The sequence below is a fragment of the Pleurodeles waltl genome, chromosome 1_2 (genome assembly GCF_031143425.1).
Source record: "Pleurodeles waltl isolate 20211129_DDA chromosome 1_2, aPleWal1.hap1.20221129, whole genome shotgun sequence".
NCBI classification, from domain to species: Eukaryota; Metazoa; Chordata; class Amphibia; order Caudata; family Salamandridae; genus Pleurodeles; species Pleurodeles waltl.
The window spans coordinates 525492507-525780864 of NC_090437.1; positions in this window are offsets into that span (position 1 = coordinate 525492507).

Here is a 288358-nt window from a genome sequence, read left to right on the forward strand (position 1 = left end):
CCCTGGGACATGGCCTACAAGGCTATGGACGACATCTACACACATAGATGACACAGGAGCGTGACTAGGTGTACTTGGCACTGTACACAGGTGGGGTGGGGTGCCACAGGGTCTGCCAGAACAAGGGGACCTAACTAGCACACTCGCCCTGGCCTAGGGAAACCCACAGCCCACCTCCCCAACCCAGACACCTCCACTGCGTGCAAAATCAGCAGAATGAGAGTGTACTCACCCCTTGTGGCTGCTGTGATGCCCTCAAGCTTCCATCCAACTCCGGGTACGCCACCGCCAGGATCCTGAACATCAGGGGGGTCATGGTGCGATGGGCACCCCTCCCACGTTGGGAGGCCATCCCCAGCTGGGCCTCCGCCGTCTTCTTGCTCCAGCGGCGAATGTCCTCCCATCTCTTACGGCAGTGGGTGCTCCGTCTGTGATAGACCCCCAGGGTCCGGACGTCCTTGGCGATGGCATGCCAAATATCTTTTTTCTGGTGGGCACTGACCTACATGAATTGTACAGGGGGAAAAGAAAAGTTATTACCAAATGCACCGTCACAGTCATTGGCCCCATCCCTACCCTTGCCATGTGGCACATGCACTCACTGTCGTTTCATGCACGCCTCAATCTCCCCCCCACCTATCATCCACCCCACTCCACACAGGCATAGCCCATACAGCATGCTCCCAGTGTACTTACCTGTTTGTCTGGAGGACTGTAGAGTAGCGTGTACTGGGGGAGGACCCCATCCACGAGTTTCTCCAACTCCTCTGATGTGAAGGCAGGGGCCCAGACGCACGAGCCATTGTCTCTTCCATACTGAGGTCACAGCAGCACTTGCAGTGTAGGTCCTCTCCTGTCGAAGATCAGGTATCGAGTGATTGAACAGATAGAAAATGGCGGTCAAGTCCGCGGCGGTGCGTACCGTCACCGCCGGCGTACATCGTCATTGGCTCCTGGGACCCATAGGGTCCAATGTTAACCAATGAAACGGTGTACAACGCCAGCGCAGTTACCTCACATCCCATTTTCCCACTTTACAGGTCAGGCAGCCGCAATTTCAGGGGCCCACTTGGCTTAATTTTTCACTGCGTCACACATACCTAGGCCTTGCCTCAATTGGGTCATTTCAAACAACAGTGGCCATAGCATCAGGGATGTCCCAGCCTATGTTTTTCCAACGTGTTGTCCAGAGTGTTGTCTGCCATGCTGAGCTCCATCGTTTTCCCTCAGGTGGAGGATTTGCCTACAGTGAAAGGAGACTTCTATGCCCTGGGACATATCCCCAACATCATAGGTGCCATTGATGGGACACATGTGGCTTTGGTACCCCCCGCAGGAGTGAACAGGTGTACAGAAACCGGAAGACTTATCATTCCATGAATGTCCAGATGGTGTGTTTGGCAGAGCAGTACATCTCCCATGTTAATGCCAAATTCCCTGGCTCAGTGCATGACGCTTACATCCTGTGGAATAGCAGCATCCCTTATGTGATGGGGCAACTCCAGAGGCACCGTGTGTGGCTATTAGGTGAGCACCTGGAAGCAAGTCAGTGGGAATGGTTGTCTGGGGATATCCCTACAGGTTAGTGTGTGTCTAACAGTTGTCCCTGGCCATTTGTAGGTGACTCTGGTTACCCCAACCTGTCATGGCTATTGACCCCAGTGAGGAATCCCAGGACAAGGGCAGAGGAACTCTACAATGAGGCCCATGGGCGAACGCGGTGGACAATAGAGCGGACCTTCGGCCTCCTGAAGGCCAGTTTCAGGTGCCTCCATATGACAGGTGGATCCCTATTCTACTCACCAAAGAAGGTGTGCCAGATCATTGTGGCCTGCTGAATGCTTCACAACTTAGCTTTGCGATGAAAGGTGCCTTTTCTGCAGGAGGATGGTCCATATGGCGGTGTTGTTGCAGCTGTGGAGCCCGTGGACAGTGAAGGCGAGGAAGCAGAAGAAGAAGACAACAGGAACTCAGTGATCCTGCAATATTTCCAGTGAGACACAGGTAAGAATACAAACCTGCCTACTACATGTACTTTAACACTACTACCTCTCCACTGTCTGTCGTTTTCACACAGTGTATGGTCACTGAGTTGTCTCTTTCCCTTACGATTTCACAGATGTGTGTCCCTCAGTGTGACATCTGCTTTGTTTCCTCATGGACTAGAGCTGTGTGACATAGGTATGTTGACATTACATTTGATATTGCATTTTGCCACTGTAATTGCTAATACACTTTTTCGAAATCACAGTCTGACTCCAGATTGTTTTGTGCTTCAAGGGTGTTTATTTAAGTGCTCAATATTGGAGGGGGTTTTAAAATGGTGAGGGGTGATGGTGGAGGAATGTCCATGGCAGAGTCCAGTCTATTAGTCTCACAGGTGCATTGCCCAAATGGTCATAGGAAGTGGAGCTGGGGCAGTTTGAGGATGGACAGGGTTACAAAGTGGGACAGAAGGATGACAATCAGGGTGGTCTCATTTCTTGGCGGGGTCTTGGCATCATTCTCTGTCTTTGTCCTGGATCACAGGGACCGCTTGCGGGGTGGTTGCCCCTCTGCAGGGGGTGGGGTGCTGGTGTGGTGGTCCTGTGGTGGTGCCTCCTGTCCACTAGCGCCGGTGGAGGTGGTGGGCAGTTCATTGTCCAGGCTAGTGTCAGGGACCCCTTGTTGTGCCACAGTGTGCCTCCTGTTATTGAGTACTTCCTTCAGCACCCCTACGATGGTGCCCAGGGTGGAATTGATGAATCTGAGTTCCTCCCTGAAGCCAAAATACTGTTCCTCCTTCAGGCGCTGGGTCTCCTGAAACTTGGCTAGTACCGTTGCCATCGTCTCCTGGGAGTGGTGGTAGGCTCCCATGATGTTGGAGAGGGCCTCGTGGAGAGTGGGTTCCCTTGGCCTGTCCTCCCCCTGTCGCACAGCAGCCCTCCCAGTTCCCCTGTGTTTGTGGGCCTCCGTCCCCTGGACCGTGAGCCCACTACCACTGCCCCCAAGTCCCTGGTGTTGTTGGGGTGGTGGGTTAGCCTGGGTTCCCTGTAGTGGTGGACACACTGCTGATTGACGTGTCCTGGGGACAGAGGTATAGGCCCGCTGGGTGAGTGCTGTGCTGGTGTTTCCAGAGGGGGGAAGCTCTGTAGTGGCCTGTGACTGTGTCAGGGGAACCAACTGTCCCGAGGTCCCCGATGGGCCGGGCTGGTCATCTAGATCCAGTTGGACAGAGCTGCTGTCATCACTGTGGGCCTCTTCTGTTGGTGGTGTGGACATGTGTGGACCCTCCTGTCTGGTGATGTTGGGTAGGGGTCCTGCAGGGGTATAAAAGGATGTTTATTACATCTGTGTGTGGCATGGTGTGCAATAGGTGGGTGACCGTGTACCCCAGTGCTTGCATTCCTGTGTGGGACCTTGTGTGATGGTGTTTTAGGGGGGTGTATGGGTATGTGCAGTGGCCATGCTTTGGTGATGGGTGTCCATGCTTTGTTGATGCATGCAGGGCTTGGTGTTAGGATGTGTGGTTTGTGATGCTGGGACATTTGTGAGGAGTTTGAGTGATGGGGGTGAGGGTGGGGGTATGTGATGGCATGCAGGTAGGGTGGGGGATGTAATAGTTAAGATTTGACTTACTAGAGTCCATTCCTCCATCTACTCCTGCGAGGCCGTCAGGATGCAGAATCGCCAAGACCTGCTCCTCCCATGTTGTTAGTTGTGGGGGAGGAGGTGGGGGTCTGCCGCCAGTCCGCTGAACCGCAAGGTGGTGTCTTGAGACCACGAAACGCACCTTCCCCCATAGGTCATTCCACCTCTTCCTGATGTCATCCCGAGTTCTTGGGTGCTGTCCCACTGCGTTAACCCTGTCCACTATTCTGCGCCATAGCTCCAACTTCCTAGCTATGGAGGTGTTCTGCACCTGTGATCTGAATAGCTGTGGCTCTACCCGGACGATTTCATCCACCATGACCCTGAGCTCCTCCTCAGAGAACCTGGGGTGTCTTTGCCATGCCATGTGGTGGTGTGGGTGATGTGTGGGGTGGTGTGTGTAGTGATAAGTGGGGTGCTATTTAGTGGTGTGTTGTGTGAGGTGCGTGGAAGTTATGTGGGTGATGGTATTGTGTGCCTGTGGATGCTTGGTAGTTGTTTGTGGTGTCTCTCTCTGGCCTTCTCTCAGTAATTGTTGTCGTAGGGGTTTGTGGGTGATGTGGGTGTGTGTTTTATATTGTAATGGGTTTGTGGGAGTGGTGTGTGTATGTGTATCAGGTGTGTGTATTTTGAATTGTCCTATGTGGCTGTGTTTTGTAAATGCGTGTGTATTTTGAGCACGGCGGTGTGTACCACCAATGGAATACCGCGGTTGAAAGACCGCCGAGTGGATTCGTGTGTCATGATAGTGTGGGCGTATTTCTGTTGGCGTGACGGTTGAGGTTTTGTTTTCGCCAGTTTATCACTGACCTTAGGTGTGGCGGACTTGTGTGGGTGTCTGAATTTTGGCGGATTCCGAGCTGTGGGTCATAATAGCTGTGGCGGATTTCCGCGGCCGCGGCGGTGTGTTGGCGGTCTTCTGCATGGCGGTAAGCGGCTTTTACCGCCAATGTTGTAATGAGGGCCAAAGTTTCCATGGGCAAACTTCAGTACTGTCAAAGAGATGGCCAATATTTGGGCCATCTCATTGAAAAGGGAAAGAGGAAAGTGTCAAGAGAAAGAGTAGAGGCCATTCTAAGAATGGGTCCTAAGAAAACACAAAGAGAAGACAGAATGTATCAATGGTTGGATACTGTAGATAGTGGACACCTAACTTTCACTAGTGGCTAAGCCTTTACTGAGGCTGACATACAAAGATGTGCCCGATCCGCTTCCATGGGACAACAAATGCATGAAAGCTTTCTTATGCTACTTCATGACATATTTTAGTTAGCTTAGTTTATAGTCAAAGACATTTTGAATATTATTACTCTAACTTTTCCATGATTCTTTCAAAGGTGCCTTTACTAAACAGCATGAATTTACATCCACAGACAAAAGAAATGGAAACAGCTTAGCATTATTTTCAACCTTTTCTTACTATAGACACTGTTAAGGTGTATAAGAATAATCTAACCTGCTTCATAAACCCATTAGAGAACACTTTTATGATAGTAGAAGAGAGCAGAACACACTTTGCACAAAGTACTAATACAATTAAGATGTTTTGAAGAATGTTTAGAAAAAGGAGGGAGATGGGCATAGAAGAAAAGACAAATTCAAAACAGGAAAATTTGCGTAGTGAATAGAAATTGCAAATGTACATTTAAATTCTAAGATTCATGGGAGATTTTACAGGGATATGATCCAAACATACCTGAAGCTTATTTTATTTGGGGAGATAATGATTCAGTTTACCTTTTGATTTGGAAGGTATTTGCTATTTAGGTTTGCTTTCTCCAAAGATTTATCATGTACAGAGCTTAGATGTTTTAACCATGACACCTGCACACAGATACTCACATAATGTACCTGGGGAACACAATTAGTGAGAGGCATATTTGGAGTTATAATACTAGCAGGAGGAGTGGTAATAAATAACAAAAATATTAGAACGTTTTGAACAGAAGTGGACACGCTGGCAGCTAGCACATCTGGAGCTTTACTAGCTGAAAACTCTGACCTAATGGCAATTAGATCAATGGTTTTGAAAACATATGCTTTGACATTTTGCTCGCAGAAAAGGGCTGAGCCTGCAAGACATTGAAAATAGAAAATTGTTGTAAGTACATACCTGACGAGAGTAAGAAAACTGTACAGTATGTAAAGAATATTTCTGGCCTAAAGCTTGACTTAGAACCTTTGGAAAACATTGGTATAATAAAAAGCTTCACAAGGGGAATTTCTGCAATAGGCAATTGGATTAAAGCAGGAGGAGGAGGAATCCTCAAAGCTATATTAGCACCTGTATTAATTGTAGCTATTTGTTTCCTGTCCACATTAGTAGTACACAAGGCTATCAAAACATTGTTGCAAAAGAAAAAAAATGGAGAAATGAATAAACAAATGAAGTGAGAACTAGAATTAAATGAGTATATTAATGAAGAATACAATTAACTGAAAGAAAGGGGAAATGTAAAAATAGAAAGAAAGGACTCAAATGAAGACAAAAATGAACTTTTATATTTCTGTGAATGAATTTTTGTGATGGTTAGAAACCATCAGACGGGGAGGTTGTGATAGCATGATATAATAATGAAAATGAATGTAATTAACATGTAGAAATAAAATGTGTAGGCCTCAGATAAAAGCTGTATTTAAAACACAATTGCGAGCTGTAGGCTTTTATAGGTACACATATTTAGCTAACCAAGCTGTACAATGCATTTGACTTTCTTTGTTTTACCTTGACCTAAGTCAAGAATTTGAATGTTACATTTTCAGTGACACAAATGTGCTGAGAAAGACATGAATTAACAAGAAATCAATACACTTCAACCTTTCCTTAGCCGTAGTTTTCATATCATATAATAATGTTTAATTTACTTTCCATAGAATGTTTCACATGAACAATAAGTTGGTTAATTCAAATGACAGAGAAACTCATTACCTAATGCTGTAATGTAGAGGCCAAACCATGAACCGTTTCATCTTAGAGTAAGTGAATGGTGGGAATCATACTCCAACTGGCTAAACTTAACCATAATATATTTTGTTAGAAGTTCAATATTTGAGAGTCATTTTCTTAAGACTGCTTCGATGACGAAAGCTTTTCTGTTCCCATGATGACACTGCTGCCTGATTGGATGAGGTGCTGAGAGATAGCAACAAGTTGTAGAGTTACTGATGTGACCGGATATGATTGTGTGCATTTCTACAGCAGAGAAGAGCCTTTACTTCAGATCCTGCACATTCTGACCCAGACTTTTTGCTGATTCCAGACTCTCTGCAGAGCCCTTTGAAGATGTTTCTCAGATTCTGAGAGACCCTTTTATTTCCCTTGCCTGAATTGATGCTGCTGTGAAACTCTAATGAGTTTCTTGAAACTCTCTTAATGGAAAGTTTGGTTCTGTGATTTGATACCTAAAGATATAAGCTTACTGCTTAATTGATTGATTTCTTCTGATGATGGATTAATAAAAATTGAGTTACTAAAAGGTTTAAACAACACTTTGAAACTCACACCAACTCTTATCTTTGACTCCCAAAGTTTGAAATTTAAACTGTGGTGATAGTTGATTTTGATTTGCAGCTCCTGGTTGCTCTCATTTGCAGCAAAGGTCCATAACCTGGGGCCAGATGAGAAAGCAGGGGCTGTTGATTTGATGAGTGGTAAGATTTGGTAAAACTGATCCTACTGCTTTTCTTGCATACTGTGGTGTTGCTGGATGTTCCCCCACATACTCTCTAACAACACACAACTCGATATATATGACAATAAACAATTGCCCTGGTAAATTATTGGTAGCCAGGGAGAAAAACACAAAAGATCCGAGGAGCAACATTAGCACCAAATGACTGCATCTCTAGTTGAAAGAGGCTTGGCTTGTAGGTTTAATATCACAACAACAGTAGTTGGTGAAACAATGCTAGGCATGGGCAACCTGTGTCTCTTAGGCGAGAGTATCAAAGTTTTGATTTGCAGATTACCAAATGAGAAAGGACATTTGGAAATAAGCAGCATTCCTCAGGACACAGCTTGGAAAAGTAACATACAAAACCGTCATGTAAGATGTCAGTTACCAGCTTTCAGAAGACCTGTCTGAATTGTCGTGCCTTGGATTTAGTATTGTTCTTTGAGGTAGAGGCATGCCACAGTATTTCAAAAGCACTGTAACAATGCTTTACACCTCTTTCTTATCATTCACAATTCTAAAACAACCTGGTTCCTCTTACAGTCACCCTTACACTTTCTGCCTCCTAAGCACAATCAATTTCCTTCATCATATATTTCCTCCAACCCTCCCTGCTCCTTCATCCCCAAAACCTCTCCTCCGTTTCCCTCACTACAGACTGGTCTGGCTCCTGATATTGGCTGCCTATGGCTCACTATTGAACTCTGGTGTGACAACAGTCTCTTCGTGAATACAACTAGAATTACAAATCTTCTTAAACACTTAGGCCCTCATTACAAACTTGGTGGGCGGCAGATGCCGCCCGCCAGGGTTTAACCGCAGAGCGGCCGCCAATGCAGCCGCAATCCCGCCGGCCACATTATGAGATCCCCGCCGGCCCAGCGGGGATGTCGGCTGTAACATGGGAGCCAGCTCCTAATGGAGCCAGCGGTGTTGCGGCCGTGCGGCGGGTGCAGCTGCACCGTCGCGCTTTTCACTGTCTGCTGTGCAGACAGTGAAAAGCAGGGCGGGGCTGTGCCTGGGGCTGTGCATGGGCAGTGCAGGGGCCCCCAGGGGCCCTGCGACTCCCCTTCCTGCCAGCCTTCCCATGGCGGTCTCTACCGCCATGGACAGGCTGGCGGGAAGGCGGATTAAAACCGCCGGGACAACCATGGCGGGAAACCGCCGGTCCCAGCAGTGCGACAGCGGCGCTACCGCCACGGTCGTAATTCGCCAGATTGTACCGCCAGCCTGTTGGTGGTATAATCGCTGAAACAGCCCTGGCGGTCTTTGACCGCCAGGGTTGTAATGAGGCCCTTAAACATCTCTTTCTCTAGCTCCTTCCTTTCCTTGTGGTCGGCCCTCTTTTTTTGCCCTCCCCCCAGTGTTGTGAGACCCCTCTATTGTGGAAGAAAACGCTATACAAATAAGCAAGCTGTCATATATTTTGGGACCACTTTTTCCTCATTACTCTTTAAGAAGGGCGATGCACCAGTCTTTCACAACCAGCAAACAAAGAAATATGAATTCATGTATTGAGGTAAACAGTGTTAGTGTAATTACTTGTTATGGGAGCAGGTGACACAATTAATATCCCAAAAGAAGGGCATTAGTATTAATACTGTTTCTCAGATTAAGGCTGGTACAAAAGGTATCGTACTTTTCACTGAAGTCACAGTTAGTTTTACCAAATGTTGTACTAAAGCTGTCATAAACCAGTAGCTGAGCACTGTAATCACAGGAAGTGCCCCAACGTCTTGTTGAGTAGTAAAATTTAGCCATAGATGGGGTACAACCAGACTCCCCCAAGCCTGGATCCCAGTGCCGCTGCACCTGCTGCACAAATGATCGCTCTGTCCCTTGTTCGAGCAGAGTCCATTCATGTAAATACGGCACATTCTGACACAGCGGCACCGGAAGCTGCAGCCGAGCGGTTCTCCACTGTAATTTCAGTCACACCGAACGCCTTTCTATCAAAGACGGACTGCACTGTAATCTTCTTCCTTTGAGATCGACTGCAATCAGCTACAGAGCTCAGCGGCAATGCGAGTGGGCACGGTGAGCCGAAGCTATTTTCTATTATAAATGTTTTATGCATGTCTTCTGTTTCACTTCCCAATATTTTCAGGAGCTTGTGTCTACCATGAATTCACGTACCCATGTAATTTTCCATAAACTGTGTTTGCCAATCGAACTTCTCATCTGTCTTGCTACCTTTCGGCGCACAATTATTTTCAGTCACAGATACAATACTCTTAATCGTCGACGGGGCTTCCTTCACAATCTACTGTCCGAGGTGCACACAAAGCGTACAATGCAAAAGCTATAATAAATGTGCTGTTCTCTGAATTGAATGAACATTTCTCCGGAAGAGGCCATCGCATTCAACTGAATTGCTATCAAAAAAGGGCATCCATTGAGGTATGCCGGAGTAGGACGTATAGGGTGAGGAGCTCGCTTCATGTGAATATGCACTCGGCTCCACTCCGTGCCTTTTCACCTGCAAATAGTTATCATGCGTTTTAGTGTAATTCGTTCAGTGGAAGAAGATACAAACTACCATGCTCAGAATGCATGTGATGGAGACATAAAAGCTCATTGCATTCTTACTAGCTTGGTTTAACTTCTGTTTCACTATACGCTTATTCAGCACGCTAAAGAGACCTACATTCTCAGTGCAGCTCTTCACAGACCCATCTCATTTCACACCACCAGCTGTTCTCCGGGACAAGCTTCACAATGCACCAGAGTCAGGTGCTCCAACAAAAGATAAGCCTGCAGATCTCCTTTCAGTCCACAGGGTGTTAGGCTATCAGCTGACTGCTCCCAAAAAGAAAAGATTATTTGGTGTGATGCCATATGGTAGTTTCTTTTTTATTTTTTTAAATACTGTTTAGGAGTCGGCAAGGATGGTCGAATTTACAATTGTCGTTTAAGGGTCGCCAAGGGTCACACTTTCAATTTTCGCCCCTGTAACTCCACATGAATGACGTTTTCAGTGTTTTTTTTTTTAACCATCCCATGTGGGCCTCTCATGAACCCATTGCCCGTTATTGTGTGGCAAAGGAAATGGTGGTAGATGATTCATTGCAGGACACAAGGGAGTGAAACTGAGTCCGGTTTTCCCTAAGGTTATGTGCTTCTGTGAATCGTAATACAGTATTTATCTTTGCAATTTTCATCGACTTCCTGTGAAGTCACCTGGTATTTGTTTTATAAGTCTCCGACTGGGTAATGTAACGCATTCTGGGGGTTATTACAACTTTGGAGGAGGTGTTAATCCGTCCCAAACGTGACGGATATACCACCAGCCGTATTACGAGTTCCATAGGATATAATGGACTCGTAATACATCTGGTGGTATTTCCGTCACTTTACCGTCACTTTTGGGACGGATTAACACCTCCTCCAAAGTTGTAATAACCCCCTCTGTCTCTAATTTTGTGGAATAATGGCGGTGGAAGCACCTATCTCTGAAAGATAGCAATGTCAGGATGCTGCTACGGATTCTATTAGCTTTAGCAGAGCTCCATAACCCACTGTTTCAAGCAGTGGTTTTGGGGGAAGTCTTCAGTTATAATCCACTCTTAGATTTAGATCTGCTAAAATCCATACTGTTGCCTGTGAACTAAATTTAGCACCGTCTTTTTGGTGAATAAAAAAAGTCAGCAACTGGAAATGTTTAGCATTTTGCTAAAAAACATGGGCATGAGTCACTCCATTCCTGGAGTAATTCATGAGTACTCCAAGAGTAAGTTACACTTACTGACAAGAAAATCTTTGTGCAAGGGGGCACAAGGAATTAATGTTAAAATCTGCTTCAGTGGAAATTGGAAGGATCCTATATACAGAATCAATTTGGACTTTGCAAGAATTCTACTTTGAACCTGTAGGCATTATAGTCAAAATGGTATGCTTGTTGACGCATCTGACCTTAATAAGTAAACTTACAAGGGGACGCAAATGAGTCGATGAACCTTTTGACTCGCATTTAAGATGTTCCCACCATATCTCCAGTACATGCAGTTCAATAATCAATAACCAATAAATAACATTAATAATCAATGATAGTCATTAGCATTAGTAATCAATTGGAGTCAGTAATTGTCATGCGCCATGACCTTTCAGTAGTGAATAACCACACCTTTCGGTAAAAGTTAGAATATTTATTTCCCTATATTAACAATGCTAATGTCACATAAATAATCTCAAAATCAAATGATAAACATACAAAAACAACACTGGCTGACCAAATCTATAAAAGAAGTGTCATCTAATCAAAGCTTGAGCCACTACACATTATAAAGTTACAGTACAAATAACAAGAACAATTGCGCAAACTATATCACATACATTTAGATTTAGCAAAAAAAGAAATCGACTGTTACTCCATATAGCAAACTTTCATTAACTAACACTAGATTAGCATTAGCATGTTTGGCTTCTTGCAATACAATTTAGAGAACACAAATCTGGAAAAACATCTAACTATGGCTCTATCATAATAGCACAGTTGATACCTAGAAACAAAAGCAAATAGACATAGCAAACAATCTCATAGTCATTGTACTTATCCTCAGTTTGGATCAGCAAGCTGTGACAGTCTTCATCATCAGGACATCAGTCTGGTCAGCAAGGCATCAGGATTCATCATCAAAGTTCAGAAAACGCAAAGCCTTTAAGCAGTTCAAAAGAATCGAGGTAAACCCTCATGAAGAATGGGGAGAATTGCGCATCTTCTTTTGGTGCAGTCCGGCTGAATTAGATTTCCTAAAACTACTTCCCAAGTCCTTATTGGTCAAGGGATCGCATGTTCACACTTTGTCCAATAAAACTAAAACTTGAAATCTACATTTCTACTAGTACACTGTTCACATGTTGATGATTGGCTTCTCTTGTCGCGTCCTCATCATCCGACTCGTCAGGTAACAATATTGTTACAGCTTATACTCCAGTCAGAATGGTCATTGTTCTCTCCTGAGAAAGTCAATCTGAGACACATTACATTTACAATGTTACATTTAGCTGGAACAGCATCTTCTAGCAAACAGTTCTCATGAGAAAGATGTTTAGCTACGAGCACATTTGATCAGCACAGTGGAAAATTGCAATTTAATTCTCTAAGCAGACATTGTTTTTAAACGCCTAAGAAATACAGCTTGACATGAGGCCGTGCAGCTAGGCCAAGACCTCCGCTAAGTTAAGGCCTACACTTGATAAAGCTAAAACATAATGCATAACCTTCAATTTGACATATTACTACATTAATCAAACATAAGCTCATCATTTCATAATAATAAGCCATTAATAAGTACACTTCGTGAACACTGGCAGCCACTCACGTGGTCATATTTTCAAATGCGTGCATTATTTTTTCTAGATTAATACATTTTCTATGAAAATCCATTACTCAGAATACATGAATATTCATTAATAATTTCATTAGAACTCCTACTCTAACATGCTCAATAATTTGTGTTGGGGTTTGGGAGGTGACCTAGAGGTGGGTGATAGTTAGTCTTCTGATACCTATTGACTGCAATGCAGGGAATGACTTGCCACCAATGTCAGGAGAGCTGAGAGGGACAGATGCCCAGTGCACCCTGAAAGCTCAGATCTCTGGGAGTAGCACTCCCAACCTGCGGGTACAGAGGCCCAAAGGCAGGGACAGTGGTAGGAAGGTCTCACCCTAGACCCCTGTTCAGCACTACGGTACAGACCATGGGCTGAAAGCCTAGCCTCACAATACCACCAATAGACTTGTGGGGAGAACAGTCGACGGAGGGTGCCTAATATCCAGGGCAGTTGCTCCCCACTCTGAGAAATCTCAGAGGTCAGAGAACCCTGGTTGGCCTGGGGCCTGTTTTTAATGCTCACAGCTGTCAGTGGCTTCTGTTGGTTGCTGTCCTTATGGGCAGAATTTTCCTTGAACTCGGCACAGAAGACTGATCCAAAGGGTGGGATGGGCCTTATCACGTTGTTGGCCATGGTGGCACTGTCTGTCTACTGGGATGAATCTGTGAGCAAGTTAAAGTTAGGTGCTGCATGATGGGATCCACAAGTAAAGAGAAAGGCTCCCACTGGATCAGTTCAGTAGCTCCTGAGAGTGTTGACCGTGGCATCTGACTGAGTTCAGAGAGACATAGAGCTGACAAGTGCCCCTCCAGAACAGGGCCTTCGTCCATGTTCTATCATGAAAACAGGAAAGCCCATCCAGGTATTGATTAATCTACCTTGGCTTTTGACTGGAGAGGAGTCAAGTTGAACTTGGGCTTCACCCTTCCATTTTCTGAACCTGTTTTTGTTGGCCTTTGAGACTCTGTGCACTTTACCACACTTTACCACTGCTAAAGTGCTTGTGCTGTCTCCTTTAAACATGGTAACTTTGGCTTACACTCAATTGACACATTTAATTTACTTGTAGGTCCCTAGTAAAGTGGTGCCACTAGTGGGCCAGCAGCACCGGTTGTGCCATCCACTTACGTAGCCTTTTAAACATATCTCAGGCCTGCCATTACAGCCTGTCTGTGCAGTTTGAAACTGCCATTTCTACCTGGCAAAATAAACCCTTTGCCAGGCCTATCCTTCATTTTTAAATACATATGCCACCCCTAAAGTAGACCCTGAACAGCCCAGAGGGCAGGGTGCCATGTATTTAAAACATTGGTCATGTACACTCACATGTTCTGGTAGTGAAAAACTCTTAACATTGTTTATCACTACTGCAAGGCCTACCTCTCCTATAAGATAAAAATGTGTTACATTATTGTATTTAATAAGTACTTTCAATTGGGAATGGGGATAGGTTGAGTTTGGTGTTTAAAGAATTGTTATTAAAAACCCTCTTTTATGATAAAGTCAGATTTGTAATTACAATTCTGAAATTGTCACTTTTAGAAAGTTGACATTTCTGTGTCGTAACCATTTAGGGCCACATGTACGCAGATCAAGTTTTGCGACTTGCAAATTGTGAGTCTTAGCAGCTCGCAATTTGTGTGTCGCAAAACCTGATGTACAAGAGTGTCAATAACATTGTTTGCGATTTGCAATGGTGTCACAAATGACCTACCTCATGAATATTTATGAGATTGTCACGTAGGATCTCATTATTCTAATGAGACTACTGGATTATGAGCTGCAAGATCGTCCACCATGTGGGAGACTGAGTTGGACCCACTGTGAGTGACACCTGTCACTCTAAATCTGGGTTTTGCCCTGGCTAACTAGCAGTGCCTCATCTCTACCAAAAGATAGGGATGATTGGGCAGCCAAGCGCATGACATATTAGGCTTCGCAAGGAAGTCGTGGTCCCTCAGGTCGCATCCGGTTCTCTCATTCACAATTCAGTCTCATACATAAATGACAAACGGAAGCAGTATATGTTCTAATGATTGGTTTAATACAACAACTGCATCTTAGATAGCAAAGCGTGAGCTGCAATAACCAGAACAACACAACATGACAATATGAAAATGGTGACTAGGAGAGTGAAGCACAAGAATAACTATCATATTGTCACTAGAAGTTATGGACTATTTCCTATCTAAGTCGTAATCTGAGCACAGCATGTTAAATTCTAATCCTGCCTTTCAGATTCCCCCTGGAGGATATCGACCCTCATACCTGAGCAAAGGACTGTAGTCTGCATTAGCATCTGCAGCGAAGCATTCAGCAATCAGCATACAGTCGTGGTTCCCTGGCTGGAATATCCCTCTTAACTTTTAATGGGACTAGGAAGTGTTTTCATAATAACACCGCTGATGTTCTAAGAAAATGTCCCTACGGAAGGATGTGTATTTTCTACGAATGTTGGAGACTAAACTTCTACCACGTTCACCGGCAATGGACCAAACTGTAGCCTTGACTGAAGCACAAAGTGATCAAGAATGTCTTGTTTGAGAACACAGTGCTGGGCTTAGCAAAAACAGTTAGATAGATGAAAATAAAACAAGACTGTAAAACTGGTTATTGTAAAAATAACAATGCGAAGCTGAATAAAAGATATCTAGGTCAAAGTGCACAGTGGCCTAGTGTGTTAAACTAACGTGCATGGAGCTATAACTAAAATGGCTTCACAACAAGGTTGGTCGCAATTTACCACCCCATTGGGAATGGCAGCACTCCTAGGGATGGTGGTCTGCTGGGGTCAGCAGACCACCATGTCTGTGACTGATTTTAAATAAAGCAGTATGTTGTTTTTTAATGCATCCTCTTTTCCATAAAGGAAAATGGAATGTATTTCAAAAACAAAAATGAAAAGTTTTCTTTTCATTTTTTCAAAGCAGGCAGGGGTCCATTGGGCTACTGCCTGCTCTGAATTGTTTTTCCCCCATGTATTCACAAAGAGGAAGGGGTCCAATAGGGTCCCCTTCCCTATTGCGAATGAGTTAGCACCAGTTTGAAACTGGTGTTATCTGCGATTGTTTTATAACCGCATTTGCAGTCACAAAACAATCATGCATCGGACTGCGACTCGCAATTAGAAAGGGAACGCCCCTTCCTAAATGCGACTCACCAACCCTTTTTGAGATTCGGTAATGTGATTACCGAATCGCAAATTTGGGTTTGTGCATTAGAAAAAGCTTTTTTCCTGTCACAAACGGGGCCGAATTCTATGAATCGGGCCATTTGTGATGAGAATAAAAGATTCGTACATGTGACCCTTGGTGCCTCCAGCCTGTTCCTGGGTCACATCACTAAGTGTAGCTGGACTTTGTGTATTGCTCCCACATAGTGAGTCAAAGGGAAGCTAAGTGTTGGCAGGATAGGCCTCTCGGAGTTAATGAGGGGAAGGAGCTGTCACATACTACATTTGCACATTACAAAGGCTCTGACTGAGCACTTTCACAAAGGGTTGTGTGACGTCAGACAAGTTGGCATGGCCATAGCAAGGTGAAGGGGGACGCCAAATACCTAAGAGGGGTGGACAACTCTAGAGACTTCTCTTGCTTCAAAGTGGCACCAGGTATAAATATTCGACCTCAGACCCCAACACTTAAGTACACATATGAACCTGTGGAAGACTCAGAAGAAGGACTGCTGTGCTACCTTGCTGCAACAAGGACTATCACTCTGATGTCCTGCTGCCCTCATGCCTGAGTGAGAAGTACTGGACCTGCATCTTGAACTCAGAACTACCAGAGTTACTCTGAGGGCTACCTGGCTGACCTGATCAGAAGCCCCAGGAACAGAACAGGCTTCCTCCATCGTGGGTCCTGCACCTGGACTCTGCCAGCTGTAAGTGGTGGCCTCCCAAGTAGTGCCATCCCAGTCCTGGACCCTTAGATGTGGGCCTAAAGGTGCTGGGCCATTCCAACTGTGATCATCTCAATACATTGTCCAAAAAAACCTCACATTAGAGCATTGGAGCTGCTGAGCAATACATTGCTTCACCAAACTAAACATCAGGACCTCTGTGTGAAGCATCCCCAGCACAGGACTTCACAGCATTCCAGGAACCACCGCTGCACAAAGCATCCTCAACAGGCCTTCGCCTCGCAAGCTCCTCATCGAATGTAGCCTCAATGATGACACAGTGCTCCGCATCTTCTTCAGAACCAGCCGGTGAAAACGCATCTTTGACACAGGACTTGACATTACAAGCCCCTCATCATTTACATCCTTGATGACGAACCAGGACCGCACATTGCAGCCTCGCAGCTCCTAGGAACTGCCACTGTGCAATGCATTCTCAAAGCGGGACTCTGCATCTCTCTGCAACCAGAATCAAAGGTACTCTTGTTCAGCAGGCCCAACTAGGCCCCTGAAGCCGGTCCCTGCTTCATCACAGTCGGCCTAAACTTGTGACTTTGCCTCACTCCGGCACCACCAGATAACCAAAGTTGATGCTTTGTGCTTTTAGGCACTATTTACACTTGTAACTTTATAATTGCATATCTTCAGTTCTACTGATCGGATTTGTGTTGTTTGGTGTTAAATTATTTATTAAATCGTACTCTATTGTTCTAAATTGCTGTAATATTTTTCCTATTCTGTGTTTCACTTTACTAATGATTGAAGTGGTGCATAAATGCTTTATGTAGTGCCTCTAAGTTAAGCCTGACTGCTTTATGGCATGCTACCAGAGTTTTATGCACAGGTTAATTTAAGCTTTGCTTATGACTTCACCCAGACAAGGATGTTGGTTGTGGCTTGATTAACGTTTTACCCCCTCAACCAGTAACCTAATTTCTTATACTTTCCATGCTTCTGATATGTAAAGAAGACAACAGAGCCACAGTAATGCAAAGACTCGCCTAATTACATTTACAAACTTGAGCCTTTCATCTTTTTCCATTTCCAGAACTATTTTCAAGACTTTTGTCTAAAGGAAAGCATACCAGCATCTTGGTTTGAAAACATGACTAGTTTTTCTAATCAACATTGCAGATTTTGCAGTGTTGTAAGTGACAGGTGTTATGATTATAATTCAGCTCACTAAATTGTAATTCTAAATATTATATTTCAGCTCACATCCAGGATTCACACTTGACAGCAAGGTGCAAACACATTTCAAGAGCTGATACATAAGCTTCCAAGTCACATTTTCAAATTATTTTTATCAGATATGAGTAGAAACATAGATTGACCACACCACATGAAAGGCAATAGCTGGTCATGCTGACCTCTGGTGTGATCCTTATTTACATATCAGCTCTCATCTTTATTTCAGCCAAAGTTCTTACATGCTTTTGAATACAAACTTCCTCCTTTCACAACTAGCGTTGTACTGAGCAGCTTCACACAGCTCACATTTAAACCATTTCCCCATTGCAATTCCCATTGTTCACAACTGAGAGGTTTCGTGTATTGTTAATCTGAATTTTTACTATTACCTTTCTGAGTTAATCTCACTGTCTCTGCTCAAAAATTGATATTTTCTCACTTTTCCTTCTTTCTGAATAACCTACATTTCACCTCTCTTCATGTATGTTTAAAAAAAAAATAATCATGTATTTCTTTGTAATATCTTTATGGTATAGTTCCAGCCTCAGAGGTTGTTAGACCTGACAGCCTTAGAGTGGTCTTCCCCAAACCTGTTGCCTGCCTTCGCTCACTTTTGCACATCCGCTTTTGGTGGCCGTAGTACTCTGGGCACTTTACCACTTCTAATCAGTGCTAAAGTGCATGTGCTCACTCGCATAGAACATGGTACCATTGGTGTATCCATAATTGGTATATTTATTTTACTAATAAGTCCCTAGTAAATTGTAAAATAAGTTCCCAGTGCTTGTAAATTTTCAAACACTCACCCCTAGTCACAGATCTGAGTTTAATCCATCTTAATTTTATTCACCACATCACCCCAGTTTGGATCCAGCCATATGCAAATCAGTCTTGACCCTGCTCCCCATGGGAACACTCAAGCCTGAACTGCCAAGCCAGGTCCACCCTCGACTGGAAACAAGCATCCTGGGATGATTTTGGGGTATCACCAATCATAAGTCAGGCTAGCTTTAAACCAGTAGTGCAGCGAGCAAGTGACCCACATCTGGGCATACCCTTGCCCATTAGGGCGACAAATGCAAAAAAAAACAGATGATGGACAGAATGTGAAACAAATCAAACATTCAAACCCAGTCACAGAACTGGGTTTAATCCATCAGTTTGTTTGTTTGCCATGCCATTCCAGTTTGGATCCTGCCACATGCAAATCAGTCTTGCTTGACTTCAATGTTAAAAAGTACTTAGGTGTTTTCATTGTAACAGTTCATCACTTAAAACCAATTGCAAGGATTGTCCAGGGTGTAAAGTGGGCATAAAGGGCATTTCACATCTAATTGTAGATCAGTTGTGGACAAGAGTAAAGTGAGAGAAGTTGACTATGAGTCAGAAGATGACTGTAATGTGATTATATTACAGGTAGATGATAAAATGAAAGAAGGTCCTTTTGAAATAGTATGTGTGGGTGTGCCAAAGTGAGAATGTTGTTCAATTTAGGGGCTAAAATTACTCTAATTCCAAAGACGTTTTACAGTCAAAAATTAAAAAGGAAGATTGATTTATTCAAGCTGGATATAAGACCAGGAGGATATGGCAGAGAACCTATTAAATATTGGGATATATCGTGGGTGATATCGAATTTGGCAGTAGAATAACGGTGAGAAAAATTATGTATCCATGAGAGGGGATTCTCTTATAAGCTGGATTCACCATAGACAACTATGATTTATTTAGACCCTAATGAAAATCCTCCGGTGAGATTGAAAGAAAGAGTAAACGAAGTGTCATGTGATCAGAAATGTGAATGTTTATATGCCAATGTATTCAGAAATGGCTTGGGTTGTTTGGAGAAGTACCAACACTTTATAAAAATTAAGCCAGGATCAGTTCCTAAAGTGAGTAACGTACGAAGTGTTCCTTTGAAAGTAAAAGAAGATATGAGGTTGGAATTAGAAAAGATTGAAGAAGGATGGTATAAATCAGAAAAATTAAGAGTCGGAGTGAAGATTACATCCCCTGTCACAGGACTTGACATTTTGTTTATTCCTTTTGGGACATTCAATTATGTGATAATGCTTTTTGGGTTGGTTTCTGCTTCTGCAGTGTTTCAATGAACAATGTAGGACATCTTAAAGGGACTAACTGGTGTAAACATTTATCAGGATGATTTGTTGATTTGTGGTAACTCAGAAAGGGAGTATTATGAACGATTACATACTGTTTTAGCTAGACTGGATGAGTATTGACTCATACTCAAACTGAAAAAAAGTAAATTTAATGTTGATAGAAAAGAATATCTAGGTCACAAAATGTCATCCAATAGGATCAGTCATAATAGAAATAGGTGGATACTATCAGTAAGATATCTGTGCCAGAGAACGAAGAAGAAGTAATGAAATTTCTTGGAATGGCAGAGTATTGTAGCAAGTTTATAGTAATATTTGTGGATAAAACTGTTTGAATGTGTGGATTACTAAAAAAGGGGGTCGAGTTTAAATAGGATGAGAATCGGCAAGAAGAGTTTGTGGTGGTAAAAAATTAGCTATAGGATGCTCCTAATTTGTCAAGGTTTGAACCAAGGGAGGAGACTCTTTTAATGACTGATGCAAGTTTGAAAGGTTTGGGTGCGGTTTTACTGCAAGTGATTAATGGTGAAGAAAGAACAGTATTGTTTATATCAAGGCATTTGAAATGAGCAGAAAGAAATTACCTGGTTATTTAGAAGGAACCACTGGCAGTATTTGGTGTTGTAAGGAAGCTTAGGAGGTTTTTGTGGGGAAGAACATTTGTGATAAAAATTTATCATAAACCTTTAAAATAATTTTTTATGTCCAAAGGTATTGATGCAGTATCTAACAGAATATGCAAATAGGTGATCGCATTGCAGGAGTTTAACTTTGAAAATATGTATGTGCAAGGTTTCAAGAATATATTGGCAGACTTTGTATCTTGTATGTGTGCTGAAAAACATCCTACTGAGAAAGATAATGAGGTACTGAAATGGAGGCTATATGAGGAAGAATTTAAAGTTTGTGAAGTTTCAGGAGGTGTTATACTTGAAGAAGAGTGGATTCAAGAGATGGAAAAAAATCAGGAATGACAGAAAGTAAAACAATGGATATCATCAGGAGTTATAGAAATGGAGGATTTTAAGAGGAAGTGAATGAAAGGTTAATGGGAAGTGAGAGAAGAATTGTCAGTGCAAGGAGAATTGCTGTTTAAGGGAAGTAAGTTGACTCCTCCTTCTACATTAAGGAATAAAAGAATTGAGTTGGGACATGAAAGTCATCTTGAGAATTTGATGACGAAGAGAATTAGAACCGGGTACTGGTGGCCTGGCATTGACTTAATGATAGAAAGGAATGTGAGAGATTATGTGGAGTGCCTGGTCAGTGATACAATTTTAGAATATAGAATACAACCCATGGTGGTGAGAAAGTTGCCTTCTGTGCCTTGGGAGTACATTTCTTTTGATATAGTTGGTCCCATTAGATCAGGCAGTGTGGACCAGCATGTTTTAGGTTGTATTGATTGATATTCAAGATGACTTGAAGTGGCAGTTGTGAATTCAGTTGAACCTAGAAATGTAATAAAATTCTTCAGAAAACTATTTGGTCAAGAAGGTTATCCTTCTATATTGCTGACTGATAATGGGGTGCAATTGGCATCAAAACAGATGGAAAACTTTCTAAAAGAAAGGGCATAATCCATAAGAAATCTGCCATTTGTCATCCGGAAAGCAATGGTATTATTAAAAGGTTCAACAAGGCATTGAAAGAAACAATACAATGTTCAAAGGTAACTAAGGTGTCCTGGGTAAAGGAAATTCCAGGGAAAGTCAGAATATATAGACTTACGCCTCATTCAACTACTGGAGTAACTCCATTTGAGCTGTTCAGAGGAAGGAGACCTGATTGTGGGTTGTGTCCTGGGTGGATGAATAAGAGTTGATGATGATAAGGAGTCATGGAAAAGAAAGGTTGAACAAAAGATGAAAAAGATCAAAGGGAAACTGACGGTCGGAAAAAAGTGAAAGTAACTTATGATAAGGTTGGAGACTGGGAGAGTATAAAAATTCTTGGTCTTGGCGGAGAAAATTCAAAGTTTGGTAAGCCTACAAAAGTTATCAAATTGTTTACTAATGCTGTAAAAACGGAAAATCACAAACTTTGGAATTTAAATAAAGTCACTAAATTCAACATGGTGTAACCTAAAGAAGATAAGAAGATCTGCACCCAAGAGTAACAAGAATGTAAAGAATCAAGAGGATACCAGAAGGAGTGCAAGATCCATAGTGAAGACATCATACTTGAAAGACTTTATAAAAAAATGTGTAAATATGGAATTTGGTTATCTCTGTAGAGAGAACTTTCCTGATGTTTTGTTAGGAGGGGAAGATGTGTGGTATCTTCAATAAAGAATGGCAATGATGTAGTATAGAATTATGGGCATGCTTTCATTTAGATTGTTGTTAGGCTGTGGAAATTCTAAGAATGTGGAGGTTCAAGGGGCTGACATTTGAGCAGCTGAAGGGTGGAAGAGGAGTGCATCTTGGCTGGTGAGGCATTTAAGATTTACTTGAAATGAACCTTCTTCAAAGAACTTCATACAATTGTGAAGCCTATACTTTCACACGGTCCCAGAAGACTTGTTTCTGGCCAAGAGAGGACCTGGCCTGGCAGTTTGAGCTTAGCTGTTCCTATAGGGAGCAGGGTCAAGAATGATTTGCATATGGCTGGGTCCAAACTGAATGGCGTGAAAAAAACTGATGTATTAAACCCAGATCTGTGACTGGGCATGAATATTTGATTTGTTCCACATTCTGTCTGTAGGAGGCTGGCCTGGCTTGTAGTGGGTACCTTGTGGTATCTACACCTTGTGCCAGGTCCAGTTATCCCTTATTAGTAGATTAGTAGTGTTCTAGCAGGTTAGGCGGATAGAGGTAGCTATAGCAGAGAAGCTTAGGCTGAACTAGGAGACATGTAAAGCTCCTACTGTACCACTTATATCATATAGCAGTATGTCATAAGAAAACAAAATACTCAGATTTACTCAAAATAAAGGTACTTTATTTTAGTGACTGTTAGAAATGGGGTCTCTAGTTGGCAGTCGGTTTGCATTCTGTCCAAGTAGGGACCCTCACTCTAGTCAGGATAAGGGAGATATCCCCTCAGATAACCCCTGCTCACCCCCTTGGTAGCTTGGCACGAGCAGTCAGGCTTATCTCAGAAGCAATGTGTAAAGCATTTGCACATAACACAGAGTAATAATTGAAAACACTACAAAAGGACACCACACCAGTTTTAGAAAAATAGCCAATATTTTTCTATATAAAACAGGACCAAATACGATAAGAATCCAACATACATTAAGAAAAATATGAATTATGCAAGACTTACTCAAAACTACAGTTCCTTGAAGTTGATAGCTCCACCTGGGGCTATCACGGCGTCGTAATCAACGAAACCAACAGTTCAGGCTGGCCGCGGCATTGCGGGCCAGCTACGGTGTCGGGAAGACCCGCAAACAGTACCTTGTATTTGCAGGGTGTCGTGATCCTCACGGTGAGCTCCAGAGAGTGGCGTCACTGACATTGCGGTGTCGGTGCAGGAGTCTTCGGGCCCTTGAGGTCACACGCTTTGCAGATTGAACTCCAGGCTGATGAAGTCAGGTGCGCCGGCGTGGATGGCGTCGGGGCTGTGGTGCGAAGTGGGACGATGCGACGTGTGGTGCCCACAGGTCACAGTGCAGGCAGCGGTTCGTGACAGCGTCCAGCGGCGTCGGTGAGACCAGGGCTGCGGTGTGAAGCGGGTGGTGCGACATGCGGTGTCCACAGGTCACGTGCAGGCAGCGTCGTCGTCGTTGCTGAAGCGCTGTCGTCGGTAGGCCCAAGCCAGCGGTGCAGGACGGGACGGTGCTTCGTGACCCTCATGAACGGTGCCCGCAGGCCACAGTAAAGGCAGGATGCCTGAGGACGGCACCGAAGTCGATGGTGCTGGCGTTGGTGGACTGGGGCTGCGGCGCGGGACGGTGCTAAATGTACCTCACGAGCGGTGTCCACAGGCCACGGTGCAGGCAGCGGCACCGGTGTCAGCAGGAGTGGCTTCGTCGGGGATGCCCAGGCTGCGGTGTGAGCAGGCGATGCCAGAGTGCAGGGCCCACAGGTCGCGGCGCGAGCAGTGGCTCAGTGAAGTCGTCCGATGACGGCGTCGGGGAGACCAGGGTCGCGGTGCGAAGCGGGGCAATGCGACTCCGTGTGGCGCCGGCAGATCACGGTGCAGGCCAGTGGCGTCGTTGGCGGCGTTGCAGTGGTTTCTCCTCTTGAACAGCACAAAACACACAGATCCCAGTGCTGCAGGTCGAGGAAACTGAAGTCTTTGGTGTCGCTGAGAATTCCAACAGGAGGCAATCTCTACTCCAAGCCCTTGGAGAATTTTCTCAAGCAGGACACACAGCAAAGTTCACCCTTTGCACTCTTTTCAGGCAGAAGCAGCAACTGCAGGCCAGTCCAGCAAACCAACACAGCAAAGGGACAGTACTCCTCCGTCAGGTCTTCAGCTCTTCTCCTTGCAGAGGTTCCTCTTGATTCCAGAAAGATTCTAAAGGGCTGGGGTTTTGGGTCTGCTTCTTATACCCAGTTCTGCCTTTGAAGTTTGCAAACTTCAAAGCAAAGTCTCAAGTGTTTGCAAGATCCTTCATTGTCCAGGCCAGGCCCCAGACACTCACCAGTGGGTCGGAGACGGCATTGTGTGAGGGCAGGCACAGTCCTTTCAGGTGTGAGTGACCACTCCTCCTCTCCCCTCCAGCACAGATGGCTAATCAAGAGATGTAGGCTACACCCCAGCCCCCTTTGTGTCACTGTCTAGAGGAGAGGTGTGAACAGCCCAACTGTCAAACTGACCCAGACAGGGAATCCACAAACAGGCAGAGTCACAGAATGGATTAAGCAAGAAAATGCCTACTTTCTAAAAGTGGCATTTTCAAACGCACAATCTTAAAATCAACTTTACTAAAAGATGTATTTTTAAATTGTGAGCTCAGAGACCCCAAACTCCACATGTCCATCCGTTTTCCAAAGGGAATCTACACTTTAATCAGAGGTAAAGGTAGCCCCCATGTTAACCTATGAGAGGGACAGGCCTTGCAACAGTAAAAAAACGAACTTAGCAATATTTCACTGTCAGGACATATAAAACACATTACTATGGGGGTGATTCTGATTCTGGCGGGCGGCGGAGGCCGCCCGCCAGAATTCCGCCCCCATTTTACCGCTCCGCGGTCAGAAGACCGCGGAGGGTATTATGAGTTTTTCCCTGGGCTGGTGGGCGGTCTCCAAAAGACCGCCCGCCAGCCCAGGGAAAAACTCCCTTCCCACGAGGATGCCGGCTCGTAATCGAGCCGGCGGAGTGGGAAGGTGCGACGGGTGCAGTGGCACCCGTCGCGTATTTCAGTGTCTGCAAGGCAGACACTGAAATACTTTGCGGGGCCCTCTTACGGGGGCCCCTGCCGTGCCCATGCCATTGGCATGGGCACGGCAGGGGCCCCCAGGGGCCCCGCGACCCCCCCTACCGCCATCCTGTTCATGGCGGCTTTCCCGCCATGAACAGGATGGCGGTAGGGGGGGTCAGAATCCTCATGGCTGCGGAGCGCGCTCCGCAGCCATGGAGGATTCAAACGAGCAGCGGAAAGTCAGCGGGAGACCGCTGACTTTCCGCTTCTGACCGCGGCTGAACCGCCGCGGTCAGAATGCTCGGAGCACCGCCAGCCTGTTGGCGGTGCTCCCGTGGTCGGTGGCCCTGGCGGGACCCCCTATATGTCCTACCTTAACCATACACTGCACCCTGCCGTTGGGGCTACCTAGGGCCTTCCGTAGGGGTGCCTTACATGTAAGAAAAGGGAAGGTTTAGGCCTGGCAAGTGGGTAGTCAAAACTGCACACACAGACACTGCAGTGGCAGGTCTGAGACATGATTACAGAGCTACTTATGTGCGTGGCACAACCAGTGCTGCAGGCCCACTAGTAGCATTTGATTTACAGGCCCTGGGCACCTCCAGTGCACTTTAGTAGGGACTTAACAGTAAATCAAACATGCCAATCATGGATAAATCAATCAACAGTACAATTTCTATAGGGAGCAGTTGCACTTGTGCACTGATTAGCAGTGGCAAAGTGCGCAGAGACAATAAACCAGCAAAAACAGAGCTGAAAAAATAGGAGGAAGAAGACAAAAAGTTTGGGGATAACCCTGCTAAAAGGGCCATTTCCAACAGTGACAATATGACAAAAGTATCTCAGAGGATAGACTCCCTTAGGAAGTAAGTAATATACACAAAATATAAACACAAACCAAAATCAGATAAATAAAACACTCAGAAAAGTGCAAACACTGTAGAACACAATAGAATGCAATAGGAGACAATAGGCCTAGGGGCAACACAAACCATATACTCCAAAGGTGGAATGCTAACCACAAATGGACCCCAGGCTTAGTGTAGTGTGTAGAGGGTCACTGGGAGTGTAAGAAAACACTAAGGGTGTCCAAGATACCCCACCCCAAGACTCTGAAAAGTAGGAGTAAAGTTACCCTACTACCCTAGAAAGACAGTAAAGTTGAGATAGGGGATTCTCCAAAAACAACAACTGACTGCAAAGAACTGAAGATGGATTCCTGGACCTGAGGACCTTCAAAGGAAGGGTACCAAGTCCAGGAGTCACGCAAGTGTCCAGGGGGGGCAGGAGCCCACTAAACCCCGGATGAAGGTGTAAAAAGATTGCCTCTGGGTGGAATAAGCCAAAGATTCTGCAACAACGGAAGGTGCCAGGAACTTCTCCTTTGGTCAGAAGATGTCCTACGGTGTGCTGGAGGATGCAGAGTTGTTTCCACGCAGAAAGACTGCAAACAAGCCTTGCTAGCTGCAAGAGTCGTGGTTGAGGATTTTGGGTGCTGCCAGGGCCCAGGAAGGACCAGGAGGTCAACCCTTGGAGGAAGAGACAGAGGGGGCGCTCAGCAACAGAGAGAGCCCACGCAGAAGCAGGCAGCACCCACAGAAGCACCTGAAGAGGTGTTCAGAAGATCTGAGCATGGCAGTCGTCTCAGCACAACAAAAGAGGGTCCCACGAATTCGGAGGTCAACTCAGCGAGTTGGGCAATTCAGGACGGAGTGCTGGGGACCTGGGCTGTGCTATGCACAAAGGAAGTCTGGCAAAAGTGCACAGAAGCCCTAGCAGCTGCAATTCCTGCAGGACACAGGATTACTGTCTGTTACCTCCACCAAATTTGGACAGAAGGACCACTGGACTGTCGGGGTCACTTGGATCCAGCTCCTGTGTTCCAGGGACCACGCTCGTCAAGTTGAGAGGGGACCCAGAGGACCGGTGATGCAGAAATTTGGTGCCTGCGTTGGCAGAGGGAAGATTCCGTCGACCCACAGGAGATTTCTTCTTGGCTTCCAGTGCAGGGTGAAGGCAGACAGCCCTCAGAGCATGCACCACCAGGAAACAGTTGAGAAAGCCGTCAGGATGAGGCACTACAATGTTGCTGGTAGTCTTCTTGCTCTTTTGTTGTGGTTTTGCAGGCGTCCTGGAGCAGTCAGCAGTTGATCCTTGGCAGAAGTCGAAGAGAGAAGTGCAGAGGAACTCTGGTGAGCTCTTGCATTCGTTATCTGAGGAGAAACCCACAGGGGAGACCCTAAATAGCCCTCAGAGGAGAATTGGCTACCTAACCAGGTAAGAGCCTATCAGGAGGGGACTCTGACGTCACTTGCTGGCACTGGCCACTCAGAGGTCTCCATTGTGCCCTCACACCTCTGCATTCAAGATGGCAGAGGTCTGGGACACACTGGAGGAGCTTTGGGCACCACCCCTGGGGTGGTGATGGAGAGGGGAGTGGTCACTCCCCTTTCCTTTGTCCAGTTTCACGCCAGAGCAGGGGCTGGGGGCACCCTGAATCGGTGTAGACTGGCTTATGCAAGGAGGGCACCATCTGTGCCCTTCAAAGTATTTCCAGAGGCTGGGGGAGGCTACTCCTCCCCAGCCCTAAACTCCTATTTCCAAAGGGAGAGGGTGTAACACCCTCTCTCAGAGGTAATCCTTTGTTCTGTCTTCCTGGGACTGGGCTGCCTAGACCCCAGGAGGGCAGAAGCCTGTCTGAGGGTTGGCAGCAGTGGTAGCTGCAGAGAAAACCCCAGATAGCTAGTTTGGCAGTACCCGGGGTCCATGCTGGAGCCCCAGGGATGCATGGAATTGTCTCCCCAATACCAGTATGGTATTGGGGAGACAATTCCATGATCCTAGACATGTTACATGGCCATGTTCGGAGTTATCATTGTGAAGCTACACATTGGTATTGCCCTTCCTGGCAGCAGCTGGGGATTGCTCCTTCCCCTTCCTGTCAGCAGCTCGGGATGGCACCTTGCTCTTCCTGGCAGCTCTTGGGGCAGGCTCCTTGCCCCTCCTGGCAGCAGCTGGGGATGGCACTGGATGGCACCTTGCTCTTCCTGGCAGCAGCTGGGGCAGGCTCCTTGCCCTTCCTGGCAGCAGCTGAGGATGGCACATTGCCCTTCTTTGCAGCACTTGGGTCAGGCTCCTTTCCCTGCTGGGCAGCACTTGGGGATAGCACCCCTTCCATGAGGCTGCCAGGTGCCCTGGATCCTTTACCAACCCGAGTGGGTGTGGACACTCCTGTGCCTGGGGACTGCGTGGCTGTGGTGCTTGCCTGGGTTTTTGCCACTCTGGCCCGACATGACGGACGGGGGGAGGTGTAGGGATGAGGTCCATGGTGGAGAGGAACACTGGAAAGTGGGGGAAGAGGGAGTGGTTTTAGGAGATGTCTGTCTGCTGTGTTTGGGTGCAGGTGCATGGGCTGAATACTGTTGTGGGGTGGATGGCTGTTGGGTGTCTAAGCGCTTGCGTTTGTGTACTTTAGGAGGGGGGAGAGACATGGTGGAGAGGACACAGAGGACGGGTGCATGGCTGTTGTAGTGTTGTCTGCAAGTGAGGTGTGTGTTCTCCTAGGTGTGGTGATGATGCTGGTAGTGGATGATGGTGTAGTGCATGCAGGTGTGAGTGTAGATGCGACTGGGAAGGAGCAGGAGGAGAAGGGGGACACAGTGGAGGCAGTGGATGTTGGTATGTCTGCTTCTGGATGTGTTTGTGTGAGTGCCTGTAGGATGATGTGTGGTGCTTGTGTTTGCCATGTCCACTCGTGTGTTGTCCTGTGTGCATGCTCGTCTGCCTGTGTGCTTGGGATAGGTTAGGGTTGAGGGAAATGGGACTGAAAAGAGGAAGTTGGAGGGGGGAGGGTGGAAACAGGGACAATAGCTGCCATCAGGGAGGAGGCCAGAGCGTGGATTGATCTCTGTTGGGCCACCAAGCCAGTGTTAATTCCCTCCAGAAATGCATTTGTCTGTTGCATTTCGGCTGCCAGCCCCTGGATGACATTCACAATGGTTGACTGCCCTACAGAGATGGATTGCAGGAGGTCAATAGCCTCCTCACTCAGGGCAGCAGGGCTAACTGGGGCAGGGTCTAAGGTGCCTGGGGCGAAGAAGATGCCCATCCTCCTGGGTGAGCGGGCACAGGCAACTCGATGAGGAGCTGCTGTGAGGGCGCTGTTGGTACGAGGGTGGCAGATGTACCTGTTGCTGGGGTGGACACAGAAGTGTCCGCCACCACCAGGGAACTTCCATTGGAGGAGGTATCTGTGTCCGAACTGTCCCCTCCAGTCTCCGCCGTGGGGCTCCCCTTGCCCTATGTCCTACTGGTACCCTCACTGTCAGAGGACTCTGCCTCCTGGGTCATGTGGGATGCAGCTCCCTCCGTCGACGGTACCTCTGCTCCTCCGCCAGATGATGCTAATGCACATAAGGACAGGATGATAAAACAAAAAGGGGGGGGAGAGACAAAGGATGCACATGGTCAATGGCTGCACCAACACCACCTTTGGCTTACATATCACACTCACACACAGGGAACAGGCCTACACACTATGCAATCCACTAACAGTACCTATGCTAGCCTCCAGGGCATGGGGAGGGACACATCCTGCCAATTGCAGCATACCTGGGACCCACATAGCTCTGCCCAGTAGAGTATACCTACAACCTAGGTAGGAGGAATATCACTTTGGAACTCTGCCCAACATGGGACCTACTCTGTAATGTCAGGCCTGGCCTAGGGGCACCCACTGACACACATCCACCACCCGGAAACCACCCTACCAGGTGTAAGTTGTAATGACGGGCACTGTACTCATCCCCTTGTGGCTGCTGTGATGCCCTCAAGTGCCCATCCAGCTCTGGATAGGCCACCGAAAGTATACAGACCATCAGGGGGGTCAGGGTTCAACGGGCACCCCTTCCTTGTTTGGAGGATATTACCTGCTGGGTCTTCGCCATCTTCTGTGCCCAGCGTCGCAGGTCCCCCCACCGTTTGCGGCAGTGGGTGCTCCGCCTGACGTAAACCCCCAGGGTCCGCACATCCTTGGTAATGGCACGCCATATACCCTTCTTTTGATGGGCGCTGACCTGTAGAGAAATACACACTCGGAAAGCCATTAGTCAGACCATCCTGGCTGTTACACTTTTGGCCCACCATACCCCTTCATACCCCTATTTGCACATAAAGAGCCCAGCCCACAAGTTGTACGCCGCCCAGGAGACATCACCAACACCCCCACATGAGCCCTTCACACACACCTCTCCAGTGCATTCATGCCACATGCATCGTACTCAGCAGTGTACTCACCTGTTGGTCTGTAGGCCCATACAGCAGTTTGTATTGGGATAGGGCCCCATCCACCAGTCGGTCCAACTCCTCTGAGGTGGCGGTAGGGGCCCTTTCCCTAGTCATAAGAGCCATTGTAGGACACAGACACAGGTCACAGCAGCACACGCAGTGTAGGTTCTCTCTTGTTGAAGATCAGGTAGCAAGTGAGAGAACAGATAGAAATTGGCAGTGACGTGCTGGCGTACATCACCATTGGCCACTGTACCCCATATGGCCCAATGTGATCCAATGAGGAGTTGCATAGCAGTTCTCGACCGCCTCCTGCAACGGCGCACAACGTCAGCGGAATTACCTCACTTCCACCTGTCCCTCCACACAGGACAGGCGGACACCATTTCAGAGGGGTGGGGGGCAGGCCCTGGATTAGAACTGCTTCACAGTTCACAATTGGACATACAAGACAAATGCCACTTATACATTTAAATTGACATCATGCATTGTACTCTTGTGGCTCCAGTGTTCAGTTTGTGACCTGCTCCTCACTCCTTTGTCCCTTAGAGTGCACCACTGCAGATGAATAGGAGATGGAAACATACCCCAGTGTACAGACCCCTGGTGGACTTGGCAACAATGGAGGACTGGCACATTATCCTCACCTACAGACTGGACATGGCCACTATAATTCATCTGTTTGCCCAACTGGAGCCTGACTTGATATCTGCTATCTGTCACACCCCTGGGATTCCCCCTCTTGTGCAAGTTCTTTCTGTGCTCCATTTCTTGGCAACTGTTTTTTTCCAAGTGACAGTGGGCTTGGCAGCAGGTATGTCACAGCCAATGTTCTCAATAGTGCTGACCAGAGTGCTGTTCGCCCTGATTAAACACATGTGCAGCTACTTTGCTTTCCCAGAAGTGGAGGATTTGGCCACAGTGAAGGCTGACTTCTGTGTAATGGGACACATCCCCAACATAATTGGAGCAATTGATGGAACACATCTTGCATTTGTCCCCCCCCCGGCAAAATTAACAGGTATTCCGAAATCGAAAAAGCTATCATTCCATGAATGTCCAGGTGGTGTGCCTGGTGGACCAGTACATCTCCCATGTCAATGCTAAGTATCCTGAGTCAGTGCATGATGCCTTTATCCCGAGGAATAGCAGCATCCCTAATGTGATGGCAGAACTATAGAGGAACAGGGTGTGGCTAATAGGTGAGCCCTGGTTCCAACCCAGTGAATGTTGGTGAATGGGTATGGCGTAGGCCATATGGGATGGTGTGTGGCTAAATGTTGTCCCTCCATATTTGCAGGTGACTCAGGTTACCCCAACCTATCATGGCTACAGACCCCTCTGAGGAATCCCTTCACAAGGGCAGAAGAACGTTACAATGAGGCACATGGGCATACAAGAAGGATTATCGAACATACCTTTGGCCTCCTGAAGGCCAGGTTTCGGTACCTCCATCTAACAGGTGGATCCCTGTGCTACTCACCCTGCCTCATCCCTGGTGCCTAGTGGTAGGCACATCTAGTGTTCTTTACACATTGTATTTCGCTTAGTATTTCGTTTTTTGTAAATCATTTTTCATTTCCTGCACTGTTTTTGACTGTATCTGTGCCCTTTTTAAATTCTACTTCATTTTACATTCTGTGTTTACCGCCCGTGTTCTTATCCGGCTCCTGCCGGTTCTCCTGACCCTGCCGCTGCGTCCCCTGCATCTCTGCCCCTCTCGCGCCCCCATTGGTCTTTCCCCTTCCGCCTCCCAGCTGCTCCTCCCTCCCACCTCCCCTTCAGAATGCCAGCTGCTGTACGGCCGTGCGCAGTGGGCATGCCGCTGGCACCGGAGGCATGCCAGGGGCAAGCCCGTCTGTGCCCATGCGAGCCTGAACCGCGCCCAGTGCCCGTCCCCCTGGTCCACGCTTCTCCGACCCCCCGAAGCAGCACTACTCCTCCACAGAACTCCATGCCCTCAACCCAGGCCAGCACCCGCCTGCGCCCAGGCCAACCCCAATCACACACATGAACCTTTCACATGCCACTCATGCCATTTTTCCTGCACTCACATTAACACCAGCAACACCAACAAGCACTGCAATACCACCAAACCCCGCAGCCACCTTAACTGCATCCTCCTTAACACCCGCTCTGTCCACAAGCACCCCGAGCTTTGGGACCTGCTCACAACATACTCTCCTGACATCGCCTTCCTCACTGAAACATGGATGAACCCCTCATCAGAACCCAACATCACCATAGCCATCCCCGAAGGTTACAAAATCACCCGTAGAGACCGCATAAACAAACCAGGAGGAGTTATCACCATAATAAACAAAAACACCATCAAAATCTCCACCAACACCAACGATACCCTGGACAACGCAGAACACCTACACTTTCAAATACACATCAACGCCAACACCACCCTTAGAGGAACCCTCATTTACAGACCACCCGGACCCCACCCCCCATTCTGCGATGCCATTGCAGATACCATCAGCTCCCACGCCCTCACCTCCACAGACTACATACTCCTTTGTGACTTCAACTTTCACCTGGAAAGCACCCACAACTGCAACTCCACAGCCCTGCTAGACAACCTCACAAACCTCGGCTTCAAGCAACTGGTCACCTCACCCACTCACTCAGTGGGAAACACGCTTGATGCCATTTTCACCTCCAGCAGCCACATCACCTTCACTCACACCACCGAACTCCACTGGACTGACCACCACTGCGCCCACTTTTCCTTCATGAAACCCCCCACCCACCATCAACAACACACTACACCCTTCTGCAAGTGGAACAAGATCTCCAAAGAACACCTGATCGCCAACCTCACACACGCTCCACCTCCCATCACAAACGACCCCAACCCAGCCACCCACAACCTCACAAAATGGCTAACAACCTGCGCAGACACCCTCGCCCCATTGAAAACAAACAACAACACCCGCACCGTCAAGACCGCCCCCTGGTTAACCACAGAACTCCAGGCTTCCATCGAGAATGCTGTAAAACTGAGAAAGCCTGGCGCCAGGAACCCTCAATGAGCAACTTTTCCACCCTCAAAACAGCCATGCGCAAACACCACCAACTCATCCAGACCACCAAACGGTCCTTCTACAAAGAACCCATAGACAACAACACACACAACAGCAAGGAACTCTTTGCCATCGTCAAAGAACTCACCAAACCCAAATCCAGCACCATCGTCCCTCCACAATCCCAAAACCTCTGCAACTCCCTCTCCAACCACTTTCACCACAAAATCACAGACATACACATCAGCTTCACAGCATCAGCACCCACCATCACCATCACCACCACCGACACAACCAACAACACAACACCCTCCCGCACCAACAACTACACACCTGGACCGCCATCAAAGATGAAGAAATCGGCAAAACCATGAACTCCATCGACTCAGGCTCCCCAACAGACCCAGGCCCCCACCACATTTTCAACAAGGGCAGCCAAATCATCGCTCCCCAGCTCCATGCCGTCATCAATAGTTCCTTCACCACCGCAACCTTCCCAGACGTTTGGAAGCATGCCGAAGTCAATGCTCTTCTCAAAAAACCCAAAGCAGACCCAGAAGACCTCACAAACTACCATCCCATTTCTCTTCTCCCCTTCCCCGCAAAGGTCGCTGAGAAGATAGTGAACGCTCAACTGTCTCACTTCTTAGAAGAAAACAACATACTCAACGCCTCCCAGTCTGGGTTCTGCAAGAACCACAGCACTGAGAGCGCCCTCATCGCCTGCACAGACGACATCAGGACCAGAGTGGACAAGGGCGAGACCGTCGCCGTCATCCTCTCAGACCTCTCTGCAGCATTCAACACTGTATGCCACCAAAACCTCTGCGCATGCCTTTTTGATGCGGAATTCAACAGAAGGCCCTGGACCTGGAACCCAAAGAGTTCGCCTCCCTCCTTAACGGTCTCCAGCCAACAAGATCACCTGCGGGGTCCCCCAATGATCCTCCCTCAGCCCCACCCTCTTCAACATCTACATGGTCCCTCTCGCCAACATCCTCCGCCCCCACGGAATCACCATCATCTCTTACGCAGAGGACACCTACCTCATCATCTCCCTCACCAGGAACCCAGCCACCGTCAAGATAAACGTGCACGCCGAACTCCTCGACATCGCCAAATGGATGACAGCAACCCACCCTCAAACTAAACTCAAACAAAACAGAAATCATCATCTTCGGCCCCAACAAGATGGCACGGAATGGCTCCTGGTGGCCCACCACCCTCGAACCAACCCCAACACCCACCACCCCCGCACGCAACCTTGGCATCGTTCTAGACTCATCTCTCTCCATGACCCAGCAAATCAACGCCATATCGTCCTCTTGCTTCAACGCCCTTTGCATGCTACGCAAGACATTCAAATGGATTCCTTTAGAAACAAGAACAGTCACCCACTCCCTCATCAGCAGCAGACTGGACTACGGCAACGCCCTCTACGCAGGGACCACAGCCAAGCTTCAAAGAAAATTCAAATTCAGAACACAGCCGCATGTCTCATCCTCAACCTCCCTTGCCATGAACACATATCCACCCACCTCAGATCCCTACACTGGCTGCCCATCAACAAAATAATTTTCAAAGTCCTCGTCCACGTTCACAAAGCCCTCCATGACACTGGACCGGCCTACCTCAACGAACGAGTAAACTTCCACATACCAACTCGACAGCTCCGCTCAGCCGATCTCGCCCTCGCTACAGTACCCCGCATCCAATGCACCACCTCCGGCGGCAGATCCTTCTCCCACCTCGCCGCCAAGACCTGGAACTCCCTCCCCACAAACCTACGCAAGACCCAGGACCTCCTAACTTTCAGAAAACACCTTAAAACATGGCATTTTGAGCAGTAACCGGTAACCTCCCCCCCCCCACAGCGCCTTGAGACCCTAATTGGTAAGTAGTGCGCTTAAGAAATTATTTGATTGATTGACTCACCCAAGAAGGTCTGCCATATAATCGTGGCATGCTGCATGTTGCACAACCTTGGCTTGAGACGCCAAGTCCCTTTTCTGCAGGAGGAGGAGTCCGGAGATGGGCTTGTGGCAGCAGTAGACACTGTGGACAGTGAGGATGAGGAGGCAGAGAATGAAGATGAGGACAACAGAACTGCAGTGATCAGACAATACTTCCAATGACACACAGGTAGGACAGTGTTACTTCATCTTTCAATGACATTTTCTTGTTTATCTTTGTCACTCGCATGCTGTTTCTCCCACATCTGTGCCCACTTACTGTACCCTTTGGTAACTCATTTTGCAGATGTTGGTGCCCCACTATCGCTCTTGGTGTGAGCACTGCAGCCAACTACAGGTCTTTCCAATGTGAACATTACTGTACATTTGAAATGCAAGGTTTGAACCTGGTTAAACAAATACATACTTAAATCATTTGACAGACTCCATACTTGTATTTTTTCAAAGGGTGTTTATGTAAGTGCTAAGGAGTAGAGGGGCAAGTCCATTGGGCTGGGGTGATGATTGAGGAAAGTCCAGGGTATAGTTCCAGTCTATTTGTAGCACAGGTGCATTGTCCAAGGGGACGTAGGAAGGGATGCAATGGCAGTTCAAGGTGGACAGGATGAGAGAGTGGGATACTAGAGTGAAAATCAGGAAAGTCTCATTTCCTGGCAGGGGTCTTGGCAAAAGTCTCTGGCTTATACCTGGATCGCAGGGAACGTTTGCGGGTTGGTTCTCCCTCTGCAGGGGGAGGGGTGCTGGTGGCCTGTTGGTCCTCTGGTGGGGCCTCCTGTACACTAGCGGCAGCGGAGGTGGAAGGCAGTTCAGATGTCTGGATAGTGGCAGGGGCCCACTGTTGTGAGGCTGCCTCTCTCAAAACGTTGGCCATATCTGCCAGCAGACCAGGGTGGTGTTAATGGACTGCAAGTCCTCCCTGATCCCGTGGTTCTGTCCCTCCTGCAGCCGCCTGTTCTGCTGCACGTTGACCAGGATCTGGCCCAGCGTATCCTGGGAATGTTGATATGCTCCCATGATCTGAATTTGATTTACCCTGACTAGGATTGTGGCCCTTTCTTGAACAGGGTTCATACCTATGCCAACTAGAGACCCTTTTTATACTACAGGCAAAAATGAAAGACTCCCAAGGATAATAGTAATTAAACTGCCAATTTTTTGTTTGTACTGATTTTGATAAATAAATACTGACAGAAACTGATGCATTTCTTGCCTGTATTTATTTTTAAGAGCAGAACAATAAAAAAATGGTGCTTCTTGCAAGTGACTCTCCATGCTGTCCTTCATGAATTCCAGGCCAACCGCTGAACACACAGACAACATGAGTAGTTAAGAACACAAATGAGAGTTCCTTAAATACACACATGTGTTACATATACTTGTATATAAGGCCAGTAATTTCCTGTGGGTATATTGTTTTATTATATTTGGCTGCTTAATAAACATAACAGACATCAAAGTGCATGTCCATTAGTTAAATAAATGTGGAAATATACTATTTTATAACTCAATTATTTTCTCAAACCACAAAATAAATATGGATAAATAACAATAAGATGGCCAAAAAATGAAAATGTATAAATAAACTGGAAATGTTAAAACAATAAATACTATAAACAAGAAGAATGAATCATAACTTGTTGTTATATAGAGCTTAATATTGCAGATGCTGCAGTTCTGCTTTGTCTAAGTACTCTACATAACAAATGTTTCTTGCATCTGATTTAATGCTATTCCATTTACCAATCTCAAAAGAATGGAAGTCTAAATCAGACTTGTCACAACTTAAATTGAGACCTCCAAATCAATGCATCTGTCAGCTGAAAAAAGTACATCTCAATGAACCATTCTGTCAGTCTGAAATGGAACAGGATCTGTAAACTCTTCACAGAAGATCAATGGACTGGAACCAAAAGATTAAACACACATTGACACATAGGTGTAAGATTAACAGCTCACTGTGGGGATGTGTGGACCTCAATGCTGCTCTGTCTTGTCCACCTTGTACAGTAAGAAGGCTAAAAGCTACTCCTTAGAATGGGAGGAAATGGGAATTGAGAAAGACACGTCATTGCATAGCACTCTCCTTTCGACCTGGTATGAATCTGCCTCATGCATTCCAGTCCTGAAGAGAATAAACAAATACTATATTGACTTCTGGACTGAACTATCCCACAGGTTCAAATACTGTGTATGAGTTGAGTAGTGTTCTGCAGCTATGCATGCTTGTGAATGTAAAAGGTTTATCGGTAGAATATAATATGAAAACTAACCTATGTCTAACCCTTCTTCTATGTAATGACGTATGAATTCAGAACCAAATCTCTTAACTATCTTGAGTAATATTTAATGCACCTTATGATACATTCAGGAACCACACCAAGTATGTAATTCATAATTTTTCGAAGAAATAGTAAATTATAACTCCCCAGACAAAAATGTTAGTTTAATTCAATTAGAATACATTAAGAAACAATGCCCCTATTAAAGTAACGTTCAAGTCCATGCAACACAGATGGTGGCTTTTCAACAAGAATCAATTCCACTGAAATAATTCAGCCGATTTCATGATGAGGATACTCTAGAAAAGAGTACAACACTATTCAGTCTTCAAACTGAGCCTGATAGGAGGAGATGAAAAACATTAATTGGCAAATCATTGACAAGCAAGGTTCTCTACAGTATGTGCCTTATGGTACTAGAGTTCAAAGATGACCACCATATTCAAATTTCCCTTTGTTCTAGTTTGGAATGGGACTTTCATTATTTGGGTGACATGTTGGTTTGGGAACCATGCATTAAACACGTCCCATGTCAGCTTCCATCTTGGATTTATAGAACAGTTACTAAAGTCTGCGTTCAATGTTTATTATGTGAAAACAATATCCAATACATAAATATTCTGAATTACCAAATGTAAGCAGCCGGTAAAGTATTCTGGCCAGCTACCTTGATTAGACCCTGTGACAAAACCTCTCCTACTCTGACCTAAAGTAATGTATACTATGAAGATATTCCTGACAATCAGTTTGGCCTTGGCAAACCTTTGATGGTTTTATATATTTACATATGCCATTAACATTAAATTTTGAATGTTAAAAAGTGTAAATGCCAGTGGCAAAGACAAAAAAGTGATGAAAAAAAGAAACAACTGAGAAATTGGCCCAACAGGCCTTGCATTGAAGTGCACTACATTTTAAGCACCTGTGAAAAATTTTGTTACTCACAGGGCAAGAGAGCTAATGGCAGAAGTAGGCTGACCCATTTCCCCATTCTGCAAGCTGTGGAGGGTGGAAGCAAAATGCAAATGAGAACTCAATGCATGAATGGATGAGGAGTGCATACTCAAAACTCTTCTCTGTATGTATTGATGCATTCATTTTTATTTTATACATGACGATGGTGAGGCAGCTAAAGTTGTCCCCAAGCCAGTCCTAGGAAGACAATGAATAATTTTTACACATTGATTCACAAACCAGCAAAAGGCTGCAATAGAACACCTGAGTGTAGTAGGCAGGGTTAAAATACAGATGCTAGTCTGGGCAACTGATTCAGGGTAGAAACAGGAACAATCCATTGAGAAAGAAGATTCTGGTCCATAAAATAAAATAAAATAAAATGGAAGGCAGAGTAGCAGAGAAAAAAATAACAAATGAAAGACAAAATACAGGAATGTTAATACAGTGAAAAGAATGTAAGAACATCACGTCCAAGTGAATGTTTAAGGAGTAACCAAAACAAAAGCAAACATTAGAGAAAAATAAATGCATTGGTAAAAAATAGATTTGTACTCTACTAAGATGCAACTGAACATTGAGCATACAGTGATTTATTTGACTTAATCATTGCTTACACATGCTTTGAAAATTAAATATCCCTCTTCCAAGGCTTTAATGACTCTTGTATCTTAATCTAAACTGAGTTATTAAATAGAACGTTTAACCCTCTGGAGTTTGATGGGTAGCAATTGAAAATGTCTTCCTCAATCAATATCCTGTTTAATTGTTTAGCACCTGTGTCAATTAAACATGTCTCTTGTAAACATATCAAAGTGTGAACCTGATTGCACCTGTATCCTAAAAATGAAGTTTGGACATGTTGTGGATATACCAGAAAAACTGCAAAATAAACAATACATAAAACAAATTTGCTTCAATAATTCAACTGACCTCTTGGGCTAAAAGACTTATGAAATCTGGTCAGATGATCTGATAGAAATTACACCTTTTATCCAGCCAGTCATAAATGTCACTTCAAATTTGAATATATTTCTGACAATAAAATAATGGTGGAGGAAACTCCAAGGTCCTGATTCACAAAGGTAGAAAGGCAAAAAAGGTAGGACAGACTTCTCTTTTTTGTGTGTAGTTCTCTGCTCCATCTGCAGAATATCCGCAGTTGTAATCTTACTATTAACTCATACTTTTTTAATACTAATAAAAGGGAACGCTTACACAAAAGTGTAAGTTTACCTTTGTGAATGAGGCCCATAGTGCATGTATGGGGAGTATAGGCATTTTCCATCATGTCCCAGTCTGGAATGTGGTTCAACAAAGGCACCTACTCAACACTACAATTAAATGAATCACCACTGAAATATCAGTCTTTGCAGGGATAGCTTTACCTGGAAATTAAATAAATAATTACCAGGAATGAAATATCGGTACCGAAGCTGAATATAGTGTGCCAGTTTTTCAAATTCATATCTCTGAGTTTGCTAATCTCGTATGGCTCAAACAAAAGAACTTCAATGTTAAAACGTGAGCTGATGATATTGGAAGCAATAGATATGGCAACAAAATTATATTGGTGTAAAGACGTCTTTGATAATATTGTAACTCAAAGTAAAAAAATACTATACAAATCCAGTGGACTTGGATAGCTTTAACATTTATAGGAAGTATTGAGATAATAGGGAAAAATGTGGAAGGTTAGCTGGTCTAGAAAAAAAGGACTGGAAAATTATGCTAATTGCAAAGAAAGAACAAATCCCCTAGAAAAGTATGTTATGTGTTTTTTTGAGTTCATGTTTATTTGTATTGTGAGCTCTATGTAAACTTAGCAAGCAAGTAGTTAGTAGACACCTGTACTACTGTATCACAAATAAAGGAGGAACTTTATAACAAGTGAAATGGTGCATGTGGCAAATGGAGTTTTAAGCTGTGTACTTAAAAGGAATATAGCTAGAGAAAAAACATATATACATAAGACTCATTAACCATTGCAGAGCACAAAGAGAGTATGGATCCACAATTATGTGGTAATTATTTTGTTACTAAATATAGATTTTTACTAAATGGTGGGTGAATGGGAATGTGACAGTAATTAAAAGCATAGTTCCAAAGGAACAGGTGAGCTTTCTACAGACAAACTGTGGGCACAACAATATCAGGTGACTACCTAACATAGTGAGTGAAAAGAAGAAAGAAGATGCAGACAAGCTTCCAATCTATAAATGTGGAGAAGTAATTTAATAGTTCACATTTGAACTATTAGAATACAGTACTCAAGAAGATGGAATTTGGACAAAATGATGTAAAATAACTGTTAGCAATTTATGAAAGATGTTTTGTGCAAGTGGTTGTGAATACACATTTTTGTGCAAAGCTACAAAGCAGGGACTTCCTCTGCCTTGTTTGTGATAGTGTTGAGACAGTCTAATTAAGAAAACATTTATGGCAAGGAGGCTCATCTATAAATTATTTTTGTATGTTCACGATTGTTGCTGCTCATCTCTCAGCTTGACACATTTGGATCAGTCATCGTGAATTTAGTAAAAGAGTACAATAGGTTTTAGGATATACTGTAAACTGTGATAAAATGTTGTGATGATTAAGACCTGGAGGTCTCCATAGACAGTATATCAGAAAAAAAATCTAGGTTTGGCAATAGTATGAGAGTAAATTTAAATGATCTTCTGAAAAGAAATCAGATATGATGTGTATTTGTGGAAACTATCAAATGAGAACTATGGGCCATATTACATTTCATAGCTATATATGAAGCAACATTTGTATCCACATAAGAAGAGTACAGATTTATTGCAAGAAGGCATTTTTTGTCAATGTCAAAATTGCAAATACTTGTAAGGCAAGAGGATTTGCATGCTTAATCACCATAGCTTTCTAGTGTAGCAAGCCTCTAGGATTTTAATAGTCATATGGAAGGCTTTACTGTTTTAACTTGAAATGTTGAATCTGTGTGAGAAACCAGGTTTTTTCCCCTGTTAGGAAAAGCCATTAGATTCAACTCCACAGTACGTTATTGAGTACGGAGTCGTGCATCTATTGAATGGATATCACAGAAAATAACATCAGGACTTAAGTATATCATTTGCTATAAAGCTGCATTAAAGGGGGAGACACTGCATTATAAAGAATGTGGGGAAATGCATTTCAGTACATAGTGGGTAATTCATTGTGATGACAAAGTAGGGGGAACATTTGGAAGAAATAGGACTAACATCTATGGACAGGTTCTCAAAATGTAATTTGGAATAGGCTAGTGATATGGGAGCTGTAATCCCTTATTATGAATGCAAGCAGGATCTCTGTGAAATAGCAAAGATTAAAAAATTATTTTAATGTAGGCTAACATGTTATGTTACAGATTGTACTGTCAACCTTTGAAAATGAGAAAATGAAAACTAATATTATAGAAATAAACTCAGATAAGTGTTGGAAGTGTAACAGGTATGTTTAGATCTGCAAGCACATTTTGTTGGAATACCAGAAGACTTTAGTTTTCTGAGAGTGACTAATGGAAAGAGTTAGGGCCTCATTTACTAGAAACTTGTGCATTGGAACCGGTGCACCAGTTTTCTTGTACCAACCCTGGAGCCCTTAATGACTCCATCGTAGAGCTGTATTTATGGTACAGTGCTCCATGGCGCATGTTTCCACAGATGCGCCCAAACATTTGATGCATCTGTGGCGCTAAACTAATGCATTGCTGGAATAGCATAAAAAAATGAAGCTAATGCAGCAATGCGTAGAAGGCTTCCATGGTAAAAATCCATGCGCCACTTTAATGCCTGCTCTGAGCAGGCATTACATTTTTGATGTAGTGAAGTCACAGAACAACACCGTGAATTTTTTACATTTCACTGCACCAGTGTGGGAATACCAACCCTGCTTACATAATACCTGGTGCTGGAATAATGCAGACCAGAACTTTACAAACTAGAGCAATGGTCCCACTGCGCCAGTTTGTAGATGTGAGGCAGTGTAGGGCATGAAAAAAGTGACTCTACGGTGGCACAATGCGCTTGTAAATAAGCTCATTTTTTTATTGTAAGAATATAGCTGTGAGCGTCATGGTGAATTTTTGAATGATGCATCTGACATATTCAAAATTAGCACCCTCTCAAAGCTTGGGGTACACACGAATTGATGGTGGCCAGAAAGCTGAGTTTTAGAAAATGAAATATGAAGGAGACAATATAGAGAACTTGTCTGCAGAAGTATGGATGATGGTGGCAACATTGGAAAGGGTGGGTGAATATTCTCAGAGGAATTCGAAGGGCCATTTTTAAAGACATCTGTGAACATTTTTGGTGGGGTTAGAAACTTGCATTACTTTGATACGAAAGCTTTTTCCCATAGACACAGAATGGGTAAAATCCTTTGGTACATCTGGCCCTAAATTCTTTAAAGGTAACACCAATTTTAGTTACACTCCCCACCACTGGTGATACTTCATGAGTTTGTACTTTTGCATCAGATAGATGAGGTTGACACTTTGTACAGGTTAGATACAATTTATATTTAAAAAAAATCCTATATATTGCTGTGTTTACTTACTGGATAAGTCAGATGTGATAATATGTTCTGAACTAATATTGAAAAGGCAAAGAAAATTAAAAGACCTCAGTGCATTTTCAGAAATTCAGTGCCATGTAAGGACAGAGATATAAACTGTAAACTTCGCACTTGTATGGTGCACTACTCACCCGTTAGGGTCTCACGGCGCTCTATGCATGCCGCTGTGGAACCCCTCCTGGTTTTTCCCTGAGAGATGCCCACTCTTGGATAGCCCCAGAGTGAAGCCAGGCATCCAAGCACTGTGAGGGCCGTTGTGGAGATTAAGCAAGCTATTGCCCAGAGTTACAGAGTGGGACCCATTAATTAGATTAGGCACCGAGGTGAGAATTATCTGGTTCAAGGGAATTGAGCCCAAGACCCCCCGAGGTGGGAATTGAGCCCTGGTCCCGGGTCAGATCTCTGCATCAGGGTCTGCCGCTCTAACCATTGTGCCACACTTCTCCACTTCTCCTGACTACAAGTGAGGTTTAGCAGGCATTGGTCAGGAAGCACAGTAAATGCAGAGTGCGATAGAATGCATTTAGACTCAGCCAGTAAGGGAAGGATTGGAAACACAGGGACATAGACATGAAAATTCTACTTTGTGTTGTGCCAAACTTGTTACTTTTTAGTCATGCTGAACATCATGAGACAAAAAATGGTGTACATATATAACAGACTAGCTGGTTCAGTAAACCATCCTACACATAGAAAATCTCAATGAATATGGTTAATAGGTATTGATTAAGTGAAGTGGTGGCTTCAGAAACTAAATGGCTCCAGAAACCTGGTATACAATGAATGTTAGTTTTATGGTTGTCTTTAGAAGGTAGATTTGAATTGTTCCCTGAACAGCAGGTGTTTGCTTTCTCCTTAAAAAAGGGCCATAAATGTCCTAGGGCACCTGCACTGGAGCCCGAGGCCCCTGTCTACTTATGGGGTTTGATATTTTCTGCATAGATTGACAGGTAAGAGTTGTATGAGGTTTCACATGTGAGTAAAATGGGGACATGGTTTTCGAAGAATGCCTAAGACTCTACCTCAAATGCCCCTGTTCATAGTGCAGGACATGTTCAATGTATTACATCGTCTTCAAAGTATAATGTTGTGACTTCTAGATGGCATTAATAATTTCCTGTTATTTTGTAATGAGGCATATTCTGACTCGCCAGTAAACAGACAACACATCAGGATGCAGAACAGACACAGAACAGAGAAACTGGGAGGCCGCAGAGCTTGTATCGCTATCAAACAGTTGTGGCTATGTTGGGGGACCAAGTGGACTAAACTCTTTGGCCACTTTGGAGCGAGCTGCTTACATAGTGTGCTGTGCTCTGTCCAGATGCTGCACTCTGCATGAAGCACGGTAGTGCTGGACTAGTTGGCTAGTTGCTGCGCCCACTCTCATCAGGGAGACGAGGAGAGATAGCAGCAAAGTAAGGTGCTGAGCCCTGACTGCGCAGCTTGTGGATGATAAACAGGTGCACCTGGATTATGAGACACCAGTTGTACATCTGATTAGTATAATTTTAGCCCGTGCCTTGAAATAGTAAGCTGGCGGAGGCAGCAGCAGTGGAGCAGAGCGGCTTAGAAAGGAAAGGAAGGGAGGAGGTAAGTGGAGCTCCAGCATAGGTGACTTTTAGCCCCTACTTGCTCAGTTTATTATTGTGATATGGTAAGCGGGACTAGACTCAGGAAGGTTTGACATTAAGGGGCCCCTTAGAACAATTCAGAAAACCATCTAAAAACCCAATCAATTATCCACACAACATCCACACTTAAGGACTCTCCTCCCCCTCATGCTAGTGGGCATGTCTGCACTTTTGCAGTTTGTGCTCCTGCCCGCCTGCCCCACCTGCTTCAACAGTACAGATTGCATATTCCAGAGTTTTCCAGCTCCCGAACTTCAGCTGCTGGTTTTTGCATTTGCTTCATTGTGTTTGGCATCTGGTGCCTCCTTCTGTGCTTCAGAACTTTGCATTCCGCTTTTTCACACCACATAGTTCTTCAGCTAGAAGAGGGACACTTGTCTTACAATATAGTAGGTTTTTGTCTGAGAGGACAGAGAACTGGGGCTTGTGCTGGAGGCAATGACTGTAAGTGGTTTGTCGGATTGAGGTGGGAGGAGATAAATCTACGTGTGACACTATGAATTTGTCAGCTAAGTTTTTCCCCACCCCCACTTCTCCGGTTGAAACAAACCCTTCAAGTTCTTGATAAGAATAAGGGGGTGGAGAAGTCAACTAAACGGAGGAAACATTCAGTTAACAAAGTTAAATCTACTGATCAGGTCAGGCCTTTGAGGAAGAAGAATGTGACTCTGTCTCCCCTAACTACCTAAATAAGGACTTTTGTCACAAAGAATTTTAACCTTGTCTCTATTCCCCCACCCAATCAAAATCTGAGAATACAATATATTACTGAAGCTACGGTAGATGATTCAGTACAAGGGGAACACTGGGATGATTCATTGACTCCTAACCTGGAGAAGGGCTCCAGACACTCATCTCCCTGTGCCTTAGCTTTCCTTCAGCTCTTGCAGTTAGTTAAGACCTGGAGGCTTTAGGAGGTACAAGTCCCAGCTCGAATTCTTTGGAAGTGGGTAACTCCACTTTGACACAATAGCTATTGAGCCTTGTGCCAATCTCTTACTATGCTGTACAGTCCTCATCAATTAATTTACAACCTCCTGTATTCTCATCTCTACTTGACTTGGAAACTCTTGTGGTGATTTGTTCCAATCAAGTCCAGCAATCCAATTTTCTGTATTAAATCCATTCGGACGTTTGTAAGGTTAACAGTTGTTTACCTTCTGTAATGGGCCCTGTTAACCCCAATCTAGAAGCCATGAGTGACCAGGTCTCCGGTCTACCCCCGCTGAGCTCTTCTTGCCAGATGGATAGAGAGACTTCTAACACTGTCTACATTTATAAATGTCCTATGTTTGTTAGGAAACAATTTTATGCTTATAGTTGTTTGCAATTCTCATCTAACTACTATTTGTCACAGGAGGAGGGAATATGTAAAAGAGCTAGAAAGAGGTTTAGGAGGACTGGCCATAGAGATAAACAGAAGGCCGAAAAGTGAGCTCTGGGAGACCTAATAGGGTTCATTCTCAGCTCCCTAGTTGTAGGGCTATGATGGCGTCAAGTTCCAATGTGTCTTAAATATAGAGTAAAAATGGTTTCCTAGTTGTAGGGGAATATCAATGTTAAGGTCCAATGTGCCTTAGAAATGGAGTAAAAAAACAAGTATGTAGTAAGAGGCTCTTTAAATAATCCTGTACATACAGAACAAGGACAATCAGGCCTGGGAGTTGGAGTGAGTTCTAAGGGCACCAACTTAAGAGCTGGAGCAGGTACTAATGGTACCAAAGCACTAGACTTAATGGAAAATAGGGACACAGTAAGGTTGCTGTTACATCAACATCGCACTGTGGAGCTGGGAACGCAAACATTACTATTAGAGTAGTTTATGTGTAAGAAACCTAGAAAATTTAGACCATTGAATTGGTCCAAGGTTTTAGTTGTGTTCCAGCAAATCCTCTCACTGTTGGGGATTTCTTGGCGTGATCTAGCCTACTTGGGATTTCGGCCGAGAGAACTACCTAAGATTGATTTTATTTCTCCCCTGATTGCAAACCTGTTGGTGGACACAGAAAAAGATTTATCTGGTGGTAGGCTGTGAATAAGGATTCCTCCAAAATGTAAGTGTACTGTAAGTGATGTTGGCCCAAAGTCTATCCCTAGTTTCTGTAGAGGGTCACCCCAAGGCAGAGGGAGTTTACATTCCCTTTTAAGAAGTATGGGGGGCCCCAGGACCTGGCTTCCAAAGATTTGGGGTGACTCCCGAGTACATGGATGAGTTGAGAATTGTATTTAAGAATGACAGGGCCGTGGAGCAATTAGGGCCTTCTGGTTTGCTCCTCTGTTGCACTTTAAGGATTTGCAGGATGGGGAGAGCTGGGTAAATGATTTATAGAATGAAGAATCCTTTTGTAATGTGAGAATCCTATATTAGAATATTTATGGGTTTGACCAGTTTTAAAATTAGGCTGTTTGATTAGAAAAGTAAGCCTGCACTGTATAGAGTTCCTACAGGAGTTCTGGTAATGAGTGGACAAACCCATTGAGGGCTTTGTTGTGGTTAATTATATGGGTAACGAACGTTGGAAAGGTAGAGTCTCTGGTGATGTGCTGACTATGATCTCAACTAAAATAGTTATGAAAATTCTGGTCTTGATCCCCACCACCCAGTCAGTGAAGTACAAATCATTGTAGCTGATCTATAGGTGAAGATGAATGCATTTTGGCAGTTTGTTTTGATAAATGTGAATATGTATAAAGAAGAGCAACACAGAAAGAGTGATAGGGTTGATATCGTTGATTGCTCTTTTAGGAGAGTGATGGGGAAATTTCCATTAGCTGTGCTACTTCTGGGTGGGGATTTTAATTCTCCTCTATATCCAAGCTATTCAGAAGATGTATCACAGGAGGTTTTGGAGCACTACAATATACCCACTGACTCTTTTTCTAGAGGTGCACTTAAGAAAGAGGCACACGTAATGTGTAATTGGTTCGTATGTAATGGACTGCTGTGTTTGAATGGACATTTTAAGAATGATGGGCCAGCTGCCCAGACATTTTGTGTTGGTTTCCACGGCTTCCCGATCTATTATATGTTTGTTCCAGCTTGCCAGTTTTGGTATTATTTGGATTTTAAAGTAATAGACTTTCAGAGAAGTTATCATTGGGCTTCTCTGCTACTTTATGCTTGGAGGAATTGAGAGGAGCTGGCAGGATTTTACCCCTGGGCATTATCTATCCTAGGAGGAACATGGCAAGCTGGGATCTGCTCTATTTAAGCCTTCTGGCTGTGTACCAAGTGTCAAACACTGTTCTCACATTGGATGAATTGATTCAAGATATATCGTTTTGGTAGAATATAGTTTTAGAAAATGTGCTAACATGTATCCAATTGAACTATAATTAAGGCTTTGAGTATTCTGTTTTTACTGATTTATGCAGATAAATATGGACAGAAAACAACATATTTCGTGTCTGTATTTATTGTTAAAAGTGGAAAACTACAGAAAATTTTACTTCTGTTGTGCTTCATGAATTATAGACTAACTGCTAAGCAGATAGGCACAATGGAGATTTTAAAAACAGGATGAGAGTCCCTTAAATATAGACATCAGTTAACATATATCTGTATATAAGGCTAATATTTAACTTTCAATGTAGTGTTTTGTTATATTTGGCTCCTTAATTTGCTAAAAAGTAAAAGGCATCAAAATAAAGGTGCATGTTTATCAGGTAAATAACTGTGGAAATACACCATTTTACAATACATTAATTCTTAAAATACAAAATAACTATGGATAAATACTAATAAAATGGCTAAAAAATAAATATGGATAAATATAGATGGGCATGCTAAAAAAAATGAAATATGAAAAATCCGGGAGCCCTAATTATAATATTCATATGGCATGGGGGAAAGTCCATAATAAAGCTGTAGGTAATTTTGACTTGTCATGTCAAAATATAAAACCTCACTTAAGAAAGGTTACTCAACAACACAAATTAGGGCTTACAACTCTTTCTATGGAAGATTTGAGGCAATTAAGAACCAGTATAGACAACTGTGCAGAGAGAAAAAACTGCCATTGTTCATGAGAATTGGTCAGATATGCTAGACATAATTCAGCAAGGGGACCAGAGAACCTTCTTGCTCTGTAATGCACACCATGGAGCAATTCATTGTTTGAACTCCGAAGATGCATGGATATCCTACGTTAAAGACCTCTACAGCTCACTACCAATGCCGAATAATTCAGATCTGTGCCCACATTTCAGTTTGGTCTGCGATTGGTTTTCATTTCAAGAAATCAAGCTGACAATTGATTGCCCTAAGTTAACTGTGAGGCCAGACAACATTCCTGCAGTGCTGATTAAGTTAAACAGCACTGGTGAACAAGGTTCTATGCACACTTGTTGGGATGGATAGTTACAACATGGTACTATCCTCCTAAATGGAAAGGCTTGGTAGTGCAGCCCATTTTGAAAAAAGGAAATGGTAACCTCCCTTCGAATTATGGGCTAATAACTCTTCTCGCTATCGCTGAGAATTTGTTTTCTAAAATCCTTTTATCTCATTTGGATGAATGAATCAGATAACTAGGATTATTCCTAAAGAATAGCAGGGCTTTCAGGAGGGCCACTCCACAGTGGATCACTGCTTTGCATGACGGACTGTTATTAAGAAATCAGTGGTAGTAAATGAAAAGCTGTGTCACACAGCCTTTGACACAATTGATAGTGGAGTTATGTGGGAAAATACCAAGGGGCATATTTATATTCCGTTTGTGCCGAATTTGCGTCGTTTTTTTCGACGCAAATTCGACGCAAAACTATCTCCATATTTATACTTTGGCGTTAGACGCGTCTAGCACCAAAGTTCATGGAGTTAGCGTCATTTTTTTGCGTGAACACCTTCCTTGCGTTAATTATATGCAAGGTAGGCGTTCCTGTCTTAAAAAATGACTCCGATGCATATGCGTCGTATATATACTCCTGGGCAAAAATGACGCCTGGGAGTGGGCGGGTATAAAAAACCTGCATTTGCGCCGGATTTTAGCGCCTGGGTCAGGGCAGGCGTTAAGGGACCTGTGGGCTCAGAATGAGCCCAGAGGTGCCCTCCCCTGCCCCCAGGGACACCCCCTGCCACCCTTGCCCACCCCAGGAGGACACCCAAGGATGGAGGGACCCACCCCAGGGACATTAAGGTAAGTTCAGGTAAGTATTTTTTTTAAAAAAAAATTGTGGCATAGGGGGGCCTGATTTGTGCCCCCCTACATGCCACTATGCCCAATGACCATTCCCAGGGGACAGAAGAAGTCCCCTGGGCATGGCCATTGGGCAAGGGGGCATGACTCCTGTCTTTGCTAAGACAGGAGTCATTTCAATGGGGGATGGGTGTCGTAAAAAAATGGCGCAAATCGGGTTAAGGCGATATTTTTGCCTCAGCCTGACTTGCACCATTTGTGGACGCCCATACGCCATTTTCCCCCTACGCCGGCGCTGCCTGGGGTACGTCGTTTTTTTTAACGCACACCAGACAGCGCCGGCGGCTAACGCCGGCTAACGTCATTCAATAAATACGGCGCCCGCATGGCGCTTCAGAATGGCGTTAGCCGGCGCTAATTTTTTTGGCGCAAAACTGCGTGAGCGCAGTTTTGCGTCAAAAAGTATAAATATGGGCCCAAGTGAGCTTCTTTGTATGATTCAGGTATTGCATAATAATAACCAGGCACTGCATAATAAGTAGGCTGAGTGGTAAACTCTGCTCTGCTCGCAGAGTTTTCAGAATTCAGGCACTCCATACTTTGTGGAGTAGCAAAGAGTCCCCGAATTCTGCCATTTGGCGTAAAGTGGAGTTCTTTGTTTCTGTTTGCGTGTACAAGATTTGTCTATGGTGTTTTCTCGTCAGCACCATGATGTTCTCAGGCTGCTAGAGAGTGCGAGCAAGGTTCTGTGCTCACTCGTAAGGTTTCTTGTGAATGCACCTGAGGTAGATTTTCTACTCGAGAAGCAGCTAAATCTATTCAAAACAACATTTGCGAGTAGATTTTCTTCTTTTCTTCTCCAACAGACCATTCAAGTTGTTTTTACTTTTTTCCCAACAAGAAGGAAGTGTCCAGGAGTCTCCAACATCCTGGTCTTATCCAGCAGGCTCCTCCCAGTGCTTTGTCCATCTTCTGGTCACTTTTCACTTCTGATGGATATATTTTCCTTTGGATTTAAGGACTTTGAGTTTGTGTTATCACAGAAAAAAGTTAAAAACTATTGTATAAGGTTTTTTTTTGTTTTTTTTTATAGGTCTTGTACCCATATTTCATTGTACTTTTTATTAGATGTTTAAATTTAATTGTGGTGGGTGGCCTGCAGTTTCAAAAGGGGCCTAGTTATTTTTTTGCATTTCATTTTTCACCTTTTGTGCAGGAAAAAATTGCACTGTTTTAATATGCGCCCTAGTCTTCCAATGGGCCAACCAGCCAGTAGGCCCAGTACCAGTCATCAGTGCCTGAAATAAATGTTTCTGTGGAATATGGTTTTAAAACAACATTTTTGTTGATTATTGTTTCTATTTCATGTTTTTCCTAAAAAAGTTTATATGTGAGGTAATATTTCATGCCATAGGAGGATGTATGTTGTTGTGAGCTTTTCATAGCTCAATTAATTTTTGTGTTTTGCATTGCTGGATTAATGGCAGTGTTTTCTCCAGTGTTACGTTGCCTCCTTTTTCTGGTCTGTGTGAGTGTGTTTGTTATCGGCCACCAATTGTCTTTGTTCTCCATGTGATGTGGCCAGGGCCATTTTGCATAGTCTGTGTCTACAGGCCAGAATGTGTTCTTTATTTTCCATGAGTCCTTGCTCTTTGTTGTTGTTTGACCATGTGGCTGGAGGACCTTTTGTACAGCCAGCTAGTGTGCTTTTTGCCGCAAGCTTGCACGTGTTCTTTGTTTCCCATGCCTCCTAGCTCATGGTTGTTGTTTGACTATGTGGCTGGTAGCCATTTTGTGCATCCAGCCAGTATGCTTTTGCCATAGGCTTGCATGTGTTCTTTATTCCCCATGCCTCCTTACTCGCTGTTGCTATTTGACCATGTGGCAGGTGGCCATTTTGTGCATCCAGCCAGTGTGCTTTTACCAAACGCTTGCATTTGTTCTTTGTTCCCCTAGCCTCCTTGCTCACTGTTGTTGTTTGCCCATGTAACTTGTGGCCATTTTGTGCTGCCACCCAGTGTGCTTTTTGTTCCCCATACCTCCTTGTTCGCTGTTGTTGTTTGACCTTGTCTCTGTCGGCCATTTTGTGCATCCAGCCAGTGTGCTTTTGCCATAGCCTTGCATGTGTTTTTTGTTCCCCATGCCTCCCTGCTCGATGCTGTTGTTTGACCATGTGGCTGGTGGCCATTTTGTGCAGTCACCCAATGTGCTTTTGTCATAGGTGTACATTTGTTCTTTGTTCCCCATGCCTCCTTGCTTGCTGTTGTGGTTTGACTGTTTGGCTGGCGGCCATTTTGTGCATCCAGTCAGTGTGCTTTTGCCATAGGGTTGCATGCATTCTTTGTTCCCTATACTTTCTTGCTTGCTGCTGTTGTTTGTAGGACCATGTGGCCAGCAGCCATTTTGTACAGCCAAACAGTGTGCTTTTGCCATACGCTTGCATGTGTTCTTCTTTCCCCATGCCTTCTTGCTTTCCATTGGTATTTGACCATGTGTCTGGAGGCCATTTAGTGCAGCCAGCCAGTGTGCTTTTGCATAGGCGTTTCTTGGATGGATGTGATATCAGTTTAATAATATGCTTGAGGATCATTGCAGTATATGTGTATTATTATGAATATGATTATGATGAACAATGTTTTATATTACATGCATTTATTTGCATTTTTCATTGCACTTCCTTGCCTCACAGTAGGTTTCTCACACTCCCATGGAAACATCACCTATTATTTATGATATTATTTTAATTTTATTTATTTTGATTTTTTACATTTTTATTTTAGATTTTTGAATTTTTTGCAATTTTAATTTTTAATTGATTTTTTAAAATTTTATTTTGATTTCTTTTTGTCCTGATCCATCAGTCCACAATAGGTGCACAGCATTCATTTTTAGGTATAATTCAATTTTCTCCTGGGCACTCTGCCTGCCATTGAGTAGGTGTACTGCAGACACATTACCATCATTAATCTTTTTGACTGCTGTAGGCGCACACTAACCTTCATATTTTTAAGGATTATTCCATTTACCCATGCAGCTCCTTGACTGCCACAGGTATCTCCTTTAGAATAAATGCACATAAAGCCAAGAGCTATATCTGTATGTTGTGTTATCCTGATTGAAAATGAGGTTTTCTGGTATGGTGGTGTGGTTTGACTTTAAAATGGTTGGATAAATTGTTATTTTTATCTAATTGACCAACCACACTAATGTTGCCCTTTACTGTACTAATTAAAACTGCAACAATGCCACGTTTCACTAAATGTTTTTCTTGCTTGTTTGCTTTTCGGTGCACAAGAGAAGAAGAGACATCACCCACAATGCTGCCAAACAGAAGGCCTATACAGTGACTTCAGTCCTCCATTCTCCTCCGCTTGAGCAATTTAGTGCCACTGTCAACTGAGAGCTTTAAGATGGCCTCAAAGAAATTTGTTCCCAAGAAAGTGGTCAGTGAGCAGAAGCAGTTTTCCTCCATTGGCGTGCCAAACACGACCTTTTTCAGGAGTTGTGTGCCTACCGCATCAGCCTCCAAGGAGGAACCTAGGAGTAGCAATATCGCATCAGCAGCACCACTCCATCCTGAGCCCACGACCATGTCTGTCAGTGAGGCAGCCACTGGTATCATGGTAGCATTGATCAGCAGTGACGTTGAATTGGATTTGTCCCTTTCACAAAGTAGTACCCAATAGTTACAGGAAATAGAACAAAGTGGACAGCAGCCTCTGCCAGAAATTGTAGATCCTCCTGAAGTTGGAGCAGAATAGGAGGTTGAATTTCCTGCCTATAAAGAACCTTCTTTTTTAGAATAATTGGCTTTCAGATCTCCAGCAAGGAAAAGGAATGGTACTACAACATCTTCCCCAAGCAACATTTCTGCTGATGATGATGGGAAAATGGAGCGCGAAATGTGTGCAGCAGAGCTTGGGAGATGCCAGGAGAGGCTAGACAAAAGAAAGGCTCCTGAAAGTCTTATAATTCTAGAAGGAGGGGATGAGGAGGATAATGACCACAAGCCAGTCATTGTGGAAGCTGGCATAGAGCAGTTTGACATTACTCCTATTCAACCTGCTCCAAGGGATGTGGCACAGGTAGCACTACCAGCTCCCAAATTTGTAAAGCCCCAGATGAAGCCTGCATTAACCCCTAACTCAGTAGAAGAATGCGTTCCAGAGAGGAAGTCCACAACATACTCACCTACTTCCAGACCTTCTTCAGGCATTGGCAGTGACACACCAAGAAAGTACTTTTCCCCAGTTTGGAACTTTTATATGCTTAGCAAAAAGGAGCAGAAAAGTGCAACATGCTCCATTTGTAAAACAAGTATTCGTCGGGGTAAGCCTGGTTTATATTATGGTACTGGAGGCCAAATGACCCATATGAAAAAACATCAAGCAATCTGGTGGAAGGAGCACCATAGAAAAATTGCTGAATGTGGTTGTAGTGGTGAAAGTGAGGCGAGCTTGGAAACATCAGCGTCAAGACAAATAGAAGGGGGAGGTCATGAGGAAGAAGAGGGTGACATCCTCATGAAAACCAGCTCTGTTCCCAGAAGTACACTAGATTCACCTACCTCAGCGGCCTCACAATGGCGCAAGAAGACTTAGAGCAAGATTGAAACACAAGGTCATAAAGTGACTGACCCATGACTCACATTGAATCTACCACCACCTACTTCTAGAAAGTCACCTGCCTGAGTGGCCCCAGAAAAGAAGAAAATTCAGGCTATTATTATGGGCATGTTTAGCAAGGATGGGCCCTAAAACCTCAAATACCCAACAGCACGTTTATACAATGGAAAGCTGGCAAAAATGTTAGCACTGGACCTCCTCCCTTTTTCTTTTTTGGAAGACGTAGGATTGTTTGAATTTGTGGCGGCCATCTTCCTCAAATGAAAAGTTCCAAGTTGGTCCACTTTTACCAGAGTTGCTGTTCCAACACTGGATCACAATGTGCTGCAATTGGTTGGACAAGCTTTGCAGCAAAGTGCTGTTCACACTATCCACCTGATGACAGTGTGTGTGGACCAGTTGTCAGGTAACTGATTATATGTGCATCTCTGCACATTAGCTTTCTTTTGCGAGGGTAAGGCAACAGCTATATACAGGTCTTGGCCCCGAAGAAAGTTTTAAGAGCGTTAAGCAGCATGCAATGTTAGCCATGTTTGCCATGGAGAAATAATATGTAGCTGCAAACATCTTGGGCATATTTAACAGGAAGATGTCTGAATGGCTATGACCCAGGGGTCTCTAAATTGAATTTTGTGCCACAGGCAATGGCAGTAACATAGTCAAGGCCATGGCAGACAGTGGTTATTTCGGGGTCCTGTGTTTGGCATATTGCATCAACCTGGTTGTGCAAGAGGTTCTAAACAAAGAAGACATAGGCCCTCATTATGACCCTGGCAGTTGGTGAAAAAGTGGCAGTAATACCACCAACAGGCTGGTGGTAAGTACTGCCAAATTATGACCTGAAAGACAGCCAATGTACCACCAAGGCAGAAAATCAGCCACCATGGCTGTAGCCGCCTACAGCCAGGTGGAAGACAAAGTTCCGCCCACCATATTATGACATAGCAAACCGCCACCTTTTCGGGGCGGTACCAACGCCATCAAAAGCCTGGCGGAAACAGAGCACAAAACTCAAAAGACTCACCATGGGAGACACAGGGAAGAACCACGCCGCCATAGAACCAGAACTGCAAGTCTTTCCAATGATCTTATGCGTCATGCTCGAACAACAACGCCGGTGAAGACGACGATGGTGAGTACAGCCGCATAGCACACAAGGGAGGGGGGAGGAAAACGACAGTGACACACACACGCACAACACACACCCCACACACACACACGCCATACACACAACCAGCTGCACAAGAAAACAATTGGCTGAATAATGCAAGTACAACAGGAATTTATGAAAGTGATTGTAATAATAACAACATCAAAAATAATAATTCAATGTGGCAATGCAACAGATATGTACAAATGTACAAAAAAGGGACACTGCCCAGTCCACAGTTCACAGGGGCCACATAGCCACAGGGCAAAGTTCAAGGCCCCACTTGATCCCTGCACAAATACAGAGAGAACACTGCAGGGGCATCAGTTGGCAAATAGGCAGACACCTCGGGGACACCTCAGCCGGATGTGGAAACCAGACCATTGGTTCTGACGGGGGCAACATGCCCATTGCTTTGTCATGGGGAGTGCAAAGCCACAGTCTCTCGAGTGGGTGTCTTTCCCACTGGTTCTGGAGGGGGCAACATGGCTTGTTAATGGTCGTGGGGAGTGCAAGGCCACAGTCTCTCAGGTGAGTGAATACCCACTGGTTCTGGTGGGGGCAGGCTGCACAACAGTACATGGAGGCTGGATCATATGGCGTCCACAGGCGGTGATGGCTGCGCTGTGGTGGTGGTCATGGGAGGCTCCTGCTCAGCCCCTGCACTCTCCAATGGCTGCACTGTGGTGGTGGTGGTTGGGGGAGGCTCCTGTTCAGCTCCTGCACCCTCCGATGGCTGCACTGTGGTGGTGGTCGTGGGAGGCTCCTGCTCAGCCCCTATACCCTGTAATGGCTGCACTGTGGAGATGGTGGTTGTGGGAGGCTCCTGCTCAGCCCCTGCACCCTCTGATGGCTGCACTGTGGTGGTGGTCGTGGGAAACTCCTGCTCAGCCCCTGCAACCTCTGATGGTGCACTGTGGTGGTGGTCATGGGAGGCTCCTGCTCAGCCCCTGCACCCTCCAATAGCTGTACTGTGGTGGTGGTAGTTGTGGGAGACTCCTGCTCAGCCACTGCACCCTACGATAGCTGCACTGTGGTGGTGTTCGTGGGAGGCTCCTGCTCAGCCCCTACATTCTCTGATGTTACACAACCTCGGCTGGCGGTGTGGTCTCTGTGACAGCTGCTGGTGCGGGCTCCTTCCCCTTCTTGCTGGCTGGTGCAGGCTCCTTCCCCTTCTTGCTGGCAGGTGCAGGGTCCTTCCCCTTCTTGCTGGCTGGTGCAGGCTCCTTTCCCTTCTTGCTGGATGGTGCAGGCTCTTTCTCCTTCTTCCTGGCTGGTGCAGGATCCTTCTGCTTCTTGCTGGCTGGTGCAGGCTCCTTCCCCTTCTGGCTGGCTGGTGCAGGCTCCTTCCTCGTCAGTATTGGAGCTTGGAATCCTTTCCACCATGAGTAGGTGCTGCTGAAACTGGGCACGCAGACTGTTTGGCTGAGGTGCTTGGCTGTGACCTTGATACACTGGCCCTACATGCAGGACGGGGGAGGGGTAGGGAAGAGGTCAACATGGGAAAGGAAAAGCTTTTTAGGGACATTGGGGCTAGAAGAGGGAGACGTAATGGGAGTGGAGGAGGTGTTTGTCTGCTGGGTTTGGGTGCAGGTGCATGGGTTGTGTGCTTTTGTGAGCTTGATGGCTGTTGGGTGTCTGAGTGCTTGTGTTTGTGTACTTTAGAAGGGGAGAGACACAGTGGGAGAGGACACAAAGGACATGTGCATGGATGTTATGGAGGTGTCTGCCAGTGAGGTGTGTGTTCTGCTTGGTGTGGTGATAATGCAGGTAGTGGATGATGACGTAGTGCATGCAGGTGTGAGTGTGGATGTAACTGGGTGGGAGGTGAAGGAGGAGGAGGGGGAGACAGTGGAAATAGTGGATGTTGTTGTGTCTGCAACTGAATGGTGTTTGTGTGAGTGCCTGTGGGATGAAGTGTGGTGTTTGTGTTTGCCTGTGACACTGTTGGGTGTTGTCTTGTGTGCATGCTTGTCTGGCTGTGTCCTTGGGATGGGTTGGGGTTGAGGGGAATGGGACTGGGAAGTGGAAGTTGGAGGGGGGACGGTAGAAACAGCTGCCATCAGAGAGGAGGTCAGAGCCTGGATTGATCTCTGTTGGGCTGCCAATCCACTATGAATGCCCTCCAGGAATGCATGAGATTTCTGCATCTGGGCTGCCAGCCCCTGAATGGCATTTGCAATGGTTGACTGCCCTACAGAGATGGATCTCTGGAGGTCAATAGTCTCCTCACTCAGGGCAGCAGGGCTCACTGGGGCAGGGCCTGAGGTGCCTGGGGCGAAGGAGATGCTCACCCTCCTGGGTGAGCGGGCACGGGCAACTCACTGAGGGGCTGCTGGGAGGGAGGTGCTGGTATGGGGGGTGGTGGCTGTACCTGTGGCTGGGATGGTAACAAAAGTGTCAGCCGCCACCACCAGGGAGCTCCCATCGGAGGTGCCCTCAGCGTTGGTGGACTCTGCCTCTTGGGTCCTGTGGAATGCAGCTCCCTCCATCACCAGTGCCTCTGCTCCTCCGCCAGATGATGCTAATGCACTTAAGGACAGGATGACAAAATAAGAAAGGGGAGAGAGAGAGAGAGAGACAAAGGATACACAGGGTCAATGACTGCACCAGCACCACCGTTAGCGTACACAGCACCCTCACACACAGGGAACAAGCCTAAGCACTATGCACTGAACTGCCAGTGATATTGCTAGCCACCAAGGCACGAGGAGGAGCACACACCACCAACTGCAGCACATCTGGGACCCACACAGCCCTGACCAGTAATGGATGCTAACAAGCTAGGTATGCAGTATTTCCCCTTCAGACCCTTATCCACCAGAGGACTGACGCTGCTATGTCTGGTCTGGCCTAGGGGCACCCTCTGACACACAGCCACCACCCGGATACCACCCCTCCAGCTGTTTCTTTCAATGATAGGCATTGTACTCACCCCCTTGTGACTGCTGTGATGCCCTCAAGTGCCCATCCAGCTCTGGATAGGCCACCGCTAGTATGTGGGCCATCAGGGGGGTCAGGGTGCGACGGGCACCCCTTCCTCATCGGGAGGTCATCCCCAGCAGGGCCTCCATGGTCTTCCATGCCCAGCATTTCAAGTCCTCCCACCATTTGCTCACTGGGTGCTACACCTGCCATAAACCCCCAGGGTCCGCAACTCCTTGTTGATGATACGCCATATACCCTTCTTTTGATGCGCTCTGACCTGCAGAGGCAATACAGACAGGAGAACACCATTAGACAAACAGTCCAGTCAGTAACACGAATGGCCCACCATACCTTTTTCCAACACAATTGGCACACACAAAGCCCAGCACTCAACGTGTACCCAGCCAATAGGACATCCCTCCCCCCTTACATGATGCCTTCACACACACCTCCATGCATTCATGCCACATGCATCGTGCCCACAGTATATTCACCTGTCGGTCTGAAGGCCCATCCAGCAGTCCGTACAGGGGTAGGACCTCATCCACCATTCTCTCCAATTCCTCTGTAGTGAAGGCTGGGGCCTTTCCCCGGTCACACTGGCCATGGTAGGTTCCAGACACAGGTCACAGCAGCATATGCAGTGTAGATCCTCTCCTATGGTAGGTCAAGAAACAAGTGCGGAATCAGATAGAAAATAGCAGTCACGTCCTCAGCGGTGCATACCATGCCCGCCGGCGTAGATCACCATTGGCCACTGTACCCCATAGGGCCCAATTATAACCAAAGAGGAATTGCACGGCGATTCCCAACCACCTACCACCACAGCGCACAACGTCAGGCAGGCCTATGGAATAATGCTGGGTCACAGGAGAAATAGGCACATACTTGACAAATTACACTGTCCCATGACATATTTGCACATTGCGGACTACTGTTGTGGCACCATTGTTCAGTTTGACAGCCTACTCAATCTTGTGTCCCTTAGGTACCTACTGCTGCGGATGAATGGGAGATGGAGACATACCCCCGTGCACAGACCCCTGGTGGACTTGGCTACACTGGAGGACAGGCACATTATCCTCACCTATAGACTGGACAGGGCCACAATCACAGAGCTGCGTGCGCAATTGGCCTGACCTGATATCTGCTATCCGTCACCCCACTGAGATCCACCCTCTTGTGCAAGTGCTACCAGTGCACCATTTCCTGGCAACTGATTCTTTCCAAGTGACAGTTGGCTTGGTAGCAGTAATGTCACAGCCAATGTTCTCAATTGTGCTGACAAGAGTGTTGTCTGCCCTGATAAAACACATGTGCAGCTACATAGCATTCCCCCAGGTTGAGGATTTGGCCACTGTGAAGGCTGGGTTTTATGCAATGGGACATATCCTGGATATAATTGGGGCGATTGGTGGAACACATACTGCATTTGTCCCCCCACCCCACCAGAATGAACAGGTGTTCAGGAATCATAAGAGTTTCCACTCTATGAATGTGCAGATGGTGTGCTTGGTGGACTAGTATATCTCTCACGTCAATGCTAAGTATCTTGGGTCGGTGCATGATGCCTTTGTCCTGAGGAATAGCAGCATCCCAAATGTGATGGGCCAACCACAGAGGCACAGGGTGTGGCTTATAGGTGAGCCCTGGTTCCCAACCAGTATATGTTGGTGTATGCCTATGCTGTTGACCATATGGGATAGTGTGTGGCTAAATGTTATCCATCAGTATTTGCAGGTGACTCTGGTTACCCAAACCTATCATGGCTGTTGACCCCTGAGAGGAATGCCAGGACAAGAGCAGCAGAGCGTTATAATGATGCACATGGGCAAACCAGAAGGATCTTTGAAAGGCCCTTTGGCCTTCTGAAGGCCAGGTTCCGGTACCTCCATCTGACTGGTGGATCCCTGTGATACTCACCCAGGAAGGTCTGCCAGATAGTGGTGGCATGCTGCATGTTGCACAACCTGGCGCTCAGACTCCATGTCCCTTTTCTGCTGGAGAAGGAGACTGGAGATGCCCCTGTGGCAGCAGTGGACCCTGTGGACAGTGAGGATGAGGAGGCAGAGGATGAGAATGTGGACAACAGAACATCTGCAATCCGTCAGTACTTCCAATGACACACAGGTGAGACAGTGCAACTTTACATTTCAATGGCTTTGGCTGTATTCTGTGTGGCATTGGCATACTAGTATTTCCCACTTCTATGCCCACTTACTGTTACCTCTAGCTATTCATTTTGGACATGTTGGTGATTTGACAAATGCTCCTGGTGTGATCACAACAGCCAGCTACAGGTCATTGACTCTTTGCTCATTCTATTTACAGTTCATTTGCACTGCTTGTACCTGTTTCAATCAATACATATTTGAAATACATGACATACTCGAAATCGATTTATATGAAAGGGTGTTTATTGTAGTGCTAATATATAGAGGGGAAGTGCAATGGGATGGGGTGATGATGGAGGAAAGTCCAGGGTACTGTTCCAGGCTGTTCGTAGCACAGGTGCATTGTTCAAGGGGACAAGAGGACAATCAGGAGAGTCTCATTTCCTGGCGGAGGTCTTGTCAAGTGTCTCTTTCTTCTGTCTGGATCGCAGGGAACGTTTGCAGGGTGGTTCACCTTCTGAAGTGGGACGGGTGCTGGTGGCCTGTGAGTCCTTTGGTGTGGCCTCCTGGCCACTAGCGGTAGCAGAAGTGGAAGGCTGTTCAGATGACTGGCTAGTGGCAGAGGTCCGCTGGTGTGACTCTGCCTCCCGCATAATGTTGGCCATGTCTGCCAGCACCCCTGCTATAGAGATCAGGGTGTTGTTGATGGCCTGCAAGTCCTCCCTGATCCCCTGATAATGTCCCTTCTGCAGCCACCTGTTCTCCTGCACGTTGTCTAGGATCTGGCCCATCGTGTCCGGGGAATGTTGATAGGCTCCCTGGATCTAAGAGAGCTCCTCCTGGAGAGTCAGTTTCCTGGTCCTGTTCTACCCCTGGTGCACAGCAGTCCTCCCAGTGTCCCTGTTGGCCTGTGCCTCTGTCCCCTGAACCGTGTGCCCACTGCCACTGACCCCAGGTCCCTGATTGTCTTGTGTGCGTGGTGTGGCCTGGGGTCCCTGTACAGGTGGGCACACTGCTGATTGATGTGTCCTGGGGACAGAGGTTTAGGTACCCTGGGTGGGTGCTGTGGTGTTGGTTCCTTATGGGGGAGGCTCTGTGGTGGTCTGTTACTGGGCTTGGGTAACCGGCTGTCCAGTGGTCCCTGATGGGCCAGGTAGATTGTCAAGATCCTGAAGACCAGAGTTACTGATATCACTGTGGGCCTCTTCAGTTGGGGGACTGGATAGTGCTGGCACCTCCTCTCCAGTGACATTGGCTGGGGTACCTGTGGGAATGTAAATGATGTATTTTGCTTCATGTGTATGGCATATTGTACATCCCTGGCCTCCCCTCTATGGTTGGTGTTGCCCTGCCAGCCTTTACCTGTGTATGTTGGTGTATTGTGGGATTGTTAGTTTCCCTATGCTGTGCATGCTTTAGTAATGAGTGTCCATGCAGGGCTGTGAGGGTTGTCCAGGCGTTGGTTTAGCATGCAGGGCTTGGCATTGGGATTAGTGAGATGTGATTGTGGAGTGTGTGGGATGAGTGGAGTGATGGGGTGAGGGTATGTGATGGTATGCAGGTAGGGGGGGGTGATAATTGTTGAAAGTTGACTTACCAGAGTCCAGTCCTCCTGCTACTCCAGCCAGGCCCTCAGGATGAAGTATTGCCAAGACTTTCTCCTCCCATGCTATGAGTTGTGGGGGAGGAGGTGGGGGTCCACTGCCAGTCCCCTGGATAAGGAGCTGGTGTCTTGCTGCTATGGAACGTACCTTCCACCATAGGTCATTCCACCTCTTCCTGATTTCGTCCCTTGTTCTGGGGTGCTGTCCCACGGCATTGACCCTGTCCACGATTCTCCGCCATAGCTCCATCTTCATGGCTATTGATATCTGCCACACCTGTGCTCCGAATAGCTGTGACTCTACCCTGACAATTTCCTCCACCATGACCCTTAACTCCTTGTCAGTGAAACAGGGGTGTCTTTGTGGTGCCATTGGTGTTATGTGATGTGGGTTGGTGAGGGTGTGTTTGGTAATGTGTTGGGGTGTGTGAAGTGGGGTGCATGAGGGATGTATGGATATATGTGGTATGTATATATAGTTGTGGCAGTGGTCCTGGTGTCAGTCTTGTGCCAATGATTTGTATTCGTAAAGGGTTGTGGGTAATGTGGATGTGTGTTTTATAGTGGTATGGGTGTGGTGTGTGTATGAGTGTCAGATGTTTGTATTTGGTATCGGCCAATGTTGTGTTGTTTTGTATATGGGTGTCCATTCTGAGCGGTGGTATGTTACTGCCAATGGTTTATTGCTGTTGAATGTCTGCCATGGTGATTCGTGGGTCATAATGTGGTATGTATTGTTCTGTTGGCATAACGGTGTGAGTTTTGATACTGCCACTTTATCACTGACCTTTGGGAAGGCGGATTTGTGTCTGTGGCTATGTTCTGTCAGATTGGTGTGTGTGTGTGTGTGTGTCATAATATGGTGAATAGATATCCGCCACTGTCATAATGAGGGCCATAGTCACCAACATACTGAACACCTGCAGAAGAATCTGCACTCATTTCAACCATTCTTTTAAAGCCCAGAAGCAGGTGGAGATTATTTAGCATGCTAATGGAGAACCAGTTAAAGCCCTGATACAGAAGGTGCCAAATCATTGGAACTCAACCTATTACATGTTGCAATGTCTGTTTGAGCAATACAGACAGTTCAATGACTATGTCATTCAAAGAGGAGGGGATGCATTTGGCAAAGCTATGACTATGGATGAGGGCATATGGGGCTTAGTCAAATGCCTGACACAGATGCTTCTCCCTTTTGAGGTTTTCACACAGGAGATTAGCAAGAAGGACAGTACGATGGCCAAGCTATTCTGTTGTTGCAGCTGCTACAGGACCAGATAAGTTATCTGAAAGGTTTGCAGGTTTGAACAAAAATCCAGAAGCGCATGCCTTGGTTGAGAGCTTAATCTTTTGCTTAGCTTGTAGTAGCAAGACTGCCAAATGACGTCATCTCATCTAAAGAGTCCATCTGTGCCACACAACTTGAGCCACAGTACAATAAAAATCTGCCCATTTTCATTCCTCCATTCCTTTTTCTGAAAGGGATGTTTCAAAATACAGGACGTGTGTTGTTGAGTAAGCCAGAGACCTGTAGGAAAAGCATCTGGAGCTTAGAGTCTGACTCTGCAGTTCTGGGGTGCTGCCTTTAACTCTAAAGAGGGAAGTCTTGTTTCACAGCCAACACCAGCAACAAGAACACAGTCAACAACAGCAACATAGGAATCAGATCCAATCTCTGCATTGGCTTGGTTTCAAGTGTCAGGTCCTAAGTCTAGTGCAGAGGCGAAGCCAAAAGAGGTTGAGCAGATGGCAGCACCAGTGACCAGTCAGAGGATGTTCCAGAAGTATCTGGATGACCCAAAACAGGTCTATCTGAATTACAACTCATTGATGTATTGGTATGAGAAGAGCCACCAATGGCCAGAGCTCAGCAGACTGGCAATAAAGTATCTGGCTTGTCCTGTAGCCAGTGTGTCTGCTGAGTATGTGTTCAGTGCAGCTAGTGCAGTTATTACAGTGAGAAGGACCTGTCTCTCACCTCAAAACATGGAGATATTGACCATGATCAAAATGAACCAACATTTCATACCACACAATTACACCATTCCTGAAACAGCACAGGAAGAGGAGGAGGAGGATTCGTCAGACTCAAGTGTGCTAGCTGACCAATTTCTGCGTAAACCACCTGTGTTTGAGGATGAACTGTACTCCCCTGAGTATCCCAGTGCCACCATAGAACATTTTAATAATGTCTGTTTGAACCTCTTTCTTTGCACAAAAAGGAGCTAGTGAAACACCATGTTTGTGTCTGATTTATTCTGCCCCACCATTTTTTAGTTACATGCATGGCCCGGATTGGAGTTGGACCATTTTACAGTGAAGAAGCTGCCACAATCCCTTCATGACATTGGAGACAATGCTTGCCTCGCTTGCATGCCTGTCCTTTTTTTGCATCACTTAGCAGGGCTGCCCAAGAAGATCATTGATTTACAAGACTGCTAATACCAAATTCCAATGTGTTGCCTACATCAAAGTTACAATTGTGTACCTACCACCATGCTTGGATTGGAAGTTGTAACTACATCTATTACACTAAGGAGTTAGTGATTGTAAGTGATCATTGATGATTTATGTGGAAGAGATTTCTCAACTAATAGTAAACTTGATTTTGATGAATTGTAATGTTTGGTGCCTAATGGATGAACATTTTTCCTGAAGGTGATTGACCTTTACAAACTTACTTAGTGAAAATGTTCTTACATGGTCCACTTCTTTTTCTGGTTCTTCAGTTCTTCAGGGACCAGACCTGTCACTTTAGTTAACAAACACAAATCAATATGAAATACTGCAATTCTGTTCCTCTACTTATTTTTCAACAGTAGTGAACTACAGGTCTTTCTCTCTCAGGTCTGGACTGGGCTGAAGTTATGAGGAGGATAAAGGACTTAAGGCAGGACTACCTCAACAACTAAATTAAGGATTTATTTTTTCTTCAAAGGGAAAGCATGATGAAGAGGACTCTGGGGTGTAGTACTCAGTTATTTGGAATGGAGAGAGGTGTATTGAAGTGGGAAATGCTGCTGAGTGTATATACTACACTGCTGGCAAACATGAAACTCCTCTTATTTTTGTTCTGCCTCTAAGTCTTCTTGGTACACAACTCATGAAGCTTACCTTTCTTCTGTCCTTCTCCTTAATTCTACAATAGAGTTTTTGTTTTACAATCCACATGCCTACTCCTCTTCTGTATGAACTAAAGGCAAAAGCAAAGCTCAAGGCTCACCTACCATACCAGTTCAGACAGGCATCCAAGAGTGACGGACGTTCTCAAGGAGAATGCAGATGCACCACCCAATTTGACAAAACAGTATCATTTTTATTTTCTTTTTTCAGAACTGGGTGGTTTCAAATCACTTCTCCTTAATTAGATTTTTTCAAACCTAGATGACAGAAAATGTTGATAGCTCTAATAACTTGGGTCTCTGGGGCAGAAGGACGGTTTGCAATTCATTTAACTGAAGTGTGTCATAATCATTCCTTTGTTTCCTTCCACAACAGATTGATGATGATGTGCTGCTCATCGCCCTGATAAATAATGACCTTGATTTGTGTTTGTCTTTGTCACACTTTTCCCTGAATCCCCTTTGCCATCCATGCATCAAACCCCTAACTTTCTTTCTCCAGGCTGTGTGATTGTTTGAGGGATTTCTTAGTTTCTACCAAACAGATCACTCACTTGGTGGGGCAGATGTGGTTAAGTGTAACACCAACTCATTACGGAATCGTCTATTGCTTGAGCAATAGCATACACCAGCCCCACTCACCCAACTACGCATAAGTAAGAACGTCATTCCTCAACGTCAACATCAGCTTTCAGGTCTTTGCTATGTGTAAAAAAATGCTTTATCTTGTTGACTACAGAGAACAGACTTTGTGTGAACTTTTCCTGACCCAAGCGTTTCTTAATTTTGGTTTCATTCAATTCCATGTACACTGTTGCTCAGAACAACTTACTATTGCTAGCTTTTGGCATAATATGTGGCATTCTTTGATGACTCATGCTGGTAGTAGTCCCTCTAAAGCTATTATATAAATGTATATGTATAACCTTCTAACTCTCGATTTTTCTTTCAAAGTAGTTGACTGTTATGGATAACCCTTTGGATTAATCCTACAGTTGTAGATCTCCTTGGTGGGAGTTGGACCTCACTTGTTGTGATGCCTTCCCAGTTAGCGCACTACCCATACCATAAAGAAGACACCTTGGGAAACCCTCCAGTAAGGTGTTGGAAGATTGACAAAGGGAGCAGCTGCCAGCCGTCACTTCATTTATTCAGGTAAGAGAACTATGGGGTGAACTGAACTGCTTTAGTTAGTAGGTAACTAATGCAACGGGATAAGTAGTTATCTAGGTGTCTGTAGGCAATATAGGGAATGGCAGTATACCTTCCTAACTGGCATACACTTTGAGAAGTAGATTAAAAAGGCAGGCTGCACACAAAGGCATCAGTGCAAATTTAAAGGAAAGCACAAAACAAATCTTAAGACATAAAGTAGATTAGAAAGGTTTTCCCTTTCCTAACATATAAACCTAAACCCAGCCACTCCACCCACAGTATGCCCACCCACCTCCCACATCCTTCCCTGTCCCGAACCAATGTCCAAAATCAATAGAAATGTCCAAATCTCTGAAAATAAATCCCCTGCCCAAATTCCTTCCTTCTTCACCCACAACAACCCCCCCTAACCAACACAAGCATTTAAAAAAAGGGCAAGAAGAGGGCATTCTCAATGAGGATCTAGGGATGTCAGATCTGGGCCTCGAGTTGTTCCATCCTATGGGCCATGTGTGCCAGCTTGTGCAGCACTCAGCGATGATGTAGTTAGTCTGAAATGGGGAGGTGACAATGGTGGTACGGGACAGGGACGGAAAGCTCCAAGCTGCTGGTAGCTCTGGCATGGCCTAGAGGCTGGAGGCGGAGATGGTTGGCTGGTGGAACTGGGCTCTGGAGCAAGGGCGTGGGCCTGACCCTCCTCGTCCATCAGCCACTGGTACTGGGCCATGGTAGCCTCCAGCCTCTACTGCTGAAACCAGGCTGCTATCTCCTGCCAGGTTGGTAGTTGAGTAGCAGGATTAGATATATCAAGAAAGAAAAAAAAGAAAAAAGACAAATTGTAAAGAAAACTCTTTCCAAACGCGTATGTTTTTTAATTATATAGTGGCACAGTATAAGTGCTTTGCTGGTCCCCTAGGGCCATTGGAAGTTTAGATGTGATTAGGAAAGAGACAGGTACATAATTTTACCAACACATGCCTCACATAAAAGGATTGACTGGCTGAAAAGAGGCAGCATAAGATTATAAAACAGTGTGATTTTTTTTATTGTAAAGGATTTCTTTAAAAAAGTAAAGCACACAGACACTTTGTGTGGAAAAAAGAAAAAAAACTCCAGTTAGAGAGTAAGGCATCATCTGCTATGAAGTACATGTATTATTTTTGTGTTGTGTTAAATCAATCGAGGAGTGCTACCTAGCACATCAGGTACAAATTTGCTACTGTTTGCAGTCTGCAGCTGGGGCAGCTTCAATGGCCAAAAGATTATCTTTGATTCCAACAGCCTTACTTTTCTCCAAATGCCTTTCAATTCTACCTTGACTCCAGGGAGGCAAATGATTAATGTCACACACGTCATGTGTAACATGCGGATAATAGATATCCTGTCTGCCATAAGTAGGCAGTATAAAAAATGATGCACTTCAGCACAGGGAAAGGAATGGGATATATAGATTTCATTGGACACATTTGTCACAAAGTATCCCATCCGAACAATACGAAATCACAAACACTTAACCCCACATTACTTCCTGGCCTTGCCCTCAAACACATGTTATTTCAATCAAACAGGTTCACTTGGCAATAAGGGAAGGAGAATTAATTTGGGGCCTGATTTAGAGTTTGGCCGAGGGGTTACTCCATCACAAACATGACGGATATCGTGTCTGCCATATTACGATCTGCGTAGGCCGTAATGGTATCACATACAGCAGATGGGATATCTGTCACATTTGTGACAGAGTAAATCCCTCCGCCAGACTCTAAATCAGGCCCTTAGTCTGCAGCAGCATGTACAGGGAAAAGGCTGGGTAGGTATGGTAGAGGTTTTGCTGTAGAGTAGTGGGGAGAGTAAGCTTTGGCTTAATCAGTCACTGTAGGTGAAACTGAAAGTTGATGCATGTCGAAAGGGAAACATTTGAACAGGTGTAAATCCATTATAGAAGCCATATGAAGGATTTGTCCTGAAAGTTGTGGCCCATGCAAAAACATTTTTTTTTCAATGTTTTTGGTAGGCTGGGACAGAACTTACGAATGAATAAAGTAGTGTGGTACTAGGAGGTGACTGATTGGGCACCGGAAGGGAAAGAAAAGACACCTTGTTTTCATTGAAGTTCGAAATCCATTTAAGGGTTTGTAAATAACACATTAACAAAAACAGATGTACCTTGTACAGCCAACACTGCAGAGCCAAATTGAACCATGCTGCTGTTATATGGGGCCATGGCCTAGGGGACGCGAAATGCCATCGGCATGGAGATCATGGATGATGATGGGCGGGATCTGCCTCACTTATCAAATACAGTGGATATAAGATTGATTGTCAATAACCAAGAAATGTGGCTTACCACCTCTCATCCCTGCTGCCACAGAGACTCCCCCTTCAGTTGCTGCTGCGTCTGCACTGGTGGCCTCTGCATCTAGAAAAACATTACACATTTTAGATGGCAGATACACCTCCCCCTTTTATATTTTTTAACTAAGTACAACCACAACAGTTCAGTTCACAGTATCTTCTCTCCCACCTAAAATATTACTTTGGACATTTTGTTGGTTGACAATGTTAGAAACAACAGTAGTCATGCCAGCGGTAATGGAGTGGCAGAGATATGATGATGACTGTGAATCATTTGAAGGTCAATGAAGGGAGAGAATAAATTGGTCAATGAAGGACATATGGTTTCAGTTGACATATGCAATGGGACTGTCCTCATGCTGCTTTCCAACCATGCTGCACTGTCATCAAAACTCTTGGGATGCTGAATAATGCATGCAATGCAGCACAACATTATGGGGTCACCGTAACCATGACCACTTTCTCATCATTTGAGCATGAACAAGAAAAAGAGAGCCTTCTCATCAAACAAGCATAGAATAGCTCGCCCAGGACTGTATATAAGTTAGGGGGGGACTTAATAACCAAGCAGAAGAAAGCTTAAGCTATAGATTAGTACACACAGAAGGAAGTCAGCTACAGAAACAAGAATATAGAAAAAAGCCTAATGCAGGGAGGGATAACAAGAATAAACATTAAATATAAATAGAACAAAGAAGATTTGAAAAAAGTCACAAGTCAAGTCATAAGAGAAAGGAGCAAAAATTATTCTAATGTGGAGAGGTAAAAGTTAGGGAAATATTAATATTAACCAGAATTTACTGGGGCCAGCAGAGCTGCCAGCAGCGGCACCTTGTGGTGGCAGTGGCACTTCATCCCAACATGGCACTGGTGGTGACACCTTCCTCAGACCTACCCTCTGATGCCCTCTTCTTGCCCTTGGGTACAGATGTAAGAAATAAAGAAGATAACAAAAAATAGATTAGTGGTATAGTTAATCTCCTAGAGAATATTTTGACAGGCAAAGGCAAACCCTGTAACATATTGACATTGTACTTTTCTAAATCCGATCGCCTATATTATCAAGTTGACCTATTCCTAATTTCTGAAAGTTTACTTAATCCCATTTCCAAATTCCCTAAACAAGATTTGGAAATTGCAATGAATGATTTTGCTTCTCAAATCACAACCCCTTTTGATGGACCAACTCAGTCAGTTTCCATTTTCAACGCATAGATGCATGCTACACATCACTGGGAAATTGCTTGAGACTGTATGAACTACATAAAAAGAAAGACACAGAGAACTCTAACTCACTGCTATAACATTACTATTACTACTACAATGTCATTATCTTAGTGACAGGAGGACAGAGGAGCCAGCATGACTTCTTAAATAATCAGCCCAGGTGAGCATCTACAGCAATGAGCAAAACTTTGTAGCACTGAGCACCTGGCTCACTCAAATTTGATCACATAATATTTGTAACATTATGTGAAGTTAACTTGCCTCTGAGTGTGAACAACATGCTATTTGAAAACAAAATTTGCATTGTAGGCCAAAACAAAATTAATAATAATTATTAGCATTCACCAAACCCAGCAACCTGGAGTCCCAGCAGGTAGAGGATATCCTGCTCCAGGCCAAGGATGTCGGCCCAGACGTGCGTCAGTTGCTGCTAGGTGTGCCAAACCCAAGTACACATGCAAACACAATGGCCCGACCTGCCACTTAGCAGCCGACACTCCTCCAGGCTGTACCCACCACTAGGCCTGCTGCCTGCTACCAGCATGGAGGGGAGATGGCGTTGCAAATAAAACCCCAGTGCAGCCACCTCCTCGCTGAAAATGGTATAAGGTGCCGCTGCAGGGTGTGCGGTTAGCTGCACCCCATGCAGTAGCACCGCCTCTCCCACGCTCTGCCATGGCGCTGGGTAGGGATTAAAAAAAGACAGGAAAGGGAGGGAATAGAGAGTAAGAAATTAGGAAGTTAGGGGAAACAAAAAAGGGACAAACATTCCCAGAAAAAAAAAAAAGAATAGGAAACATCAAATGGCTGCACACATAGGCGACCATGTGGTGTCGTTTGAGCTCATTTGACAGTGCAGAGGGCGCTACAAGCACCAATGAGCATGAACAGGCGGCCAAGCACAACTCTACCTGCTCAAGGAGCTAGGTGAAGTTTGCAGAGTTTTTCGGCCACTCCACGGAATTCCACGTAGAAGAACTCCGCAAACTCCACCCAGGCATAATAGAAATAATAACAGGGCACAGGCTGAGTTGAATAGCTCTGGGCATATGTCCAGGAATATGCCTATCTATAATGGTCTCCAGCAGGGATGTGTTCTGGCCCTTATCTAGGCTATTCTTGGTGGATTTACCCTCATTCTTAAAATCGTTCAATTCATTTTCCCCTGAAGTAGGAACCATACATATCCCATACTTGCTGTATGCAGATAATTTAATTTTGTTAGACTATATATCACTGGTTCTGCAAAGGATATTATAGATTTTTGATGCCTACTGTAAAGCTAATTCTCTGAGAATAAATATGGAGAAAATTAAGATAATGGTGTTTGGGTAAAAGACCCCCAAGTTCACATGGGTCTTAACTTCAACCCCAGTTGAAGTTGTGGATACATATACATATCTGTGTCTTACATTTTCTAGAAATTTAAAGTGGGATACCTTATAAGAGGAGTATAAGATATAGAGCTATTTTACAAACTAAGGCCCAGATTTAAGAAAAGTGGCACTTCACATCGTGAAGCACCACTTTTCTTGCACCCTCCTGGGCCACTCTAATGCCACCATGTGTGCGCCGTATTTATGATTTAGACTATGGGGCTATGTCTTTAGGTCCCCTCATGAAAATGTGTGAAGGGAAAATACCACCTTTTGCCCTGTATGGGGATAAAATTCAGGCACATGACCCTTCCCTTTATTGGGATGTGGTGGAAAGTACAGTCCTTAAGGGCCTACCAAGTTTACCTCAGGCTGTAATGTTCCCGAATGTAAGGAGAGAACTCAATCTGGGTTCCCTTGTATGTACCGGAAAATTTCCATTTGTTGAAGTTTTTAAAGAAATTAGGACAGGTTGGCGATGTACTGCAACTATCTAAATTATGCTGAGAAGACAACCTTGTCAGCGAAGGGTAATAGGCTTGGGACGCTCGACAAAGGGTCCTAAATCCCGTCATGAAATATGGGGTTGATTAGAAAGTTGGTCACCCTTTCCTGGCAAACAGCCACAGAGGGAAATTGGCTCAGAAAGTGTAATACATAAGGGATATTGCCTACTTACTGGGGAAACACTTAATACAGTTTACATTGCACAAGTTAGGTTAGGGTAACGTATTCCTGTATTTTTTTCAGCTGTTGGAGCCCAAGTTTGAAAGGACATTCTGAAAATTAAAATGGAATGCAACCCCATCTTCTCTGGCCCTGCTTGGTATAATGCGGTAGAAAGGCCAGATGGTTTTTGTGCATGTCCTCTTCATGTAAGATGCTACATATGTCACACCTTGATGAATTGCAAGTTTTATCAGATTATCAAACAGCTTGTGTCAATTTCCTAAAACCCTTATTTTTCAAATAACAGATATGCTCCAGGGACGAGAGAAGCTTCTAGTGTGAAGCTTCCAGTGTCTGAGATGCGTTTTTATGATGTTGCAGTGGGAATTGGCCTGTTTTTATAATTTATTAAACAAGGACCCAGATTTAAGAAAAGTGGCGCTTCATTACATGAAGCACCACTTTTCTTGCGCCCCATTGCACCCACCTAACACCACCATGTGTTTGCCGTATTAATGATACGGCGCACCATGGCGTACATTAGGATCAATAGCATCATAATCTCTGACACTATTGTGGTATTTTGCAGGATTAATGGCAAAAATGTTGGCGCTAATCCTACAAAGAACGTAGAGGTCCATTATAAACAATTGTATGCCTCAATCTATCGCCTGCACTGAGCATGAGTTAAAAATGATAAGAAAAATGGTGCAGTGAAATCTCATAGATTCCACTGTGTCATTTTTCCGGGCTTCCTCCTGGAGCAGGCATAATGTGGCGTAAGGTTTTAGAAAGTGGCCCAGTGCGTGCATAGCACCACTTTGTAAATTTGGTGCAGCGTTTTTTCCAACCTAACACCACACTGGCATAAAAAATATTGCAAATGTGGCACTAGGTCCTTCCTAAGTTTGGGCCAGGGTTTTTAGGCACGTATTGGGCCAATTGGTTTTATTGTATGTCTTCTTGTATGTATATGTGTTTTTTATGCTCTTTCATTATGATTATTGTTAGAAATGGGGTCTTTGGTTGACAGTCAGGTTACCCCCTGTTCAAGCAAGGACCCTCACTCTAGTCAGGGTAAAAAAGAATCACCCTCAGCTAACCCCTGCTTACCCCTTGGTAGCTTGGCAGAGCAGTAGGCTTAACCTCAGAGTGCTAGGTGTAAAGTATTTGTACCAACACACACAGTAACTTAATGAAAACACTACAAAATGACACAACACCAGTTTAGAAAAATAGGAAATATTTCTCTAAACAAAACAAGACCAAAACAACAAAAATCCAACATACACAAGTCAAGTTATGAATTTTTAAAGATTAAACTCAAAAATAGCGTATAGAAACAAAAATGCTTCTTTGAGATGTTAACACGGCGTCGTGACGGAGTCGTTCCCAACAAGCTGACACCAGCGGCACCGGACACGGAGTCGTGTAGACCCCCAAGTACAGTACCTTTGGTGAAGAGTGATAACAAGCCGATGCGCGAAGTCGGGGATCGCGGCATCTGTGCGAAACGTTGAATCCGTGCACTTCGAGCGGCGTCGGTCACGACGTGGTGCGGCGACTTCCACGGAGTCGCGGACTTCAGCGGGGCTGCAGCGGCGCCGGGCCTGTGAAGAGCGTCGCATTCCAGCGAGGGTCACGGCGTCGGGTGCAGGCGGTGTTACCGGATTCCGCAGCGGCGTCGGTCCGGAGTCGTCCGAAGTCGATTTCCTTGGATTTCCACCAGCTTTCCTTTCAAGGACCCAGGGACTGGATAGGGCACCACTTGTCGGGGCAGGAGTCTCTCCAGAGACTCCAGGTGCTGGCAGAGAGAAGTCTTTGCTGTCCCTGAGACTTCAAACAACAGGAGGCAAGCTCTAACTCAAGCCCTTGGAGATTTCTTCACAAGATGGAAGGCACACAAAGTCCAGTCTTTGCCCTCTTACTCTGGCAGAAGCAGCACTGCAGGAAAGCTCCACAAAGCACAGTCACAGGCAGGGCAGCACTTCTTCCTCAGCTATCAACTCTTCTCCAGGCAGAGGTTCCTCTTGGTTCCAGAAGTGTTTCTGAAGTCTGTAGATTTGGGTGCCCTTCTTATACCCATTTTAGTCTTTGAAGTCAACTTTCTTCAAAGGGAACTCACACCTACTTGTGAAATCCTGCCTTGCCCAGGCAAGGCATCAGACACACAGCAGGGGGTTGGAGCCGACATTGTCAGAGGCAGGCACAGTCCTTTCAGATGAGAGTTACCACTCCACCCCTCCCTCCTAGCAGAGATGGCTAATCAGGAAATGCAGGTTACACCCCAGCCCCCTTTGTGTCCCTGTCTAGTGTGAGGTGAAAAACAACCCAACTGTCAAACTGACCCAGACAGGGAATCCACAAACAAGGCAGAGTCACAAAATGGTTTAAGCAAGAAAATGCTCACTTTCTAAAAGTGGCATTTTCAAACGCATAATCTCAAAATCAACTTTACTAAAAGATGTATTTTTAAATTGTGAGTTCAGGGACCCCAAACTCCACTACTCTCTAGGGGAATCTACACTTTAATCATATTTAAAGGTAGCCCCCATGTTATCCTATGAGAGAGACAGGCCTTGCAACAGTGAAAAACGAAATTGGCAGTATTTCACTGTCAGGACATGTAAACCACATTACTATGGGGGTCATTCCGACCCTGGCGGTCCATGACCGCCATGGCGGAGGGCAGCGGAAGCACCGCCAACCGGCTGGCGGTGCTTCCTGGGCTATTCTGACCGCGGCGGTAAAGCCGCGGTCAGAAAAGGGGAACCGGCGGTTTCCCGCCGGTTTTCCCCTGGCCCAGGGAATCCTCCATGGCGGCGCTGCTTGCAGCGCCGCCACGGGGATTCCGACCCCCTTCCCGCCAGCCTGTTTCTGGCGGTCTTCACCACCAGAACCAGGATGGCGGGAACGGGTGTCGTGGGGCCCCTGGGTGCCCCTGCACTGCCCATGCCACTGGCATGGGCAGTGCAGGGGCCCCCTCACAGGGCCCCATACAGATTTTCACTGTCTGCATAGCAGACAGTGAAAATCGCGACGGGTGCCACTGCACCCGTCGCACCCCTGCAACTCCGCCAGCTCCATTCAGAGCCGGCTTCCTCATTGCAGGGGCTTTCCCGCTGGGCCGGCGTGCGGCCTTTTGGCGGTCGCCCGCCGGCCCAGCGGGAAAGTTGGAATCGCCGCTGCAGTCTTTTGACCGCGGGGCGGTCATTCGGCGGTAACCGCATAGCGGGCGGCGACCGCCGCCCGCCGCGGTCAGAATGACCGCCTATATGTCCTACCTTATCCATACACTGCACCCTGCCCTTGGGGCTACCTAGGGCCTACCCTAGGGGTGCCTTACATGTAAGAATAGGGAAGGTTTAGGCCTGGCAAGTGGGTACACTTGCCAAGTCGAATTTACAGTGTAAAAATACATTTACAGACACTGCAGTGGCAGGTCTGAGACATGATTACAGGGTTACTTGTGTGGGTGGCACAACCAGTGCTGCAGGCCCACTAGTAACATTTGATTTACAGGCCCTGGGCACCTCTAGTGCACTTTACTAGGGACTTAACAGAAAAACAAATATGCCAATCATGGAGAACCAATTACGTACACATTTTAAACAGGAGCACTTGCACTTTAGCACTGGTTAGCAGTTGTAAAGTGCCCAGAGTAACAAAAACAGTAAAATCAGAGTCCAGCACACATCAACAACCTGGGGAACAGAGGCAAAAAGTTAAGGGAGACCACGCCAAGGATGAAAAGTCTAACAATTATGTTATTTGATGGACATTTGTCCCAATAAATGTATTGTTGTTAAAAAATAAAAATGCAGAAAAAACCTTTAGAATGAGCTTATAGGGAGAGAGTCATAGGTTTCTAACATTATTCTAACCACACAGAATTAGAAGCCTAGTAATTTTACATCATGTTCAGTTGAAACCAATAATATTCAAAATTCTGGAAGCAAAACTTGTGAAGTGCACTTGAGTTTCATCAAGAAGGCTCCAGGCTGGAATTGAAAAGTGCTATTGTTGGCCACCCTTTTTGGCACTTTGAATGAATAAAGCAGGGGCTTTATCACCCTGAGACCAGTTCTTGCAATCAATTCCTGCTGTGAACAGACAAAGGCTGTGTGCAGTAGGGGGTTGGCATTCAGGAGCAGGTTGGCTGCAGTGTAGGAGTTGGCTGAATTTGATAACAAAATACACTGAAAATAGCAAAGGTTAAAGTGATGCAATAGTGAGGTGTGGTAATAAGATCTCCCTTTAAGTTAAAAAAAAGAAATACACTGAAAAAGGTTAAAGTGATGTTATATTTAGGCACTGTTATAAGATCATACCTCTTATTAAAATAAAGTAGAAAGTCACTGAAAAACATAAATGTGAAAGTGATTGTATGCTTAGGCTATAGATAGTTGTTGAAATAAGATAAAAATGAACATTAAAAAAACTAAAATAACAGGAATTCACCTGTTATAGTTTAGTGAACATAACTAATGTTCAATTCCATACTAATGATCCGACCTAAAGTTGGATGGTAATGGAATATCCTCTGTTTTTGTCATGAAGTGTTAAATTAGAGAACACAATGGTAAAATTTCCTTTGTTAATGGCGGTCCTAGCGTGGAGCAAATTCCAGTAGTTTGACCTCTTGAATTATCACTTCCTCGAAATATCATCAGATTTTTACTTTACCAAGCCACTCTAAATCAGACCTTATTAGTCCTTAACACCAACATTTTTCTTGATAGTTTCTATAGTGCTCTACTCCATCTTTGTTACTTCGAGATCCAAATGCATGTCTAGACTCTATACTGAGGTACTGGGTTTTTCAGAACCAGTACTGATCCGGTAACCCAGCGGTGCCAGGGTACACCCAAAGACCTCGGGTACTTTCCTGATTCAGACTACAGAAACTCAGAGTCTTCTAGGTGAAGTCAAAGATCGAATTTATTGGCTGCAACCAATTGACAAGTGTCCTAGAAGTACAACAGCACGATTTGTATGTTCTCAGGAGACTGTGTGTCAATGCAAAATCAGGTTTCCTTATATACAGTTTTTTAAGCTTCAGGCAAACATTCTTGACATTTTGGTTGGTCATTCACATGTTTTCACTACAAAGGAAAAACCAGTGTCATGATGAAACCTCATATTTCATGTCATCCAGCCCATAATAAATTACCCGGCAAGGCCTAGAATTTCACATCAGATAAGTGTGGACCCCCAATAAAAACGGGCACCTCCCCCTCGTAAAGTAAGAAGAAGAAAAGAGCAGGTGCAGGTGTGAGCAAGTTAGGCAGGGTGTGTGAGCGATAATAAGGGTTTTATGGCCTGGTGTGCCTTGATGCTATCTGATTCGGCCACTGGGAGAGGGACTGACCAAACAGGTTTGGCCTGAGGCAATGGTTCCAGCTTGCCCAGGTCAGAGAAAAGTCAATCAAGGTGTACGTGTCCTTGGAATCAAATCTGACTGTATTATAAGCCAATGTGAGGGCAACTTTTAAAAATGGCTGCCGTGTATAAAATGGGAGCCACTAGTGCAGGACGAAAATGGCGATTTCGAGGTGAAAACGCTGCTGGAATTGAGCGAAAATGCTCATGCTTAGTGTACTAGTCATTATCGGTCTTTTGATACTAAAATCGTACTGCTGTGGCAAAGTAAATTACATGGGTCCAGAATTTTTAGAACCACAAACCCTCCTTTTGCCCTTACATAGGCAATAAACCTATTCTCATGCTAATCTTGAGTCCAGGTCTATGTTTATAAGGCCATGGAGATGTTGCTGGAGCAAAATTCTAGTACTTGGTAACTCTCTCTGGACAGGTCTCCTTGAACATGAAGTAGCACAAAAGGCCACATATGGCAGGACAAAATAAGGAATACCTCTATCTGCAGTAGGTGGCATAAGATCACACACCCAACAATTAGTGATGTTCACTACTAACTAGTGTTGATGCAGAAGCTGTACAAAAGAATTGTTTACGAATTCTGATCTTCTAACCTGCTCATGTTCAGGAAAAGGGTGAAAAGAGTGCAAAGAAACAATAGTAGGAAAAGACATAGATTGGGAAGTGGGTGCAGAAGTCAATTGAGTAGAGAAAAACAATCCTACCCATAAATGACAACGTCATGTTTAAAAGACACTAGAAAACACGTTATTAAGAACATATAGACAACGGGAGAAAGTAGTGACCACTATGAAATAATAATTTTTCACAACCCTAACCAAAAAGCAAATCCTAAAATTATCTAGTAACATTTTTAGGGCTCCTCTGCATTTCAGTAATTTTTGTATGTTCAGGTGGAACAGTGGTGACTCTCATCAATGTTCTAAGGTGAAAAGGGGGTACTCTTTCCACAGAAAATGGACTTTATTCTGCTTTTACTAAACAGAATAGTACTTTAAAACAATGCCAGCAAAACAATCAGTCTCCTAACACCTAGTCTATACAATCACACGGAAACCTCTTGTGAAACCAACTATGCCCAGAGTCCGTTCAAAAAGCCTCTCTGGCAGGCTTCTATTGTCCATCAAATTCTCTTTTGTTGTTTTCTTTCGCATAGGCCTCTCAATTCAGGCCTCTTCGTGAGAAAAGTACTGCTTAGTTGGAGTGCCCTCCTGGCAAACACCCACAGCTCACTCGAAAGTCTCAATGTCTTAAAGCAATGCACCAGTGTCTCTCCTCTGTGGCAGATACTACAAACAATGTGCTCTTCATTGATCAAGGGCACAAATCATCTCGTGCAGACCCAAGCACCATTAATTGGGAAATAGCTCAAGCTCAGCAGCACTTTCAGACTCCAACACTCATTTAGTGTCAGAGGACGCTCAAGCTGCTCTTTCATGGGCACCAAAATATAGTGCCTTTTTCCAAACTTGAAATCTCCGGTGCACTGCCCTTCTTCCGTTGGAGCAAAGAAAAGGGGGTGTGTTGCCAAAACTCAGGCCAAGGGGCTCAAGGGATTGCACACTGTCAGAGGTTACCAGCACATGACAGGTAGAGAAATGAAACCTCAAAACAGCTCTGCCATCAACAACAGGAATCCTTCTCTTTAGCTCTTTTACACTGAAACTTTGGTTTTGTGATGTCCAACGCCGTCTGATGGAGCAAGTACGATACCATGCGCTGGCGATCGCTGTCCAGCTTTGCTACTTTCTGGGTGCTGAGACTGTAGGGCCAAGACGTCCGTCTTTCATCTGTAGCTGTCACTGATGGGAATTAGGCTTAAATCAATGTCCTGCAGGTTATTATGACTTGATACCTGCAGAATCTAGTGACGTAGGAAGTGTGCCACAGCTGTTAGTTTCCTTCAATTTAGTACAAAAACAGTTCATGGTTTTTAACAAGGGGACTGCAAGCAGGTGGTCTGCAATCTTCAAAGGAGTAGCCATACACCATGGGCATAAAATACAAAGACAAAGGCAGAAGGGCAAAACAGGGTCTCTAGCATCTTTAATTGGGTTCTCTCCATTATTCTCTGCCATCTATAGCTACATGAGAATTCTATCTGAATGGATTTCCTCACACAGTGGCATTGTCTAATGGGGTAAACACATATTTGCCTCAATGATTAAGTCTAGGTGTTCCTCCTTACCTTAGAACATCTCAATAGAGAAATCACATGATACCGATTATCAGGGACATGTAGAAACCTTCCTTTAAAAACTGTGCATCAGGTGCACTATGCAATACACAGGCTAATAGTCAAATGTGCAAACAAAAAGACAAGAACTAGAGGGTCCTGATATTTGCATGATTAGGACACATCTGATCCCACCAAAAATTAAAGTAGCAGGAACAGAAGGGAACCGAAAACCAAATTAAAATAGACATTGAAAATTCGTCATGTTCAAAAAGGTAAACATAAGATATCTCCTATTGAGATGGAAAACTTGTCTTACTATAATATTGAGTCAGTTAACCAGTCTATCGCTACCCTGACAGTCAGGCTGGAAAACATTGAAGCAGGCCTAAGGCAAATTCTTGAAAACCAGTCTGGTCATACCAAAGGGAATTATACATAACATGGGGGTCCCTGGTATATCACTGCAGTCTGGAAATGTGAACCTGAACAATACATCAATAATAATAAAAGGGCTGACTGGTGAAAGGAATTCGAAAAAGAGAAATGGGACTAGGACATAGCTAAAATCTCAATAACTAAGCATGATGCGACATTGGTCAGGGGAAGTAACAAAAGAAAAAATCTATAGGAAGAACAAAAAAAAATTATTTGGGTGATAGTCAGGCATGTGACACAACACCGAGAGTACGGGTGATACACAAAGGCCAAAGTTACACAAATTTTAACTCTACCGTTGGCGACTACAACATATACGGTACTCCTAGCTAATGTTTCAGTTCCTTCTTCAGGAAAAAATGAAAATCTGGTTTTCTTTTAAGGAACGAAAGCCATATGCTACTTAGGAAACACAACATCGTTAACTAATGTAATATAGAAATTAGGCCACCTGGAGTCACAGATCTATAATTTCATCCTTAGGTCCAATCAAGGATACATAAATGTAGGGCTGCCTGTTCCTTTAAGGGAAGGGGCAGTAACGTGACTAACTGCAGGTGACACACTTTGATCCTGTATATCTCTTTTTATTTTCCTTCAATACCATTATAGCCAAATAGACATTCACTGGTGAAGTGTTGTCTTTTATGTTCACAGCATGAAATATCATTATCTGTGGAATTTAGTAACCAGAACAAGTTCAACCAACTGTTGCGTAGCGATGGGCATCGTCATGACCATCCCCTCACAACACAGGGGAGCTTGTAATAGTATCAAAAGCAGCAACAAACATGCAAAAAACAAATAAAAAATAATAAAAACGCACAAAACGTCAAGCCATCAGATATACTTGCTGTGTATCAAGCACAAAAAGCATAGACAAAACAATAGCATGTGTGAATAAGCGGTGGCACACAATACCATGTCATGTACTTTATGCACTGTAAACCTGCAGCCCAAAACCCAATATTTGGGCCTGTTTAATTTGTCAGGTTTAAAATCCTTACCCTCCTTTTGACAGTAGATCACCAGGCAATGGAAATCTGCTGTCAAATATAACTTTACTGTTTCTCGTCTAACATACAGGACCAGCAAGAACAATTCATGATAGGACCAAATACATGAAAATAAATTTCCATTACTTAACTGTTACCCTCTTGTCAGTTACTTCGCAACATCAAGCCACCTTAGTTTTACCTTTCTAAAAGTAAAAATTGTTACACTGACACTCCATATTAATTTGGCACCTACAATTTCCACTGTAAAAAAAAATCATCTCTATTTCCAGATTATTAAACTACATTTACTGTGAATAATTCACACACCTTAATAACACACATACCAGTTGTTAGAATAAATGCTTGTTGCAATCCCATGCAATGGTACATATTTCATCAACCTCGAATGAATGAACGTCTCAGTAGGCCCAGCTGAAGTTAGAACCTTCAACCTTGATATTAAAACAAGCCTTTGTACTGGCACATTGACTCATTGAATCATAAGAAGGCACAACCTGCAAATATATATCAAACCTAAATGTATGCATTTACTGAAGCCTGAGACACTTTAAAAAGTACTCTGAATGAAAGAAAATGCAGTTTAAACAGTGCTTTTGCCCAAAATCGACTTTGATATTTTAGGCATTAAAAAATCAATATCCTACAATTTTCTTGCATAATATGCATTACCAGAATGTCTATTACACAATCCATGAGTCAGCCATTGAAAATATTAACTTATACTTTATAGAAATGAGCTTGTTTGCTCCTGCGCCAAGGGAAAATTGCACATACAAATGTCGTTTTAGTGGTGCAACATAACTTGAATTAAATTTTAATGTTAGGAGGTCATAGTATAGGTATTAAGCTTTATAAATATTAAAAAACGATTTTGAAAGGCACTTATTTTTTTAAATAATTTTTCCATAATTAATAATTTTCTTTAAAAAAAAATAAAAACCCAATTTTTTTTTTTTTGTGATAATTCCACATATAAAAGCAAGCTGCATCCCTTGCCTATTATTTGGGATATATTAACTCTCAAGCCTAAGCGCATAAGCCTAACTTGAAATGCCTCACATTTTTGCGCCACTTTCATTTAAAAGGAAGGTTATGCAAAATTCCACCCATGTTTAACTGGGAAAGTGCTGGCTGAATTGAAAATAGATAATTTCGTTTTTTTTTTGGGGGGGGGGCCTATTTATATCTATTGAATGTTTTTTCTAATTTATTAAGCATTTAACGGCAGTTTTGTATATGTGCACAATTGCTCATTCTATAAATTAAAGAGCAACATATAGCTATGTTAGCACATCACATGGTTCATTTCTGGATTTTTTCTAAGTTTCTACTTAATATTAATTAACCAACATTTTACTTAACAAACTGTAAACATCAAGAAGACCCACAAACACACATTGAGCTCATTTCAGATATAAACAGAAAACATTCAGTACACATAATACCGCGCGCTTTAGCCATTTTTCATAAATAGCGCCGTCGCAATTTACTTACAGAACCATTTGCAGATCCTAGTTGTAAGTCATATTTACAAGAAAAAAAAAAGAAAACTTTTCTCAATTATTTCCAAGAATAGCGGACCCATACTTTATTAAACGTGATGGGGCCCACTCCGTGCTTCACATACAGTTCATAGGTTGGAGTTCCAATCGGAGGAACCGGACATGAGTCCTCCAACCGGGAGTCCCTTTTACAACCAAGACAAAACAAATTTCCAAGTCTGCTAAGACCAGGCATCTTCGCTCACTAGTCTAGCTTCAAACTTCAAAGGATTATCGTTTACGATAGTCTTTTGAATACACGAGTCCTTCGGCTTTGGTACTTGCAAGTTCCAAATCAAAGTGATCCCAAAGGGATACCAAACCAAATGTCCAACTAAGGACCAAACCAAGTGTCCAACTAAGGACAAAACCAAGTGTCCAACTAAGGACCAAACCAAGTGTCCAACTAAGGACTGGGAGACGCTCCACTTATACTTAACTGAAAATATCAATGACGTCACCAGAAGACTCGTCTTATCGTTTCGCTCTACCAAAAATCAAGGGTCCAAATCAGGGCGATAGCCAGGGCAGCAGTCCTTCATAGCCGTCGGGAAGCGGGGAACCTCGCAACAAAGACTTTCGGACCACGTCGACATGCAGGGGTCGATGAAGTGGCGGCCTTCCTCCAGAATTTTCACACGAAGCTCCCCACGGACCTCAGGCTTGGACCGGTACCGCTGGTATCGCCCCACGTTGGGCGCCAACTGAGGTACTGGGTTTTTCAGAACCAGTACTGATCCGGTAACCCAGCGGTGCCAGGGTACACCCAAAGACCTCGGGTACTTTCCTGATTCAGACTACAGAAACTCAGAGTCTTCTAGGTGAAGTCAAAGATCGAATTTATTGGCTGCAACCAATTGACAAGTGTCCTAGAAGTACAACAGCACGATTTGTATGTTCTCAGGAGACTGTGGGCCTGATTCTAACTTTGGAGGACGGTGTTAAACCGTCCCAAAAGTGGCGGATATACCACCTACCGTATTACGAGTTCCATAGGATATAATGGACTCGTAATACGGTAGGTGGTATATCCGCCACTTTTGGGACGGTTTAACACCGTCCTCCAAAGTTAGAATCAGGCCCTGTGTGTCAATGCAAAATCAGGTTTCCTTATATACAGTTTTTTAAGCTTCAGGCAAACATTCTTGACATTTTGGTTGGTCATTCACATGTTTTCACTACAAAGGAAAAACCAGTGTCATGATGAAACCTCATATTTCATGTCATCCAGCCCATAATAAATTACCCGGCAAGGCCTAGAATTTCACATCAGATAAGTGTGGACCCCCAATAAAAACGGGCACCTCCCCCTCGTAAAGTAAGAAGAAGAAAAGAGCAGGTGCAGGTGTGAGCAAGTTAGGCAGGGTGTGTGAGCGATAATAAGGGTTTTATGGCCTGGTGTGCCTTGATGCTATCTGATTCGGCCACTGGGAGAGGGACTGACCAAACAGGTTTGGCCTGAGGCAATGGTTCCAGCTTGCCCAGGTCAGAGAAAAGTCAATCAAGGTGTACGTGTCCTTGGAATCAAATCTGACTGTATTATAAGCCAATGTGAGGGCAACTTTTAAAAATGGCTGCCGTTTATAAAATGGGAGCCACTAGTGCAGGACGAAAATGGCGATTTCGAGGTGAAAACGCTGCTGGAATTGAGCGAAAATGCTCATGCTTAGTTTACTAGTCATTATCGGTCTTTTGATACTAAAATCGTACTGCTGTGGCAAAGTAAATTACATGGGTCCAGAATTTTTAGAACCACAATACTCCTCTTGCTAGACTAATTTTCAGTAATTTATAATTAATCAACACATTCAAAGCTGATGGAATCCAAACACACAAACACATAGAAACCCGACTTTGGTTCAGTACACCTCAGCCTTTGGCTTGTTTGGGTTGGCCATATTATGCCATTACTTGTTTTTAAGGCTCTTTCAAATTATACACCAGTCCACAGGCAGACAATGAAGTGATGTAGGGAGCCTCTAAATGACAAGATTCAACCTGCTGAGCATTTATGGGCAGCAGTCTTTGGTATCAACATGCTCCTTTTTCAAAATTATGCCATTGTGGTGAACACGTGTTATTAAAGAGTTGCTTGTCACACAACTGACTTACTAAGCAGTACTACACATTGAAGAAAGGAAAGGTTGAAATAAGCAGCAATAATATCACTGCTGAGCTAAAGAGCACCTATTTCTGTTACAGTTACAAGTAAAAAATTGATGAACTGCACTATAATTGAAAACAATTGCAGTCAGTGTAATATGATAATATGCATCGTCAGCCATTGTGAAACATCCCATGATATTCTGCACCACTTCACTGAGATGATTTACATTTAGAGTAACATTTGGAATAGGTGCTGAAATCATGTTTCTCATCTTGATAGTTTGGTAATTGTTATTCTTTCCAAAGTGCTTTTAAATCCATTAATTTAGTCACACAATATATAAATGTGTGAATTACTTCAGTCTAGCACATGTTGCCAAATCTATGCTGTTATCAATTGACACACATCAAAGATCATCCTGCATGAACATTATAAGATTGTTCCTTTTTTCTCAAAACTCTCTGGGAATTGGAAAGGACTCTGAATCTGGAGGATGAATTAAATCCCCCTTTGAGGCTGACATTTAGCTTGCTCTATTTCTCCTGGCGGTCAAGAGAAATTCTTTCTCTTGACCTCCGTTTTATGCTGCTGACATGAGAGGTGCTAGAAAGACTTCTAATTGGTTTGTGTTAATTTAGTTGGTTATGTACAAAAGAATAGTTTGGCTCAAGGGTTCACACGTGACCTGTATGTCTATAATGCCTTCAACTGATACAAATCCTTAGAGGTCCTTTGTGCTTTATTAGCAGGAGCTTTTGAATGCCAATTTTAGTGCCTGAAGAACACTAACCTTGTCAGTATTAAGGGGGTGCAGATTTTATGGGCAGTTTCACACAGATAGTTCCTTCTACATATATAACAGTTTGGGTATCCAGTGGATTGTTTGCCAAAGAGCACAATACTTAAATGGAGGAGGTGTTTGAACATTTGCTGTTGAGTTTACAGTTAATTAAATAAAACTCTTCTAAACTCAACTCTGTTACACACCAAGGTTTGCATTAATAGGTCTTTCCAAAACTACTTCCAAGGCAACTTCTTGTCTCACCAGACCTTAAAATAACATATTCGGGTCTAGATTTCCTGAGGAGGATCCCCCAGAAGTAATCATACCTGTGCTGAAATGCATAGTAAACTACAATTAAAGATAAATGGGTGTAAAGCTCATAATTAAGGGGATTATTACAACTTTGGAGGAGGTGTTAATCGGTCCCAAAAGTGACGGTAAAGTGACGGATATACCACCAGATGTATTACGAGTTCCATAGGATATAATGGACTCGTAATACGGCTGCTGGTATATCCGTCACTTTACCGTCACTTTTGGGACGGATTAACACCTCCTCCAAAGTTGTAATACCCCCTAAGTCTTCTTAAAATCAGGTAAGTGCTGAAGCAAATGGTAGACAAGTGTATCTTTATTCAGGGTGGTAAGCATGCAAGGGATGTCATCCATCCAGACACAAAGCCGTTTAGTGTCCTTTAGAGTTACTATGATCATGATTAGGATTATGATATATTTACTGTGATAATATATTGTGGGTATTGATCAATATTAAGGGGGTCATTCCTACATTGGCGGGCGGCGGTCGCCGCCCGCCAAGCGGGAACCGCCGAATGACCTCGACCGCGGCGGCCATTCTGGCTTTCCCGCGGGGCCGGCGGGCGACCGCCAGAAGGCCGCCCGCCGGCCCAGCGGGAAACCCCCTTCTACGAGGATGCCGGCTCCGAATGGAGTCGCAGGGGCACCCGTCGCGATTTTCAGTGTCTGCTTTGCAGACACTGAAAATCTTAGTGGGGCCCTGTTAGGGGGCCCCTGCAGTGCCCATGCCAGTGGCATGAGTACTGCAGGGGCCCCCAGGGGCCCCACGACACCCGTTACCGCCATCCTGGTCCTGGCGGTGAAAACCGCCAGGAACAGTGATGGCGGTAAGGGGGTCGGAATCCCCATGGCGGCGCTGCAAGCAGCGCCGCCATGGAGCATTCCCTGGGCCAGGGGTAAACCGGCGGTAAACCGGCGGTTGCCCTTTTCTGACCGCGGCTTTACCGCCGCGGTCAGAATGGCCAAGGAAGCACCGCCAGCCTGTCGGCAGTGCTTCCGTCATTTTAGCCCTGGCGGTCGCTGGCCGCCAGGGTTAGAATGACCCCCTAAGTTTCTTAATATTGAAGCCTACACAGACATTATTGATTACAATTCTGAGTACTCCTGCCCATTTGGGTCTATGGCTTGCACATGTAGTGTTTGTAAGTTATCTCTGAGCAGAGCACCAAGTGGCCACATGTAAAGGTGTGTGACAATAGGAGAAGAATAAAGCCATTGGGGACTCCACATGTGATATCCTTCTTTTGTAACCTGGAGGTACCAATGTGAACAAGTATCCTTGTTGTGCATGCTGTAAGATGTGCTTATGCAGGCTTTGCATGAAAACCATGTATTCCACTGGCACTTGCTTCTGGGAAGAATCTCTCTGCTGGAGTTTAGGCCTCTTTTGATTTCCGTTCCTTGTGTCCTTCTATTGAATTAAAGATACCCCCCTATTCATGCCCTCTAAAGGAGTTTGTAGCCTGAGAGACAACATCCGCAAACAGCCCATGGTAGTAATAAGCATTGGTAAATGCATTAGGTTTTGCCTATGAGATTAATAATATATTTTGTTAAATTTTAGTTTAGTGAGCAGTTGTGAAGTATAATTTAAAGGAACGCCATATAAATGTTATTATTTGTTTATTGAGAAAGATAATCTATTGTGTAGTAACAGGTGGTATGAGAAAAACTGGAGGTGGGCCTCATGGCTGAAAGTAAGGCTTAGAGAACAATGTGTTCCAAGCATCGTGGAAGAAATAAAAGATATAGTGCGGAGTGGAACGGAAACAAGAAAAACTAATGGAATACACTGGATCAGATGTGAAAAATTTGGCTAAACAATTAAACTTTCTTACAGAAATGCCAGCACTTGAAAAACAAGCACAGCACAAGTGCTGTGCAGGCAAAACCTAAAGAAAATTGTTCCACACAAGTGCATTCACCCCTCAGCTGCTGGGCTTCCCCCGTGCTGAGCCCTTATTTGGCTATTTGGGGTAGTTTGCGCTTAGGCCCCATAATTTTTTGTCCACATAAGCTATCCATACCAAATTAGCGTCCTTTTTTCCAACATCCTGGGGATTCTAAAGGTACCCAGAGTTTGTGGGCTTGCCTGGAGAAGACTGGGAAATTAGCCAAAATACAGATAACATTTATTTTTGGGGGGAAAATGGAAAAAAGTGCTGCAGAAAAAATCCTCTGATTTTTTTCCCTGCAAATGGGATCTACGAAGGTTTGAAGTGATAAAATCACCATCTTCCCAGCTTTCAGGAACAGACAGACTTGAATCAGATAACCAAATTTTTCAGTGCAGTTTTGGCATTTTACAGGGACAAACCCCATTTTTACTACTTTTGTACTTTCAGCCTCCTTCCAGTTAGTGACATAAATGGGTGTAAAACCAATGGTAGATCTAAGACAGCTAAACATTTCTGAAAAGTAGACAAATTCTGAATTCAGCAAGGGGGCATTTGTGTGGATCCTTCAAGATTTTTCTACAGAAAGTAACAGTTGAAATAAAAAAATATTGACATTGAGTAGAAAAAAAACACAGTCCTTTCTGACTACGTTTTGTTCCGTACCTTTTTCCAACTATGATAGATTTTTCAAAGCAATATACCGTTATGTTTGCTGGACCCTTCTGGCTGCAGGAATATATAGGTCTTGTAGGGTCATCAAGATCCCGAGCTACTCAGAGACAATAAATAAGCTGCACCTTGCAATGGGTTTTTATTGTATACAGGATAAACAGCAATTCATTTGGTAAAATATAATGAGTGAAAAATAGGTATCAGGGAAACCTATGTATTTACGAAATGGGCACAAGATAAGGAGTTTAGAAACAGTGGCTATTTGCACATCTTTGAATTTGGTGGTCCCCATACTAGCATGTGAATTACAGTGCATTTCTCAAAATTACTTCTTTCCTACACAGTGCCTTACATTTGGAAGGCAAATATGGAGAGAAAGACAGTTGGTAATAACACTTGTTCTTCTATTCTGTGTCCCCCAAGTCTCCCGATAAAAATGGTATCTCACTTGTGTGGGTAGGCCTAGTGCCCGCGACAGGTAATGCCCCAAAACGCAACATCGACATATCACATTTTTCCTTTGAAAAATGACGTTTTTTTTTACAAAGTTCCTAGCTGTGAATTTTGGGCAGTAGTTCAGCCGGCACCTAGGAAGACCTACCAAACCTATACATTTATAGAAAGTAGACACCTAGGGGAATCCAGGATGGGGCACCTTATGGGGCTCTCACTGGGTGCTGACATGCAGAATCCTTTGCAAACCACAAAATTGGGATAAAAAACACTCTTTTCTCACATTTTGGTGCTGTAATGTTCTAGAATCTAAGATAAACCACACAGTTTCTTCCCCCGACATTCCTCCAAGTCTCCCAATAAAAATGGTTCTTACTTCTGTGGGTAGGCCTAGTGACTGCGACAGGAAATGCCCCATAACACAACATGGACACACCACATTTTTCTAATGAAAACAGATGTGTTTTTTGCAAAGTGCTTAGCTGCGGATTTCGGCCTCTAGCTCAGGCTAGGGAAACCTACCAAACCTATACATTTATAGAAAGTAGACACCTAGGGGAATCCAGAATGGGGTGACTTGTGGGGCTCTCACCAGGTTCTGTCATCCAGAATCCTTTTCAAACCTCAAAATTTGGCTAAAATAACACGTTGATGCACATTTCGGTGGAAAGTTCTGGAATCTGAGGGGAGCCACAAACTTCCTTCCATTCAACAATCCCCCAAGTCTTGTGATAAAAATGGTACCTCACTTGTGCGGGTAGGACTAGTGCCCGTGACAGGAATGGATCACATAACGGTCAATGTTAGTCCTTTCATGAGGGCAAATGTTGAGCCTGGGGTGATCCATTCCTGATGCAGGCACTAGGTACAGGCCCTCAGGTGGGGTAGCGTTTATATCAGGACAGGTGGGGAAACTCATAGAGTTTTCATTCAACATTTCACCTTTGCAGGGTTTTCTGGGTAAAAAAAAAGACTTTAGGGAATCCACACAAGCCACATCTCCGTAGACTCCCCCGGGTGTCTAGTTTCCAGAAATGTCTGGGTTTGGTAGGTTTTGCTATTTGGCCGCTGAGCCCAGGACCAAAAACGCAGGTGCCTGCCTTACAAAACCAGGTTGTTTTGTGATAGATACATTTGATGTCCCCCAATAAGATTTGGGTGGAGGAATTTGGGGCTGAACTAAATTGGGTGCTCCCAAGAGAGCACTCTCTCTGCTTGCTGCCGCATGCACCTGTTCTCTTGGTTGGTGTTAGACTTTTCATCCTTGGCGTGGTCTCCCTTAACGTTTTGCCTCTGTTTCCAGGTTGTTGATGTGCGCTGGACTCTGATTTTGCTGTTTTTGTTACTCTGGGCACTTTACCACTGCTAACCAGTGCTAAAGTGCAAGTGCTCCTTTACAAAATGTGTATGTAATTGGCGTATCTATGATTTGCATGTTTGATTTATTGTCCAGGGCCTGTAAATCAAATGCTACTGGTGGGCCTGCAGCACTGGTTGTGCCACCCATATAAGTAGCTCTGTAATCATGTCTCAGACCTGCCACTGCAGTGTCTGTGTATGTAGTTTTAACTGTAAATTGGACTTGGCAAGGGTACCCACTTGCCAGGCCTAAATCTTCCCTTTTCTTACATGTATGGCACCCCTAAGGTAGGCCCTAGGTAGCCCCAAGGGCAGGATGCAGTGTATGGTTAAGGTAGGACATATAGGGCCTCATTATGACCCTGGCGGTAGAGAACCGCCAGGGCCAACGGGGGCGGGAGCACCGCCGACAGGCCGGCGGTGCTCCCTTGGGCATTCTGACCGCGGCGCTTTGACCGCGGTCAGAAAGGGAAAACCGGCGGTCTCCCGCCGGTTTTCCACTGCCCCTAAGAATCCTCCAAGGCGGCGCAGCTTGCTGCGCCGCCGAGGGGATTCTGACAATCCTTACCGCCATCCTGTTCCTGGCGGCTCGCCCGCCAGGAACAGGATGGCGGTAAGGATTGTCGTGGGGCCCCTGGGGGCCCCTGCAGTGCCCATGCCAATGGCATGGGCACTGCAGGGGCCCCCGTAAGAGGGCCCCGCTAGTATTTCACTGTCTGCATAGCAGACAGTGAAATACGTGACGGGTGCAGTAGCACCAGTCGCACCTTCCCACTCCGCCGGCTCGATTACGAGCCGGCATCCTCGTGGGAAGGGAGTTTTTCCCTGGGCTGGCGGGCGGTCTTTTGGAGACCGCCCGCCAGCCCAGGGAAAAACTCATAATACCCTCCGCGGTCTTCTGACCGCGGAGCGGTATTATGGAGGGCGGCATCCTGGCGGGCGGCCTCCGCCGCCCGCCAGGGTCATAATGAGGCCCATAGTAATGTGTTTTATATGTCCTGACAGTGAAATATTGCTAAATTCTAATTTTCACTGTTGCAAGGACTGCCCCTCTCATAGGTTAACATGGGGACTGCCTTTAAATCTGATTAAAGTGTAGATTCCCTTTGGGAGCGGATGGACATGTGGAGTTTGGAGTCTCTGAGCTCACAATTTAAAAATACATCTTTTAGTAAAGTTGATTTTAAGATTGTGTGTTTGAAAATGTCACTTTTAGAAAGTGAGCATTTTCTTGCTTACACCATTTCTGTGACTCTGCCTGTTTGTGGATTCCCTGTCTGGGTCAGTTTGACAGTTGGGCTGGTTGCACCTCACGCTAGACAGTGACACAAAGGGAGCTGGGTGTGGTCTGCATTTCCTGGTGAGCCATCTGTGCTAGGCGGGAGGGCAGGAGTGGTCACTCACACCTGAAAGGGCTGTGCCTGCCCTCATACAACCTGGTTACCGACTCGCAAAATGGGAATGAGACTCGCAAATAGGAAGGGGTGTTCCCCTTACTATTTGCGAGTCACATTGTGATGCAGAATTGCTTTGTGACAGCGAACGCGGTCGCAAAGCAATTCGCAGTTACCACCGCTGGTAACACTGGTGGTAACCCATTCGCAAAAGGGAAGGGGTCCCCATGGGACATCTTCCCCTTTGTGAATGGCCCTGAAAACATTTTTTCAGAGCAGGCAGTGGTCCTATGGACCACTGCCTGCTCTGAAAAAATGAAACTGACACGTTTCATTTTTTCGTGTGTAATGCAACTCGTAAAACGGTCTGCATTACAAAAAAAAAAACTGCTTTATTAAAAAGCAGTCACAGACATGGTGGTCTGCTGTCTCAAGCAGGCCACCATCCCTGTGAGTGCTGCGACTCGCAAGGGGGTCACAAATTGCGACCCACCTCATTAATATTAATGAGGTGGGCCTTTGCGACCCCCTTGCGACTCGCAGATGGTGTCAGGGACACCATCCTGCATCCGGCATTGCGACTTGCAAATTGTGAGTCGCTCAGACTCGCAATTTGCGAGTCGCAATGCCGGAATTTGCTACATCTGGCCCTAAATATGTAAATAACACTTGTGAATGTAATAAGAAAAAACATTAAATCATTTTTGATTGTTTTCAAACAACATGGAAACCCATAAACCCAACCAGTTACAGAACACAAATTTGAAGCTAAATCTAAATCAATCATTGTGTAAAGGGATTTGTTTAATCTATGTGACAGTGTGATCTATCTATCTATCTATCTATCTATCTATCTATCTATCTATCTATCTATCTATCTATCTATCTATCTATCTATCTATCTTTTGTTATTGCAGTAGTTGTACTATTTACCTGACAGAATATTGTGAATGTGTTTGTTCTCTGGTTCTACAGTCAGCTGGTTACGTGTGTGTTATGTACATTATAATCAAGCGGAGTACACTATTTTGCAAGGCATAACATCGTACTGAACTTCTGGCATAACACGAACCTTCATCCATTCAAACTGAAACAGTAACTCTTAGTGTGCCTAAAAGCCACATAATAACTACGCTCCAAATGTTAAGAAATAATCTTTTACATTATGCCTCTAAGTCTCTGTACTTTCTGTTTTATTTTTATTTTGATGAATTACATATTAGGCTTCATGGTAGAAATGTGCAAATATTCCAGTTAGGCCTCAGATTGACCTTCGGGAAGGTGACAGTGTTTCTCTCCATTAAGCGCCAGGGTGACATTTAGATCTGATGGCAGTGAGTTTGGTATTTGTTTGATATATTATGGAAACAGAAGTCACAATAACCTTGTAATTCCACAAGTTCGATTTTCGCAGTGATGCACGCATTGTGTCAAGTGTGTCCCTCCTCATTAGACACAATTTAAAAAGAAATGAAGTTCAGCGGTGAAGGAATGTATCCACACAATGTGCCCTTTCTGTGCTGATGAGTTCTGACACATGAAAGAAAGTTTTATGGAGGTTAGATATAACAAATGCAAATGCACTCAGTTCGTGGCAGATGATGACCTTCAATCACCTTGGTCTATCACCTGAAACCAAGCAGTAATGTTCTGAGCAGCCAGTGCAGAAAATGGAAAGTGTTTGAAGAATGATATCAGAAAATATACAAAAATATGGTACATAACTGTTACTGTTTCAGATTTTGAAGCGGCAAAGGTCATTATTGTGAAATAGTATTTTAGGGTGAGTAAAATGTAAAAAATGTAGTCATAAATCTATCCAATCTACTAGTATTCTAGGCACAACTGGCCATTTACTTTTTCCACCGGTCGCCTAACTACTGAAGCTATAGGACTCCAACAACCACCTTAAGCGTATGGGACGTGCAGATAAACTTTGCACTGGTGCAAAACAAAATGTTAACTCTTTTTTATAACTTATGTAATGCAAACAATAGCAATGGAGCAGTGCCTCCTGTAACACATTTCCTGCCATAATTATCGATACCCAATGATCCAGAAACCAATGAGCTGTTCCAGGGTGAGTTCCATTGACCTCTTTCATGCTTTGAGAAACATCCACTACCTCTGCATAGTCTCTTTGTTTTGGGGTATGTACGGCTCTTCAGATGTCTGAAGAAGTAGGACACACAAATAATGGACTCAGGGTTTCCCATAGAAGAAACACTTAGCAAACATGTTGGGGTCATTCTGAATAGGACAGGCAGCCTGCCATCCCACTCATGGCAGCCCAGTACAAGACCACCCACACAGTCTTATGACCCTGCTCCCTGGTGGGATCATTTTGGCAAAATGCTTTCACTGAGAGGAGCATTTTTGTAAAAACGGTAATGCTAGTTGGCTACAATGTCATGGTGGCTCGCCTACAAATTTTTTTGTATTTTAGGAACAAACTCCCAAATCAGGGTTGGCATTGGGGTGGATGGATTATAGGTTTCTGACAGCAGAGCCGGCATAGCCTCCACTGTAAGAAACCTATCAGGCCCCAACTCTAAATGAGGCAGTGTGTCATACTTGGAACCTTCATAATAAGGAGTGCTCGCATTCCAAGCTAATAAAAATATTGTGAATTGAATCTCTGGTGCCAGTTGGAGTTAGACTGGCAGGGGAAAAGGTCACTATTGGCAGGTCAATTAAAGAATACTTAATTAGCACCGGAGAACAAGTCTTCGCTTATACCACACTTTCAGGTGATGTGTGTGCCAGTCTAATTGTCAGCCTGCTAAGTGACGAGGCGTTTATACAGAGAACAACTCTGAAAGAAAACCCAGCATTTCAAGGCTTCAACGTGTGAAAGCAAAGATCGACGAACACTTAAAGGGAGTACTTAAAGTGTACTGAAGGTACTGTTGTATGGGGCGTTCTCCCGCATGGTATGTGAGACATAGCGCCTTCTCAGATGTCAAATTTGAGCGCTATGTAACCAAGAGGACCTACCCCGCGGAGAATTTGGGGGAAGAGTGGCAACAGAGAAACAATGAGTAACCTACCTGTTGCTTGAGTGTAGAGGGGGCTTTCCCATTAGGATTTGGTGTGCGTTGAGGGGCTCTCCCGTAAAGATTAGCTGTGCGTGTGCCACTTGCTCGTGCACCCTGCACGCGGCTGTACACGAGCTTCCAATTAATGGCATCACAGTGAATTCAGAGGAGTGTCATAACGCAGAAACGAGTCATTTCTTAAAAGGATGACGCATGCTGTTTACTGGATAAACGATTTCTGTCTTTTAAAGCCCATCATTAATCTCTGTTCAGAGGGCGGTGATGCGTACACCAACATGACATATTGAGGTTTTTCTTTAAAATCACGGTGGTGTGCACATCAACGAGGAAAACGTAAACTTAAAACTTGGTCGTAGTTTCAGTTATTTGTGCGGTGATGCGCACACTTTTAAATGTATGAACATTGTGTGTAACAGTAAGCAATGAGGTGTGAGTTTGAATTCCATGGGTATGCACACTACACAAGAAGTACATGATACATTGTAGGCAATTACAAAAAAGATGGAACAGCTATCATTCGCAGCACCTTTTTTGCCTCATCAAGGGGTGCCGGTAATTCAGTGGGAGGACTGGATAGATATATTTGATAAATATCTGTTGGCTTTAGATAATGAGGATTTCAGCTCTACACAGAAAACAAAAATTTTATTGAATTGCTTAGGGTCATAGGCACAGAGATTGTTTAAATTCATGCCTGTAGCTACAGATAATGGAGCTCAAATCACTGATGAATACAGGGAAGCCAGAATGAGATTAAGCAATAGGTTTGCAAAGGAGACTAATGTGGTGATGGCGAGATACAAGTTTTATACTCAACCACAGAGAGTGGGGAAGTCTATGGATGAATTTTTGACAAGGTTGAGAGAAATTTCGGTGAAGTGCCATTTTGGTGGGATGTGTGAGGAAATGATTAGGGACCAATTGATGGTTCAATGCAAAAGTATAAAGATTCAAGAAAGATTGTGGGCTGGTAAGAATCCCAGTTTAAAGGATGCAATTGATATGGATAAAATAGTGGAGGAATCTGAATTGTGCATGATAGAAATGGAGAAACATACTGGGTATTGGAGTAGAACATGTGACTGAAGTAGTAGGATGAACTGAGAGTAGTGGTGGTAGTGTGGGAGACGTAGGAAAGAATATACAGAATTTACAGAAAACACAGAAAAATTCTAACATTAAGTTCAATGGTAAGAAGTGTAACAGATGTGGGAGCAATTTACATGACAGTGAGTCCAAGGCGTGTTTTGCTCTAAATAGAGAATGCAGGAGGTGTGGCACTCTGCAAGTATGTGCAGTGAATGGTCTAAGTCGAGGGACGCTGTGGCGTGTGAAGATGGAGGTGAACCTCATGATCACATTTTGAGCTTAGTTGGTGAAAGAGACAGTGATAAAAGAAAGACTAGGCCAAAAACTTGGTTTAGCATTTGGAACAAAGATGTTGAACTAATGGTGGATACTGGTTCAAGATACACCATCATTCCTAAAGATGTGTTTTACGAGAAGTGGCCACAAGTAGTTTTGAGGGCAAAGGATATTAGTCCTGGTGGGTGTCAAGGAGAGGAGATTGATGTGATATTTTAGGGTTTTTCACAACGTCTATACAATTTAAAATAAGGGAGACTCATGGCAAAGTCTTTGTAGCTGACAGTGGGCCACCAATCCTGGGATGGATTCATCAATATGATCTCAATTTAATTGTGACTCCAGGGGTCCAGAACAAATATTGATTGTAGGAGACAGTGATGTGAATGAAAATCTCAAGTGAAAGAGGTGTTTTGAGAGGAGATTGTTGAGTTAAAAGGGTATGTGCACAAGATTCGCATGAAGCCAGGCAAAGTTGCTTGTGAAACACAAATTCATGAAAGTTCCTATAGTAGTTAGAGAGGAAGTTAGTGGCATGATGAAAGATATGATAGGAGAAGGGGTACTTGAACCCGTGGAGGCTTCTAATTGGGTATCACACGTGGTTATAACTATGAAATGTAATGGTCAACTTATATTTTGTGTGGATCTTCGCAGTGTCAATCAGATCATAATAAGGATGACTTTCCCCTACCAAACATCAATTAACTTATCCTGTTGCTCAACGGTGGTAAGTACCTTTCGAAGTTGGAGCTGAAGAGTGCTCACCACCAGATCTGTTTGCATCACAGTTCTCGGGATGTCACACCATTTATCACCATGGATGGCACATTCTGCTTTATTAGAATGCTGTTTCGGCTCTCTTCTGCGGCAAGCATTTTCCAGCACATGATGTCGCAAGTTTTCGAGAGTTTTACCATCGTGATATTCTTTCAAGATGACATTTTGGTTTTTGCACCTACTGTTGTAGAACACAATGAGATTCTGAGGAAGGTGCTTAGGAAACTATTAGAGGTTGGTCTTACATTGCGTAAAGAGAAGAGTGTATTCTTAAGTAAAGAGATTAAGGCCCTCATTATGACATTGGCTGTGATTGATAAAGGGGCGGTAATATTGCCAACAGGCTGGTGGTAAGTACTGTCAAATTATGACCATGGCGGTGAGAACTCCCATAGACAGCAAATGTACCACACCAACCGCCAAGGCAGAAACAACACTCACCACAGCAGTAGTCAACAACAGCCAGGCAGAAGACAAAGTACCACCCACCATATTAAGACACATCCCACCACCACCTTTTCCAGGGCGGAACCAACGCCATCAAAAGCGTGGCAGAAATGCATCACTGAAAGGAAAGGACTCATCATCGTAGACACAGGGAAAAACAACACTGCCATGGAATCCAAACTGCAAGTCTTTCCGATGATCTTCCACGTAATGCTCCACCTGAAACACTAATGCTGACAAAGACGACGATTGTGAGTACAGCCACCTAGCACACGGGGGAGGAAGGAGAGTGACACAGACACGCACAACACACATCCGACACACACACCATACACCAAACCAGCTGCATGCGAAAAACTATTTGTCCCCGAAAAACAGCAGAATAATGCAAGGACAACAACAATGGACTAAAGTGATTGTAATCAGATCAAAATCAAAACTAATAATTTGATTTGTCAATGAAACAGATATGTACACATATAGACAAAGGGACACTGCCCAGTCCAATGCTCAAAGGGCCCACATGGCCACAGGGCACCGTCTGAGGCCCAGCTCAAATCCTGACCACATCCAGATAGTACACTGCAGGGGCATCAGTTTGCAAATAGGCAGTCACCTCAGGGGGAGGGGGACACCTCAGCTGGAAGTGAGAACAAGCCCACTGGTTCTGGAGGGTGTTCCATGCCCACATGCCATTTCTCTGTCCTGGGGAGTGCAAGGCCACAGTCTCTTAGGTGGGTGACTGCCCCACTGATTCTGAAGGGGGCAACTCGCACAGCAGCCCCTGGAGTGTGGCCTACATGGCATCCACTGGCGGTGACAGCTGCAGTGTGGTGATGGAGGGAGGAGCCTCCTGGGCCACCTCCACACTCACTTTTTGATGGCTGCATTGTGGTGGTGGATGGAGGAACCTCCTGGGCAGCCTCTGCATTTTCAGTTCATCAGCTGGCGGTGGGGTCCCAATGACAGCCGGTGGTGGTGGAGGTGGCACCTTGGAGTAGAGGGCTTCGTCTCCTCCAGCACATGGGTCATGGATCCCTTACCCTTCCTGGCAGGGGTGGATGGGCTCTTACCCTTCCTGCCTGATGGCACAGGCTCCTTCCCATCTTTCCTGGTGGTGCAGGCTCCTTCCCCCTCTTTCATGGTGGTGCAGACTCCTTCCCCTTCTTACCTGGTGGTGCTGGCTCCTTCTCCTTCTTCGATTAAGGTGTGGTATAATTACCACCATGAGTAGGTGGTGCTACCACTGTCCCCGTGGACTGTTTGGCTGAGGTCAATTTGGGAAAGGAAAAGCTTTTTAGGGACATTGGGGCAGGAGGAGGGAGGAGGGAGGAGTAATGGGAGTGGAGGTTGAGGGAGTGGTTTTTGGAGGTGTATGTCTGCTGACTTGGGTGAAGGTGCATGGGTTTTATGCTGATGTGAGGTGGATGGCTGTTGGGTATATGACTGCTTGTGTATGTGTCCTTTAGGAGAGGGGACAGACACAGTGGGAGAGGACGTAGGGGAAGCGTGCATGGCTATTGTGGAGGTGTCTGCTCTGCTTGGTGTGGTAATGCTGATAGTGAATGTTGATGTAGTGCATGCAGGTGTGAGTGTAGAAGTGCCTGGGAGGGAGGTGGTGGAGGAGGAGTGGGAGACAGTGGTGGGAGTGGATGTTGTTGTGTCTGCAACTGTATGGTGTTTGTACAAGTGTTTGTGGGATGAAGTGAGGTGCCTGTGTTTGCCTGTGACACTCTTGGGTGTTGTCTTGTGTACATGCTCGTCTGTATGTGTGCCTGGGATGTTATGTTATGTTATGTTATGCGTATTTATATAGCGCCTAACTGCCCTAAGGCCTCGTAGCGCTTCAAATGCCATCGCAAAGATGAAACTATTTCTATTCGAAGAAGAATTTAGGTTTTAAATAACCATGTTTTCAGGTCCTTCCTAAAGGAAGTTTCTTGAGAATTGGATCTTAAACTGAAAGGCAGGTTGTTCCACAGCACAGCACCTTGATATGCCAGTGATCTTCCTCCCCATCTTGCCTTCCTAACCAACGGTACCATGATCAGGTTAGCTGATGAGGATCTGAGTGGCCTAGCTGGAACATAAATCTGTGCCAGTGTTTTAAGCATTTCAGGACCCTTATTAAAGATGGCCCTGTGAATATGACAGAGGGCCTTAAACTGAATCCTCTCTGCAACCGGAAGCCAGTGTAGGGAGACGATTCCTGCTCTTATAGAGTGTTGTTTGGGGATATTTAAAAGTAGGCGTGCCGCGGAATTCTGTACTCTTTGTAATCTTTGGATAACGAATTTAGGAGATCCTATAAACAAGGCATTGCCATAGTCAATTCGCGAGCCTATCACCGCCTGGATGACCAATCTTCTAGCCAAAAAAGGTAATACTGTTAGAACCTTTCTGAGCATCCTAAGCAGAGCAAATGAAGTTCCTGCTATTCTATTGGCATGTTGTGCCATTGATAGAAGGGGATCCAACCAGACACCCAAGCTTTTAATAAGGCTTTTGGGAGGAGGCAGAGTGGAGGCTCCGTCTAGCTTACTGGACATAACTAAGGGCTTATTATTGCCAAAGTACATCACCTCTGTTTTTTCATTGTTAAGCTTAATTTTACTACCCGCCATCCATGTAGCCACTGCTTCCAGGCATGGTCCTAATGGGTTGGGGTTAGGGAGAATGGGACTGGGAAGTAGAAGTAGGAGGGGGACGGTAGAAACAGGAACAATGGCTGCCACCAGTGAGGAGGCCAGAGCCTGAATTGATCTCTGTTGGGCAGCCAATCCACTGTGAATGCCCTCCAAGAATGCATTGCATTGCTGCATCTGGGATGCCAGCCCCTGGACGGCATTTACAATGGTTGACTGCCCTACAGAGATGGATCTCAGGAGGTCAATAGCCTCCTCACTCATGGCAGCAGTGCTCACTGGGGCAGACTCTGAGGTGCCTGGGGCGAAGGAGATGCCCACCTTCCTGGGTGAACGGGCACGGGAAACTCACTGAGGGGCTGCTGGGAGGGTGGTGCTGGTACAGGGGTGGCAGCTGTACCTGCAGCTAGGGTGGTCTCAGAGGTGTATGCCACCACCAGGGAGCTCCCACCAGAGGAGGTATCCAAGTCAGTGTTGTCTCCTCCAGTCTTTGGCGTGGTGCTCCCCTCGCCTTCCATCCCACTGGTTCCTTCAGCATCATTGGATTCTGCCTCCTGGGTCATGTGGGATGCAGCTCCCTCTGTCGCCAGTGCCCTTGCTCCTCCGTGAGATGATGCGAATGCACAAAAGGGCAGGATGACAAAACAAGAAAGGGGGGAGAGACAAAGGAAACACTGGGTCAATTGCTGCAGCAACACCACAGTTGGCATACACAGCACCGTTCCACACAGGGAACAAGCTTAAGCACTATGAATTGTACTACCAGGGATATGGCTAGTCACTGAGGCAAGATGAGGTCCACACCCTGCCAACTGCAGCAATCCTGGGACCCACGATGCCCTGCCTGAAATGGACTGCTAACAAGCTAGGTCACCTGTATTTGCCATACACCCATTACCCTTCAGATGACCCCGCTGCAATGTCTGGCCTGGCCTTAGGGGCATCCACTAACACACATCTACCACCCAGATACCACACCACCAGCCAAAATATGTATTGGTACCCACTGTACTCACTCCCTTGTGGCTGCTGTGATGCCGCAAACACCCATCCAGCGCAGGGTAGACCACTGCCAGTATGCAGGCCATCAGGGGGGTCAAGGTCTGATGGGCACCCCTTCCTCGTTGGGAGGCCATCCCCAGCTGGGGCTCCGCAGTTGTCCATGCCCAGCATCTCAGATCCTCCCACAGTTTCCAACAGTGGGTGCTCCGGCGGCCAAAAAACCCCAGGGTCCGCACGTACTTGGCGATGGCACACCATAATCCCTTCTTTTGATGGGCGCTGACTTGCAGAGGCAATACAGACAGGAGAACACCATTAAACAAACAGTCCAGCCTGTCACACAAATGGCCCACCATACCTGCATCCATCACCACTGGCACACATAGGCCAGCGCACAACATGTACACCGTCAACAGTCAATACCTCTATCCCCCACCCACCCTTACACAATACTTTCACACACATCTCCATGCATCCTTGTCACATGCATCGTGTCCAAAGTGTACTCACCTGTTGGTCCGAAGGCCCATACAGCTGTCCTTACTGGGGTAGGACCCCATCCACCAGTCACTCCAACTTCTCCGCAGTGAAGGCAGGGGCGCTTTCCCAGTCACATGGGCCATGGTAGGTTCCAGACACAGGTCACAGCAACACACACAATGTTTGTATTCTCCTGTTGAAGGTCAGGAAACAAGTGAGGGTTGACATAGAAAATGGTGGTCATGTCGTTGGCAGTGTACACAGTCACCACTGGTGTAGATCCCCATTGACCACTGTACTCCATAAAGCCCCATATTATACAATGAGGAATTGCACTGCAGTGCAAGACCGCCTTCCGCCACAACTCCCAACGTCGGCGGAGTTAGCTCACTTCCACCTGTCCCTACATAAAGGACAGACGATCGCCATTTTTTGGGGGGGAGAACAGGCGTATCGACAATTGCTACGTCATAGATTAGATTGGCACATACTTTGCCATTAACTCTGTCCCAATAAAAAAAAGGGCACCATATGGACTGCTGTGGTGGTTTTGTTGTTCAAATTGTGACAGCCTACTCACTCTTGTGTCCCTTACCCACCGCTGCGGATGAATAGGAGGTGGAGATATAACTCTGTGTACAGACCCATGGTGGACTTAGCTACACTGGAAGACAGGGACATTATACTCACCTGTAGACCGGACAGGGCCACAATCACAGAGCTGTGTGCCCACTTGGAGCCAGACCTGATCTCATTTATCCGTCATCCACCTGGGATCCCCTTGTGCAAGTGATATTAGTGCTCCATTTCCTGGTGACACGTTCTTTCCAAGTGACAGTGGGATTGGTAGCAGGAATGTCACAGCCAATGTTCTCAATCGTGCTGGCAAGAGTGTTGTCTGCCCTGGTAAAACACATGTGCTGCTACATAGCTTTCCCCCAGGTGGAAGATTTGGTTACTGTGAAGGCAGGATTCTATGCAATGGGACATATCCACAATATTATTGGACAACTGACGGGACTCGTAAGAGTTTCCACTCCATGAATGTGCAGATGGTGTGCCTGGCGGACCAGTACATCTCCCATGTCAATGCTAAGTACCCTGGGCTGGTGCATGATGCCTTTGTCCTAAGGAATAGCAGCATCCCAAATTTGATGGCCCAACTACAGAGGCACAGGTTGTGGCTAATAGGTGAGCCTTGGTCCCCACCCACTGTATGTTAGTGTGTGCCTCTGGTGTTAACCTCATAGGATAGTGTGTGGCTAAATGTTGTCCCTCAATACCTGCAGATGACTCTGGTTACCCAAACCTATTGTGGCTCTTGACCCCTGTGAGGAATGCCAGGACCAGGGCTGAAGAACGTTATAATGAGGCACATGGGTGAACAAGACGGATCATCGAAAGGGCCTTCGACCTCCTGAAGGCCAGGTTCAGGTGCCTCCATCTGAGAGGTGGATCCCTGTGCTACTCACCCAAGAAGGTCTGCCAGACAATAGTGGCAAGCTTCATGTTGCACAAACTGGCCCTCAGGCGCCATGTACCTTTTCTGCAGGAGGAGGAGACAGGAGATGCCCCTGTGGCAGCAGTAGACCCTGATGACAGTGAGGATGAAGAGGCTGAGGATGAGAATAAGGACAACAGAACCACAGATATCTATCAGTACCTCCAATGACATACAGGAGAGACAGTGCAACTTCACATTTCTATGACTATTGGTGTATTCTGTGTGGCTGTGGCATGATAGCATTAACTGTATTTCACTTCTACTTACTGTCACCTATGGTTCATCATTTTACAGATGTTAGTGCCATGACTACTGTGTACTGATGGTCTGACTACAGCCAGGTACAGGACATTATTACTATGCTCTCACAATGTACAGTTCATTTGCAATGGATGTAGCTGTTTCCATAAATACACTTTTTCAACACATGACATACAAGTATTTGAGTTGTGTTAAAGGGTGTTTATTTTAGTGCTAACAAATTGAGGGAAAGGTGCAATGGTATAGGATGATGATGGAGGAAAGTCCAGGGTATTTTTGGCGTTTGTTTGTAGCACAAGTGCATTGTCCAAGGGGCCATAGGAAGGGGAGCAATGGCAGTTTAAGTTGGACAGGGAGACTAAGTGGGACACAAGGGGGACAATAAGGTGAGTCTCATTTCCTGGTGGTGGTCTTGGCAAGTGTCTCTGGCTTCTGTCTGGGTCACAGGGAACGTTTGTGTGGTGGTTCACCTTCTGCAGGGGGATGGGTGCTGGTGGCCTGGGGGTCCTGTGGTGTGGCCTCCTGCCCACTGGCGGCAGTGGAAGTTGAGGGCTGGTCAATGGACTGGCTAGTGGTGGGGGCCCACTGGTGTGCTGTTGCTTCCCTCATGAATGTTTCCATGTTTGCCAGCACCCCTGCTATGGAGATCAGGGTGTTGTTTATGGCCTGTTATTCCTCCCTGATCCCCTGATACTGTCCCTCCTGCAGCCGCCTCTTCTCCTGCACGTTGTCAAGGATCTGGCCCATCGCGTCCTGGGACTGTTGGTAGGCTCCCAGGATCTTGGAGAGTGCCTCCTGGAGGGTCGGTTCCCTGGTCCTGTCCTCCCTCTGGCGCACAGCAGTCCTCCCATTGTCCCTTATGGCCTGTGCCTCTGTCCCCTGAACGGTGTGCCCACTGCCACTGACCCCCAGTTCCCTGATTGTCTTGTGTGAGAGGTGTGGCCTAGGGTCCCTGTACAGGTGGGCACACTGCTGATTGACATGTCCTGGGGACGGAGGTGTGGGTACACTGGGTGGGTGCTGTGGTGCTGGATCCTGATGGGGGAGGTCTGTGGTGGTCTGTGAGTGGGCTTGAGTAACCGGCTGTCCAGTGGTCCCTGATAGGCCCGGTAGGTCATCCAGAAGTCCAGATTTACTGTCATCACTTGGGGCATCTTCTGTTTGGGGACTGGATAGTCGTGGCACCTCCTCTCCACTGACATTGGCTGGGGTCCCCTATGGGGATGTAAGTGATGTATTATGCTTCATGTGTATGACATTTGTACATCCCTGGCTTCCCCTCTGTCATTGGTGTTGCACTGCCACCTTTTGCTTGTGTATGGTGATGTACTGTGGGGATGTTAGTTTCCCTATGCTGCGCATGCTTTAGTGATGGGTGTCCATGCAAGGCTGGGAGGGGTGTCCATGCATTGGTATGGCTTGCAGGGCTTGGCATTGTGGTTAGTCATATGTGTAGGCGCAGTGTGGATCACAAGCCATTGATCAAGGTTTTATCTGCTTGAGGAGCTGGTAAGGGATCCGCAAGATTGGTTAGGTTGGCGGCTCGCTTAGCAGGATTTCTTGTATCATGTTGCACGCATTCCAGGGTGGTGAAATGTCCAAGCTGATGCTCTTTCACAACCTGCGGTGGATTGGAAGGTTGTTGGTCAGGAGGTTGATAGGGAGAAAAAGAAGGGTCAGTGGCATGGCTGGAGGACGTAGTGCAACATGGCTTAGGAGTATTTTCTAAAACTGAGCTGGTTTGAGAAATAGCAAAGGACACTGTTCTACAGGGGGTGAGTAGGATGATTGTTGAGGGTGGAAGGAGAGAGAGTGTAGTTGCTTTGTCTGTAAGACCATATGTAAACATTTTGGACACATTTTTGGTCAATGACGGAGGTGTGGTGATGAGAGGGGACAGATTTGTGCTGCGAGAGAAATTAAGAAGAAAAATCTTACAGTTGGTGCATGAAGGACACTTGGGCCAAACATTGACTTAAAGGAGAGTGAAAGAAAACTTTTGGTGGCCTGGGATTGATGTGCAAACTGCTCAGCGGGCGGAAGAGTGTATTGAGAGCAAGGAGAGTGAAAAAAGATTAAAACTTGGGACGAAGTCCGAGATGGGACACATTGAGGATCCAATGGTGTATGTACTTTATCGGACTTTAAAAGATAGCTGCCAGAAGTTGGGTACAATTTAAGATTTGCTTTGGTCTTGGTGGATGTGTATTCTAAATGGATGGAGGTTGTATTTATGAGAGAGGTGTCAACAAAGAACACAATTACCGTTTTGCAAGAAGTTTTCAGAAGGGGATGTTGGCCTCATTACATTATTACAGACAATGGTACGCAACTAACTTCTGTTGAAATGAGGGAATTTTTGCTTGCACATGGGATCGAACACAACCGTACAGCACTATATAACCCTGCAGACAATGGTGTTGTAGAGCCAATGAAACGCATGACTAAAGAAACTATCCAATTGGCTATAAGGTGGAGTAAGGATATAAATATAAGTTCCAAGCAGTTTGACGGATGATTTGATAAAGGACGGTAGTTCTGGGAAGACTTTGCAGGTGCACAAACGTTCTAATATACAAAGTGGCGATTGGGTAAAAGTAAAGGATGGACGTAGAGGACGTGGATGGTTTAAGTTCCGTGGTCCATTTGAGGTCAAACAAGTAAGTGATTTATATATGGTGTTGACCATTGGAACCAAATGGAATAAACGCAGAGTAGCATTGTATCAGAGTGGAGGTACATATGGTGAGTCTAGAAAGGATGCAAATGATGTTGAAGAAGGGTGTAGTTGTTTCATGTTGACTGGGAATGATGCAGGTGAACTTATAGATAGCTCACAAAAATTTCATCCTCTTGGGAGTGATGTGAGATTGATGACGAGATATCGGGGAGTGGTAGAAGGGAAGGCAGGTTAATGAGAGAAAAAAGACCGCCTACATATTCGAAGGATTACATAAGAAGAACCAGCTCCAATATTTCATAGGAGAACTAGTTTGATTATTTCATAGTGAGCTAGTTTTAACCAGTTTATTCTTACTTACGAGCTCTATAAGAAGTGTTTAATTTAAAGTATCTAAATTGACTTTTTCCTCCATTGAATCCAATTGAGTTTTTTGCATTTTATTGTTGTTTTATTTTTCATGTTCTCAGTTTATTCACATCCCAGTGTAGGTTGTTATTCACTGTATTCAGATATTTAAATGTGCTTGTTTTTATATGCAAGGGAGGAAGATGTGTCATACTTTAAACCTTCACATTAAGGAGTGCTCGCGTTTCAAGCAAAGAAAATAATGTTGTGAATTGAATTCCTGGTGCCAGTTGGAGTTGTCAAGGGAAAAGGTCAATATTAGCAGGTTGATTAAAGGATACTAAATCAGCATCGAAAACTAGTCTTCATTTATAACACACAGGGAAAACACTAGTTTTGCAAAATTACCAAGTTCACCTACTCTGACAAATTCTAAATGAGGTGCTTTCCCCATGCACACACAGACATGTACTTCTTGAACCCTTCTATATCCACTGCAAGACCTGCAAGCTGCACAACAAGAGGTTGGCTTTGCTGCAGATCCCAAACCCTATCAAATGGTATCACACTGTGTACACACACACACACACACACACCCACATACACACCCACACACACTCAGACACACACAGACACACTTATTCATGGAACGTGCTAACCTGTGTGTGACTTTCACACCCTGCAGAAATGTTACATAAATGAAGCAAGAAATAAACAAACTACACTCAAGACCAGCTACACAGGAAGTTGCCATGCGCAGGGCAGGTTGGTTGTCCACAGCAGATAGGGCAGGCTGTAGGCCAGACCTTGTGGCAAACCACGGCAGCACACAGCCGAAAACCATGCTCAATGGGGGTTAACTGTCAGCATTGTATTGAGTGCAGGTCTGGCCAAAGGTCTTCTGTCATGCACAGCAGGGGCCCAGAAAACGGTTGCATAAGGTATATGATCACAACAATAACAAACATTCAATGGAAATTCAAATGTTAAAGTGAAGTCAAGAATAGCTTGGTTTTATGACTTTAATGTTTCTTTATAAAAACCTTGGATGTACACTTGAAATGCATTTAAAGTGCATATATCGTTACAAATTCAAACTGAAAAACTACTGAAATTTCTAAGTTATGATTGGCACTAGAAATCAGAACTTTATCTTGTCTCCATATGCTAAGGGAACATCTCCATCCATATCAGGTTGTATGCCAAAGTCCTGTACTACCAGCCTCCTAGCCAACTGCCACTACATTCACAACTACTGCAATGCTTGAGCTACCATGTTGACTGATACCTGACACTATCTGGATGATACAGCCTAGTAAGTTAACATCTCTGTCAATCATAATAGTCTATGCATGTCTCCATCCGAATGTGTGTGTGAGGGCAAGGAAACTGTGAATCAATGTCACATTAAAGTCCTTCTGTTGAGCAAATATAACAAGCAGGTATAATGGTCAAGTAAACGTTCTGATGTCTATATTCCTTGTTCAGTACATACACCACTGAATTTGATATTTCATTGGTAAATATAAGTGAAACCTCATATCACTGATTCTATCCATCCATGTGCCATTTTCAGGCAATCACAGACTGACATTTTCTCTGTCACAATTCCTACAAAAGTTCACATTATGTGTATGTCTGCCTTTAACTGACACCATTCTCTTAGTAGGTGGTATCTAGGACAGGACTCCGTTTATTTCCTTTTTAAAGCTTATTTTAGTTTTAGTAGCAGGTACTATTGCAGGCATATACCAGTCTCAGTATTAGCAATACAGAATACACAACACAGTTTCTTCAAAAACAAGAGCATATACAGTAACATTCTGCAACATTAGAAGCTCACACTCCAATTCTGAAATGTGTATATATCACGACTTCAGATGTAGTCACCCCAAGTCAATTTGCAAAAAACATTGATTCACCAGCTACTGTGTTGAATGTTGTTAATATGGAATTTTCTTTGCAAAATTGTGACAAAGTGGTTCTGGAATATTTATGGGGCAAAACTCGAGTGGATACAGAGCACCATATGCACTGAGTGGGTACTAAACATCACCAAGTCTTTCAACCATTGATCTCTTTTAGGAGCTTCACCTCTCCGTTAGACCATAGGCAGAGTATGTTTCCCCAGCAGCAGAGCCAGCCCAACATATTTCGTGTTTGTTTTAGGAATATCCTTTATGTATCATAGTAGTGCAGTCAGGGGCAATATCTTCATCTGCAGCTCCATCCTTTTACCTATACTGCTAAATATCCAACAGAAGAATTCTGAAGGGGGGGCATTTTTGTTTAGGGTGCAGGAAGTCTACATTGGGGACTGCGCACCTCCTGCACACAGTGCCTCCCACCATGCCAAGTCAGATCATACTGACCAATGTATAATATGTTATATACACACATTTATAGTGAGTCAATCTGTGTTTACCATTCACCAAGACCCCTCTAGTGTGTCAACGGTAATACTCCCTTTGAGCATCTATTGTGACTACCCATGGGTCCTGTGACCACTTAAGCCAGCTGCTGGTAGAGGTTAGTTCCCACATCACCATATTATACATAACAATTTCTTGAGGAATGGGTTTGATAATATCATAGTGAATGCCTTCTATTCATCTGGGTCCTCTAAGAAAGAGGGAAATGTATTTTATGTTATCTAGAATATAGTAGGATAACCAAAGGTGTGCATGGTGTCCTGGGCTCTGTCCATGTTCAACCACTGCATAACAGTGGGATTTTACCATACCCACATCCTGTTTATGTTATGACATGTCAATACACTTTATGCACCTGTTTCCATAGCCACAATGCAAAGTGTTCCAAGGTCACAACAGTATGCCCACCTATCAGCCCTCATTAAGGGATAACCTAAGAGCAGGAGTTCAGCACTCTATTATCCATCAGACAGGTAAGACTGTGACTCTTATCCATCCACTACTGTATATCCATTTGAATCTCATTGGCCCGATTTGTCATTGCCAACAATTGTCTGCCCATTTATCAATCTAGCCATGTGAAAGGAATGTGCCATATCCTCCATGATATTTATCACCACACACAGAGGAAAGCACACCTATCCCAATTGTCCTCAGCCACATTGGCCTAACTCTAGTCTCTCATTATACTTTTATGTAGCTGCTGCATCAGAGGTGTGTCCACAACCATCTTCATGCAGTGTTGTTCAGTAGAAGACAAGATAGGGTCCCTCTTGACAGCACGCTACCATGGCACTGCTAGGTACTACAGCAATCTGTCTTATGTACATGAATCGATATACCAACCACATAATTGTTTATGTAAATGTTTTTATAAGTAACAATGGCCACTATGATTAACATTCAAAAGTGTTCTTTTAGTATCAATTAGGACCAGACACTATGGGGGTCATTCCGACCCTGGCGGTAAATACCGCCAGGGCCGGGGACCGCGGGAGCACCGCCAACAGGCTGGCGGTGCTCCCTTGGGCATTCTGACCGCGGCGGTTCGGCCGCGGTCAGAACAGGAAAACCGGCGGTCTCCTGCCGGTTTTCCGCTGCCCTGGGAATCCCCCATGGCGGCGCAGCTTGCTGCGCCGCCATGGGGGATTCCGACCCCCTCACCGCCATCCTGTTCCTGGTGGTTCTGCCCGCCAGGAACAGGATGGCGGTGAGGGGTGTCGTGGGGCCCTCGTAAGAGGGCCCCACTTTGTATTTCAGTGTCTGCATTGCAGACACTGAAATACGCGACGGGTGCCACTGCACCCGTCGCACATCCTCCACTCCGCCGGCTCCATTCGGAGCCGGCATCCTCATGGAGGGCTGTTTCCCACTGGGCTGGCGGGCGGCCTTTTGGCGGTCGCCCGCCAGCCCAGTGGGAAACCCAGAATGACCGCCGCGGTCTTTTGACCGCGGTACGGTCTTCTGGTGGTTCCCTCCAGGCGGGCGGCTCCTGCCGCCCGCCGGGGTCAGAATGACCCCCTAAATCTAAGAAACAAAATAAAATCACATTTATTTAACAAATAAATCAGAGAATGGTGGGTAGCACAAAGAGACAGCAGAGAAAAATAAATCACATCAACGCAAGTCAGGCAATAATGCGTGACATAAATCAAAAACAATCTCTTACTTACCGATACATTTAAAGCAGTATTTCTACCCTTATGTCAATTAATATAGACACATTCTAGGGTCAGTGCTCATAGGTTGATGACATTTCAATCCTACAGAAATAACAGGATCATCATCAGGACATTGAAAGTGATGCCTGAGATGGTTTTACTCAAAAGTAAGTTGAAAGAGAGAGAGAGTAAAAGCAAAAGAGAAAAAGAAAAAACGAAAGAAAAGAAAAGTTAGTAGCAAAGTAAGTTAATTCTGTATTGGCAATAACCAGTTGGTTCTGCATTCCATACAGAAGTGAGTTAAAAATAAGGGTTAAGTGCCTAGGGCCTTACAAATGGGTGAAGCGCAACTCAAGTGTGACCACCGGCATAACCACAAATAGAAGTGAGCATGTACTATAAGTGGTCATTGTGTGGGAAACCAATAGTGCCAAGTTTAACAATGGGATGTACAAAAATGTAGGCAGAGTACACCACCTAAGGATGTACTGAAGTGAAGAGATCATAATCAGAGGGGAGGACAGGAAAAATCTATCCAGTGGAGTAAATTTGACAAGTATTTAACTTAAGGTCATACCTGTATACTATGAGCCTGCACCTCAACCGAGCTGAAGACTATTAGTGAGTTTCTAAAGAAAATGCTCAGTGATAAACCAGTATAACCCTGGCATGTGAGGGTTCCACCCAATATGTAAAACAGAGACTGCACAGACCACCTCACTGTTGGTCAGCAGTCTACCTCATTGGCCAGTCTTCTGGATTTCAAGTTCCTGTTTGGAAGAAAAAAGACCAAAATGCTAACACCAACACAAATGCCTCTAGGTCCTCATTAATTAGGAGTTATCTTTGGGTGTTGAGTGAGGAGGCTAGAAGGTACCTTACAGAGGTTAAGCACCTGCTACAAAAAATTATACAAAAGTCCAACAGAGAAAAGCAGCCATTCCCCTAACTTAGGCACAAATGCATATTTATGAGCCACATAAGCTTCTAGAGCATCAATCACTTTTTGTGATGCTCCGGCAGTCCATACTGCAAAATCATTTCTATGAGACCATGCAAAGCCATTTTGTGAGGCTTTTAATGGCTGCATAGATATGGAGTAAGGCAAGGCAGCGCCATTAGCTGTGTTGCCTTACTCTGCACACAGGAGGCATTCTATGGGCATTGCAGTGGGAGTTCCCATGCAACACTCATGGATTGTGACACTTCCCCAGATATACAAAACCATGCAAACCAGGGAATGCACCAAAACTTTATGCCTCCCAAGGTGAGGCATAATGAGGAGAAATATATTTATTTCTCCTTATTTTTATCACTTTCCATGTGTGCTGCATTCTGCAGCACACACAGAAAGGGGAAAACTTCTCTCAAGATTGTTTTGTGCAGGAAGGTCAACCTCTTCCTACACAAAACAATCCTGACGACAACACAGGCACCCTTGCACCATGGTGCTAGGCTGTTGAATGGTGCCAGCTCAGGAGGGAAGGAAAGAAATGCACCATATTGCATGAATACAGTGCTTTCCTCCCCTATGCCAAATGCCCAAAAATGAGGGCCAAAGTGTCCTCTTGTCTGTCCTGGATTGGAGCAAAAGATTACTGACCATCCTCTATGTCAGCCTTTAGGTCCACTTATACAATTTCCCTGGATGCGTGCATGGTGGTCAGCAAGCAGAACCAGACAACACCAGTGAAATGGTTCACCCTGGACATGACAAGGATATGTATACAGTTAATGAACTGCTGATCAGGATGACAGTGAGTGAGGAGGTGGCGTATTGACAAGAAGAGGTCAAGGCAGTAGTCCAACAGGACAAAATTAAAATTGTTTCTCAACGGATGTCAACTAGGACTGTATTTAGGCCATTGAAGCCTTGATAAAAACAACTGGTAAAATTCTGATGAGGACATGCTTAATTATCTATTTTGCCATCCTCCACTTGGTTGAATGCCTTATGGATTCCTATTAAACAAATACTTGTGGGGAATTCAGAAGGGACCATGCATGAGAACTCAGAGGTAACTGCGATAAAGCTCTCCCACAAATACTAGTTTTCTTGTGGGCAGGCACTGTCTGTTGGGGGATGAGGAATGGGTGAGCCTCAGAGACCATTTTTTAGGAACATCCAGATTGGCATTGGATGTGGCCATAAGCCCCAATGTCAGCGGGGCCTGGCTTTGGTACACAACAGTCAGGATATATATATTTTAAGGTAAAATAGTGTTGAAGGTGGGCTGCACAGATATCAGGGTTGCAATTGTTTTGGGCCAGGTTGTGCTGGCATCCAAGTGGGCATAAAAAACCCAGACATTTCTGAAAACTAGATAACCAGTTTAGTCTAACATTGTGTTGCTTGGGTGTATAGCACTATCATTTTTACCAACAATACTCTGTAAACCTCAAACGTTAGCTAAAACCATGCATTGTATTCACACTTCTGTCAAGGAAGCTTCCGGAATTCTTAGGGGTCAAAAAGATTCCTATCACCAGGTATTCCCACTGATAAAAACAGTACCCAACTTTTGTGGCTGTGCCTAATGCTTGTGAAAAGGAAGTCCCATCATAGTGGATGCCAGCTGCAGTATTTGGTCCCTGGCTCAGTGGCCACCCAGGAAAACCTAGCAACCCTTGACATATTCAAGTTTGTCCCGGATGGTGTGACTTGTGTGACTTCAACTAAGGTTTCTTACCAAGAATGCCCTGCAAACCTCAGACTTTGCCTAAAATCACACATTTCCTCACATTTCTGTGAGGGAAGCATTCCGAATCTGTCAGGATCCACAAAACTTCTACAGCCCAGCGTTCTCACATTCCTCCCCATAAAACCATTATTCAACTTATGTGGTTCTGCCTAGCGCCTGTGACCTTAAAGGTCCCAAATGCAATGTGGAGACATCAACACTTCCGCTCAAAAACTGATCAAGTTTGGCGATGGGGGTAGTTGCTGTATTTGGCTCTAAGGCTTCGTCTCCAACCAGGAAAATCTACCAATAGAAAAAAATGGATTTCTACATAAAGAAACGCAAAAGTGGTGGTGTTGTTTTATAACTCTACTTATTCCTGAAAGCTGGGATGTAAGTGGTCTTAGCACTGAAAACTTTTCATTGGTGCCATTTTTCAAAACAAATATATAGCTTCCTGCACAGCACTTCCCCCCATTTTTTAAAATGAAATCTCAAAATGTTCTGTATTTTGGTCCATTTTTTATTCATTAGAGAGAAATCCACAAACCTGGACACTTTTAGAATCCTTAGGATGTAGAAAAAGGATGCACATTTGGTGTGAAAATCCTTTGTGGACAGAATTATGAAGCATTAAGCATAAAGGACCCCAAAAAACAAAATGGGCTTTACACTGGAGGTAGAGAAATCTCTAAAGCGAAGGGGTTAACTAGACCAATAACCTCACATGTAACTGCAAAAGACATATCAGAAAAAGGATTGCCAAGTGCATTGATGTTAAATTAAAGATACAAATTCTGTATTCACCACTGTGCTGTAGATGGACTTGCAGCTGAGCATGGAAATCAGGCAGACCTTCACCATGATCCTTTTCTGCAGTGAGGTGAGCTGGTGGTGTCTGTTGTAGGATTGAGGGTCCTTCATTAAGGTCCTGGCCTTGATGTAGTGCTGGAAGTACTCCCAAATCATAGAAAACTCTTTATCTCTTCTGGTGGAAACTCAAAGTGCACTTCTCAGCAGTCCCAGACTAGAAAGCTAGGCATGCAGTGTTGCTCAGATGAGTGACTGGGCTCCCAAAAAACTGAGGGTAGTTTTTGAGGACACCAACTAAATTTGTGACCTATTTACTGCACTCCTCAATTATTTGTGGGAGCAAACAGTTAAAACACTGCACTTCTTTAAGTGCCAGCAATGTCTGTAGTGGAGCCACCAATGTCTGTAGTGGAAACGCTGTTCTCTGTGGTGGGGGAGCTGAAGTGGCACATCGGTACAATCAGTGGCACTGAACTACCCTGGAAAATGGGTAATGGTATAGAGTTGCTGAGCTCCCATTGCTTTGCCAGCAGTGACTGCGGAATGGCAATAAACTGGTATATTGGGATGATAATGCTTCAAAGTGCACATACTCTGATTGGATAGCTTGTGATATGTCCACTGTACACCAAGAAATCCCCTGTCAAAATCCAGTGTCCAGCAACTGGATTCCAGTATTTTGTCATGAGTAGGGATGGCCTGGGAGTGGGCTCTCAGTCTGCAATCAGGCCTATGATCACATCGGGAAGCAAAAGGTATCTTGCCAGTATGGCTTCCTAATAATGCTTTCTAATAAAGATAATGATACCTTGTCTGTAGGTCATCTCTCTCCTCCTAAAGTAATTGTTCCTCAAAAATAGGAGTAGCAAATACATTCACCAACAAGATGAAAATAATTGTTTGCTTGTGGCTTGCCTTCGTTTATGGAAGAGGTGGTGTGTGTGTGGGTGTTTTTGTGTGTGTGTATGATTAGTTGGTGGTGTTTTGGATTTCAGATGACAAGTGTGGAGTAGTTAAGATTGTATGTTTAATGGAAGTGTTAACTTGTAGCTACATATTTAGTCCACTCAGGTCCTCATTATGAGTGCCCCAATAATTAGTGGTATTTTGCAGAGCAGGGATTATGAAGTTTAGGAGAATAGCATGCAGGCATTGGTGGTTCATATTGATTCATTTGTGTTTTCTGCCAGAGTTATACACAGGAATTTCAGCTGCTTTTGCTTTCTGTTTGATTTTGTTACTGGACCCGTAAGAAATTACTGCCAATTCATAATGGCTGACATGATTTTCTTTTTTGAAATTTCCTGATAATGAGTCATAAATCTTAAGTGAAGTTATCGGTCACTAGCAGATGAATTGGGTGATGACACTCCTAAGATTTTAGTGGGAAATTGTCTTCTGTGCTATTGCAGCACTGTGGTTTTTCTTCAAGCTTCACCAAATCTGAAACCAGTATACTTCCTCTTCCATCAGGAGTATGAGTGGATTACTCTAATTGAACCAGTACATGTTGTACCTTTTGGGCACATGTGTTATCTAACAGAGCAGGAGAATAAAGTCTTAAAGGGTTTTTACAGGAGAATTTGCACAACGGTTTGATTGTTCCATGTATATCATTTACTGGAGTACCTTTTCTTGTACCAAAGAAATGTCAATATTCAAGACCTTGCATTGATTATGGCAGACTAAATAAGACCAAAGTCAAGCACAGATATCCTTTGCCATTAATCAAAGACATTTTGAAATGAATTCAAGATGCTCAAATCTTTACTAAAATAGATTTGTAAGAACCATATCATCTGTTGCATAATAAGGAAAGTAATGAGTGAAGACTGTTTTCCACACCCTTTTCCCACTGAACCCTGACAGTTTTGTATTTTACTACACCAACAGCATTTAAAGGGGTCATTTTCCTTGCTTGAAACACGGATTCCTAAAGTACCACTGCACTATCTAAATGGTAGTAATCACTAGGCAAATGCATGTAACTTAACATACCTTAATATATTATAACATAATTTTGCAACATAACGTAACACAATGTTACGCAAATTAATTGATTGTCCACCTATTATGTTATCTGGCTCCAAACCTTAATAAATGTGTAAATCATGAACAATACTACCACAAGGATCTACAGTGCTTTGATGTCCTGACACCAGGCCAGCACCTTAGAAATGGCTAAATACATATACATGTAAAACTTCAAAATTGCCACAAACACATATACCGAAGACAATATGAGTTCCAAAATGAATATTGGTAGATATTAGCTACCCCGCAGTTATGTTACACCTTTGAACAGGTTTAGTGTTACAATAAGGGTACTATGATCCTTCAGTTTACATCATGTCATTAAAGTAGTGTGTGGTAGCAAACATTGCTTCATGCTATTTTATTTAATGTTCCTATCAACCTAAAACAAATAACGTCTGAATATAATGTATATTTCTAAATAATAAAATCTGAAGATTTTTTTCGTCAGTTTGGACAGAATAAAATTGCTGCATATTTTAAATTTACGAAACCACATATTTGAGTGTCAGGTGTGTGTTCACAAATAATGAAGCACGTGCAAACAAAGTCCAAATTAGTTGCTTTTAGACACAGCAGATTAGCAATTGAAATGCTGTAGGATACCTTATTTCATATCTTCCACTGGAGCTGTTTCATGTTGGATGGATGTAATTAGGCCTAGTTTCATTCATAATTATAACCAATAAAACAAGATGTAATTACTCTGACACTATTATAAATATCTGTTTTGAATTAATATCACATTTAAGTCTTTTTCTAGGATCTTGTGCTTACTGTTTTTAGTCCAATGCCTTCATCAACTTTAGACTAGCAACTGATTTGAAGCTACCTTACCTTCACATTCTAAAACCACAGTAACCTCTCCTCCTTCACTGTAAAGCCATTAAACTCCTTCACCAGCCCAAGAGTAAATGATTAATACATATGATTAATAAATATGGAAAGATCAATTCCATTAAATTTAGTATAAATAATGCAATATCAAATCCCATACAGTTAAAAACAAGGGTAAAATGGCAAGAGAAAAAATTAAACCTGAAAAATCAATGACGTTTAAGACTATGAGTCACTGCTGAAAAAACAACTCTGGGTTTTACTTAGTTCAAAGACTCTCTTGTTAGGGTAGATCAAGTGATCAAAATCAATGATTCCAAAATGCAGGGCTTTCTTTATTGGAATCTTCTTTTGAAAAGTGTGAGATCACTCAATTATAACTGACAAGCCTGTAACTGAAACCAACTTCAGATAGTTTGGCCACGTATACCAAGTTGGGGTCAGAGGTTGTTTGCCAACAAGCTCTACTATTGATGTGGGAAAGTAGGTGATGTTTTTTGGGCCATTACTTTACTTTCAGAGCCAAATAGAGTGCTTCCCGGTCTGTGCTCGGAAGTCATCTGCTTGAAACAAAGGTGTTCCTGATCTGCTTCTCCAGGCAAGGAAATAGGTAGGATTTGAGTTGCTTAGGTTATTCAAAAAGTGTGTGTTGCCAGCCCACAAAGAAATACAGTTGGCTTGTCAAAGTCTTACCTGGAAGACCAAGGCCTTATTTTGACCCAACAAAAATGTGATGAAGCTGAGAAGGAAAATAAACTCTACAAAATGTTGGTCTTTATGTGGGAGATGCACTTTGAATCCCTTTGGCAGAACGAATATGAGTCCCTTGTCTAAACATAAATATAGCTATCAGGAATACAACATTAAGACCAGCAGTATAGTGTGCCTATCTGAACGGATCTTCTAGTAAAGTTGTACAAGATGTGAGCTGGAATGTTTTAAAGCAAAAGTTTGAAGTTCACCTTGTGACTACTGGAAGTCTCTTTTTATACAAGGTTTGGGGTACTGCAAACACTAACCACTCAAGGTATAGAAAAAATGGCAGTCTCTGCTGTTACATTACCAGATAGCATAAAGCAATCTCTGGAGAAAATGGTTTACACCAGAGTTTCCCTAAATGTGGGTCATGGCCCACTGGTGGGTCGCCAGCTGATATTTGGTGGGTTGCGAAAGTCCAAGAAATAAATAAAGATGCCTTTCAGTTCTCCATTAATTATGTCACATTTACTGCACTTCAAAGATAGAGATTGTCAGCACACTTGCAGAGGTCTTCTTACCGCCTTACCGGTTCAGAAACCCTAAGCGCGCTGGTGAGACACCATACCTTATCCCACCATCAGAGGTCAACTGGATCTTTGGAATCAGTAAGGAGTGTAGAAGTCCAATTCATTTAACACAGACCAATAACATAAAAACCATAAACAATTCTAGACACCATGAACAATTTAAACTCTAAATCAAACTCCAAACCAAATAAAGTTTCAAAACTAATTTATCAACATACATGAAAAAATAGGTTGACCAAAGTGTCTAAAAAGATTTAACTTACTAAACATCAATACTTTGAAACACTCAAAAAGAATGCCATAAATCAGCAAAATTACAATATGCACAATAATTGCAGACTTCAAAGCAGATGATGCTGACATCAGTAAATCATCAAAATACAATTTTAATAATCAATTTCAAAGCTGGGCCATCCTTATCTGTAACACCAATTTGGATTTACATTTGTTGGAACAGGCTTACACATGTGAGCAAAAGCAAAAAGGGAAAGACACAAATAATTTGGAAAAATCATTTAACTATGGCATCTCTGCATAAACATATGCTGGTGTAAATACCTGACCTGAAAAGGAAACAAGAAACCACATTTAGTTATATCTCTTCTCATGGGACAGCAGAGGAAATGTTTTGTCGAGCAGACTGATCACCTTCTCACAACTTCAGAGCATCAGGACAGTGCAAAACACAGACTGCATATTGGACAGGTCAGCAGTTCAGAATTAGCTTGGGCATATTAAGACTGAACAGTTTTGACAAGTGGGGCAATTAGGACTAGGAAGATACTCATCAGAAGACTTGGAGAGGGTCAGGAGATGACTGTAGTAGACTCAAGGCAGGGGTAGACTAGACTGATCCTCGCAGACTTGTAGACAGACTAACTCAAAGTTTCAAAGTCTCTCCCTAATTAGAAATGTCAATGGCCTTCCAATTGGTCCTTCAGGTGGGCTCATCTTACGCACAAGATTCAGCATCCTATGGTAGCTGCTGACACCATCAAGTTTGCACCTATTCCGGATTTTCTCAACAAAAGCATTTAGTCATTTCAATTATTTCATACAGTTCTGCCAAAATATAAAATTTTCAATTTGATTGTTACTTCAGAATTCATTCTCACAATGCACAGGATGAACTAAACAATTCTCACATGAAATATATTAAAGCTTCCTGTCTTGTTGAACAGCTAGAACAAATATTTGTTACATAATTAATAATGAGACATGTTCTTCGTCTACAATACAAAAGGTCACTTAATATGACGTCAGCAACCTAGAGAAAAATTCAGGACAGAAGAAACAGAATAAGCAAGTCATTTTCCTCTACTGCTATAAGAATGAATCTTCAGGCCTAGTCCAGCTAAGAAAGCCTAAATGCACATTAATACAATTTAAAGACATAAATTCTATTGCTCACCTTACAATTGAATAATATATGCAAAGCAAATTATTTTAACGCAAAGTTTATTTATGACATATTAAAGCAATTTTAAATGTGCATTTATTTTTCTGCACACATGTAACTCATGTTAATAAAATTCATTTAATTCAATATAAGTACAATTAATTCATGATCATTTAATAGTCATAATCTACTTCATTTCTACTGTTTCTTCATAAAGATAACTCTTTCATCATTAATTTATGTGCATAATTCACTCAAATATAAATGCACATCTTCCTGTTGAAACGTGATGTCAAATACGAAGGGAGGAGACATTGTCCATCATAATTCAAACGTGCACATTTTACACTTTCAAGATAATTTTCTGTTAGGCTTTTAAATCAAGGTTTGTAAGTCACCACATGCTAACTTCCATGCCACTAATATATTAGTAAAATTTGCTCTCTACCAAGATCAAATGTCAGACTATTGGCCTGATTTAGAGTTTGGCGGTGTGGGTTACTTTGTCACAAACGTGAAGGATATCCTGTCCACTGCATTACGATTCCATTATAGCCTATGGGAATCATAATACGGCCATTACATTTGTGATGGAGTGACCCCCTTTGCCAAATTCTAAATCAGGCCCTTATCTTTAAAAAAATGCTGCTTATGTTTTTATAACATGGGGATTGGTGTTTGCAAACTACTCTCACTTTGCAGTCAAAGAAAGAAAAATAAAGTGAATTAAGTAACAATCTTGCTGGGGCACAGGAAAGGCTGTAGTATGTCACTTTTGTAATACACAACAAAATCTACCTGTAAACGGACAGTACACACTCAGCATTTAGAAAAGCAAAAATGAAGCACATTGTTTTTGTAATCCTGAAGTGTAATGGAGTGAAAGATTTTAATAGGATCAAAACAAATCTAGTGGATTTACTTTGTGATGCACAAATAATAAACATTCACTGAACCCTGATTTCCAAACATTGTCATTTGTATGCAATATAGTTTTATCAGTAAAACTGTATGTCTGTGCCAAATTAGTGGCCATTTCAATGGGACATGTGCTGTCTTAAAATGAGAGTGAGTTACCACATGATGCTTTAGTTACATTAAAAATTGCCTGATTCATGTCCATTAAAGCTAGGTGGGTTTCAAAATAGTTGTGGGTTGTGGTTCTAAAAGGTTTGAAAAGCACTGGTTTACCCAGTAATTTCCTGGCTGGATATAGGTAGATTCTCATTTTATGCACCAGTCATATATCACTGTGGTGTGCCTGTTGGGTGATCAGTAAGGTAACAGATGTGGGCTCTTAAAATCCTGAAACCATACTTTTCAGTAACACGTCAATCCAATCATTAGCATCTGCCAAACAAATTGGCCTACTGATAGATAACATGAAGGTAATTCTAGCTTTGACACAACTTGTTGGCAGATTAGCCTGTTATAACAGTGAGACAAACACATAATGAAGGCATTGAATATTAATCACAATATCTGTTTCCAACAATTAAACGTTGCACCACTGGCATACACCATGCTATGGCACAATCAGTTTCATGTGAAAACTCTTCCTTTGGTGCAGGCAATTTTTTTTATCCAGGACAGGAGTTTAGAATAAAAAGAGTGGTAGAGTATGCTAAGGGACAAATAATGTCTCATTCCCATTTTGTGTTGTTTCATTAAAATAAGTACAGTGTATGCCAAACTTTAAGAGTAACTGAGGTGAACTCGACTAACAAATAATATGTTGTCTAAAATGACTACTTTTGTATCTTTCAAGTAAGGAAGACAGCTTTAAACACAAAAGTAGGTGATAACCTAATTGCCCAAACAGCTGAAGGCAGCAGCCAGAAATAAAATTACACTTCTCTTCCATAAAGAGAGAGCATATGACTCGGGTTTAAAGAATTAACTGAGGAAATGACTAGCTAAAGCCTTTAAGGCTAGGGAATAAATTGTACATTAATTTCTTATTTGGTGATATGAAGACCTGCAACTGTACTAGAAATATTTGATTTGAAGACTCTTACGCCAATTTCAGTTTCACCATTGCTGCACCCAGACTTTTCTGCCATCATTGCCTGTCTCCAGGTCTTCCACAGAACACTTCACCTTTTCAGAAGAAGGCAAACCATGAGCAATTGCCGCGCCATCGACCTGGCCCCCACATAAACAAATGCAACACAAAGAACTGTTCACATTCAAATAAGCTGCAGAGGAACAAACACACCTTGGGCTCAAGACTGCTGTATGTGGTAGAGCAAAGGATTGCTAATAGCTCATGCCCAAACTTTTCAACATGTCCATGGCCTGGCTTCAGCTCCTTGTCTCCCTGTTCTTCTTATTTTTCCATGTGGGTTGCATCTGTGAAGTGTTTGGTCTGTGTGAGTTAGAAGGTAGGTAGCCACTGCCACTGCACATTGTCCCTTTGTTGTGCATGTATGGTGCATTGTATAGATGGTATGTTCCAAAGTGAATGAATGGGGGTTTTAGTGGTGTAATGCATGTACAACTGCTTTTGCTGTGATTGTACTAAATACACTACTGCTATGTAAACAGAGAGAAACATTGGCACACTTGTGTCCCATTTAATACATGGGTGAGGATTTCGCTGTGTCAGTCATTGCTCTTTCTGGATGAAGCTTATCCTTCTCCAGATGAAGCTGTGAATTGGTGAAGTATACAAAGTGTTGCATGAAATGCTTGAATTAATATCAGCCATTGGCAATCACTCTGGCCGCATCCAGTTAGTTATTTTGCACACAATGCCACCTCCGTTTGAATTTCCCTAAGAGACAAGGGTATGCCCAGACATGCGTCCTATGCTCACTGTGCTACTGGAACCAAGCTACACCCAAAAGAAGAGCCCCAGTCAGGGTGAAACCACAGTTGGGTTGCTTGTGTTTCAGTTCTGGCAAGGCAGTGTGGGCTGGACTGTTCTTAATGGAGCAGGGTCAAAAGTGATTTGCATATGGCTGTGTCTAAACTGAAGTGGGATGGTGGGCCAAAGAATGATGGGATAGAATGTTACCCTGAATAACTGCCAGTGGTTAGAGGTACTGCAAACGTTCCTCCTATCAACTTTTGTGTGCTTGACATACCGTCCTAAGTGGCAGGAGTATGCGTTGACATGGCTCCCGTGCTCATTGTGCCACTGGAACCCAGCTACACCTGACTGTAGAGCCCCAGTCAGGGCAAAATTGGTATTGGGTTGCTTGTGTTCCAGTTCAGGAAGGACCTGATCTAACAGTTCACGTTAGATTCTCCCTAATGGAGAAGGTTCAAGACTGATTTGCACATGGCTGGGTCCAAACTGAGGTGGAAAGGCTGGCAAATAAAGACTGGGTTGGGATGCTATCTCCAGTGATTGCCATTAGTTAGACCTACTGCAAGCAGTCCTCCTATCACCTTTTGTATGTTTGTGTATAGGTGAAGCCAGCTCTATTGCCGATCATGTCATCTGTGGAGAATCCTGAGCTACTTCTAGCAGGCTGTATGTAGAGGACCTACACTTCTGCTACTTGAGATGTCAGGAGCGGAACACATGGCAAGTACTGAGCCACTGAGTGGTTGACAGCGAGCTGGGGGGTGTGACTCAAGTGGTTGAAAAGTATCTAAAAGCTTCTCCACCAAGGGACACAGGCACACATATAACTTACCCTGTCTGCTGCTGATTGGTATACACCAACATGTTGGTGCTGCCTGTTCCCATCAGAAAGCTGGTTAGAAGGAAACATTCTCGGCCTTAGAAGTTTAGTTTAGAGATTGCACCAAGGAAAAGCTTCAAAAAATCAGTTCAAAATGCATTTGAACAGTAGAACTAAGCTGACCATCAAAACCTAATGTGGTTTTAAGAATAGAACAGGTAGGTTGAGTGTTCTAATCTAACAATATTTTAGGGAAAATGTGCGTCAAAGAATGTGTACCAAACTATAATTGGTCTGCAGTACTGGTGCAAATCTTAGAGACTTTTAAGATGGTTTTATAGGGACACTGGGCATTCTACACCAAGGACTTGGCTAACACGAGCGCATCACTTCTCATTTGAAGTATTTTGTTCCAGTAAAATTAGGCAGTACTTATTATTCCCACTTACTTTTGACCTCTTCATTTCTCTCTCTCTGTTCTTCACATATTTGTCCCTCTCCTGCAAACTGTCTCTGTCTCTCCCAGGTCCTTACTATCTCACCTCACATTTCTCTTTCTCCCTTTGCCACACTACTCTATCTATCTGTTCCCATGCTTTTTCTTTCTGCCCTAATATCTCTTTTTCTCTCTCTCTATCCTCTGTTCCACCCCTCTTATATTCTCAACGCTTGGTCTTCCTCTTTGCCCTATAACCGCATACTTTATTTATCAATTACTTCTTTTACCGCTCCCTTGGTACATCTAGTAACAAACTAATTTAGTTGTCTGACAGAGTTAAAGTGTTCAACACCAAAAATATATATAGAGAGAGGCTCTGCTCATCCATGTCCAGCCAAGCCATTGGTTTGATCTGTCAGCCTTTTTTAGCCATTTCTGGAAGAAATTGTCATTCACATTTTGATTTAAGCCAGAGAATTATGTCATTCTTGACAATTAGCTATTGGCTATTACGTGATTGCCTAAAGAGTGCTTTCTACGAGATTGCATCAGTGGTGAGGCAGTACGCATCAATGCACTGTATTGCTTCTTGGATTTTTTCCACACTCCTGTGTTTGCAGTATCACCAGTGATTTTGCTGTAAATGTTTTTTTTTTTATCCTAAATATAATTTGTACTCCTAAAGGTGTTTTCAAATTCTTGCTGATTCTACACCAGAATTGTGATCTTGCATCTTAAGGTGATTTTGCACCAAATGAGGTTTTGCTCTTAAAGGTGATACTACTGTGCTGCTTACTAAGGTAATTTTGCACAAAAAGTGATTTTAGCTCTAAAGTATTTTTATATTCCTAATTGTTTCACAGAAACATGCTGATGTTGCACCAATTGTGATTTTACACTTCAATGTTCTGTCGGCCAAATTTGATGCCATACTGATGAACACTTTTAACACCTAATACTACTTCTTGTTACGTTTTTCTCTCTCAGTTGATGACTGTCAACTTATCCGTGATTGTGCATTTACATGTGATTTTCACTCCTAGATATTTTGGCACCTACAGGTGTTGGCATACCCCTGCTGATGTTAGTGTTGCACTCTGGGTGATTTTACCCCTACATGTGTTTTTCACCTAAATGTATATGTGGCCCTAAAAGCGATTTGCACTCCTATTGATGGTCCCACGCCCCTGCTTATCATGCACACAGGGTGATATTGCATCTTAATGTAACTTGCCACCAAAATGTGATTTTGCCCCTAAAGGAGATACCACAAAGCTGATTACTTAGCCCAAATTATGTCTTTATACCTGAAAGTGATTTTACACCAAAATGTGTTTTGTGCTTCTAAAGGGTTTTCATAATGTTGCTGATATTGCACCAGTGATGACTTGTCACCTCAATCTTTAGTCAATGTTTTGTGATGTTGGAACAAGAGTGATTTGCACCTAAATGTGATTTTTCAAATAAAAGTTCCTTTGCACCTAAACCTGATTTTATCCCCTGCAAGTGTTTACACTTCTGTTGATGTTGCACTGAGAGTACATAACATGCTGTTACACCTAAAAGTGCTTGTCCTGCTAATATGTGATCCTAATTCTGCTTCCGCATTTCTACTGATGTTGTGCAAGGGTGAGATTAAAAATAATTGTCATTTTTGAGCTAAATGTATGTTGGCTCTATAAGTGATTTGTGCTCTTAAAAGTGTTCTCCACTCCTGTTGCCATCGCACTCAAGGAGATTTTGTCTCTAATTGTGAGTTGGCTAATAAATGTCAGACCTCAACCCTGCTTATTTTGGACCAAGTGTGATTTTGCACCCACAAGGCATCTACAAGTGATTTTTGTGCTTGGATGTGATTTGTGCTCTTAAATGAGTTCCATGCTCATGCTGATGTTGCACCCCACATGATTTTGCACCTCAGTATCCTTCCAGTCAAATGTGTGGTCATGGTGACATATATCTTTTACACCTAATTTGACATTTACTACTACATGTTCTCTCTATACAGCATGATGTGGAACTAAACTGTGATACCACAGTTGTGCTGGCTTGGATTTTGTACCTGTTTGTGTTTGTGCATCTAACAGTGACATTTACTCCTGAATGTATTGCTGGAGCACCGCCCCAGAAAAGAGTATTCACTCTCCTGTTCCAGGTTCAACAACCACCAGCACGCAGCACCATCAATACTCTCACCTCTGGAGGTCGACTGAATTGTTGGACTTGGTGAAGAAGGTAGTAGTCAGAAATGTTCAATCACAAATCAATGACATTATTCCACAACATTTTCTGGACACCATAAACAATTTAATCAAACTCCAAACCGAATAAAGTTTCAAAGCTGTATTACAATCCCAAAATCAATGTCACATAAATGGTGCGCAAAACTAAGTTATAAACATACATGAAAACCATAGGCTAACCAAAAATCTGAAAATATTAAATCTACTAAACATCAATACTGTTAGACACTCCAAAAGAATTAAGTAAATTAGCAACAACACAATATGAACTTTTTTATTAGAATTCAAAGCGGATGATGGTGACATCAGTAAATCATCAAAATACAGTTTTAACAAATAATTTCAGAGTTGGTCCATTCCGAACATTAACCCAAATTGGGAATTGATTGTGTGGGAACGGGCTAACACATGCGGGCAATAATTTGAAAAACATCTAACTAGAATATCTCAATATTAAAATATGCTGGTGTAAGTTACTAACTGAAAAAGGGAAACATTTCGCTGTTCTTCGATAACCGAACAGCAGACAGTATTGATTCATCTATATATAGCATTCACCATCTTCTAGCGTCGGTTGACAGTGCAGGACGAGAGCTGCACATTGGACAGATAAGCTCAGAATTAGTTAGCCTTATTAGAACTGAACCACATAACAGAATAGGGAAGTTAAAACTATGATGAGAAAACTCATCAGAAAACTTAACAGAAACAGAGTGTGAGAGATCAGACTTAAGCGAGAGTTCTGGACAGCTTCAAGATAAGAGTGGACTGACTGTAAGTTCCCAGGTTCTTAACTAATTAAAATAACAAAAAACAATTCAATTTGTCCTTCAGGTGGGCACATACTGGGTATCGGTTTCAGCATCCAATCGTTGCAGCTGGCACCACCAAGTTCTGTGGTAACAAAAGCAAACAAACACAAATGATGGCCGGAATGTGGAACAAATCAAACATTCACCCCACATCACAGATCTGGGTTTAATCCATCAATTCTTTGGCTCACCATGCCACCCCATCTTGGACCCAGCCATATGCAAATCAGTCCAACCTGGACTGGAAACAAGCATCCTGGGACCGGTTTCAGGGTATCACCCTTCATCCGCCAGGCTAGCTTGAATCCAGTGGCATAGTGAGCCTGAGACCCACTTTTGGGCCTTTTCCCACGCTCTTAGGGTAACAAAAGCAAACAAACACAAATGATAGATGAAATGTGGGACCAATCAAACATTTAGCACCAAGTTCTGTTACATTTAAAAATCTTCTCAGCAAATGTACGTTGTCATCCTCCTCCGGTTACAGGGTTCCACCAAAATACTACATTTTCTAATAATCTGCTACAAACAGTTCCTTTCACACGATCCACAGTAAACTATTCTTGTCACGGGCTACTCGTCGTTTATGTTTTTGGCCCACTGGAACTGCAGAAGGGTCTTGATTCTTGTAGGTTCTGCCTTGACCAAGGTAAGGGCTGCCCTTTCTGGTAGCCACGGTGCTGCCTACGAAGGAACGTGAAAAAGCAGTCCGTGCCCTCCAGAAGGAGTCCCAGAGGAAAAAAACCCAGAGGGAAAAACCTCCATAGCAGGAACTCCCCGGAACAATAAGAAGCAAAAAGGAGAGTCTTCCAACAGGAAACAACAATACTGGAAAAAGCTGGGACAACCTAGGTAAATAACTGGAGAAAAAAATAACAGGAACGAAGATCACCACCAAAGGAAGTGTTGTAGCGTAAGGGGAACAAGAATCACTCATCTTAAATACCTTAAAACAGGAAATGACCAACAGGAAGAGGAAAGTCACCATATTGGATTGGAAAAGAATCATAGGAACATATAGAGAAAATATGCCATTTTAAAAAAGGGTCCTAAAGCATGCAGGGACAAAGAAAGGCATACTGGGAGAAAGAAAGAACATGGCGGCAACATGTGGACATAAAAACAAGAGGAAAAGAAGAAAAAAGAGAAAAAAGAAGAAAAAGGAGAAAAGTACAGGCTCACCAGGTAATTGAGAGGTCGGGGGGAAAGGTGCCCACAGTTAATATTGAGGGCACGCCGCGCCCAAGACTCGCCAAGGCCCAATGCCCACTTTGGGGACTTGTGCGAGGAAGTAAAGAACAGAAGGGGCGCACCACGCCATGGCTGCCAGGAACCACGGCCGTGCCCCGAGCCTAATGCTCAGCTCACGCTGCAGTCTGCCGCGGCACGACAAAACTAATATTCTTTCACATGAGTGCTGTGACTTCATGGTCCATTCACCAACTAGAACAAGTAGTGCTACAATATTGCACCTGAATCACGTCTCTTGCCTACAGTGCAATAGGGAATTCAACATTACATTACATATGCTGCTTAGAAAAAGAATTCAGGTCAGACAGAACCAAATAAACAAATTGTTTTTCCATTGCTGCTTGCAAAAGCAACTCTTAAGGCCTAGTCAGGTTAGTAAAGTCTAAATGCACCTTTATACATTAAATACATTAATAAACCAATTGCGTGCATTGAATTCAAATTAAATATGCAAAGCAAATGATCTGTCTAAAACATCAATCATGCTACATCAAAGCAGTTTTAAAGGTGCATTTATTCTTTAAACACATAATTCATTATGAAATCCATTTATAACAATGTAAGTGTGTTGAATTCATATTCAGTTAATACTCATAATACATCTTATGTCTACTGTTACTACCTGAAAATAATACTTTCATGTTAATATTCATTAATAATTCACTCAAAATACTAATGCAAGTCTTCATGTAAAGCGTGATTTCAAAATATGATTGGTAGGCACAAATGTCCATCACAATTTAAAATGCATATTTTCTTATCTACATTATCTTCTCTGTTAGGCATTTGAAACTACTGATTTATTAGCTGCCATATGCTAATTCTGTGCCACTAATTTATTAATAAAACCTGATCTCTCTCAGTCTTGTCCCTAAGTGCAACCCCACACTACTAACTGATATTGCATCAAGGGAGCTTTGTGGCCCTGCACCTACAGGTGATTCTCCACTTAAATGTGTTTTCCAAATAAATAATTGTTTGCTTCTACAAGTGTTTACCTCTCCTACTGATATTGTATCAAGGATGATTTTGCAATTTGATGGTATTTTCCATCTACATTTGTTTTTCTTCTTACTGGGATTTGTGCGCCAAAGTGTTTCCACACTCATGCTGATAAGGCACTATGGGTTAAAATACGAGTGAATGTGATGCTTTAGTCCTGATTGCTTTGAACCAAGCGTGGTTTGCAGCAATGTTCTTTTCCACCTGACAGTGATTTTTCGCTCCTGGATTTTAATTTGAACTGAAATTTGATATGTGCAATTTGTTAATGCTATCCACACGCAAAACATCCTGAACAACTAGGTCCTAAACAACTACTTGCCTAAACCACTACTGCTGCCTGAACAACACATTTTAAGGTACGTTTTTCTTCTTTCATGGTTTATTAGGTGTTTAGAATTAATGTATATATATATATTTATATATATATATATATATATACATATATATATATATACATATCTCAATTCTAAACCATAAAAAAGAAAAACTTACCTTAAAATGTGTTGTTCAGGCAATCGTTATTCAGGCAAAATCACTGTTTAGACAATAGTTGTTCAGTACTTTGTTGTAGAGACTTTTTTGTTGTTTAGCAGTAGCAGTTTAGGCAAGTAGTTGTTTAGGACCTAGTTCTTCCATCACATATTTATCCACACTTATGATGTTGCACAAAGGGAGATTTTGCGAATTATTGTGCTATCAACTAAATGTGGGTTAATACTGATACATGCCAGCCTGATTTTCTGTACCAAGTATCCTCTACAGCTGTATATTGTAGCTCATCCAAACTGAATCTGCTTCACAAGCGTACGAAGTTTCCATGTGATCACATTATGGTCACCAAATTGAAAGGGATTTCATATATGATCAGCTTTAAAGACACATCTAAAAAAATCTTAGAAAATGTATTCCCTTTGACCTATCCAACACTACTGCCACGTATTGCAAACAACAAGCCCTGAAGGCCATCCCAGAAACCTTAATTGGCAAATAATAACATTGTCTCAAACAAAGCACCATTAAAACTGATCTGCTCTCTTTTTTTTACTAAGAAGATACACTTCACTACATTATCACTACAGGGGTATTTAATCATAAATGCAAGCTTCAAATCACAATGTAGGAGCATGGGAAGGGCATACGTCAGTCCTCAAATAGCACCCTCTGTTCCCTCACCACTTTGTTTATTACCTCCAAAGCAACAAAAGGCTAGACCTGCAATGGTTCTGGGCAGGGGGCTCCTGCACTGCCCGTGCAAAGTGCATGGGCAGTGCAGGGGCCCTCCTGTGGCCCCCTGCACCTGTTCTCCTCCAGCCTTTTTGTGGCGGTCAGATGGCCAGGGTAATGTGGCTGTCATACCACCACATAGGCAGTGGTCCAGCCCGCCACTGTGAGTGTACCGGTTGTAAGACCGTCACACTCGTAATGAGGCCCTTACTGTCTCTACTGACTATGACACCTCTAGCTTTCTGTTCTTCTACAGTACTGACTTCCCATTCAACCTTCTAGATATGTAACCAGACAGTATAACATCAGCACAATATCAAGGTGGACTGTAACAGCAAACGGCAAGTGAGATTTATTGAGAGTTTACTTTATCATGGTGCTGAACAACTGCTCTAAAAATAGAGCATTTACACAAGAGGCCATAAAAGAGGTAGATTGCATGGGCACCCCACAAACACTATTTGTGTCTTCAGGCATGCTTGTGTTTGCATGCTTTAGCACATTACATCCAGTCCTACTAGATTTGCCAGTGATTTTTTCTGTTTCTCTCTTTATCTTTCATTCTCTTTATCTCTTGCTAAGCCATCTACACTACATAATGCCCTTTCTTATCGGTGTAGGTCCCAGTGCTTCCTTCCTCTACAGCATATGTGTGCATCACCTGTGGTGTAGATGCTGGAAGTAAGTGCATGTCAATTTTTTCACACTAACGTCAATATACACTGAAACAACAAAACACAGCGATTGTCTGCACTGCTGCTGGTGAGTTGGAATGAGGCTCAAAAGTAGGGGAAGAATCTTGTGCACTGCAGGTGGGCTTTATACATGAAACTGGTTGCTCCACCAATCTGGAAAAAGACAAATCATTTTTGCTTTAGTTGCTGGAAGATAACAGGGTAGGGAGCTCTTTGTAAATTAATGTGCATTTGAGTTTCCATTTGCACACGGGAGCAATGAGGAAAATGGATATCAATGATGCTTGGACTCAATTGGAAAACTCTGTGAGCAATGCAGCAATGCAGAATTACCCTCTTTTTCGTTTTCACGTTTGGATGGATAGCCTCCAAAGCCTGATGATAGTGGCGATGAGTCAGAAAACACTTGCTTCTTGCACTTTTTGGTATGCAAAAAAAATATTTATAGATTGATTTTTGGTTCCTTGTGGAATCATGCTTTCTCCCCATTATGTCCCTGTTGCTTTTCTAAATCTTGGAATTAAGGAGTAGGCCAGGAGCCCTCCAAGAGGAAGTTGCATAGACTCATAGCAAAATCTTTGTGAATCAGGCTGCAAGGGTGTTCTTGTTCAATCATACCTTTCCCTCTTTCCCCTTTTATGTGATCCTCTTCTCTTCCCTTTCTGACTCTCTGTCATCCTGTTCTTTCTCTCCTATGTGCCAACACTCACTATGCATCTCTCTCCTTTCCTGCTCCTTAGGTAATTTGCCTTCTGTTTTCTATCTCTTGCAGCCTCTCATTTTTTTCTTGCTTTTCTTCAAGTTCCCATCTTTGCTGTTTCCTCTTTTTTCTCCCTGTCTCTTCCTTGTCCTATTCTTCCTTTTCCTCTCCTCTTGATCCCTCACTTTCACTTCTTCCACATTTACCCTCTTTGCTTCTGTGTCTGTCTCACTCCTCCCTAACCATTCTCTAGTGTGTCTTTAATATATTTATTGTACTTTACTTTCTATGGTGCTTCTCACCCCTGACTCATTGCTGAAGCACATTGTCGGATGGATAACATGCTACTATATGGGAGTGCAATGATGATAATATGCTATCCGAGTACATTTGACGCTGTGTGTGAGGACCAGAGTCAAGTTCTGGTTGTGTTTTGTCTCTATGCTCTTGTGTGTAAATTAAAAGTGAAAAGTAGTGCTTAAGGTTTAGATACTAGTATATAGCTGGATAATGTGCATTTGCTCTTTTTATTTCTTGTTACTGCTTCTTGCACTGGCTGCCCTTGTTCTTGTGTGTCTTCTCTTCTGTCTATGGAGAATTTCCATTTTAATCTCCATTTTTCTGGTTCATCTGAGGTTTTGGTATGATTTTAGTCTATTTCTTTAATGACCTCTGCAACATGAGCAAATTGTTAAAGAGGTGCGTCACGTACAGAGGTTGCAGCACCGCAGAGCCACAAATCTAAGACATATCATGTCTGACTCGAAAATGAAGCATTCCTAGAGTGACTTGGTCCTACTTATCTCAGTAACTCCTCTTAATGAAGTGACACCACCACTTAATGAAGTGACTAGAAGTGGATCCAGATCTTACTGAGTCTAGGTACGTGTTAGACCTGTCAGCCTTCAGATGGTCTTCTTCCTTAATTTTTTCTGGTCTAGTTTTTGCTGGCATTACGATTCTGAACATGTTACCACTGCTAACCAGTTCTCACATACATGTGATTAATTTACTTATAAGACCCTAGTAAAGGGATACTAAATGTATGCAGAGCCTGTAAATTAAATGCTACTAATGAGCCTACAGCACTGATTGTGCAACCCATTTAAGTAGCCCCTTAAATATGTCTCAGGCCTGCCATTGCAGAGCCTGTGTGTGCAGTTTTAAACTGCCATTCCGACCTGACATAATAAACCTTTTGCCAGGCCCAAACCTTCTTTTTTAATACATATTAGTCATCCCTAGGGAAGGCCCTGAACAGCCCAGAGGGCAGGGCATAATGGATTTAAAAAGTCGGACAAGTACTTTTAAGTCACACATGGAGTGGGAGTTGAAATCTATTAAAGTCGTTTTTCACTACTGCAAGACCGCTCTCTCTCCTATAATATAATTATTGGAGCTGTATTGCATTTTAAGTGCAATTTCCAAATGGAAGTGATAACCAGTTCATATTTGGTGTCTCTGCAATCACAATTTAAAATCCTAATTTTTGATTAAGTCAAATTTTAGATTGCAAATCTGAAAATGCCACTTTTAGAAAGTTGGCATTTTCTTACCATAACCATTTAGTGCCTGTAGTCTGTCTCCGGTCACATGATTGGTTGTAGCTGACAAAGTAGCACTGTGTATTCCTCTTAGACAGCCACACACAATAGAAAGCTTAGGTGTGCCTGAATGGGCCATCACTGGCAGGTTGGGAGGAGCTGGGTGCATCCCCACTTGCACCTAAATAGGCTGGGCCCTGTCTTCACACAAAGAGGTGCATACCCCCTATAGTTAGTCTGGAACCAAAATAGGGAAGGCAGGATGCCTCAGGACTTCAATGGGAAATCACTAGAAGCATATTCCCCACTTCCATGACACAAATGGGTGTAAATATTAGACCTCAGACACCAAATCCTAAGTACACTTCTGAACCTGTGGAGACTCTACCAGGAAAAAGGAATGCTGTGCTGCTAAAAGAACTGCCACTCTGCTGGACTCCTTGTCTAAATGAACTGCTGCCCTGCTGTGCTGGCCTGCTGCCTTCTGACCTCTTTCCTGGGGAATAAGAACTGGGCCTGTAACTTCATCTTGAACCCATGACCCCAGAGTGACTCAAAGGGCTACTCTGCTGGCCTCATGATCTCAGCCTCTGGGACATAAAAAACCTACCAACCAGTTCCTGGGCATAGCTACAGCGAGTTCCTGACCCTTAAGTGGTGCCTCTCAGGTCTTGTGCCCTTGGTGTGGCACACAGACTCCTAAATCAGGCTTTTGAGTTCTTCAGGACTGCAAATGTGCCTGCTCGCACAAAGGCCATGTTGCTCGCACAGAAATTCAGTGCGAGCCGCTGCCAGCCCATCTTTTCACACAGTAGCATTGACAGCTAATGCGAAAGGGATTCTTGGCATAAAACTTGAAAAGGTAAACCTTCAGCTGGACTAATCTGACACTGTAACCGACCTGCGCTTTAATGTGGTTGGCCTGAACTTTTGAATTTGTCCTGGTCAGCACGACCAGATACCTGTAGTTGGAGCTTTCTGCTTTTTGGTGCTATTTTACCATTATTTTTTTTTAAAATCTGTAACTCCAGTTGTACTGATTGGATTTGTGTCGCTTGTTTTATTTATTAAATGCAGATCTATTTTTCTAACCTTTGTGGTATCCTTTTGTGGGGTGTTTTCATTGTTTTACTGTTTGAAGGATTGCATCAATACTTTACAAGTAGCCCCTAAATTAAGCCTGATTGCTCTCTGCCAAGTTACCAGAGGGTGAGCATGGGGGTTGCTTGTGCCTTACCCTGACAAGGATTGTGGTTGCTCCTTGACCAAAGCTCACATCCAAGTCAAGCAGAAACCCACATTTTTACAGTACCAAACCGCCAACTCTCCAGTACGCCACTATAAAGTATTTGCTGGTGTCCCTTGCCAGAAAATATAACACAAAAAACAGTTGAGTAATGTTCATGTTCAGTAGAGCTGTATAACGGATGTGCACTCCACAAATTCAAGCAATGTCTCATTTGCAAAAATATCAAAATACCAATTTGCTTGAAAAAGAAAGCACCAAGTGCTCAAACCTTCTGAATAGTGGTGTGACAGCAGCCACTCACAAGCCAATATTTCTGTAGCAGCCATAGGTTTGTTAAGGTCATGTGACTCAAGTAGCAGCTTGCACCTATATTTACACTTATAGAAGCTGGTGTCAGCCATTTCAAACATTAGTGAATACGAGATGTATAGTTTACAATAAAATATGTGTTCATACACGAATGTATGAAAATATTAGCTAATTACATTTTTTTCTCATTATTGTAAGCTACTTTCATTGCATTGTAAATTGTACAATCAACCATTCAGTACATATATAAAAATGAAGGAGACATGGCTGAGCAGCTCAGGCTGAACTGCTGCGTCTGGATGCGTGGAAATACTGAATTGAATTTGGTTGATCCTCTTGACTAATGGGGCAAGTTAGCTAAAAGTGATGAAGTGGAATGCTACTTAAAGCAATTCCCAGTGGGTTAGAACCATTCCCTGAAGCACGACCATCCGTCACTATTGCTTGCCGTGCTAGTCAGTCATCAAAGCTATTGAAAATCACAGCCTTCATTGATGCTCAATTATATCCTCTCATTGGCTGCACTTAGATGCTGCACCAGGAGCTCTTGTGCAAGGCTGCGACAGTGCGGAATCATCACCATTGATATTCCAGTTAGCATTCCAGTAACAGTCCATGCAAACAACAGGCATAGGACAGCAAACAGGTAAAAAAGTGCAAACAATTAGCAAAGAAGTCAACCAAGCACTTGGCCTTTGTCAATTTAACGAGTGTTTTGTGAAATAACACGCATCGTTATTGCTTTCCTTACTACCTCGAATCAATTTAGAAATAGACAATAATTTCGGGTCAAACGCAGTGTCTGAAACTACAAAGCAGTCACATGGACACGCATAGTAATGTTACTTTTTCATGTATGTATGTCTTCCTTAACATTTGCAACCTCCCTCCAGTAAATATGACTTAAAACGTTGCTTTTTATTATTATTATTATTTGAGAAGAAGGATCGTCTTCACTGTTGTGTGTATAGTGCAGTGGATCGGGAAAGACAGGGATAGAGATTTCCAGAAATAAATACATGGATGTATTGAATTAGAAAGGACAGTTCCTGAGCTGAGACATGCTAACTCTCCTCCCTTGCGCATACCGCAAAGATGTGTCTGCTGCGCTGAATTAAATGTGCATGAGTTTTTCAACATTTTTCTCCCTACGCTCTCAGTTTCTTTTGACAACCTTCCCTGAGTGCATCAAGGGAATGCTTCGTAGCCGGGAGGTGACAACTGCTACCAGCGCCAGTTCACGGCCGATGCATAGAACTGCCTTAAAATGTCACATCTGACATTTGAATCACTGCCCCAGAGCCTACGTCATGTCAGAGGAGCCTCGTGGTATTTCTAGCTGTTGCATCCATATAGATTATGCCCCTCTGCCCCTCCTCCTCCTCTTTTACAATTTCTGTGCCGATGCAGATAGATTTAGAGCAAACGTTTCCACGTCAGACTAATCCACCCACAAAACGACATGCCATTCACACTTTATTTACATAAACATTGTGATTGCACGATGTTTAATGGCGTATTTTCCCTGTTGACATTTATTCTTTGTCAAATCAGGTTGGGGTTTGCTCACTGAGACCACGCTTGTACTGGAAAAGTGACACAGGCTTTGTAGTTTCGAATCAACGGACACCTCCATTTTTCTAAAAGCATGTTTTTCTAACCTATGCTTAAAACTTAATGTGTTTTGTCACATTGTATATAAAGCCTGTTTGTAAAATCTTTAGAAAAAAAAAAACACCGCAAACAAAGGACGGCAGATCGTTTTCAGGTCAGCAGATGGCTAACTTATCGAAGCACAAAATGATAAAAACAACTGAAAGTTAGCTAACATTAGGCACGGAAAGCGAGCATCAACTTGAAAAGCAGCCTTCGCGAGCAAAGCCTTGCTTGGCGTTATTGGTTCCTTCTAAATAAACAGGATATATGCTCTAGCTCCATTTTAAGGGACACACGTCGGTGTTCAGCCATTCCCAGGAAATGATGAGGCAGATGGGCTGCGCCTGGCAATGGTTGTTCTCACATTAAATGACCAGAAATGCCTGTGAGGGGTGTCATCGTCAACAATGGTCCCCAGCTGCAGCTCTTTGTAAAGGGCCACATCCACTAATAAGGTTCATCATGATGCGTATCCATGGAAACCAACATTAGTAAATAGAACTAAGGGTGCCCTCTGGTTTACTGCTAGAGCTGCAACTGTTCCTTCTCCTCTGCCACCAATCTAATAAAACCGCGTGCTTGGGTTGTTTATAGGTTACTTTTTGTTTACTGTTGTTCTCATTAAAGAAAAACGCACAAAAATACATAATTTAATGTTCTGCAATTATTTAAAGTTTAATGTATTATATTATAGTAATGATATATTGTGATTACATTCGTAAACTGTGGGCCTTCAATCTTGGGATCTATCAGAAACCCTCAATTTCACGTTAACATCTTAATACATAGTTATAAAAATGTTAAAAAATTACATTGTACGACATTTTGGAAAATGACTGACTAATCTATATATGTAACAGGCAAAACCGAAGCCATTCCCTTCCTCCTGATGCTCAACAAGGCAAAACCTCCTTGTCTGCTGACATATAGCAACTGCCACTTCTTTTGGAGTAACGAAACTTAAGGTAAACCCCTTGCAAAGTACCTGTGGGGGTCCCATCACCCCAAGACCCAGTCAGAAACCAGCTGCCCGTGCACAGTGTACTGTGCTGAGGGGGTCATGGAGCTCAAGGCTGCGGGGCCTTTGCTATGCCACTGATATTCCCATAATACCGTTTGGGGAGTTGCTGATATTTATAAAAGGTTGGCATTTGATCTTAGAGTCTATCAGAAACCTTCTATAGCGTGAAAGGCTCATCATACACGGTTTAGTTGGCTCTTAACATGGACTGAAACTATATGTATACCAAGGCTGTACACAACAGACAATATTTAATAAAACAGAAAGTCCCTAACATATATTTCACCTAAATGAGTCAGAGTTCCTGAGAAAGGCCTCAGTGACAATGAGTGAATTCAACACAAATTCATATGTTTATCAAAATATTTGCATATTGTTGGAAATGGCCTCTCTGCAGGGCCACCCCCAAAACATTCAGGCTTCCTCCTTCTCCTTTTCTGACTACATTTTTGCTGGCTTTGGGACTCTGTGCACTTTACCACTGCTAATCAGTGCTACAGTGCATGTGCTCTCTCCCTTAAACATGGTAACATTGGCTCATACCCAGCTGACATACTTAATTTACTTGTAAGTCCCTAGTAAAGGGAACTACATGTTCCCAGGGCTGTAAATTGAATGCTACTAGTGGGTCTGCAGCACTGGCTGTGCCACCCACATAAGTAGCCCCTTAACCATGTCTCAGGCCTACCATTACCAGGCCTGTGTGCGCAGTTTAACTGCCACTTCAACTTGGCATTTAAAAATACTTGCCATGCCTCAAACTCCCCTTTTTCTACATATAAGTCACTGGTAGTGGAAAACTCCTAAATTCGTTTTCCACTGCTGTGAGGCCCTTTCCTTTTCATAGGCTAACATTGGGGTTACCCTCATATACTGTTTGAGTGGTAGATTCTGATCAGAAAAGAGTAAACAGGTCATGTTTAGTATGGCCAGAATGGTAATAGAAAATCCTGCTTATTCGTGAGGTTGGATTTTATATTGCTATTTTAGAAATGCCTCTTTTAGAATGTGAGCATTTCTCTGCACTTAAAATCCATCTGTGCCTTACAGCCTATCTCCAATCCAGGTCTGGGTTGGGCTGGTTGACAGCTCCCTTGTGCATTTCACCCAGGCAACCACAGGATACTCAGTCACACCTGCACTCATCTGCATACTGAATGGGTCTTCCTGGGCTGGCCTGAAACTTAAATTTCAAAGACTAGTGGCTTGCCCTCACACAATGGACTGCCAAACCCCCTATCGCGACCCTGGCAGACAGACCTGTACTGAAAGGGGACCTTGTGCACTTCAAAACCACTCTTTGAAGTCACCCCCACTTCAAAGGCATTTTTGGGTATATAAACTGGGTCCCTGACCCCACCAACTCAGACACTTCCTGGAACAGACTCTCTGGACCAGATCCTACAACCTACAACCTGTCAAGAGGATCTGCCTGGCTGCCCAAAGGACTCACCTGGACTGCTTTGCAGTGAAGGACTGCTGCCTTTCTGTTGCCCTGCCCTGCCACGTCTGGCCTCTGACTTTGCTGAGAAGTGCTCTCCAAGGGCTTGGATTGAGCTTTCCTCCTGTTTCTGAACTCTCAGTGACAAATATACTTCCTCTCTTCAAGGAATATCCTTGTGTGGTGAAAACTGACACACAGCCTGCTGGAAGCAATGCACATCCTGCCCAGCGGTAAGAAAATCGCTGCATCGCCAAACTGAAATAACGCAGCCTGGCTCCCCGAGTGGAGACTGACGCAACATTTGTGTTGCGACTGCAACTTGAACGCACAGCCACACCGGATTGACGCACAGCTGAGCCGGAACAATGCAGCCCGACTTCCTAAGTGAAGAATCGACGCAGCACCTGCCATTCAACAGAAACTCTGACGCATCGCCCACCAGATCGGCGCAGCACCTGTGACTTCGTCCCGCACACCCAGGATTTCCACGCATCATCCATAGGCAGGCAAAAACAATACAACCACATGAACAAGTAACAACTTGGAGTCCGTTTGAACCACCCCCCGGGCCCATAAGTCTGTCCGCTTCATCCATTTGTTCCCACTGTGTGCAACCATTAGAGGTTTATTTTGCCCAATCGATCCACTTGGGTCTGAATCTTCCTGATGGGGGTTGTTAATGAGGCAAGCACATCACTAGAGAGATAGCGAGAATTTCCTGTATGCGGGCTGCTTATCCGGTCACCAGCGGTGTGTCCGTAGCCACAGCAGCTCCTGTGTCTATCCTCTGCCCTGGCTTTCGTAGCTTATCCAGCATTGCATGCCAACTAACGGCCAGGGGGTATTTACGTATGCCCAGGCTTATAGTCATTTCGGTAAATTAGGACTGCTGTAGGATTATGGAAAATGAACAGCAGTAGTTAGAACGTAAATATATACGGTTCCTTATCTGATATTCTTGGGTGGCTGTCATTGAGTACCACTGAGTTGGGTAACAATAACCAATTGCTATTCAGCTCCAAGATGCCCCAATGGGTGAACATGTACGTTACAAATGTTATGTGACCTGTATTAGTACATATATGTGAAGCTGAGTTTAGTACTTACCTACATATATTTCCATTGTTGATAATTTGGTCTTCTATATTTTTACTAAAACATCTTTAGAGCACAATATTTTAAACTCAATATTCTAGTACCATACAATAGCCACTCTTTCACATTCTTTGCAGCTTATCAATACTTCTCCCCTCCATACAGAAGGTCTCATTCAACTCTTTGTTACTCTCTCTTCTTTCATCCTGCTCACATTATCTTCCCTGCAGACATAGCCATTGTACCCCCACCGCTACCCCTGAGCAGAGGGTGTTACTTCCTCCTCTGCTAATGTAGTGTAGTTAACTCTTGCGGTCGAGTGGCAGACGAAGTAGAGTTGTGCAGTGTGGAAGTAGTGAGGAGTGATGCACTGGATAGGAGCTGTGTTCTAAAGAAAATTGGTGGCAAGTAGGTATGTAATGTGGTTAAGGTTACCTACTTAGGTGGAGGAAGCCTGTGAAGTAGAGGTAAAAAGTGACATTCTATAGGTGGCAGTGACAATGTGAGCAGAGTGGTAGGGTTGAGAAAAATCAAGAAGTGACCTGTGTGGTAAAAAAGAACAAGGAGTGTGGTGGCGGTAAGCAACTTGCCGGTGTGGTAGAGGCAAGAAATGTACTGAAGATGTTTGGTGCAGTAGTTTGAGTGAGCTAGATGGTAGATAGTGCACTATTATTGGGGAAGTCAAACTTTTAGTGGACTTGCAACTATTAACTGTTTTAAGGCATTCATCCTTTGATTTTGTCCACTTTAAATTCAAGAAGGAGACAGTGGACAAACAATAGGGCTACCAGTGCCTGCATCCAAAAATGCCAGCAAGCCGCACCACCTGTGGCCAAGAAGCAAATAATAAACCTTACCATACTGCCAGACATAAACGTGGAATTCCCTACCTAGTGAGGTAAAACAAAAGCCATTCCTTATCTCCTAATTTACAAAAATGTAAAACCTCCTTGTCTGCTGACATATAGCAACTGTCACTTCTTTTGGAGACCTCGTCAGTGCCAATTACACAAAAAAAAATCTGCTGTGTAATACTTGAATTAGCAATAACTGTGCAACATTAAAAAGAGTTCTTCTTTATGATGCCTCTGGTGGTAAGGTATGTGTAGTTCAAGAGAATATTTTGCATGAGTCTGTAACATGAAATATACTTCTTCTGTCTGAGACATGTAAAAACTATGCAACCACACATGTATCTTTGTTGTCTGATGCCTGAGCCTTTAATGCATGAGTAATAGCTCTACTGCCTGAAGCCTGAACCTGGAAGTTCTGTGTACCCATTAATTAGCTTTGGTGTCCGAAATTGATTAACTATATCACAAAAACCCCACCGGAGTGGTGTTTTCCTGGTGACAGAAACTCTTGCAGATGGTTTGGGCCTCAGTGAGGCCATACAGACTTTAAGACGACAGAAAGGTACACCAACATTGAACGCTTACAGAAGGAGAAGAAGCTATTGGGGCTCATGTATGACTATGAAATGCATTTGATCTTCAGGCACTGCGTATAGTACCCTGAATGTCCTCACGCTGTGGCCATCAGGCTAAAGTACATTTACCACTGTAACCTGCACCTCACAGAAATCATGGATACTGTTTCCATAAGTGCTTGTAAGAGTTACAGTACATTATATTATACAGATCTGTAAAGCGCATTGCTACGCTAGGGCTTCCCATAATGTAAATTACCCCAGTACATTTACATTCAAAGGTCAGTGGCTTGTCAATTTCTATTTAAAGCTTGTTGAGTACAGAGTCCTCAACCACCACCCTAAGTCTTGGACCGTTCATCTCACGTTGAAGGGTTGGTCTTGAAGAAGAGTTTTGGGTCCAACAGTGGGGTTAAATCACACAAACGGAGTCCAATAGCTTGTGCCTCCTGAAAATAGTTTCCACAATTATTCTGTAGGTTCTGTGGCCTGAGCCATCTAGCTGCTGTCTGATGTGTAAGCAGGGTGGGCTTTCTTTGAAAGTGGGTGAAACCATCTAAGCACTAAAATGAAAATTTAGAAGGCTTACTAGTCTTTCATTGTAATTATCTGATGTAGTTTTAATGAATTACCTTTTTCTACCTCCTGAGTTTATCATCTTTCTCCCACTTTCACTACTATTATAGCTGTCTATTTTAAAACAAGAACATGGGCTCAGAAGACACTATGGAACGTGTACACATCAAATCATTTAGCACAAAAACTCCAAACAGAAAAGGAAAAACAACAAGCATTTGACTAAGCCATTGGGTCCTGACATTGGGACATACTGGCTTTGATAGTTGTTTTTAGTGATGCTCTAAGAATCTCTGACACTGTGAAGAATGGTTAAAGCAGAATTTTAAAAAACCTATGACTTGGACATCCATGTAATTTTGTAGAAATGCGCATCAGACTTGCTTGTAAAATAATGAATGCCGGTGACCAAGGCTCTGCTTAGAAGCCCATGGCTGGTGCAATAGGATGTCAATGCCCCAGTGTGCATAGTCCTAAATGCACCTCATTCCCCCATAATCCACTTCTAGACAATCCCTGACCATGATCTTACTTTGCAGGGCCCTGCTTTCTCCATTTGTGATGGTTTTTCTATCTGTTCTTTTGCCTTTTCGTTTTATGTGTTTTCTCTCTCTCACTTGTGTACATGGCTGATGCCGAAAGATAAGGGCTGGTCTCTAGAAATTAGTACTGGCAGCTCCCACCAGCAACTATTGTCTCAAATTAAGACTGAGCACTACTAGCACCTAAAGAGTAATGCAGACACTTTTTTTCTTTTTATTTACTGATCGTAGTTGGAACGGTCAATTAAAAGAAGAAAATGCACAGATGCATTTTTTAAACCGAGTGGAGAAGCAACGCAGCTGTGTGTTTTCAGGATGTGAATTGGTGCCTGATGGTAAATATTGACAAGGGATGCATAGGGTTGTGAAGGTTCAGAAGGCAGGATTTATTTATGCCATTTGTAAAGAGGGTGTGAGGTCTCCTTACTACAGCATAGTCTGAAGCTTGATCAATAGTGGAAAATTAATTGTTCTAGTTAGTCTGCTCCAAGAGTTGGGTGGAGAGTGCATTCTCAATGATCTTTCCTAAGAAAGACTGAATGATGGAGAATAGAGTAGAATTTGGTGAGATGATCAGGGTATAAGATCAGTTTCTACAGAAACTGGAGTACATGTTCTATCTTGAAGGCATCTGGAAGTATTCCTTGGAGAAGGCGAATGCTGAGGCAGGCAATGGGGGGGCTTCTACCTGAACGTATCTGACATTAGAGGACAGTAGGTTGCCATAGGCATTGATTGAATGATAAGGGTGCATGACTAAGAGCACTTGTGAATGAAGGGTAGTCCCCCTCCTCTCTTGTTAATGCTATCATTATTTTGGATGCTGTAGTAAGAAAGGATTAGGACATATAGGATGCGTGTGGACATGGGAGTGTACTATGTGCTCTGTGGTGAATTCCTCATCTATGTTATAATCATTCATGGTGTGAGGAATATAAAGGACCATGTACTGTACACTGTGCATTGATCAGCATCAGTTTTATGATTTGTGCTATTGAGAGAAAGTTTGTGTGCATTTGTGTGTGTATGTGTGTGTGTCTGTGTATACTTGTGAATTGAATATCTATGAGTTTTGGGGAGTACATTCTAACAACCTGACTTTCTTTGTATTACCCAAGATTATGGGAAGGATGAATGTGAGTTGTTATTTTTCTTAGTTTTCCCCCCAAAAAAGTTTTCCCCCCCAAAATATAATTATTTGCATGTCCTGCCGGACTGAATCCTAGGCTGTCAGTTAGAGTTTTACAAATTTCATGAAGTGAAACTAAAAATGTAGGAACACCACTGAGAAGCCTTAACAGATATGGGTTATTTGTGTAGTTTCAGGAGCAAAAACTGTGATGGATCACAGATGAAAAAGTTTATACTTATAAAACTCAAGGTAAACTGAATAACTGTGTACAGCTAAGTAATATGCTTTCATCGGTGTTAGCTATCACACTGACCCAAGAACGTGTATTTGAGATTCTGTGAAAAATTGCTTCAAAAGGGGTCTTATAGAAGAAAAAGGGGTAACCAGCTGGGATAAGACACACATTTTTAGAAACTAGGAAGTTTATGGTGTTGTTAAACTCATAACCATAACAGGTAGCATTCAGCTGGAATCCTCATTCTAATAACATAATATTGACGTCCTCTACAGACCAACAATGATGGTGCTATACCTTTATAGAGCACACTATTAATCTGCAGGGTGTCTATCAGGTTTAGAGGGATGTAGCAGAACTAGAAGTGCTTGTATGGAAAAGAATAACTAGAGTGTGAGAAGTCCTGTCAAGAGGACACCTGGAAGTTGAAAATTCTTCATGGAGTCCCCTGTTTGAAGCCTTTGGACAGCATCTGAGAAGGGGTGATAGGCAATCCCCGAACCACAGTGCCAAACCACGGAAGATGTGTTGAACAGTAGTTTGTGGATTAGTCAGCAATGATGCCCTAGCGGAAGGCGGCTCCTGGAACATAGGTTAGGTTGGCTTATACCTGCCAAGAGGTGGGAAAAGTCTTTCAGCTTTACACGCAACAGTAGTGTTTCAGCTGGCAACCCTGTCATAGTAACATTCAAAGTAAGGTTGTTATGTTTTAAACAGGATATTAACATAAATTCAACTGCATTTTGGTGGTGTTACCCTCTTTGGAGTCATCTTCACTTTTCCATCTTGAGAAGTTCCTCAGTTGACTTCACTATCATCATACAAAGTTTACTAGAAATGCCTTTAGAAAAATACATGAATATAAACTACATTGCTTGTCAGCACATTGTTTTCCAAATTGATTGTTCCTTTATTTAAGCCAACTCATGCCCTTTGACCCATATTTATCATTATTTCATGCAACACAATCCAGCAAGCCACCTGACTGTGCTGGGCGAAAGGGAGATGGCAGGAATATACAGTAGTTAACATTATAGGGTGAATCCTGCTCGCTGCCTGTCCTGACGCACAATGTGCTGCCTAGCACCAACACCCACAGAGAAAAGGTGCCTGCTATGTAAGCAGGATTGTTTTCTTTCAGGACTGGGCACCTTCTTGTACAAAAACAATCCTCAAAGGCAGTTACCTCTTTCTACGTGTTCTGCATTATGCAGGACACATAGAAAGAGGTAAAAACTATGTGAAATAAACATATTTCTTCTCATTATGCCTCCCCTGGGGAGGCATAGCATTTTGACGCATTCATGGGTCTAGCAGTAATGGCAAATCTGTGAGTGTGCCAAAATACATGGGTGGATGTGTGGGAACCCCATTCTCTAACTATGTAACTCCGCCCTAGGGCAGAGTAATTCAAGGCAGTGACTTGTGCTGCCTTGCATTACTCCACATTTATCAAGCCATGCAGGGCGATGCAAGGGGGCCGTGTGTGGCTTGGTAAATATCATTCTAGGCTTTGCAGCGCACTTGCGCCCCTTGCATGGTGCAATCAGTATGCAAACCCATGATAAATTTGAGCCTTTGTTTTCCGTGCCACATATTCTTATTTTTAAATAAATCGCATTTCATAAGAAAGATTACACGGGTTTTGTAATGACTTAAGGAACAGACACAGAAGTTGAAATCAGATCCCCCACTTTTCTTCATAAATCCGACACCAAATTTCCTGATGACTGGCATCTGATTTAACATTTTGGAGACCAATGTTTGTCTCTAAAGTTGGGAGACAAGACACTCCTTTGATATATGCTTTTTAACAGGACAGTAAACAACTGTGACCTGGTAGAAAAAAAACAGGACAGCTATTTCGTCATCTTTATGTGGCCTGGAACATGTAGCTGGGGGCGGGGGACCGTGAAAGAGGGGACCATTTCACCAATTTTACAGTCTAGCAAGCACTGCTGCTCCCTTTGACGGAAGCTTTTCAGGTACACCGAATTCCTTGTCCGGATATTGAAACGAAAAACAATAATTGCCATGTCATTGTTCCACGCCAAGAGCTGTTCCTGCACTGCTGCAATACGAAAATGTTTTACTTGACTGACTCTACAATGCTACTTCATGGCTCACCTTGCAAACTTCAAAGGGCTCCTTCACTTGGCAAAGACAGGTCATGATTTGAAATATTTAATGGAACGGGTGTCAGTGTTATTCTATGGTGCTCTGTGGTTATCACAGCCCACTCACTGAATTACCATAAACTTTCAGCTTGGAAACATTTTTTTTTTTACTTTGATTAAGAATGTCATCTTTCATATGAGAATTTACTGATCTCTCAGGAGTCGATTTTTCTTCAACATTTGATGTTGATGACAACAGTAACATCTCACAAATTTCCACTTTTATTTGCAGTGGCATACTTTCCAATAAATAATGCTGATTTTTTTTAAACTATAAACAGTGTGGAAGTAGGAGTTCTAAAAGCAGAGACACATCTGCAGGTGGTATTTTTTTCCTGTTCTTTCTCTATAGTGGAGGCAATTAATGTATTACCTTACCCACAAATTGGAGGATTTTTCCCACACCATCATACTTTAAATAAGGACTGTGTGAAGGCCAGTGTTTAGCACTTTGCCAACCTCACGACATTCAAAGGCAAAACTAGTGAAGTGTTTTTAAATGGGCAAGGGGAAAAATAAAGTCCCTCCAGGACAGCGGATCCTATTGCTCTGGGTCGAGGGTGGCCCTTGATAGAGCGTTCCATACTAATAAATTACCTGTATTTGGACGCTCTTGGGTCGATGAATCTTTTGACCAAGTGGGGCTCTCTTCACCCGAGATTAGTCAATTTAATCTAATCAATAATCAATAACGAACATAAGCAATGCCCTGATCAACATAACACTTAACAATTAATCCAGAAAACATTTCGGCGAACCATGACCTTTCGGCCATGAATAACCACACCAGTTTATTCAAAGTTAATGAATTTATTTCCCTATATTAACAAAGCTAGCACAATATAAATGTGTCTCAACACCAAATGATATATGTAAATGAACATAACGGCGAAAAAGATGCAATCTATGCAGCATTTGAATAACAATGCATTCGATAATAGCAACGCAAACCACTAAAACTATAATCTGTAATGAGCTAATTGCATACATTAGTCAGCATAACAAGGTCTCAAATTGCATCGTGCAACAAATGAATCCTCATCTAACCTCAAATTAGCATCTGCATGTGGGACTTCATGCAAAAAAATTTAGCAACATTGATTTGGAAAACTCCTAACTAGGGCTCTTATCAAAAATCAGCAGTTGGTTACCTAAAAAGAAACACAATGCAATTGTACATTTTCCTTTCATATTTACCAAATTCAATCAGCATTCCAGGAAGTCTTCGTCTCACAGGTACCGGTTTCCGATCAGCATAGGACGGGGCAAAGGGGCAGGGTGGACGGGGCAATTGCCTCACAGCGGCAAGATAAAAGGACAAAACTACTACTTTATGCAAAGGGGCAGATCAAAGTTAAAGTCTCTAGGGCGAGAATTACTTAAAGTCTGTTTCTCTCGATTAGAGAAAGCATCAAAGTCTCATTCAAAATGGAGTCGAACATCAATTGGCATCGTAGAAGATGGCAAAATGACGAGGTCGGCAAGATGGGCCATAATGGCTGCAATGTCCTGCAAAATGACGGGTAATGGCCAATGGCAAATGTCTAATGGCTAATGGCTAATAGGTAATGGCCGCTTTCTTCTTGTGCACCGGGTTTAAATAAACAACAGTTCAAATCCAGTAGGGTCTTCCATTGGAGGGTTCATAGGTTGGCTTCAAATTGTCCAATCAAAAACAACAATTCACAAGCTTCTACCTAGGCATACATTATCCTTGGAGTCGGGAACGTAAGTTGCAACATATTTTACCAATTAACTCACTTTCAGAGCTTCCTTTGTCTGCACCTGCAGATTGACCTTGGAGCAAAGAAGAAGATGCCAGGCTGGCACGAAACCTTAAAGATAAGCATGTGAACCGATCTCACTGGAAAAGTACAGCTTCAAGCAGAAATACACATTTATTAGCACATTAGAAAAACACGAGCATCTAAACCGTGAGACAAGGCAACTAGGCCGAAGCCTCCACTAAAGTTATGCTAAGTTAAAACATTTCAAACAAGCAAATCATGGCACACGTTTACGGTTATGTCAGATTAGTACAATTCTAACACATCACGTTATATAAAGCACGCTTATAAATGTTGGCGAACTACTCTGAGGGCACATTTGTCCCCGTACAATCTTTATTAGTTAGGTTAAAGTCACACTTGATTATTGCGGCACTACGTTTATGCGCTAATAAATGTAAAACCTTCATTTCTGCGTCATCAATCCCTCTTCTGATGACTATTTGTCATCACACAAAACTATTCCCACAAATTTTATTCCATTAAAATTCTGTCAGTTCTCTTCCCCTTTTAGTTCCCCTTGTTCTTGCCTTGTATTCTTCTGCCATTCTTTTCATCATTTTCTCTTCCTTCCTTCTCTTAATTCTTGCCATTATCATTAGTATTCCCCTCTTTATTCCCCAAATCCCAAAGATGCAAATTAGTACTATTAGTATTCCCTGTATTATTTTTAGTAATATTCCATTCCAAATGCCACCAAGCCAATTTCCCACTGAAGCAATTCCCTTTCCAACCTTCTCCCAAACTCCTGGTTCTTTCAATTCCTTCAAGTCTGCACTCTCTTTTGTTAGATTTGCAAGCATTGTTTTAATCTTCACACTGTTGTCTGGTATATACGTGCAACAGTGACGCGCACCAAGCATTTTGCAAACGCCGCCATCCTTTGCTAAAAGAATGTCTAGGGCAAGCCTGTTTTGAAGAGTCATAGCTCTTTCTGCTGCAAGTTCAGCATCTATCAGGATTATAGCACCTGAAAACTTTGTCAACATGTTATCCACTATAGTAGACAACTTTCTTATTTTGATTGAATTCAACACAACTCCCAATGAAGGAATCATGGCTCCAAATATATCTCCTACCACAGCAGCTGCGGTCTCTCTTTTCTGGATACGATGAGATCCAGACGTCTTTGGAATCACCGATAGGTCATCCAGTTGATAAACCTTTGGGAACACTATACCCAAATAACATCTCCCCCACCATCCCTTTGGAAGACGATAATAGGCATTATGCCCACAAATGTAATATACACCAGGTATGACAGGGTCAAGTCCGTTCAGCATGAATGTCCATTTGGCCTTAAAGATAAACGTATGTTTACATTCACTCGCTCCCACGAAAATGTTATCATAATAAGATTCACCACGATATATACAAAATTTCCCTACATGCCAAGCGTCTAAAGCTATTCTCCCTTGTGTTTTTATTGCGGCAAAAGCATAATTATCTACTGAAGTCCTCTTACTTAGCTCTTTTTCTAATTTCGCATTCATTTGTGCCCTTCTATCATCTGTGCGATCTAAAAAGCTTATTTCTACTGCTGTGAGCGAGCAGGTAAGGTTTTCCCTATGTGCGTGAGCTGTTTTAAAAGGTTGCATTGGCTCGAAAAATTCCCTCATTATTTTAGCATCCCAATCTTTAGCAATCTGGCTTAGTTGCGTTATTATAGGAACATATGCAAAGGTAACATCATAATTTGAATAAAAATACTGTATGTTAGTTTGACCATAAAATCTAGAAGTTACTATACTACATGTAATCCCATATGTAAGAGGCATGTGGTGATAAGTCACCCCTTCCGTTACCGATGTCGGTATCTGTGTACACACATAACAATCTTTCGCATCCATAGTCTCAACATATTCTGTTAGTAGGCGATAGAAAACATTATACGAAAGTTCCTTCTTATCATGCAAGTGTCTCTCATCTAATTCTAGTCTTTTCAATGCGGTTAGTTCAGTGACAGTAACAGGAGCAGAAGTAGAAGCATCAATTTTCTCATTCTCACCCTTACCACGCGTTGCAAGCACTATTGCCATTATTATTAGTACACATGCAGTTATCAAGCCTATACACGCATATTTACAATATTTCACTCTACTGTTTTGTGTAGTCATGATTTGTATAGAATCAGAGAGCTAGAAGCACCTATAAAGAAACAATTTAGCAATTAGTTACAAAGCTGAACGAGCGCAATGTTCACACAGTTTTCTTCAGGAGCCCAGTCACTTATCGGTTAGCAGCATTTGTCTCAATTCGGCAATAACTCAGTCTTTTATCAGTTAGCAACGTTGTCTCAAATCGGGTTTAAGAGTCAATCAGGTTATCAAAGTCTTATCAAGTTAGCAAATATCTCATCCGGTTTAGCAATGTCTCAGCTGGTTGTATCACGTTAGATTATAGCAAGCAATGTCATTTATCACCCTTTCAATCAATAGTGTCCATAAAACTTTTCTTTTCTATTGGTATCTCTTCTTCTTCGTTCTCGAGGCTTAGAGATACAAATTCGTCAGTCCAATCGTCATTGACTACATATGCCCATTCTGGACCGGAATATCTCCTGTTTGGTATCCTTTTCCTTTTCAATTTTGCATCTCTCTTTGATTCTGCCTCACTGGTACTTTCCTCTTTGGCCAAGTCTTTTTCTTCACTTGATGTTGGTACCACGACAGACACTTCCTTTCTTTTCTCTTTCACTCTTGGCCTTTCACTGTCGTTCAACTTTTCTCTAGTTCTTAATTTTACTGGTGATACACTTGGTCTCCTCTTTGCACTGTGTCCACTTGATGGACCTGCGATCTCTTCTGAGGAAGTTTGAACAGTTTCGTTCTGTTCTGCCTTGTCCCCTCCTTCTGGGGAGTCAATCAGGTTCTCTTTTTCTTTTTCTGTACCGTCTGCTTCTGGGAAAGCCCTCCTCTGATCAGGCTCTCCTGCTTCTTCACCTCTTTCGAGCCCTCTGTCACCGTTACTTTCTTCAGGCTCTTTGTTACCTTCAGCTGCTTCAGGCTCTTTGTTACCTTCAGCTGCTTCAGGCTCTTTGCTACCCTCAGCTGCTTCAGGCTCTTTGTCACCTTCAGCTGCTTCAGGCTCTTTGTCACCTTCAGCTGCTTCGTCGCTGTCTGAGGTTTCTCCTTGGTCTTCCCCAAGTGAATCGGTTGTTTCGTCCTCAGAGAATATCTCTCTCTCTCTTATTTCTGCCTGTTCGCTTCTAGTTCTGTTTTGCTCTGTCTCAGCGCTCGGCACTTTGTTGTCAGTTACTGGCAGTTTCAGCGCTTCAACTTCCTCATCTGTGGGACACAACACTTTCTTTGTATGACTGGCGTGAATCCAGTTGGGAACTCCCGCACACTTCACAGCGGTAGTGGTCGTCAGGATCACTTGGAAAGGGCCTTTCCAACGGGGTTCCAGACACGACTTCCTCACGTGCTTCTTTATCACGACCCAGTCACCTGCTTTCAGTGTGTGTCCTGGACCTTGGATCGGTGACAAGGTGGTTGCTTCCACCTGGTGAGAGAAAGAGCGAACCACGTCAGCCAGACCTTTGCAGTAGTCTAACACCATATCATCTGTAATATTCAAAAGCGCGTTTGCGGGAACTGCAGGAAGTCTCATGGCCCTGCCCATGAGAATTTCGTGCGGGGACAATCCAGTCCTTCTGTCAGGGGTGTTTCTCATTGACATTAACACCAAAGGCAATGCGTCAGGCCATTTCAAATTTGTCGATGCACATATTTTCGCCATTCTTGATTTCAGTGTACCATTCATCTGCTCCACCAGTCCTGAGGCCTCAGGGCGATAGCTACAATGCAGTTTTTGCTCAATGTTCAGCGCTGCACAAAGTAACTTTATCACCTCGTTATTGAAGTGACTTCCTCTATCTGATTCTAAAGAGATCGGGAATCCGAAACGTGGTATCAACTCCCTCAACAATAGTTTTGCAACTGTAAGGCTGTCATTTCTACGTGTGGGGTATGCTTCAATCCAGTGACTAAAAATGCACACAGTCACCAACACATACTTCAGACCTCCATGCACAGGCATCTCAATAAAGTCCATCTGCATTCGGCTGAACGGGCCTCCCGCCCTACCAATGTGGCTCACGTTCACAACCGTCCCCTTTCCTGGGTTCATCTGCTGACAAATGACACAACGATGGCAAACTGCTTCTGCAACTTGACGGAATCTGGGGTTAAACAAATCAGTTTTGAACAATCTTATCATGACATCTCTCCCTAGGTGAGCCTGCCCATGATAGAACCGCGCTAGCTGCGATAAGAGACTATTTGGTAAAACAAATTTTCCCTCATTTGAAACCCATAACTCATCTGGTCTTTTTGTACATTGTGACTTAATCCAGGAAACTCTTTCATCCTCCCTGACGCTATTCTGTAATGCTTTTAGTTCATCCATTGTATCCACGACCTTCAAGGCAAATGCTTCAGCTGGTTCGAGTTCTGGTTCACTTATCAAATTCCATTCATCCCTGAGCAATATACAGTTCAAGGCACAAAATCTTGCGACTTGATCCGCATATGCATTTCCCAGAGAAACATAGTCCTGTCCTTTTGTATGAGCACTACACTTTACCACTGCAATTTCGGCTGGCATCTGAATGGCGTGTAACAATTCCCTTATTCTCTCCCCGTTTTTCACTGGGGACCCTGAAGAGGTCAGGAAACCTCTCTGTGACCATAGCTGCCCAAAGTCGTGCACAATTCCAAACCCGTACTGACTGTCAGTGTAAATGGTAACCTTCATCAATGTAGACATTTGGCATGCTCTTGTAAGGGCTACAAGCTCTGCTACTTGTGCGGAATAGACTCCTTGAAGCCAGGATGCTTCCAAGACACCTGTTACAGTACATACAGCATATCCTGCTTTCAAAATTCCCAACCCATCTCTTAGACATGAACCATCAACAAAAATAATATGGTCATTTTCATCAAGCTTAGTATCTCTAATATCAGGTCGGGGTTTTGTGCAAAATTCAGTCACCTGAAGGCAGTCGTGCTCGACGTCTTCAGCGTTCTCAATTTCAGCATTTTCACCGGGAAGCAAGGTTGCTGGATTCAACGTAGTGCACCTTTTCAGCTGCACATTCGGTGAGCCCAGAATTATTGTTTCATACCTTGTGAGTCTTGCTCCAGTCATGTGTTGCGTTCGGGAGCGGGTCAAAAGTATCTCAACTGAGTGAGGGACCATGACTGTTAATGGGTGTCCCATCACTATTCCTTCACTCTGAGTGAGGCTGATACCAACTGCTGCTACGGCACGCAAACACCCTGGCAGTGCTGCTGCGACCGGATCCAAAGTAGCTGAAAAATACGCTACTGGTCTGTTTATGCCACCATGGGCTTGGGTCAAGACAGACAAAGAACATGCATCACGTTCATGACAAAACAATGTGAAAGGCTTTGTGTAATCAGGCATACCTAAAGCTGGAGCCCTGCACATGCATTCTTTCAATTCAATAAAAGCATCCATCTCATCTCCTTTCAGCTCAATTTCATCCAAGGCATCCTTCTGGGTCAGTTTCAGTAAAGGCTTTGCTAGAGTTGAAAAGTTGGGAATCCACTGGCGACAGTAGCTCACCATCCCCAAAAACTTCCTCACCTCCCTCCTCGTCTTTGGTGGACTCATTTGAAGTACACTGGTTATTCTTTCCTTCATTATTCTCCGTGACCCTTTCTCTATTTGATGACCCAAGTATTTTACTTTCTTCTGACAGAACTGCAACTTTGAAGGAGACACCTTGTGTCCATTCCTTCCCAAATGGTTCAGTAGAGCAATGGTGTCGGCTGTGCAGCCACTTTCTGTCTTAGATGCAATCAGTAAGTCATCGATGTACTGTACTAGGGTTGACTCGAATGGCAATTCTAACGCTTCCAAGTCTTTCTTTAGAATCTGATTGAAAATTGACGGTGACTCCGAAAACCCTTGAGGAATTCGACACCAACTGTAAACTCTGTCTAAGAATTTGAAACAAAAGAGAAATTGGCTGTCCTCATGAAGAGGCACCGAAAAGAATGCTTGTGACAAGTCAATGACTGAGAACCACTCGGCATCGCAAGGGACTTGAAACATTATCACAGCTGGATTCGGTACTACAGGGCAGCTTTTAATTATGATGTCATTTATTTTCCTCAAGTCCTGCACTATTCGGACCTTTCCACTCGGCTTTATTAGTCCCATGATTGGTGAATTACATGGACTGCTTAACACTTCTTTCAGTACTCCCTGTTTTACAAACTCGTCAATGAGTTGGGCGACTTTCATGAGGGTGTCTTGTGCCATGTGGTATTGTGGGGTCTGGGGAAAGGTTACATTGGGTTTTACGGTCACTTTCACTGGTTCCACTCCTTTCACCAATCCCACCTCTTTTCCTGTCATATCCCACACTTCCTTTCCGACTGTTTCCCGTAATTCAGCTGGAATATCTTCTTCAGTTATCATCGGAAAAAGGTTAATCAGAGGATATTCTTCATCGACCGTTTCCATCTCATCCCCCTCTACACTCTCCTCTTCTTCCCCATCACTGCTCGTCTGAATTCTAATTCCATCGTTCGAACACATAATCGAACATCCCAATTTGCACAATAGGTCTCTCCCTAACAGTGCTATCGGGCTTGAGTCACATACCACAAAACTATGTGACCCTTGATAGTTACCAATTCTGACTTGTACTGGATCTGTGATTGGGTTCGTCAGGTGCCTGTTTGCTACTCCCACTACTTGAACTGTTCTCCCTGAGAGTGGCAAATTTGGTACTTCAGTGCTCCTAACAGTTGAACGTGTGGCTCCTGTGTCAACCAAGAATGAAACACTATGACCCATAACTCTTCCCTCCACATATGGACCCTTTTGATCAACTTCCAAGGATGCTGCAAGCACACAATTTCCCTCCTCATCTGAACTTTCACTCTCCCATACATTGTTTATTCCATTCTCACTGTGTAATGGAAACTGTTGTACGGTGCCATTTGTATTCATCACCTGACCCGAGACCTGTGGAGGAACCATCACTTGCTGCTGACTCACTGGTGCCAAAGGTATTTGCATTTGCTGATTAGGTACCATGGGAAACTGCTGTTGCATTGGCTGCATTTGCGTCATCTGCATACGGGGCATCTGCATGTGCTGCGGCTGCATGGGCTGTAATCCCTGCATCTGATTTATGGTCTGAAAATTTGGGTTTGGACCTCTCATTTTCGGTCCCTTCATTGTCTGGAATGCATTGACATCATTGTTTTGCTGACCAACACCTGCACCTTCCTGCACCACCATCGGGCACTCGCGTTTCCAATGACCGACGATTCCGCACACGTGACACGGCATCACCCTTTTCATTGCCTGCACACCATTCGGAATCACAACAGTGTTCAAATCCGGACCATTATTCCCAAAACCTCCTCTGCCTCTGCCTCTCGCCTGTGGCTGAAACACCATATTTCCCTGCGGCTGCGGCTGCGGTATCTGCTGTTGGAACCCTTGCAACCCTTGCAGACCTGTCTGAGCTGCTTTAAGTTGCATCATCATCACTTTCTCTTTCAACCTTTTCTGTTTCACTTCAATTTCGTCGCTACAGTATTTTGCATAATTCAACACCTCATCAATAGGTTTCGACTGCCAACAAATCAAATGCGTCTTTATCATCTGACTTATCTCTGGTCTCAGCCCTTCCACAAATCTAAACACAAAATGAAGCATGTCCTTCGCCTCTATTGTTTCCGTGCCACTGTAGTTCTTGAACGCCTTCAACAACCTCTCATAGTAACCATGAATCGACTCTTTAGCCTCTTGGGCAGTTCGATCAATCTTCTGCCAATCCACATTTTTCGCGGCAACCTTCGTCTTCAAATGCTCAATCACCTTATAATACAAGCTCATCACCATAGGTGATGGTGCACCCGTATCCCTGTCTCTCTCTGGTTCACTTGTCGGCCAACCTACAGCCCTTTTGCAGTCTTCCCACAAATCTGCCGGAACCACAATCTCAAAGAGGGTGTTCAGGTCTTCCCAAAGACATTTTGCAAGCTTCACAAACCTATCAGTCTGTTGATACCATTCAATCGGTTTCTCTCTCAGTTTGGGAAAATCATCCGTAAAAGACTGAATGTCGCTTCTGTGCCACGGTACATGTATTAATTTTCCCCCTGCTGTCTCCCTCATTGGTAACATGGTTATTGCATCACTACTCTGTGGTCTTTTCTCGTTGTGCTCTGGGACACTGTCTTTCCTCTTTTCCTTTTTCTTTGCCCATCTGCTTTCCCATTTGTCTAAGCACCTCCACACTTGTGCACTCTGCAGCAATTCTCTAAGGTGCGTTTTCATGCCTGCTGACCTCATGTGTTCAAAGTCTGTGGTCCCGAAATCCAATCTATAGCTCCTGCTCAAGTGTTTTGTCTTGTCTATCTCAACCCCGTTTTTGTCAGCTATTTCTTGCAACCTTCTATGTACCTTGTTCACTTCTCTCGTAATCCTAGGACATAGATACCTCAGCTCTTCTTCCGAGTAGGACTCTAACCTATTCAAACCCATAGTCCCTTCCACCAATTCTTCTGCTTCCATGTTCAACCTGACCCTATTCAGATAATCTTCTCCCTTCCCACTGGCTGAGCTTTGTGTGGAATTCAGACTGTTGAACCACTGTGTCAGCTGTTGCGCATTCAACCCCGTCAGTGTAGCATTCACATCGACTGCCATTGATGGTTGCGGCAACTTTTCAGTGTTCGATGATAGCGGTATCATCAGTGGGGGACTCGACCTCACCACTGTTGACTGAGCACATATGGGACTAGACTCCATCAAGGACCCAGATCCAGTTGGCAGAGCCGCTATCGGAGTTGTCTCTGGAGTGTTTTGTATGCACCTCCTTTCCGTCCCACTCTGCACCATTGATCCTTGACCGCTCATACCTGAATTAGGCTGAATGTACAAAGGTACCGGTGGACCTACAGTAATGGGTAGGGATATCGCATCTGGGTTCTGTCCATTCCCCATGTTCTGAGGCATGTTCATTCCCACACTATGGGTCATCATTGCCGGCATGCCCGTCTGACTACCCGTCATCTGAGCATGTGCGGTTCCCCCCTGCATCTGCTTTTGAGGCATCAAAAACTGGGTTGATTCAGCTTGTGCCAATGTTGGGTTGCGACCATTCTGTACTCCCATTACAGTTGGATCTAGAATCATTCCCGTACTGTTGTCACTGCTGTAGTACCTTGGGACCTGCGGCTGATAATTTTCTGCTGTTTTCAATATAGGCACATCTGGATATATTCTCCTAACCTGCGGTATCTGCGGGGTGAACAGTAAACTCGGGTCCTTAGATCCCGATGGCGTTTCTGAACTCGGAGTTTCATTATTCTGTACCGGTGCCGGAGGGGCAGAACTGGTACTTGGACCTTGTCCACTCTCTGCATAAGGTGGTGGACGGTCGTTCAGCAATTGCATGATTAACTCCTCATCCTCTAACTCCTCTTCTCTCCTTAACTTTTCCTCGTCCTCTCTATCTTTGGAACACCTCCTGTTTGTCTTACAGGTAGCTTTCTTGCCTGTCGCCTCTTCTTCCTTAGCAATTGCGGGAAACAATTTTATCCCCTGCAATATATCTGACCTCCACACCTTCTGTGCATTATCCCACCTAGCGTCCGCTAGTGTCTTTTCTACCTTTCTTATCCTGGTCTCGAACTTCTTTTGCTGTTGCTGTCTAGCCATTAGTTCCCAAATCGCTAGAGCCTCAAACTGTGCTGGCCTTGGAGGTACCTTCATGTCGTACATCGCGAATCTCAAATTCTCTAGGATCCTTATATTGAATGTCCCATGGATCGGGAACGCTACGCTCCCATGTTTCTCTGTCAGCTTGTGCCATTGCTTTAGCCAAAGGCACGGAGCTACCCCCTTTTCCTCCATTACAATGTAAGCTGGTGTACCTTCGGGTGGCGTCTCCTCTCCTACGCTCGCCTTAATGTAAGACTCCCCCTTCATCGCACTCTTTAATGCTTTAAAAAATTTCATTTTCTCGTCTTTTATTTCACAAAGTTTGTAATCAATAAGTGACTTTAATTCCCGGAATACTCTTCGCTTGCCTTTCCCCTTCCAATCGAGCCCCACGGACTGCGTCCAATCCGTGCGCGGCCCTTCTTTGCAACCAACCTATCCCAGCGCGGCTCCTAGTGACGTCACACTCACACACACTGCGGCTGACAAAGCCTCGCGGCTTGTCCTCCTTCACTCCGCTCCTCTCGTAACAACTTCTGGCATGTATTGCGAGCAACCAAATAATAATGAAACAGATCTGTCGGTTTACTACAGGAAGGGTAACACAATCGCTTCAGGACCTTAGGGATTTTTCACTAGCCTCGGCAGTTATTCCATCTTTCTCGGTCCCCACTTTCGCAAGCAAATCCTGACCCGCAGACTCTGCTCTCAACTTGTCAATGATCTATTCTAGTGCACTTAGAATTTGTCAAAGCCCGAAGTCGAAGTTTTCTTTCACTCCCTTAACACACGTACCGACTCGTTGACCACGCCCGGTCAACCTATTAAACCGACCAGACCACAACATAAAACAAGTGTCTCATACACTTTTCAACATACTCCGGAGTCTCTTGACCTCGCAGGGCCCGTCTCAACAACAACAACCACGTGGACCTTTTTCTGCACAAAGCGCCACATGCACATGAAGTTCTACGACTTCCCTACTCTCACACTCGGAGTCGCACCTCCGCTAGTCTCTAAAATCCTCGCAACCTTTTCAAACAATCTGCGGCAATAAGCTGTGCAAGCGCAAAACCCTGACTTCACTCATAGCGTCACTAGTACCGCCAACGCCGATTTCACACCTCCATTCTCTCCATTCGCAAGCTCCGAGATCCCGGGAAAGTCGCGGGGGACTTAGGGCATCATTATTCTCTCAATCTGTTTTACCCAAGAAAAATCTAATTCAACACCATATACCTCTCGAGTGGGGTCCCAAAGGGCGTAACCGTCCTCTGCTACCATCTACTGATAGAGCGTTCCGTACTAATAAATTACCTGTATTTGGACGCTCTTGGGTCGATGAATCTTTTGACCAAGTGGGGCTCTCTTCACCCGAGATTAGTCAATTTAATCTAATCAATAATCAATAACGAACATAAGCAATGCCCTGATCAACATAACACTTAACAATTAATCCAGAAAACATTTCGGCGAACCATGACCTTTCGGCCATGAATAACCACACCAGTTTATTCAAAGTTAATGAATTTATTTCCCTATATTAACAAAGCTAGCACAATATAAATGTGTCTCAACACCAAATGATATATGTAAATGAACATTAATAGCTGTCCATAACGGCGAAAAAGATGCAATCTATGCAGCATTTGAATAACAATGCATTCGATAATAGCAACGCAAACCACTAAAACTATAATCTGTAATGAGCTAATTGCATACATTAGTCAGCATAACAAGGTCTCAAATTGCATCGTGCAACAAATGAATCCTCCTCTAACCTCAAATTAGCATCTGCATGTGGGACTTCATGCAAAAACAATTTAGCAACATTGATTTGGAAAACTCCTAACTAGGGCTCTTATCAAAAATCAGCAGTTGGTTACCTAAAAAGAAACACAATGCAATTGTACATTTTCCTTTCATATTTACCAAATTCAATCAGCATTCAAGGAAGTCTTCGTCTCACAGGTACCGGTTTCCGATCAGCATAGGACGGGGCAAAGGGGCAGGGTGGACGGGGCAATTGCCTCACAGCGGCAAGATAAAAGGACAAAACTACTAATTTATGCAAATGGGCAGATCAAAGTTAAAGTCTCTAGGGCGAGAATTACTTAAAGTCTGTTTCTCTCGATTAGAGAAAGCATCAAAGTCTCATTCAAAATGGCGTCGAACATCAATTGGCATCGTAGAAGATGGCAAAATGACGAGGTCGGCAAGATGGGCCATAATGGCTGCAATGTCCTGCAAAATGACGGGTAATGGCCAATGGCAAATGTCTAATGGCTAATGGCTAATAGGTAATGGCCGCTTTCTTCTTGTGCACCGGGTTTAAATAAACAACAGTTCAAATCCAGTAGGGTCTTCCATTGGAGGGTTCATAGGTTGGCTTCAAATTGTCCAATCAAAAACAACAATTCACAAGCTTCTACCTAGGCATACATTATCCTTGGAGTCGGGAACGTAAGTTGCAACATATTTTACCAATTAACTCACTTTCAGAGCTTCCATTGTCTGCACCTGCAGATTGACCTTGGAGCAAAGAAGAAGATGCCAGGCTGGCACGAAACCTTAAAGATAAGCATGTGAACCGATCTCACTGGAAAAGTACAGCTTCAAGCAGAAATACACGTTTATTAGCACATTAGAAAAACACGAGCATCTAAACCGTGAGACAAGGCAACTAGGCCGAAGCCTCCACTAAAGTTATGCTAAGTTAAAACATTTCAAACAAGCAAATCATGGCACACGTTTACGGTTATGTCAGATTAGTACAATTCTAATACATCACGTTATATAAAGCACGCTTATAAATGTTAACGAACTACTCTGAGGGCACATTTGTCCCCGTACAATCTTTATTAGTTCGGTTAAAGTCACACTTGATTATTGCGGCACTACGTTTATGCGCTAATAAATGTAAAACCTTCATTTCTGTGTCATCACCCTCCTGGTCCTTCTTGGCAGCCCAATTTATCGAGGGTACAATTTACTGAGGACTTACATTGTCCTTGCATGATGCAAGTTGTCACAAGGCAATGCAAGTCCTAAACTGTGATTTACAAAACCACCAAGGGGTGATTTGTGCTGCATTGCTTGCTTTGGTTTAAAAAAAACAAAAAAAAACACAACACAGCGCATAGAGCTGCCTTGAAGTATCATGCATCAGGGAGTTTTTTCATAGGTGGAGTGTGGGCGTTCCCACGCATCCACCCATGGATTTTGGCATATTCTCAGATTTCCAAACACTTGTAAACCTGGGAATGTGTCAAAATGGTGCACCTCCCAGACACAAGTGTAATGAGGAGATGTCTTTATTTCACCTTGCAACTTCATTTTTCTCTGTGTGATGCAGTCTGCATTGTACATAGAAAAAGAAAAATGCATTTCAGGATTATTTTTGTGCAGGAAGATGTCCCTTCCTTCACAAAAACAATACTGCTTGTACTGCAGGCACCCTTGCAGCTTTAAGCAAGTGTGTCTGCGCTTGAGCTAGGGTGCACACACTGCGCCAGCAGAAGGAGGGAGAAGTGCTTCTTATCTTAGTAGGTGTGATGAATTTCTGCTCTCTCCTGGACACAACTCAGTGCAGCAAATTCCCTTGCTGCATTGTGTGGCATGAAAGATTAGTAAATTTGGGCCCAAATGCATTCTATTGTTTTCTAGCTTGTCTAAGTCAAGTCCAAATTGTTAGATCACTTTCTGACTGACTGGAACACAGAAACCCTCAGGAAATCAGTCCCCAAGAAACAGCAATCCCAGCGCCTTTAGCTGACAAAACAATACTGCTTAGGAGTTGACAACGCTAATAGATCTAACAGGAGCAAATGCAAGACCCATTGCTTTGCAAATGCTTGCTAGATATTAAGTCCGTAGCCAGGGCTGTCATCCAAAGGTAGCTTTCGTGCGGCCTACGTTTTGCGTCACTGAAAGGGACCAACACTTAGGTGCTTTTTTCCAACCTTTGAATGGTAACCCCCTTTTAAACTCGGTTGAGATGTTTTCAAATTTTTGTGTAGTTTCCATGAAACAAGGAGGCCCAAAATAGTATTTCCAACCCATTTTCATTTAAATCCAACACGCTATTATGTCAGGGAAGCCCCAATTTCCATCCTGCACAAACCGAATATCTTGCCTCCTTGGGTGTGAGAAGGTGAGGAAATGAGCATGACTTAAATGCTCTTCCTTCTCTTTGTAATGTGAATTTCATCAGAACAATGAACAACACGCCCTATTACCAACATAGCAATGATCTTCATGCATGAGTCTGCTGCTAAATTTTACACCCCCCTTTAAAATGCCAACATGCTCCCCTGCCATTAGGCTCACCTGGTGCAAAGGCTTCCACTTTTGATGCAAATATTAAGCAAAACAAGGCATTGTTACTGCTAAGGCAGCGCCTTCCTTTTGACATCCATCTAATTTACGAAAGAGTTTACTACTAATAGGGCACAGGACACCTTTTTTTCTTAATAAGTATTTTGGGGCTAATTACTGTTATTATTGCCCCTATTACGAATGATGCAGAAAAATGTGCGTTGGATCCGTTTGAACATGTCTTACTTTTAAATGACCAATCGCAGCTCTCCAGAATGCGTCCATTTTAAATCAAAACTCTCATTTTAGAATATACCAGCGGATCCAAAGGCCCAAAACGTGTAAACATCTTGCACTTTTCCTTTTCTCATATAAGAGCTCTTCCATGTTCAGTATGTGGCTCTTTTCTCTAGACGGATAAAAAGCAATAATTTGCTGCAAGGCATTTAGGCTTTTGATGTCCACCCATCAAAACATATTTATTTAGATTCTAGGTTGAAGAAATAACTTAAGGACGGCTTTAAGACTGCAACGTTCAGAAGGGGAGATTTAGGGCTGAAAAGAAGACTGGAAAAGCTAAGTTATTTGTTTATAGACTGATAACGTACACCTGAATGCCCCACAGTGAAGAAACAAATTAGATTTTCAAATGGCAATCATTTATATTTCACAGTATTTAACGATTCTCACGCTTCAATTGGGAGTAATGCAGTTTTCACACCCTTTCTATTTACGTTATTAGCTTACTGCGGAAATGGCGATCGATGTCTGTCTTAAGGAAAAAACATAACTAATGTTCCCATCTCCTGTGCTCATAGCTACAAGGAATCCCTTTCTGACTACCGAGCTGACATAACTGAGCTAAATTTGGTCATAAACTTAACTTTATGGCCGAATTTATCTTTGTAAATAAGTCCCACAGCATGCAACCCCACGTCTAGGAAGCAATGCAGCAGAGTCCACGATTGATTGAGCCAGTCCGTTAGCATCAGTGGGCCTACAGCTTGCACTCACAATCCAATGCCAGGAGGGCCAGCGCATCCTGACATTACAAAATTTCAAACGACCAGGTTGCTATAGAGTTTCCCACCTCCAGGGAGTTTTACAGAAGGACAGACGATGCCCTGTCACCATACTGCACTTCGGGGCTAGTGCCCACCGACACCAGGCAGGGGCATTCCCAGAGGCATGCTCTGCTGGCAAATGTTGTACATTTGCCTCAGGAAGAACCTGGATACAAAGGACCTGTGGGAGGACGAAATAGGGGACTGGGATGTCCTAGTTGTTTCTCTGTTGGGTGAACTGAGGTGATATCCTAAATGATAAGATAGATAAGGAGTGTTCATATGAAGCACTAGGTGTGTAGTTTGGGGACACTCTGAGATTTGGAGCCCCATACACTGAGAAAATGAGGGAAACATTCAAAGAAATCTCCAGAAGAAGAAAATAATTGCAGGAATGGGCTAACTTTAAGAATGGTCTGAAATTTTATTTGTATTCCCTTCTGCCTTCCTTCTAACAATAGGCTTCAAGGCTAGGCTTCTTGTGCACAGAATGCAGAACTTTACAAGAAATCATATTAAAATACAAAGTAAATATTTATTTTTAAAGGCTTGCCTTTGATGAGAACAAAAGACAGTGAAGTGGCTGTGTGGAATAAAGAGGCTCTAGGGAGCAGAAACGTTAGGATAGTGATACTAATATAGTATTGTGGGTGTGTCCATCCTTATATTTCTTTTGATAATTTATTTATAAGGTGAAACGTATAGGGTAACCATCAATTACCCTAAGAGGTCGACACCGATCTTTGGACTCAGAGAGGAGTGCTATAACATCCTAACAAACAACAGCAATCAAATCAAATCAATAAACATCACTTTCAATATTAGAGTCAGTAATCTATATACACCATGACCTATGTGGCCATGAATCACCACACAAATGTAGTAAAGGTTAACAATTTATTGCCCTTTAGATATTACAAGTTCATCATAAATCATACCAATTTCCAAGATCAAATAGAGAATAATCTGTTAATGAATTAGAGTCGGCAAGATTAGATACATTTAGTTGAACACAGATGAATAACAAGCAATTCATTTAGTGATCAAATTGGGATTGGCATTCTAACTAACCTCACTTAGACAGGCATGTTGGGTCTTACATGCAAAATTAGAAAACAGACAAAAATATTAATTTGGAAAAACATCTCACTAGGGTGCTAATCAAAAAAAGCTGTTGGGTTTCTAAAGGCAAGAAACATTGGAAAACCTGCAAAAGACAAATGAACATTTTATACCTCTCCTTAATGGACCGGAACAGCAAACAGCAAAGTCATCATCAGCAGAGCATCTTCTGTTCTTCTTTTCAGGATGGGGGAAACAGTTCAGTAATATTTGGCCTTAAAGTATCTGAAGTATCAATAGGTTAAAGCTAAAGGCACAGCAGAATAAAAGTGCATGGCTGAGAAGAACTCTTCGTAGTGACAGGAACAGCAGAACTCTCAGAACTACGCTTACATCATCTAATTCTGTTAAATTAAAGTCCAAGAAAGCAACAAACATAATTCTATTGGTCAGTCTATGGGGTGGTTTAGGTCCGAATGAATTGCATTTTTTCCACGTTCAAAAAGTATCCTTCTTTATTTTCTGTATTCACCATTGGTTCATCTTCTCTCCTTAGGATCACCAGTTTCCATAGTAAAAGACCAATGTTGCATATTACACATAAGCCTGTTCATAAAGTCAGTAAGCTATCATTCATGAACACATATTATTTCAGGAAGCCAAACAAATGTTACAGCTCCAGAACATAACTTTCCTCTGTGAGCAAAAAACAAATCACAAGATGCTTATAGAAACATTTCTTTCCACGTTAATAATTTTCCATTCCCTTCTACACTATACATTGCATGACGCCTTTTAAAATAGCGCAAAACATTTTGTAATAATTAAACTATTAATCTTTTTAGTACATTAATATTCGTTTTCCCAGTATATTTAATTATGTGTGCATAACATACATTTCACTAGGCAGTTATTTATTAGTATGTTGAAATAGATTATGGCTGCCACCAGTGGTCAGATTCCCCAAAACACATGTTATTTCAAAGCACAAGTTTTCAGTATTTTATATTTAAAACACATGTTATTTCATTTAGTTTTAGTGTCACAATTTTATTAATAATGCTTATGCTCCAACAGTTTGACCTACCAGCACCTCTGCGGGAATTCCAACTGACTGACCTGGTTATAGGTAGAGACTCAGAATGATCGACATATTGCAATTTCACTTTATGTCACTGTAACAAAGACCTATATGGCAGTGACTAAGATGTTCACTGATTTTATCAGCTTTATACTCTAAGATTGCAACCTACGGACTAACTCTTAAAAAGAAGGATCCATCTGCTGTTATCGTGGGGGCGCATTGATGAGTTTAATGGACTGTTGCGTAATCTAAAGTCCTTTTCACAACATACCGATAGCAGACAAACATTGTCACATGCTCTGTCTTTTTCACACAGGCAGAACACACAGAAACCTGGTGCCCAGTGGCAAAACTGTGACAAAAGGCAAAGGCAAAAATTGAATGGAGTATCCTCCCTAAAGCAAACTGATCAAATGGCTTATATCACAGCTCTGGAGACACACTAATAGGTCTATAACAACTAGCCTTAAGCTTAGGTGGATGGAAAGAAAACAAAGTGGACTAACACATACGCTGTGTAACCAGAAAGGTATAGGCTTCAACATTGGTAGGATAATATGAGTACCATTTAGTTGGATAACCATTTATACCTGTTATAAGCACCTCGAGTTTGACTACCTGATGTAAGCAGCAGCACAAAAGATTGTTACAAACCGCTTTAAATGATATTTAGACGACAAAGCCTACTCAATTTCAATAAAAATGTTTTTTTCTGCACAAACTGATCTTAAACAGTGCTTCTAGATATAGTGGAGAACATGCATTCTCTCAATGACCTCAGAAAACAAACACTGCTCATTGCAATTGATCTGTCAATAAAGTCTGATACCATGGACCTCTCCATACTTCTTCGAAGACTGCCCTCCGTTGCTGAAACACTTTTCTCTGGGAATGGTTTCAGTCATTCCACAGCCATTGACACACATCTGTCCAAGTAGAAATGTTACTCACTACAACACCCAATCTGGATTAGGAAATATCAAAGGGGCAACCCTTTCCCACATAAAATATTGTGTATTTGGAAACAGCTCATTCTTCCCGTGGTGTGTCAGGAATGACAGATTTGTATTGTTACTTGTCTCAATGACCCCAATTCCTTCAACATTTATCCCTAGTAACTATTTACTATGATTAAACACTCTGCCTAGCCAACCGCAAAGGTGGTGATGTTACCCACTTTGTCTAAGGCTGAATGGTGTTGCCAAACAATCGCACATCCTAAAACAATGACATAGAAATGTGGGTGCAGAGCAACTGTCTATAACGAAGTTGAGTAAACGAAATATAAAATTGTGTGTGTGAGAACAGGTTAGCTAACAGTTTTCTAATCATCTTTTTATTGACCTCTTCAGTCATAAAGTACACTGGTAAGCACAGTGAAAACTGACTGACAGTTTACTAGCTGGATCACCCTAGATCACCTCAATCACCTCAGATGATCTCAAATCATGAAAAGTCAATTTTCCAATTTAATTCTGACTTTTATGATCTTTAATATATGGACTTGGCAGTGTTTTTTTTAATTTCCATTTTCTGTATATGACACCTACCACATCATTGCATAATGATTTCCTAGAACACTTGCTCACAAAATAGACAAAACATGCAGGCTATCAGTTGCAATATATAATAAAAGGCATCTTACTATTATAAATAAATGTTAATTATGCTCACAAGAAAAAATTATGAAGACAGTCACAGGCATAAATCATCAGACACCAGATTGAATAAATTAAACTGCAGTGTGAATGTAGCAATAAAAAACCTTGACATGTACCATGTTACTAAGCACTTCATTTCAGCAGAGATGCACAAGAGCTATAATATTTGCAATCAAAATGTAAGCAATGTAAGCAATGCAGCATTAATTCTGGGAATTTAGATTGATGCATCGATACATTAGCTCCACATTACCTTAATTTATAATGATTAGAGGGCTCGCCAAATTAGTGTTCTCCAGTGAACACACACAACAGTTTCATCTAAGAAAACTAAACATTATAAGAAACAGAGTATTACATTTTGTATTAAGAAGATGTACAACTTAAGTTCAATGTGCAATGTAAATTATTTACTTCTGTAGCCAGCAAGTAAACAGAGAGTGTCCCAACAGATCTACATGTTTTGTGCTTTTAAGACAGCTTCAGCCTAAGTTACAGAGGGCAAGGCACAATAAAAGATAATGCTATGATCATTTACCAGTAGTCTTCACTACAGTGAGTCAAACTCTAAACTTAGACCAAAAGTGTAACTTTACTACGAGTAAAGTTAGACTTTAGGTCTGAACTTAGATTTTTGGTCTAAGTTTACCTTTGTGAATCAGGCCCGAAGGCTGTGGAAGGAAGAGTAGCACTCAGTGTTTTGAAATTTACTGTGTTGTTTGACAGAATGTTACCTATGTAGCTCTTTCCAATAGCATAGCTCATGCATGATGAAGCTATGAGGCTTTAATAAGAAGCAACAAGTCCTTGAGCAACATCCCACACCAGATGCTATCGGGTAGTACCCTAATGGCACGGCATGTTACTATATCAGTACAAGCACATCTTCAGTAGAAGACACTGAATGCTGTGAATGCTGTGAGAAACAGCCATCCCACAGCAACTGCAGATCTGGCACAGAAAACCTACACAGTGAACCCATGAGTTTGACCACCAGCAGAAGGAAATTCTTGACAAAGAGGTGCCAAGAACCCAAGACACCAATGGATTCATTTAATATGTGCAAGAACCCATAACACATTTAATTGAAGAGGAATTACACTATTTCTCAACTGATTAACCAGTATGAGAAAATGACAGAGAGCTCTGTTTCTCGGAGTGCCCATTCCTTTCAAAAAGATGGACCATTGGTATTTCTGCACCATGGGGAACATAAATGCTTTTGGGAGAACCTAGGAGTCAAAACTCTATGACACACTAGAGAAAACCCTAGGAATAACACAATGCTCAATGAGAAACATTGTTTAAAGATGGACCTGCCTGGAAAAACGTGAAACAATCTTTATTTTGTATCAATATAAGCCACATAAAGGTGTTTGCCAGGGTCATGCACCAAAACTATGCCAAATACTGCAAATTGTACCATCCAACTAATACCCCTAGCACCAATCCATTCCTCATCAAATTTCAATGTCAAACAGCAATCTGCACGCTGAGTAAATAGGAGCTATCTCGTGACAAATGAGGGTTCCAATGTAGGCACTTTCAGCACAAACACTTGCGCCAGACATGTGAGTTTGGCATCAGTGTGCCTAATAGGAGTTCCTGATTAAAATTACATACCACGGGAACTACCTACTTGCAACCACTCATTGCCAGAACCCGAGTCTCCAACTCAGCCAAAAGGATTATAGGAAAACATCTCACCTGCTAGCTAGAAGTTTACAGTGATCTTTGCCTTGATCTGGTAAACGACCTGAGCTGGAGAGTGCAGATGGACCAATTTAAAAATATAAATATACCTGCATTGGAGACTTATGCTTAACTTCTACTATTTTTTCATTTTTTTCTCCTGGATGTACTTTCTATGATTTCCCATAGTTGGCTGTTGCCATTGTTAGGTTAATTCTTCACAGAAACTATTGAAGATACTTTAAAATTCAAAACGTGAAAAAAATTTATTTTCATAACCACCATTCCTGGTTAAGGAGCTGACTGCATATACACCTCGAATATGAATACACGCAAGACAAGGCTTGTGTGGACATTTACATGGAAATGAGTTATAGTTTTTGCATTGTAAACATTGAACATTCAATGGAAATTAACTCTAAAGATATTTTTGAAGCACTTTACAAATTACAGATCATTACTAAGATTGCATATATTTTTCATAATAGAATACGGCCTTTGTTTATCCCCTGACGCCTGTGTCTGTAGCCCTATAAGCATTACATAGTGGTCTTCGGATGGAAAGAATGGACAGTGGTTATGTCCTGTAGCCAGATCCTATGACCCAAAGTGTGCATGACTGATGGTAGTGCACAGAAGGCTCAGTATGCAGAGTGGAGCCTTCAGCTCCAGTTTTTTAATAGCAGTGCCTATTGCTTAAAACATGCATGTTAACACTTAGGGGAATATTTAGAAAAAACTTGGGTGGTCTGCTCCAAAATTGTGAATTTCATTTCTGAAATGCAGGCATGAGCCTTAATTACAAAAATACAGTGCATCTCAGTATTTCCCCTTGTGCTGACGCTAAATTAGCTGCCTACTGCCAATGCAGCTACCCTTGTGCCCTGGTGCAAGGATAGCTGCATTGCGGGGGATTTTCTTTTAGTGCAGGGAGGGACACCTTCCTGAACAAATAAATCTTCAATGGCAGTTTGCTCATTCTATGTAGAGAGCAAAAAACAAGGTGAAATGCTTTTCCCTGGGGTGGCGTTAGATTTTGGTACCGCCACAGATTTACGATTTCTTGTAAATCTGCTGCAGCATCAAAATGCAATGGGTGTTGCTGTGGAACGCCCACAGCAACACCCATTGCACGCCCCTTCCAGGCAAAGTGTGAAGATGCCTTATTTACAAGGCGGCGTTATGCCACAGAAAATACAGCCAGTGCACATGGTCACTAGAGCATCACAAAAAGTGGCGCTCTGGTGGCATTAGGGGCTTGTAAATATGCCTCTTAGGGCCTCATTTACAAGGTCCATGGTGGCACAACAAGTGCTTTGCTGTGCCACCCTGCACCACCTGGAAAGGGCAGAAATGCACCGTATTTACAAGATACAGCACATTTCTGTCCTCTCCCCTTGTGCTGGTGATTAAATTGCTGCCTAACGCCAACGCAGGCACTCTTGCACCACAGTACGTGTGCTTGCATTTTTGGGATGCTTGTTTTTGTGCAGCAAGGGACACCTTCCTGCACAAAAACAATCAAAAGAGGTGATTTCCTGTTTCTACGTGTGCTGCAGAAAGAGAAATAAAGATATTTCTTCTTGTTGCATTATTCTAACGTCACCTCTGAGGTGGTATAGGAATCTGACTTATTCCCAAACTTGTGAATCTGGGAATGCATCAGATTCCTTCAGGTTCCATGAGTGTTGCATGGGAACATCCCATACAAATGTGCAATGCGTGATAGGGGTCCATATTTACAAGGCATCGCAAGATGGCTTTGGGTGGCCTTGTAAATATTGGCTGACACACTGCTCCACTGAAGCATCCAAATAATTACGTTCCGGAGGGGCAGTGTGGTGCTAGGGCCTCATAAATGATGCCCTTAATGCAGGGAAAGGCATGTGGTCTCACAGTACTGAAGACATCTCCACATGACCTCTGGTAGATAGCAGCTCGCTCTGGGTGGTGAGCCTTGCACACCTCCTCACAGATCTAGAGTCCACTGAATATGATCCTTGCCATGACCTTAAAGGTCTGTATGCAGGACACAGTCTGTGAAAACAACCTGCCCATTTCACCTTTATCCACAAGCCTCAGTGTTCGTGACCTTAGGCTGTGGACAGCAGACTCTAGACAGAAGGGGTGTACTTTTGCTGTTCCATATTATCAGTTCCCAAAGCAACAGAACCTTCAATGCATAAACGTTGGCCACCGTCATTGGTTTTGGACTAAGGAAGTAGCATTTAGCTGCTCCCTGCATTCACCCTCCATGAACACAAGATCCTAATGCTCATGACTGTTTGCCAGGTGATACAGGTTCTGGGTGTAAGGCACCACCATAGCCCATGCCCATTAACCATTTCTGCATCACTAGAGCTGTTCTAAAGCATATTGCACACAACATCTAACTATGGACATACGATTCACATTCTACACACAATTCTCACTGCCAGAAGGTCTGCTGCTCATAATCTTCTGTCATTCTCAGCAAACCTCAAGCTTTAGACCCAATACACACCCAGACCTTAAGACTTCGAGTTCAGAGCACACCGAAGTTGGTTGTGCATAGAAGGTTTCTAATAAACTATGTGGCAGAGGATCATGTCCTTTATCAAGAGCCATCTGAATCCACCTTCCATGTCCCCAGTGAAGAATGTGTATAGGCTTCAGTCCTCGCAGCAGGCTCTAAATGCTCTGGTTGCACACCCTGGACTTTATCCAATCTGGAACTCAAATCCCCTACATGGCCTGGGATTCATTATAGCCTTGCCCTTCAATCCTCAGATTACTCAGATTAGCACACCAGCTTTATTTATGTAATTGGTGCCATTTGGGGTTTTCCTGTACCATATGAATTAATTAGTGATGCATTGGGAGGTGCCATGAAGTTTGTTTCATTATGATAGATAGATAGATAGATAGATAGATAGATAGATAGATAGATAGATAGATAGATAGATAGATAGATAGATAGATAGTGCTGTACAAATATATTGGGTTAGAGAAAAGTAGTATAGATTCAGGAGCTTCCCTTGTTGGGTTTCACCTCATGGAGGCTGACTTGTGGAGGAGATATTGCTTAAAAGATAAGATTCCCAGTTCCTCCCTGAAGAGCAAGCATAAAGGAGCTTGCCCAGTCGGTCACGGGGAGGAAGCAGTTCAAGGTGTTAGGAGAGCCGGGCCTTGGAGCCAGCTACAAACTGAGTCTTCACCTAAATGCTGCCCAATTGATGAAGTGCTCTAAATGATTATCCTTCAGAGTATTGCCAGCACTCATTGATCTCAATCTACACTGAATCATCTCATTTTCCATTGGGTTTATTCTTTCATCTCCACTTATCATACTGGTCCTGAGACTGGTTTGCAGATTAATAACACTAGAGACAGGAACATTGAAGTCAAGCCCACCTCTCTGTTTCACATTTAATTTTCATTTATACCATAACCGAATGGTGTGTTCTTTATGGAAGATGGACATTTCCATTGATATTTCGAGAGTGGCTTTGCAGTGCATTGACAGATGGGATGAAAGAATTTTGGGTCTGATTCAGAGTTTGGCAGACCGTCCACCGTATTACGATTTCCATAGGATATAATGGAATCGTAATACAGCGGACGGGATATCCATCATGTTTGTGTCAGAGTAACCTATCCACAAAACTCCAAACCTTGATACCTGGATATTATTTATTCTAAATCCTTTCCTTTCAGTTTGTGAATATATGTTCTTTATCTTTTAATCACTACATGCACCTGTCATGTATTATTTTAAGCCTTCTTTGATTTAATATTTTCTAAAATAACGAAATGAATGACAGAATTTGATTCTTTTTGTCACTTGATGGGCATCTGAATAAGTTTTAAACTTTCTATTATTCCAGTTTGAATGATTCCCTTGTCAGCTGTTTACCTTACAATAGGCAAACAAAGGCTTGGTATTTTCTCATGCCTATTTATTTTGTCTCACTATGATGAAGGCTGCTTCTTCAAATGTTATGCTGCACACTGGATATCTCAATCTCGTTTGCTAGATATGGTAGGGTGCTCATGTTTACAACTTTAAATATGTTTTCTTTGACTTTTAAGTTGATATGGAATGTCAGAGATGCCAGAGACATTCTTTAAATGTGGGTGAGATTTTGTCAGTTTGTGAGGCCATTTATCAATAAAAAAGCAGTATAAAGGCAAGATATGTTTTTGAGATGCAAGAGAAGGGGGCACTGTCTTTGTCAAAGAACAGGGCTTGTGCAGTTATTCTGAAGTCTGATTCTTGAAGGAAACCTTTCATTGTGTTCATTTGGTATAGCAGAATGAGTTAGAGGCAGGCAGTTTGCTTTTCTTTTGGCACTCTGAGGCTGTATTCAGGTAGAACCAAGGTGTCAAAAATGTGTGTGATGGTGAAGCGTACCCTGTTTCAGCAATGAAAACAACATGAAAACAAGATGTAACAGATTGTTTGTATGTGATCCTATTTCTTGCAGAATTGTCAAACGTTGTTTTACTCTTCTGAAACTGAGATTTCATACGAGTCTGTAATGATGTTGTTCTCCTTTCTCAAAGTTCTGTAATAGTCATTGATTTTTTCAAAACTGTGGTTTCTCTTGGTATTGGTGTATGAAATTGGATCATTGAATGAGAGGGGTAAGACCCTACTGAAGCAGCAACCATAATCCTTGTCAGGGAAAAGTCACAAACAAACCCCAATTTAACCTGTGCTTAAACCTCTGGAAGCATGGCACAAAAGCAGTTAGGTTTAACTTAGAGGCATTGTGTAAAGAATGCATGCAGCACTTCAAATAGTAATAAAGTGAAAACACAACACGGGAAAAATCCCACACCAATGTAGAAAAATAGAGTAAAATGTATAAATACAAAAGAACAAAAGTCAAATCAGTACAACTGGAGATATGAATTTTTAAAGCTTAGGTGAAAATTGCACCAATAAGTGAAAAGTGCCAACTGTAGTTATCTGGTCGTGCGGGACTGGGACAAAGTCACAACTTCAGGCTGACCACGATTGAGTGTGGGCTGGCTACAGGAACCCAGTTAGGCAAACTGACCAAGAGTAACTTAAATCCTGGCTATGAGGTGTTGCGAGATCCCACGTTCAGGATTCATCGCAGAGGAGAGGCAATGCAGGTCTGGGTAAGGCAATGAATAGCGCAGTTGCAGTTCTGAGGAGCTGTGAGTCTGCGATGTATGGTCCTGAATCATCCTCGGGGGTGACATTGATGAGTGACTTGCAATGTAAAGTCCTGCATCGAAGATGCGACATACACCTGCTGGGCATGAAGAAGTTTCGAGGCTTGCAATGTGGAGTCCTGTGTCATCATTGAGGATGGTATTGACGAGGGGCTTGGGATGTGAAGGCTTGCCTTGAGGATGCATCACGCAACAGCCGTTCTAATGAGCTGTGAGGCTGAGATGTGAAGTCCTGTGCTGGGGATGTGTCATGGAGCAGTGACGATGCAGAGTTAGGTGGGGCAATTCATGGTACAGCAGCTCTGAAACAGAGTTTCTGGTAGGTAATGTGCAGCAATGCAGCTTTTCTACTGGGGCCACAATTGGGAAGGCAGAGCACCTCAGGGCCCACTTCCAAGGGTCCAGGACTCGGATGGCACACTTAGGAGAGTGGACGCACAGCTGGGAGAGTCCAGGTGCTGGGTGCAGGATGAAGGAAGCTTGTTCTGTCCATGAAACTTCTAATTAGGAAGCCAGCCAACTAGGCTTTAGGCCATGTCCTTCTCATTCAGGCAAGAGGGCAGCTGGGCCACAAAACTGGACAGCAGAATGGCAGTCCTTCTTGCAGTAATGCAGCACAACATTCCGTCTTCTGAGTCTTCTATTGGTTCAGATGTGTACTGAAGAGTTGGTGTCTGAGGTCCAACATTTATAGCCCCACTAAACCACTATTGGAATCTGGGGGACCCCCAATGGGTAATTATTAGTATCTGAGGAGCCTGGTCTAAGCATTTTTGATGATTTGAACTGATTCAAACTGCAAAACAATACACTAAATATACAGAAACAAGCATTCACCAAACAAATACACAAATGATGAAGCATTCACAAACAAAATAAAAAACATAAATATTAAAATTTTAGTAGGAAGGCAGGAGCTTTTATAAATTCAATTGCAGGGCCACTCATTGTCCATACTATATTATATTTGATGCACTTGGACTGCAACTACGATTCATTCTCAGGGTACTAACTTAATTTTTAGCCTCCAATTTCAAATCCCGTGACATTTACTGAACTTTAAAAAAATATATATTTTTACATTTTGGTTCTTTGCTTCTTAGTTTACACACACATCATTAACCTGATAATGATATTTCATTTTCTAAAAAGCTGTGGAACCCATGAGTAGGCTTTGTGGACCCCCAGGTCCACACATTAAGAGCCCCTGTTCTAGAGGATTCCACACCTTGAAGTGTCATACATCCCCTTCCTCTCTGCCTTCGCCCAATCTTGTATGGGACACAAACGACTAGTGACAATCCCTTTGTGAGAGTGAAAGTGTGGTAGGTGAGACCTCGTTCCCCTCGCTTTGTCATAGTGGCCCAGCCTGCCAGCACATAGCTTCCTTTTGTCTCATTGTCCGGGAGCAATAAACAAAGATGAACTGCCGGCTAGACCTGACCAAGGAAGAGGCTGCAGGCACCAAATGGTTGGGACAAGAAAATGCCAACTTTCTAAAAGTTCATTTTCAGAACTGTGGCTCGAAATCCAACTTTGCCATTGAAGAGAGCTTTCAGTTCTTTATGCACCAAACTCAAATTGTTCACCTGCTCCCAATTGAAAGTTATCACTTATTAAATGTAATAAGGTTTCCTAATGTTATCCTATTGGAGAGGCAGACATAGCAGTGGTGAAAGTTGAATTTGGGAGTTTTTCACTATGAGGAGATGTAAAACTTAAAGGTACATGCCCAACTGTTTAAGTACACCACAACCAGTCCTCTGGGCGGTGAAGGGCCAACCTTAAGGGTTACTAACACATATTAAAAAGGAAAGTTTAGTCCTGGCAAAAGGTTCATTTTGCCAAGTAGAACTGCCAGTTTAAAACACCACACACAGGCTGCACTGTCAGGCCTGAACCATGCTGAGAAGGCTATCTTAAGTGGGTAGCACAATAACTGCTGCAAGCCCACTAGTAGCATTTAATTAAAGGCCATGGATACATGTGGCTTACTAGGGACTTACAAGTAAATTTAATATGCCAATCAGGTGTAAACCAATTCTTCCATGCTTAAAGAAGAGGGCACAAACACTTTAGAACTAGTTAGCAGTGGTAAAGTGCAGAGAGTCTTAAGGTCAATGAAAAGGAGAGGTGCAGGTAGAAGGTTTTGAGGAAGACCACCCTAAGGCTGACAGGTCTAACATTTGGTTATTCTTACAGCTCACACACTCTGTATATTGTTTGCTATATGCAAGCATGCAGAAAGTGTGCAGTGCCGCAAAGTGTCATCAGTGTGCTGATAGTGAGCTGTGGGGAGAGTACTATTGAGGAGGTTGAATGAGCACAGATTGCAAGGATGATTGTGGAGTATGTATGAGTGAGAGATGGTGAGGGTGGTAAACAAAAGTGTGATTAGAAGGCACACGTTGAGTGAGTATGACTACACTGAGAGGTGGGGAGTGTATATAGCAGTGTTTTAACCCTTGGCCCTTATCAGGCCCTAACAAGTTTAAACAAAAGTCACCCTTGTGGAGTTAACCTTGCTCTTATATACACATAGCTGAAGAAACTTTGAGCCTTCTTAAAGAAGAAGATGGTTTGTAATTATGTTGATGCTTAGTTCATTCCAGCAAGAGATTTGTATGAGGTGGGCCTTGATTCTTTAAATTTCTTCCTATGGGTGGGGGTTTCTGTGGGTAGGATTTCCTGAGGAGGACTTCATACTGGAAAGCTTCTCTGATTTCCAGGTTCTTCACTTTTAGTCCTAATCAATGTATCTTAAAGTGAGCCCATATCTAATTGTTGACTTTTTTAAACATACATAATTTCTTGTCAAAATGTAGGCACTGTATATGGTGTAATGCATTTGGCAGTAGTAAATGCACAGATTATTCTGAGTGATAGGTGTTGCAAGAGCATAGGTGCTGGATGGAAGTTGTTGTTTGTGTTGTTACTCTGCTATGTTCTTGTTAGGTGTTGCAGGAGTTTGGGTGCTGGATGGAGGTTGTTCTGTTTTTGCTGTGCTGTGTTCTTTTTACATTGTTCCTAGTTTCTTGTATAATTGTTTTGGTATTATGTTCTAATTTACAGTGCTGTTTGTTTGCTGTTTTGCTTTTAGACTGTGTTCTATTGTTGTCTAATGTGCTGTATTATTTTGTAGTGGAGCGGTTTGTTGTTTCGTTGCAATGCTACATAGTTTGCTTTTGTGCAGAGTCGTACAGATTAGTATAGATTGACAGGTGTGCCATTGCATTTAATGTCTTTTTGTTTTATGGTTCTTCAGTGAACATGGTAGACTCTTATGTTTTGCTGAGTTTTGTGATGTGGCGCATCAAATATTCACCCCTCAAAGTTGATTTGCACAGAGAGTTTTTGTGTAAGTAAATGAACAATTTTCAGCCTACCCATAGAAACTGGATTTTGTTAAGGGACCAGATGTTGCCCTAAAGCTCTGTGCTTTTAAGCAACACTAATATATTGCCATGCACTGGATTCCTTCCTGTCCAAGGTTTTCTCTTTCCCAGGAGATTAACTCTCTACAGAAGAAGGGCCTGATTTATTCTATGAAAAGCTTTACTCTCTCCATCAGGGTGGAGAGGACAATATGTTTGCCACCCTGATGGACAGAACCCCCCATATTTAGAGATTCCAGCCAGCTCAACAGTGATTTATGTACCATCAGGGGAACTGCTAACGTAGCAGTTACTCTGAAGGTACCAAAAATTGGTGGACAGTCCTCATCGATTTTCAAATGGGAGTTTGTTTTTTAAAACCAAGGCCCTCATTATGAAATTGGCGGTAAATCCTACTTACCCCCATGCTGACTGCCGCCAACATACCACTGCCGCAGCGGATTACCGCCACCCATATTATGACCCACACATAGCAATCTGTCACTATACAGCCACACACACAAGTCCACCAGCCCAAAGGTCAGTAATAAACTGGCGGTACCAAAACCCACACTGTTACGCCAACAGAACTATGCCCACAGAAGTATGACCCACGAATCACCGCGGCGGACATTCAATGGCGCTAAACCATTGGTGGTAAATACCACTGTGCTCAAAATACACACACACTAACAAAACAACACCACATTGGACTATTCAAACTACACACACCTGACACCCATAAACACACCACAGCCATACACCACTATAAAACACACACACACAATACCCACAACCCTTTACCATTACAAACAAGTGCGACAAGAGAGATAGCAAAACCACAGACAAGACCACAGACACACACCACCATCACCTATACACCATCCATGCACCTTACATCACACACCCCAACACAGCACCCCACACACCCTCACCCACACCACCCACAATACACCCATGGCACCCCAACAACACCCCAGGTTCTCAGAGGAGGAACTAAGGGTCATGGTGGAGGAAATCATCCGGGTAGAGCCACAGCTATTCGGATCACAGGTGCAGCAGACGTCCATTGCAAGGAAGATGTAGCTCTGGCGGAGAGTCGTGGACAGGGTCAACGCCAAGGGATAGCACCCCAGAACAAGGGATGACATTAGGAAGAGGTGGAATGACCTACAGGGGAAGGTGCGTTCCACAGCAGCAAGACATGAAATAGCTGTGCAGAGGACTGGCGGTGGACCCACACTTCCTCCCCCACAACTAACAACATGGGAGGAGCAAGTCTTGGCAATCATGCATCCTGAGGGCCTGGCAGGAGTAGAAGGAGGAAAGGACTCTGTCAAATGTCTATTACTATCAACCACCCTACCTGCATGCCATCACATACCCCTACCGTTACCCTCAGTCCCATCACTCCACCACCTCCCACACACCCTACCATCACAACCCACCCCTCCCGATACCAAACCCTGCATGTAACACCAATGCAGGGACCCCCATCAAAGACCTGCATGGACACCCATCACTAAAGCATGCACAATAGAGGGAATCACCTAGCCCACAAAATCACTACTCACCACAAGGCAAAGCTGCCAGGGTAATAACAAACATACAGGGCAACACACCCATGCACAAGATGACACACACAAAAACAATAACACTGTATTTACATCCCCACAGGCCCCCACCCAACGTCACCGGAGAGGAGGTGCCAGCAACTTCCAGTCCACCCCCAGAAGAGGCCCACAGTGATGACAGCAGCTCTAGACGCCTGGATCTGGATGACCAACTTCGCCCATCAGGGATCTCCGGACAGTCGGTTACCCAGCCACAGTCTCACACCACCACATAGCTTCCCCCCTCAGGAAACACCACCACTGTACCCACCCAGCGGGCCTATACCTCTGTCCCCAGGACACATCAATCAGCTGTGTGTCCACTAAACAGGGACCCCAGGACACCCCACAAACACAGGACGATCAGGGACCGGGGTGAGTGGCAGTGGGCACACGGTTTAGGGGACAGAGACACAGGACAACAGGGAAGCTGTGCGACAGGGGGAGGACAGGCCCAGGGAACCGACTCTCCAGGAGGCACTCACCAACATCCTGGGAGCATACCACCATTACCAAGAGACAATGGGCCAGATACTGGACAAGTTGCAGGAGACCCAGTGGCTGCAGGAGGGACAGTACCTGGGGATCAAGGAGGACTTGAAGGACATCCACAACACCCTGGTCACCATTGCAGGGGTCCTGGCAGACATGGCCAACACCATTAGGGAGGCAGTGGCACACCACCGGGCCCCTGACACTAGCTAAAACGATGAACAGCCTTCCACTGCCGCCAGTGGACAGGAGGCCCCGCCACAGGAATAACAGGCCACCAGCACCCCACCCCCTGCAGAAGGAGAACCACCCCACAAACAGTCCCTGCAATCCAGGCAGAAGCCAGAGAACATTGCCAAGACAGCCGCCAAGAAATAAGACTCTCCTGAACGTCACCCTTGTGTCCCACTCTGTCACCCTGTCCACCTTGAACTGCCATTGCTCCACTTCCTATGCCTCCTTGGACAATGCACCTGTGATACAAATAGATTAGCACTTAAATAAACACCATTTGAATAATACAAGTATGGAGTCTGTCAAATCATTTAACCATGTATTCGTTTAACAGGCTTTAAACACTGCAGTATAACTGTACAGCATTGTATAGATAGGAATGACCTGTAGTTGGCTGCAGTCAACACACCAGGAGCGATAGTGGGACACAAATATCTGAAAATAGAGATGCCAAAGGGTAGAATAAATGGCCATACAAGTTGGAAAATCAGCCAGCCAGTGACAATGTCAAATACAAAACTGTCAATGTAACGTGTAATTACAGTGTCATATGTGTGTGTCATTGGAAGTACTGTCTTATAATAGCACTTCTGCTGTCCTCATCCTCACTGTCCACAGGGTCCACTACTGCCACATGCCCATCTCCAGCCTCCTCCGCCTGCAGAAAAGGCACCTGGTGACGTAAGACAAGGTTGTGCAACATACAGCATGCCACAATGATCAGGCACACCTTCTTAGGTGAGTAGTACAGGGATCCACCTGTTAGATGGAGGCAACAAAACGTGGCCTTCAGGAGGCTGAATGTCCTTTCTATTATTCTTCTTATTCGCCCATGTCCCTCATTGTAATGTTCCTTGCCCTTGTCCTGGGATTCCTCACAGGGGTCAGTAGCCATGAGAGCTTGGGGTAACCAGAGTCACCTGCAAAAATTGAGGGGCAACTGTTAGACACACATACCCATACACCAACACCTACGGTGTGGGATCCAGGGCTCACATATTAGCCACACCTGGTGCCTCTAGAGTTGAGCCATCACATATGGGATGTTGCTATTCCTCAGGATAAAGGCACCATGCACAGACCCAGGATACTTTGCATTGACATGGGAGATGAACTGGTCCACCAGGCACACTATCTGCACATTCATGGAGTGAAACCTCTTTCGATTTCTGAATACCTGGGGGGGGAGACAAATGCAACATGTGTACCATCAATCACCCCAGTAATGATGGGGATATGCAATATTTGTCCCATAGTATAAAAATAACCTTTCACTGTGGCCAAATCCTCCACCTGGGGGAAAATGATGTAGCTGCACATGTGTCTAATCAGGGCAGACAATACTCTGGTCAGCCCTATTGAGAAAATTGGCTGAGACATTCCTGCTGCCAAGCCCACTGTCACTTGGAAAGAGCCACTTGCCAGGAAATGGAGCACAGATAGGAGTTGCACAAGAGGGGTGATCCCGGTGGGCTGACGGAAAGCAGATATCAGGTCAGGTTCCAGCTGGGCACACAGCTCTGTGATTGTGGCCCTGTCTAATCTATAGGTGAGGATAATGTGCCTGTCCTCCATTGTTGCCAAGTCCACAAGGGGCCTCTACATGGGGGGATATCTCCATCTCCTATTCATCTGCAGCGGTTGAAATCTAGGGGGCAAACGGTGAGTAGCTGGTCAGTATTCCATATTTACAAACAACACACTGCATTGCATGTTGTGACTGTAACACAATATTGTTGTATAGGCCCAAATGGTGCCTATGTGTACTGTGACGCAGTTAGGTGCCATGGCCTGGACCCCCCCAAAATGGCATCTGGCTGTCCTGTATGGAGGGATAGGTGGAAATTAGGTAATTCCGCTGATGTTTTGTGCCATTGCGGGAGGTGGTCGAAAACCGCCCTGCAACTCCTCATTGGATCCCATTGGGCCCTATCGGTTACAGCGGCCAATGGTGAGGTACGCCGGTGGTGATGGTATGCACGGCCGCGTACGTGACCGCCATTTTCTATCTGTTCACCCACTTGCTACCTGACCTTCAACAGGAGAGGACCTACACTGCAAGCGCTACTGTGACCTTTGTCTGGAACCGACCATGGCTCGTGTCACTGGAGAAAGGGCCCCTGCCTTCACCGCTGCAGTGTTAAAGAGACTGGTGGATGGGGTCCTACCTCAGTACCAAATGCGGTATGGGCCTCCAGACCAACAGGTGAGTATACTGTGAGCACGATGCATGGGGCATGAATGCATGGAGTGCTGTGTGTGAGGTCCTCGTGTAGGGGGGGTTGGTGGAAGGGCCCTGGGCTGTGTGCTGCATGTATGGTGGACAATGTCTGTGCATAAGGAGATGGTAGGGCTATGGTGGGACATGAGTGTAACAGCCAGGACGGTCTGACTGACACCTTTTGCTATGTGTATATTTCTGCAGGTTAGCGCCCATCAGAAAAAGGGTATATGGCGTGCCAAGGACGTGCAAACCCTGGGGGTCTCTGACAGGCGGAGCACCCACTGTCAGAAATGGTGGGAGGACTGAGACGCTGGGTAAGGAAGACGGCAGAGGCCCAGCTGGGGATGGAACCCTGACCTCCCCTAATGGCACACATACTGGCGGTGGCCTATCCGGAGCTGGATGGGCGCTTGAGGGCATCACAGCAGCCACAAGGGGGTGAGTACAGTTTCCCAATATACTACTTGCGCGTGGTGGGGTGGTTTCTGGGTGGGGGATGTGGGCCTGTGGTTGCCCCTAGGCCAGGTCAGACATTGCAGGGTAGGTCCCATGTTGGGGAGGGTATGATGTGATAGGCATCCACTACTGGGCAGGAGTCTGTGGGTCTCAGGTATGCTGTTATTGGTGTTAGGTATTACTGTCCATGGCCTGGTGACTAGCATTGTGACTGGTAGTGCATTGCCTAATGCGTAGGGTTTTTCCTTGTGTGTGTGTGTCATGAACACCAACTGTGGTATTGTTGCAGCCATTGACCAAGTGTATCCTTTGTCTCCTCTCCTTTTTGCTTTGTCACCCTGTCCTTCTGTGCAGTAGCATCATCTGTGGGAGGAGCAGAGGCACCGGCGACAGAGGGAGCTACATCCCACATGGCCCAGGAGGCCGAATCCACCGACGGTGAGGGCACCAGTGTGACGTGAGTGTAAGGGGAGCACAACGGGGGAGACAGGAGGGGACAGTTCTGACAGTGATACCTCCTCCGATGGAAGCTCTCTGGTGGTGACGGACACCTCTGTGGCCACCCCAACTACAGGTACAACCGCTACACCCGTACCAGCACCGCCCACCCAGCAGCCCCTCAGCGTGTTTCCTGTGCCTGGTCACCCTGGAGGGTAGGCATCTCCTTCGCCCCAGGCACGTCAGGCCCTGCCCCAGTTAGCCCTGGTGCCCTGAGTGAGGAGGCTATTGACCTCCTGCAATCCATCTCTGTTGGGCAGTCAACCATTGTGAATGCTATCCTGGGGCTGGCAGGCCATTTGCAAGAAACAAATGCATTCCTGGAGGGCATTCACTCTGTCATGCCGCCCCCAACAGAGATCAATCCAGGCTCTGGCCTCCTCTCTATTGGCAGCCATTGCCCCTGTTTCTAGCCTCCCCCCTCCAACTTCCTCTACCCAATACCATTACCCTCAACCCCAACCTATCCCAATCACACAGGCAGACCAGCATGCATGCAGGACAACACACAGGAGTGGTTCAGGCAAACACAAGCAGCACACATCATCCCACAGGCACTCACACAAACACCATCCAGATGCAGACATACCAACATCCACTGCCTCCACTGTGTCCCCCTCCTCCTCCTCGTCCATCTCCCTCCCAGTAGCATCTACACTCACACCTGCATGCACTACATCCTCATCCACTACCTCCATCACCAGCATGTCTATCACTACACACCCCTCACTGGCAGTCCCCACCCCCACATCCATGCACACGTCCCCTGTGTCCTCTCCCACTGTGTCTGTGCCCCCTCCTCCCAAAGTGCACAAGCACTTAGACACCCAACAGCCATCCACCTCACAACAGCATCCAGCCCATGCACCTGCACCCAAACACAGCAGACACCTCCTACAACCACTTCCTCTTCCTCCACTCCCAAACCTTCACCCTCTTCCCGCCCTGATGTCCGTAAGAAGGTTTTCCTCTCCACCATTGACCTCTTCCCTGCCCCTCCCCCCGTCCTTCACGTCGGACCAGGGTGATCAGGACCCAGGTGAGCACCTCAGCCACCCAGTTCACGGCCACAGTACTGTAGACAACTACTGCAGGTGGGAGAGGATCCCGGGACCAGCCAGAAGCACTGACAGTGTGCCTGCACCAGGTGCATCAAGGAAGGGAAGGAGGCACCACCAGCTGTGAAAGGCAAGGGCAAGGAGGCACCACCAGCTGTGAAAGGGAAGGGCAAGGAGGCACCACCAGCTACGAAGAGCAAGGGGCCTGCACCTGCAGGCAGAAAGGACAGGAGGCCTGGTGCTGGGACTCATTCGGAGCCCCCACCACCAACCATGGCGGTTCAGCTGTCCGAGGCTGCAGGGGAAGGCATGGAGCCTACCCCTACCACTGCCAGCACCGCCACCAGCACCACTGCCAGCAGAAGCAGCCCCAGTGGGCAGCTGTCGGATGCTGCAGGGGAAGGGCTGGAGCCTACCCCCAGCACTGCCAGCACTGCCACCAGCACCGCCACCAGCACCACTGCCAGCCCCACTGCCAGCAGCATTAGCCCCAGTGGGCAGCCATCCGAGGCTGCAGGAGAAGGGCTGGAGCCTCCCCCCACCACTGCCACCACTGCCACTGGCACCGCTGCCAGCAGCAGCAGCCCCAGTGGGCAGCCATCTGAGGCTGCAGGGTAAGGTCCAGATCCTCCCCCCACCACTGCCAGCACCGCCACCAGCACTGCCACCAGCACCACTGCCAGCAGCAGCAGCCCCAGTGGGCATCCATCCAAGGCTGCAGGGGAACGTCTGGATCCTACCCCCACCATTGCCAGCCCGCCACTGTCACCACTGAGCAGCCGTTACCGCCGGCTGGCAGTGCGTAGTCCTGCCTCCATGGGCTGTAGTGCATCCTGGACCCTGCAAATCCTGTAGGTGCGACGCCCAGGTGAGAGACTGTGACCTTGCACTCCCCAAGATATGCATCACAGGGCACAATGCCCCTTCCAGAACCAGTGGAAGAAGCCATTAACTCACCACATCCTTCCCAGGATGAAGCACACTGGGCACAATTCCCCCTCCAGAACCAGTGGAAGAAGCCATCTACTCACCGCAACCTACCCAGGATGAAGCACACTGGGCACAATGCTCCCTCCAGAACCAGTGGAAGAAGCCATCCACTCACTGCATCGTTCCCAGGATGAAGCACACGGGGCATAATGCCTCATCCAGAACAAGTGGAAGAAGCCATCCACTCACCTCATCCTTCCCAGGATGAAGCACACTGGGCACAATGCCCCCTCCAGAACCAGTAGAAGAAGCCATCCACTCACCACATCCTTCACAGGATGAAGCTCATTGGCACAATTCCCCCTCCAGAACCAGTGGAAGAAGCTTGAGAGACTGTGGCCTTGCACTCCCCAGGACCAAGCAGTGGGCAAACCACCCACTTGAGACACTGCTGCTATGCACTCCCCAGGACCATGCAATGGGCAAACCACCCACTAGAGAGACTGTGGCATTGCACTCCCCAGGACCAAGTAGTGGGCAAACCACCCACTTTAGAGACTGCGGTCTTGCACTCCCCAAGACCAAGCAGGGGGCAAACCACCCACTTGAGAGACTGTGGCCTTGCACTCCCCAGGACCAAGCAGTGGGCAACCCACCCACTTGAGAGACTGTGGCCTTGCACTCCCCAGGACATCGCACAGGGCATGTAGCCCCCTCCAAGACCAGTGGTGTTGTACCATCTTCCAGCTGAGGTGCCCCCCCATTCCTCATCCCCCTGAGGTGCCTGTGTATTTTCGACCTGATGCCCCTGTAGTGTTCTCTCTGTGTTGTTGCAGGAGTGAGATGGGGCCTTGGCCTATGTGATGTGGCCCTGTGGCCCGCAGATATTGAGGACGGGCATTCTCCCTCCATCTGTAAATGTGTATATATTTTTGTATTTTGATGCACTTATTCATGTTATTTTATCGTATTACACTCACTTTCTTCCAATCATTTTGTCCTTGCATTATTCCTGAGGGGTAGGGGGTGGATATGTAATGTTTGTGCTTCAGTTTGTGTGTATGGTTTTGGGGGTGGGGGTGTTGCATGTGTGTGTCACTCTCTTCTCCCCCCCCCTCCCATGTGTGCTAGGCAGCAGTACTCACTGTGGTCGTGTTCGCTGGTGTTGCTGCTCATAAGGCAGGAAAAGGTAGACGTGCATGGGTAAAATGTGCAATCAATCATAGTATTTATAAAGCGCGCTATGCACCCGTCAGGGTTTCGAGGCGCTGAGAGGGGGGGGGGAGCGCTGCTGATTTAGCGGTCGAAGAGCCAGGTCTTGAGGAGCCTTCTGAATGCGAGGAGGTCCTGGGTCTGGCGAAGAGATGTGGGGAGAGAGTTCCAGGTCTTGGCGGCGAGGAAGGAGAAGGATCTGCCGCCGGATGTCTTGCGCTGGATTCGGGGTACGATGGCGAGGGCGAGGTTGGCGGATCGGAGTTGACGTGTTGGAGTGTAGAAGTTAAGTCTGGTGTTGAGGTAGGAGGGTCCGGTGTTGTGAAGTGCCTTGTGAGCGTGGGTCAGGAGTTTAAAGGTGATCCTCTTGTCTACCGGGAGCCAGTGGAGTTCCTTTAGGTGAGGGGAGATGTGACTTCGGTGGGGTATGTCGAGGATCAGTCGGGCGGAGGCATTTTGGATGCGTTGGAGTCGTTTGATGTCTTTGGTTGGGATGCCTGTGTAGAGTGCGTTGCCGTAGTCAAGTCTGCTGCTGACGAGGGCCTGGGTCACCGTCTTTCTGGTTTCTGTTGGGATCCACTTGAAGATTCTGCGGAGCATTCGAAGGGTGTTGAAACAGGAGGAGGAGACGGCGCTGACCTGTTTGGACATGGTGAGGGCGGAGTCCAGGATGAAGCCGAGGTTTCTTGCGTGGCTGGCAGGGGTGGACGGGGGTCCGAGGATGGAGGGCCACCATGAGTCGTTCCAGGCCGAGGGAGTGCGCCCGAGGATGAGGACTTCCGTCTTGTCGGAGTTGAGTTTCAGGCGACTGTTGTTCATCCAATCGGCGATGGATTTTAGTCCCTCGTGGAGGTTTGTTTTGGCGGTGAGCGGGTCTTTGGTCAGGGAGAGGACGAGCTGGGTGTCGTCGGCGTAGGAGATGATGCTGAGATGATGTTGGCGGGCCAGTTGAGCGAGGGGGGCCATGTAGACGTTGAACAACTTAGGGCTCAGGGAGGATCCTTGGGGGACGCCGCAGATGAGGTTGGTGGCTTTGGAGCGGAAAGGGGAGAGACGGACTCTCTGCGTTCTGTCGGAGAGGAAGGATGAGATCCAGTGGAGGGCTTTGTCTTGGATGCCGGCTTCCTGGAGGCGGGTCAGTAGGGTGCGGTGGCAGACGGTGTCAAAGACGGCTGATAGGTCGAGGAGGATGAGGGCTGAGGTTTCGCCGTTGTCCATTTGATGTCTGATGTCATCTGTGGCGGCGAGGAGAGCAGTCTCAGTGCTGTGGTTTCGTCTGAATCCGGATTGTGAGGGGTCCAGGATGGAATTGTCTTCGAGGAAGTGGGTGAGCTGAGTGTTGACGATCTTCTCGATGACTTTCGCTGGAAAAGGGAGGAGAGAGATCGGACGGAAGTTTTTGAGATCGTTGGGGTCGGCCTTGGGTTTTTTGAGGAGGGGTTGGATTTCCGGGAAGGTGGCAGAAGTGAAGGAGAGGTTGATGATCTTGCGGAGTTTGGGGGCGATGGTGGCGTTGGCTGAGTTGAAAACATGATGGGGGCAGGGGTCCGTGGGGGAGCCTGAGTGGATGGTGCTCATGGTTGTTATGGTTTCTGCCTCGTCCACGTGGGTCCAGGCGGTGAGGCGGCAGTCGCGGGAGGAGACGTCGGGGGTGGGGTCTGGCGGTGGACCGGTGTTGAAGCTGTCGTGGATGGTAGCGATTTTCTGGTGGAAGAAGGTGGAGAGGTCGTCGCAGAGTTTCTGGGAGGGCGGGATGTCGTTGGAGTTGGCTTTTGGATTGGAGAGTTCCTTCACGATGCCGAAGAGTTCTTTGCAGTCGTGGGCGTTGTTGTTGATGCGTTCGGTGAAGTGGGCGCGCTTGGCGATGCGGATCCGTTGGTGGTGTTCGCGGTTGGCGTTTTTGAGGGCGACGAGGTTGTCGGGTGTGCGTTCTTGGATCCATTTCTTTTTGAGCTTCTGGCAGATGCTTTTGGAGGTGGTTAGATCGTCTGTGAACCAGGCTGCTTTTTTCTTTCCTTGGGTGGCGGTGGGTTTCTTGAGAGGGGCAAGGGTGTTGGCGCAGTCGAGGATCCATTGATGGAGGTTGATGGCGGCTGTGCTCGGGTCGGTTGCGTCGGGTGGAAGGTTGTTGATGAGGGTGCTGGTCAGTTGGTCTTGGGTGACTTCGCCCCAGCGGCGGTGGGGAGGTAGCTGGATGCGGTGTTGCTCTGTGGTTTTCTTATAGGTGAAATGGACGCAGTGATGGTCGGTCCAGTGGAGTTCGGAGGTGTGGCTGAAGGAAACGTGGTTGCTTGAGGTGAAGAGGGGGTCAAGGGTGTGTCCGGCGATGTGGGTGGGCATGTTGACTAGCTGGCGGAGTCCGAGGTTGAGGAGGTTGGAGGTCAGTGATGCGGTGTTGACGTCGTTGGCATTTTCCAGATGGTAGTTCAGATCTCCCAGGAGGATGTAATCCGGGGAAGCAAGGGCGTGGGTGCTTGCAAGGTCGGCGATGGTGTCGCTGAAGGGGGCTCTTGGTCCTGGAGGGCGGTATATGAGGGTTCCTCTGAGGGTCGTGTTGGGGTCCGTGTGGATCTGGAAGTGGAGGTGTTCGGCTGTCCTGAGGGTGTCGTCCGAGTGGGTGTGGATTTTGAGGGTAGCTTTGTGAGCGATGGCTATTCCGCCGCCGATTCCGTTGGTTCGATCTCTTCTGGTGATTTTGTAGCCGTCCGGTATGGCGATGGCGATGTCCGGAGACGAGGAGTCGTTCCACCAGGTTTCGGTCAGGAAAGCCACGTCAGGATCAGTGGTGTCGAGCAAATCCCAGAGCTCGATGGCGTGTTTTCGTGCGGAGCGGGTGTTGATGAGGATGCAGTTCAGGTGGTTGGGGTTGAATGTTTCAGTAGTTGGATTGGTCGTTCTGATGCAGGAGAAGTTGCAGGTACGGCAGGAAAAAGGTCCTTTAGTGTGCTTCGGGGATGCCCGGCAGCATTCAGTGGAGGGGCCGGGGTTGAAGGCGCGGAGTTCGTTGATCGAGTAACGGATGCGGGGGGCGCGAGGGCCAGGGGGTGTGGCGCTGGGTGCGGTCCAGGCGCGGACGCGCAGCGCCAGCCATTAAGAAGGGAGGGGGAGGGGGAAGGGAGGAGCAGCTGGGAGGCGGGAGGTGGGAGGCGGGAGGGAGCGGCAAATGGGGGCGCGAGGGGGGCGGGGCCGCAGGGAGGCAGCGGCAGGGAACGGGGAGCGCACAAGGGGCAAAAAACACTGAAAACGAGCAAAACTACAAGCAGTTACAATGAGAAAATACAATCAGAAATACAATCAGAAATACAATAATGGCACAATACACGATCGGGGAGACAGCAATCAGGGGGGCACAAAGGGGGCAGAAGCGCCAGCGGCGAGGCGCTGAAAAAAACAAAAAAGCCAAAAAACACTTACAGGACGGCGGAAGCGGCACACGGGTCAAGTGAGCCCACTAGCCACCAGGGATGAGGCGCAGGAGGAAGCCTGCGGGTGGAGGAGGGCCTCGAACACGCAAACGGCAGCGTGCTCGTGGGACAGAGGCAGAAGGCAGCAGGTTGGTGCTGCGGTCGTGGGGGGCGAGCTCAGGACCTGAAACAGGTCAGAGTTCGCTCACTCGCGACGTGCAGCGCCAGCCATTAAGAAGGGAGGGGGGAGGGAGGAGCAGCTGGGAGGCGGGAGGCGGGAGGGAGCGGCAAATGGGGAGCGAGGGGGGCGGGCCGCAGGGAGGCAGCGGCAGGGAACGGGGAGTGCACAAGGGGCAAAAAACACTGAAAACGAGCAAAACTACAAGCAGTTACAATGAGAAAATACAATCAGAAATACAATCAGAAATACAGTAATGGCACAATACACGATCGGGGAGACAGCAATCAGGGGGGCACAAAGGGGGCAGAAGCGCCAGCGGCGAGGCGCTGAAAAAAACGAAAAAGCCCAAAAACACTTACAGGACGGCGGAAGCGGCACACGGGTCAAGTGAGCCCACTAGCCACCAGGGATGAGGCGCAGGAGGATGCCTGCGGGTGGAGGAGGGCCTCGAACATGCAAACGGCAGCGTGCTCGTGGGACAGAGGCAGAAGGCAGCAGGTTGGTGCTGCGGTCGTGGGGGGCGAGCTCAGGACCTGAAACAGGTCAGAGTTCGCTCACTCGCGACGCGCAGCGCCAGCCATTAAGAAGGGAGGGGGGAGGGAGGAGCAGCTGGGAGGCGGGAGGCGGGAGGGAGCGGCAAATGGGGGCGCGAGGGGGGCGGGGCCGCAGGGAGGCAGCGGCAGGGAATGGGGAGCGCACAAGGGGCAAAAAACACTGAAAACGAGCAAAACTACAAGCAGTTACAATGAGAAAATACAATCAGAAATACAATCAGAAATACAATAATGGCACAATACACGATCGGGGAGACAGCAATCAGGGGGGCACAAAGGGGGCAGAAGCGCCGGCGGCGAGGCGCTGTAAAAAACGAAAAAGCCAAAAAACACTTACAGGACGGCGGAAGCGGCACACGGGTCAAGTGAGCCCACTAGCCACCAGGGATGAGGCGCAGGAGGATGCCTGCGGGTGGAGGAGGGCCTCGAACACGCAAACGGCAGCGTGCTCGTGGGACAGAGGCAGAAGGCAGCAGGTTGGTGCTGCGGTCGTGGGGGGCGAGCTCAGGACCTGAAACAGGTCAGAGTTCGCTCACTCGCGACGCGCAGCGCCAGCCATTAAGAAGGGAGGGGGGAGGGAGGAGCAGCTGGGAGGCGGGAGGCGGGAGGGAGCGGCAAATGGGGGCGCGAGGGGGGCGGGGCCGCAGGGAGGCAGCGGCAGGGAACGGGGAGTGCACAAGGGGCAAAAAACACTGAAAACGAGCAAAACTACAAGCAGTTACAATGAGAAAATACAATCAGAAATACGATCAGAAATACAATAATGGCACAATACACGATCGGGGAGACAGCAATCAGGGGGGCACAAAGGGGGCAGAAGCGCCGGCGGCGAGGCGCTGAAAAAAACGAAAAAGCCAAAAAACACTTACAGGACGGCGGAAGCGGCACACGGGTCAAGTGAGCCCACTAGCCACCAGGGATGAGGCGCAGGAGGATGCCTGCGGGTGGAGGAGGGCCACAGAGGTGAGTCCTTTGATTTCTGTGTTCTGTTTCTGCCGTGCTTTTGAAGTCGTTGGTGCCGCCCCGCAAAAGGTGGCAGATATGCCTGTCATAATACAGTGGGCGGTACATTGTCTTCCACCTGGCCGTTGGCGGTTCCCGCCGTGGCTGTCGGTGTGTTAAAGTGGCTGTCTGTCTGAGCGGTTTCTGCCATGGTCATAATTCCATTTTTTTTACCGCCAGCCTGTTGGCGGTATTACCGCCGCATTATCACCGACCGTCAGGGTTGTAATGAAGGCCCAAATAACTAGTGACCCTCTCACCCAGGGAGTTTTCTTCCACGTTGTGGGGGTCATTACTTAAATTCTTTTATTCATCACCACCAGGTTTTCCTTGTTGGTGACGGACAGCAAAAAACAGATCAAACTGTTGGCCTTACATCGAGCAGGCAGTATGATGACCTTACTCCAGGCACCAGCAAACTGTTAGGCCGTCAGAGAAAGCTTTCTGTCTTTTTAGCCAATGGGGCAGAAAGTGACGGTTTGCCTGACTCCAAATAGGATGAGTGGTTTGATAGTTTGGCAGACCGGGTACCAGTCACTTGTGGTGAAGTGCCGTGTACCCTGGCTACCAAACTAATAATCAGACCCTTAGTACCTTAATACCAGTAGAAGCCATTCTTACTAGCACCTCTCAATTACGCTTATGCCCGCATCATACCCTCCATGTAATTCTTGTTTGAGCTAAAAATTACATTTCATGTGAATCACGAATTACGAGGAAGCAGAAATATCATATTCCTGTATCCCTAATGCAGTATTCCCAAGGGATTCGATATGGGGGCATAAAGAAGCACAAAAGTATTATACATTTTTACATGTTTTGCCCCAAATTGATCGAGAAAGGGTGACTATGATTGCTATGTCATCCATTTTTATCAGAACTAGGGAAAGGGTGATTTTAGGAAGGTATTTAATTGGTTGAAGTCCATCAAATAGAACCGTGTCTGCCACCATTATAATCAGCCAAGGATCGGAGCACCTGGCAATGATTTGACGGCTGCCAGAAACATCTCACCTCCGCTGACAGGGCAGAGATTGGATCATTACAAATTCAAACGAGAGAAAGTGGTCACAGCTGCTAATACATTTATCGCACGATTTAGTCTCACGAGGAGACAAACTGGGACTAATCAGGCTGTCCATGCATAAGAATAGTTGTCAGATTGCCAATTTCTGGGCGAAGTCGGTCAGCCCCTGAAGACTTTAGTATCCATACAGTGAATGTCTGATGAGTTACAGGGCATCGAGACCAATTAGAAGCTGAGCGCCTCAAATTGCATTTTAGTTTGAAAATCCGTTTCCTATGCAGCCTTGATCATAGGAAAGTCAAGATGGAAAAATCTCGTCACTGGCCACCGGCAGAGCACGTAGGCAACTGTCCACATGACCATTGATTTAATGTCGGACAACTGGGAGATACAAGGTATTGATGTTCACTAAATAAACTACATGCCAACAACAAGAACAGATAAAGTGATGAACATAATCTGTTATGGCAGGTAATAAATGTATTGATCCACTCAGTAACTGTTATCCCTTCCCTGATCAAATACAGGAAGGAGTTGTGCTGTTATTTTCGAGTTTTATATGTAGTTTCTCAGTAGGTACTGGAACTTATACTACCATCTTTCGCTGTCAGATGTCTTATTAGTAAGCATTTTCAATGGGATGAGTTCACGATGATTCAGATGAACATGTAACTTGTGCAATATATAAATTAGTCTGTTGCTTCAACGAGGCTTAATATCTTTGTTATATACATGTCATATTTGTGAGTATCAGTATGGTGTGTGCATAGATATTACGGGGCAGATTTGTGGAAAGTGTTGCTACACCGAGTGCAGCGCCACTTACGCTGCGCCCCCTAGCTCCCCTACCACCACCATGTGTGCGCCGTATTTAAAATACGGCGCACCATGGTGCAGGGTAGGGAGCAATAGCACAATTTCTCATGACGCTATTGATGTACTCTGCAGGAATAGCACCAAAATATTGGCGCTACTCCTGCAGAATACATAGGGCCCCATTCTGAATAATGGAAGCCCCCTTTTAACGCCTGCTCCTGGCGCAGGCATAATGTAGTGCAAAGTGTTACAGTGTGGCGCAATGCATTCATGCATTGCGCCACTCTGTAAATACAGCACAGGGATTTTTGCCTTGTTGGGCCACATTAACATAAAAAATAATGACGTTAATGTGGCGCAAGGTGACACTAGGGCATTATAAATATGCCCATAAGTCTGTTTTACCCTACTCTACAGTTATGCAATGTTATGTTATGGTATGTTATGGTATGTTCTGTTATAGTGCTAAACTATGCTAAGCTAGGTTATTTTATGTTATGTTATTCTATGTTATGTTATGTCATGTTATGCTATGCCAATTACACAGTATATCTAATGTGGCCATACAACAAAAACTCCAGTCAGAAATAATTATAAGGGATGTATCACAGACTTAAACTCAAAATCATGTAAACAACTCGTAAGACAAAGTTAAAAAGATGCATATTCACCAAGTGTTGCCCAAGGCACAGAAAAAGTTTCAGGCAAACTAACATTAATAACACTAAACATTCAAGAAGAACAATGCAAAACATCAATTAAATTATTTGAGATACAGAAATTAATCAAGCCTACTATTTACCAAATTAAGGAAAAACGTGTGTGGGGTGGAACGTGGGCAAACGACAGAAAGAAAAAAGGGAAAAAATAATTTGGAAAAAGATAATCTCGGGCCACATGCTCCTTACTACGATGGACAAAAGATAGGCAAAAAGGGAAAGCGTCAGCATGTCAGAAGCTCGATCGTCAGGGGTCTAGAAGAAAATATCTACGTTTCAGGGGGGCATCTCAAAGGGACAAAAGCAGAGAGGAAGATACCTCTCCTAGGGGCTCAGCATGCAGGGTTTTTCATCTGCAAGGATTATGGCCAAGCGATATATGGGAATCTCTCTTACCAAAGTCCAACTGATCAATGACATATCAAAGTTCAGACGACAATCTGATTCATTCTGGGTGACATACAAATTATGTTGGAGGGGCATCATTCAACAGAAATCAATCACACAACTCCAAACGGCAACATTAGAACATCTTTCCATGTCTGTCGTGGGAACATCATTCTTCCAGGTAGCTCCACAGGAGTTTAAAACAAATGTTTAAGTTGCTAGTCTACAGTTCCCGATGTTCCTCATCCATGGTCACATTGTATAACTCTCTATGTGCAAAACAATAGGGTTCAATTACTGAAGCTAGTCTTCTCATATGAACAAAGTCTAAAAGAAAGTTTACGTTATGGAAATGACTTTGCATTTTCTGCACAATCGTGAAAAACAGGACCTAAAAGGCCCCACTTAGGCTAATACTAGTGAGTTAATACTGAATATAAAGCTATCAAATAAAACAGTTTTTTAATACTTCAATACACAAACTGTTAATTCTTCTTCATAGTAACTCATGAACAAAATAACATTAATACATTTCAATCAGTATAACATGGAACTGCATTTCTCTATTTTTGAACAGATATTTAAATCATTAAACATTAGAATTTCTATAACATTTCACTACATTTGATTAATCTAGAGTCTACATTTCATCATAATATCAATTTAATCCATCAAACATTTAATTTACCGTCAATGCCTTTGTGGTTTCTACCATTTGTCTAAATGAATGTACATCTAAAATAACTTCTCAGTGTATCTTTTACATTCAAATCATTAGTACTTTGGTTAACATAATACATAAACAATCTCATATAGATGACTTTAGTAACATGAGGGACAGCATTAAAGTTTCTGCTACATCAGTCTATCCTTTGATGGTGAATGAATCCATCCCAAAGTACTCCACCTCTCATTTTCAATGAGACAGCTCACAATTTCAGAGGCTTATTCAAGTAAGGTCTTCTGAAGTCCTCTAACTGCTTGATGTCACTATAGTATATGCTCTCCAAGTCTCCATTTCAATCTTCTCTTTTCTCTGTCTCTGCTTTCTTCTCCTTCAGCTTCTTGACTAATTTATAAAGCCCAACTGCAAATACAGTATAACACATATGGCCGTTATTAATAGGAGTCCCAAAAGGTTTCCCACAATTCCTCTCCCTAGATTTCCAAACTACCTCTCAATAGATGAAAAACTATTACCTATTGCTTCCCATGCTGTCACGGTTAACTCTTTCAGGGTATGTTTCAAGTCAGTTATGTTAGCAAATGTATTTTCTTATCTCTTTACTATTGTCAGGTATGTAAGTTCAAAATCGTTGAGCATGCAACGTTTTACAATCTCCGCCTTCCTTTGCAAGAAGAATGACTAACGCAAGGCAATTTTGTAAAACCAGTGATCTCACAACAAATTTTCTGTGTCCTTTAACAATATGGCACCTGCAGTGTCTGTAGATAATTTATCTACTATTGTTGACAACTTTCTAATCTTGAGATCATTCGAGATAGCGCCTACAGATCGAACTGTGGGACCAAAAATATCTCCTACAATCTCTTAAGCACTAGCTCCTCTTTTGAATTTGGAGTTTCATTACTCACTCCAGACTGGATCATTAAAATTATCCACATGATAAACCTTCTGAAGAACTACTCCCAGGTAATATGTACCATACCAGGCTTCCGGCAGCTTGTAATAGGCCCTTTTTCACATATAAAATAAACATCTGGTAAGGAGGTTTCTTGACATTTCAACATGAATGTCCACATGCTCTTAAACAGAAACACATTTCTACATTCACTAGTTCCAACAAAATGTGTGTCAGTCTTTCATCTAGGTAGACAGGTACATAATTCCCCTTCATGCCGCAAATTTATAGTCAGGAATCCTTGATTTCCAGCTACTGTGTAAGTGTCAACCTTTTACCAATTTCATAAATCTATTCCCTTTTCTATTTTAGCCTTGTTAGAAATGAGGTCTCTAGTTGGCAGTCAGTTTACACCCAGCTCAAGTAGGAACCCTCACTCTAGTCACGGGAAGGGAGTCACACTCCCAAGAAAGCCCCTGCTCACCCCCTTGGTAGCTTGGCACGAGCAGTCAGGCTTATGTCAGTGGCAATGTGTTAGGTATTAGTATCCCCACACACAGTTACACAGTGAAAACACTACAAATAGACCCCATACCCATTTATAAAAATAGCCGATATTTATCTAAGGAAAACAAGATCAAAACAATTAGAATCCAACACACACAAGCAAAGATATGAATTTATAAAGATTAAATCCCAATAAAACATGTAGAAATACAATATCTCACACTGGTGCTATCACGGGGTCATGACGGAGTCGTTCCCAACAGTCTGACATCACTCGCAAGGGAATGCTGCACAGTCACAGACTCGCACGGACCACAGGTACAGTATCTTTGAAATAAGGCAGAGTGGCACAGAGTCGTGGAGGTGAGGCGTCGCTGGAGTCAGTGCAGCATTGGTTTGGTGCTGCTGCACAGGAGGTGATGCATCAGTTCTTTACTGCTACGCAGTGGAGGTGAGGCGTTGAGTTCTTATGAAGGCAGCGGAGGTGAGGCGGCATTGGTACCTTGTGATCCGATGAGGTTGATGAGTCCAGTGGGTCATGACATGATGAGGCGACTTTGCAGTGTTGCGGTCACACCATAGGGTGACAGGCCCCTCAGCAGACCCAGGTGGTACAGACATCGGTGACAATGCACTCAGGACTCACGGTATTGCAGGACTTCAGAGGTGCTGCAGCGGCGTCGGGCCTGTGGTGTCCGTTGCGGTCATCACACTTCAGTGGGGTCCATAGCTTCTGGTGCAGGCAGTGGCGTGGCAACAGACAGTGGTGCCAGTTCTGGAGTCATCTGGAGTTGGTGTTCCTGGTTCCTCTTGTTTTATGCAGACTTCACTCCTAAGGGCCCAGGAATTCGAGTAGGCACATTTTGTCAAGTGAGGGTCCTCAGCAAGAGAACCTAGGGGCTGGTGGGTTAAGTCTTTGATGTTTCTGAGACTTCTAAATAGGAGGCAAGCTCAGTCTAAGCCCTTGGAGAAACATCACCAGCAGGGTACACAGCAAAGCACAGTCTTTGTCATCTCTAAAGCAAAAGCAGCAACTGCAGGCCAACCCAGCAAAGCACATACAGCAAAAGGGCATTACTCCTCCGCACAGCTTTTCAAATCTTCTGGCAGAGTCTTCTCTTGATCCAGAAGTGTTCTAAAAGTCTGGGGTTTGGGGTCCAATACTTATACTCATTTCTGTCTTTGAAGTAGGCAAACTTCAAAGGAAAGTCTTTGTAGTGCACAAGACCCTTCCTTTCCTGCCCTGGTCCCAGACACACTGCACGGGGTTGGAGACTACATTGTGTTAGGATAGACACAGCCCTATTCAATTGTGTCAGTTCCTCCCACCACTCTAGCCAAGGATGACCCATGAGGATATGCAGGGCACACCTCAGCTCCCTTTGTGTGACTGTCTAGAGTGAATTCACTACCAGCCCAACTGTCATCTTGACACAGACGTGTATTCTACAGTGAGACAGAGGCACAGGATGGTAATTAAGAAATGCCCCCTTCTAATAGTGGCATTTTCAAGCACACAAGTTAAAAACCATCTTCACTAAACAATGCAATTTTAATTTGTGAATTCAGAGACTCCAAACTCCACATATCTATCTGCTCCCAATGGAAAATTACACTTAAGAGATATTTCAAGGCAATCCCCATGTTAACCTATGGGAGAGATAGGCCTTGCAATAGTGGAAAAAGAATTGGGCAGAATTTCACTATCAGGACATGTAAAACACCACAGTACATGTCCTACCTTTTAAATACACTGCACCCTGCCCATCGGACTACCTTGGACCCATCTTAGGGGTGCTTTACATGTACTAAAAGGAAAAGTTTGGTCCTGGCAAGTGCACTTTCCAGGTCAACAGGGCAGATTAAAACTGCACACACAAACACTGCAATGGTAGGTCTGAGACATATTTACAGGGTTACTCCTGTGAGTGACACAATCAGTGCTGCAGGCCCACTAGTAGCATTTGATGTATAGGCCCTACGCACACATGGTGGTGTGCCCACAGCCTGTACATCAGTACAGTGGTAAAGTGCCAAGAGTACCAAAACCAGCAAAAATAAAATTCCAGCTTTCAGTCCAAAATACAGGATGGAGAGACACAAAGACAGGGGAAACCACCCCATGGATGCCAGGTCAAACAAGCCTTCATAGCTCTTCTCCTCTCCTCAACTTGTCCAATAAATACCTTCTCAACTGGACTAAGAATGCAGGTCAAATTGTTCTTGCCGGCATACATTGTAACACAGTTCAATGTAGGCTCAAAGAAACCGCCTACTGTGTCAATGTTCTTCGTCTTTGCAATGTTGCTCAACTGTTTCATGATTGGGACAATTGAAAACTCTAAGTCATAATTTGAGTAAAAGTATTGACAATATTCCTGTTGATATAACAGTGTTAATACCAGACTACAAGAAATTCCATATGTTGGGGAAAATTATGGGGCTCATTTGAAGGTTGGTGGTCATGAGACCCACAGCCTTGCAGTGACAGTAGGATCACCTCACTCCAGGTGGTCTGACTGCCATATTATGACCCTGGCAGTTGGGCCACCAGAGAACCTGCCGTCCCCACTAGGAATATGGTTCCCAATATGGTAATGGCAGTTTGAGTTGCTGTCAGCCACGGTGGTGCTGCACTCAGCGTCGCCATGCTAATTACAGCTCAACTTTCCACAACACTTTTTTTTCCGGGACCCTCCCATGAAAATGCTGATGGAAAGCCAGTGCAGGGGTCCCCTTGCCCAGCAACTTCAGAATGTGTACTGTCTGCTTTGCAGGCAGTGTGCATTCTGAGGGTGCTTGTGTGCTACGGCATTGGCCTCAGCTCCTTTGCAGGAGCCACGACCAATACTGTAGCACTGTTCCCGCCAGTTAGCAAAACGGGATTGTTCTAATGCAATGTTACTGTGGGTCAGCTTAGTGGGAACATTGTAACACGACAGGGGTGGACACTGCCGGAAGGATGGGAGCGTACTTCCAAAGAGTTTGGCAGTCAGCTCGTCTGACAGCTAACCTCATAATGAGGCCCTATGATGTGTGGTTTCCCCACTTACTTATGAAGGCAACAGTGTGCAAACGTAGCAATCTCTAGCTTCATTGGTATCTACATACTCATATGATAATTTGTAATACATATTTGCTGATAAATCACCTATAGAACCGTCAGTGTGTAAATATTTCTTGTCATTACACAGGTCATTCTGATCTGCTATGGAATTTGGGTCACTTGTGGACGTAATCTTTTCTGAATCACTTGCAAGGTGCAAACTCAATTCAATGAGCATTTATATTAACATGTTAACTTCCATTAACACAAATCCTATACATAAATATCTGCATTTGCTACTTCAATTTCGATTCGACTCCACAAGTTCTCTAATTTTCAGACGAAAAATAACAAATAAAAAATGTATTAAAATTTTTTAAATGCAAAACAGCTTCAAAGAAATCACTGTCTCTTTTTAGTCCTATTTATGTGTGAGCATAGCAATAATCAAAAATGGTATTTTCAAAAATGAAAATTATTCATAAACGTTCCTTGGTCTTCTTGGAAGTTCATCATTACTTTTTCTCTACTTGCAAATGTCCCAAAACTTCTACTAAATGTTCAAATGTCTCTATTAAAGGCACGGTTCAAAATCACTGATAATCACTTCCCAAACGTAAAGTTTTTGTTCATCAAGCGGCAATGAAATTTCATAGTTGAGCTCCACTGCAATTTCAAACTCAAGAAAACTGAACTGGATTCAAATTGTTAAAACAAAAGGTTGCAAACTCCTTCTGCCAGTCATTGGCAGCAAAATATGTCCATTCAGGTGCTGAGTACTTTCGGCTTGGGGCTCTCTTTCTCTTTTACCTTCTGTTTACTCAGTCCTCAATGCCACTGTCACTCTGACTTGACACTTCAGTTTCTTCAGCAATAGTTGAAGGCACTTGTACATCTGGCACAATTTGCTCTTTAGGCCAATTGACTCCTGGTACAGTTCTTTTGTTTACAGCAACTGATCCTTTATCAGCATTCGAGCTATGATGAGTCAACTAACTCTTGTTTCAAACCTTCTGTACCATCCACTGTTGTTAACTCACTCAGAACCCATCATACCATACTTGTGATGTAGCAGCTGCTTGTCCAGTCCCAGCAGCTTGACTAACCTGTTCCCTCTCACTCACTATTACTGACCATTCTGGAGCAGGTGCTATATCGTCTAGGGGACCTGTAACTTTATGAGTATGACTTGCATGTTCCCAGTTCGGGAGACCATCACACTTCACAGCTGTAGTGGTTACCAAAACCACTGGTGAGGGCCTTTCTAACACAGTTCCAAGCAGGTTTTCCTTGCATGATTCTTGATCATGACCCAGTCACAAAGACATAGGTGATGACAAAGCTCCTGTTGCAGCAATGCTGTAGCTTCTCCAACCAGATGAGACAAAGAACGAACCATGTCAGCCAGTCTTTTTTAATAATATTCACAAGCACATTTGCAGCTACTGCAGGCAAACTCATGGCCCACCCCATGATAATCTCATGAAGGGGCAAAGCCAGTATTTTTGTCAGGTGTACTGTGCATACTCGTCAAGACAAGAGCTGGAGGGTTTGGCCATTTCAGGGTGGTGGACACACATACTTTCGTCAATCAGGATTTCAGGGTTCCATTGATCTGTTCTACAAGTTCTGAAGCCTCAGGTCTGTAGCTGCAGTACAATCTTTGCTCACTCATCACTGTTGAAATGAGTTCCTCGGTCTGATTTTGGAGAAGTCAGCAATCTGAATTGTGGAATCAATGCCCTAAGTAACGGCTTTGCTACTGTGAGTCTATCATTTCTCCTGCTGGGATAGGATTCAACACAGTGTGAAAAAAATATATAATGACTAAGCCACTGCAAACAGGCAGGTCTACAAAATCCAGCTGCATTCTGTTGAGGGGTCCTACCGATCTACCCACATGACTCAATATAACCACTGTGTATTTCTCTACATTCATCTGTTAGCATGTGACATACCCATGGCACACAGTTTCTGCAATAACTCTAAATCTTGGATTTAACCTTGTCAGTCTAAACGTTCTAATCATTGTATCTCTACCTATATGTGCCTGTCCATGATTCTGTCTAGCCATAGGTGACAATAAGCTGGTTGGCAACACTGCTCTTCAATCCCTTGAAACCCAAATATCAACCTCATTTATTTTAACACATCCTGCTCTGACCCAACTTTTCTGCTTTTCTTCTGTTGCTTCTTACTGCAAATGTTTAACTTCTTCCCATGTATCAAAAGCAGTCTCATCATTTAGCTCGTTATTCAACTCTCTTTTAAATGAGGTACAACTAAGAGAACAGTACCTGGCCACTTCGTCTGCATATGTATTGCCTAAGGTTACATAATCAGTAGATTTTTATAAGCTGTATATTTGACAACTGCAATTTGTGCAGGCAGCTGTAACGCATTCAACAGATTCTAAAACTTATCACCGTTCTGGATAGGGGATCCAGGGGAGGTCCTAAACCCTCTTTACTACCAAAAGTTTCTGAAATCATGAATAACACCAAAACCATACTGACTACTGGTGAAAATGATAACTTTAAGCTGTTCAGAAATGCAGCATGCTCTAGTAAGAGCGAACAATTCAGCTACTTGGGCAGAAAAAATTCCTCAAAGCCAGGTGGCTTCTATCACACCTGAGACAGTGCAAACTGCTTAATCATCTCTCAGGGGACCATCTTTATCTTTTAAACAGGTGCCATCAACAAACACAACATAGTCATTTTAAGTTAAGGGGACATCGTGAATGTCAGGTCTTGGCTTGGTGCAAGATTCAGTTACATTGAGAAAGTCATGCTCAACCTCATCCTCACGGTCATCAACATTTTCAACAGGATTTGACAATAACATAGAAGGATTCAGAATGGTACACCTCTTGATATTTAAATTAGAGGATACATGTATAACTTGCTCATATCGGGTCAAACATGCACTTGTTAGTTATTGGATCTTTGTGCAGGTTAACAGAATTTCCACTGAGTGAGGAATAAAAACGTTCAGGGATTGACCCATAACAATGCTCTGGCACTTTTCTATGCTGGAGCTCAGAGCAGCAGTGCTGAAGCCAGAGGATCAAGAGTGGAAGAAAACAAGCCACAGGCTTGTTCTCATTTCCATGCAGCTGTGTAATACCTGAGAGAGCATTTCCATCCCTCTCAAACCAAAACAAAGAAAACATTTGTAGTAATTGGGCATTCCCAGAGCTGGGACTCATCATAAGCTTTTTCCTCAGCTCTGTCAAGGCACATATGCAACTGTCATCCAATTGTACCTAATCACACACATCCTTGTGTGTCAGCTCCTGAAAAGGTTTGGCCAAAAGGGAAAAGTTTGTAAACCACTGTTGACAGTTTTCTGTGCGGCAGGGAGATTCATTTTCATGATTGTTGAGATTCTCTCTTGTGACATTTTCTGCGCAGCTTTCTCAATGTGGTGTCCTAATTACAGGACTTCTTTCTTGCAATACTGTAATTTTGCTGGGGAAACCCTATGTCCATTCTCTCCAAAATGATTCAAGAGGTCAATTGTGTCTCTCCTGCATGCTTATCGGATGTTTGATGCAATGAGTAGGTCATCAATATACTGCACTAAGACTAAATGATAGGGCATCTTAAGGGACTCCAGATTTGTTTTTAAGATCTGGTTGAAAATGATTGGTGACTCCGTATACTCCTGAGGAGTTTGGCACTATACCAAAACACGACTGCCAAATTTGAACACAGTGAGAAATTGACTTTCTTCATGCAATGGTATGAAAAAGGAGGCCTGGCACAAATCAATTACAGTAAACCATTCCATTTCACAGGGCATTTGAAATAAAATCACTGCAGGATTCAGTACCACGGGACAACATGGAACGCCAATTTTATTCAATTTTTCAGGTCCTGGACAATGTGATTCTTTCCATCAGTCTTCCGCAGTCCTAGAATGGGGGAGTTACAAGGACTTCCCATTATTGGTTTCAAAATACCTTGTTCAATTAAGCATGTGTAACAGGGGAGTTATTCCTGCAATTGTTTCGGGTGTCATGTTAAACGGGGGTGTTTTTGGATACATTGCATTTGGCTTCACTGTCATTTCAATACGCTAAACTCCTTTGGTGATAATTCTTTTTTTTCTTGAAAAATCCCAAACTTTAGGTTTCACTGTGTCTTTTAAGTTTTCGGGAAAATCATTACATATCAGCATTAGGTACAATGTGGCATTCGGTTACTGCTTCACAATTTTACAGGTCTCATCTTCCTCATTTCTTTGGATTTCAAGCCCTCAGGGTGTGCAGCTAATGGAACAGGTTAGCTTACAAAGCCGGTCACATCCAAGCAAACTTACAGTGTCGAAGTAAGCCTCAGCAAGGCCTACTAGTGCAAGGGGTTCGCCCTTCTCTGCACAAAGTCCTCAGACCATATAGGAAGAAGTTGGCACAGAAATTGAAATAAAAGACAAAGTTTATTAAACCTCATGAGGTGGTACTACAGTTCAAACAGCACCCTTCGGTAATGGTTGAAGTAGCACACTGAACTAAGAGAGCATGGTCCTTTTATACCCACGCAGGGGCTAAATAAAGGTGGTACGATTATAGAAGCAAGACTTATATACATATAAGGTCATATGGAAATGCACAGTCGACAGGTAGAAGGGGCTAACAGTTTTCAAGGACTGATAGACACATTACTGTTGGTTACTAATTACTAACAGCTGCAGACCTTACTGGGCATGTGCAAAGTGGGAGATGCTAAATATAACTTGTCATTAGACAGATTTTTAAGAGTAGTTAACAGGAAGGTAGGACAGAGCACATGGCGAGCACATGGCAGCATGTGGCAGAGATAATGGCTGCCATGAATACAAAATGGATTCCGCGAAATGTTCACAATAGTTGCTAAATACAAGATGTCTTCTGCTAATGCTTAATCTAATCGCTACTAAATTACAACAGATGACCCTTTCATTATTAGCTGAAGACATTCGTCTTTTTGGGATAATCTAAATATTCATCTTGTATATTTATGCTCATCATTTCAGCTATTTCCTTATCTATCATGTGTTGTGCTTTAATTTCTGTAATATTTATTTTAGTAGGCATACAAGCAGAAATATACATGGAGCAGAACATTGGACCACACTGAATACAGCTACAGCATGTGAAAAATATTGCAATCATTACACACATGATAGTCAGTAGTTTCCATCCCCAAGCGGAAACAAGAGCCCAAAACCATCCAGAAAAAGTCCAAGTACCAGTCTATTTGTGAATTTCTGCAGCAATTTTATGCAATTGAGATATTGCATCATATACTGAAGGTGAGTGATCTGGAATGAAAACGCAGCAACTACTACCGATGATGCGACATGCACCACCTCGATCAGCTAATATCACTTCTAGTACCATATGATTTTGGAGCGCTACAATCCTCACAATTTGGAGCTCCTCAGTAATATTCCCAAGTGCCAGAGCTGCCTGATTGGTAACAGCTTCCACAACCCTAGTCAATCGTCTTACTTTCCTACTGTTTAACGCAGCACCCACAAAGGAGAACAACCCTAAATTTAAATCAACATATTGTTGCAGGCTTGTGTCCGTTTGGTCTACCTCACTTGTACTTATTGTCCTTTTATATCTATTTTTAATGATGTCATTGAGCAGTTTAAAATCTTGGTGATATGATGCAGGGGCCAAAAACACAGGGGGTAATAGAAAAGATACTTAACACACACCTGACCACCCAACAGGTAGTTGGTAATTTCCATAGTTACCACAAACAAAATATGTATTATGTGAAGCTGTAAAACTACTATTATTTACACCCTCAATAGTTAAAATCAAGGTACAATCGCTTGTCCTCACTGGAATTCGCCCAATGCTACGTATACATAAATCTGCTTTAGTTTTTGTAACAGAAATCACAAATTGTTCTTTCTTGTCAGAGTCTCTTATATTTGTGAAGACATATGGTATTGAAATATTGTCCGGTTGATACCCTTCCCATTCCCATTTAGTTCCTTTGGCTTGGGGATACCCATCTTTGTCTTGGTAGCATACTTTATTGAGGCGAAAAAGAAGTCCGCCCTCTGTACGTTTTCCAGATGCAAACAAAAGCGTGTACCAAGCTTGACAAGAACCATTGTGTGAAAAAGGAAGAGGAATGAAAGGTGTTCCTCCTTTCTTTTGATGTGCAGGTATCATTCCACTTTCCCAATAGTTAGTAGTAATTGTAGCATTATGAGTATGATGCAACATCTGAATGAAAGTATTATTGAAGTGCGATTGACGGTGCTTCTGCTCCTGATAGGGAAGCATAAAGTAATAGTGATCCCCTGGTACTGGAGTAGTAGCAACCAAAAAACTCATGAGCAGGAGCCTTCTTTTCAACAAACCAGGTGATTATTGCTATAACCACCAAAACAACAACAAACCCCATAGTACTAATGATCACTTTGTTATTCATTTTAGCAACAGTGATAATCGACCCTTCCAGAAATTAATTAAAAACAATCGGTGGAGCTCTTATCCCTGGGCAGCCGCTGATTTCTTCACTACGGGCCAAGACAGGTGTCACTACTCTAATGCATGGCTGATTCCCCCCTTGCCACATTGGCTCTCCGTTTCACTAACCCAGGGCGGTAGCTCAACCAGTTTTCTCCAGCACTACGGGGTCTTTCCTCGGTCTCAAATTATATCGCGACACTCCAGATATCGTATGGTCCGGGAAGATCTCCGCAGATTCTTCAGGTGATTAGCACGGCTTTTATCCATAGTCAAAATCTCTCGATGATCAGTAAGCACAACAGGTTCCACCAAGGTAGGTAGCACTCTCTTGCAGTGAGTACTATGGACCCAATTCTTTCGGTTCATCACTCGAACTGCTTGTCGCAAGGAGCACCTGCTCTGGGCCTCACCACTTTGGTTCCAAGCTGCTTGATCTTTCAAAGGACTTAATAATCACCTGGTCACCAGGTCGGAGCTCATGGCCTTCACCTGTAGATCTGTCAGGAAGTGCTTCTTGAACCTGTTGATGAATAGAAACCAAATTGTCGGTTAACTGTGCCAAATAATCATTCATCAGGACACAAGGTACATCATATACAGAATTTGTCTTAGGAACTCACCAAATGTTAATTGGCCTTCCAAATAATATTTCATAGGGGGTAAGGCCTGTTCGAGAGTGTGGCACTGACCTAATAGACAATAATGCCAACAGTAATGCATCCGGCCAAGTTAAAGATGTGGAAGCCTGTATCTTCGCTAACTTCAGCTTCAAAGGAGCATTATACCTTTCCACCAACCCTGCTGATTGTGGGTGGAAAACCGCATGGAACTTATGTTTGATCCCTAATCCTTTCAGGACATACTTAATAACTTCCCCAACAAAATGAGGTCTGTTATCATTCCATAAAAGTCTGCAAACACCAAACCTAGGGAAAAATTCTTTCAAAAGCACCTTCGCTGTGGTAATGGCAGTATTATCCTTTGTGGGGTACGCCTCTATCCATTTACTGAAGGCCATCACCAAGACATACTTTAAATTGTTGCAGCGTTCAAGCTGAATATAATCCATTTGTAGAACTTCAAAGGTGCAGTTGGTGTAGCAAACCCTGCCGCAGGAGTTCGTGTCCCTTTTCCAGAATTGTATTGTAAAAAGATCAAACAAGACTTTACTACTCTCTTAGCTTTACTGTAAATTTCTGGATGCTCCCAAACTTGCGTAAGCAACTTTATTATTGTTGAAGCTCCAACATGTGCCAGCCCATGTGCCATCTGAACCATAGGTTGTACAAAAGCTATAGGCAATTTCCTTTTATCCATCTGCTTATTCTGCCAACAGCCCTCATCATCCAATTCTCCTTCTTCAGACCACTGCTCACGTTCTTTCACAGAAGCATATTTCTGTATATCTAATACGTCTTGTCTAGCATTATGCCAACGTTCCGCTTGTGACTTCACTACATACATAGAAGTAATACTTCGCTGCATCGCAGTCTCACGTGCTACACGGTCTGCAAGGACATTACCTTGCCCTATCTTATCGGTCATCTCTCTTGTGTGCACTACATTTAACAATAGCTATTTTCTTTGGCTATGCCAATGCAGTCAAGAGGTTATGCACTAATTCTCCATGCATTATCTGCATCCAGTGGGATGTGAGAAAGCCTCTCTCCTTCCAAAGCAAACCAAAATCATGAGCCACTCCAAAAGCATAGCGGCTGTCTGTATAAATGTTCACACATAAGTCAGTACTAAGCTCACATGCTCGTGTCAAAGCTATTAGTTCAGCTGCTTGAGCTGACTTCTGTGGTATATGAGCTGTCTTCATTACCGTGTGTATTGTGGTGATTGCATATGTAGCTGAGGTCGTACCGTCTGGCAACTTCAAACAAGACCCATCAACCCACAATTCCCCGTCTACATCTGGAAGGGCCGTATCTTGCAAATCAATACGACCCTTTGTCTGTTCTTTGGTAAGGAATATACAATCATGTGTTTCTTGTGACTGAGTCACCGGATATGGCAACAAAGTGGCTGGATTTAGTGTTGCACATCTCTTCAGTGTAATGTGAGGAGCCAACACTGTCAATTCATATCCTGTCAGACGAGCACTAGTTAAATGTTGTGTCTTTGTTTGATTTAAAAGAGCATCAACCGCATGGGGTACTAACACCAACAGCTTATGTGACAAAACTATCCCTTCACTCTGACGTATTGACACAGCTGTTGCCGCAACTGAACGAAAACACCCAGGCAACGCTGGAGCGACAGGATCAAGTACTGCTGAAAAATATGCACAGGGACGCTGCTTATCGCCATGTGTCTGTACTAAAACTGACAATGCACATCGATCTTTCTCATGTACATAACGTGCAAAAGGCTTCGTGTAATCTAGAGCACCTAACACTGGTGCTGAACAAAGGGCTTGTCGTAGCTGCCGGAAAGCAGTCTCACATTCATCTGTCCATGGGAGGGGCATTGGGGTATCTTTAGTCAAAAGTGCTAGCAAAGGTTTGACAATGTGTTAAAACCCTAATATCCATTGCCTACAAAAAGAAGTAAGACCAAGGAATGCACGAACATCTTTCTGAGTAGAGGGTACTGGTGTATCTAAAATTGCTTGAATACAATCTGATGTAAGTGCACGGCCCTCCTTAGACAAAAGGTGACCTAAATAGGTTACCTTTGGTCTACAATATTGCAATTTCTTTCATGACACTTTATGATGGTGTGAAGCAAGAAAAGAAAATAAGGACAAAGTGCACTTTTCACATTGCTCAGGGGTATCAGCTGCCAACAAAATATCATCAACATATTGTATGAGAGCCACACCTTCAGGCAAAATAAAAGAATCAAGTTGTCGTTTTAACGCTTGATTATAAATACTAGGACTCTCAGTATAGCCTTGAGAAACTCTGCAAAATCTATATGATTGTTTATTCAAAGTAAAACCAAACAAATATTGGCTGTCAGGATGACAAGGAATTGAAAAGAAAGCATTCTTCTAGTCTACTACAGAGAACGTAGTTGCTGTTGGGGGAACCAAAGTAAGAAGTGTTGTGATGTCAGATACCACAGGATATTGTGGTACCACAATCTTATTCATTTCTCGTAAATCAATAATGAATCAGCAAATCCTAGTATCAGTATCCTTTTTCAGAATAGGAAGAATCGGACTGTTACAAACGTTATACGGAACTTCCTCAACAACTCCAACTGCAATAAGATCATCCACAATTTGTGTGAGTGCTTCTTCGCCCTCCTGTGAAATTTTGTATTGAGGCAAACGTGGCAATACAGCTCCCTCCTTGACACGAATAGGTACCGGTGGAATAATCATTTGTCCTACATCAGTATCTGAAGTAGCCCACAAAGTACTAGGGAGTGAAGCTAATGCAATATCCTCTATAACAAGACAAACTCTTTCCATCACAGGATGATTATCATTCAAAATAACAAGCACCCCTTCAGGAGAGCATTGTATTGTAGCCCTGAAATACTTGAGCACATCAAGACCCACAATATTGTCTGGTGTATTTGGAGAAAGCAAAAACGTACATGGAGCAGTAAATTTATCAACATGGAATGCAAGTGGTTGTGACAATGGGCTAGGGGAAGGTGTTCCATCGAAACCTATCGATGTAATGGTTAAGCCAGACAGGGGAGCCCTTGGAACCAATTGTTTAGACAAGGCGCTCTGAGTAGCTCCTGTATCAACCAGAAACTGATTAGTAGAATCCAAAACATGTGCTGTAACATAGGGACCCCTCTGATCTACTGGAACTTCAACTGATTCCTTACCCCATCCTAGGCAATCCTATGCATAAGCAGAATCTTGGAAATCAGGCTGCACATAGTTAGACATCTGGTATTAGTTCAGTCTATCAAAAGTGTTAAACCCATCCTGCCTTCGTACATTAGCATCAACCCTAGCATGATCATTCGTGCTTCTTTTAGGCCCTGAATATCCTGAGCGATTTCTCATTTGTCCCCGACCATGTGAACACTGCTGAACACGTAGTTCTGGACAATCGGCAGCCCAATGCCCAAATTTCTTACAATACGCACACTGATCAACAGACAAATTCAAATGAGTGTAAGAAGAACCATAAGATCCACGTCCACCTCTATCACTACCTCTAAAAGGCGGACCATAAGCTTGAGCCAACATAACCTTCGCCTTTAATTCTTTAATCTTTTTATCCTCACTACCTTTTGCTTCTAATTCCTGACTTTCATAATACTGAGCCATAGTCAAAAGAGAAACCGGAGTAGAGGTAGTCCATGAACTTTCACTAGCTTTTAGATAACTAGCTATTCCTGGTAACAGATTTGCGACATATTAATCGACAAACAAATGTCTGCCCGTATCATCTGACAATAACTGGCCGCTAAAATCATGAAATGCTTCTTCAAAGCGTGTAAAGAAATCAGAGACCGAATCATCTGCCTTTTGCTTACAAGACGCTAAAATAGTCCAATCTATCTTTTTAGGGAGAATATTCATTTGTAACTTAACTAATATGGCTGCGGGAAGATCAAGAATAAACTGATATAGCTTTTTCGCAGGTTCCCTATCCCTGTCCATCTGTTCTAATTCTTTCCATGACGCCCCAAAAACTACACGATCATCAACTTTACGAACAATTCTCCACATACCTGGCGGTAATATCAATCCGAAAAATAAATCAATGTCAGCCAAAGTCATAGTACAAGAACTAATTGCTCCCTCAACTTCCTCATAAAAGGTGGCTGCATTTTTCCGTGGGTCAGGTAATGCTGTTTTAACTGCCATTACATCTGCCCTATTCCAAGGAGTATACACCCAATTATAAATAAAATAACCCTTAGCATTAACAGAAGTTTTATCATCACTTGTACACGATCCTTTAGGAGGAACATACAAAGGCGCGGCCTCCCGCATTGGTTTTGCGTGAACTTTCATAGTCTTATCTGTTCCGAAGATGGAAGCTTGCACCCCGCTGGTCTGAGATGTCCGTGCAACTACGTCCATGGCCCTTTTCTCCTCTTGCAAATGGACTGCTGCAACACATAATTTCACCAAACGCCTGATTGCATCAGCCACCTGGGAGAAAACAAAAAGACTATCATGCATTTGCTTATGATCAGCTGCTACATCATCGGGCTCTAACTCATCAGAATATTTCCGAAATAGTTTTATAACTTCTGTGCCAAATGCCTCAGTAAAATATAGCTGCTCCTTTTCCGTCCACCCTTTCCTGTTGTCTAAAAGTTCAGAAGCAGAGACAACGCTACAAATTGTTTTACAAGCAATAGATCTAAGCTCAGACGCACGGTCAGCAGGCAACATAGAGCGACTGTCTTGCATCTTCTGTTGCTCCGAACCAGAGACCTCAGCTAACTCATGGGGGGCAAAAGGAACGACATACGGAGGTGGAGGGCGATCTAGTAACAAAAACTCATAGTGCGGTTTATTAAGGATAGGATAGAGAGGTTTCCGAACAGTGTATTGGCCAGTTACCTGTAATTTACGTTCTTTCTCTTCTATCTCCTTTAAATCGTTTATTTCTTTCTTTCTCAGTTCCAATGCTTTCACATATACATTCTTCTGCTGCTCTGTCTCAAGCAAGGCTTGCTCACTCTTCACTCGTCCACACACTTCTTTCTCCCACATTCGTACACAGTCAAACATATCTTGCCTAGACCTTTGCTTACACATACATTGTTCCACATACTCAATCTTTCGCTAATCAAATGACCCATGCATAGGCCAACGTAACTCAGGATCCGCACGAGTGTATTTATTCCATAATGTGCTGTACATTATAGAAGAAAGACCATGTTTAACGTACATATCTCTATTGGGCGTCCCCTCTGGGGGTGCCGGTTGCAATTCTTCCAGTCTCAAATTGGTACCATTAACAAAAGCAACACATCCTACGAAGTGTGCTAAAAACAGGCATGGCAAAAATAGTGCAGAATATGCAGTATTATAATCAAAGTAGCACTTATGGTGCAGTTCAAATCAAAATTAAATTGGAGAAAATTCTCCTCGTTACCTGCCTTTATAAATTGCAATTTATATATCAATTCAAAGGACACAAATTGACTAGTCACCCAAAACACGAGAGCCACAGTAAGTGGTGAAACAAAGGTATCAAAACCCACAGCAAGTGCCGTAAAACGCCTCTTACCAATCACAGGGCATCCAGGTTCCAACTGCCAAGTTCTAAAATCGACCAAATGGTCACTGAACGACGTATGAACAAAAAGGATCTCAGTCGACAACCAGCGCCACCTGGATGGTCAAATCAGAAAGAAGGGAAAAACGCTGTGGTTGCCAAGACTCGGGTCTCCTCGGGCATTGATCGTCTGCAGCGAGATCCCAATCCTTCGTGGCGACCAATCCGTTGGGCGTCCGAGTCGTCGATGAGTCCCTGTTCGGGTGCCAATTTGTCGGAGTAAGTCTCAGCAAGGCCTAATAGTGCAAGGGGTTCGCCCTTCTCTGCACAAAGTCCTCAGACCATATTGGAAGAAGTTGGCACAGAAACTAAAATAAAAGACAAAGTTTATTAAACCTCATGAGGTGGCACTACAGTTCAAACAGCACCCTTCGGTAATGTTTGAAGTAGCACTCTAAACAAAGAGAGCATGGTCCTTTTATACCCACGCAGGGGCTAAAAGAAGGTGGTACAATTATAGAAGCAAGACTTATATACATATAAGGTCATATGGAAATGCACAGTCGACAGGTAGGAGGGGCTAACAGTTTTCAAGGACTAGTAGACACATTCCTGTCGGTTACTAATTACTAACAGCTGCAGACTTACTGGGTATGTACAAAGTGGGAGATGCTAAATATAACTTGTCACTAGACAGATTTTCAAGAGTAGTTAACAGGAAGGTAGGACAGAGCACATGGCGAGCACATGGCAGCATGTGGCAGAGATAATGGCTGCCATGAATACAAAATGGATTCCGCGAAATGTTCACAATAGTTGCTAAATACAAGATGTCTTCTGCTAATGCTTAATCTAATCGCTACTAAATTACAACAACAGGGCTTGAATCGCAGACCAGAAATTGGTGCTCATCTTCAAATGAACCTATTTTTATCCAGACATGTTCAGTTACAGGGTTGGTCAACTGCTTATTTGCAACTCCTATTACATGAATTCTCTTTTCTGAAAGGGAAAAATTTGGAACTTCTGTTTTGTACTATTGGAACGTGTAGCTCCAGTGCCAACTAGGAATGATACATGATGGCCCAACACATTGGCATTTATATAGGGTCGACACTGTTCTATTGCTAAGGATGCAGCTAACATGCAATCTTCTTAATCTGAGCTGTCAGCTTGAAGAATTTTGGAAAATTCTTCATCACTCAGGTCCATCAGGCAAAACTGTGATGCTATCTGATTCTCATTTGCATTTGCGATTTGATTTAAACTATGTTGGGAAACAAGCATTTGCTGTTGATTCATCAGGGCTTGTGGTACCTGCATCGGCTGTCTTGGGGACACAGTTACATTTTGCTCTCGGTGTCTTTGAGCTGTTTGGACTTGAACCTGATTATTGCCTTGCAATTGAGCAACTCCAACACTTTGCACATGATTATTCACATTATTAAATGGACACTCCCATTGCCAATGACCTACATTTCTACACACATACACGGATAGTTTTTTTTAAATACTTGAATATCAGCTAAGCCTCCACTTTGATCTACCTCAACACCATGTCCTCTACCTCTAGGCTGAACAACATTTGTCACCTGGTTTGGTATTTCTAGCATACTAAACATATTCACCATCATCGGCAGACTCTGATTAACTTTCTGTGCAGATTTCAATTGCATGACCATCAGCTTCTCTTTCTACTTTTTCTGCTTCAATTCCAATTAATCCCTGCAATACTTGGCATATCACAGGAGTTAATCAATTGGTTTATTTTTCCAACAAATCAGGTGCTGCTAAACAATTTCACTTATGTCTGGCTTCAATCCATTTACAAACCTAAACACAAAATGAACCATATTTTAGCTTCTATTGTTTCTGTGCCGCTATACTGTTTGAAAGCCTGCAACAATCTTTTGTAGTAAGCATGGATCGACTACTTCGACTACTGAACTGTGCTATCAATCTTCGGCTAATCAATATCTTTTGGGACACCTTATTTTCAGAAATTCAATCACCTTGTAATACTTTTTAATCACCCCTTAATCTGGTGTGCCCGTTACTGGGTCTCTTCAAGGCTCACAGTTAAGCCAGTCAAAATTCACTTTTCACAGTCAGACTAATCAACATTCATTTTGCATTAAGTCCACAGAATCAGTTGGAAGCACAATGTTAACCAACGTATTCAAATCCTCCCACAGGCATTTTGAAACTTTCACTGTTAGCTTGTACCACTCCACTGGTCTCTCTCTCTCAGTATTGGGTAATCATTTGTCAATGATGTAATATCACTCCTACTCCAGGGTACATGAACATAACCTCCACCTGGTATTTCTCTCACGGGCAAAATTTTTACATTGTCTTTGGCTTGATTTGCTCCTGCAGGAGGCACATTTGGCTTTGCTTTCTCCTGATCTCTTTTCTTTGCCCATCATCCTTCCCACTTGTCTATAGCTCTCCATTTCTAAATGTCTATGATCAGTTCCTTAATGTGTGTTTTCATTCCTGGGTGCCTCATGTTCCGTGTATCCTTTGTGCTGAACTCTAATCTGTAACTTCTTTTTAAGGGCTTTGATTTCTGTAGATTCACATCATATTTCTCTGCTACTTCACCTGGTCTCTCATAAGCCTGTTCTGCACGTTGAGTAAAATTTCTGCACATGAACTGTAGTTCATATTCCTTAAGGTTTCCAATTGGGCTTGGTCTAATGTTCCTAATATTATTTAATTCAATTCCAATTTCAATCTGGGAACACTCACAAATCTCTCTCTCTCTCTGATGTCTCTTCTTTTATGTCAATGCAGCTTATCATACCTGTTGCACTTTGAGAACTCAAATTAGTGAACCAAACAGTCAGCTGTTGTGTAGTGAAACCTATCAAACTGATATTATCGTTCTGTGATACTCATGATCTGAATGGCCGACATTCTCCTGTCTCAAGGTACTGAAGTTTGCCATGTTCTCTGATGTGTTGAAGAATACTCCTTATTGTAGTGTGCTACAATTTGCATTTGGGATCTGATCAGGTCTGGGCACAAAATAGGGTGGGGTTCCCAGAGGAAACCTCACATCAGGAGTAAATCCTCTCTGACTTGACATCCACGTCGGATCTGCAATTCGTGTATGGTTAATGGTCTAACAAGAGAAGCTGTTCTCTACATCTCTGAATTGTTTGAATATACCAATCTCTGCCAACTGTTACATCCCAGCAGATGTAACTAGTGTATCAGGATCATTCGGGACATTTATGGAGCTGCATTGCTTCCAGGCATACCTGGAGAATACAGAGACCTGTAGTAGTCATAGGAACAGTAGATTCATCTGGACCCACATGATTTGTCTGATTTTGAGGAATTGTCACTCTTACAATCTGTCCTGTTAAGACAGTACTGTAACTTTGTCCTGCCTGACTCAGGGTATCATTTGACATTGACTGAACTGAACTAAACATTGGCATAGGTTGATTTGCGGTAATATTTTGCAAAGACGGACTCACATAAGTGGACTGCGCTGTCTGGTTCATGTTGGAATATGACACAACCTAGTTCACAACTGGACTTGGTACAGGCTGAATTGTGTTAAAAGTCTGAACTGGTTGATTCACTACAGGAACTTGTGTCACTTAACTTGCAGATGTACTTGGCACTACCTGATTTGGGGTCTATGCACTTGGCACATTAAGGGTTACATTTTGTGCTGCTCCACTTCTTGCTCCTGTCTCAACTGCATAGTACAGAGGTGGACGATTCATCAGGATCTGATTTATAAACTCATCGTCTGAATCACTCTCATATGCCATTGTCTTTTTATACCCCACTTCTGTTTTCTTTTTTGTTATGCCTTTTCTATCTTCTTTCTAGTCTTGGGTTTTGTGCTTTCACCTTGAAATAGTTGGATACATTCTAACTCCCTCAATTATGTCTGCTCTCCACATATGCTGTTATGCATCCTATCTAGCCTCTGGAGGTTGCTTAATTACTTTTTGCGTTGTGTTCTCATATCTATCTGCATTTTCTCTCAAGCTATGAGTTCCCAAATACTAAGGGCTTCAAATTATGCAGGGTTTGGAGGCGGTTTCATCTCATACAATAATCACAACAAATTGTCTAAAATTCTCAGATAAAAAGTTCCATAACAGGAAAATGCTAAGGCACCTTCTTTCCCCCATGGGACCCTCCCCCTTTGTGAATGGCAGCAAAAATATTTTTTCAGTGCAGGCAGTGGTCCCACGGAAAACTTTTCATTTTTGATTTTGAAAAGCATCTTGTTTTCCTTTAAGGAAAACGGGCTGCATTAAAAAAAAAAAAAAAATGCTTTATTTAAAAGCAGTCACAAACATGGTGGTCTGCTGTCTCCAGCAGGCCACCATCCCTGTGAGGGTGGCCTTTCTCAATGGGGTCGCAAATTGCGACCTACCTCATGAATGTTCATGAGGTAGGTCATTTGAGACCCCATTGGGAATCACAAACAGTGTCATTGACACTGTTGTACATCAGATTTTGAGAGACACAAAACCTGAATTTCGTACATGTGGCCCCAAGTTCCTTAAATAATGTTCTTACACCTCACTCCTGTGGTAAAATGTACCTCGATTTGTTGGGAAATTTGTGTTTGTACCTATTAAATAAAGTTGTAATTTATAATCCATGTTGGTTATTAATTCTTTTTTTTTAACAAATGAATATCCATTTTAAAATAGTGTCCCATTGTAAGATCATGTTTATCTACAGAATCAATTATTCTAGGATAGAAGCAATTACCTTTTAGAGCTGGAATTCTCCTGCTAGCATCTAAGGGGGGTGTTCCTTAACTGTTCTGTTGGGTCTCCCGCCTTGACTTCATTTATGGGAGCCTATGTTAGTCAGAGTTTCAAAGTGTATATAGAATTCACCATCTTAGTTACAGAAGATACATAGTTAAAATTCACCTAGGCGGTTGTGGTCCAGCTTTTCCATATCTTATATATTTGGTTAAATATCGCAAGCAGCAAACTTTTAAGAAGTCCACCACATTGTGTCATGCCATTTTGCTTCAACAAAGCAACTTGGCACCAATCTGAAGTGTATCAAACTTTTTTTCTAATAATTAAAGAGGCCAGAATTGAGTGGGAGAGGGGACATGACAGATTGGCAACTGAAGAGAGGCAGAGAAGACTTGGGAAAGGGGGCACCAAGAGGCACATTATGTTATCCTTGCCTAGACAAAATGGATCGCATTCAAAACATGATCCGTAGATTGCAGCAGTCTTTAATCACTGGTATGGTTCAGGAGGCAGAGTCTTATGTTTGTTCCAGCATGCACATCCTGCTCCCTCTGGAATCCACTATGTGCACTCCCTATACAATCTAAACCCCTCCCAGAATGTAAAAAAAACAATAATTAGCTATTCCTTACGTATAATCCAGTATCCAACACATTCTCAACATTTCTTTTTCAAGTAATGCCTGAAAAATTCTTATTTCACAAGATGGCCTGTTCCATCTCTTTACATATTGCTTCATTTCCTTGAATCCTGCTCCATCTGCTGCAGTTATGTTCCTATCATCTTATCTGGTCCAGGTTTTTTGAGTTTCAGGATCCCCAGGTTCCTCAAAATGTCTGATTTGGATAGCAGTCTACCTGTGTGTTTTGTATGACACATGGCTTTTTCCTCCAATCAAAGACTCTTGAATGACCCACTTGTTGCAGCTGTGTGATACTGTTAAGTGTTGAGCACATAGAGGCTAAAGGAAGAAGTTGCACTCATGTCTGGCAGCTTGAATAAGAGAGGAAGAGCTATTGTTGCATATGGCTATTCATCACCATATAATCTTTATTTGGGAATTTCATATAGACATAAAAGTAAACAAAACAGAAAACATACATAAATAGCAGCCAAGGAATAAAAACTTTAAAATGGAATAGACCTACGCACACAAACAGTGAACTTTAAAAAAGACCCGACGTACAAAAACACTTCCTCATTAATAAGTTACAATAAAAATCTAAGAGCATGTGGGCATTTAGCAACGTCATAACAGTATAGCTTTAAAAGTGGAATTAAAAAACAATTTCTACAATTCTCATAAAATGTACAAAAAACATAAAATGCAGCAAAGACTGACCATGTACATCATTACAAGGACAAGGCTTCGAATTGATATCATATGTCAATTGCACTGGAAAACACAGCATATATTATAACATACCAGACCTGAAGTGAAAGAGCACTGAACACTCCCAACTTGTATGAACCAGCTTAGTATAATCAGTTGAACAGTTCATTTCACCTACAGAAAGATAGTAGTCCACAGTGGTCTTCCATCTCCCAGCCGAAAGTGCCTTGCATCCTCATAATCATACAGTGCTTTGGCTACAACTTTCTTATTTACTCCCATACATGAGGATGGGTAAGATAACAGGTTTTTCTTCCCAATTTTGTTAAACTCTCCTTTTACATAGTAGAGCCAGGGAATAGACAACCCCTTCTCAGAAGACTGAAAGTCTGATATTATCTCTTTGGTCAGGATGACCTCTGAATTTTGCGAAACAGCAAGCCATAACATTATTGACTGCACACTTATTAGATCTTCAAAATAGGGGAGTCCTAATTCACTCTGGCAGATGAAATGGGAGGCAGAAATAGGAACTGCTAAGAGCCTTCTGCAAAATCTATTCTCTTCACACTGTAAAGCTATGCAATTTGTGATTCCCTACACCTCTGCACCATATATGGCGATAGGGACAAACCAAGAACTATATATTTTTAACAGTGATGTTTATCCCTCACTGGGGTGAGGGATACTACATAATGACCCATTGGTTGAAGAAAATGTAGTGGCTTGCTGCACAATATTAATGATCCAGGTACATTGAGCAGAAAAAATAAAACCCAAATAGGGAAAATGGTTAATACTTGTCAGATGTTTATTACCAAATTACATATGCGACAATGAAGAACACTTAGGGCCGCAAGCCATACTATGGTACTTACTAAACTGGGTATGGAGATCTAGGGAAGTCATACAATCAACAAAAACATGAACTAACTGCTGCAGGGCACTGGGAGTACGTGCCAAAAGCATCGGGAGTGGCCAAATGTGGCTGCAAATTATTATTATAAAGAATAAACAAAAGAAGAGCCAAAACACACCCTCGTCTCACACCACAGTGTATTCCAATGTCCCGTGATACACCCCTCTTGCTTACTAATGTGAACCCGGACCCTCATATCTGAATGTACATATGCAAGAGCATGAACTAAGGTTATATCCAAACCTCTCGCTGCAATTGAGTGCAATAGATCAGCTCGATTCACGCAATCAAATGCCAACATGAGGTCCATGAACCCCAGATACAGCAGAGACTGCTTCGCTACAGTATACTTGCCTAGGACCAGGTTAAGATTGAGACATTGGACAATGGTGGCAATTTTACAACTGAACCCATATTGACTATTATACAAAACAGACTCCTCTACGACCCATCCCATAATCCGATTATAAATAATTTGGCCCACGATCTTAACTGTTGTACTGATTAAATATATTGTCCCATAACAGGCTGGCGATGAATGATCTCCTTTTTAAAAACAGGGACAGTTATAAAAGTATCCCAGTTAGCAGGTAGTGGACAGCATGATAAGGTATTAAAAACATTGGCAAGTAAGGAGGCCCAAAGTGGATTGTTATATTTGAAGAGATCAAAAGGTATCCTATTGGGGCTGCGGGTTTTTTCAGTCATACTTTGAGCATTTTCTACTTCCTCTATAGTTGTCCGAAAAAAAGCTGTTGCATCATAGTCAATAGAAAACTAATCAAATGACAAAGGAGCTGCATAAATGATACTAAAGCGTACTTCCGAGGCACTTGCTACAATATAGCATGAAATAGCACTAGTCATGTCATTTGCATGCTTAACATCAGCTACAGCTGCCCAGAACATAGCACCATTCCCCTGCATAGCGGCCTGGGCTAACACCACCAACTGTGCAGACACAAACTCATACTGGCACTTACGTGTAATTTCTTTATACTGCTTGTGTTGAATCACCACTAAGACAGAGTCCCTGGGGTTAGCACCAAGTGCATGCCGAAGATCCCGATTTATTGCTGAACAATCAGCATTAAACCATCTCGGGGTATCCACCGTAAGCTTGGCTGGTTTCAGCAAAGCCTTCCTAATCCCAGAGCCCAAGGTAGAAAAAGTTTCCACCAAATATTGTCCAGAAAGATATTCTGCCAAACACAAAGTAAACAATTCTAGATTTTCTTTATTAACCTCATTTAGAGTTAACTCAGGGCTTGCCATTCTCTAAACCAATCCTAGATTGTCAGTGCTGGGTTTCAGGGAACATGCTCCAACCTCCCACCTATACTTCCCCTTAGGACGGACAGAAAGTGTAACTTCAATCAGATTGTGATCACTGTAGCTGGACTGAATAACCCTCCCAGACCTGATTACTTCTCTCATATTACATGTAACAAATACATAATCTATAATGGATGGTCTAACATGCCCCTTAAAGGTGGGAACACTGCTATCAGGGTATCCTGAGCAAGCCATCACATTAATCAAGTCCTGGGGTGTGAGGATGGAAACCAGCCCTGCACAGTGGGGATCTATAGGAGAGTGAGAATCCAGCAAATAGTCCTCATGATGCATCGGTAGGCATACATTAAAATCTCTGGCAATGCAAAGATTCAATGGATGCCCATCTTCAGCTAAGTCAGCAAAATATTTAAACAAAGGGGGAAATACTGGAGTTTGGGATGCCATTAAAATCATTGTTATAAAAATTCATCATATACAAGGTTAAAGCTGCTTTAACTACTATGCCTTGAAATCTAGTATTGTTACATCTCACAGCAGAGACAGTACCCCCAATAGTTGTAGTAATACAGATTGCCAGCCCACCTGAAACACGCACACTGCATAATGGGATTGCAGGAACACTAAAACAATGAAAACCATTGACCATTAAGGACTTTGTGTCCCAGGTTTCTTGTAGCAATATAATATCATACTCCTACATGAAGGTCAACCAGTCAGTCAGGTCAACCTTTGTCTGAGACCAGCCACATTCTTAGAATTCTGAGAGAATCAATATCTCTGCTTAACAATATATTTCTAATTTGTTCTCGAACCAGATTTAATACATTAGGTGAGGAATACCATGGGACCCCATACTCTGCATCCACCCCAGTAAGGGGCACACAGTCTGCAGTGGCTACTGGGAGCTCATGTCCTCCTGGGCACACCTGGGCATTAATAGCTTGGCAACTTTTAGGTCAATCTACCTGGTCCAAATCACCTAGCACAGAAAACCTGTTGGATCAAGGAATACCTCCTCTTGTGGTTGAACTCACATAATGGAAACATGTTGAGGCATTTGTCGGTCTATAAAAATACCCGAGTGAGAGGGTAACAACTTCAGTCTCAGCTACACTATGAACTTCATTAATGCATAAAACCTCAAGAACTCAAGTAGGCCTTCAAAAATCTATGACAATGCAGCCCCCCCTAATGTTTTCAACAAAGCAGCTAAGCCAACCCACTTGCCTCACTATAATTATCTCATTTCGGCCCTGGCACTAACGCGTCCATGCACAATGGGCAACCTTATTCCGAGTTGTTCCCAGGACTCCTGCTGACCACATTGAAGTGGTGTTTCCTCCGCAAAATTAGAAAATGTGGGCATAAAGAAGGTGGAAGGCTCAAAATTGTTTCAGCAGGAGCAACAGCATTGTGCTCCTTGGGCATAGAGGTTGAATCAGTTGGATTAGGGTTACAAACATTGTATGCTGGCTCATTTGAACTAGTAAAGACCTCAACCTCCCTCCTGCCACTGCTAGAAAAAAGGTGCCCAATGCAACCCAGACCTGGCCCAGATGCCAGCAGCCCCCTCAGAGGATACTGGGTTAAAGGAACCTCGGGCTGCTATTACGCTTCCAGCAAGACACTGGGCCTCCCACTGGGCACCATGGGGGGGGAAACAAAATAAATTACTAGTTAATCAGTCCTCAAGCTGCTCCAACCACTGAACTTTTGTTTTAAGTCTGTCCTCTAAGATGTTGTTAACTCTTGCACACAATGGTGGTCATTCCAACCCTGGCGGTCCATGACCGCCGGGTTGGAGGACCGCGGGAGCACCACCGACAGGCCGGCGGTGCTCCAATGGGCATTCCGACCGCGGCGGTAAAGCCGCGGTCGGACCGGCAACACTGGCGGGCTCCCGCCAGTGTACCGCCGCCCATTGGAATCCTCCAAGGCGGCGCAGCTAGCTGCGCCGCCGAGGGGATTCCGACCCCCCCTACCGCCATCCAGTTCCCGGCGGTTCTCCCGCCGGGAACCGGATGGCGGTAGGGGGGGGTCGCGGGGCCCCTGGGGGCCCCTGCAGTGCCCATGCCACTGGCATGGGCACTGCAGGGGCCCCCGTAAGAGGGCCCCTAAATGTATTTCACTGTCTGCTGCGCAGACAGTGAAATACGCGACGGGTGCAACGGCACCCGTCGCACAGCTTCCACTCCACCGGCTCGATTCCGAGCCGGCTTCATCGTGGAAGCCTCTTTCCCGCTGGGCGGGCGGGCGGCCTGAAGGCGGCCGCCCGCCAGCCCAGCGGGAAAGTCAGAATTACCGCCGCGGTCTTTCGACCGCGGAACGGTAACCTGACGGCGGGACTTTGGCGGGCGGCCTCCGCCGCCCGCCAAGGTCCGAATGAGGGCCAATGTCTCCTCTAGAGATGTATCCATAAACAAAGTTTCACCCATCTCAGTAGCCACAGATTCAGTAAAAGAGCCAGGGTTCAAACCATGTGCACTTTGCATTGGCAGTGGGTGCTGAAGGCAAGAGAGCAGGTGCTTCTTGTTAGGAGGGGAGCAAGAAGACTGCTTACATTTCCCCAACCGTTTTACTCAGCACCCTCTTGCGCTACACAATGACTTGAGAGGCTGACTGATGCACAATCGATAAATTCCCCTGGTCATCAACAGACTCAGCACCATACTTGCCATATGATCAATCAAACAGACCATATTTGCAGGGATATAGGTGCCAGTTGATGGATTGTGATGCCAATAACCCTCTGATCTTGATATAGATAAGAATCCTGTGCTACCTTGCAACAGCTTTACAGCAACAAGCTAAAGAACTGCAACAATGGAGAAGCAAGAATACAGTCCTGGGGTTAGCAGAAGTACTCTGATTTTCTGGAGAATGAACTAAACTAAAGGAAGTTCTGGATTCTCTTCTGGTCTGCTTTACATTTCACCCAGTCCAATTTGTTTCTAGCAACCCCAAGGTGGGATATCGTATTGACAGCAGTCTGGGGTAGCCTTGATTTGGTCCACTCCACTAGTTGCATAGATCAATCTGTACTTGGATAATTATGCTATGTTTCTTAGTTTATTTCAGAAGATGTTTGAGAGGAGAGAAAACAATGCGGGCTCCTCCGTTATGGTGAAGGAAGTCACCACGCTCTACCACAGATGCAAACATGGAAAATAAAATGATAATAAAACAATTTTATCTTTATTTTATTTTCCATCATGAGCAGTTTTAAGGGCAGGGCCATCATGACACCAGCACTAAAGTAAGCATGGAGGAGGAGCGGTGGGCACTGCTGTAAATGTGCATGTCGGTTTGGCCAGCTGTCTTAGGACGGCCAAACCAACATCTGCACTGAGATCTCCCCAACTCAAGCTGCATTGCTGGATAGAAAACCGCAGGCATAGGCTCCCAGTCCACAGAGGAGTGCAAAACCAACCCACTCAGACAATCCCAGCACTTCTTTCATGCTGAGGTATTGTACTACCAGCATGAGAGCAGCATCTGGATCAACGTAGGGGAGTCTGGAAGCCTGTGCACTAGCAGCAGAGGAGCACAGAGACAGCAAGGAAGCGAGGCAGTGAGGCAGCAAGCGGCAGATAAGTGTTATTCATTTTTTGTTATTGTCTTCTTGCGCTGCCCCACCACTTTTGCCAGATATAGCCACTACAGCCAGAGAGAATTCTCTGCTGAACTAGAACTGTGAGACATCCAGCAGGTAAATGCTCATGTGCTATCTAATGTGACCCCTTTTCATCAGTTGGCTGCTGGGACAACCTGGGTGAAAAGAACACCGTTTACACTTTTCTAATGGGGACATAAGGTAGAGATTAGGAATAAATTAGTGCATTCATCTTGACGTACTTCATTGTCAGTGTTAGTAGAAATGGTTCTTCTCACAGAACATCGTCATCTAAAATTCTAGAATGAGAGTTGAAAGATTCAAAGTCCTGGTCCTCTGCACTTATATCAAGCCTTCCCCACTCAGAAGAATGAGTTCACTTCTGATGATTGCACAGTCTCTAGAGATTAGCCTTTGTAGATTGTAACTGCTAGGTGACTGCTCTGTGATGCTGAAAGAGACAAAAGGAGAGGTGCTGGCCTGTGCCGGTACAGCTGGTGAGATGGTCATTTGGTGTGGACTTGTCCTGTTCACCCAGCAAATAATGCAGAAAAAGCGAGTGCTCTTGTAAGGGAGAAAATGATGGATGGTCAATGGCTCCCTTGTGTTGGATCTTTTTCTAAAGAGTCAAACTCTAAATTATTCCTTCTGACAGTTTATCTTTATTTGGAAGGCAGAGTAGTGCTTCAGAGTTGAACACTGTTTGATTGCTGCTCTTCTGGAATGTATGTTCATGATGAATGGGCCCAGAAGGAACAAATATCCAGTGTGTCAAAGAATGGGCCTGAACACATGCATAATGTTGCCAGAATAACATTAGTGACTGGTCCATTCAAAGAAAAAATAGTGCCACTGTGTTTTTTAGGAGACCAGAAACATTATGTTTTCATGTTGTCTCTCTGCCCAATTATGCAGTCATTGTTGGGCAGGTATGGCTTCACAGCCACAATCCGTACATAAAGTGGGCTAGCAGAACAATATTTGTGTCTTCTCCGTTCTGCCATGTGCACTGCCTTCGGGACATTAGTGAGATCCTTTTGAAGGCATCCAGACCACAGTAAAAGAATGCTACCATTGCCTCTGTATCACAGATTCAAACAAAATATCAAGACAATACTAAAGCCGTGATTTAACAAAAGTGGTGCTACACCCCTCACATATCTAATATAGGGTGCACCATGGTGGTAGTTAGGGGAACTGATGTCAACATTTTTTACGTTAGTTCAGAGCTTTGCAGGATTAGCATAAACACTTTTGACGCTAATCCTGCAAAGCCCATTGAGGATCATTGAAATCATTTTACAATAAGGTGCACCATCGTGGTTGTGTCCATATTAGTGTGACAATTCACAGTCCTAATGTTGCGCTTTGCTGGATTAGCTCCATAAATTATGGTGCTAATGCAGCAAAGGAATGGCCCATTGTTTTCAATGGGAGCGTCATCTTCCATAGGCAGGTGTTAATAATGACATTAAAAATGGCACAGTAAAATCTAGTAAATTTCATAGCACACGATCACACCCTCCTGAAACTGCACAGAAGGAAGCAGATGATTGGTCAAAATCAAATGTGTTAGCTGATCAACTTCTGGGTGAACCACCTGAGTTTGAGGATGAACTCTACTTCCCCGACTGAGTATGTCAGTGCCACTACAGAACTTTTTAATGATTTATCATTGAACTTCTTTCTTTGCACAAACAAATGGCTAGTGGAACATCATTTATGACTGCTTTATTCTGCCCCACCATTTTTTTAGTGACATGTATAGCCGGATTGGAGTTGGACAAGTATGCAGTGAAGGAGCCTCCACAATTCCTTCAAGATATTAGAGACAATTCCTTCCTCCCTCACATGCCTATCCATTTTATTTGCATCACTTAACAGGACTGCCCCAGAAGTTCACTGATTTATAAGACTGCCGATGAAATTTCAATATTTTGCTTTAATCATAGATATAATCATCTACCTACCTTTGTGCTTGGATTGGAGGCAGTAACTAAAACTATTGTCCTAATGAGTCAGGATGTATTATTGAGTGATTGTGAACAATGATTGATGATTTATATGATAGCAGACAGTGGGGTAGGGTATTCAACTAATTAGTAAACAAGTTTGATGAATTGCAATGTTTGATGGCTGATGGGTAATTATTTTTCCTGAAGGTGATTGGCCCTTTCAAACTTAGCGAACATTTGTCTCCTTTTTTTCCGGTTCTTCAGAGACCAGTCACTTTAGTTAACAAACACAAATCTATACAAAATACTGCAATTCTGTTTCTCTACTTGTTCTTTAACAGCAGTGCACTACAGGTCTATATCGCTCGTGTAGGGACAGGGACGCAGTTGTTCAGAATCAGGAGGAGGGTCAGCAAGTCTTGCATCTAGGCCTTGAGGTGTGCCATTCTATGTCCTAGTTGCGCCAGCTCACCCAGATCTCGGCAGTGGACTAGCCAGTCTGAAGGGGGGATGTGGCAATGGTGATATAGGGACAAGCAGATCCAAGCTGTGTAAACCACACACTTTGTGTAGAAAAAAAGAAAAATAACATTGATTAATAAGTAAGGCATCATCCACTATGGAGTGCAATATTTTATTCTTGTTATGCTGAATGACTCAAGGCTACTCTCTGAAGTCTGCAGCTGGGCAGCTGAAATTTACAAAAAAGTTATATTTGAGTCCAGTGGCCCTTCTCTTCTACAAGTGTCTTTCAACTCTACCATGACTCCAAAGAGGCAGATAAGTAATACTTCACTCGAGTCATGTATAACATGTGGATAATAGATATCTTGTCTGCCTTAAGTAGACAGTAGGAAAAACAATGCACTGCAGGACAGGGAAAGGAATGTGATATATTGATTTGATTGGACACGTTTGTCACAAAGTATCCCATCTGCAAAACATGAAATCAGAGACACTTAATCGCACTTTCCTTCTTGGCCTCGCCCTCAAAGAGAAATTATTACAAACAAAGACATTTGCTTGTCAGCAAGGGAAGGAAACCTGACTGCCACACTCTCAGTAGGGGTCAGGAGTGCCACTGATGTGGTGGCCCGACCCCCAAAGATCGCCAGGGACTGCCAGGGAAACATACCAGCTCTACCAGGAACATGATTCCTGGTGGCCTGGCAGTGGTAGAGATTGTAATTCACCAGGGCAGCGACCTTGTTCTTTGCACTGACCAGCAAGGGCTCAAAAAGGTCTCAATCCAAGAGAGACTTACTTCCCCCTTAATCATTTACATCCTGGAGAATGTTTGAGGTGTCCCCACCATGATTAAACTCAATTTGGGGGTGATTGTCTTCTTCTAAGAAAACAAATGGAGATGAGTGAAGACTCCCTTTCATACTTCTTTTGGTCCTTTGGATATAAGATTATGTCCATGTGTATCTGCAGTGCTTCAAAGATTAATAGATCACGTATTCATGGATATCTTGACTCAATAAGTCGTAGTATATCTCAATTATATACAAGAATTATGAGTCTCATTGACCACTAATTTCACGCTGCTTCACTTTTGTTCATGTTGAAACAACACACACTCTTTCATAACCCTGTGAGGTGTGATCCTAAAGGAAATATCTCAGGTTTCTTTTAACATCACAATGAATCACCAATGGTCTGAAAATAATTTCTACAGTTGTTGACTTGCCAAGTCCAGCCACAACTAAGGAAACCCAATGCTGTTAAGGTTAACTCATTTTCATTGTCATTGTAGACTTTGTTTGGCAAACCCCTAACATTATCCTAGTTCACAAGAAAGAGAACATAAACCAATGAAGAAATGTATTGTGGAAGGTGATGCTGATAGAGCAGTGAAAGCATTACTTCTGTAGACACAGGAGGATGACAATTTCGAACATCCAGTTTGTTATCTTTCCCACAGTTTATCTCCATTTGAATATAATCACTCTATTCTTGAGAGAAACGTCTTGCCCATAAAACATGCCTATCAGGAGTGGAGACATTTCATAAATGAGACCTGAGTTTTTTGAAGTGAGTACTGATCATAAGAATCTTGTGTGTTTCCACAATATTCAATGCTGTAACAGCAAACAGCCCTATTGATCATGCGTCTTCTCTGATCATGAATTTTGCATCTCTTCAACACTGGGATTTAAATATGTATTAGGAGATACTCTATTTAGAAGCTGTCCTAATGTTCCCATGACTTACTCTCAAAATCATCTTCCTCTGAACCAAATATTGAAGTGGTACAGATGTTTTTGGATAAGGTTAAAGAAGCTCAAACTCTCAAAACCATCTTCCTCTGAACCAAATTGTTGGTGCGGTATAAATTGATAAGATTAAAGAAGCACTTTTTTCTCTTAGTACTTCCCATTTGGAAGAATGGTTAGTTAGAACACCTTTATTACAAGTAAATGGCCTATATGTTTAACAAGAAGATACTACTAAGGAATTTCAATAGGGTGTCATAGGAATGTGTCATGATGTCACCATTTCTGAACACAGGGGTGTAAAGTCAACATTAGACCTAGTTTGAGGTCCTTCTGATGGCCATCAGTGTCAAAGCATTTTCAAGAACATGTTAACCCTTTCTGGTGTTTGCTCAAGGGAAGTCTCCACTTGCTATCTCTTTTGGTTACTTGCTTCCTCTTCCTGGTCCACCAGAGCCATGGAGTACATTTTCCATATTACATTTTGTTGCTCTCTCTGAATGGTTCTGGTTACAATTTGTTTTTCCAAGATGACATTTTTACCACGATCAAGAGGGTTCCAAAAGCTGCTGATATGGCTCAAGGTTTCTTCACTAATATATTTGATCTTTATGACCTTCCAACTGTCATAACCTCTGACCTAAGAACCTAGTATAATTCTTGCTTCTGAAGGGCTCTGTGCTCTGCTCACCAATGGATGAACTCAAAGAGCAAAACATGCCTAAAACAATACATACAATGTTTCTGAAATGCTATTCAAACTATTTGTCAAATTAACACCAAGCACAAATACGAATGAGATGTTACCAAATTCCAGCTTTTTCACAAGCGGTGGTTCATGTTCATGCAGAATTTGAAGTAGCAGAAATGTGTTACTATTAAATGTTTTAAAGTTAAACTTCAAGTTTGATTAACTGGAAAGAGTATCATCTGAGGGAACTTGCTTGAATGTAGGCTTTTTCTATTCATGCTCCTGTCTAGCTTTGGAAGTTCATTTGCACATTTACTGAGAAACATTGATTCTTGTTAAGGGGAATACAACTATGCTGCACAGTCAATGCTCATTTGTGCTGTCATATATGAACAGCAGTAGTCTTTCTGCTTTTGGCACACTTAAGGTGAGAGACACTCCTGTTTGTCCAAGCATGTGCACCACTCTCTCCTGGGATCACTCCTGATTCTCTCAATACATTCTTTTAACTCTATGGGTGAAAACACCACATTAGCTGGTATATTATTACCATTAATTAGGTTCCTAATGTGTTCTCTGAATTCCCTTTTCAACCCATTTATTTAAAACCATTCTTTCAGAATATGGCTCCTAATTCAAACTTTTCATAAAGTAACGGGAAGTGACATGTTACATCCCAAACCATCATGAGCACCCTCATAGTCTATTATATTGTTACATTGAAACCTATCATGATGGCACTACTTTAAGTATGTCACTTTCTGCTTCCGCTTTCACTTACTTCCTGTTTCACACTACAAAGGAAGCTGGAACGCTCAATATTGTGCATCAAAAAGGGTCCTGTAACTGTGGTGGTGGATTTCCCTATTATTTACTGGCTCCTGAAATCCTGACTATTCTTGTTCATCTACTAGAATCCTGCTTCGTCTTCTCAGATTCTTTCTCATCTTCAGGAATTCTGCTCCATCTCCTGGAATCCTTGCTTTTTCTGCCGGAACTCTCTCCTAGAATCCTGCTCCTTGTGGATCCAGTTCTCATTTCATGGTTTTGTGAGTTTCAGGTTCCTCAGAAGTTCTCCACTTTGGATATTGTGTCTGCCTCAATCTTTTAATGATGAAAGTATTTTATTGTATCTTGTGACGATTTGGAGAGTGCACTTATCATTCATAGGTTATCCAAGTGCTGAAGTAGATGAGTAGGCCAAATGGCCCTATAATTGAATAGCCAGATCCTCAGCTTCTGGTGAACTTTGAGAAGGGATAGGGAGGTCCTGATGTGGTGTGTAAGGTCATTCCAGGATTTGGCGGCAATGTAGGAAAAGGAACATTCTCCTGACCTTCCCTTGTGGATGCTGAGTATTTGCATGAGTTGGAGGCTGAGCGCAGTTGCCTGGTGGGTTGGTGGAAGTTGAGACAATGGTTGATTTATGCAGGTCTGATGATGTGGAGAGCTTTGTTTGCGAGGGTGAGCAGCATGAATTGGCATCACTTCTGGATTGGTAGCTGGTGTAACTGTCTGAGGTAGGGTATGATGTGTGTGTTGTGGGTAATGTTAAGAATGAGTCTGGCGGTAGTGTTCTGGGTGGTCTGGAGTCTTTAAATGAGTTGATTATTGATGCCAACATAGAGTGCATTGCTGTAGTCTACTCTGCGGGTGAAGAGGGCCTGGGTATTTCTGAGTCTGATGTTGGTGGGGAGCCTATGGAATATCTTGCAGATCAACTGTAAGATGAAGAAGCAGGAGGAGGTGATGGCTTTCACTTGTTTGACCATCATGAGTCTATCATAAGTGACGGTTCTGAGGTTTTTGGTGTGGTCGGTAGGGGTGGGCATTATTCCAAGGTCCAATGGATCTGGTGGTCCATTTGGCAAAGTTGGTAAACTGATTGATGAGTTCTTGTCTTTGGTGTTGGAGGTCGAAGTTTCTGTAGATGCTGAGGATTTTGTTGTGGAAGAAATTGGAGAGGTTGTCATTGAGGTCTTCCAAAGGGGTGATGGAGCTGGTGGCAGCTGTGGGGGTTGAAGATTTCCTTGATGATGTTGGAGAGCTCTTTGCAGTTGGAGCTGTTTTCCAGTCTGAGGGCTAGGGCTATTTTTCTTTTCTCATTGGATTGGGTGCGGTATTTCTTAAGCTCGAACTTGTGGGTTTTTTCCTGCAGTGGTGTCCCAACTGGTTCTCCATTTTCTCACAAGCTGTTTGCAGAGTCATTTGGAGAGTCTGAGGTCTCCGGTGTACCAGCTGACTTGTGTTTTGGTTCTTTCAGTGTCTGACATTCTTGAGGGGGCTAAGGTGTCTGGTAGTGATTCAATTGTTGAAGGCTTTGATGTTAATATGCAGGTCGCCTATAGGGTTTGGTTGGTGGGCAGTGAGGGTGTAGGTCCAGTCTGTGTCCTTTATCTTGTTGCAGCTATGTCTGAGCTAGTTGCGGCTGGTGAACTTTGAAAGTGGTGGGTGTAAACAAAAAGTACCTTGTGAACAAGCCTGACCAATTAGCTGGGTGGCTAATTGCTCATTTCTTCTGGTTCCGTGAATGAACAGCATATCCAGTTCAGATGTTTTTCTTTGCATTCTTATAGTCTTGTTACTCCATTACAAAATCTCCACTTCAAGTCTCAAAATGCAACCAAGAATATGGATTCAATGAACTATTTATGTATAAACCTGGGAAACCTGAGAGATGTGCCTGTGGTGGGAATCCTTTTGACTCTATTAGGTATTCAATTCTTTAATTGTATTGCAACTCCCATCATTCTAAAATATACTTAATGGTTAAAGCAAACCTCTTTATTAGGAAAGTTCATACTAAAGCATTTAATGCCCAGTGTGAATGATCTGAAAGAACTATACTAAGATCTGGCATAGAGTCAGCATTATCCGTGTTGCCTGCTTCATTATTTTCCAAAATAATCATAATGATTCATATAATGTATGTATGCACACAGGGCCTTTCAGTAAGCACTCTTCAGCCAATGGTCTGTTCAAGAGCAATTCACATTTTTCTTCCTCCCTCTACAATACAGAACACAGGGCTGTGGGTCAGTCCACTACACCCACTGTTTTTCGTGACTAATGGCATTGTGCTTGCACACATCTGCCCAAAAGCTACTTCAGTGCCAGGGCTGATGGGCCAATCTCTGCTTTGATCACATTTTTTTGCGATGGGACTTTTTTTGAAAAACCCAATCGCCGTCTTCGGACAACAGCATTTTTATTTTTTAAACTGTTAATGTATGCACAATCAATTTGCAAGAAAATAAACATATTGAAAAACGTGCATGCTTGCCAAAGCCAATCTATTGGCTTTGCCACTGCCTGCTCAAAACTGCTTTCAGTGAATATTGGTACGATTCACAATTTGAATCCCATTATGCATTGAAGAACTATTTCATGCAGTGGTTATATCTTGATATTTGAAATTTCAAGCTTTCAGAAACTATTGGGCTGAACACGGTTTTGCAGCTTAATATGGCAGTAGAAGTTGTAATGCCAAGCATGATAATGATTTCTCATGCAAATAACGGTGCAAATTTGCTCACATGGTCAGTAGCAGCAGTGCTGGTGAGCAGTGTATAAAGCATTGGTAGGCAGTACTCGGCACAAGTGAACAGTATTCAAAGATGAAGAGCAGTGCACTAACACTGGTGGACGGTGTACTTGGCACTGGTGGACAGTGTTAAGCTCTGCAGGTTAATGCACATAGCAACGGAAAGCAAAGTACTCGGCACAGATGAACATTATTGAACACTGAAGAGCACCAAGCTTAGAAATAGAAAGTGCACATCTCTCAGACAGTTGAGTAGGGGAATTACGTGCTTGCGCAACGCTTGTTAAAAGTGCTCATGGCTAACAGTACCGGATTATGAAAAAATGTGAGAGGTCAAAAAGCCTTTCGACCTCTGGAGTCAATGAGACGGTATGAGCCCCACAAAGCCTTCTGGAACTTGTGGTTTTAAATTAGTCATCATCGCTGGCTCCATGACCATAATGGTGTCTAAAGTGGCGTTTTTAAGGTATAAGTGCAATATGAGCCACTGAGAGCAATGCTAAGGAATCAGCCCCCTCTCAGAGTCATTCACACTGCCCGGGCTATGCCTGGAGCTGTCTCCTATGATCTTGTCAGCAGACGCGTAGGATAGCAAGAGCTTGTGAACAGCATATGGAGGTTGCAGAAATAAAATGAAATGCTTGGTTTCCAATGGGCTTAAGAGAAAACTCCATCATCATCTTTTCTTTTCGCATTTACTTTCGCAATTGGGAAAAGGATCATACAAGTAACAAAAACAAGATTCATCCAAAACCCTTCTCTTCGCAATTTGATAACGCATAATTTTTTATGATAAAAATGAACATTAATTTTGCAAGTTTCAGGAGCCCCCAGTGATTTGTGGCAAAACGCAATTGAAAATGTACTTATTGCATGTTTCATTCATCATACCCAAACTCTGTATTTGAAAACACTTTTTAAAGGCTCTTTCAACTGATTCGAATCAAGGCACATCACACTTCCAGGCTTTCTTTTCACGAGGCGCCCTAACTTTCTGGAGCACTTTACAGTGTTCAGTGGCTTTCAAGAAGACATTAAAAGGAGTTCTCACTCTCTCCCTCCTTTACTTTCAGATTGCCGACTCTGGGTGCTTCTGTACTTTAGTTCGTCATAAAATAGTAGGGGTGGACCTTTCTTTAACCCACTCCAATCTCACTTCTGATAGGCCTTGGGGCGACTTTCCGAAAAACATGTCAGCGCCCAAGGAGCTCCTATCTTCAGACATACTGTGCTGTTTTGCGTACATGCAGCATGCCTATGGAGTGTGGAAGTGAGAGGGGGCTGTATATGTAAAATGTCCCTTGGACATCTGCTATCCATATAGCTCACTACTAACCACCCGCCTAAGGCCCTCTGGTACTGTAAGAACACAGGCTTTGGAAAAAAACAGACAAACGGGCAAACACATCACTGCTGGAAGAGCAGATTTTCTGGTATTTGCTGTTGGTAATGGTGTATCAACGTCCCTGTGTCTTCTAAACACTAGCTGCTGCTGGTCTGAGGATGCAGTTAGACCTGAAGGGGGCTGGGAGTTGAGGTGCATTGATGAAGAAGTGGAAATAGAGTGATCTGTCTAGGTAAAGGGGATGTGGTGGCTCAACTCAAACTTGTTGCTGGCTGTGAAAATGGGGTCTAGGGTGTGTCCTCCATTGTGGTGGTGCCCTTGAAGGCCCGGGTGAGTCCTAGGATCTTGAGGCTCTCAACTAGGGTTGTGGAATAAGGATCCTTTCAATCTTCAAGATCAAAGTTGAGGTCTTCAAGTAAGATGAATGTGTTTGAGCTGATGGAGATAGAGGCGATGAAGTCAGTGAAGAGATTGCTGAAAGGGGCGTGTGATCTGTGTAGTCAGTAAGTGAGAGTGCCTTTGATGGAGGCATGGTTGCCGGTCTGAATTTGGAAGTGCATTGAGTTATTGTGTATGATGGCAAATCCTCCTCCTCTTTTGTTTAGTCTGTCCTCACAGGAGATCTTATAACCCAGAAAAATGGCTGTGGTGATGGTGGGTGCTGATGTGGGGTTTAGCCAGGTTTCTGTCAGAAAGAAGACATCCGGAGAGTATGTCTCTATGGTGTCCCAGATATCAGTTGTGTGATTGCTGTGAGATCTGGTGTTGAGGAAAGTGCATGCTGGACAGGGACTGGAGTGTGTGGCACATGCGAAGTCTGTGTTGGGGCAGGTGAAGTGGCAATGTGTGCATGTGAAGTGATGTGAGGCTTGGAAGCAGCCAATGTTGCGATGTTCAATGTTAACAGCGTGCAGGCTGGAAGCTGTGAAGTGGTGGCATTCAGACAGACCAGGGCCCCTGGTGCTGGGCGCAGTCAGACATAGATGAGCAGAAGTGGGCTTGCTTTTGGAGTGACATCAGCAACAGGCTTGTCTTTGGTGTGATTTAGGTACACCAGCAGTATGCCCGCTGCACAGTTGTGCAGCAACTGCCATTAAGCAGTTCCCCAGGGGAGCATAGAGGTGGAGCGCGGGATTAAGAAAAGGTGGGGTGTAAAAGACGGGAGAAGGCACACAATGGAGAAGGAGTAAAGGAGAGGGGGAGGTGGGAGGCATAAAGGCGAGGGAGAGGGAGACAGTGAGTGGGAAAGTGTGAAGGAGAGGCGAGAGGCACGAAAGCCCTGGAGTAGCTGCCTCGAAGCAACTGCAGGCACAGGAGAAAATGGGCAAAAGAGCGACAAAGAGAGAGGGTTGAAAGTGGAAAAATGACACAAAGAGGCACAGAGAGAGAGAGAAGGTGGAAAGTAGAAAATGGGCAAAAAGAGGCCCAACGAGAGCGAGTCCAAAGTGGAAAAATGGGCGCAAAAAGTCAGAGAGAGAGAGATTGGAAAGTGGAAAATGTGAAAAAATAGGCCCACGAGAGAGAGAGTGCAAAGTGGAAAAACAGGCACCAAGAGGCACAGAGAGAGAGAGTTAGAAGTAAAACATTTATAAAAAGAGGCATACAGGAGGAGTGGAAAGTGGAAAACGGGCAGGCAGAAGGAAGTAGAAAAAGATGGTGAGAAGGACCATGGAGGAGTCAAGTGCATTCAGGCCATATCTACAGGGGGGCCTGTGTGGTTCTCAAGATCTTACTCCAGCAGGAATGGAAGGACAATTAAGAGAAAGAGAGGTGGAGAAAGGGAAAGAGAAGTGCAGGAGGTGATTATATTAAAGGGTTAGTGGGATTATAAAATAAGAATATCTGATCAAGGGGTTTGATGGAATTCTATTAATGGTACCCCAGAACTACATCCTATTCTCCATGAGCCCTGAAGAAGTGGTCAGTTTACAGTGAAACATGTGTTGGCTGTTTCTGTTCTTCAAGAATTAAGTTATGGGATTTGAATGAATTTGAACATTTGTATGTAGGAGTTTTGTTGTGTGGTATCAAAGATACTTTTCTATATTGGAAATAATTTTATAAAGTGTTATATGTATGATTATGAAGCAGAACTAAAGGCCTGATTTAGAGTTTGGCTTCAGGGGTTACTCCCTCACAAACGTGACTGATATCCTCTCTGCCCTATTACAGGTTCCATAGGCTATAATTAAATTGTAATATGGTGGACAGGATATCTGTCACATTTGTGATGGAGTAACCCCCTCTGCCAAACTCTAACCCAAGCCCTGAGTCTTTAAAAACATTTTTCAATAAGAACATTCTAATTAAAATCTGTCATGATCTATGAATAGATAATTGAGATGAAAGTAAGTGTTGGTTCCCCATTAGTGAATTTATTTAAATGTTGTACTTTGCCTGTCAGTTGGGTAAACGACATAGTGGGTAGGCGCCACTGCAGGGCTAATACATCTTAAACCCATAATACTAGTCAATTTTTTATAAAACATGTTTCTGTTTGTAATCGGGACAGAAACATAAATGTATTTCAGTGTATTAAAATGAAGCAATAGTTTAACTTTTATGAAGTAAAAAGAAGTTTGGTTAAAGTTTAAGAGAACACTTTTTCAAAACACACTCCATTCAGCTTCTAAACAATGTAACAACTCCTGACACAGATATCACCATGTTAACATGGCATGGCACAAGCCAATTCCCTTTTGTATTACTATTGGAAAGAAAATAATTTCTACTTAGTTTTTCTCTCCTAGCTGGGGAGTGAGGTATCAGCTCCCCAGCTGTGACAGCGAGGTGCTAACTTTCATTTAGATTTGAATCTCACATGGCATGATGGTTAATGCTGGTGACTGTGCATGGTACAAACTGGCAAAGCAGCCCTGTGTAAGATTGTGGAATGTGAACCTTTGGTATTTGATCCACAAACAATGAATTACACATACAAGCAGTGTTAGCTGATTGTTCTACACTGCCTAAATCCTGGTTATGTTATCTGGATCTTTTGGTGGTGTAGATTATATTTAATCTCAAGTGATAATCTGTATTTAATGTGGTGAGGTCTTTAAACTAGAAAAATATAATTGTTGGTAACATTGCGTACAAGCACAGTGATACGGCATTTCTGAACATTCCCCCCATTTTAGCATTCCTTGCAAACTAAGTCTACAGCTAACTCCCTATGGGAGACAATAATTTACTGACTGTGGTGAAGTAGTTCAGTCAATTTAACAGCAGCTGGATTGAGGTCAAAACTCTTCACATATATTGTTAATGGTGCAATCCTCAGAGACAGGAGCTGACTACAGTGCCAGTAGGTAGTATATTCAAGAGTTATTGGCACTCTTGTACTCTTTATTTTGATTGCTGCTGCAGATATATGTACTGTTATGGTCAAGGCATTGAAGAATGACATGTATTCTGTTGTGAACATCAAGTTGATTGTATGTGAAGAGTATCAAAGTTGGTATGTCTTTAATGTTTTACACTTTTCTGCACTGTAATAAACTATGGCAATTTCTTTACCATACCCTTTTCTAAGATTCTCTTTTAGGCTGCCTAATGGTTTAATAGCAGATGAAACGTTTCTAATATAATAATTGTTTGTTATGTCTCCATAATTTTTGAACTACATTGTAACATCCATGACAATTTAATTTTTTATGAAAATTCTATTGAAATTTCATAAAATGGAAGTGAAGGGTAATTCTTTAGAGAGACTTCAGGTTTGGTGTATTTAAGTGCAAGTAACTAAATGGTAGGTTAGCAAATTAAGTTAAATAAGCACATTAGCAGCATCAATAAAATTGACACTATCTCCGTGAAACAGAAGTGGATTGTCATATTGTATACCGCCATGGTGTATTTTACTAAGTTGATAATCTCCATAATATGCAGTCATCACATGGTTCTTTTTGCTTCTGACTTACTCTATCTTTGTATTAAATTCAGTAGCAAAGAGTCACTTTTGATATTGAGCAATACTTTTAAAAAAAGTGTTTAATGGGATGTTTGGCATCTATAAGGAGGCAAACCCCTGTTTTGTTATGAAACAAACGTGTGAACCATGAACATGTCCAAGAATATTACATTCCACATGAAAAATAATGTCATTCATAAATCACTGAGTGGACATATTCTGTCATGTTTGAGTCACTGCTCTACATAAAAGATCACAAAATCCTAACCACTATACTTTAAATCCTAATTAATACAAATTTGTTGCTTAAGTATGCCCAGCTGCTTGCTGTACTACCTTGTATACTCAGGAACCCCTTAAGATCCATACTTCAGGAAAAGTGTGGTAAGGTGTTCGATCAAGAAAAATGGAAATTATTTGAAGCACATGCCTGCCTAAATGCCAAATAACCACTAGCAACATATTTATCACTGATTGGTTTAAGGCAATTATTTAAACAGAGAAAGGTATCACATTATGGCACCTGTTACATATTTCTACATACAGTATTTTCTATTGGATAATTCTGATCTTGTATTTAGTGCCCTTATGGAAATGCTCACAAACAGTAACTGCCATACCCTAAATCTTACTTAGCTTGTTTCTCAAACAGAAAATACAACAATTAAGTGGAATATTAACAATTTGTTACATTTATTTTTATGATATGGTGTTAACTGCAGTTACAGCTTACAAAGAGTAAACCAAATACATCATGACCAGCTCAAATAATGCTAATGCATTGCATTAGCTAATGTTCAATAAAATGTATATAAAAATGAAATTTAAAAAACATAGTGTCATTTTTTACTCACATATTCAAATTACAATTGATTAAACAAAGACACACAAAAAAAACCACTAAAATATTAACAATGAAATGGCATTAAGTTTTACTAATATGTAAGGATGGGTGGAAAATGCCCCTTCACCAGTGGAGTTTGCAAATTTTTGCCCACTCCACGCTCCACTCGGAACGCAGAGTTTTGACAAAACGCCACCAACAACTGCATGGCAGAGTTTTTCCATGCACTCAGCTCACCAACATTACATTGATGAGCAGGAGGGGAAATTTGCATCCCTTGCATGATTTTAAAGAGCTAAAACACCTCCCTGCTAGATTTCCCAAGGCTGGCTGTCATGATAGTGTGCAACCATTCACATTGGGAAAGCTTCCACTCAAGCAGAAAGTCTATTTGATTGGCAGAAAGAAGCAGAGCCCTCTGGTGTGCTCATGGTGCCATTCGCACTAATTTGACATCACAGAAGAAGCTCCAAGCACTAAAAATCAGGGCAAGCGGTGCAGCTACATGATTCCAACTGCTTGCGGAGCTCCTCAGAAACCCACAGGGGTTTTCTGCAACTCTGCAGAATTCCACAGAGTGAAACTCTGAAAGTTCCACCCAGACCTATTAATATGTTTATCGTGACATCGCTCCAACAAGTTAAGCACTTCACAAGAAGTGAATATATTATCTTCACCTCATAGACCAGCCACACTGTATTAAGTCATCCTTAACTCCCACCTTAACCCAGCATACATTCTTCACATTGCCACACTCCTTTTCCACATACAACTTACATAGTACACAACCAACACTATTGGTATCATTTTTACCTTTATACGATCAACATCATACTTTAATAAACCACCATAATGTGACAGCACACCTACTTTCATACTTGTATTCAACCACCATCAAATCACAGCGTAACAACATAATACAACATGCTACCTAGCATCAAATATTACTGCACATCCATCATTATTTATCCCCTCCTTCATCAGTGTTGTACCATACAATTATATTCTTGCAACCACATTCATATACCCATGTAACAACATATGTACATAGACTCACCATACACCTAGCATCAGGTTCACAAATATTCACCATTCTACCCCAACACATACACCATCAAATAGGACACCCCTATTTTATAACATCCAGCCATCCATTATACTATGGACAAAGCGGAAGCATAATATACAAGGTTATCAATCATCATTGTTAACTCTTCTACAAATAGACACCAACACATATACTGTCAAACATGTAACACCCACCATTGTACACACACATCAATTATGATATGCCAACACAAGAATCACCATGCACCTACCAACCGAACGACCATTTGAAAAGGCTCTGCAGCATCACTTGAAAAATGTATTCACACCAACATACAATTTTTCATGCAGCTTTCAACAAAGAACAATCTACAAAATACATTTCAAGCTTTCCCAAAAGTAATGACAATGGTAGATGTTAGAGTTGACTTAGGGGGTCATTATGAGTGTGGCGATCATAAGACCACCACATTTGTGGTGGTGTTCAGGACTGCCGTGGATGCGGCGCTCCGACTGCCACATTACAACACTGGCAGTTAGACTGCCAGGGAACTGCCAGCACCTTCAGGATCATGGATCCCGGCAGACTGGTGGTGGTGGAGAGTGTAATCCGCAAGGGCAGTGCTGCAAGCATAATGACTCCGGTGTGGAGGTTGACTCATAGGTGGAGGCCACCCTGTCGGGAGTTTGGTGGATGGGCTTTCCCGTAGGCCAAACTCAAAATGAGGGCCTTAGTGTGGTGCAGCTGATCTGTGAAGTGGAGTAAACACCTTAACCTAGGAATTTCTGAACTTTTTTACATTGATTCCACTATAAACTTTTAGTCAACCTTAACTCACATTCATTGCTATAATTACAAAAACACAATTAATAGAGTGAAATTACTTCAAAAGTATTAAAGTCTATAAAACAGTATTGGGTGCAAAGAATCAAAGACAATTTAGGGTAAAGTAGTACAATGTAGTTTAGTATAATTAATAAATAAAAGTAAACATAGTTATACATTAGGTTTATAATATATATATATACATAAATATATAAATATATATTTTTTTAAGCAATACAAATTTAAGAGTGAAGAGTCCTAAAATAGAAAAGACAATTAAGAATATCAAATAATTGAGTGGGACTTTGAGAAGTTTCCCTCATTACAAATATATCTATATATACCTACAAAAGATTTAATATGAAAGAATTTACGGGGGTGGTTACCAACCTCATCCACAATACAAATGCTCCTCTTAAGCCATTCAGACTTTTCGTTTTTTTTTTTTTAATGCTTTTGTTTTCTGAGTATTCCTCCATTCCAGCTTTAGCCGCAGGGCAACAGATATTTTGGTTAGAACAACAGAATGTATCTCACTCAGTGCAGGCAACAAGACCAAGGGCGGGTGATTACAGAAAGAGTTACAGGGCTGTATCAAATTCAACTGTTAAAGAAAGTTAAAGATTTTCTATAATTTATGTAGTTACGTTGTGGATTCCTTGGAGGTGAGGAGGTCTGTTCGTCAATCAGTTAGAGGGATATGCAACTAGAAGAGGTAAGACTTAAGATCCTTTTTGACGTTTGGACTGAAGGGATTCATGAGGAGCTTTCTCCAGTACGGACCAGCAAGCTAACCAAATGTTTGTTTGCATGATTTTTCTTTCATAGTTTAAGGAATTTCTGGGATTAAATGCTTGGTTCTCCAGGTGATATGGCATTGCTTTGAAGGATAATTTGTTGGCTAGATAGTCATGTATTTTAGTGTATTTGGAATTATGGATGATGCACAAGAAACACAATGAATTTCGTTTGAGACCTAGTGGTAACAGAAGGCAATGAAGATTGCTGAATGTGTAAATGATGTGGTAAAATCTCCATTATTTCATAATTTGATTAGCTGTTTCTTAGAAGGCTATTATTTTTTGAGGGGGTGGGGGGCAGGGGGGCAATAGTGGATTTGTAGAGGCCCATTAGGAGCGCAGTGTTTCTTTTATGGATTTGGACGGTATTGCAGAACGTTGGTTTGGAGGAAGAAAGCCAGACTTTCAGCAGGAGAAATATCTGGTTTCAGAGTGACTGAGATTTTTTACAAGAACTGTGAAAAATGGAATCGACATTAATTGCATGAATGGAGAATTTCAGTAAAGCTGTCTGTCTTTCTTTCAGCAAGTGAAGTTTGCTATCCTTGATGACAACAAATTCCATTTAAGTAGGGTTGAGTTTTAGGAAGATGGATATCGCATAATACCTGTGAGAAATGGTTGAGGAACATTTTTGAAGGCAAAGATGCATGGTATCAGCATATTGTTTGAGGGCAATGTCTTGTGTCTTGTGGAGGTGCTCCTTGTAGAGGTTGAGTATCAAGGGTGAAGGAATGTGGCTAGGGGAATCCCTATTTAACTGGGAGGCGAAGGCCATTTGAGTACATTGTTTTCAGTTTATACTGAATGAGGGACCATTTCAGCACTGTGTGAGGAATGGCTATAGGGGAGGAAATGGAGTCATGTAATACAGATTCAGAGTTTCTCGTTATTCCTCTTTTGTCTGTTAATAAGAGTTAACAGCCAAAGCAGGTTTCCAATTTGTGCAGCAATTCCGCATCATGCTTTACTTTACTGAGTAGGTTGTCTGAGGAAAAAACACGAATTAAAACCTGGACAAACATGTGCAAGGAAAATGGCTCAGAATACAAGAACTATATGCAGAAGTCAGAATGTAAACACTTTTTCTGATTGTACAGAGAACAACTTGGAGCAATAATTATAAAACGGTACTCCATACCACATGGCTTGGGAATTCTTCTACAGATTAAACACTGGTATACATTTGAGAATGAGTAAGAGGTGGTAGTTGTCTTCTTCGTCATCAACAACTGGTGCTAGCACTGTCTGAAATGTGGAAAGGGTGGAAGACAGATCGATGGACTTGCAGTAGATTATTTTGGTAAACGCATTTTTAGAGCTCAAGTGATGTTTCAAACATTTTACCTAGGAATCTAGGAATGGGAGATGCCTGGTAGGGCTCTAGAAGGCAAAGCAAATGGGTCAATTCTAGGGATTTTCAGTTGTGGTAGCATTTGTTTGATTTTGAGCATGGTTAGGAAGACACCATTGTGAACAGAAATATCAACAATGCCCTGAAAGCAAGAGACATTTGATGATGGAAGAGAATGAAAGTTCCCAGCTTTGTTCAAGTTTGCAAGCAATGTTTAAACCTTCCCTTCCCCTATCGCTTCCTCTTTAGGAGCTTCACTGTGTCACAGTGAAGACGGTGGTTTGCCAGATGGTGGCATTTTGGGACCCAGGTAGGGCGCAATGACTCAGTGGTTTGAAGGGATCTGAATGAAAGGGTTGTCAGCTCATAAAAGGAATACTGCACTAGGAAAATCGTGCACATCAGAGGAAAGCAGAGAGCCCATCCATTCAGTGGAGCTCACTTTTCAAATGCCTACACATGCTTTTCCGTGTTTCAATCCTTGGCTGAGCAGAAGCATATTTGGACAAATAAACAGGCATTAAATACTCATGATTTGAGAGATGATGCTATGGTGATTTTAAAATGTTAGAGAAATATTTGTTAGCCTGAGCAAAATAGAGTCAATTTTCCTGTATAATTAGTGATGGTTATTGACAATGCTTTTTTAATTTTGGGTGTGATGCCTCTTCTATTTTATGTCTGACAATACCAGACTTTCAGTGATCAACAAGCAGAAAATTAAACACATGTGACGAGGAGCCTTAGGTCAGCTCCCTTCAGCCATTGATTGCTATAGGTGAGCCATTTCCTTTGCTTTCATACCAGTTCACTTCCGCCCTTTCCTTAGGCTTACTTTGTTGTTTTAGTTATTGTTTTCTCCTCAATGAGTCCTGTCAACTACCTGGCATAATACCCATAACAAGCTTACAATTGATGTCCACACATAAAATATTATTAATAATACTACTACTAGTAATAATAACAACATAATACTGTATCTCGCAATAGGTAGTGGACAGCTACAGAGTGAAGGATACAGTCCTGGGGACCCTTTGGGGCCAGTCCAGTGTTTTTCTCTTCCCTTATCTTTCATCCCAGTTTTTTTCGGAGTCTCAAACAAAGGGCTTAATTTACAGCATTTTGGTGCGAGGCAGTAGGGCAAGCCTTCTTGCTGCGCTTGCCTAAGTTGAAACAAAAGTGCAGCAATGCACTGTATCTACAAGATATGGCACATTCCTGTCCTTTTCCCCTGCGCTGGCACACAAATTGGTGCCATGCGCCAATGCAGGCACCCTTGCGCAGTAGTGCAAGAGTGCCTGTGTTGCGGGATGATTGTTTTTGTGCAGGAAAGGACATCTTCCTGCACAAAACAATCACAGAAGGTATTTTCTTTTTTCTATGTGTGCTACAGAATGCAAAGATATTTCTCCCTGTTGCGCCACCCTTACACCACCCCTGGGGTGGCGTAGGTTTTTCACACATTCCCCAGTTTAAGAAACTTTGTAAATCTGGGAATGCATCAAAATCCGTGGGTGTTGCATGAGAACACCCACTGAAACATCCATGGAACGGCTCTTTGACACAAAGTAAGGCAATGCAGCAACTAACACTGCATTGCCTTACTCCATATCTAACAGGCCATGAAAAGCCACTGAAAGTGGCTTTGCGTGGCCTTGTAGATATGGACCTGCAGCCTGCACTGTTGTAAAGTCAAAAAAAGTGACGCACCAGCGACGCACGATGCTTGTAAATGAGGCCCATGGTGCTTCTTCTATTACATACTTGTATTCTAACCCACGGGGAGACACGGGGAACCATCATCGTTTATACCTGTATAACTATAGGAAACAAAATGAGCTATTTCTTTGGGATAAGATAACATGAGTCATAAAAAGACACCCCACTCTTTATACTCATGACCTTGTGTCTGACAACATTTTGAAAACCAATAAAATGCCATATGTTTCTGAGACGAAGTGCATAAGGTTTCAGCATCCTTGTACGAGCTAAATTTATTTAGAGATTTTAGCTTTACGGGTAGTTGTGCTTATCCTGCAAGGATGGCCTAGATCCACTTTATGCTTATTCCATTGGCACTCATAGAGAAATTGTATGGGTAGGAAAATTGTCAGCTATCAGACAAGGAACGAGGAAACGTTCAGGGGAGTAGTTAGAGGCCCCATTGGTGAAAGATGCCAGTATCACACACATTCTTCCTCTTCTGGCTACTTAAGGGTTGGCTATTTTGTAAAAGACAACACAAGACAAATCTATGTGGAAAGGATTTAAACCTAAATGCCTGAATTACAAGCAACATTTTGTAATAAGGAAAGCAGTGCTACATACTACAAAATGCCCATCGCAAATCTACTGATGTTAATCACCACCCCCATCTCCTAGCTTTTATGTGGGCAAACCTCAGCACATTGAAATTTAATACTTAGTAGTAAATCCGGACTGGGGAGCAGCTAGAAAAGAGGGAATATTTACTACAACAAAGGAGGAGTTAGGGAAAGAGAAGGAAAGGTTTAAGGACGGATTTGCTAATACAAATAGACACCCGCAAAAGAGTAAGACCAATATTATCCACAAATTACACTTCTAAAGTTAGTACAGCCCAAAGATTCACAAAACAGTTTTAAACGTACTCCAGCCCAGCCATGGTCTAAACCTAGCATCCAACATGGCCACTCACAAGTAATGCAATACAGTTCCACTTCATAGAAAATATTGGAGATAGGGATACAAATGTAAACAAGCATTTACAATGCATCGGGTCTCGCGTTTGCTCGTGTTAGAGCCGATCGCGTTGTAAACTCCTAACCCGACTTTTCACCTATCGGGCAAAAGTGCATTTATGCACGTAACCCGAAAAAGTGAAATCAAGTAGGTAAAGCGCTCGACTTCTGCCAAGCGAGATCGGGCTCCTAAATTAGAGAAAAAAAAGTCCACGAGCTCGATGAAAACAGCGAGCCTTGCATGTTTTCTGTACTTGGTCGCTGCGCCTGAGGAGGGCTTGCTATCGGAAAAGGCATGCCATATGCGTACCTTCGACTAATGAAAGCAAGCAGATTTAATTAGGGAAGCCCACGAACCAATAAAAAGCACTGATGTGAAGTTGACAGGGCTCCGAGTCCTTTTATAAATACAAAAGAGTCTCCCTGCTATACGCATGCGCGAGCGCATGCAAAGCAGGCTTGACCCTAAAAATAGTATAATATTAAAAAAACCTGTTCGTTAAACCTAGAATAAAAATGTAATATTCTAAAATAATAAAAACACAAATATTACTAGCATTTACCAAATATTAAATTGCAAGTGAAGGTGTCTTTCAAAATTCTGTTTACAAAATAGCATTTATAAATTAGATTAACATATTTTTATTATTAAAACATCAAATGCTTATTTAATTTGATGAGGTATTGTGCTGTAACATGTTACTTTATTAGGTTCAGGTTAATAATACAAATTTTAATTTAATTTCATTTACTTTATTTTATCTGAAAATATTTATATTTTTATTCAACAAGTAATGTTTATTTTCCTCATATTTTACCACAGGCAGATCTCAGCCCTGGTGATGTAGATCCCCGCCTACCTGTGAAAAGTTACTAGCAGTAACTTAACATTTGTAATTTCAGTCCTAAATGTCTCCTTCTCCTGGTAAATCTACATTGAGATGAAAATTTACAGTCAGAAATAATGAATAGAAAAAAATCTGTACATTTACACACAGAGTCAAGAGTACATTTACAAATGATTAATTCTACATGTGTACATTTTAATTTAACTTAATGTATTTTTTTATTTTATATGAAAATGTTTTTTTTTTACAAATTAATTAGGTTTTCCCCATACTTTACCATAGGGAAATCTCAGACCTGGTGATGTAGATCTCTGCCAACGAGTGAAAAGGTACTAGTAGTAACTTTACACTTGTAATTGCATTCTTAGATATCTTCATCTGTTGCTAAATCTACAGTGAGATGTCAATTTACAGTCAGAAATGGTGAACAGAAAAAAGTGTACATTTACACCAGGGGTCAAGAGTAAAATTGCATATTAGTAATTCTACATGTGTACATTTACCTTTGTGGATAGGACACTGACTGATATAAACACTGCTCGCAAGTCAAAGCCAATGAATATCGCTTTATTGTAACAGTACTTGTACATGCCCATGTTTGCGTAGATTACCGCAAAAAAAGCCAAACCTAATGAAATTGCCAATGCTTGTTGCATTTTATATTTTCCTCTAAATGTTATTTTTCCAAGTAGTTGTTGAGGCTACAGTACTGTTTACCAAAATACTTTATCAGGATTATTTTGTGTGTTTCTGGAATACTATTGTGATGTTGAGTGTCTATGACAAACCTATGTGACCCCCTCCTCTCAGAGTATGTCTATTGTTTCTATCACAAACTCTTAGTTCAGTTGTCATACACCCTCCCACACAAGTGTTTTAGACTAAAAACGATCTTAAAATACAAGCGTTCAATGCATATTCCATATGTTTCATCAGTCATACTTTTCTGGTTTCAACATTCTAAATCTCATTTCCGTGGTGTGTTTTTTTAGCTCGAATGCCATAACTGTCCACTTATCTACATAACTTTTGGGTCTGTTGAACAACCAAACAATACTTTTAATTATGTGATGGCAGAAAATATTGAATAAAGTACAAAAACTATTAGCCTCCAGGGTGCTTACCTGCCATGACAGCTATTTCCCGCCTCAGCTATTACTGAGAAGAAAATGTGAAAATAGCTCAGCGCTCCTTTACAGTGAACTGGCGATATTGCAGACCAGGGAACTTGAACTGTAAAAGTCATATCTAGCCATTCTAAAAGGCCAAGAACTGCCAGTCTCCTTTGACTTTCAGAAACTCAGGAATGCTTTTACCTTTATGAAAACGAAAAATGCCAGCTAAACCGTTTCACATGATTGTTCTCTCCAACGCTTTGAATTTCCTGTCAGTTTGCAATTACATGCAATTATCGCCTTTTTGTGCTTTATTCTACTTGTTTACTGGTACATTTCTGTTGGAACTTTGTGTTCATAAGAATGGCACGGTATAAGTGCTCATTTTCAAGCAAAAGCCAATATACAGTATAGTTCTGTATTCTGTCTGATTCCTGACAATAGAAGAGGAATGGCAGACTACATTGCAAAGGTCAGGCATTGATTGTGATCGTCAGTATTTCACCTGCTCTTCACAGAGCTGTCCTAGTAAGTAGTCCCTGCCAATAAGCAGTAAAAATTATAAATTTTGAAAGCAAAACAGGTTGACTTTTCATAGGACTTTCTCGTTGTAATCTAGGGCAAGATGTAGGAAAATCCGATTTTGCGACTCTCAAATTGCGAGTCTGAGCGAGACACAATTTGAGAGTCGTAAAATCGGATGCTGGATGGTGTCCCTGACACCATCTGCGAATCGGAAGGGGGTCGCAAAGACCCACCTCATTAACATTAATGAGGTGGGTCGCAATTTGCGACCCCCTTCCGATTAGCAGCACTCACAGGGATGGTGGCCTGCTGGAGACAGCAGATCACCATGTCTGTGGCTGCTTTTTAATAAAGCAGGGTTTTTTTTTGTATTGCAGCCCGTTTTCCTTAAAGGAAAACGAGTTGCAACACAAACGAAAAAATGAAACGTTTGTGTTTAATTTTTTCAGAGCAGGCAGTGGTCCATTGGACCACTGCCTGCTCTGAAAAAATGTTTTCAGGGCCATTCACAAAGGGGAAGGGGTCCCATGGGGACCCCTTCTCTTTCGCGAATGGGTTAGCACCCATTTAAAATGGGTGCTAACTGCAAATTGCTTTGCGACCGCGTTCGCGGTCACAAAGCAATTCTACATCGCAATGCGAATCGCAAATAGGAAGGGGAACACCCCTTCCTATTTGCGAGTCACATTCCCATTTTGCGAGTCGGTAACCATGTTACCGACTCGCAAAATGGGAATGAGCATCACAATGTGCGTTTTGCATGGCGCAAACAGCGAAATTCGCTGTTTGCACCATGCAAAATGCTTGCTACATGTGGCCCCTAATCCTGTAGCTTTTTCAGTTGTTGTTTAACTTAATGCACTGCTGTCCCCGGCCCACAAAAATGACTGTATTAATTATGTTTGATTGTCACTGACCTCCAGGCTTTGTATTAGTTAGGTGCATTCTCAGAGTAACATGATTGTACCAGAAGGACAAAATGCAGCAGCATCTAAACGCATGATTTCATGCACAATAGCGTTTTCTCTCGCTTGAGTCTGTAAGGGTCATTGGGCTACCGAGGATTTAATTCTATATTTATGAGTTTCTTTGAAGAGCAACTCATTGCGGATCAAAGGTGTGACTTCATAATATTCACAAGCAGATCATTGGGGGTGCGAGAACAAAGTCTTGATATCTTTCTATGCTCTTCCTTGCTCTGCCGAACCTGCCCACAAAATAGGACTTTAATACGTGCACTTTAGGGGGAGGATAAGGGGGCAGATTTATAAAGAAACAATGCATGTTCAGCAAACAAAGTTACTACAGTGGTTTGCACAGGGAGTGAGCAGCTTGCAGTCATATTGACTAAGTATGGCCTACTGTAGCTCTCTTCCAATAAGCTGGCTCTATTTAAGGCTGCCTAGGTCCACGCACATGCCTTTGCAGCATGTGGCAAAGGTGAATGCATGCTGTCTAGCATAGGTCTTGTACTGGAAGGATACTCTTTCCATAGAGAATCATACGCAGGCACAGTGTTTTAATATCTCCTGCACTGGAAGTGTTTGAAATGTTAAAGGAAATTTAAACATTTTTCCGACTTTCCACCTGCCTCAAGGAGGCATTACATTTTGGTACAAAGCCTGATCCAACAATCTTTTACAGGCGTTGCGTTGATTTTCTGCCACACTTGATATTCATCTCTCTGGTGAAGTCTTTGATAGCCCTGCGACCTCAGAACAGGAGGAAAGCTCAATCCAAGCTCTTGGAGAGCACTCAAGCGGGTAGGAAGAGCCTTTCCAGCAGAGTCAGGGGTCAGCAGGCAGCAGGAAGCAGGCAGCAGGGCAACAAGCAGGCCAGCAGTCCTTCCAGCAAAAGAGTCCAGATGAGTCCTTTGGACAGCCAGGCAGTTGTAGGTCCAGAATTGTCTGACTTGGTGTCGGTCACAGACCCAGGATATATATAAACCCAAAAGTGTCCTTGAAGTGGATTAAACATCAAGTAGTGGTTTTGCAGTGCACAAGTTCCCCTTTCAACCCAGCCCTGTCTCCCAGGAGTCCTGTAGGGGGTTATTGGCCCTTTGTGTGAGGGCAGGCCATTTGCCATTGAAGTGTAAGTGACAACCCCTCCACCCTTCCTACTCAGGAAGACCCATCAGTATTCAGATGCATTTGAGTGTCCTGTGTGTATGGCTGTCTGGGTTGAATGCACAAGTGGAGCTGTCAACAAGCACAGACTTAGCTTGGATTAGAGACAGGCTGCAAGGCACAGAGAGCAGTAAGTGCAGAGAAATGGCTACTTTCTAAAAGTGGCATTTCTGAAATAGTAATGTAGAATCCAGCTTCGCCATTAAGTAGGATTTCTCACTACCATTCCAACCATACCAAACATGACAAGTCTATTCCTCTCAGATTGGAAATTACTACTTAAAAGGAATCACCACTTAAAGAAATGTCTAATGCTGGCCTATGGGAGAAGCAGGGTTCACAGTAGTGAAAAACAACTTTTTGTGGATGTTCACTACCAGGACATGTAAACCTTATAAGTACATGCCCTGCGTTTTACTTGCGTAGCACACTGCCCTATGGGTTCCCTAGAGCCTATCTTAGGATTGACATATGTAAGAAAAGGGGAATTTAAGGCTTGACAAGCAATTTTGAATGCAAAGTCGAAGTGGCAGTGAAACTTCACACACAGGCCCTGGCAATGGCAGACCTGAGAGATGGTTAAGGGGATACTTTTGTGGGAGGCATAATCAGTGCTGCAGGCCCACTAGTAGCATTTAATTTACATGCCCTAGGCACATCTAGTGCATTTCACTAGGGACTTATAGGTAAATAAAATATGTCAGTTGGATATGAGCCAATGTTCCATGTTTAGGGGAGAGAGGACAAACACTTTAGCTCTGATCAGCAGTTGTAAAGTACTCAGAGTTCTACAACCAGCAAAAATTAGGTCAGAAAAATGAAGGGAGGCAGGCAAAAAGATGGGGGAAGACCACCCTAACACACTTAAGTCTAGCATCCACCCTCCCACTAGCAACAAGCAGATTGATGAAGCTACTTTTCCCAGGAGCCTTAAGTGGGGTGTGGTTGTTTATCCTCTGCAGAACGTTCACCTGGTTAACAGCAGTTGAGGAAACCCATGGTGGTACCTTATGTTACAGTTCTGTCAGGGGGTGTTGAATGCTCACAGGAGGGTGGTTGATATTGTACCTGATAAGAGCAGTTGGTACTGGGGGCTGGTAGGGCAGGTAAATGACACAAACATTCACTGCTACCAATGAAAACATCTGAATAAACATACAAAGATACAAAAAGAAGACGAGGGCACAGGACATAGAACACTGGGAGCAGTATAATGAAGTGTGAACAGCTACACACTGCACATTTAGGAAAATGAGAAAAGACACAAACAACAAATAAATTAGACTACAAAATTTATTAATTACAACAGTGGTGTCTCAAAGAGGTTGAAAACTACTCAGTACTTAGCACTGTGTATAGGCATTCTGTATTGCGGGGGGTAGTCCCGCCTTTTTCCAAGTGGTACAGATTACCCATTTGCATTATGAGTTCCTAGATGCAGATAGATTCTTTATGACTCTGACATAAAAATGTAAAGCTGTGGTCTGAGAAGATACTGAAAAAATCTTATTGTAAAAAATAGTTCTTATCAACAAGTTTTGCCTAGAATATGAATATGAACGTGATATGGAAGATAAGTGTCAGGATGAAGAAGCATAGTTCTGCACCTGAACGAAATAGACTTGCCAATCTTTACCAAAAGCATTTTTATTATTCAGGAAAATGACAAGTGCCCACTGGAACATCATAAAACAAGTCTGATCAAGCATGCCACACTGACATGCCGACTCAGTAATAGACAGACATCGTTACTACTGCCTTTCTCAATTACATATTGCATGGAAACAACCGAGCGAACATGATGGCTGTGAATCAATTTCCCGTGCTGTGAAAGATGACGTTAGTAGTGCAAAATGTGAAGAAGACCTTCAGATGCTAGCATGAGAAATGCAGGGAAAGAGTTGCTCTCTGCATAAAGAACACCATGTCTGTAGGAGATTGGCTGCGTAACAAACTAGGGGCCAGATGTAGGTAGCGTTTTGCATGGCACAAACTGCGAAAATCGCAGTTTGCGCCATGCAAAACGCGCATCGCGATGCTCATCCCCATTTTGTGAGTCGGTACCGACTCGCAAAATGGGAATGCGACTCGCAAATAAGAAGGGGTGTTCCCTTCCTATTTGCGACTCGCACCGCGATGCTAAAGTGCTTTGTGACCACGAACGCAGTCGCAAAGCAATTCGCAGTTACCACCAGTGTCACACTGGTGGTAACCCATTCGCAAAAGGGAAGGGGTCCCCAGGGGACCCCTTCCCCTTTGTGATGCTGCCATAAATGTTTTTTCAGAGCAGGCAGTGGTCCAATGGACCACTGCCTGCTCTGAAAAAACGAAACCAAATGGTTTTGTTATTTTTTTGTATTGCAACTCGTTTTCCTTTAAGGAAAACTGGCTGCAATACAAAAAAAAAAAAACTGCTTTATTTAAAAAGCAGTCACAGACATGGAGGTCTGCTGTCTCCAGCAGGCCACCATCCCTGTGAGTGCAGGGAATCGCAATGGGGTCGCAAAATGCAACCCTCCTCATTAATATTAATGAGGTGGGTCTTTGCGACTCCATTGCGATTCCCAGACGGTGTCTGAGACACCGTTCTGCATCCGATTTTGCGAACCGGAATTGCAAAATTGGAAATTGCTACATCTGGCCCCTGATTACTTAAACGTCTTTTTTTGAATCAACAATTAAAAATTGTAAGGCATTATGCATAAATAGCTTCTCAAAGGGCAGCGGTCACATTCACAGATTGACAGAAGAAATGTTAATAGAATGTGAATGGAATAACTTCTGCAACTCCTTGCTAGATTGTCAAGGTCTTCTATGCAAACAAGAACTGTGTTTACAAAGTGATGCTACTCGAACTGATCTCCACTGAACAAGCATGTCCTGCAAAATAATCCACTGTGGCTGCACATAACATGATTTCTAGAAGATCTGATTGCATAATCTCATCAAACATGCTGACTGTTCCTACACATATTAATAAACAGTAGTCAAACCACACTCTTACCTACTGTAACGCTATTTCAAGAACGAGTTTGATCTATTGAACAAACAGATGAAATAACTCTAGGTATCCTAAACGAGGTTTACTTTATTAACTAAGATGAGAAATATAAAATCTTTTGTACACTTCCCCAACTGGAGCAATGATATCCACCACACAGTTGTCACTTGGTCTTTGCTGTCACTTTAGTGAGCGACTCGTGTACCTTCCTCCAATCCTTATTTTAATCAAAGCAGTATATTGTACTCATATGTATTTGGGCCATCTTTCAAAACATTTAAAGCAGCAACAGGGATTACTGTATATCAGCAAAGCTGCACTGGTCGTTTAAAGGGGCAAGCACAAATCGCTCCATCACTCTTCTAATCTCTCTTTAGGGGGATTTTAACCACACCCATGTTACGTCAGTCACTTTCATTGGTTTGTGGGCTTGCCTTTTAAAATCCACTTGTTTTCATTTGTGAAAGGCATGCATACGCCATGCCTTTTCCGGTGTTTTGCCTTCCTCGAGAGCACCGGTAAACTACTGGAAAGATACGAGGCTCCATGTTTTCCGTATGGTTTCTGGACTACTTTTTCTCCTTATTTCGCAGCACTCGTTTCTTTTCATTTAGTGTGGCAAGAAAAGTCCAGTTCGGAGTTTACAACACTAATAGCTCTAACTCGACGTAATGCAAGACCCATTGCATTACGAATGCTTGTTTAATAATACATGGCTTATGGGTAGTACGGTGAAGAAAAGAACTGTTGTGGAGGAAATGACTGTGCTCACAATTACTGCTGGGGGAAATCAGACGAAGGAGGAAAGCAGTGATTACCTTGTATGCTTTATCAGTAATGTTTATGCTGGCTAGTGTGTTGTGCAGCTAAGATCACTCTATCTTCACTTTTGTCTCCTGTAAATCTTGCTACTACATCCATATTTTTGACAACAGACAGGAAGCACCACTTCATCTCTCGAGCAACCAAGAGAATGCAGTGCTATTCCCCTCCTTACAAGCCATGAACTCTTGTTCAAGGTAACTGTTAGAAATGGGGTCTTTGGTTGACAGTCCAAAGAACATAACACCCAATCTCCAACGGACGTGGTGATAACTGATGATTCTACAAGGTGTAATAATGAAGCATTGAACAGAGATGCAACAGATAAAAATGGATGCATTCAAAATATCTCAGACTCAATTCTCTCATTAGATGACCTTTCACCTGTAGCTAAACGCCAAAGGAAGCCGGCGCCAGAGAAGGCAGACAACACCCCTAAAAAATCTCTTAAGAATGATTCGGTACCCACACTCGTTAGAAAGCCCTTAAGGAAGTCATCTCAGAAGAAACTTCCAATTAAACCAATAGATACGACTAGATCTCTCCTAGCCAACCTCTGTGACCTAATAAATAGCATGAAATCATCATTCGGGGCTAAACTGGATTCCCTGTTGGAACGCTTAAAAGTAGTGGAGTGCAGGGTCGAGGCAGGCATGGGATTTGTAAAGTCTTTACACCCAGAGGCCTTACACGACCTAAAACAAAACCCAAGCTTAATATTGCCAAACTCGAATTTCGAGCGAAATTCCCAATCCATACCCCTAGATAAGGTTAATGACCAACACTCATTCTCAAAGCTCTTGATTAAACCACAGGTACCATTCATATCAGCAAGTACTAGCCATATACACTCTATTCACAAGCCTCTAACCAGTATACAATCATTCCCACCAGTACCAACTACTAATCATAAACAAGTTTCCACATTGCCCAACACTCCCTCACTAATCAGGACAAATATTCCCCAAACAGACAAAGGAAGGTCTCATTATATTGAAACAAGACCCCCGAACTCTACATACATACCTAGTGACCATTTACGTCTTCCTCCGGAGGCAACTCCATACGTTGTGGTCCTGACAAATGTTCCCCCTATAGGTGATCAACACCGGGAAACGTGGCCGGCATTGAGGAATAAGGCCCTGAATTGGATAGGAACACGTTTGGGTCCTGGGGTGATGGGGGTCCTATTTAACGATATAAAAATGGTAAGAAGAGTCAAGTGGATAGGAAACAGGGAAAAAGTAGTGGAAGGAGACTGTGTGGTTCTTTCATTCAAGACCCCAGACTTGGTGCATAGTATCATCCACAAATTAGGTGCTAGACAAGCCACTTGTCAAGGAATTTCACTGCTACCCTTGGGTTTCTTTTATCCAAGATCTTCAGGGCGCAATGTTAGGAATCTACAACCCGTAAATGAACAAGTACCAAATACCCTGGACCATAATCCTCTTAGTAATAGATTTCAACCTCTTTCAACGCTAGAAGATTTGGATTGACTAAACAGGAACAAGATAGATTTTCCATATGATCTTGCCCTGGATCTAAATAAAGAAAGGCCTACCGAGAACAGGGGAGATGTATTCCACGAGAAGGTACCTGATAGGAACATCATAGACATCCGTTTGAATCAGGGAAACCAACTCCCTCCAATGATCTATACTCAAGATGATGCACCACCCTTACCATCTATAGAGGAGGCGCACCCCCAACCCTATCAATATATGGGAACAACTATACTTTACTGGAATGTGGCAGGCCTAACTAATAAGATCAATAACGAGCTTTGGGTGAATTTCATTGGGGATTTTCGTTGCATCTGTCTTCAGGAGACTTGGACATTAAATCCAGTCCACATAAATGGGTAGAAGATATTCCATACACCAGCTGTACAGGCTAATCACGGCAGGCCAAAGGGAGGCCTATGCACATATATCTCAAACAAGGCATGGCTACGTAACCCAAAAATGCAAATCACAAAAACCTATTATCAAATGATTGAATGCAATTTGGATCAGAACACGCACCTAGTACTCATCAACTTCTATAATAATGCAACGCATAGAGAAGTCCCCAAAATTTTAACAGAGATGAGTGAGGACCTAGAGGAAATATGTGCGAGCAACAGACGCGAGACTCTTATTATATGGGGGGGCGACTTTAATGTACATCTTTGCAAGGAACCCACAGGAAAGGTGTGTGGTTGGGATACCGAAGACATCGGCATAGGACCGCACTTTTCACATACCATTCAAGGAGAGGCAATGAATTTAGTGGCCCAAAAACATAATTTGTCTCTTGTAAATGAATTACTTTCCAAAGAACTACAGCTTAAACCAACTTTTATTGGAAGGGGCGCAAATACAGTTATTGATTATATTTTAATGTCAACACACTTTGTACACTATTTTACTAATTACATAATCCACGACATCGCAATAAGCGACCATTTCCCTCAAAGCCTGGAACTTTCATTAATCCCTGCCACACAGGCCAAAGCCAGAGAGGTAACGATGGCAAACGATATTGTACTAGCCCCGGTTAATGGTTATATACTGAGATGGACTCAGACTGACCCTCAGGCATTATTAAAAGACATATTACGTGAACATACCCAAGTGTTCCTTGATTGCCTTAGTGATGACACGGCCCCAGGACAATGTCTAAGTGCTTTCCAACAGATAACCTACGCCGTAAAAAAAGCCCTCACGTTTAGGACAGGAGGGGCAGGGGGTAAGAAAAGGGAAACCGGCTGGTTTGACCACGATTGTACGAAAGCGCACACAAGATTAAAAAAAGCCCTAAGTGCCCCCATAAGATGTCAGACCGAAATACGTACCTGCAGACTGGCATACAAGACAGCCACAAAAAAGAGGAAACTCGCTTTGAGAGGGAAGTCATGGGACAATCTACACAGAGCTAGTCTGACGAAAGACAATGCCCTCTTCTGAAAAATAATAAATACTCCCGTTCTAGGGGACAATAATACCCCTAGAATGGAAATTGCAATTTCGGAAGAGGACTGGATCACGTACTTTTCTAAGATATACTGTCAACCCAATGACAGAGTTCCTCTGGACCTTCTAAAAGTCCCAGACCCTGAGGAAGATCGACACCTAGCAGTATCACCTCAGTTTACCTTAGAGGAGGTAGTAGAAGCTATAAACACAAGCAAAGCCGGGAAAGCGCCAGGGCCCGATGGTGTTCCAATTGACCTATATAAAGCTAACACCGACTTATAGGGCCCTCTATTGACGCAGGTACTGAGGGCCATTTGTACACAAGGCCCACCATCAACATGGCGCCATTCTATCATCATACCCATATACAAAAAGGGGGATCGCCTTAACCCAGCCTGTTATAGGCCAATTTCTCTCCTCGATACATCAGCCAAATTAGCGGGGAGAATAATTCTAAATAGACTCCAAATATGGTCGGAAGAAAATAACATTCTATCCCCAGTGCAGTATGGCTTCTGCACAGGTCTAGGTACAGTGGAACAGGCTCTGAACTTAACTATCCTAGTGGGGAAGAATACGAAGACCAGAGAGGGTAATTTGCACCTGGCCTTTATAGATTTGTCCTCAGCATTTGACTGTGTTTTGCATGAAAAGTTATGGGATATTCTAATAAGCATGGGGGTCGAACCAACGATAGTCCATTTCATAAGAGATCTGTATACTGGGTGCAGAGCAAGTGTAAGATACGGGATGAGAGGGGAATGCACTAAGTTTTTTGGCATATACAGAGGGGTGCGTCAAGGCTGCGTTCTCGCACCACTTCTATTTTCACTATACATAAACAACCTAGAAAGTGAATTGATAAGCAAATGTAAAGACCTTCCACAAATAGGCAATCGCCCCGTCCCTGCACTCCTTTACGCAGACGATGCAGTACTCATGGCCAGGACACCGCTAGCCCTCCAGAAACTCCTAACCACTTGTATAAATTACATGACAGCCCTGGGCCTCACAGACAACCGTTCGAAAACGTTCATAATGAACTGTGGCAGGAAACTGAGCAAGTCCTATAAAATCACTATTCACGAGGACAAGGTGAAGATAGCTCCCACCTTCTCATATTTGGGCATAATGTTTGATAAACAGGCCACCTGGGCACACTGCGTGAAAACAAAAAAAGACCAGATTATTAAAACAACGGCGGCCTTGAAGATTTTTTCCAAAAAACTAGGGGGGATCTCCCCGTCAAACATGGTAAAAATCTACAAAGCCAAATGTATCCCGGCGGCTACTTATGGAGCATGTATCTGGGGGTATACGAACTGCCATGCGATTCAGTTGGTGGAAAATGACTTCCTGAGATACCTGCTAATGGCACCAAATAGCACGTCATCATATATTAGCCATTCGGAACTAGGGGTCCACTTTGTAATTGATCTAATTAAGATACAGCCTCTATTATTATGGCATAAAGTGTGGACCTCTGAGCATACCGGATTAAACCAGGCCATACTATCCGACTGCATGAATCTAACACACTCGCTTAGAGTTCCTTGGCTAAGATATATTATGACCTTTTTTTAAAATATGGGCTGCGAAGCATATTACCAAAACCCACAATCACTGGAAAAAATAACCAGGAGAGATTTGAGGGCTCTGACTTTGAAGCACTTGGATGAACAGAGATGGGAAGTGGAATCAAAAAAATCTTCAGTAATGTCTAACCAACTAATTCTGTCGACGGATGCAGTCCAGCCCTATTTAATAAGCGTGGTAAATCGCCGACATCGATTTGTTCTTACAAGATTCCGCTTAAATATCTTCCATCGGCTAGTAACCTTTCCGATTATGTGTGACTGGAGTACAGTTTTAAGAGTATGTCCATGTGATGCAAAAGCTCCCCAATCTACAATGCATGTGGTCCTCTTTTGTAAATTTTATGATATTCCAAGAAAACTTTTTTTATTGCCTTTTTTAAGATCGACTAATTTGCGTCAGTGCCGCGACGCGTATTTCAGCTTACAGATCTTATCCTCTATTGAAATGTGTGGAATTTTAGCAAACTTTTTATGTACAGTACTCTCTGTAAGGAAGTCTATGGGCGTACTGAACTAATTTTATTTGAAAATTTGGAATTTCCGGTAAACTCCTCACTCTCCAGAAAATACTGTAATTGAACTCGATTTTGCACTGATGTAAATTTATCAAGTTTTATATACCTGTCCTTGAATGAATTAACGATGTGTTTTATTATCTTCCTTATTTATTTATAATTTTTCGTATACATATTTATTAATGTGCTATTACTTTTATGGCCTGTTGAAAGCCGAATAAAGTCTGTTTGATGATGATGACAGTCAGGTTACCCCCTGTTCAAGCAAGGACCCTCACTCTAGTCAGGGTAAAAGAGAATCACCCTCAGCTAACCCCTGCTTGCCCCCTTGGTAGCTTGGCAGAGCAGTAGGCTTAACTTCAGAGTGCTAGATGTAAAGTATTTGTACCAACACACACAGTAACTTAATGAAAACACTACAAAATGACACAACACAGGTTTAGAAAAATAGGAAATATTTATCTAAACAAAACAAGACCAAAACGACAAAAATCCACCATACACAAGTCAAGTTATCAATTAAAAATCAAAAAGAGTCTTTAAGTAGATTTAAAAACACACTAGCGCTGCTAGAGTGAAAATGTACCTGGTGTGCGTCAAAAATAACCCCACACGGGCAGGTGTGCGTCAAAAATAACTCCGCACAGCGGTACTTGAGTCAAAAATCCAGCCGCACGATGATCTAAAAATCCCGCAGCGCAGGTTGTGATCTCCCAGCCTCTGTCAGCAATACTGCGCGTTGTTTCTCCTGCTCCATGCGTTGATTTTTCGGTCGCGTTTCCTGCGAGCGTCGTTTCTCAGCTGCCGAGCCGGCAGCGTGTCGTTTTTTCAGCCGCAGATTGGATTCACGTCAATCTTTTCCCCGCACGGCGCTAAGTCGATTTTCTTGTCTTTAGGCTGCCAGCTTCTCCTTTCAGGGTCCCAGGAACTGGGTGGGCACCACAGGGCAGAGTAGGAGTCTCTCCAGAGACTCCAGGTGCTGGCAGAGAGAAGTCTTTGCTGTCCCTGAGATTTCAAACAACAGGAGGCAAGCTCTAGATCAAGCCCTTGGAGATTTCTTCTCAAGATGGAAGGCACACAAAGTCCAGTCTTTGCCCTCTTACTCTGGCAGAAGCAGCAACTGCAGGATAGCTCCACAAAGCACATTCACAGGCAGGGCAGCTCTTCTTCCTCAGCTATTCAGCTCTTCTCCAGGCAGAGGTTTCTCTTGGTTCTAGAAGAGTTTCTAAAGTCTGTGGTTTGGGTGCCCTTCTTATACCCAATTTCTCCTTTGAAGTAGGCCTACTTCAAAGTAAAGTCTCTTTGGAATGTGAAATCCTGCCTTGCCCAGGCCAGGCCCCAGACACTCACCAGGGAGTTGGAGACTGCATTGTGTGAGGGCAGGCACAGTCCTTTCAGGTGTGAATGACCACTCCTCCCCTCCCTCCTAGCACAGATGGCTCATCAGGATATGCAGGCCACACCCCAGCTCCCTTTGTGTCACTGTCTAGTGTGAGGTGAAAAACAACCCAACTGTCAAACTGACCCAGACAGGGAATCCACAAACAAGGCAGAGTCACAGAATGGTTTAAGCAAGAAAATGCTCACTTTCTAAAAGTGTCATTTTCAAACACACAATCTCAAAACCAACTTTACTAAAAAAAATATTTTTAAATTGTGAGTTCAGGGACCCCAAACTCCACATGTCCATCTACTCTCTAGGGGAATCTACACTTTAATCATATTTAAAGGTAGCCCCCATATTATCCTATGAGAGAGACAGGCCTTGCAACAGTGAAAAAACGAAATTGGCAGTATTTCACTGTCAGGACATATAAACCACATTACTATATGTCCTACCTTATCCATACACTGCAACCTGCCCTTGGGGCTACCTAGGGCCTACCTTAGGGGTGCCTTACACGTAAGAAAAGGGAAGGTTTAGGCTGGCAAGTGGGTACACTTGCCAAGTCGAATTTACAGTGTAAGAATACACACACAGACACTGCAGTGGCAGGTCTGAGACATGATTACAGGGTTACTTGTGTGGGTGGCACAACCAGTGCTGCAGGCCCACTAGTAACATTTGATTTGCAGGCCCTGGGCACCTCTAGTGCACTTTACTAGGGACTTATCAGTAAAACAAATGCCAATCATGGAGAACCAATTACATACACATTTTAAACCGGAGCACTTGCACTTTAGCACTGGTTAGCAGTGGTAAAGTGCCCAGAGTAATAAAAACAGCAAAATCCTGGGGAACAGAGGCAAAAAGTTAAGGGAGACCACGCCAAGGATGAAAAGTCTAACAGTAACCATTCTTGCAATACCTAATCTTTCTAAACTATACTCATAATTCTCCCAAAAATCACACTTCAATTTCTCCCTCCCTGCAATTTCACAATATCTAACCTCTTCCACGCTTTTCATTTAGCTCATTTTTTCCACTTGCATTAACTCACTCTAATGATTACATACAACTCCTATTAATAGAATCCACCACTAGAATCTGGAGGAAATGCTTCAGTGCCCTCAGAGCACAAGACTAACCAATTAACTAACACATTCACAATAGTTAATAACCACTGGGTTACTCGCTATCTTTGGGTTATAGTCTAGCTTTCTATCCATCAAAAAGTATTTCAACACTTCGTCAGGGATATTAAGACTATTTAAGTGCAATTGAGATATAATACAATAAAACATTGTGACATCTTTTGACACCAAATTATGTGTGTTGAATTAAAGTACAGATCCTGGAGCAGAACAAAGATAAGTGTTGGTTATGTGTAAATTAATAAGCAGCATGTATGATCAGGTAGACCATGTTAACTAATGGAGCATGGTGAAAAATCCACAGAAATAAATTTTATTTATTGCATAGAAGTGAGAAAAGAACGGTGTTAAAGACATTATCAACTACAGAGGGTGGAAGCAAACTTCTAGTACAAACATTCCATAATATATCTTCCTATATTCCAGGAGTTTGTTAAGGATTAGAGAGGCTCTGTTTCAGGCATCAGAGGTGCTGAAGTATTGGATTGTACAATGATGGGATGTGTGCGTCCTTGTCTGTTGTGAGTTACCATTTCTATTGAAATCTGCTTCTGCAATTCATGTGCCATCACTGTGCAAAACGTGTAGGAGCCACCTTGTATTTTATGAGAAATGCATGTGGAATGGGGAACATGGAAAAAAGTACTTATGTATTACGTTACAGTTGTATTGATACCAATGGAAGTGTTGTTAAGAGGGTGAGACTATGCAATGCTAGAGATAAAGATGTATTTACGAGCTCTCCAGAGAGGGAGGATGAGTAAGAATGTAATTGATGTGAAAGATGCATAAATCCAATGGATTTCCATTATCAATACTTACCGAAGATGAGCATGGCTTTGGAAAGACATTAAATTGGAAGTATAAGGCTGAGAGAGGATGAAATTGTGGCAATTTTAATAACATTAAAGTAACTTAGCTAAAACATTTGTATTTGAAACAAACGTAAAGGAAATATTAAAAGACTTATTTATACTATCTCACAGAAACCTATTCGCCCTTAAAGACTTAGGGCTGAAAAGTAATGCAAGCCTATGAAAAAACAAAAACATGCATGTGGTGCAGCATGTAAGACAGAGTATTGAAGTGGAAGAGATATACTAATGGAAAGTGAAGGTTGAGGTAAAGTAACAATTACTGTTTAATGTTTGGAAGTGAAAGACATTTAGAAAAGTTTGGGAGATGTGTGAAAAGAAATAGTGTGTGCAGTATATGTGGGAAAAGAAGAAATTGGACTTTTCCAAATCGGAGTTGAAAAGGGTTGAAGAAGACGATATGGAGGGGACATTTTTTAATTGTATGGGTACTTTTAGAGGGATATTGGGTTTGGGAACTTAAATACTTTGGGAAATATGTTCATGGCAAAAACGTAGATGAATAATTGAGATAGGCGAAGCAAAAAAGACTTAAAATAAGCCTAAATCTCATTAGTGACCTTCAAGTGAAGTGGATACGATGGGAGAAGGGCACATTTTCCCTGCATCTTTTAATGAAAACTAGAATGTTTGAAGGGTTTCATAAATAGCATAAGACTGAAGGAGGTGGTAAAATCAGTAGCATACATGGTGAGGTGCATTGTCTTAAACCCAAGATAAATTGTCAAGATGGAATTATGTAATGGAGGTCTAAGTGAACAAGTTGAGATCAGTGAATATGTCATCTACATTGTTATAACCAGGTGTCTGGATCAGTGATCAGATTGCATAAATTATTGGAAACGGATAACCACTACCTATTGTTGGAGATATGATCACACAGTTAGGGAATTAAATGCCTGTCAAATTTATTTCTGGGTTGCCAATGAAAGGGGGACTCCTGGCAGAAGACATGTTGCCACTCTGCACTTTAAAACACACATGTAATGTGTCCCATTTCTCCTTAAAAGGGTCCCAAATACAAGGAAATCGCACATTGGTAAAAAAAGAAAACCAAAACCTAATTGCCAATCTGGTAGTTATTGGCTAAATTTGGAGATTAATTTAGCTGCAGGTAAACTGGGCACTAACATATCCCTGAAATTAAGGTGAAGATAAAAACCAGGCCACATCACCTACAAGAAAATCCAAAAGCAAAAAAGCAAAAAAGCAAATCAAACTGCAAGGAGCAAAATAGAAACTAAAAAAGAAGCAAGGGGGCATTAATCTCAACAAAAAATAACAAATGTAGTGCACTGCATCTTCCACTCATGACTGCCTCTTTCAAATATGATTCAAACAGGAACTGGTATCAAAAAGAGGCACACTTTATTGGGAACCTCTGGTAAGGTTCCCAGAACGAACTGTCACCTTGGAAGGAGTTCTTCATAAGCTCGACCCAGCCCCTTTTCTGAGACTCTTGGAGTTGGCTTGACAACCGAAGAAGAAGCCCAAGTAGATTTGATATACTTTCCCCTCTGCAGGAGTCCAATACTCTGTCACTTCTCTTCCAGAACAATATTTTCAGCTGCTTATGGAGCATCCCCCTATGGGTGACTTCTACCATGGATTTGTCTGCACAGATTGAGCCACATGGACTCCTGGGCAGACGATGACAGCAGCATTACACATGCCGTATGAGTATAAGTTACATGCACAGTCTTCCTCTTGCCATGAACAGTCTTCAGTAAGCTCTCAGCCCAGATGCCTCTTAAGGTATTTGGACATGATATCAATGTTAAAGGAGTTACACCTATGATAAGTCTTATAAACACTATAAAAAACACAAAAAATCAAAGGAAAATGGCCATGAAACAGTGCTCAATTTGTGCTGGTGTTTATAAGTGCTAAACACCAGCATGCATTTATCTTCCATGTGTGGTGATTTAGTATAGTTTATTCTTAAAACCAGCACGTATGTAATGTTGTCACTGGCATTTGCCAGCAATGGCAGGAACGTGAGGCGGCTTCAGCTGCAATGGACTGCAGAGAAATATTTTAGCCTCTGCCACTTATTAAGCATTGTATTGAAGGTTGTGAAAAAGTCAAAGTCTTTGAAGGAAGTGTTCTAAGATGCTTTCAGGTCGGAAGGTTGTCTTAGTGTAAAGCTTGCAGATAATGGAGTACAACTTGTAGCCAAGATGATGGTATCCTCCCTAGAGGGCTAAGGCTAAGTTCACTGGTGTTGTTGTTCAGCTATTTACCACCCCAAACACATTGTTTATTAAAGAGAATGTACTGGACTTTGAGAGGAGGGTTAGAGTTGGGAAAAAGGAGAACTGTTGATTGAAATGAAGCAGGGAGGAGAAGATATAGGTGTGTGAATTAACACCACACACCACAACAGAAGAGAAACAATTTGAAATTAAGAGTTAGGAAATGTAACACATTAATAATCCTTTGAAAAATCAAATGTACTAGGAGAGTAGATATGGATGAAAAGGTACTACAAACAAAAATGGATAAACTGCAAAAGATGTCAAGTTAGAGGATTGATATGCAAATAGTGGCTAGGGATCTGGAAGTCAATCTGGGAGATCGGATATGGGTGTCGATACCCAGAATAGTAAGGAATGGATGGAACACATATTTTAAAACATTAACTTAAAGAGAAAAGCTATGTTCAAGTCAAAACAAGCTGTGAGAGTGGTGGTCTGAAAAAGAAGAAAGGAGGCATATATGGAAGTCAAAGAAGTATGATGATTTTTTGATGCAGTGATGTAGGGATGGATTTTAGGCACATTAGGCAATTATTCATATGAAGATGTAGCTATGCTGTATCTTCAGGTGCTCCTCTTGCACTCAGTACATTTGCACATACTCTAAAAAGTTTACTTCACATATACTACAAAATTGCAGTAGGTTGGTTTTTGCTTTTGTTGTTTCCAGATCCTTCATTCAACATTTTGGACTTGTCAAAGGTATGGGTTAATGTGGTGAATGGAAAGTACAATATCTTCTACTCATATCTCTTTTGATCCTCTTTCATATTACCACATTGACAACAGCTTCAACTCAGGCACAAATTTTCCATTCACCAAGTTAATCCATACCTTTGACAATTCCTAAATGTTGAATGAAGGATCTGGACACAACAATTCCAATTAGTGTATCAGAATTGATGAGAAGGCAAATCTCTCTAAGAACGGCTTTGTAGTTGGGGTTTGCGATAGTATGGTAACACAAATTTCTTGCTAAAATAGTGAATACAATTGCACCGAAATGCAGTTTTATAGCCAGAAAATCAAAACAATAAATCAATTCTCCTATTGTCACAGTGCATTCCAGCCAAATAGATGAACTTCTAACTGTCCTTCCTAAAATGTTTGAAAAGACAGATATTGGCCCCAATTACAACAGCCAATGCAGAGTATGTGGCATTTATTGTGGCTGGTAAAATCTTGCACTAGGCGAAAAGGTTTGAAGTTTATCAGGTTTGATAATTTGCATTTTTAATGAATTTAGATGTGAAAATGAGGCATTCATGCAGATTTTGATGATTTCCACACTGAATAGACATATCCCACTATTTGCCAGAATATTTCCCTTTTACATTTTGTCAGATCTGGCCTATAAAAACTTACTTGAGGTACATTACAGGGGTGCAGTGCGAAACAAGTAATTTTACTATGTGCTGTACCAGGATTTGAATTTACTGTGGCACACATAATCAGGCTATAAGTCACAACCCCTGACACGCTTACAGGGTCTACTCCCAGGAGCAAGAACCGTGACAAATGAGATGCTTCTGTGCAGTTTTAGGGGACATAACTAGCAGTTGGGCACTGCAGTACATCAGAGCATGTGACAATCTCAGGATTGCTTACGGTTATTCAGATATACTGCCTATATTTATAACACTATCAGCATCTTAGCCTTTTCTGCTCTCCGTTATGAAATGCTGATGCTGCTGCTCTATTTCCTAGAATCACCTGGTGATATTAGACACTGTAGAGGTTCATAATATTCTTCTTATAAAAATCAATTTGAGCTTGAATCCATAAAGAACCTCTGGGCTCACTTTACAGCATCTTCATCATTAATGTTTAGTACTTTGTCCAAGCCAAGAGAGGTACACTAATATGAGTTCATTAAGAATATTTAGAAGCATAAGGTTTACATGCATAAGTTTTCTTTGGTTCTCACAAACCACCAGGAGCAGTGAGGTCTATACATCAGACTATCTCCAAGCAAGACAACACGTGACACCTGGTGGAATACTCTCATTTGAACACTGTACTAGAACACGCATTCCACAGAAAAGTGAAATCACAGCAGAAGAAAATCAGACTCGACAGTACATGAAGGAGCTAACCATATCATGAGATAACCTACCTTAACCTAATCTAACCTGACATGACATGTCACATGCCAGCACAACACAATATGATATTATATAACTTGACATACCACATCACGCCATTAGAGATGGTGTATGAAGACCTGTGCAAGAGCATGTCCATATGGAAACAGGAGGAGAATCAAGTGCCTGTCATGGAGCACATCATGGCATTGTAACACATACCCTTCCTTTAAAAAGGCACACACATGATGTTTCAATTATCACTGCTAATGTCAAACTTTGTTTCATCTCCTTGATTCTTTCTACTGTACATCTCTATCTTGATTTAAGTGCCATTCTAAATATCATAATATCTCCTTTCACCTGTCTGTCACATTGTGGTTCACAGCAAAACAGGTACTGCACTTCACCGGATATCATGAATGATTGTCTTCACATCATTTCTTCATTAATCGTAGTGACCTTTTTCCTTTATAGAGCATGTGTCTGGTGACCAGGTTTGTGTGTCCTGGCAATGGGAGAGTATTTGTAGGATCCAGGGTGGCATACAAGAGTGTCATGGCATATGCATTGCCAAAGACTTGTGAGAAGTGTGGTGATTACTGCTAGCTGCTTGTACTCGATCCTGATTTTGTGCTGAAATGACAATGCTCAAGTAATGTCTGCAAAATCGGATTGTTTTTAAGTTTAAAGTCGTCTCTGAGTGGGAGGACCTGATATCAGGGCTACAGTCTGGTGCAAGCCCTCCATGGGTGGTGGAGGGTGTAAATGGGTGATTGTTCCTGGAGGATCTTAGCATGGGAAAGTTCCCAGTATGGCATACTTGGACTAGTACCTTGGGACCATGGACTTGATGGGGGAGCATTAGTCTGTTGTGGACCACCTGCAGTGAGATTCCTCCATATTACAAATTGTGTCACCAGCCAAGAGCAAGGCTGGATAAGTAGGGAATTTCTTGGGATCCAGGACTTAAAACATAGCAGCCTGTCTGGTTTCATGTCAAGTCCTACACATACAGTGGCCAAAATCTACCTATATTCATTTAGAAGAATCATTAAAGACAACAGCAGATTAGACTATTACATAAACTCAAGTTTCTTGCTTGTGCCTATCTTTATACTGCAACTATGGGAATGATGTACGAACCAGAGAGATCCTGATAAAGAAAGTAATTGGTCACTTTGTGCTCCCATGAAGATCAGAGAAGTACCCAAGTCCTGATAATGATGCGAAAGGTCAATCAAGAGAGTTAGAGTAGTCTCAGAGTCTGACTGAGTACAGCAATGCATGCCAGATCCCCCAGTGAGCCCAATAACATTGACCTTGCTACCCGGTTGGACTTGATACGTTCTGTTTTTTTATAACAATGTTGATTTCAGTGTAGCCAATGAGGTGCATTAGGGACTGTGAGTATAATAAATATAAAGACACTGTACGCAGACAACAAAGGGAGAGTCTTTGTTTGACAATGCAGACTTGAGTCCCTGAGCCTGGAAGCTAGGCACAGGCACTTAGGCATAGACGACATTTAGGGGTGACCAGGGGTTGCATTTGTGAGCCCTTACTTGTTCTTTGTGACCCTTGGCACTGCTGTTGTGACCCCTGACTCAGAGTTGGCAACATAAGTGCCAGGAGTGAAGGTATTATGGTCCCCGACCTCCCTATTTTCGGTACCACAGGGATTCATTCGTATTAGTACACCAACACATTTTATTAGAGATGCACGGTGGCCTGTATTGTTCACGCTGCAAATTGTTAACCCACAATCACTGTTTACTGCTTTTTTTCCTTTTTCCTTACCGTTGAGATAGACTTTGTTAATTGCAACAATGTATGTACATTTTGGGCGCTGAGCGCCATATCAGCGGTACCATCGCAGCACTGCTACTTTCTGATTCAGGGCCTGGGTACCACACCTAGGCACCTAAGTACAATTAAAAACTCACATGTACAGCCTTCCAACTGTGCCATTGCACATTTCGACTGAGTGGTAGGCCAAGGAGGAGGAGAGTCAAATCTGTAGAGCAACCAAGGAGGTAAGAGCTGGCTGAGTTACGTGGATTGTTTTCGGGGCTATCGAGGTAGTTGAGCCCATAAACATAGAAAAAACATTTGCAATGTAACACATCTCACGTTTGAGTTAGAGATATTGGCATTGTAAATTCATAATTGGACTTTTCTTGCCACACAAATTGGTCAACCCTGCTTTATATTTTGGTCTTTTTCTACCACAGAATTCCAGTGGTACTTTAAAGCACTTCCATTTACCCTCTTCCTCTATCAGCAGCAAAAAATGAAAATGTTGCCATTTAGCATCCTAATTTAAATCTGCCATGCTACTTCATAAAAGTTCCAACAGAATGATAATATTTCAGCATTCATTGCTAAACATAAAGGGAGTGATACTTTTGTGTATTTGATATCAAACGCTAAAGCAGCATCCAGGTTCCAGTAAGATGAAAAAAACATCAAAAGATTTAAAAAAATATTTCAGAGTAGGCCGTGGGTTGCCGGTGGAAAGAACATCTTGGCAGTTGGGCGCATGTTCTTTGGAAAGCCCCTTGCCCGAGGTGTCATAATCTGTAGCAATGTTGCAGGCAGCAGCTTGCTGCCTCAAATGTGGATGTTAGTAGGACTCTCACTAAGTTTACTTAACACTCATTTGTCTTAGTCTGTTTCAGAGTAGAAATGCAGGCGCTGAAGACGTACTCTTGCTCTGAAAACAGCAGTGAAATAAAGGTTGTACTTAGGAGATTCCTATTTTAGCCAGTATGCACTTTTGCATGCCATCTCCTCATTTAACCTAGAAAAACACACAAAGGCCTGTTTTTGTATTCACAACAAATGTGGCTTCATTTCAAATTGTAATATGTTCCATAAACTGTGGTACCTTTAAGATCACATGTGAAAAATCACATGGATTTATATAATTCACTATATCTATTAATACACCAAACTGTGTGTCTTTTTGCTTAATGTGTCTACTTTGAAAGTGTGACTTGTGAGTGTGTGTGCAGTCTTGTGCAAGCATCTGTGGTGGTCACATGTCATAGGACACACACGTGCGAAGTCCTAACTCCCAACTGTTAAACAATAACAGGATTGAGCAAGTAATTAAGGAGGTAAACATAAAGCGCAGCATGCCGTGCTGGAACAATGAAATTAACTGGAATACCTTATGTGTTCCACGGAAAGGTGGTAGAACAGGGCGAAGGTGTGGCACAATGACTAGAGCTGCCAACTTTGGAACTGAGGACCTGCGTTCAAGTTGCGGCATTGGCTCAACATCACCTAATCCCACCATGCCTGCAAAAAATTAATATGTCCTTGAGTAGTATAGCTGGTACTTATGTAAAGCCTCAAATACGTTTGGGCTACTTAGCAAACACGTCATTGAATACACCCATTGGGCAGGCACACTCAGTAAACAGAATCCAAACCAAGGACGGGTGGGAGCCATGGAGCTGAGAGAGAGCAGTGAAAGAGGGTGCAGAGTAAAGAAGAGCAAATGTGACCAAGATAACAACATGATTTACAGCCTTGTTTACAGCGAAGCTAATATGAGAACAAGAATGCCCTGCAAATTAAAAGAGAAGCTTCACAGAACAGGAGCACGAAACAAAGAGAAAAAAGTGCCTGAAAGAACAGATGAACACGACAAAGCATATTTATACAATAGTTGGTACCTGCTCCCAAAGAGAAAAAGGAGGGATAAATAGGCATGACTGACCACTAGCAAGCCAGGATTTTTAAACAAAACAAATGGCTTGAAGTTCACAGTACAGGTATACTTGAAAGTATACAAGAGGCCATATGCTTACTCTTGACCTAAAAAAGAGCTGCTAATATGCGAGGCTCAGAGTATCTTTGCTGCAGTGAGCAACATCGTAGAATCCAGAATTTCACACCATCCAGTAGTGAAATGTCAACATATAGAAGCCATAGTGCTGGCCTCTGCACCTCATCTAAAGTTGGTTAGGCTGAAGCAAGTAATGTACCAAGTTGCGTGCATAGTTTCTTGATGTTTATTTTAAATTAGGGAAAAGAGAGGCATCAATGGCTTTCTAAGCTCAACCTGCTGTTCAAGCACTGGGAAAAAAGCTGTATTTCCCAGCGCATGTGCAGCAGAGGCATGTTCAATAGCCTGCTTGCCTTAACAACTTGCATATGGTTGTCAAGAAGGCAATGAAAAAAAAGATATTGAAAGCAAAACAATTTTTCATGTATCCTAAATTTTAATTATTCATATTAAATTAATGGTTTTGCCATCCCTAGTCAAAAACAGGCAGTTTGGTTAAAGATTTGGGGGGCATATTTATGGAAAAGTGGTGCATCATTTATGATGCGCCACTTTTTTAGCGCCCCATTGTGTCCCAATAACAACACCATGTATGCACCGTATTTACAATACTGCGCAACAAGGCAGTCATGCCCACATTAGTATGATAATTTATGGCAGTAATATGGTCCTTTGTTGGATTAGCACCATAAATGATGGCGCTAAAGCAGCGAAGCACAGGGAGGACCATTGTTTTCAAGGGGAGCATCATCTTAACACCTTCCTTAGGCAGGAATTAAAAATGATGCAAACAATGATGCAGTGAAATTTAGTAAATTTCATTGGCCCATTTTTCTGAGCCTCGCTACATTGGAAAGACCACCGGCATACATTATGCCAGGAGCAGGCATAACGTGGTGCAAGGGTTTACAAAGTGGCCCAATACTTGCATTGGGCCACTTTGTAAATATGGCATGTGGGACATGCCACCTTAACACCACATTTGCATAAACAAAAATTAGGCAAATGTGGCGCAAGGTGGAGCTATGGACATCATAAATATATCTTTTGCTCTTTTGTATCATGCCAGCGCCTCACTTACTGTCAGACATTCTAGTGCTGCATGCTTGTCCTTGAAAAATGCTCCCCAGCGAGCTGGAGCTTTGCAGGTCTACCACCAATTAACAGGTAAGTGAATGAGCAGAAACAGTACAGACTACTGTACTGTTACACAATTGCATTCCTTTCCTGTTTATTGGTGGCCTTCTGATAAATCTTTGCCTTTGCAGAGTCAAAAAGTGTTAGTACATAAGCATTTCATTTGACATTTGATGCGCAGCGCCCAGGTACAGTTTCTGATTCAGTAAATGTCTTTTTTGTTTTGTCTGCATTAAGTTTAAGGGTCTGAGTCATTTTTAAGAGTTTAAGAGTTTCCATTGAACCGATAGATCCCAGTCAAATATCACAGCATAGTTCTGCTTGACAATTGTTTCTGTGAAATTATTAAAAAACATTTGTGTGACTGGACGTTTAAGTCAATAGAACATTGCTTTATTAGCTCATTTGAAATATATTTTTTTTCTATGGTGCAAGTCATCCTACCTTCACTAAAATGTATTAGCTTCTCCTATTGTTAGTAGCTCATGGGACAGTGTTTTGAAAGAGGGTTTTTGGGCAGTATAGGTCTTTGCATATCTTCTCAACATGGTATTTTGTGTCACTTTTAGTCTACACCAACAAAATGATGCACCTCCTGAGATAATTAATATTACTTACAAAACTCTAAAGTGAAGATCATATATACATTTTATTTTGGGATTACTATGCCATGCACACAACCCCAATGAAAACTGACCAGAAATGCGGAGGTGTCACTCAATACACAAACTAGGACAACAAAAAAACTACCATTTTACAGTCTCTTTACATTAGTAGTACACCTCTCAACCTACTAAATATCCAGTCAGGGTGAAGCCAGACATTGTTGGTGCATGGCCCAATGAAAATAATCAAGGAAAGGCAAAATTTGCAAGGTAGGTGAACACAATGAACTCTGTAGTAACTACAACGCAAGGCATCCACTAACTAAGGGTAAATTGTGAGGTGTTGTAGGTAAACGCCCCTTACTTGGTAGTACAAACCTGTGATATTCCTTTATTTATTTCGAGTTAGTACTGATTAACGGGTATTTATTGTGTTATCAACTAAACTGTAGTGTCCGATTACTGCCAAATGCTGCCAGCCATGATGGGTGACTCTCATTCAGTGTGTTTGAAATCATTTTGGATCATTTAAATTACACAAAATATGAATTAGACTAAGGTTCCATACTCTTAAGTGCAACGTAAAGTATGAAAGACCTCTTGATACACCCCAGCCCTTGACTAATCACACCATCAAAGTATTTGAATAGTTCTAGAATGCCCTTTTAAACCTGCGTAAATGAATGAGTGAGAATAAGTGAGTCAAAGTGAGTGAAAATAAGGGATTGAGAATGAGTGGGTGCAAGTAGACGTGAGTGAGGAAGTATGAGTAAATCAGAATGGGAATGAGTAAGAGTGAAACAACGCAAATGAGTGAAAATAAGAGTGAGTGCAAGAGAGTGTTGAAATAAACAAGTGAGTGCAAGTGAATGAAAATAATGGGTGAGACAGAGCATGAGTGAGTGAGAATGAGAATAAGTGAGTGAATGAAAGTGATCATGAGTGAGAAAGTATTTTTTGCTAGTGAGTTTCCCATTGGCCCAGCATATGGAAGGTAATTTTTTGTTTATAGTGGCACCTGTGGAAATATACTGGCACTGGCATACTGGAGGCAATGCTTAGTATGACAGGCACCTCTAAGAAAATACTGGCTCTGGCATAGTGGAGGAAATTCTTGGCAAAATGGACATCCATCTTAAATTACTGGTGCTTGCATACCGAATGCAATTGCTGGCATTTGGCCACATTTAGAAAATTCTGGCACTATCAGAATGGAGATAATTCTGAGCATAAAGGAGGACATCCATGGCATATGGACAGGGGCAGCACTGACAAAATGCTGGTCCTACCTAACAGAGTAGAGGCAATTGTTTTTGGCAAATGGGTCACCCATTATATATGGAGGGACTTACTGGCAGAATTCTAGCGCTGGCATATTGGGTGTACTATTTAGTATGGGGCATCCCTGACAAAATGCTGGGCCTGGCACAACAAAGGCAATTTTTGACACATGAAACCCCCCATAGTGCATTTTGAAAAAACAGGAGTCAACTAATGAGGAGTCCATAAAAGACTTGAATATTTAATTAGTGCACCTTCATAGCCTAAGCCTTTTAGCAAATGTATGTGAAAATTGTGCTTTAAAATACTTTATTTGACTCATATTTTTTCAAAGTTTAATCAAGAGGAAAACCCTAAACCCCTTCACTTGCTCAATATAATTCAGGGCAAGAATTTCTCCCTACCACTTTCAAAGATCACGTCAGTACCCTAATATTGGTCATAGTGAAGAGAAACATGTGTCTGTGTTGTTATATTAATAATATCACTTCTCCCATTCCAGACGTCTTCATCACTTCCTTTCTGAAACAACCTCCAAACACCACTTCATTCACTTGCTCCTGTCATCCTATCTCAAGATCTTTCTCACTTGAACTCTGTGTTCCCCCTCCCAAGAGGGTGGATCTGCCCACATCTGACTCTCCAGCCCTCAAGTACCGCCATCCAGAAAAATGCCAGAGGGTGTTTTTTTCTGCCCCACCCCCTTTTTCTTCAATACTGCAACACACTCAATCCTAAAAACTCCTTCCACACCATACTCTCTTGTTTCACACCTCCCCAGCACATCGCTGAACTCCAAAATGTAATAAGCATAGCCCAAATTCGAAAGGTGAACCCCGTCTGCATGGAAAAGTCCCCCATCTTCTTCCTTTATGCCCCCATGGGCCACCACTTTGATGTCTTTCTCCGCACAAAAAACCCTCATTGCTCTGTTGACCTTCCTGCTGGCCTTGTCAATTGCTGTTTGCTTGATTGCTCCCTGCCATTTCCTACATGGCACAAATTCCATCCATACTAAACACATCCCAAACAATGTGTGCTTCAATACCTCTAGGTCCCTCTGAATGTGTTTTAGTAGTGTCAGCCCTGACAGTTGTAACACATTATTTTCCCTCAAATGCAACACCAGCATGTCAGGACAACCCCATTTGGGTACCATGGTAGCTAATAACAGCAGTATACTTCCCCATCTCATCCCACTCTTTCCCCACTATAGCACCTTCTGTCTGTTGCTGGGCACCACCTCCCAATCCTGCGAATCCTAGTTGCACCCCACCCCAATCTCTCAGCCGATGTTGCTGTCCTAATCCGAAAAGAGTGAGTCTCGTAACAGGTGGAGTCCCGCCATCAAGCTGCCAAGGCCTTGTGCATGACAGTTACGAGCTGAAAAGTGTGACCTTGCTACCATCCTGATGACAAAACACTATCTCTTACCTGAGTCGTGGCCAAACAAACTTGGAAAGCCCACCACTCACTCATGGGACACACTGCTTCACATCCTCCTTCACGTAGCCAAATCCACCTCCCTCTCCCTGCTGGAACTGTTTTAGACTTTCTCAACCATATCCTCACACACCCAGATTCCAGCCATACCTCATCATGCTGCACTCCATCCTTACTACCCAGACCCAATACTTTGGACACACTGGATGCTAAAAAAAAATCCAAATCATACACAGACCGAACAATGCCACCTCAATCTTGTCATAACAGCGATCAATTAAACAGTACAAAATCCCACACAGCAGATCAAAGGTAATCGCTTCTCTCAACCCCTTCTGTGTCACACCACTCTCCTTGTTCCATCCCTTAAGTACCTTACTCAGCATTTGATCTCCCACAGGGTCAAAACCCCAGAAACACTTTCCATAAAAGGACAAACCATCCAGTTTGCCCACAATTGTTCTGTGTGACAAACCCTTTTACATCAAAGCCAAAACGAAGAGCATCACTGTTCCTTCCCTGCCCTGTCACTCCCAACTCAAAGTCCTATCTGATCCCTGAAAATATGGATAGTGCACCACTGCGCAAAGTCAGTAAAGTCCAGTAACACAACGTTGTCTTTTAACCATCTTCATTTTTTATTATTGCTTTTTCTTGCATAAACGAGCAATCAACCAACGCGTTTTGTCCTAAACAAAAGGACTTCTTCAGGGCTTATATTTGCATGGTCTTTAAATTGATTCTCTTTCCATATTATTGGAATTGTAGATGTCCAATGCTAACCCATTGTTACAGAGAAGCTACTAATCCAATGTCTTGTTCCTGAAAAGATTTCTCGCCCACCAACAAGCAAACGGACGAGAAGCGTTGAAGAAAAGTGGTTGACACGCATTTCCGGGGGCATTGGAAGTGACGTCATTTCTGATCGTCGTGCAATCGTTAGGGCAAAACTGTGTGGGCCAGCAAGACTATGGGGGTCATTCCGACCCCGGCGGGCGGCGGGCGCCGCCCGCCGGGCGGAAACCGCCCAAACACCGCCCCGCGGTCAAATGACCGCGGGGAGCATTTTGACTTTCCCGCCGGCCCAGCGGGAAAGCCCCAGCAAAGATGAAGCCGGCTCTGAATTGAGCCGGCGGATTTGCTGGGGTGCGGCGGGTGCAGTTGCACCCGTCTCGATTTTCAGTGTCTGCTATGCAGACACTGAAAATCTTGTTGGGGCCCTGTTAGGGGGCCCCTGCAGTGCCCATGCCAGTGGCATGGGCACTGCAGGGGCCCCCAGGGGCCCCACGACACCCGTTCCCGCCAGCCTGGTTCTGGCGGTGAAAACCGCCAGAACCAGGCTGGCGGGAAGGGGGTCGGAATCCCCATGGCGGCGCTGCATGCATAATAATGTCCATGTATTCAAATAATGCAATGGCCCTGTCTAGGTATTTATCACAGTAAAAACTGCCACATATCAGAAATGGCAATGTCCAGTTCTACATGGTAATGGGAACTCTGGATCTCCTGACCAGCACCCACTCTTTCTCCTTTGACCCCCCCTTAGCCTGAATGTTTTGGTGCAGAAGTTAAAATACGTCCACATACTCATGCTTCCATATCCTGTTTTTGGTCTTTTTCAGGTAAGTGTAACCGCAGTGGTATCACCAGCCCCACGTAAGTTAATCGTTTTTTGTGTTCGGACCCTTCTTTGTTCTTCTCGCTCTCCCAATTACCCAGCTTTGAGGAATACGCCTGGACCCGTGCATTGTCTTTCCCTTTCTTGCTGGCATTCTCTTGCCCAGGAGCTCCCTCCTTTCCATTCACCCCATCACCCACACTAATTGGTTTACATGACTTTGTTTCTGATCCACTCTTCTCTGCATCCCACATGGACCACCAGTTCTTCTTACCTGCCAGCATGCCTCCAGCAGTCCTCCTCTGTCGACTGCTCCTCACACCTGACTGTTTCTTCTGCCTTGTGTGTCTCCATCGTCCGCACTTGATTCCTTTAAGACACCAAGTCTCGCAGCCTGTGTCACGCTCCCAGAAACCATCACTGCTTTCTGGCCTTCCCCAGCAACAATGTGGACCTCACCGTCCTCCAACTCATCTCTTCCTTCCCCATAGTCTAGTTCCAGCTCATCCACGCCCTCACTCACATCATGCATCGCTCGCTTCTTCATTCTTCCCCCTGCGAAAGAAAGCCTGGCCCCTTCAGGGGATGACTGTTCCCTAGGTGGCAGGTGCTGTGTCCTTTCCCTCTGTGTAGGGAGAGCCACCAAAAAAAAACCAATGTTTTCTGACCAATTTCCTGGGGCTGCCATGCACCCCGCTGGTGTCACCATCCGTCTCCCAACTTCCCCTGCTGGCTTTGAAACACCGTCCACTATACCGTTCCAGGCTGGTGGGTCAATGCTGGCACCAGACCCACAAGCCGCACCCGCTCTTGCAGCCTGACCTCTCTCCACCATCGCCTCAGTTACCCACAGTTATTGTCCCCCTGAACTCTGACTCTCTGCCCCATTTTTGGCCCCACCCTTAGCTGGTGCCCCCTTTACCTTTTTTACCTGCTGCACTTGTTCTGCCCCATATTCCCTACCTCTGCAGTTCCTTTCCCACATGGCTTCTATTTCCTCCACCACCCTATGCTATTTCCTGATCCTGGCCTCCAAATCCACCACCTGTTGCCTACTATGCCGGCCACCCACAACACTCACTTGCCCCACCTGTCCATCGTCCCCCAGTGCCCCACCGGCAGTGAGCCCCAGGCTGCCCCTCATCGCACACCCACATGTCTCTACCTCATCACCCCCTTGGCCCCCAGGGTGAAGGCTTACCTCCAGCTTATGTCTATGACTGCCGCCATTATCCCTGGTCTGCTTCCTCTTTCCCCTCCATGCTGGGGGCCTCTCCCCTGGTCCCCTGCCTGTCCCTCCCCTCTGTCCTCACAGTCAAATCCAATGGGGTCTCCATCATTGATGGTGTCTCCTTGGACCCTTCTACCCAGGCAGTTTCTTCCCCTACCGCTGAGTGCTTGGCTCCCCCTCTGCCAAGCCTCTGCTTCTTCCACTGAGGTCCCCAACGGGCCCATCTGACCAGGTGCTGCAGAGAGGCTCTTACACCTCCCAGTCATCTTTGGGGACCTTTCCCCAGGTGACATGCTCCTGCTCCTCCTTCCATCAACCGTTGTCCTCACTCTTCCTTTTTGGCATTGTGCAGGCCATGACCGCGGCTGCCACACTGTTCGATGAGGCCCATGTAGGGAACACCATGCCCAACCAGGCCCCCTCAAGCACTTTTGGCCTGAGCAGGTCAGTGTGCTTGGCCTCTCCTAAGGCACATAGCGCCGTCCACACCGCTTCCACTTTCTGCTGCGCCAACATCATGGCACACCCGACCAGCAATGCACATGGCCCTGCTACACTGCTCATCAACAAACTCCATGCCGGCCTTGAAAGCTAGTCAAGAGAGCACATCTCTTTCTCTCCCAACTCTTTATATTTCCTTTGTCCCCCCTTCCACCCTGCACCCACAACCTGACCAATTTTGCCCTTGCCTCCCTCCCCCACAATGACTCCTGAGGGAAGACTAGTCTGCAATTAGCTTCCCCTGGCCCCTCCATACCAAAGGTAGAAACAGCTTGAGCAGTTTTCATGAGAGACATCTCTGGGGATGATTAACTAATTTAGAACTGGCTAATGTATGTTTTCGTAATCTGGCACTTGAAAATACTTTTTTGGCTAGGACATTTTGGCAAAGGTTTTAAGCTAACAAAAGTGTACAATTTGTGGTCACCCATTATTGCACAATAATGCAGTCAACAGAGCTTGAAAATTGCTCAGCATGTAGAGCCTTTATGGGAATATATCATGAATGTTACTAAATTGGATAAAACGCCTTGAGGCAGTGGAAGACAGAAATAATCACTTTTATAAGATGCCTCCAACAATCCCTTGATTTCTTTAGAACTTTTTCATGTACATATTTGTGTGGTACTGCTAAGACGTTTGGGTATTTTTCAGTGTTTGCATTTGACCTTTCTATCCCATTGAATGACAAAAACCAGATTATAGGTGCCCTCAATGATGCACCAGTGAGAACACCCAATAAGCAGAACTCTTAACCTGGTGGTGCACCAGTGAGAACACCCAATAAGCAGAACTCCTAACCTGGTGGATCCATGCTGCGTCACTAGAGATGTCTTTCTTACTAATCATTGGCTTGCACCAATTCTATCAACATGAATTTGGGGTTAAACTGGAAACTTCAAACATGTGAGCCCCACTTTTCTAATTTCATTTTTTAATGACCACACAGCAGGACTTCAAAAGACTTCTGTTTCTACAAAGTTAAATTCAAACTTGAAAATTTCACATTGTCTGGGATGCATTCACTTTTGTGGCAGGCCTCTGTGCTAAAGCATGTAAGATGTGATCCTTGAATTTTAAAGTGAATATTGTTATCAAGAAAAGTCCAAAGCATACTGAGGGGCATATTTATACTCTGTTTGCGCCGGAATTGCGTCGTTTTTTTGACGCAATTTCGACGCAAAACTAACTCCATATTTATACTTTGGCGTTAGACGCGTCTAGCGCCAAAGTCCATGGAGTTTGCGTCATTTTTTAGCGTGGACACCTACTTTGCGTTAATTATATGCAAGGTAGGCGTTCCCGTCTAAAAAATCGACTCTGAGGTATGTGCGTCGGATTAATACTCCCGGGCAAAATTCACGCCCGGGAGTGGGCGGGTCAAAAAAAATGACGTACGCCCGCTTTTGCGCCGTTTTTTAGCGCCTGCAAAAGGCAGGCGTTAAGGGACCTGTGGGCTCTGAAGGAGCCCAGAGGTGCCCTCCCATGCCTCCAGGGACACCCCCTGTCACCCTTGCCCACCCCAGGAGGACACCCAAGTCTGGAGGGACCCATCCCAGGGACATTAAGGTAAGTTCAGGTAAGTATTTTTTTTTTTTGTGGCATAGGGGTGCCTGATTTGTGCCCCCCTACATGCCACTATGCCCAATGACCATGCCCAGGGGACAGAAGTCCCCTGGGCATGGATATTGGGCAAGGGGGCATGACTCCTGTCTTTGCTAAGACAGGAGTCATTTCTATGGGGGTTGGGAGTGAAAAAAAATGGCGCAAATCGGGTTGAGGCGAAAAAATTGCCTCAACCTGACTTGCCCCATTTCTTGACGCCCAAGCCCCATATCCCCCTACGCCGGCGCTGCCTGGTGTACGTCGTTTTTTTTAACGCACACCAGACGGCGCCGGCGGCTAACGTCATTCAATAAATACGGCGCCCGGATGGCGCTTCAGAATGGCGTTAGCCGGCGCTAATTTTTTTGACGAAAAACTGCGTTGGCGCAGTTTTGCGTCAAAAAGTATAAATATGGGCCTGAATCTTTTAGTTTCAAATTCACATTAATGAACCCACCTCCCTTTTTTACCTGTATCTCCTTAGTCTGCTCAGTATCCCAAAATCAGAGATTGCACCACTGTTGCAAACTCAGAATTTGATAAGCAGAACAGCTGGATGCCCAGCACTACATTTCCCTTGTCACAGAATACCCCAACCACAGTGAAAAATATAACCTCAGACCATGCGCATGGTTTTCCTGGTCCCATCTCACAACTCAGCTTTATTGAAGGACAATCTTCCAAGACCAGTAGGTGCCACAACTACTATATCACTGCTTCTCTCTCAATCTAATTACATGTTCTATCCAAACCTTACAACCCATGTTGGCTTATGCTCCACATCCTGTTTTTTTTGTTTCATGCCCTATACCCTAACATTAGCAGAGGCAATCAAAGTAAGATCTGTACTTTGCTACTTTAAGAAGATTTATTTGTGTGTAGTTACCTCACTCTCAGTCACCTAAGAACAGTGGCAGATTAAGTGTTATGTACATATTCTTGTAGATAGGTTCCTGCACAACTGTGCACAGAAAAATATGTATGTGGATGTCATTGATAGGTGTGCAACTGCATCAGTAGAAACTCTGACCTGCCTACTATAATTTCTGTTGAAAGTTATTGATTCTGATTTAACTGAACTTAAAGAAAAATATGAATCTACTGGCAACTTCTGCTGGCACTCTAACATTCATGATGTTACTATGAATATAGATGTTTAGACAGATCTGACTCTGGACGCCGGCCAGGTCCATGATCTAGAAAACCACAAATAAAACATTTTAAAATTAATGAAGACTTTCACTGCTCACCCCAAAAATATTGTTTTTCCCAAAACAAATAAAGGGTCAAGAAGGTAAGTCAGTAGATTTTAGTTACATCAAAATTAGTAATCATGTACATTTTATAACACCCTGAATGAACCAGCACAACTCTCAATCACCCATTTCTCATCTATTGCACAATTTAGAGCCTTCAAATGTGACCTAAATGCCCCTCCACCACCTCTAACCCATACATCTGCCACCTTAAACAGATGCAAGCAAAATAAACAACATCCCATTCTTCACAACTTCGCATCCCCATGTCTATTGCACAACAAGGCTTCTCTACAAAAAGAACACAACTCACCATCTCACACTCAACCACCATCTCCATCACTAACACACGCAGACCCAACAAAATACCTTTTAAGCCTGCTCGACGTGAAACATGATATAGAAAAACAACACTACTGTGACCCTTATACTGTTAACACCAGCACTAACGACACACACACTACAAGTTCAAAATATACTGCTCGCTCTTCTGGAAAACAAAGTCACACCACCACCAAAACACAATCTCTAAACTGCCTACTAATAAATGCTCTATCACTCTCTAAAAACAAGCATTTGCAATGCAATAGGTCTCACATGTACTTGAGTTGGAGCTATTGGCATTGTAAATGCATAACTGGACTTTTTTTTACCACATTAATTGGTCAACCCTGATGATTAATTTGGTCTTTTCTGCCCCATAATTGAACTGGCCCTGCATACAACTAAAGGGCTAGGAGACAAAGGGCCCAGGAAATCCGGACAAACACCCTTGTCATTCAGAATCCAGAAAGCTCCCACAGGATGGAAGAGACAGCTGCCGCACAAAAGCACTAACCAGCCAAAAAGGACGACAAAGGCCAAAGCAGGTCACTACTATCCCTGAATGCCCCAGAATACCAAGGAACTGAAGATGGAAGTAACTAATGCTTATTACAGTTCCCTGAAGCAACAGGGACACCCAAAAGAGGGCGCAAGTCCCAACCTGGACCCGCCACAGGAGGGCAAAAAAGAACAACCCAACCTGCCAGCAATGGGAGGCCCTCAGGAAGGATGACCCTGCAAATGACCAAAATATATGCCCACAGGCATGAAATACCAAAGGCTACAAATCTCTCACCAAAAAGGAGAAAAACAGAACCATGGATGTACCTGCATAAACCCCCCCCACAATGGGTGGTAGGAGAGACCCATCATTACCTAAAAAAGGTCAAACAACTACATGTAGAAATGTAGCGGAACACCCCCCCCCCCCAATAATAATAGCCAAAAGCCAAAAAGCAGAAGCCCAGGAAAGGAAGGCAGTGAACTTGTAAAAACAGATCAAGCAGGAAATGAGAAAAAAGGGCATTGGCTCCTGCAAACAAAAGAAAATCAATGCAAAGCACGACTGAAAAGGAGGCACACAGCACTGTAGCAGCCATAAGGGACAACTGTAGCTACCTCTTTAATAGGCAAACAAGGACAAAACCACAATTTTCAGCCAAATTAGGAACTGACGCTCACTGGGACAAAAATCACAATGAACCAAATGCACTGCTATCACAACAAACAGCAGAGCATGTGAAACTACAGGCAGTCCACAATGCAGGGCAAACATAGCCTACAGCACGAGGAATTCACAGGCAGTCTCCCATCCAGGTACTAACCAGGGTCAACCCTGTGTAACTTCCAATCAGAAGAGATCAGATGACCTCAGGCTGGTATGGCTGTAGCCCAATTCCCCAAACTGAAAAGACCTGGGGAACTGTAACCATTATGAGAACAGCAAATGTGGTTCTACAAAAAGACAATCCAACCAGAAGGGAAAGAAGAGATTAAACCATCAAAAAAGGAGAAAAAGAGGGAATGGCATGAAAAATCACCCATCCAACAACATGGCTTACCACAACTGCCCACAGAAGGCACATGCAAAGTGAACTGAAAATGGTGGAACGCAACATAAATTAACTCACCCCTGTACAGTGCCACCAGTAGCGCTTCACAATGCCACAGAAAAGGAAATGGCACTCCAACAGCCTCTGCAAACACAAAGGATGATGGCACAGAGTCACCGCCATAAACCAGACTGAGTTGGAGCAATGGAAAGTCACCAGAAAAGGGAAGGGAAAAAGGAATTCCACAATCGTAAAGAAAGAGCACAGTGAACAATGCCTTTAGCAGTCTCAAAAGCCAAGCCCAACATAGTGCATGGCACCCTGAGTACACAATTGAGACAACAGTACTTGGAAGAAAAAGTGAAGAGAAAAGGGCAGTGGAGTACCTGTAGCCACTGTAAATCCATAAGAGAATGGCACCCATGAAGCCACAAGGAACCCTGAAAGAGCAAGAAAACCACAACACAAACACTGAAGCAGCAGCAGCCGTAAACAAAAACTAGAGTGTCGTACCATCAGTGCTTGGTCCCACAATGCGGTACTGCAAACAAGGGAAACCAGTGCCGCAATAACGTAAAGTGAGGGGCCATATAACAGCTACTGTGGCCACAAACTATCATAGTGCACTGGAAACCTAAACAATCGACCATGTTCAAGCACTTCCAGTGGGTACAACAACTAAAATCAAAAGTGGTGCTATGCAACCACTAGGAACCAAAAAATGAATGCCTCCCCAGGCACCCGTTGCAACACTATGAACATAGAGCGAAATTAATTGAACTATGCTCAATATCGATAGCAGAGACAGGAAGCAACAAAATGAAAAGATGCTGCCCTGTTGGCGCTCAGAAATCAGAAAGTGAGCAACGTCGAAGCACCCACTGTAACCCCTGACGGAGAGTACACATGCTTAGCAGTGATAAACTGTCTAAACAGGGGCCTGACTTTGGAGCCTCAGTTAAAAAGTCCCAGAAAGAACAACCCACACAGAGGAATTAGACACAGTTAAGAGATGGCATGAAACATGTTATTACAATTCTCCAGCAATGCCATAAATATCAGCAGTACTGCAGAAGTATCCAAGGAGCAGCAACCAGCATGGCCCCTTACTCACTCAGACCATTCCCCCTTGGGTGTTAGGCAAATAGGAGTAGAAACCCTAGTTGTGCATATTACACAGCTGTTGCACAAGAAGATGCCTGTTCGGCAACTGCACTCAGTACCCTACAGACTGAGCTAACCAGGCACATGCTACCATCTCCACCCCTTGCAGAGCCTACAATTCCACAACAGACTGAGGGGGTCATTCTGACCCTGGCGGTAAATACCGCCAGGGCGGGGGTTGGCGGTAGCACCACCAACAGGCTGGCGGTGCTCCGCCAGGCATTCCGACCGCGGCGGTACAGCCGCGGCCAGAAGCGGAAAGCCGGCGGTGTATCCCATGGGGATTCTGACACCCCATACGGGTCGCCCGCCAGGAACAGGATGGCGGTATGGGGTGTCGTGGGGCCCCTGGGGGCCCCTGCAGTGCCCATGCCAATGGCATGGGCACTGCAGGGGCCCCCGTAAGAGGGCCCCACAAAGAATTTCAGTGTCTGCTTTGCAGACACTGAAATTCGCGACGGGTGCAACTGCACCCGTCGCACCCCTTCAGCTCCGCCGGCTCAATTACGAGCCGGCTTCATTGTTGAAGGGGCTGTACCGCTGGGCCGGCCGGCGGTCTTCTGGCGGTAGCCCGCCGGCCCCGCGGGACAGGCAGAATGACCGCGGAGCCGCGGTCAGAATCACCCCCTGAGTGTTTAGTGTGTGTACATGTGGCATCCAGCACACACTCCACAGCAGTACAGGCTCCTGCCTACTCAAACAAGTATGGACATAATTTACTGCCACTGCAAAAAAAGGCAAAAAGCGGCACCCCCCCAAGCAGCTGGGGTGTGCTGTGACCATGACGTAAAGGCCAAAACACAGTGCGCTGGAACAGCCACTAGAAACAAAGTGAATGGGATGAGGAAGGAGGTGAGGGGTTAGTTAAACTAATAAGTAATTAAATAAGAAAGCGGGCCTCCACCCTCCCTCTCGCCACCGGGAACCGAAGGCAGGCACACTCTGCAAATAAAAGTCAAGACAAGGAAGGGCGGGAGTCTGACAGCTGAGAGAGGGTGCAGAGATCCCACAAAGACCAAATGTGACCAAGATAATAGTCTGATTTATAGTCTTGTGTACTGCTAAGCTCAACTGAGAGCAAGAATGCTCTGAGAAGCTTCCCTGAACACCAGCAGGAAATTGAGAAACAACGTCCTGTAAGGCCAGATAAACAGGACAAAGCGTAATTGGTCCCTGCTCACTAAGAGAAAAAGAAAGGAGTTACAGGCATGACTGATCACTGGCAAGGAATGATTTTTAAATGACACTGAAACAAGCCAATTAAATTGCTTTAAGCCCACAGTATGCATACTAAAGTATACAAGAGGCCATAGGATTACACTCGACCTAACAAGCACCACATTTACGACCAACTCACTAACACACAACTCGACTTACTGTTTATGACTGACTCATGTTTGGGAGATGACATGCCTCCAGTGTTGTATGAACCCATTCCTCCAGGCTATCACACAAAATCATATAGGCAACAGAGAAGGAGAATTAGTTGTTATATTCAACCAAACAAAAAATCTCATCGAAACTGACAACATTTCCATGCAAGGTTGTGAAGCCCTCATCACCAGATGCAACCCTTCACCAACTTCCTCCTGTAACTTCCTCCTCCTAGATAGACCACCACCTACCAATGCAACATTGCCCCCAGATATGTTTCTTGACACAGTTTCAAACATGACACTCCAACTTATGCATTCTATGGGACCTAAACATTTAGGCCCATATTTTTAAAAAGTGCCGCATCCGAGATGTGCCACTTTTTCTGCACCCTCCTAAAGGCACCTAGCAACACCATGGTTGTACTGTATTTATGATACGGCACACCATGGCAGTCATTAGCACAATCGCATCAAATGTTTTGAGGCTACTGTGGGGCTTTGCTATACCAAAATGCTTGCGCTAGTATAGCAAAGTGCAAGTAGTACCATAGGTTTTTATGGGAGTTAAAAATGATGCAAAAATTGGAGCAGTGAGACCTGTTAAAATTCACTGCATCATTTTTGCAGGCTTCCTAGTGCCGGAACACCCACCTTGCATACATTATGCCTAGTGCAGGCATAATGTGGCACAAGGCTTTACAAAGTGGCGAAATGCAACCATTACGCCACCTTTTAAATATGGCACATGGAAAAAAAACACTTTAGCGCTCCCTTAGTGTCAAAAGAATGATGCGATGGCGGTGCTAAGGTGGAGCTAGGGGCTGTTAAATTTGCCCTTTAGTTTGACAAACCCAATATGCCCCATCCAAAAACAATCATCACTGGCCTAGTCACACTGAACCAACATCAGATTGTACATAAACTCACACCCATCCCTGAACACATCTTAGACGTCATTTTGCAAATCCAGAACTAGTTACCTTTCAAAGGATTACTCCTGTCACATGGTCGGAACATGGGCGTGTGAACCGTGGGGGACGCTGGGGATTTATTCCCCCTAGATTTAGGAGGTGAGGGGACACGAGGGACAAAAGTGGGGGGACATGGAAACAAACAACCTTGACTTTTAGACCGAGGCAGTGATGTTGTCCATGTTTAAACTTTATTTGTTTTTGAGTTCATTAAAAGCATGAGAACTAAAAGCGAATGAAGTTTAAGCTGGGCTGCTGATTTTTTTCTGAATCATCAAAGCTCACAATCCCTGTTTCGGGGGCTGCACCAGCTTCCCTGACATCCAGGATTCTTTTCTGATCAGTGAGCTGGACTCCAGTATTTCATAGGTCATTCAAAGGCCTTTCAAATGTAGAGGAGGCTTTGTTTTTTTATTGCTTCTTGTGCCCCCTGCAGTATCACCCTCCCTTCAGCCCACTTGCGGGGTGTCATTTAAGGAATTGGTGGGGACAGATAAACAAGGATGAATAGCTCTATTAGCATATCTCTCCCCATTCACAAATACACTGCAGTAGTACCTTGTCATACTCTAAACTACTACAAAGGAGAGGTTATGCAAGTTTCCTTAAAATATAAATGAGCATCACTGTTACATTGTAATATTATACTGGTATTTTATCTCAAACTGTATTAAAGTGAAAACACAACACAAGGCAAACCCCATACCAATGTAGAAAACAAAGTAAAATGCAATAAATAAAATGAGACAAAAATGACAACATCCTATCAGTAGAGTTGGAGATATGCCATTATGAAGGTTTAACTAAAAATAGCAACAAGAAGCCAAAAGCTCTAACTGTGGCTATCAGGTTTGTAGACCGGGGCAAAGTCATACATTCAGACTGATCAAGATAGAGTGTGGGATGGATACAGGGACAAGGTTAGTCCTGCTGAAAAGGTTACCTCCTGAAAGTCATGTGCGCAGAGTTCAAAGAATAAGGATTTCACAGGAGGAGCTCAACTAATGCCAGCCAGTGGTCCAGGGCCTGGGGCAGGCCCTTCTTGGGTGTCAGGAACTCATGCCAGCAGTGACCAGTAGAGCTCAGGCAGGTCTAGGAAGGGCCAGTTGCAGCAGGTCAGTTTGGCAGGTGCAGTGAGGTTCCTGGAGCTTGTTGTGTCCCTGTAACCTATAAAAGAAGGTCAGCCACCTGACTATTAGAGTCACTCTGGTAGTCCTGTGTTCAAAGAGATGATCCTCTCTCATTAAAGCAACAAGGCAGGCCTCAAGAAGCAGGGCAGTCTCCTCAAGAACAAGGCAGGCCTCAAGCAACAGGGCAAGTTTCTGGAGAACAAGGCAGGCCTCAAGCATCAGGGCAGTCCTCTGAGAAACAAGGCAGGCCTCAATAAGCAGGGCAGTCATCTGCAAAACATGGCATGCCTCAAGCAGCAAGGCAGTACCCCGTAGTACAAGGCAGTCCTTCTATGGATTTCCACAGTACCAGGAAGGTAATGAAGAGTTGATCTGAGGGTCCGGTATCTATAGCTGGTGCCGGATTTGAAGTGGGAGAACCTTCGAGGCTTCCCCCACATCTGGTTCTGGAATTTCCTTCCTTCCCCTGCCAGACTCCAAGGGATCTGGGGTGACAATAGACTGGGCCTGAGTTGAAGGCAAGGGCCTTTAACAAGGGAGTGGATTTTAATTGCCTGTATGGCTCAGCTATGAAGGGCTATAAAGCTGTTAGAACATTCCGCCACTAGAAGGCAGATTGTTCTAATAAATAAAACAAAGTCCTCACCAGCCCAGTGGATGGAAATTCCCTGTGAGGCCTTTGTTCACTGCTGTTGTTGTGAACAAAGAACATTGGAATGTTGACGCTCTGGGCATTTACCAAAGCCCTGAACACTCCATTGTCTCCAATGGTTGCAACGTTCCAATGTTCTAATTGACAATAAAGCATTCTAACAAACTGTGATGACATGCCCTCCTTTCTTGCTGTTGTGTTTCAGAACTATGTGACTGTATACATTTAATTAAGCCTGCTGTTCTTAGACAACGGGCACTTTCTGTAGGGTCAATCAAAAGTCACCAAGGCTGTCCCTGTCCCCGACAAAAATGTAGTGTCTCCTACACCCCTGGGTCAAAAACCATTTGGTAGTTTTCCACCATAAAGCACCACAAATCAACACACTCAAGACCACCTTACATGCATCCACCTGTTGATCCCCAAACAAACTAAATTTTTAATACTTAGAAACACAGCTAACAGCCAGCACAGATCTAGACACAATAAATTCTGTTCAAAAACTTTGAGTGGCTACAGGTAGCTTTCAATATCGTTATACCACTGAGAACAACAAAACAGGACCAAAGAAAACAAGCACCTTGGAGAAATACAGACCTAAAAAAAGATTAAATAGCAAATCAAAAGGCTGCAACCAATGTGACTCAAAACAAACAGCAATCAAGAGAAGCTT